The following is a 288,358-nucleotide window of genomic DNA, read 5'->3' as shown; positions in this document are numbered from 1 at the left end:
GCAATGGAATGGAATGGAATGGAATGGAGTGTGGAATGGAATGGAATGGAATGGGGAATGGAATGTGCAATGGAATGTGGAATGGAAAGGAATGTGCAATGCAGTGCGGAATGGAAAGTGGAATGGAATGGAATGTATTGTGGTATGCAATGTGGAATGGATGGGAATGGCATGTGGAATCGAATGGAATGGAATGTGGAATAGAAAGGAATGGAATAAATGGAATGTGGAATGGAATGGAATGCAATGTGGAATGGAATGGAATACAATGTGGAAGAGAAAGGAATGGAAAGTGAAAATGTAATAGAATGTGTTTTGGAATAGTATGGATTGGAATGTGTAATGGAAAGGTATTGAATGTGAAATGGAACATGGAATGGAATGGAAAGGAATGTGAAATAGAATGTGGAATGGAATCGAATGTGTAAAAGAATGAAATGCAATGGGATGTGGAATGCAATGGAATGGAATGGAATGGAATGTTGAATGGAATGGAATGGAAAGTGGAATGGAATGGAAAGGAATGTTGAATGGAATGGAATGGAAAGTGGAATGGAATGGAATGGAATGTGAAATGGAATGGAATGGAATCTGGAATGTAATGCGGAATGGAACATAGAATGTGGAATATGGAATGCAAAGGAATGGAATGGAGTGGAATGAAATGTGGAATGGAATGGAATGGAATGTGAAATGGAATGGAATGGAATGGAATGTGAAATGGAATGGAATGGTATTTGGAATGGAATGGAATGAAATGGAATGTTGTATGGAATGGAATGGAGTGTAGAATTGAATGGAATGGAACGTGGAATCAAATGCAATGGAATGTGGAATGCAATGGAATGTGGAATGGAATGGAATGGGATGGAATGACGATTGGAACGGAATGAAATGGAATGTGGAATGAAATGGAAAGGAATGGAGTGGAATGGAATGTGGAAGGGAATGGAATTGAATGTGGAATGGAATGGAATGGAATGTGGAATGTAACGTGGAATGGAATGGAATGGAATGTGGAATGGAGTGTGGAATGGAATGGAATGTGAAATGGAAATAGAATGGAATGAGGAATGGAAATAGAATAGAATGTGGAATTGAATGTAATGGAATCTGGAATGGAATGGAATGAAATGTGAAATGGAACGATGAATGGAATGGAATGAAATGGGGAATGGAATGTGGAATGCAATGGAATGTAACGGAATGGAATGTGGAATTTAATGGAATGGAATGTGAATTGGAATGAAACTGAATGTGAAATGGAATGGAATGCAATGTTGAAAGGAACGTGAAATGGAATGGAATGGAATGTGGAATGGAATGTGGAATGGAACGAGGAATGGAATGGAATGGAAAGGAATGTGGAATGGATTGTGGAATGGAAAGTGGAATGGAAAGGAATGGAATTTTGAAAGTAACGTGGAATGGAATGGAATGGAATGTTTAATGGAATGTGGATTGGAATGTGTAATGAAATGAAATGGAATGGAATGTGGAGTGGAATGTGGAATGGAATGTGGAAAAGAATGGGATGGAATGGATTGGAAGGGAATGTGGAATGGAATGAAATGGAATGTGGAATGAAATGGAATGTGGAGTGGAATGGAATTAAATGGAATGGAATGGAAGCGATTGCGGAATGCAACGTGGAACGGAATGGAATGGAATGGAATGTGGAATGGAATTTGGAAGGGAATCTCGAAAGGAATTTGGAATGAAAAGGAATGGAATGTGGAATGCAATGTGAAATGGAATGGAATGGAATATGGAATGGAATGCAATCGAATGGAAAGAAATGTGGAATGGAATGGAATGGTAAGTCAAATGTAATGTAATGGAATGGAATGCGGAATGGAACAGAAAGGAATGTCAAATGGAATGGGCTGGAATGTGGAATGGAATGCAATGGAATGTGGGATGGAATATGGAAGGGAATGGAATGGAATGTGGAAAGGAATCTAATGGAATGTGGAATGGAATGGAATGGAATTTCGAATGGAAGGGAATGGAATGGAAAGGAAGGTGGAATGCAACGGAATGGAATGGAATGTGGAATGTAATTGAATGTAATATGGAATGGAATGCAACTTGGAATCAAATGGATTGGAATGCGGAATCGAATGGAATATAATGTGGAATGGAATTTCGCAAGGAATGGAATGGAATGTTTAATGGAATGTGGAAAAGAATGTGGAATGGAATTGAATGTGGAATGGAATGGAATGGAAAGTGGAATGCAAAGGGAAATGCAGTGGAATGTGGAATGGAATGGAATGGAACGTGGAATTGAATGGAATGGAAAGTGGAATCTAATGTAAGTGAATGCTATGTGGAAAGGAATTTGGAAAGGAATGGAATGGAATGGAACATGGAAAGGAACGTGGAAAGGAACGTGTAATGGAATGTGGAACGGAACCTGAAATGGAGTGTGGAATGGAAAGTGGAATGGAACGTGGAATGGAATGTGGAATGGAACGTGGAATGGCATGGAACGGAAAGTAGAATGGAATGGATTGGAATGTGAAACCGAATGGAATGGAAAGTGGAATGAAAAGGAATGGAATCTGGAAAGGAAAGGAATGGAATGTGGAATGAAATGGCATGGAATGGAATGTGGAATGGAATGGAATGTGGAATGGAATGGAATGGAATGGAATGCAATGTGGAATGGAATGGTATGGAAATTAGAATGGAATAGAATGGAATGTGGAATGGACTGGAATGGAATGTTAGGTGGAATGGAATGAGGAATGGAATGGAATGGAATGGAACATAGAACGGAAAGTTGAATGGAATGTGGAATGCAATGTAGAAAGGAAAGTGGAATGGATCGTGGAATGGAATATGGAATGGGAAGTTGAATGGTATAGAATGGAAAGTGGAATTGAATGGAATGGAATGGAAAGGAATGTGGATAGGAATGGAATGGAAAGAATGTGGAATGGAATGTGGAATGGAATTGAATGGAATGTGGAATGGAATATGGAATGGAATGTGGAATGGTATCTGGAATGGAATGTGGAATGGAATGGAATGGAACATGGAATGAAACGACAAATGTAACGTGGAATGGAATGCAATGGAACATGGAAAAGAACGTGGAATGGAATGGAACGTGGAATGGAATGCAACGTGGAATGGAATGCAACGTGGAAAGGAATGGAACGCAAATGGAATGGAATGTGGAGTGGAGTGGAATGGAACGTGGAATGGAATTTGTAAAGGAATGGAAAGGAATGTGGAATGGAATGAGGAACGGAACGAGGAATGAAATGGAATGGAACATGGAATAGAACGTGAAATGTAACGCGGAATGCAACATGGAATGGATCGTACAATGGAATTGAATGGAACGTGGAATGGAATGGAAGGTGGATTGGAATGCAATGGAAAGTTGAATGGCATGGAATGGAACATGGAATGGAATGGTATGGAAAGTGGAATGGAGTGGAATGGAACGTGCAATGGAATGTGGAATGGAATAGAACGGAATGGAATGCAAAGTGGAAAGGATTGGAACATGGAATGGAATGGAATGGAATGTGGACTGTAATGTTCTATGTAAAGTATCAGAACGTGAAATGCAATGTGGAATGGAATGGAAAGTGGAATTCAAGGTGGAATGGAATGGAATGCAATGTGGAATGGAATGGAATGGAACGTGGAATGAAAAGTGGAATGGAAATGAATGGAATGGAATGGAATTGAAAGCGGAATGGAATGTGGAGTGGAACGTGGAATGGAATGGAATGGAATGAAATGGAATGTGGAATGGAATATAGAATGGAATGTGGAATGGAAGGCAATGGAATGCGGAATGGAATGTGAAATGGATTGGAATTCAATGTGGAATGGAATGGAATTGAATGTGCAATGGAATGGAAAGGAATGGAATGTGGAATGGAATGAAATTGAATGGAATCTGGAAAGGAATGTGGCATGGAAAGGAATGGAACTTTGAATGGAATGGTATGGAAAGTGGAATGGAGTGGATTGGAACGTGGAATGGAATGTGGAATGGAATGGATAGGAATGAAATGCAAAGTGGAATGGAATGGAAGGTGGAATGGAATGGAATGTGGAATGGAATGCGGAATGGAATGGAACGGAAAGTGGAATGTAAAGTGGAATGGAACGTGGAATGGAATGGAATGGAATGTGGAGTGGAATTTGGAATTGACTGGAATGGAATGTGGAATGGAATGGAATGGAATGTGGAATGGAATGGAACAAGATGGAATGTGGAATGGAATGCGGAGGAATGGAATGGAATTGAATGTGGAATGGAAAGTGGAACGGAATAGAATGGAATGGAATGTTGAATGGAATGGAAGGTGGAATGGAATGGAATGGAATGGAATGTGGAATGGAATGGAATGGTATGGAATATGGAATGGAATGAAATGGAAAGGAATGGAATGGAGTGGAATGTGGAATCTAATGGAATGTTGCAATGGAACGAAATGCAACTTGGAATGGAATGCAATGGACTGTGGAATGGAATGTGGAATGGAATGGAATGGACTGTGGAATGGAATTGAATGTGCAATGGTATGGAACGGAATGAGAAGTGGAAGTAGTTTGGAATGTGAAATGTAAATAGAATGGAATGTGGAATGGAATGGAATGGAATGTGGAATTGAATGGAATGGAATCTGGAAAGGAAAGTGGAAGGGAATGGAATGGAACAGAATGTGGAATGTAATGGACCGTGGAATGGAATTGAACGTGGAATGGAATGGAATGGAAACTGGAATGGAGTGGAAAGGAAAGTGGAATGGAATGGAATTTAACGGAGAGGAATTTGGAATGGAATATGGAATGGAACGTGGAATGAAATGCAATGGAGCAGAATGGAATGTGGAATGGAATGTGGAATGGAAAATGGAATGGAATGGAAAGCAATGGGATGAAATGTGGAATGGAATTAGGAATCGAATGTGGAATGGAATGGAAAGGAATGTAGAATGGAATGTGATATGGATTAGAAAGGTATGTGGAATCGAGTGGAATGGAATGTGGAATGGAACGTGGAATGGGCTGGAATGGAAAGTGGAATGGAATGTGGAATGGAATGGAATGGAATGTGCAATGGAATGGAAGGAAATGTGGAATGGAATGGAATGGAATGGAATGTGGAACGCAATGGAATGTAAAGAATGTTATAGAATGGAACGTGGAATGGAAAATGGAATGGAATGGAATGGAAAGGAATGGAATGTTGAGTGGAAAGTGGAATGGAAAGTGGAATGGAATGGAATGGAATGTGGAATGGAATGGAACGCAAGGTGGAATGGAATGTCATGGAATGGAATGTAGTTAGTGTTAGAGTGGAATGTGGAATGGAAGGGAATGCAATGTGGAATGGAATGGAAAGTAAGTTGTAATGTATTGTGAAATGGAATCGAATAGGATTGTGGAAAGGAATGCGGAATGGGATGGAAAATGGAATGGAATGGGAAGGAATGTTTTATGCAGTGGAATGGAATGAGGACTGGAATGGACTCGAATGTGGAAAGGAATGCGGAATGGAATGTGGAATGCAAGGTGGAATGGAATGGAATGGAATGCGGAATGGAATGGAATGTGTAATGGAATGTGAAATGGAACGTGTAATGGAATTTGGAGTGGAATGTGGAGTACAATGGAATGGAAAGTGGAATGCACTCTGGAATGTAATATAATGGAATGTGGAATGAAATGCGGAACTGAATCAAATGGAATGTGGAATGGAATGGATGTGTAACGGAATGCAGTGGAATGTGTAATGGAATGGAAAGGAATGTGAAATGGAAATAGAATTGAAGGTGGAATGGAATGGAATGGAATGTGGAATGGAATGGAATGGAATGTGGAATGGAATGGAATGTGGAATGGAACCTGGAATAGAATGGAATAGAATATCGAATGGATTGGAGTGGACTGGAAAGTAGAATGGAATGGAAAGGAATGTGGAATTGAATGTAGTATGGAATAGAATGGAATGTGCAATGGAATGGAATGGAATGTGGAATGGAAAGTAATGTGCATTGGTATGGAATGGAATGTGGAATGGAACGTAGAACGGAATGGAATGAAATGTGGAATTGAATGTGGAATGGAATGGAATGGAAACTGGAATGGTATGGAATGGATTGGAATGTGGAATGCAATGGAAAGGAATGGAATGGAATGGAATGTGGAATGGAAATTGGAATTCATTTGAGGGGAACGTAGAATGGAATGTGGAATGGAATGGAAAGGAATGTGGAATGAAATGTGAAAAGCGTTGGAAAGGAATGTGAAATGGAATTGAATGGAACGTGGAATGGAACGTGGAATGGAATGGAATAGAATGTGGAATGGAATATGGAATAGAATGTGGAATGGAATATGGAATTGAATGGAATGGAATGTGGAATGGAATGGAATGTGGAAGGAAATGGAATGGAACGTGGAATGCAATGGAATGGAAAGAAGAATGGAATGGAATGTTCAATGGAGTGGAATGGAACTTGGAATGGAATGTGGAATGCAATGGAATGGAATGGAATGTGGAATAGAATGGAATGGAAAGGAATGTGGAATGGAATGGAATGGAATGTGAAATGGTATGTGGAACAGAATGGATTGCAAGGTGGAATGGAATGTAATGATGGAATGGAATGGAATAGAAAGTGAAATGTAATGGAATGGAATGGAATGGGAAATGCAATGGAAAGTGCAATGGAATGCAATGGAATGTGGAATGGAATTTGGAATGGAATGGAATAGAATGGAATGGAATGTGGAATGGAATGGAATGTGGAATATGGTATAGAATGGAATGTGGAATGGAATGGAATGGAATGGAATGGAATGTGGAATGGAATGGAATGTGGAATATGGTATAGAATGGAATGTGGAATGGAATGGAATGGAATGGAATGGAATGTGATTTGCAATGGAATTGAATGGAATATGGAATGGAATGGAATGGAAAGTGGAATGGAATGGAATGGAAATTGGAATGGATTGGAATGGAATGTGGTACGGAATGAGGAATGGAATGGAAAGCAATGGAATGGAATTTGAAATGGAATGGAATGGAATGTGGAATGGAATGGAATGGAATGCAATGTGAAATGGAATGGAATTGAAAGTGGAACGGAATGTAATGAAATGTGGAATAGAATGGAAAGGAATGGAATGTGAAATCTAAGGGAATGGAATGTGAAATGGAGTGGAATGGAATGTGGAATGGATTGAAATCGAATTTGGAATGGATTGGAAAGGAATGTGGAATGTAGTGGAATTTAATGCAATGTGAAATGAAATGGAATGAAACGAGGAATGCAATGGAATGGAATGTGCAATGGAATGAAATGGAATGTGGAAGGAAGTGCGGATTGGAATGCGGTATGGAATGGAATTGAATGGGTAATGGAATGGAATGGAATGTGTAATTGGATTAAGAATGGAATGGAATGCAATGTGAAATTGAATGGAATGGATCTGGAATGGAATGGAATGTGGAATGGAAGGAAATGCAATGTGGAATGGAATGGAATGGAATTGAATGTTAAATGGAATGGAATGCAACAGAATGTTATGTGGAATGGAATTAGAAATGGAATGTAATGAAATGTGGAATTAAAGAAGAATGGAATGGAATGGAATGTGGAATGGAATGGAATGGAATGTGGAAAGGAAAGGTATGGAGTGAGCCGTGGAATGGAATGGAATGGAATGTGGAATAGAATGGTATGGAATGGAGAGTGGAATGGAAGGGAATGGAATGGAATGTGGAATGGAAGGGAATGGAATAAGGAATGGATTGGGATGGAATGTAGAATGGAATGGAATGCAATGGAATGTGGACTGGGAGGGAATGGTATGTCAAATCGAATGCAATGGAATGTAGAATGGATCGCAATGCAAAGTGGAATAGAACGGAATGGAACGTAATGGAATGTAGAAGGGAATGTAATGGAATGTGTAATGGAAGAGAATGGAATGGAATATGGAATATAATGGAATGGAATTGAATGGAATACGGAATGGAAGGGAATGGAATGTGGAATGGAATGGAATGGAATGCAGAATGGAATGTGGAATAGAATGGAATGGAAAGTGGAATGGAATAGAACGTGGAATGCAGTGGAATGGAAGGTGAAAAGGAAATTGGAATGGAATGGAAAGGAATGTGCAATGGAATGGAGTGGAATGTAGAATGGAAAGTGGATGATATGTGGAATGGTATATGGATTGGAATGGAATGGAATGTGGAATTGAATTTGGAATGGAATAGAACGGAATGGGGAATGGAATGGAATGGACTGGAATGTGGAATGGAATGGTATGGAAAGTTGAAAGGAATGGAATACAATGAAACGTGTAATGAAATGGAATAGAATGTGGAATGCAATGGAATGGAATTGAAAGGAATGTTCAATGGAATGGAATGGAATGTGTAATGGAATGGAATAGAAAGGAATATGGACTGGAATGGAATGGAATTTGGAATAAAATGTGTTGGAATGTGGAATGGAATGTGGAATGGAATGGAATGAAATGTGGAATGGAATGTGGAATGGAATGGAATGTGGAATGGAATGGAATGTGGACTGGAATGTGTAATGTAGTGAAATCGAATGTGTAATGGAAGGGAAAGGAATGGAATGTGAACTGGAAAGGAATGGAATGGAATAGAGTGAAATTGACCATGGAATGGAATGGAATGTTAAATAGAATGTGGAATGCAATGGAATGGAATGTGGAATTGAATAGAATGGAATGTGGAATGAAAAGGAATGGAATGGAATGGAATGTGGAATGGAATGGAATGGAATTTGGAATGGAGTGGAATGGAAAGGAATGTAATATCGAACGGAATGGAAGGTAACGTGGAATGGAAAGTGGAATGGAATCTAATGTAATGTGGACTGAGTCGGAATTGTTTCGAATGGAATGGAAAAGAATGTGGAATTGAATGGAAGGGAATGTGGAATGGAATGTGGAATGGAATGGAAAGGAATGTGGAATGGAATGGAATGGAATGTGGAATACAATTCAATGGAATATGGATTGGAATAGAACGGAATGTTGAATGGAATATGGAATGGAATGGAATGGAATGGGAATGGAATGGAATGTGAATAGAATGGAATGGAATGGAAAGTGGAATGGATTGCGGAATGAAATTAAATGGATTATGAAGTTGAATGGAATGAAATGTGTAATGGAATGGAATGGAATGTGGAACGGAATGTGAAGTAGAATGGAATGGAATGTGGAATTGAATGGAATGGAATGTGGAATGGAATGTGAAATGGAAAAGAATGGAATGCAATGGATTCTGGATTTCAATGGAAAAGAAAGGAATGTGGAATGGAATGGAATGGAAGGAAATGTGGAATGTGAAATAAAATGGAATGTAGAATGGAATGTGGAATGGAATGGAAAGGAATGTGGAATGGAATGGAATGGAATGGAATGGAATGGAATGTGGAATGGAATGAAATGTGGAATGGGAAATATAACGGAATGCGGAAAAAAATGGAATGGAATGCAACGAGAAATGGAATAGAAGGTAAAGTGGAATGGAATGGAATGGAATGCACAATGGAATGTATTGGAATGTGGATGGACTGGAAAGGAATTGAAAGTGGAATGGAAGGGAATGGGAACGGGAAGGGAATGGAGTGGAATATGGAATGGAATGCAATGTAAAGAAATGTGAGATGGACGCGAATGGAATGTGGAATGCAATAGAATGGAATATGCTATGGAATGCACTGGAAGGTGGAATGGAATGCAATGGAAAGTGGAATGGAATGGAATTGAATGGAATGGAATGGAATATGGAATGGAATGGAATGGAATGTGGAATGGAATGGATTGGAATGTGGAATCGAATGGAATGGAATGCGGAGTGGATTGTGGAATGTGGAATGGGATGTGGAATGGAATGGAATGGAACAGAATGTGGAATGTAATGGAATGGAATGGAATCAGAAATAGAATGGAATGTAATGTGCAATATAATGTGGAATGGAATGGAATGGAATGTGGAACAGAATGGAATGTAATCGAATGTGAAATGAAATTGAATGAGTAATGGAATGGAAAGGAATGTGGAATGGAACTGAGTGGAATGTGGAATTGAATACGGAATGGAATGGAATGTGGAATGGAATGGAATTCAATGTGGAATGGAACGGAATGGAACGTGGAATGGAATGGAATGGAATACGGAATGGAATGGTATGGAATGTGGAATGGAATGGGATGGAATGAGCAACGGAATGTGGAATGGAAGGGAACGGAATGTGGAATGGAATGGAATGGAATGTGGAGTGGAATGGAATGGAATGGAATGAAATGTGGAATGCAAGTGAATGGTATGTGGAATGGAATGGAATGGAATGTGTAATGGAATGTGGAAAGGAATGTGGAATGAAATGTGGAATGGAAAACAATGGAATGTGGAATGGAGTGAGGAATAGAATGTGGAATGGAATGGAATGGAATGTGGAATGGATCGTGGAATGGAACGTAGAATGGAACTTGGAATGTATAGTGGAATGGAATTTAATGGAACGTGGAATGAATCGTGGACAAGAACGTGGAATTGAAACTGGAATGTAAAGGAATGGAACATGGAGTGGAACGTGGAACGGAACGTGGAATGTAATGGAATGGAATTTGGAATGGAATGGACAGTGGATTTGAATGTAATGGAAGGTGGAATGGAACGGAATCGAAAGTGGAATGGAATGGAACTTAGAATGGAGTGGAATGGAACATGGAATGGAAAGTGGAATGGAATGGAAGGAATGTGGAATGGAAAGGAATTTGGAAGGCGATGGAATGGAATGGAATGGAATAGAATGGAATGGAATGGAATGGAATAGAATGGAATGGAATGGAAATTGGAATAGAATGTAGAATGGGACCTAGAATGGAATGTGGAAAGGAATGGAAAGGAATGGAATGGAATGTAGAATGGAACGTGGAATGGGATGGAAAGTGGAGGGGAATGGAATTCAGAATGCAATTTGGAATGGAATGGAATGGAATGTGGAATGGGATGGAATGGAAGGGAGTGGAATGTGGAATGGAATGGAATGGAATGAAAAAGAATCTGGAACGGAATGGAATGTGCAATGGAATGGAAAGAATGTGAAATGGAATGGAATGGAATGTGGAATGGAATGCGGAATCGAATGGAACCGAGTGTGTAATAGAATGGAATGGCATATAGACTTCAATGGAATGGAAAGCAATGGAATGTGAAATGGAATGGAATTGAAAGTGGAAAGGAAAATGGAAATGAATGGAATGGAATGTGAAGTAGAATGAGGAATGGAATGGAATAAAATGGGGAATGGAATTTAATGGAATGTGGAATGGAATGGAATGAGGAAGAGAATGGAATGTGGAAGGGAATGGAATGGAATGGAATGTGGAATGGAATGGAGTGGAAGGTTAAATAGAATGGAATGGAATGGAATTTGGAATGGAATGGAATGGAATGGAAAGTGGAATGGAATGGAATGGAGTGTGGAATAGAATTGAATGTAATGTGGAATGCAATGTCGAATGGAACGGAATGGAAAGTGGAATGGAAGGTGGAATGGAATGGAATGGAATTTAGAATGGAATGTAGAATGCAATGGAATGGGATGTGGAATGGAATGGAATGGTATGAGGATTGCAATGTGCAATGGAATGTGGAATCTAACAGAATGGAATGTGGAATGGAATGGAATGGAATGTGGAATGGGATGGAATGGAAGGGAGTGGAATGTGGAATGGAATGGAATGGAATGAAAAGGAATCTGGAACGGAATGGAATGTGCAATGGAATGGAAAGAATGTGAAATGGAATGGAATGGAATGTGAAATGGAATGTGGATTCGAATGGAATCGAGTGTGTAATAGAATGGAATGGCATATGGACTTCAATGGAATGGAAAGCAATGGAATGTGAAATGGAATGGAATTGAAAGTGGAAAGGAAAGTGGAATTGAATGGAATGGAATGTGAAGTAGAATGAGGAAAGGAATGGAATAAAATGTAGAATGGAATTTAATGGAATGTGGAATGGAATGGAATGAGGAAGGGAATGGAATGTGGAAGGGAATGGAATGGAATGGAATGTGGAATGGAATGGAATAAAATGTGGAATGGAATTTAATGGAATGTGGAATGGAATGGAATGAGGAAGGGAATGGAATGTGGAAGGGAATGGAATGGAATGGAATGTGGAATGGAATGGAGTGGAAGTTTAAATGGAATGGAATTGAATGGAATTTGGAATGGAATGGAATGGAATGGAAAGTGGAATGGAATGGAATGGAGTGTGGAATAGAATTGAATGTAATGTGGAATGCAATGTCGAATGGAATGGAATGGAAAGTGGAATGGAAGGTGGAATGGAATGGAATGGAATTTAGAATGGAATGTGGAATGCAATGGAATGGGATGTGGAATGGAATGGAATGGTATGAGGATTGCAATGTGCAACGCAATGTGGAATCTAACAGAATGGAATGTGGAATGGAATGGAATGGAATGCGAAATGGAATGGAATGGAATGTGGAATGGGATCGAATGGAATGGGATCTGGAATGGAAGGTGGTAAGGAACGTGGAATGGAATCGAACCGAATGTGGAATGGAATGGAATGGAATGCAAAATGGAATGGAATGGAATGTGGAATGGAATCGAATGGAATGGATTCTGGAATGGAATGTGGAAAGGAATGAGGAATGGAATGGAATGGAATGTGGAATGGAAAGGAATGGAATGTGGAATGGAATGGAATGGAATGTGGAATGGAATGGAATGGAACGTGATGTGGAATGGAATGGAAGGGAATCTGGAATGGAATGTGTAATCAAATGGAATGGAATGGAATGTGGAATGGAATGTAATGGAACGTGATGTGGAATGGAATGGAAGGGAATCTGGAATGGAATGTGTAATCAAATGGAATGGAATGGAATGTGGAATGGAATGGAACGGAATGTTAAATGGAATGGAATGGAATGAGGAATGGAATGGAATGGAACATGGAATGGAAGTGAATGGAATGGAATGTGGAATGGAATGGAATGGAATGGAGTGTGGACAGGAAAGGAATGGAATGTGGAATGCAAAGTCGAATGGAATTGAATGGAAAGTGGAATGGAATGTCGATTGGAATGGAATGGAATTCCGAATGGAATGTGGAATGGAAAGGAATGGGATGTGGAATGGAATGGAATGTGGAATGGAACGTGCTATGAAATGTGGAATGGAAGAGAATTGAGTGTGGAATGGAATGGAATGGAATGGAATGCTGAATGGAGTGGAATGGAATGTGGAATGGAATTGAATGGAATGGAATATATAATGGAATCTGGAAAAGAATGTGGAATGAAATGGAATGGAATGTGGAATGGAATGGAATGGAATGTGGAATGGAATGGCATGGAATGCGGAATGGAATGGGTTGGAACGTGGAATGGAATAGAATGGAATGGAACGTGGAATGGAATGGAACGTGAAATGGAATGAAATGGAAAGTGGAATGGATCTTGGAAAGGAATTTGGAACGGAAAGTGGAAAGGAATGTTGAAGGTCGAATAGAATGGAATGGAATATGGAAGGGAAAGGAATGGAATATGGAATGGAATGGAATGGAATGTGTAATGGAATGGAATGGAATATGAAATGGAATGCAATGGAATGTGCGATGGAATGTGGAACGGAATGGAATACAAGGTGAAATGGAATGGAATGGAAAGTGGAATGGAAAATAGAATGGTATGGAATGGAATGGGGAATGGATCATTGAAAGGAATTGAATGGAACGTGGCATGGAATGTGGAATGGAAGGTGAAATGGAACGTGGAATGGAAAGTGGAATGGAAAGTGGAATGTGGAATGGAAAGGAATGAATATTGGAATGGAATGTGCAATGGAATGGAATGGAATGTGGAATGGAATGTGCAGTGGAATGGAATGTGAAACGGAATGTGCAGTGGAATGGAATGTGGAATGGAATGCAATACAATGTGGAATGGAATGGAATGGAATGGATTGTGGAATGGAATGGAATGGAATGTGGAATGGAACGTTAAATGGAATGGAATGGAATGAGGAATGGAATGGAATGGAACGTGGAATGGAATGGAATGGAATGGAATGTGGAATGGAATGGAATGGAATGGAGTGTGGACTGGAATGGAATGGAATGAGGAATGCAATGTCGAATGGAATTGAAAGGAAAGTGGAATAGAATGTGGCTTGGAATGGAATGGAATTCAGAATGGAATGTGGAATGGAATGGAATTGGATGTTCAATGGAATGGAATGTGGAAAGGAACGTGCAATGAAATGTGGATTGGAACAGAATTGAGTGTGGAATGGAATGGAAAGGAATGCAAAATGGAATGGAAAGGAATGTGGAATGGAATCAAATGGAATGGAATGTGTAATGGAATCTGTAAGGGAATGAGGAATGAAATGGAATGGAATGTGGAATGAAATGGAATGGAATGTGGAACGGAATGGAATGGAACGTGGAATGGAAATTGGAATGGATTGGAAAGGAATGTGGAATGGAATGGAATGGAATGATGAATGGAATGTTGAATCAAATGCAATGGAATTTGGAATGGAATGTGGAATGGAATGTGGAACGGAGTTGAATGGAATGTGGAGTGGATTGGAATTGAATGTGGAATGAGATGGAAGAGAATGTAGAATGGAATGGAATGGAATGTGGAATGGGATGGAAAGGAATGTGGAATGGAATGGAATGGAATGAAATGTGGAATGCAAAGGAATGAAATGGAAAGGAATGTGGAAAGTAACGGATTTGAATGTGGAAAGGAAAGTGGATTTGAATGGAATGGAATGGAATGTGGCAAGGAATGTAATGGAATTTGGAATGGAATGTGGAATGTAGTGGAATCTAATGTGGAATGGAGAGTGGAATGGAATGGAAAGGAATGTGGAATTGAATGGAAATGAATCTGGAATGGAATTCAGTTGAATGGAATTTGGACTGGAATGGAATGGAATGGAATGTGGAATGGAATGGAATGGAATGTGGAATGGAATGGAATGGAATGTTTACTCAAAAGTGTAATGGAATATGGAAATGAATAGATTGGAATGTGGAATGGAATGGAATGGAATGGAATGTGGAATGGAAAGGAATGGAATGGAATGTTGATTGGAATGGAATTGAATGTGGAATGGAATGGAGTGGAATCTGGAATGGAATGGAATGGAATAGAATGGAATGTGGAATGGAATGTGGAAAGGAATGGAATGGAATGGAATGTGGAATGGAATGGAAAGGAATGCGGAATGCAATGGAATATGGAATGGAATGGAATGAATGGAATTGTATGGAATCAAATGGAATGGAAGAGAATGGAATGGAATTGAATATAAATGAATGGAATGTGGCATGGAATGCGGAATGGAATCCTCAATGGACTGTGGAATGGAATGCAATGTGGAATGGAATGTGGAATGTAATGGAATGGAATGTGCAATGGAATGTGGAATGTAGTGGAATGGAATGTGTAATGGAATGGAATGGAATGTGAAATGGAGCGAGAAATGGAATGGAATGGAATGGAATGTGGAAGGGGATGTCGAATGGAAGGTGGAATGGAATTGAATGGAATTTATTGGAATGTGGAATGGAATGTGGAATGGAATGCGGAATGTAATGGAATAGAACGTGGAGTGGAATGTGGAATGGATTGAAAAGGACTGAGGAATGGAATGGAATGGAACGTGGAATGGAGTGTGGAATGCATTGGAAAGGAATGTGGAATGCATTGGAATGGAATAAAATGGATTTTATAATGGAATGGAATGCAAAGGAATGTGGAATGGTAAGGAATGGACTGGAATGGACTGTGTAATGGAAAGGAATGGAATGGAGTAGAATGTGGAATGGTATGGAATTGATTGGAATGCAATGTGTAATGGAAAGGAATGGAATGGAATGGAATGTGGAATGGAATGGAAAGGAATGTGGAATGGAATGTGGAATGGAATGGAATGGATTGTGGAATGGAATGGAATTGAATGGATTGGAATTGAATATGGAAAGGAATGGAATGTGGATTGGAATGGATTGTATAATAGAATGGAATGGAATATTGAATGGTATGTGGAATGGAATGGAATTCAATGTGGAATTCAATGTGGAATGGATTGGAATGGAATGGAATGGAATCGATTGTGGAATGGATTGGAATGAAATGTGGTATGGAATGGAATGGAATGTGAAATGGAATGTGGAAAGAATGGAATGGAAGATGGAATGGAATGTGGAATGGAATGTGGAATGGAATGGAATAGAATGGAATGGAATGGAATGTGGAATGGAATTGAATTTAATGTTGAATGGAATGGAAGGGAATGGAATGGAATTTGGAATGGAATGCAATGGAATGTGGAAAGGAATGGAATGGAATGTGGAATGGAATGGAATGGAATGAAACGTGGAATAGTATGTAATGGAAAGTAGAATGCAAAGTAATAGATTGTGGAATGCAATAGAATGGAATGAAATGTTGAATGCAAAGGAATGGAATGGAATGGAATGGGTAATGGAATGGAATTGAATGTGGAATGGAATTTCGAATGGAATGGAATGGAATGGAATGTGGACAGAATGCAATGGAATGCGGAATGGAATGTGGAATATAGTGGAATGGAATGTGGCATGGAGTGTGGAATGGAATGGAAAGGAATGTGGAATGGAATGGAATGGAATATGGAAGGGAACTGAATGCAATTGAATGTGGACTGAAATATCACGGAATGGAATGGAATGGAATGGAATGTGCCTTGGAATGTGAAATGGATTGTGCAATGGAATCTGGAAAGGAATGAGGAATAGAATGGAATGGAATGGAATGGAAGGGAATGTGGAATTGAGTGTGGAATGCAATGCAATGCGGACTGTAATTGAATGGAATGGAATGGAATACGGAATGGAATGCAATGGAATTTGCACCGGAATGGAATGGAATGGAATGGAATGTGGAAAGAAATGGAATGGAATGTGGAATGGAATGTGAAATGGAATAGAATGGAATGTGGAATGGAAGGGAATGTAATGTAATGGAATGTGGAATTGAATGGAATGGAATGTGGAATGGAAATTGGAGTGCAATGGAAAGGAATGTGGAATAGAATGGAATGTAATGTGGAATGCATTGGAATATAATGGAATGTGGACTGCAATGCAATGAAATCGAATGCAATGTGGAATTGAATGGAATGTGGAATGGAATGGAATGGAATGGAATGTGGAATCGAAGGGAATAGAATTTAATACAATGTGGAATGGAATGGAAAAGAATATGGAATGGAACATGGAATGAAATGGAAAGGAAAGTGGGATGAAATGTGCAATGGAACGTGGAAACGAATGGAATGGAATATGGAATGGAATGGAATGGAAAGGAATGTGAAATGAAATGGAATGGAGTGTGGAATGTAATGGAAAGAAATGAAGAAATGTGGAATGGAATGGAATGGAATGTCAAATGAAATGTGGAACGGAATTCAATGGAATAGGGAATGGAACATGGAATGGAAAGGAATGTGGATTGCGATGGATTGGAATTGAATGGAATGTGTAATGAAATAGAATGGAATGTGGAATGGAATGGAATGAAATAGAATGGAATGTTGAATGGAATGGAATGGAATGGAATGTAGAATGGAATGAAATGGAATTTGGAAAGGTATAAGAAAAGGATCGTGGAATGGAATGGAATGGAGGATGGAATGGAACGGAATGGATGATGGAATGGAATGGAATGGAAAGTGGCATGGAATGGAACGTGGAATGGAATGGAATGGAAAGTGGCATGGAATGGAACGTGGAATGGAATGGAATGGAAAGTGGAATGAAATGGAATTGAATGAAATGTGGAAGGGAATGGAATGGAATGTGGAATTGAATGGAATGGAATGTGAATGGAATGGAATGTGGAATGGAATGGAGTGAAATGTGGAATGCAATGGAATGAATATGGAATGCAATGGAATGGAATGGAATGGAATGTGGACTGGAATATGGAATATAATGGAATGTGGAACAGAATCTAATGGAAAGGATTGGAATTTAGTATTGAATGGAATGTGGAATGGAATGGAATTCAATGTGGAATATAAAGTTGAATATAATGGAATGTGGAATGGAGTGGAATGCAAAGTGAAATGGAATGGAATTGAATGTGGAATGGAATGAGGAATGGAATGGAATGGAATGTGGAATGGAATGGAATGGAATTGAATGTGAAATGGAATGGAATGGCATGTGAAATGGAAACAGAGTGAAATGTGAAATTCAAATAGAATGGGATATGGAATGGAATGGAATGGAATGTGGAATGGAATGGAATGGAATGTTGAATGGAATATGATATGAAATGGAGTGGAATGTGGAATGGAATGTGAAATGGAATGGAATGGAATGTGGAATGGAATGGAATGGAATGTCGAAAGGAATGGAGTGGAATGGAATGTGGAATGCAATGGAATGGAATTGAATGGAATGGAATGTGGGACGGAATGGAATGCAATGTGGAATTGAATGTGGAATGGAATGGAATGGAATGTGGAATTGAAAGTGGATTGGAATGGAATGGAATGTGGAATGGAATGTGGAATGAAAACGGGTATGGAATTGAATGGAACAGAATGGAATGAGGAATGGAATGTGGAATGTAAGATGGAATGGAACGGAATGGAATGGAATGGAATGTGGATTGGAATGGAAAGGAATAGAATGTGAAATGGAATTTGGAATGGAACGTGGAACGGAATTGAATGGAATGGAATGTGGAATGGAATGGAAATCAATCAGGAAAGGAATGGAATGGAATTGAATGGAATGTGAAATGGAATGGAGTGGAACGGAACGGAAAACAGAATGGAATGCAGTGGAATGTGTAACAGAATGGAATGGAATGGAATGGAATGTGAAATGGAATGGAATGGAATGTGGAATGGAACGGAATGCAATGTGGAATGGAATGTGAGAAGGAACGGAAAGGAATGCGTAATGCAATGGAATAGAATGTGGAATGGAATGGAACGGAATGTGGAATGGAATCTAAAGGAATGTGGAATGGAATGGAATTGAATTTCGAATGGAATGCAATGGAAAGGAAAGGAAGGTGGAATGCAATGGAATGGAATTTGGAATGTAATTGAATGGAATATGGAACGGAATGTAACGTGGAATAGAATGGAATGGAATGTGGCAACGAATAGAATGTAATGTGAAATGGAATTTCAAAAGGAATGGAATGGATCGTGGAATGGAATATTGAATGGAATTGAATGTGGAATTGAATGGAATGTGGAATACAATGTAGAATGCAATGGAATGGGGAATGGAATGGAATGGAACATGGAATGGAATGGAATGGAACGTGGAATGGAAAGTGGAAAGGAACGTGTAATGGAATGTGGAATGGAATGTGGAAAGGAAACTGGAATGGAATGAGGAATGGAATGTGGAATGGAACGTGGAATGGAATGTATAACGGAATGCTGAATGGAATGGAATGGAATGTGGAATGGAATGCAACATGAAATGGAAAGGAACGTGGAATGGAAAGGAAAGGCAAGTGGAATCGAATGCAATGGAATGTGGAATGCAATAGTATGGAAAGTGGAATGGAGTGGAATGCAACGTGGAATGGAATGTGGAATGGAATGGAGCGAACTAGAATGCAAACTGGAATGGAATGAAACGTGAAATGGAAAGGAAATGAATGTGGAATGGAATGTGAAATGGAATGGAATGTGAAATGGAAATAGAATGGAATGGGAAATGGAAATAAAATTGACTGTGGAAGAGAATGGAATGGAATGTGGAACGGAATGGAATGGAATGGAATGGGACATGGAATGGAATTGAATGGAATGTGGAAAGGAATGTGTAATGGAATGGAATGGAATGTTGAATGGAATGGAATGGAATGTTGAATGCAATGGACTGGAATGGAATGTGGAATGGAATCAAATGGAATCGAATGAAATGGAATGTGGAATGGAATGAAATTGTGTTAGGAATAGAATGGAATGCAATGTGGAATGGAAAGTGGAGTGAAACGGAATGGAATGTGGAATGGAATGTGGAATGGATAGTGGAATGCAATAGAATGTAACGGAATGGAATGTCGAATGGCATGTGGAATGGAACGTGTAATGGAATAGAATGTAACAGACTGGAATCTGGAATGGAATGCGGTATGGAAAGTGGGTTGGAATGGATTGGAATGGAAAGGAATGTGGAATGGATTCTGCAATGAAACTTAGAATGGAATGGAAAGGAATGTAGAATGTAATGTGGAATAGAATGGAATGGAATGCAAAGAATGTAATGTGGAATGGAATGGTAATAATTGTGGTATGGAATGGAATGTGGAATGGAAGGGAAATGAATGGAATCGAATGGAATGGAATGCAGAATGGAATGCAGAATGGAATGGAATGGAATGGAATGGAATGTGGAATGAAATGTGGAATGAAATCTGGAATGGAATGTGGAATGGTATGAAATGGAATTGAATGTGGAATGGAATGTGGATTGGAATGTGGAATGGAATGGAACGTGGAATGGAACGTGGAATGGAATGTATAATGGAACGTGGAAACGAATGGAATGCAAAGGAATGGAAAGTGGAATGGAAAGAAATGCAATGGAATTTAATGTAGAATGGAATGGAATGGAATGGAATGTAGATTGTAATTTGGAATGGATTGGAATGGAATATGGAATGGAATGAGGAATGGAACGGAAGGTGAATTGCAAAGGAATGTAAACGAATGGAAAGTAATGGAATGTGGAATGGAATGGAATATGGAATGGAATGGAATATGAAATGGAATGGAATTGAATGTGGATTGGAATGGAATGTGGAATGGAATGGAATGGAATGTGGAATGGAGTGGAATGGAATGGAATGGAAAGGAATATGGAATGCAATGGAATGGAATAGAATGGAAAGTGGAATGGAAAGGAATGGAATGTGGAGTGGAAAGGAATGGAATGGAATATGGAATGCAATGGAATGGAATGGAATGGAAAGTTGAATGGAGAGGAAGGGAATGTGGAAAGTAATGGAATGTTGAATGGAATGGAATGTGGAATGGAATGGAATGGAATGTGGAATGGAACGGAATGGTATGTGGAATGGAACGGAATGGAATGGAATGGAATGTGGAATGGAATCGAATGGGATATGGAATGCAAGGGAATGGAAAGCAATGGAATGAGCAATGTGATGGAATGGAATGTGGAATGGAAGGGAATGCAATTGAATGGAACGTAGATTGCAGTGGAACGGAATATGGAATGGAAGATAGGATGGAATGGAATGGAATGTGGAATGGAACATGGAATGCAATGAAATGGAACGTGGAATGGAATGGAAAGTAATGTGAAAAGAAATGATGAATGGAATTGAATAGAATGGAATGGAATGTTGATTGTAATGGAATGGAAAGTGGAATGGAATGTGGAAAGGAATGGAATGGAACGTAGAATGGAATGCGGAACGGAATGGAATGGAATGTGGAATGGAATGGAATGCAACGTGGAATGGAATGTGAAACGGAATGGAATGGATAGTGGAACGGAATGAGGAATGGAACATGGAATGGAATGGAATGAAACATGGAATGGAACGTGGAATGAAACGTAGAGTGGAACGTGTAATGGAAAGTGAAATGGATCATAGAATGGAATGCGGAATGGAACGTGGAGTGGAATGGAATGTAATGGAATGTGGAATGGAATGGAATGCATTGTGGAATGGAGTGGATATGGAATGTAGAATAAAATGAATTTTAATGTGGAAAGGAATAGATTGGAAGGGAACGAATTGGAATGTGGAATGGAAGGGAGTGGAACGTGGAATGGAATGTGGAATGGAATGTGGAGTAGAATGGATTGGACTGTGGCATGGAATGGAAAGGAATGGAAAGTGAAATGGAAAGGAATGGACTGTGGAATGGAATTGTGTCGAATGTGGATTGGAATGTGGAACGGAATGGTATGGAATGTGGAAGGGAAAGGAATGGAACGTCTAATGGCATGTGGAATGCAATGGGGAAAGAAATGTAATGGAATGTGGAATGGAATGAGGAAAGGAACATGGAATGGAATGGAAAGGAACGTGGAATGGAATGTGGAATGGAGTGTGGAATATAATGGAATGCAATGGAACGGAATGTGGACTTGAATAGAGAGGAATGTAACGGAAATTGGAATGGAATGCTAAGAACTGTGGAATGGAATGTGGAATGGAATGGAATGGAATGAAATGGAATGTGGAATGGAATGTGGAATGGACTGGAAAAGAATGTGAAATGGAAAGGAATGGAAGGTGGAATGGAATGGAATGTGGAATGCGTTGAAATGGAAAGGAATGTGGATTGCAATTGAATGGAAAGGAATGTGGATTGCAATGGAATGGAAAGGAATGGAATGTGGATTGGAATGGAATGGAATGTAATATAAAAGGGAATGGAATGGAATGTGGAATAGAAGGGAATGGAATGGAAAGGAATGTGGAATGGAAAGGAATGAAATATGGAATGGAATGAGGAATGGAAAGGAAAGGAATGTGGAATGGAACGTGGAAAGGAATGGAATGGAACGTGGAATGGAATTGAATGGAATGTGTAATGAAAAGAGGAATGGAATGGTAAAGAATGGAATGGAATATGGAACGTAATGGAATGGCATGTGGAATGCTATGGAGTGGAATGTGGAATGGAATGTGGAATGTAGTGGAATCGAATGTGGAATGGAGTTTGGAATGGAATAGAAAGGAACGTGGAATGGAATGGAATGGAATCTGCAATGGAATGGAATGGAATGGAATGAGGAATGGAATGTGGATTGGAATGTTGAATGGATTTCAATGGAATGTGGAATGGAAGGGAATGCAATGTGGAATGGAACGGAATGAAATGTGGAATGGAAGGGAATGGAAGGCGAAATGCAATGGAATGGAATGTGGAATTGAATGGAATCGAATGGAATGTGGAATGGAAGGGAATGGAATGTGGAATGGAATGGAATTTGGAATGGAATGGAATGGAATGGAAAGTGAAATGCTATTGAATCGAATGTGGAATGGAATGGAATAGAACGTGGAATGGAATGGAATGGAACAGAATGTGGAATGGAATGGAATAGAATGTGGAATGGATTAGAATGTAATGTGGAATGGAATGGAATGGAATGGAATATGGAATGGAATGGAATGGAATGTGCAAAGGAATGTGGAATGGAATGCAATTTGGAATGGAGTGGAATGGAATGGAATGTGGAATGGAATGGAATGGAATAGAATGTGAAACGCAATGGAATTGAATGTGAAATGCAATGGAATGGAATGTGAAATGGTAAGGAATGGATTGTGGAATGGAATGGAATAGAAGGTAGAAAGGAATTTGAAATTGAAGGCAATGGAATGTGGAATTGAATGAAGAATGGAATTGAATGTGGAATGGATAGGAATGGAAACTGCAATGGAATGGAATGGAATTCGGAATCGAATGGAATTGAATGGAATGTGGAATGGAATGGAAGGTAATGGAATAGAATGGAATGGTATGTGGAATGGAAAGGAATGGAATATGGTATGTAAAGTGTAAAGGAATTGAACGGTATGTGGAATGGAACGTGGAAAGAATGGAATGAAACCTGGAATGGAATGGAATGGAATGTGTAATGGAATGAGGAATGAAATGGAACAGAATGGAATGGAATGTGGAATGGAATGGAATGGAATGTAGAATTGAATGTTGAGTGGAATTGAATGGAATGTTAAAAGGAATGTGGAATGGAATGGAATGGAATCAGGAGTGGAATGGAATGGAACGATTAATGGAATGTAGAATGAATTGTGGAATGGAATTGAATGGAATGTGGAATGGAATGTGGAATGGTATGTGGAATGGAATGCAATAGAACGTGGAATGGAATGAGGCGTGGAAAGTGGAATGGAATGGAATGGAAAGTGGAATGGAACGTGGAATGGGACTTGGAATGGAAAGTGTAATGGAATGGAACGTGCAATGAAATGGAATTGAAAGTGGAATGTAATGGAACAGAGGGTGAAGTGGAGTGGAATGGAACGTGGAATGGAATGTGGAATGCAATGGAATGGAATGTTGAGAGGAATGGAATGGAATGTTGAAAGAAATGTTAAATAGATTGTGAAATGGAATGGAATGGAATGGAATGTGGAATGGAATGTGTAATGGAACCTGGAATAGAGTGGAATGGAATATGGAATGGAATGTGGAATGCCATGGAATGGAAAGAAGAATGGAATGGAATATGGAATGGAATGAAATGGAATGTGGAATGGAATGGAATGGAAAGTGGAATGGAATTTGGATTGGAATAGAATGGAAATGAATGTTGAATGGAATGTGAAATGGAATGGAATGGAATGGATTGGAATGGAAAGTTGAATGGAAAGGAGTGGAATGTGGAATAGAATGGAATCGAAAGTGAAATGGGATTGAATGGAATGGAATGGAATGTGGAATGGAATGGAATGGAATATGGAATGGAATGGAATGGAACGTGGAATGGAATGGAATAGAATGAAAATTCGAATGGAAAGGAATGGAATGTGGAATGGAAGTTAATGGAATGGAAAGTCGAATGGAATGGAATTGAAAGTTCAATGGAAGGGAATGGAATGGAATGGAATGTGAAATGGAATGGAATGGAATATGGAAAGGAATGTGGAAAGGAATGGAATGGTATGTGGAATGAAACGTGGAAGGGAATGGAACGGAACGTGGAATGGAATGGAATGGAATGTGTTATGGAATGAGGAATGGAATGGAATAGAATGGAAAGGAATTTGGAATATAATGGAATAGAATGTGGAATGGAAAGTGGAATGGAATGGAAAGGAATGTGGAAAGGAATGTGGAACAGAATGGCATAGAATGTGGAATGGAATGGAATTTAACGTGGAACCGAATGTGGAATGAAAAGTGGAATGTAATGGAATGAAATGTGAAATGGAATGGGGAATGGAACGTGGAATGGAGTGGAATGGAAGGTGAAATGGTATGAGGAATGGAGTGGAATGCAATGTGGAATCGAATGCGGAATGGAATGGAATGAAATGTGGAATGGAATGTGGAATAAAATGCAATGGAACGTGGAATGGAATGAGGAATGGAATGTGGAATGGAATGAGGAATGGAACATGGAATAGAAGATGGAATGGATCGTGGAATGGAACGTGGAATGGAATGAGGAATGGAACATGGAATAGAAGATGGAATGGATCGTGGAATGGAACGTGGAATGGAATGTGGAATGGAATGGAATGAAAAGTGGAATGGAACGTGGAATGGAATATGGAATGGAATGGAGTGGAACGTGGAATGGAATGAGGAAAGGAAAGTGGAATAGAATGCAATGGAAAGTGGAATGCATCATGGAAAGGAATGAGGAATGGAACGCGGAATGGAAGGTGGAATTGAAAGTGGAATGGAATGGAATGTATAATAGAGTGGAATGGAACCTGGAATGGAATGTGGAATGCAATGGAAAGGAATGGAATGTTTAAAAGAATGGAATGGAATGGAAAGTGGAATGGAACGGAATAGAATGGAATGGAATGGTGAATGGTATTTGGAAGAGAAAGCAATGTAATGTGGAACAGAAGGCAATGATGGAATGGAATGGAATGGAATGTGAAATGTAATGGAATGGAATGGAATGTTTAATGGAATGAAATGTGGAACGGAATGGAATGGAATGTGGAATGGAATGGAATGGAATGGAATGTGGAATGGAATGGAATATGTAATGTGGAATAGAATGGAATGAGGACTGGCATGGAATAGAATGGAATGTGGAATGCAAAGGAATGGAATGGAATATGGAATGGAATGGAATGGAATGTGGGATGGAATGTGGAATGGAAAGGAATGGAATGTGAAATGGAATGTGGAATTGAATGGAAAGGAATGGAATGGAATTTGGTATGGAATGGAATGAAAAGTGGAATGGAATGGAATGCAATACAATGTGAAATGGAATGGAATTGAATGTGGAATTGAATGGAATTAAATATGGAATGGAATGGAAAGGAATGGAATGTGAAACGGAATGTAATGGAATGTGAAATGGAATGGAAAGGAATGTGGAATGGAATGGAATGGAATGTGGAATAGAATGTGGAATGGAATGTGGAATGGAATGGAATGGAAAGTCGAATGGAATGGAATGTGGAATATGGAATAGAATGGAATACAGAATGGAATGGAATGGAATGTGGAATGCAATGGAAAGCAACGGAATATGGAATGTGGAACGGAATGGAATGGAATGTGGAATGGAATGTGGAATGAAATGTGGAATGGAATGTGGAATAGAATGGAATGGAATGTGGAATGGAATGTGGAATGGAATGGAATGGAATGGAATGCAAGTGAAATGGAATGGAAAGGAATGTGGAATAGAATGAAATGTAATTTGGAATGGAACGGAATGGAATGTGGAATGGAGTGGAATTTAACGCAATGTGATATGGAATGGAACGAAATGTGGAATGGAATGGAATGGAATTTCCAATGGAATGAAATGGAATGGGGAATGGAATGCTGAATGGAATGGAATGGCATGTGGAATGAAATGGAATGGAATGTGGAATGGAAAGAAGAATGGAACGGAATGGAATGTATAATGGAATGGAATGGAATGTGGAATGGAATGGAATGGAATCTGGAATGGAATGGAATGGAATGGAATGTGGAATGGAAGGGAATGCAATATGGAATGGAAAGGAATGGAATTGAATGTGGAATGGAATCTTAAGCAATGTAATGGTATGTGGAATGCAATGAGGAATGGAATGTAATGACATGTAGAATTGGATTAAGAGTGCAATGGAATGGAATGTGGAATGGAATGGACTGGAATTTAGAAAGGAACACTATGGAATGGAATGTGGAATGGAAAGGAATGGAATGTAATATGGAATCTAATGGTATTGAATGGAAATTGTGATGGAAGGGAAAGGAATGTGGAATGGAATGGAATGGAATTTGGCATGGTAAGGAATGGAATGGAATAGAAAGTGGAATATAATGGAATGTGGAATGGAAGGGAATGGAATATGGAATCAAATTGAATGGAATTTGGAAGGGAATGAGGAAAGGATTGGAATGGAATGTGGAATGGAATGTGGAGTGGAATGGAATGGAATGGAATGGAATGTGGAATGGAATGGAATGGAATGTGGAATGGAATGTGGAATGGAATGGAATGTGGAATGAAACGTGGAATGGAAAGGAATGCAACGTGGAATGGAAAGAGGAAGGGAACATGGAAGGGAATGGAATGGAACGTGGAAACGAACGTGTAATGGAAGGTGGAATGGAATGGAATGGAACGTGGAATGGAATATGGAATAGAATGGAATCTAATGGAATGAAATGCAGAATGGAAGGTGGAAAGAAATTTGTAATGGAACGTGGAATAGAATGGAATGGAAAGTGGAATGGAATGTGGAATGGAATGAAAGGTAACGTGGATAGAATAGAATGGAATGTGGTGTGGAATGGAATGGAATTTGGAATGGAATGGAATTTCGAATGTTGAATGGAATGGAACGTAGAATGGAATGGAATGGAAGGTGCAAAGGAATGGAATGGAATGGAATGGAATTTGGAGTGGAATATAATGGAAAATGGAAATGAATGTTATGGAAATCAATGTCAAATTGAATAGAATGGAATGTGGAATGGAATGGATTGGAATGTGGAATGGAAAGGAATGGAATGGGGAAAAGTAAACAATGGAGTGTGGAATGCAATGTGGAATGGATTGGAAACGAATCCAAAGTGGAATGGAAAGGAATGGAATGTGGAATGGAGTGGAATGGAATATGGAATGCGATGAGGAAAGTAATGTAATGAAATGTGGAATTGAATGTGTGATGGAATGGAATGGAATGCAATAGAACGTGGAATGGAATTGTATGGCATATGGAATTGAATGGAATGGAAAGCTATGTCAAATGGAATGGAATGGAATGTGGAATGCAATGGAATGGAATGGAATGCGAAATGAAATGGAATTGCGTGTGAAATTGAATGGAATGTAATGAGGAATGGAATTTAATGCAATGTGGAATGAAACGTGGAATGGAATGGAATGGAATGAGGAATGGAATGTGGAATGGATTGGAATGGAATGTGGAATGGAATGGAATGTGGAATGTGGAACAGAATTGAATGTGGAATTGAATGAAATGTAATATAGAATGCAATGGAAATGAATGGAATGTAGAATGGAATGGAATGGAATGAAATGAAATGTGAAATGGAATGGAATGTGGAACGTGGAATGGAAAGGAATGGAATGTGGAATAAAATGTGGAATGGAAAGGAATGGAATGGAAGGTGGAATGGAATGTGGAATGGAAAGTGGAATGAAATGGAAAGGAATGTGGAATTGAATGTCATATGCAATGGAATGGAATGTGCAATGGAATGGAATGAAATGTGGAATGGAAAGTGGAATGGAATGGAATGGAATGTGGAATGAAATAGAAAGGAATGGAATGGAATGGAATGTGGAATGGATATTGCAATTCAATGGAATGGAATGTGGAATGGAATGTGGAATGGAATGGAAAAGCATGTGGAATGGAATGTGAAATGGGTTAGAAAGGAATGTGGAATGAAATGTAATGTGAAATTGAACGTGGAATGGAAAGGAATGGAAGGTGGAATGGAATTTGGAATGGAATGGAATGGAATGTGCAATGGAATGGAATGGAATGTGGAATGGAATTGAATGGAATGGAACGGAATGGAATGCAAAGTGGAATGGAATGGAAAGTGGAATGGAATGTGGAGTGGAATGCAATGGAATGTGGAATGGAATGTGGATTGTAAAGGAACGGAAAGTGGAATGGAATGTGGAATGGAATGGAATGTGGAATGGAATGGAATGGAACGTGGAATGTGACAGAATGGATTTGGAATGGAACGTGGAATGGAATGGAATAGAATTCAGTGGAATGGAATGTGGAATGGAAGGTGGAATGGAATGTGGAATGGAACGTGGAATGGAAAGGAATGGATCATGGAATGGAAAGGAATGGATGGTGGAATGGAATGGAACATGGAATGGAATGGAATGGAATGGAATGTGGAATGGAAACAAATGGAATGGAATGTGGAAAGGAATGGAAGGTAATGGAATGGATTGTGAAATTTAATGGAATGGAATGGAATGTGAAATGGAATGGCATGGAATGCTATGGAATTTGGATTGGAATGGAATGTGGAATGGAATGGAATGCAATGTGGAAGGGAATGGAATGGAATTTGGAATGGAATTTGGAATGGAATGGAGTGTGGAATGGAATATGGAAAGTAATGGCATGTGGAAAGGCATGGAATGCATTATGGAATGGAATGGAAAGGAACTTGGAGTGGAATGGAATGGAAAGGGATGTGGAATGGAATGTGGAGTGGAAAGGAGTGGAAACTGGAATGGAATTGAATGAAATGTGAAATGGAAAGTGGAATGCAATGGAACGAAAAGTAGAATGGAAAGTGGAATGGAATGGAATGGAATGTGGAACGGAATGGAATGGAATGTCGAATGGAATGGAGTGGAATGGAATGTGAAATGCAATGGAATGGAATGGAGTGGAATGGATTTGAATGAAATGTGCAATGGAATGGAATGGATTGTGGAATGGAATAGAATGGAATGTGGATTGGAAGGTGGAATGAAATGGAATGGTATGTGGAATGGAACATGGAATGGAACAGAATGGAATGGGGAATCAAATGTGGAATGGAACGTGGAATGGAATGGAATGCAATGTGGGATGGAGTGTGGAATGGAACGTGTAATGGAACGGAAAGGAATGTGGAATGGAATGTGGTATGGATTGGAATGGAATGTGGAATGGAATGTAATGGAATGTGGATTGGAAAGTGCAATGGAATGGATTGGATTATGGAATGGAATGCGGAATGCAATATAATGGAATGTGCAATGGAAAGGAATTGAATGTGCAATGTAATGGAATGTGGAATGCAATGGAATGGAACTGAATGGAATGGAATTTGGAATGGAAAGTGGAATGTAATGGAATGGAATGGGGAATGGAATGTGAAATTGAATGTGGAATGGAACGTGGAATGCATCGGAATGGAACGGAATGGAATGTGGAAAGGAATGTGGAATGGAACGTGGAATGGAAGGGAATGGAGTGGAATGGAATGGAATTTTGAATGGAAAGTGGAATTGAACGTGGAATGGAATGGAAAGGAATGTGGAATGGAATGTGGTATGGATTGGAATGGAATGTGGAAAGGAATGGAGTGGAATGTGGAATGGAACGTGGAATGGATTGGAATGGAATTTGGAATGGAAGGTGGAATGGAATGGTATGGTATAGGCAATGGAATGGAATGAAATGTGGAATGGAAGGGAAAGGAATGGAATGTGGACTACAAAGCAATGGAATGGAAAGGAATGGAATGGAATGTGGATTGGAAAGTGGAATGGAATGGAAAGGAATGTGGAATTTAATGTGGTACGGAATGCAAAGGAATGTGGAATGAAATGGAATGGAATGTGGAACGGAATGGGATGGAATGGGATGTGGAATGCAATGAAAAGGAATGGAATGGAATGGAATGTGGAATGGAATGGAATGGGGAATAGAATGTGGAATAGAACGTTGAATGGAATGGAATGGAATATTATGGAAAGTTCAACGGAATGTGGAGCAGAAAGTGTAATGGAATGTAAAGGAAGGTGGAATGCAAAGTGGAATGGATGGGAATGGCATGTGGAATGGAATGGAATGGAATGTGCAATGGAATGGAATGGAAAGTGGAATGGAATGGACTGCAAAGTGGAAGGGAATGGAATGGAATGTGGAACGGAATGCAGAGGAATGGGTAGTGGAATGTGGAATAGACTGGAATTAAATGGAATGGAATGTGGAATGGAATGGAATGGAATGGAGAATGGAATGGAATGGAATTTGAAATGGAAATACAATGGAATGTGGAATGGTATGGAATGAAGTGTGGAATGGAATGGAATGGAATGTGGAATATAATGAGGAATGGATTGCGGAATGGAATGGAATGGAACTTGGAATGAAACGTCGAATGGAACGTGGAGTGGAACGTGGAATGGAAAGTGGAATGGAATGTGAAATTGAATGTGGAATGGAACGTGGAGTGGAAAGTGGAGTGGAAAGTGGAATGGAATGGAGTAGAACACAGAATGGAAAGGAAGGTTGAATGGAATGGAATGGAAAGTGGAAAGGAATGGAATGGAACGTTGAATGCAATGGAAAGGAAAGAGAAATGGAATGGAACGTGTAATGGAATATGGAATGGAATGGAATGGCAGGTAGAATGGAATGTGGAATTGGAAGGAATGCAATGTGGAATGGGATGGAATGCAATGTGGAATGGAATGTGGAACGCAATGGAATGGAACATAGAATAGAATGAGGAATGGAACTTTGAATGGAAAGGAATGGAATGTGGAATGGAATGGAATGGAATGTCGAATCGAATGGACTGGAATTGAATATGGAATGCAATGGAATTGAAAGAAATGGAATGTGGAATGGAATGGAATGGAATGTGGAATGGAACGTGGAATGGAATGGAATGGAACATGGAATAGACTGTAGAACGGAATGGAATGGAACATGGAATGGAAAGTGGAATGGAATGTTGAATGGAAATTGGAATGGAATGTGGAATAGAAAGGCATGGAATGTGGAATGTAATGTGGAATGGAATGGAATGGAACATGGAATAGACTGTAGAACGGAATGGAATGGATCGTGGAATGGAAAGTGGAATGGAATGTGGAATGGAAATTGGAATGGAATGAGAAATGGAATGGGATGTGGAATGGAATGGAATGGAATGTGGAAAGTCATGAGGAATGGATTGCGGAATGGCATGAGGAATGGAACGCGGAGTGGAATGTATTGGAACGTGGAATGGAACGTCAAATGGAACGTGGACTGGAACGTGGAATGGAAGTGGAATGGAAACTGAAATGGAACGTGGAATGGAACATGGAGTGGAACGTGGAATGGAAAGTGGAATGGAATGGAATGGAACACGGAATGGAATGGAAGGTGGAATGGAATGGAATGGAATGTGGAAAGGAATGGAATGGAATGTGGAATGGAATGGAAAGGAAAGAGAAATGGAATTGAACGTGGAATGGAATGTGGAACGGAATGGAATGGAATGTGGAAATGAATGAGGAATAGAAAGGAATGGAACGTGAAACAGAATGGAACGTGTAATGGAGTGGAATGGAATGTGAAATGGAACTTGGAATGGAATGGAATGGAATGTGGAATGGAATGGAGTTGAAAGTGGAATGGAAAGTGGATGGTATGTGTAATTGTACGTGGATTGGAATGGAATGAAATTTGTAAATGAATGTGGAATGTAATGGAATGGAATGTGGAATGGAATGGAATGCAATGTGCAATGGAAAGGAATGGAATGTTGAATGGAATGGAAAGGAATGGAATGGAATGGAATAGAATGTGGAATGGAAAGGAATAGAATGTGGAATGAAACGGAATGGAATGTGGAATGGAATTGAACGGAATTTTCAATGGAATGGAATGGAATGAAACGCGTAATGGAATGGAATGGACTGTGTAATGGAATGGAATAGATTGGAATGTGGAATGGAATGGAATGTGGAATGAAATGTGGAATGGAATGGAATGGAATGTGGAGTGGAATGTGGAATGGAACGCGGAATGGAATGGAATGGAATGTGGAATGGAATGTGGAATGTAATTAAATCAAATATGTTATGGAAGGAAATGGAACGGAATGTTAACAGGAATGGAATGGAATGGAATGTGCAATGGAATGAAATTGAATGTGGAATGTAATATGGAATGGAATGGAATGTGAAATAGAATGTGGAATGGAATAGAATGGAATGTGGAATGGAATGGAATGTGGAATGGAATGGAATTGAACGGAATGTGGAAAGGAATGGAATGGAATAGAATGTGGAATGGAAATTAATTAAATGGGACGGAATTTGGAATGGAAAGGAATGGAATGGAATGTGGAATGGAATGGAATGGAAAGGTATGGAATAACGAACGGAATGGAAGGGAAGGTGGAATGGAAAGTGGAATGGAATCTAATGGAATGTGGAATGGAATGGAATGTTTTGGAATGGAATGAAAAGGAATGTGGAATTTAAAGAAATTGAATGTGGAATGGCATGCGGAATGGAATGGAAAGGAATGTGGAATTGAATGGAATGGAATGTGGAATGGAATGGAATGGAATGGAATGTGGTATGGAATCGAATGGAATGTAGAATGGAATGGAATGTGGAATGGAATGTGGAATAGAATGGAATGGAATGTGGAATGGAATGGAATGGAATTTGAAATGGAAATAGAATGGAAAGGAATGTGGAATGGAATGAAATGTAATTTGGAATGGAATGGAATGGAATGTGGAATGGAAGGGAATGCAATGTGGAATGGAAAGGAATGGAATTGAATGTGGAATGGAATTGAATGCAATGTAATGGTATGTGGAATGGAATGAGGAATGGAATGTAATGGAATGTAGAATTGTATTAAGAGTGCAATGGAATGGAAAGTGGAATGGAATGGACTGGAATTTGGAAAGGAACGCTATGGAATGGAATGTGGAATGGAATGGAATGGAATGTAAAATGGAATGGAATGTTATTGAACGGAAATTGGGATGGAAGGGAAAGGAATGTGGAATGGAATGGAATGGAATGTGGAATGCAAGGGAAAGGAATGGAATGTGAAATGGAACGGAATGGAATGTGGAATGGAATTGAATGGAATTTGGCATGGTATGGAATTTAATGGAATGAAAAGTGGAATATAATGGAATGTGGAATGGAATGGAATGGAATATGGAATCAAATTGAATGGAATTTGGAAGGGAATGAGGAAAGGATTGGAATGGAATGTGGAATGGAATGTGGAATGGAATCTGGAATGGAATGGAATGGAATGGAATGGAATGGAATGGAATGTTTAATGGAATGAAATGGAATGTGGAATAGAATGTGGAATGGAATGGAATGTGGAATGGAATGTTGAATGGAATGGAATGCAACGTGGAATGGAATGTGGAATGAAATGTGGAATGGAACGGAATGCAACGTGAAATGGAAAGAGGAAGGGAACGTGGAAGGGAATGGAATGGAACGTGGAAACGAACGTGCAGTTGAAGGTGGAATGGAATTGAATGGAACGTGGAATGCAATGTGGAATAGAATGGAATCGAATGGAATGAAATGCGGAATGGAATGTGGAATGGAATTGAACGTGGAATGGAATGTGGAATAGAATGGAATCGAATGGAATGAAATGCGGAATGGAATGTGGAATGGAATTTGTGGTGGAACGTGGAATAGAATGGAATGGAATGTGGAATGGAATGGAATGGAAAGTTGAATGGTATGTGGAATGGACTGGAATTGAATGTGGAATTGAATGAGGAATGGATAGGAATGGAATGGAATGGAATGGAATGTGGAATGCAACATGGAAAGAAATGGAAAGGCTAATGGAATACATCGGATTGTGATGTGTAATGGAAGGAGGAATGGAATGGAATAGAGTGGAAAGGAATGTGGAATGTGGAATGGAATGAAATGTGGAATGGAATGAGGAATGGAACTGAAAGCAATGTGGAATGGAAGGGAGTGGAATGTGGAACGGAATGTGGAATGTAGTGGAATGCAATGTGGAATGGAGTGTGGAATGTAATGTACAGGAATGTGGAATTGAATGGAATGGAATCTGGAACGGAATGGAAAAAAATGGAATGGAATGTGAACTAGAATAGAACGAAATGGAATGGAATGTGGAATGGAAAGGAAAGGAATGTGAAATGGAATGTGGAATGGAATGTGGAATGGAATAGAATGGAATGTGGATTGGAAGGGAATGGAATGGAATGGAATGTGGAATTGAATGGAATGGAATGTGCAATGGAACGTGGAAAGTAATGGAATGGACAGTGGAATGGAATGAAATGTAAAGTGTAATGGAATGAGGAGTGGAATGGAATAGAATGGAATGGAATGTGGAATGTGGAATGAAATGGAATGTGCAATGGAATGTGGAATGTGGAATAGAATGGAATGTGCAATGGAATGTGAAATGGAATTGAATGGAATGTGGAATGGTAGAGAGTCGAATGCGGAACGGAATGTGGAATGTAGTGGAATGGAATGTGGAATGGAGTGTGGAATGTAATGGACAGGAATGTGGAATTGAATGGAATGGAATCTGGAATGGAATGGAATGGAACGGAATGTCGGCTGGAGTGGAATAGAATGGAATGGAATGTGGAATGGAATGGAGTGGAAAGTGGAATGGAATCTGGTAAGGAACGTGTAATGGAATGGAATGGAATGGATTGGAACAGAAAGGAATGGGGAATGTATTGGAAAGGAATTTGGAAGGGAATGGAATTTAATGGAATAGAATGGAATGTGGAACGGAATGTAGAATGGAATGAAATGGGATGTGGAACGGAATGTGGAATGGAATGGAATGTGAAATGGAATTTGGTATGGAATCTGGAATTTAATGTGCAATGGAATGGAAAGGAATGGATTGGAATCAGGAATGTAATGGAAAGTAATGTGGAATGTAGGGGAATGGAATGTGGAATGGAGAGTGGAAAGGAATGGAAAGGAATGTCGAATGCAATGGAATGGTATCTGGAATGGAATTGAATCGAATGGAAAGGGGACTGGAATGGAATGTAATTGAATGTGGAATGGAATGGAATGGAATGTGGAATGGAATGAAATGGAATCTGGAATGGAAAGTGGAATGGAATGTGGAAAGGAATAGAATGGAATGGGAAAGAAATGTGCAATGGAATGGAATGTGATGTGAAATGGAATGTGGAATGGAATGGAATGGTATGGAACGTGGAATGGAAAGGAATGTGGAATGGAATGGAATGGAATGGAATGGAATGGAATGGAATGGAATGGAATGGAAGAGGATGGAATGGAATGGAATTTGAAGGAATTGAATGTGGAATTGAATGTGAAATGGAATCCGGAATTGACTGTGGAATGGAATGTGGAAAGGAATGGAATGTGGAATGGAATGTGGAATTTAATGGAATGGAATGGAATGGAATGTGGAATGGAATGGAATGGAATGGAATGGATTGTGAAATGGAATGGAATGGAATGGAATGGCATGTGGAATGGAATAAAACGGAATGGAATGTAATTGAATGTGGAATGGAATGGAATGTGAATTTGAATGGAATGGAATGTGGAATGGAATGGAATGGAATATGGAACGGAATGTGGAGTGGAAAGGAATGGAATGTGGAATGGAATGGAATGGAATGGAATGTGGAACGGAATGTAATAGAATGTGGAATGCAATGGAGTGGAATGAAATGTGGAATGCAAAGCAATGAGGAATGGAACGTTTAATGGGATGGAATGGAAGATGGAATACAACATGGAATGGAACATAGATCGGAACGTGGAATGTATCGTGGAATGGAGTGGAATGGAAAGTGGAATGGACTGGAACGTGGACTGGAATGGAAAGGAATGTGGAATGGAATGGTTTGGAACGTGAAATGGAATAGTATGGAAATTGGAATGGATTGGAATGGAACGTGGATGGAATGTGGAATGGAATGGAACAGAATGGAATGCAAAGTGGAATGGAATAGATTGTAAAATGGAATGGAAGTGAACGTTGAATGGAATATGGAACGTAATGGATTGGAATGTGGAATGGAATGGTATGTGAAATGGAAGTAGAATGGAATATGAAATTGAAATAAAATGGAATGGAATGGAATGCAGAGTATAATGCAATGGAAAGTGGAAAGGAACTTGGAATGGAACGGAATGGAATTTTGAATGGAAGGAATGGAATGTCAAATGGAATGTCGAATGGAATGGACTGAAATGGAATGAGGAATGCAATGGAATGGAAAGGAGTGGAATGAAATATGGAATGGAATGGAATAGAATGTGGAATGGAATGAGGAATGGAATGGAATGGAATGCAAAGTGGAATGGAATGGAGTGGAATGGAATGGAATGGAATGTGGAATAGAACGGAATGGAATGTGGAATGAAATGAGGAATGGAATGCAATGGAATGTGGAAAGGAATGGAATGGAATGGAATGGAATGTGGAATGGAATGGAATGGAATGTGGAATGGAATCTGGATTGGAATGGAATGGAATGTAGAAAGGAATCTAGAATGGAATGGATTGGAATGTGGAATGAAATGGAATGGAATGAGGAATTGAATGTGCAATGGAATGGAATGTGAAATGGAAATAGAATGGAATGTGAAATAGAAATAGAATGGAATGTGGAATGGAATGGAATTGAATGGGGAAAGGGATGCAATGGAATGTGGAATGCAACATGGGAAGAAATGGAATAGAAAGTGGAAAGGAATGTGTAATGGATTTGAATGGAATGTGGAATGGAATGGAATGGAATGTCGAATGGAATTGACTGGAATGGAATGTGGAATGCAATGGAATGGATTGGAATGGAATTTAAAGTGGAATGGAATGGAATGGAATGTGGAATGGAACGTGGAATGGAATGGAATGTAATGGAATGTGGAATGTTATTTTGAATGGAACGTGGAATGGAATCTAATGGAACGGAAAGGAATGTTGAAGAGAATGTTGAATGGAACATGGAGAAGAATGGAATGGAATGGAATGGAAAGAGGAGTGGATTGTGGAATGGAAGGTGGAATGGAATGGAATGGAATGGAATGTGTAATGGAATGGAATTGAACGGAAGAAGGAATGGAATATAATGGAATGGATAGTGGAAGTCAAAGGAATGGAAAGTGGAATGGAATGGAATGGAACGTGGAATATAATGGAAATGAATGTGGAAAGGAATGGAAAGAAATGGAATGTGGACTGGAATAGCACGTGGAATGTAATGGAATTGAAGGTGCATTGGAATATGGAATAGAATGGAACGCCAGGTGGAATGGAATGTGGATTGGAATGTGGAATTGAATGGAACAGAATGTGGAATGGATCGTGGAAAAGAACATGGAATGGAATCTAATGGAATAGAATGGAATGTGGAATGAAATGGAATGGAAAGAGAACTGGAATGGAATGGAATGGACACATGGAATAGAATGGAATGGAATGTGGAATGGAATGTGGAATGGAATGGAATGGAATATGGAGTGGTATGGAGTGCAATCTGGAATGGAATGTGGAATGTAGTGGAATGGAATGAGGAATGGAATGTTGAATGGACTGGAAAGGAATGTGGAATGTAATGAAATGGAATCTGGAATGGAATGGAATGGAATGGAATGTCGAAAGGAATGGAATGGAAGGTGGAATGGAATGTGGAATGGAATGTGGAATAGAATGGAATGGAAAGTGGAATGGAATGTGGAATGGAATGGAATGGAATGGGATGGAATGTGGGACGGAATGTGGAATGGAAACTGGAATGGATTGTGGAATAGAATGGAATTTAATGGAATGTGGACTGGAATGGAATGGAATGAGAAATGAAAGAGAATGTGGAAAGGAATTGAATTGAAAGTAATGGTATCTGGAACGGAATGTGGAATTGAATGGTACGGAAGGGAATTGAGTGGAAGGGAATGTGCAATGGAATGTGGAATGTAACATGGAATGGAATGTGGAATGGAATGGAATGCAATGTGGAATGGAATGGAATGGAATGTGGAATGGAATGGAATGAAATGGAATGTGGAATGGAATGGAATGGAATGTGGAATGGAATGGAAAGGAATGTGGAAAGGAATGGAATGTGGAATGGAATGGAATGGAATGTGGAATGGAATGGAATGGAATGGATTGTGCAATGGAATGGAATGGAATGGATTGTCGAATGGAATGGAATGCAATGGAATGGAATGTGCAATGGAATCTGCAATGGAATGTGGAATGGAATGGAATGTGGAATGGCATGGAATGTGATGGGATGGAATTTGGAATGGAATGTGGAATGGAATGTGGTATGGAATGGAATGGAATGGAATTGAGTGGAATGGAATGTGGAATGGAATGGAATGGAATGTAACGGCATGTGGAATGGGATGCGGAGTGGAACGGAAAGGAATATGGAATGGAAAGTGGAATGGGATGGAATGTGGATTGCAATGGAATGGAATCGAGTGGAATGTGGAAAGGAATGGAATGGAATGTGGAATGAAATGGAATGGAATGGAATGTAGAATGGAATGTGATGGAATGTAGAATGGAATGCGGATTGGAATGGAATGTGGAATGGAATGGAATGGAACGTGGGATGGAATGGAGTGGAATGTGGAATGGAATGTGGAATGGAATGGAATGGAATGTTGGGATGGAATAAAAAATTGAAAGTGGAATGGAATGCAATGGAACGTGGAATGGAAAGTGGAATGCAAGACGGAATGGAACTTGGAATGGATGGTGGAACGGAATGGAATGGAACGTGGGATGGAATGGAACGTGGAATGGAATGGAATGGAACGTGGAATGGAACGGAACCTGGAATGGAATGGAATGGGACGTAGAATGGAATAGAATGTGAAATGGAGTGGTATGTAACGTTGAATGGATTTTGTAATGGAATGGAATGGAAGGTGGAATGGAATGAGGAACGGAATATGGAATACAATTTAATGGAACGTGGAATATAACGTGGAATGGAACACGGAATGGAACGTGGAATGTATCGTCGAATAGGATGGAATGGAACGTGGAATCGATTGGAACGTGGAATGGAATGCAATGGAATGTGGCATGGAATGTGGAATGGATTGGAATGGAATGTGGAATGGAATGGAATGGAATGTGCAATGGAAAGGAATGGAATGCAATGTGGAATGGAATGGAATGGAATGGATTGTGGAATGGAATGTTGCATGGAAAGGAATGGAACATTGAATGGAATATTATGGAAAGTGGAATGTAGTGGAATGGAACTTGGAATGGAATGTGGAATGGAATGCAACGGAATGGAAAGCAAAGTGGAATGCAATCGAAAGTGTAATGGAATGGAATTTAATGTGGAATGGAATGTGGAATGTAATGGAATGGAAAGTGGAATGGCATGTGGAATGGAACCTGGAATGGTATGTAATGTTATGTGGAATGGAATTTGGAATGGATTGGAATGGAAAGTGGAATGGAATGGAATGGAATGGAATGGAGTGGAATGTGGAATGGAATGCAATGGAATGGAATGGAATGGAATGTGGAATGGAATGTGGAATGAAATGGAATGGAATGGAATGTGGAATGGAATGGAATGGAATGCTATGGAATGTGGAATGGAGAGGAATTGAATGGAATGGAATGGAATGTGTAATGAAATGAAATGTGGAATGGAAAGGAATTCAATGTATAATGGAATTCCATTCCATTCCATTCCAGTCCGAATTCCATTCCATTCCATTCCATTCCACATTCCGTTCCACATTCCATTCCATTCCGTTTCACATTCCATTCCATTCCATTCCACATTCGGTTCCACATTCCATTCCATTCCGTTTCACATTCCATTCCATTCCATTCCACATTCCATTCCATTCCATTCCACATTCCATTCCACTCTCCATTCCATTCCACATTCCATTCCACTTTCCATTCCTTTCCATTCCATATTCCATTCCACTTTCCATTCCAATCCATTCCACATTCCATTCCACATTCCATTCAATTTCATTTCACTTTCAATTCCGTTCCATTCCACATTCCATTCCACATTTAATTCCATTCCATTCCGTATTCCATTCCATTCCATTCTGCAGTCCATTCCTTTCCATTCCACTTTGCATTGCATTCCATTCAATTCCACATTCCATTCAAATCCATTCCACATTCCATTCCACCTTCCATGCCATTACATTCCGATTTCCTTTCCACATTCCATTCCTTTCCATTCCACAATTGATTCCTCATTTCATTCCATTCCATTCCTCATTCCATTCCACTTCCCATTCCATTCCATTCCACATTGCATTCTTTTCCATTCCAGATTCCATTCAATTGCATTCCACGTTCCATTCCACATCCCATTCAATTCCATTCCACTTAGCGTTCCACATTTCATTCCACATTTCCTTCCACATTCTATTCCACATTCCATTCCAGTCCATTCCACCTTCCATTCCACATTGCATTCTATTCAATTCCACATTCCGTTCCACATTCCATTCCACATTCCATTCCATTCCATTCTATTCCACATTCCTTTCCATTCCATTACACATTCCATTCCATTCCACATTCCACTCCATTTCATTCCACTTTCCATTCCATTTCACTCCACATTCCATTCCAGTCCATTCCACATTCCATTCCTCATTCCATTCCACTTTCCATTCCACATACCATTCCAAGGCATTCCACATTCCATTCCATTCCATTCCACTTTCTATTCCACGTTCCATTCCACGTTCCATTCCACGTTCCATTCCACCTTCCATTCCATTGCATTGCTCGCTTAATTCCACATTCCATTCTATTACATTCCACTTTCCTTTCCACATTCCATTCCACATTCCATTCCACATTCCGTGCCACATTCCATTCCATTCCAATCCACAGTCCATTTCTTTACATTCCACATTGCATACCACATTCCATTCCACTTTCCATTCCATTCCATTCCATGTACCCTTCGACGTTACATTGGACGTGCCATTCCACGTTCCATTCCATTGCATTCCACGTTCCGCTCCATGTTCCATTCCATTCCATTCCATTCAACATTGCATTCCATTACATTCCACATTCCATTCCCTTCCTTTCCACGTTCCATTCCATTATGTTCCACGTTCCTCTCCACTTTGCATTCCACGTTCCATTCCACGTTCCATTCCATTCCATTCCACGTTCCATTCCATTCCATTCCACGTTCGGTTTCATTCCATTTCACGTTGCGTTTCACCTTCAATTTCACATTCCATTCCACCTTCCATTCCATTCAATTCCCTTCCATTCCACATTAGATTCCATTCCATTCCACTTTCCATTCCACGTTGCATTCCACGTTTTATTCTGCGTTCCATTCCACGTTCCATTCCTTTCCACTCCACCTTCCATTCCATTGCCTTTCACATTCCATTCCTTTCCATTCCATTCCATTCCGCATTCCATTGCACAATCCATTCCCTTCGATTACAGATTCCATTCCATTTCATTCCACATTCCTTTCCACGTTCCATTCCACGTTCCATTCCACGTTCCATTCCACATTCCATTCCACATTGCTTTCCATTCCAGTCCATATTCCATTCCACATTCCATACAATTCCATTTAAACCTTCCATTCCAATCCATTACACATTCCATTCCACTTTCCATTCCATTCCATTCCACATTCCATTCCTCATTACAGTTCTTTCCATTCCATATTCCAATCCAAATTGCGTTCCACATTCCATTCCGCATTCCATTCCATATTTCAATCCATTACATTCCGCAATCCATTCAACATTCCATTCCATTGCATTCCACATTCCATTCCAGATTCCATTCCACGTTCTGTTCCACATTGCATTCCATTCCATTCCACGATCCATTCCACGTTCCATTCCACAATCATTTCCATGTTCCCTTCCACTTTCCATTCCATTCCATTCCACATTCCATTGCGCATTCCATTCCACGTTCCATTCCGCATTCAATTCCATTCCATTCCACATTCCATTCCATTGTATTGCACATTCCATGCCACATTCCAATCCATTCCATTCCATTCCACGTTCCATTCCACATTCCGTTCCATTCCATTGCACATTACATTCCACATTCCATTCCATTCCAATCCTCATTCAATTCCACATTCCTTTCCAAGTTCCAGTCCACATTCTATTACACGTTCCATTCCGTTCCATTCCACGTTCCATTCCACATTCCATTCTTCATTCCATTCCACATTCCATTACCTTCCATTCCAGATTCCTTTGAACTTTCCATTCCATGCTACATTACATTCCACATTCCATTCCACATTTGTTTTTGCATTCTTTTACATTGCATTCCACATTTCGTTCCATTCCATTCCACTTTCCATTCCATATTCCGTTCCATTCCTTTCCACATTCCTTTCCACATTCCATTCCAAGTTCCATTCCATTGCAATCCACAATCCATTCCACGTTCCCTTCCATGAACCATCCCATTTCATTACACGATCCATTACAAATTCCATTCCATTCCATTACACTTTGCATTCCGCATTCCTTTCCACATACCATTCTGTTCCATTGCACATTCCTTTCCACACTCCATTCCACATTCCATTCCTCTTTCCATTCCATTCCATTCCACATTCCATTCCGTTCCATTTCACTTTAATTTTCACTTTCCATTCCACATTACATTCCATTCCTTTCCACATTCCATTCCACACTGCATTACACTTTCCATTTCACATTCCATTCCACATTCCATTCCAATCCGTTCTACATTCCATTCCATTCCGTTCCACATTCAATTCCATTCTTTCCACATTTCATTCCACTTTCCATTCCATTCCATATCAAATTCCATTCCACTTTCCTCCATTCCATTCCATTCCACATTCCAATCCACATTCTATTCCATTCTATTCCATTCCATTCTGCATTTCTTTGCACATTCCATTCCATTCCATTCCACATCCCATTCCACATTACAATCCACATTCTGTTCCATTACATTCGATTCCATTCCGCATTCCATTGCACATTCCTTTCCATTCTATTTCACGTTACTTTTCACATTCCATTCCACATTCCATTCTATTCCATTCCACATTTCATTCCACATTCCATTCCACTTTCAATTCTACTTTCCATTCCATTCCATTCCATTCCATTCCATTCCACATTCCATTTCACATTCCATTCCATTCCGCATTGCATTGCACATTCTTTTCCATTCTATTCCACATTCCATTCCATTCAATTCACTTTCACATTCCATTCCATGCCATTCCACATTCCATTCCATTCCATTCCACATTCCATTCCATTCCACATTCCATTCCATTCCATTCCACATTTCATTCCACATTCCATTCCAGTTTCCATTCCACTTTCCACTCCATTCCATATTCCATTCCACATTCCATTCCATTCCATTCCACATTCCATTCCATTGAATTCCACATTGCATTCCATTCCATTCCTTTCCATTCCATTCCACATTCCGTTCCACATTCCATTCCTTTGCGTTCCACATTGCATACCATTCCGTTCCACATTCAATTCCATTCCACTCCACATTTCATTCCACTTTCCATTCCATTCCATTCCACATTCCATTCCACTTTTGATTTCATTCCATTATATTCCACATTCCAATCCACATTCTCTTCCATTCTATTACATTCCATTCCGCATTCCATTGCACATTCCATTCCGTTCCATTCCACATTCCGTTTCATTCCATTCCATTCCACATTCCATTCCACATTCCATTCCATTCCACATTCCATTCCATTCCATTCCACATTTCATTCCATTCCATTCCACCATCCATTCAACATTCCATTCCATTGCATTGCACATTCCATTCTAGATTCCCTTCCTCGTTACATTCCACATTCCATTCCATTCCATTCCACGATCCATTCCACTTTCCATTCTACAATCAATTCCACGTTCCATTCCACTTTCCATTCCATTCCATTCCACATTCCATTCCACATTCCAATCCATATTCTATTCCATTCCATTCCATTCCATTCTGTATTTCATTGCACATTGCATTCCATTCTTTTCCACATTAAATTCCATTCAATTCTATTCCACATTCCATTCCTTTCCATTCCGCATTCTACTGCACATTCCTTTCCATTCCATTTCACGTTACTTTTCACATTCCATTCCACATTCCATTCCATTCCATTCCACATTTCATTCCACATTCCATTCCACTTTCCATTCTAGTTTCCATTCCATTCCATTCTATTCCACATTCCATTTCACATTCCATTCCATTCCATTCCGAATTGCATTACACATTCCTTTCCATTCCATTCCACATTCCATTCCATTCCATTCCACATTCCGTTCCATTCCATTCCACATTTCATTCCACATTCCATTCCAGTTTCCATTCCCCTTTCCATTCCATTCCATATTCCATTCCACATTCCATTCCACATTCCATTCCATTCCATTCCACATTCCATTCCACATTCCATTCCAGTCCATTCCACATTCCATTCCATTCAATTCCACATTGCATTCCATTCCATTCCTTTCCGCTCCATTCCACATTCCGTTCCACATTCCATTCCATTGCATTCCACATTCCATTCCATTCCATTCCACATTCAATTCTATTCCACTCCACATTTCATTCCACTTTCCATTCCATTCCATTCCACATTCCATTCCACTTTCGATTCCATTCCATTCCACATTCCATTCCACTTTCTGTTCCATTCAATTCCATTCCACATTCCAATCCACATTCTATTCCATTCTATTACATTCCATTCCGCATTCCATTGCACATTCCATTCCGTCCATTCCACATTCCATTCCATTCCATTCCACATTTCATTCCACATTCCATTCCACTTTCCAATCCACTTTCCATTCCATTCCATATTCCATTCCACATTCCATTCCACATTCCATTCCATTCCATTCCACATTCCATTCCATTCAATTCCATATTGCATTCCATTCCATTCCTTTTCATTCCATTCCATATTCCGTTCCACATTCCATTCCATTGTGTTCCACATTGCATACCATTGCGTTCCACTTTCAATTCCCTTCCACTCCACATTTCATTCCACTTTCCTTTCCATTCCATTCCACATTCCATTCCACTTTTGATTCCATTCCATGCTATTCCACATTCCAATCCGCATTCTCTTCCATTCTATTACATTCCATTCCGCATTCCACTGCACATTCCATTCCGTTCCATTCCACATTCCATTTCATTCCATTCCATTCCACATTCCATTCCACATTCCATTCCATTCCACATTCCATTCCATTCCATTCAACATTTCATTCCCTTCCATTCCACAATCCATTCAACATTGCATTCCATTGCATTCCACATTCCATTCTAGATTCCATGCCTCGTTCCATTCCACATTCCATTCCATTTCATTCCACGATCCATTCCACGTTCCATTCTACAATCAATTCCACGTTCCATTCCACTTTCCATTCCATTCCATTCCACATTCCATTCCACATTCCAATCCATATTCTATTCCATTCCATTCCATTCCATTCCGTATTTCATTGCACTTTCCATTCCATTGTTTTCCACATTAAATTCCATTCAATTCTATTCCACATTCCATTCCATTCCATTCCGCATTCTACTGCACATTCCTTTCCATTCCATTTCACGTAACTTTTCACATTCCATTCCACATTCCATTCCATTCCATTCCACATTTCATTCCACATTCCATTCCACTTTCAATTCTACTTTCCATTCCATTCCATCCTATTCCACATTCCATTTCACATTCCATTCCATTCCATTCCGCATTGCATTGCACATTCCTTTCCATTCCATTCCACATTACATTCCATTCCATTCCACATTCCATTCCATTCCATTCCACATTTCATTCCACATTCCATTCCACTTTCCATTCCCCTTTCCATTCCATTCCATATTCCATTCCACATTCCATTCCACATTCCATTCCACATTCCATTCCATTCCATTCCACATTCCATTCCATTTAATTCCACATTTCATTCCATTCCATTCCTTTCTGTTCCATTCCACATTCCGGTCCACATTCCATTCCATTGCATTCCACATTCCATTCCATTCCATTCCACATTCAATTCTATTCCACTCCACATTTCATTCCACTTTCCATTCCATTCCATTCCACATTCCATTCCACTTTTGATTCCATTACATTCCACATTCCATTCCACTTTCTGTTATATTCAATTCCATTCCACATTCCAATCCACATTCTATTCCATTCTATTTTATTCCATTCCGCATTCCATTGCACATTCCATTCCGTTCCATTCCACATTCCATTCCGTTCCATTCCATTCCACATTCCATTCCATTCCATTGCACATTCCATTCCACTTTCCATTCCATTCCATTCCTCATTCAATTCCACATTCCTTTCCAAGTTCCAGTCCATATTCTATTACATGTTCCATTCCATTCCATGTTGCATTCCACATTCCATTCCACATTCCATTCCACATTCCACTCCATTCCATTCTAGATTCCATTGCACTTTCCATTCCTTGCTATATTACATTCCACATTCCATTCCACATTTCATTTCACATTCTATTCCATTGCATTCCGCATTCCATTCCATTCCATTCCACATTCCATTCCATATTCCGTTCCATTCCTTTCCACTTTCCTTTCCACATTCCATTCCACGTGCCATTCCATTCCAAACCACGATCCATTCCACGTTCCCTTCCATGATCCATCCATTTCATTCCACGATCCATTCCACATTCCATTCCATTCCATTTCACTTTGCATTCCACATTCTATTCCACATACCTTTCTGTTCCATTGTGCATTCCATTCCAAACTCCATTCCACATTGCATTCTTCTTTCCATTCCATTCCATTCCACATTCCATTCCACATTCTATTCCACATTCCATTCCGTTCTATTTCACGTTAGTTTTCACATTCCATTCCACATTCCATTCTATTCCATTCCACATTTCTTTCCATATTCCATTCCACTTTCCATTCCACTTTCCATTCCATTCCATTCCATTCAACATTCCATTCCATTCCATTCCACGTTGAATTCCATTCCATTCCTTCCAATTCCATTCCACATTCCATTCCATTCCATTCTATTCCACATTCCTTTCCATTCCATTCCACATTCCATTCCATTCCACATTCCTTTCAACATTCCATTCCACATTCCATTCCATTCCGTTCTATTCCAATTTGCCTTGCATTCCACGTTTTATACCATTTCATTCCACATCCCATTTCGTTCCATTCCACATTCCATGCCATTCAATTGCTTATTTCATTCCATTCCTTTGCATTCCACATTCCATTCCATTACATTTCCTTGCCATTCCATTCCATTGTATTCCACTTTCCATTTCACATTCCATTCCACATTCCATTTCATATTCCAGTGTGCATTCTATTCCACGTTCCATTCCATTTCATTCCACTATCCATTCCATTCCATTCCACATGCCATTTCATTCCATTCCTCATTCCATTCCACATTCCATTCCACATTACATTCCATTCCATCCCACATTCCTTTCCATTCTATTCCACATTCCATTCCTTTCCATTCCGCATTGCATTCCACATCCCATTCCATTCCATTCCACATTCCATTCCACATTTGATTCCTTTCAATTCCACTTTCCATTCCACATTCCATTCCACTTTCCATTCCACATTCCTTTCCATTGCATTCCACATTCCATTCCATTCCATTTCACATTCCATTCGACATTCCATTCCTTCCCATTCCATTCCACATTGCATTCCATTCTATTCCACATTCCATGCCATTCCATTCCACATTCCATTCCATACCATTCCACTTTCCAATCCACATTCCTTTCCACATTCCATTCCATTCCATTACTTTCCATTCCACGTTCCATTCGATGTTCCATTCCACATTCTCTTCCATTCCGTTACACATTCAATTCCACATTCCTTTCGATTCCATTACACTTTCCATTCCACATTCCATTCCACATGACATTGGGTTCCATTCCACATTCCATACCACATTCCATTACACATTCCTTTCCATTTCATTCCACATTCCAATCCACATTCCATTCCATTGCCTTCCACATTCCAATCCATATTCCATTCCATTCCATTCCATTCCACATTACCTTTAATTCCATTTCACTTTCCATTCCATTCCATTGCATTCCTTATTACATTCCATTCCATTCCGCATTCCCTTCCATTCCATTCCACTCCATTCCATATTCCATTCCATTCCATTCCTTTCCACATTACATTTTGTTCCATTCCACATTCCATTCCGTTACTTTCCAATTTCCATTCCATTCCACTCCACATTCCATTTCATTCCATTTCATTCCATTCCACGTTCCATAGGATTCCTTTCCTTTCCACATTCCATTACTTTCCGTTCCGCATTCCTTTCCACTTCATTCCACATTTCATTCCACATCACTTTCCATTCCAGTCCACATTCAATTCCACGCTCCATTCCACGTTAACTTCCAGGTTCCACTCTATATTCCATTCCACATTCCATTCCTTTCCACATTCCATACTGTTCCATTGAATTCCATTCCACATTCCATTCCATTACATTCCACATTCCATTCCATATTCCATTCCACTCAAGTCCACATTCCATTCCACATTCCATTGCATTTCATTCCACATTCCATTCCACATTCCATTCCATTCCATTCCACATTCCTTTCCACATTCCATTCTATTCTTATACACATTCCATTGTATTCCATCCGACCTTCCATTCCATTCCACATTCCATTCCACATTCCATTCCACATTCGATTACATTCATTTCCACATTCCATTCCATTTCATTTCACATTCCATTCCATTTCATTCCACATTCCATTGCACATTCCATTCCATGTTCCATTCCATTCCATTCAACGTTGCATTCTACGTTCAAATCCACGTTCCATTCAACGTTACATTCCACGTTCCATTCCATTCCATTCCACCTTCCATTCCACATTCCTTTCCATTCCACTCCACATCCCATTTCACATTCCAGTCCAGCACATTCCACATTGCATTCCTCATTCCATTGCATTCCTTTCCACTTTCCATTCCATTCCCCTCCACATTCCATTCCACATTTCATTCCATTGCATTCCATTACATTCCACGTTCTATTGCACGTTCCATTATATTCCATTCCACTTTCCATTCCACTTTCCATTCCATTCAATTCCACATTCCTTTCCACATTCCATTCCACATTCCATTCCACTCCACATTCCACTCAATTCCATTCCACTCAACATTACACTACATTCTACAACTTTTCTCATTGCATACCTTTCCATTCCACATTTCATTCCACGTTCCGTTCCACTTTCCATTCCACATTCCATTCTACACTCCATTCCATTCGTTTCCACATTCCACTCCACATTTCATTCCACAATCCATTGCAGGTTGCATTCCACATTTCGACCGCATTCCATTCCACTATATTTCTCCTTCTATTCCACATTCCTTTCCATTCCATGCCACATTGCATTCCACATTCTATTCCATTCCATTCCACATTTAATTCCACGTTCAATTCTACATTCCACTCCACGTTCCATTCCACGTTTCATTCCACATTCCTTACCACGTTCCAGCCCATTGCTTTCCACATTCCACTGCACATTCCAATACATTCCATTCCACATTCCATTCCACATTCCATTCCACATTCCATCTCACATTCCATTCATTCCATGCCACATTCCATTCCAAATTTAATTTCACATTAAATTCTATGTTCCACTCCAAGTTCCATTCCACGATTCATTCCACGTTCCATTCCATGTTCCATCCCATTGCATTCCACATTCCACTGCACATTCCAATACATTCCATTCCACATTCGATTCCACATTCGATCTCACATTCCATTCCACATTCCAATAAATTGCATTCCTCATTCCATTCTACGTTCCATTCCACGATCCTCTCCACGTACCATTCCATTCCATTCCACTTTTCATTTCATTCCATTCCACATTCCATTCCACATCCCATTTCACATTCCATTCCACATTCCATTTCTCTTTCCATTGCAATTCATTATATTCAATTACATATTGCATTCCATTACAGTCCACATTCCTTTCCGTTCCATATTCCATTCCTTTTCATTCCACTTTCCATTCCACATTTCATTCCATTCCATTCTTTTCCACATTCCATTCGATTCCACTCCACATTCGATTCCATTCCATTCCACGTTCCATTCCACATTCCATTCCACGTTCCATTCCACATTCCATTCCATTCCATTCCACATTCCATTCCATTCCATTCCACATTCCATTCCATTCCATTCCACATTCCATTCCATTCCATTCCACATTCCATTGCATTCAATTTCACATTCCATTCCATTACATTGCATTCCACATTCCATTCCATTCCATTATACATTCCATTCCTTTCCTTTCCATTCTATTCCACATTCCGTTCCATTACATTCTTTTCAACCTTCCATTCCATTCCATTCCACTTTCCTTTCAATTACATTCCACATTCCATTCCGCATTCCATTCTACATTCTCTTCCACATTCCATCCGACACTGGATTCCACATTCCATTCCTTTCCATCCCACATTCCATTACATTTTCCATTCCATTCCTTTCCACATTCCATTCCACAATCCATTCCATTACTTTCCACCTTCCATTCCGTGTTCCATTGCACTGTCCATTCCACGTTACTTTCCACGTTCCATTCCAATTTCCATTACATTCCATTCCATATTCCATACCATTCCATTCCATTCCTCATTCCATTCCACATTCCTTTCAACATTCCCTTCCACATTCGATTCTATACCATTCCACATTCCAATCCACATTCCATTGCATTCCATTACACATTCCATTCCATTCCCCTCCACATTCCATTCCACATACCATTCCATTCCTCTCCACATTCCATTCAAGATTCCATTCCATTCCATTCCACATTCCATTACACATTCCATTCCATTCCATTCCACCTTCCATTCCACGTTTCATTCCATATTCCATTCCACATTCCATTCCACATTCCATTGTGTTCCATTCCACATTCCATTCCTCATAACTTTCCACAATCCATTCCACATTCCATTCTATTGCATTCCACATTCCTTTCCATTCCACTCCACATTGCATTTCACATTCCAGTCCAGCACATTCCACATTGCATTCCACATTCCATTGCATTCCTTCCCACTTTCCATTCCATTCCACTCCACATTCCATACCACATTCCATTCCATTCCATTCCATTCCATTCCACGTTCTATTGCACGTTCCATTAGATTCCGTTCCATATTCCTTTCCACATTCCTTTCCATTCAATTCCACATTCCATTCCACATTCCATTCCACATTCCATGCCATTCCACTCCTCATTCCACTCAACTCCTTTCCATTTCACATTACATTGCATTCTACACCATTTCACATTCCATTCCATTCCATTCCTTTCCATTCCACATTCCATTCCACATTACACTCCACTTTCCATTCCACATTCCATTCTACACTCGATTCCATTCGTTTCCACATTCCATTCCACATTTCATTCCACAATCCACTGCACGTTCCATTCCACATTCCAACCACATTCCATTCCACTATATTCCTCCTTCCATTCTACATTCCTTTCCACTCCATGCCTCTTTCCATTCCACATTCCATTCCATTCCATTCCACATTTAATTCCATGTTCAATTCCATGTTCCACTCCATGTTCCATTCCACGATCCATTCCACTTTCCATTCCACGTTCCATCGCATTGCATTCCACATTCCACCGCACATTCCAATACATTCCATTCCACATTCCATTCCACCTTCCATCTCACTTTCCATTCCACATTCCAATCAGTTCCATTCCGCATTCCATTCTAAGTTGCATTCCATGATTCATTCCACGTTCCTTTCCACGTTCCATTCCGTTCCATTCCACTTTCCATTACACATTCCATTCCACATTCCATTTCACATTCCATTCCATATTCCGTTTCACTTTCCATTCCATTCCATTCCATTCCAATACACATTGCATTCCATTACAATCCACATTCCTTTCTGTTCCATTCCACATTCCATTCCGTTCCACTTTCCATTCCTTTCCTTTCCATATTGCAATCCATTTCATTCCACATTCCATTACACATTTCATTCCATTCCATTCTATTCCACATTCCATTCGATTCCATTTCACATTCCATTCCATTCCATTCCACGTTCCATTCCACATTCCATTCCATATTCCATTCCACAATCCATTCCATTCCTATCCACATTCGATTCCATTCCATTCCACTTTCCATTCCATTCCATTCCACATTCCATTCCATTGAATTTCACATTCCATTACATTACATTGCATACCACATTCCATTCCATTCCATTCTGCACTCCATTCCTTTCCAATCCATTCTATTCCACATTCCATACCATGCCATTCTATTCCACATTCCATTCCATTCCCTTCCACTTTCCATTCAATTACATATCACATTCTATTCCACATTCCTTCTACATTCTATTCCACGTTCCATCCCACATTGAATTCCACATTCCATTCTTTTCCATCCCACATTCCATTACATGCTCCATTCCATTCCATTCCACTTTCCATTACATTACATTCCACCTTCCATTCCATGTTCCATTGCACTTTCCATTCCACGTTACTTTCCACGTTCCATTCCACATTCCATTCCATATTCCATACCATTCCATTCCTTTCGTTTCCACAATCCATTCCTTTCCATTCCTCTTTCCATTCCACCTTCCATTCCATTCCACATACCATTCCACTCTCCATTCCGCATTCCATTCCACATTCCACTCCGTTACATTCCACATTCTATTCCACACTGCATTCCACATTCCATTCCACATTCCATTCCTTTTCATTCCACATTCCATTCCACATTCCATTCCGTTCCATTCCAAATTCATTTCTACATTCCAATCCATTCTCTTATATATTCCATTCCATTCCATTCCATATTTCATTCGACATTCTATTCCACATTCCATTCCACATTCCATTCCATTCCGTTCCACATTCTATTCCACATTCCATTCCACATTCCATTCCGTTCAATGCCGTGTTCCCTTCCACATTCCATTCCACATTCCATTCCACATTCCTTTCCACATTCCATTCCACATTCCATTCTACGTTCCATTCCATTCCATTCCAAATTCCATTCCATTCCATTCCACTTTCCATTCCATTCCATTCCACATTCTATTCCATTCCATTCCATTGTCTTCCATATTCAATTCCATTTCATTCCACATTCCATTCTGTTACATTCCGCATTGCATTCCACATTCCATTCCACATTCTATTCCACGTACCATTCCACTCCATTCCACATTCTATTCAATTCCATTCCACATTCCATTCCATTCCATTCCACATTCCATTCCATTCCATTCCACATTCCATTCCACGTGTCATTTCATTCCAATCCACATTCCATTTCACATTTCATTCCACATTGCATTCCACATTGCATTTCACATTCCATTCCACATTGCATTCCATTCAATTACACATTCCATTCCACATTCCATTTCATTCCATTCCACATTCCATTCCATTCCAATCGACATTTCATTGAACGTTCCATTCCGCGATGCATTCGATGTTCCAATCCGCTTTCCATTCCATTCCATTCCACAATTCATTACATATTCCATTCCATTCCATTCTACATTCCGTTGCAAATTCCATTCCATTCCATTCCAGATTCCATTCCATTAATTTCCACATTCCAATCATTTCCAAATTCCATTCCAAGTTTCATTGCACAATCCATTCCACTTTCAATTCCGTTCCATTCCACAATCCATTCCACATAGCACTCCACATTGCATTCCACATTCCCTTCCACATTCCCTTCCGCATTCCATTCCATTCCATTCCACATTCCATTCCATTCCATTCCACATTCCATTTAACATTCCATTCCGTTCCATTCCACATTGCTTTCGAGATTCCATTCCACATTGCATTCCACATTCCGTTCCACATTCCTTTCCATTCCATTCCTTATTCCATTCCATTCCATTCCACATTCCATTCCTTTCAATTCCACATTCCATTTCATATTACATTCTATTCCATTCCACATTTCATTCCAGATTCCATTCCTCTTTCCATTCCACATTCCGTTCCACATTCCACTCCATTGCATTCCGCATTCCATTCCATTCCATTTCATATTCAATTTCACTTTCCATTCCGCTTTTCATTTCACATTCCATTCCATTCCATTTCCCATTAAATTGCATTCCATTCCACATTCCATTCCACTTTTCATTCCATTCCATTCCACATTCCATTCCTCTCTACATTCCATTCCACATTCCATTCCATGTTCCATTCTGCATTTCATTACACATTCCATTTTACTTTCTATTGCACTCCATTCCACATTTGATTCCACACTCCACTCGACATTGCATTCCACATTCCATTCCACATTCCGTTCCACATTCCATTCCATTCCATTGCACATTCCATTCTACTTTCCATTCCATTTCATTTCACATTCCATTCCCTTCTATCCCACATTCCATTAAATATTCCATTCCATGTCCCTTTCCACGTTCCATTCCACGTTCCATTCCATTCAATTCCTCATTCCATTCAACATTGATTTCCATTCCATTCCACTTTCCTTTCCAAATTCCATTCCACATTCCATTCCACATTACATTCCGTTCCATTCAACATTCCATTCCACATACCATTATATAGCATTCCACATTCCATTCCACGTTCCATTCAACATTCCATTCCACTTTCCAGTCCATTTCATTACACATTCAATTCCACATTCCATTCTGTTTGATTCCACATTGCATTAAAGATGGAATTCCACATTCCATTCCATTCCATTCCTCGTTTCATTACAGGATCCACTCCATTCTATTCCACTTTCCATTGCACTATCCATTCCACATTCTATTCCACATTCCATTCCACATTCCATTTCACAATCCATTCCACATTCCGTTTCACATTCCATTCTATTCCATTTAACATTCCATTCCACATTCCATTCCATTCCACATTCCATTCTACATTGCATGCTACATTCCATTCCATTCCATTCCACATTCCATTCCAATTTCCATTCCACATTCCATTCCATTCCATCTCACATTCCATTCCACATTCCATTCCATTCCATTCCAGGTTGCATTCCACATTGCGTACCACATTCCATTACACGTTCCTTTCCACATTGCATTCAATTCCGTTCCACATTCCATACCATTCCATTCCATTTCATTTCACAATCCATTCCATTCCATTCCACATTCCATTCCATATTCCATTCCACATTCCTTTCTGTTGCATTACACACTGCATTCCGCACTCCATTCCACATTCCATTCCACATACCATTCTTTTCCACTCCACATTCAATTCCACATTGCATTTCACTTTCCGTTGCATTCCATTCCACATTACTTTGCATTCCATTCCACATTCCTTTCCATTACATTCCACATTCCGTTCCACATTTTATTCCATCTTTCTTTCCACATACCATTCCGTTCCATTCCACATTCCATTCCACTTTCCATTCCACTTTCCATTCCATTCTATTACACATTTCATTCCATTCCATTCCACATTCAATTACACGCTCCAGTCCACGTTACATTCCATTTTCCTTTCCACTTTCCATGGCATTCCATTTCACGTTCCATTCCACTTTGCATTACATTACATTCCACTTTCATTTCCACATTCAATTCTACATTTCATTCCACTATATAGTCCGTTCTATTCCACATTCCATTCCACATTCCATTCCACATTTCATGTCATTGCATTCAACATTGCATTCCACATTCCATTCAACAGTCCATTCCATATTTCATTCCATTCCATTCCACATTCCTTTCCACATATGATTCCATTCCATTCCACATTCCGTTCCACATTCCATTCCACATTCCATTCCATTCCTATTCCATTCCTATTCCATTCCATTCCATTCCATTCTATTGCACATTCCATTCCATTGCATTCCACTTTCCATTCCATTCCATTCCACATTCCACTCCACATTACAGTCCTTTTCATTCCACAATTCATTCCACATTCCATTCCATTCCAGTACGCATTACATTCCACATTCCATTCAACATTCCATTCCACATTCCATTCCATTCCATTCCACATTCCGTTCCACATTTCATCGCATTCCATTCCACATTCCTTTCCATTCAACTCCACCTTCCATTCCACAATCCTTTCCACTCCATTCCACATTCCATTGCACATTCCATTCCACATTATATTGCATTCCACATTCCATTCCACATTCCATTCCATTCCATTTCACATTCCATTTCATTCCATTCCACATTCCATTCCAAATTCAATTTCTCTTTCCATTCCATTCCATTCAAATCCACATTCCATTCCATTCAATTCCACATTCCATAACATTCCATTCAATTCCATTCCACATTCCATTCCATTCCATTCCACATTCCATTACACATTCCATTGAAATTTCCATTCCATTCCATTCTATTCCACATTGCATTCCATTCCATTCCACATTCCATTCCATTCCATTAAACATTCCATTCCACATTTCATTCCACGTTCCATTCCACATTCCATTCCTTTCAAATTCACGTTCCATTCCTTTCCATTGCATTCCACATTGCATTCCACATTCCATTCCATTCCATTCCACATTCCATTCCACATTCCATTGCATTCCATTTCACATTCCTTTCCATTCAACTCCATCTTCCATTCCACTTTCCGTTCCATTCCATTCCAGATGCCATTGCACATTACATTCCACATTCCATTCAATTCCATTCCACATTTCATTCCACGTTCCATTCCATTCCTTCCCAAGTTCCATTGCACTTTTATTTCCACTTTCTATTCCACATTCCATTCCGTTCCATTCCACATTCCCTTCTGTTCCATTCCACATTCCATTCTACATTCCGTTCCATATTCCATTCCACATTCCACTCCACATTCCATTCCACATTCCATTCCATGATCCACTCCATTCCCCTTTCCATTCCACATTCCATTCCACATTCCATTCCATTCCATTCCACATTTCATCCCATTCCATTCCAATCCACATTGCTTTCCATTCCTTTCCAAGTTCAATTCTGTTCCACATTCCATTCCATTCCATTCCACATTCCATTCCACATTCCATCGCACATTCCATTATATTCCATTCTATTCCTACTTCCATTCCATTCCATTCCACATTCCATTCCATTCCCTTCCACATTCCATTCCACATTCCATTCCTTTCCATTCCACATTCCATTTCACATTCCATTCCACATACCATTCTCCGTCCATTCCATTTCATTCCACATTCCATACCATTCCATTCCAATCCAAATTCCATTCCTTTCCATTCTACATTCCATTCCATTATTTTCCACATTCCATTCTTTCAAATGTGCATTCCATTCCATTATATTGCATTCCAATTTCCATTCCATTCTATTCCGCATTCCATTCCATTGCATTCCATTCCATACCACATTACATTCCACATTCCCTTCCAAATTCCATTCCACGTTCCGTTCCATTCTATTCCACATTCCATTCCATTCCATTCCCATTCCATTCCACATTCCATTACATTGCATTCCACGTTCCATTGCATTCCATTCCATTCCACGTCCTATTCCATTCCATTTCACACTCCATTCCATTCCATTCCTCATTCGATTCCATTCTATTCCACTTCACATTCCATTCAATTCCTCATTGCATTCCATTCCATTCCATTTCATTCCATTCTACATTCCTTTGCATTCCATTCTACATTCCATTGCATTCCATTCCACTTTCCGTAAAATTCCATTCCACATTCCATAACATTCCATTCCACTGCGAATTCCATTCCTTTTCATCCACATTCCTTTCCCTTCCATTGCATATTCCATTCCACGTTCCATTTCACAATCCTTAACTTTCCATTCCAATTTCATCAATTTATATTCCATTCCACTCCAGATTCCATTCCTTTCCCTTCCAAATTCTATTCCACATTACATTCCTTTCCATTCCACATTACATTCCACATTCCATTGCACTTTCCATTCCTCTTTCAATTCCACATTCCATTCCACTTTCCATTCCATTCCATTACACTTTCCTTTGCACGTTCCATTCTACATTACCTTCCACATTCCATTGCACGTTTAATTCCATTCCATTCCATGTTCCATTCCACGTTCCATTCCAAGTTCAATTTCACGTTCCATTCCATTCCATTCCTCGTTCCTTTTGACATTCCATACCTTTCCGTTCCACTTTCCATTCCAAATTCCGTTGTACATTCCATTCTAGTTTCCATTTTGCTCCATTCCACATTCCATTCCACATTCCATTCCAAATTCCATTACATTCCTTTCCACATTCCATTCCATTCCATTCCACTTTCCATTCCATATTGCATTACATTCCAGTCCACATTTCATTCACATTCCATTCCATACCATTCCACATTTCATTCCATTCAATTCCACTTTACATTACATTCCATTAAACATTCCATTTCCACATTCCATTACTTTCCATTCCACATTCCATTCCACATTCCATTCCAGATTACATTCCACGTTCCATTCCATTCCATTCCATGTCCCTTTCCACTTTCCATTCCTTTCTATTCCACGTTCCATTGTACTTTAAATTGCCCATTGCATTCCACGTTCCATTTTATGTTCCATTAAACTTTCCTTTCCATTCCACTCCACATTCCATTCCGTGTTCCATTCCATTCAATTCCACTTTCCTTTGCACATTGCATTCCACGTTCTATTCCACATTGCATTCTGTTCCATTCCACATTCCATTCCAAATTCCCATCCACATTCCATTACACATTCCTTTGCATTCCTTTCCACATTCCATTACACATTCCATTCCACACTCCATACCACATTCCATTCCATTCCCTTCCGCATTCCATTCCACATTCCATTTCATCCATTCCACATTGCATTCCACATTCCTTGCCACATACCAGTCCGTTCCATTGCACATTCCATTCCACATTCCATTCCATTCATTCCACGTTGCATTCCACGTTCCATTCCTCATTCCATTCCGTATTCCTTTCCACGTTCCATTCCATTACATTCCATGTTCCATTCAACGTTCCATATAATTCTATTTCACGTTGCATTCCATATTCCATTCCTCTTTCCTTTCCACATAACATTCCATGGTCGATCCCACTTTCCATTCCACGATGCATTCCACGTTCCATTCCACGTTCCATTCCATTCCATTCCACATTCCTTTCCACATTCCATGGCACCTTCCATTCCCTTCTATTCTATTCCACGTTCCCTTCCTTTCCATTCCACATTCCATTGCATTCCATTCCACGTTCCATTCCACTTTCCATTCCACATTCCATTCCACGTTCTACTACACGTCCCATTCCTTACCATTCCATGTTCCATTCCACGTTCCATTCCATTCCATTCCACTTTCCATTTCACATTCCATTGCAATTTCCATTCCATTCCATTCCACATTCCCTTCCACATTCCCTTCCACATTCCATTCCATTCCATTCCACATTCCATTCCATTCCATTCCACCTTCCATTCCATTACATTCCACGTTACATTCCGCTTTAAATTCCACGTTTCGTTCCATTCCAATCCACGTTCCATTCCATTCCATTTCACGTTCCATTTCATTGAATACCACGTTCCATTTCATTCCATTTCACATTCCATTCCACATTCCATTTCACATTCCTTTCCATTCCATTCCATTGTATTCCACATTCCATTCTATTGCCATCCATATTCCATTCCATTCCAATCCACGGTCCATTCCATTACACTTTCCATTCCATTGCTTTCCACGTTCCCTTCCATTCCATTACACTCTCCATTCCCCATTTCATTCCACCTTCCATTACATTGCATTCTATTCCACATTCCATTCCATTCCATTACATTCCACATTCCATTCCACATTTCTTCACACGTTCCATTCCATTCCATTCCACGTTCCATTCCAAGTTCCAGTAGGCAGTCTATTCCACGTTCCATTCCATTCCTTTCGATATTCCATTACATATTCCATTCCATTCTATTCCACATTCCATACCACTCCATTCCATGATCAGTTTCATTACATTCCACGTTCCATTCCACATTCCATTTCACATTCCATTTCACATTCCTTTCAACCTTCCATTTCATTCCATTCCATTCCATTCCACATTTCATTTCATTCCATTCCACTTCACATTCCATTCAATTCCACATTCCCTTCCATTCCGTTACATTCCATTCCACATTCCGTTCCATTCCAATACATTACATTACACATTCCATTACTTTCCGTTACATTCCATTCCACACTCCATTTCATACGATTCCGCGTTCCTTTCCATTCCATTCCATTCCACATTCCATTTCATTCCATTCCATCTTCCATTCCATTGAAATCCACTCCATTCCACATTCCATAATATTCCTTTCCATTCCGCATTCCATTTTCTCTAAATCCACATTCCATTCCGTTTCCTTCCACATTCCATTCCAGTCCTTTCCGTTCCATTCCATTCCACATTCCATTCCACAGTCCATTGTCTTCCATTGCACATTCCATTACATTCCATTCCACATTCCATTCCACGTTCCATTCCAAGTTCCATTCAAACTTCCATTCCACGTTCCATTCCATTTCATTTCATGTTCCACTCGACATTCCATTCAATTGCATTCCACTTTCCATTCTACATTCCAACGCACATACCATTCAATTCCATTCCACATTCTATTACACATTCCATTCCATTCCATTCCACTTTCCATTCCATTCCATTCCATTCCAGATTCGATTCCATTGCATTCCACATTCCATTCCACATTCCATTACTCCTTACATTCCACGTTCCATTCTGTTGCATTCCACCTTCCATTCCAGATTCCATTCCTCATTAGTTTCCATTCTATTCCATTCCACATTACAATCCATTCCACTCAACATTCCATTCCATTTCTTTCCACCTTCCTTTCCATTCCATTCCGCATTCCATTACGTTCCATTTCACATTCCATTCCACTTTCCATTCCATTCCATTCCACATTCCATTCCACTCCATTCCACATTGCATTCCATTCCATTCCATTACATTCCACATTCCATGCCATTCCATTCCACATTCGATGACATCCCATTCCATATTCCATTCCATTCGATTCCATTCCTCATTCAATTCCATTGCACATTCCATTCCCTTCCAATCCACGTTCCATTCCATTCCATTGCATTCCATTCCTCATTCGATTCCATTCCATTCCACATTCCATTGCATTCCACATTCCATTCCATTCCATTCCACATTCCATTGAATTAGGTTCCACATTCAATCCACATTTCGTTCCACATTTCTTTCCGTTCCATTCCACATTCCATTCCTTTCACTTCCATTTCATTTCACATTCCATTCCCCTTGCCCTTCCACATTCCATTCCATTCCATTCCACATTCCACTACATTCCATTCCATCTTCCTTTCCGTTTAACTTTCCATTCCACATTCTCTTCAATTTCATTCCACATTCCATTCCATTCCACATTCCGTTTCATTCCATTCCAGTACACATTCCATTCCATTCCATTACACATTACACTTCATTCTACATTCCAATCCATTACGTTCCACATTTAGTCCACATTTCATTCCACATTGCATTCTATTCCATTCCTCATTCCTTTCCCCTTTCCATTCCATTGCATTCCGTTCCTTTCCACATTCCATTCCATTCCATTGCATTCCATTCCACATTCCCTTCTACATTCCATTCCACTTTCCATTCCATTCCATTCAATATTCCATTGTATTCCATTTCACATTCCTTTCCATTCCACATTGCATTCGTTTCCATTCAGCATTCCCTTCCGCTTTCCATTTCGAATTCCATTGCACATTGCATTTCACATTCCATTTCACATTCCATTCCTTCCTGTTCCACTCCACATTCCATTCCATTCATTCCTTTCCACATTCCATTCCGTTTCATTCCACATTCCATTTCACATTCCATTACGTTTCAATCCACATTCCTTTCCACATTGCATTCCACTTTCTCTTCCACATACATTCCTTTCCATTGCACATTCCATTCCATTTCATTCCACATTCCATTCCACATTCCATTCCACATTCCCTTCCACGTTCCATTACATTTCATTCCACATTGCATTCCACATTCCATTCCATTCCTTTCCACATTCCATTCCACATTCCATTCCACATTCCATTCCATTCCTTTCCACATTCCATACCACTTTCCATTCCATCCTATTCCACATTCCATTCCATGACATTCCACTTTCCATTCTATTCCACATTCCATTCCATGACATTCCACATTCCATTCCAAATTCCAGTCCATTGCATTCCAAGTTCCTTTCCACGTTCCATTAGACGTTCCGTTCAACATTCCATTCCACGTTCCATTCCATTGCATTCCACATTCCATCCCATTTCATTCTAATTTCCTATCCATTCCATTCCGCATACCATTCCATTCCATTTCACATTCCATTCCACATTCCATTCCACATTCCATTCCACATTACATTCTTCTCCATTCCACATTCCATTCCATTCCATTCCATTCTGCATTCCATTGCATTCCATTCCACATTCCATTCAATTCCATTCCATATTCCACTCCATTCCATTCCATTCCACATTCTGTTCCATTGCACATTCCATTCCTTTCCAAGCCACATTCAATTCCATTCAATTCCATTACATTCAACATTCCATTCCATTCCATTCCACATTCGATTCCGTTTCATTCCATTCCAGTTTCTATTCCATTCCACATTGCATTCCATTCAATTCCACATTCCATTCCGATCCATTCCATTCCAGTTCACATTGCTTTCCATTCCGTTCTCTTCCTCATTTTATTCCATTCCGCATTCCATTCCATTTCATTCCACATTCAAATCCATTTCATTCCCTTCCATTGCACATTCCAGTCCTTTCCACATTCCTGTCCATTCCATTCCATTCCAAAATCTATTCCATTCCACATTCCATTCCACATTCCATTCCACATTCCATTAGACGTTCCATTCCACGTTCCATTCTCCATTCCTTTCCATGTTGCATTCCACGTTGCATTCCACATTCCATTCCTCTTTCCATTCTATGTTCCATTCTAGTTTCCATTCCCTTCCATTCCACATTCCATTCCATTCCAGTCCATATTCCATTCCACATTCCATTCCATTCCATTACACATTCCTTTCCAATTTCCTTTACATTCCATTCCACATTCCAACCCATTCCATTCCACTTTCCATTTCACTTTCCAGTCCATTCCATTCCACATTCCATTCAACATTCCATTGCATAATCTATTCCATTGCATTCCATTCCACAGTGCATTCGGCATTCCATTCCACTTTCCATTTCACATTCTGGTCCATTCCATTCCACATTCCTTTCCACATTCCATTGCATATTCTATTCCATTCCATTCCATTCCACATTGCATTCGGCATTCCATCCCATTCCACATTCCTTTCCACATTCCATTCGATTCCACATTACATACACCATTCCACTGCATTCTATTCCACATTCCATTCCATTGCATTCCACTTTCCATTCTAATCCATTCCAACTTCCATTCCACGTTCCATTTCACATTCTATTCCACATTCTATTAACCATACCATTCCATTCCATTCCACGTTGCATTACACATTCCATTGCAATCCATTCCACATTGCAGTCTACCTTCCATTCCCAATTCCAGTCCACATTCGAATACAATCCTTTCCACGTACCTTTTCACATTGCACTCCATTCCACTCCACTTTCCATTCCACACTCAATTCGACATTCCATTACACATTCCATTCCATTCCATTCCACTTTCCATTCCATGTTCCATTCCACATGCCATTCCATTCCTTTCCACATTCCATACCATATTTCATTCCATTCTATTCTACATTCCATTCCATGACATTACACTTTCCTTTCTATTCCACATTCCATTCCATGATATTCCACATTCCATTCCATATTCCATTCCAGATTCCATTCCATTCCATTCCAAGTTCCTTTCCACATTCCATTATACGTTCCATTCAACGTTCCATTCCACGTTCCATTCCATTCCATTCCACATTCCATCCCATTTCATTCCAATTTCCTATCCATTCCATTCCACATTCCATTCCACTCCATTCCACATTCCTTTTCAAATTCTATTCCATTGCATTCCACATTACATTCCTCTCCATTCCACATTCAATTCCATTCCACTCCATTCTGCATTCCATTGCTTTCCATTCCACATTCCATTCCATTCCATTCCATATTCCATTGCATTGCATTCCATTCCACATTCTGTTCCATTCCACATTCTATTCCTTTCCAATCCACATTCAATTCCCTTCAATTCCATTACATTCCTCATTCCATTCCATTCCATTCCACATTCAATTCCATTTCATTCCATTGCAAATTCTGTTCCATTCCACATTGCATTCCATTCAAATCCACATTCCCTTCCAATCCATTCCATTCCAGTTCACATTGCTTTGCATTCCATTCTATTCCACATTTTATTCCATTCTGCATTCCATTCCATTTCATTCCAGATTCCAATCCATTTCATTTCTTTCCATTGCTCATTCCACTCCATTACATTCCACATTCCATTCCATTCCATTCCATTCCACAATCTATTCCATTCCACATTCCATTCCACATTCCATTCCACATTCCTTTACACGTGCCTTTCCACGTTCCATTCTGCATTCCTTTCCACGTTGCATTCCACGTTGCATTCCACATTCCTTTCCTCTTTCCATTCCATGTTCCATTCCAGTTTCCATACCATTACATTCCACCTTCCATTCCATTCCACTCCATATTCCATTCCACATTCCATTCCATTCCATTCCACATTCGATTCCAATTTCCATTACATTCCATTCCACATTCCATTCCATTCCAATCGACTTTCCATTTCACATTCCAGTCCATTCCATTCCACATTCCAATGAACATTCTGTTCCATTCCACTCCATTCCGCATTGCATTTGGCATTCTATTCCCTTCCACATTCCTTTCCACATTCCATTCCATTCCGCGTTACATGCAACATACCATTCCGTTCCATTCCACATTCCATTCCATTGCATTCCACTTTCCATTCTAATCCATTCCACCTTCCATTCCACGTTCCATTCCACGTTCCTTTCCACGTTCTATTAACCATACCATACCATTCCTTTCCACTTTCCATTACACATTCCACTGCAATCCATTCCACATTGCATTCCACTTTCCATTCCAAATTCCAGTCCACATTCCGTTCCATTCCATTCCACATTCCATTTCACATTGCATTCCATTCCATTCCACGTTCCATTCCACACTCTATTCGACATTCCATTCCACATTCCATTCCATTCCATTCCACTTTCCATTCCACCTTCCATTCCACATTACATTCCCTTCCATTCCACATTTCATTCCGCATTCCATTCCATTGCGTTCCACATTCCATTTCATTCCACTCCACATTCAATTCCACATTTCCTTCCATTCCTTTGCACATTCTATTGAAAGTTAAATTCCATTCAATTCCTCGATCCATTCCACTTTTCATTACACATTCCATTCCACATTACATTGCATTCAATTCCACATACCATTCCATTCCATTCCACATACCATTCCATTCCATTCCACATTTCATTCCACATTCCTTTCCACATTCCATTTCGCATTCCATTCCGTATTCCATACCATTCCATTCCACATTCCAATCCAACCTGCATTCCATTCCATTCCACATTCCATTCCACATTCCATTCTGCATTCCATTCCATTCCATTCCACATTGCATTCTGCATTCCATTCCATTCCATTCCATTCCTGTCCATTCCGCATTCCATTCCACATTCCATTCCTTTCCATTAAACATTCCTTTCCATGTTCCATTCCACGTTCCTTTCCTTTCCATTCCACATTGCATTCTGTTCCATTCCACATTCCATACAATTCCATTCCATTCCATTCCGCATTCCACTCCATTCCATTTCATGTTCTCTTCCAGACTGCATTCCATGCCATTCCATATTCAAATACACAGTCCATTCCATTCCATTCCACATTTCATTCAATTCCATTCCATTCGGCATTCCATTCCATAGCATTCCACATTCTATTTCTCATTCCATTCCATTCCATTCCACATTTAATTCCAGATTCCATTCCATTCCATTCCACATTCCCTTCCATTCCATTCATTTCCATTCCACATTCAATTCCACATTCCATTCCACGTTCCATTCAACTTTCCATTCCACGTTCCATTCCACTTTCCATTTCACATTCCATTCCACGTTCCATGCCATTCCATTCCATATTCCTTACCAATGCATTCTGTTGCATTCCGCATTCCATTCCATTCAATTCCACATTGTCCTCCACTATCAATATCATTCCCTTCCACATTCCACTTCATTCCATTCCACATTCCAGTCCATTCCATTCCACTTTCCATACTTTTCAATTATAGATTCCATTTCACATTCCATTCAACTTTCTATTCCACATTCCATTCCACATTTCAATCCAAGTTCCATTAAATTCCATTCCACTTTCCATTCCACGATAGATTCCACAGTCCACTCCACAACTCATTCCATTCCATTCCATGTTCCATTCCACGTTCCATTGCACTTTCCATTCCATTCCATTCCACGTTCCATTCCACATTCCATTCCACATTCCACTCCACGTTCCATTCCACTTTCCATTCCACATTCCATTCTACGTTTTAATCCAAGCTCCATTCCACGTTTCCTTCCATTCCATTCCACGTTCCATTCCACAATCCATTCCATTCCATTACACTTTCCATTCCACATTCCAATCCACATCCCATTCCACATTCCAATACGTTCCATTCGACATTCCATTTCACATTCCATATCACATTCTATTACATTCTGTTCCACATTACTTTTCACATTACATTCCACATTCCATGCCGTTATATTCCACATTCCATTCCACATTGCTGGCCACATTCCATTCCACGTTCAATTCCACATTCCTTTCCACATTCCATTCCATTCTATTCCACGTTCCATTCCACCTTCCCTTACACATTCCATTCCACATTCCATTCCACTTTCCATCCACTTTTCATTCCATTCCATGCCACCTTCCATTCCGCATTCCATTGTACATTCCACTTCAAGTTCCTCTCCACATTGCATTCCAAGTTCCTTTCCATGTTCTATTGAACATTCCATTCCATGGAATGGAATGGAATGTGGAATGGAACTGGAATGGAATGGAAAGTGGAATGCAATGGAATGGAATGTGGAATGGAATGGAATGGAAATGAATGTGGAATGGAATGTGGAATGCAATGGAATGTGGAATGCAATGTGGAATGGAACGGAATGGAAATGAATGTGGAATGGAATGTGGAATGCAATGGAATTGAATGTGGAAAGGAATGTAATGGAAAGTGGAATGGAATGGAATGGAATGTGCAATGCAATGTGGACTGGAATAGGATGGAATGTGGACTGGAATAGAATGGAAGGTGGAAGGGAATGGAATGGAACGTGAAAAGGAACATGGAATAGAACGTCGAATGGAATGTGGAATGGAACATGGAATGCAATGTGGATAGGAATGGGGAATGGAACGTGGAATGGAACGTCTGATGGAATGTGAAATGGAATGTGGAATGGAATGTGGAATGAAATAGATTGTGGAATGGAATGGAATGGAATGTGGAATGGAATGTAATGGAATGGAATGGAATGGATTGGATTGTGGAATGTAATTGAATGGATTGGAATGTTGAATTGAATGGAAAGGAATGTTGACTGGAATAGAATGTGGAATAGATTGGAATGGAAGGCAAGTGAAATGGTATGGAATGGAATGGAACGGAATATGGAATTGAATTGTATGGAATGTGTAACGGAATAGATTGTGGAATGGTATGAAATGGAATCTAATGTGGAATAGGATGGAATGGAATGAGGAATGCATTGTAATGGAATGGAATGGAACGTGGTTTCGAATTGAGTGGAATGTGGAATGGAACAGAATATGGAATGGAAAGGAATGGAATGTGGAATGGAATCAAATGGAATGTGGAATGGAATGCAATTGAATGCGGAATGGAATGGAATGTAATGGAATGGTGAATGGAGTGGAATGGAATGTGGAATGGAATATGGAATGGAATGGAATGGAATGTGGAATGGAATGGATAGGAAATTGGAATGAAATGGGAAGGAATGTGGAATGGAATGGATTCTAATATGGAATGAAAAGGAATGGCAAGTGGAATGGAATGTGGAATGTAATGGAATGGATTGGAATGTGGAATGGAACATGGAATGGAATGGAATGAAACGTGGAATGGAATGAACAATGAAATGTGGAATGTCATGAAATGGAATGTGGAATAGAATGGAAAGGAATGTGATATGGATTGTGGAATGGAATGGAATGGAATGTGGAATGGAATGTGGAATGAAATGGAATGGAATGTGGAATTGAATGTGTAATGGAATGGAATGGAATGTGAAAGGGAATGTGGAATGGAATGTGGAAAGGAATGTGGAATGAAATGTAATGGAATGTGGAATTAAATTGTGGAATGTAATGGAAGGGAATGTGGAAAGGAAAGGAATGGGGTGTGGAATGGATCGGGATGGAATGGAACTTGAAATGGAATGTGAAATGCAATGTGGAATGGAATTTGAAATGGAATGTGGAATGGAGTGTGCAATGGAATGTAATGCAATGTGGAATGGAATGGAATGTGAAATGGAATGCAAAGAATTATGGAATGGAATGGAATTAAAGGTGGAATGAAATGCAGAAGGGAATGTGGAATGGAATGGAATGCAATGTGGAACTGTATGGAATGCAATGGAATGGAATGTGGAATGGAATGGATTGGAAAGTGTAATGGAATGGAATGTGGAATGAAATGTAATGGAATGTGAAATGGAATGGAATGCAATGGAATGTCGAATGGAATGCGGAATGGAATGTGGAATTGATGGAAAGGGATGTGAAATGGAATGGAATGGAATGTGAAATGCAATGTGGAATGGAACAGAATGGAAAGTAATGTGGAATGGAAAGTCGAATGGAATGGAATGTGGAATGGAAGGTGGAATGAAACGGAATGGAATGTGGAATGGAAGGAGGAATGGAATGTGGAATGGAATGTGGAGTTGAATTTAATGGAATGTGGAATGCAATGTGGAATGGAATGGAATCAAATGTGGAATGGAATGTGGAATGGAATGGAATCGAATGGAATATGTAATGGAATGGAATGGAAGGGAAAGTTGAATGGAATGGAATAGAATGTGGAATGGAAAATGGAATGTAATGGAATGGAATGTGGAATGGAATGTGGAATGGATTGGAATGGAAAGTGGAATGGAATGGAATGTAATGCGGAATTGAACGTGGAATGGAATGAATTGGAAGGTGGAATGGAATGTGGAATGGAACGTGGAAAGAAATGTTGAATGGAACGTGGAATGAAACGTTGAATGGAACGTGGAACGGAATGGAATGTAAAGGAAAGTGGAAAGAAATGGAATGGAAAGGAATGTGGAATGGAATGGAATAGAATGTGGAGTGGATTGGAATGGAATGTCGAATGGAACATGGAATGCAACGTGTAATGGAAATTGGAGCGGAATGTGGAATGCAATGTGTAATGGAACAGAATGCAATGGAATGTGGAATGGAAAGGAATGTCGAATGGAATGGAATGGAATGTGGAATGGAATGGAATTAAATGGAATGTGGAATGGAATGGAATGGAATGTGGAATGGAAAGGAATGTGGAATGGAATAGAATGGAAAGGGAAAGAAATGGAATGGAATAGAATGTGGAATGGAGTGGAATATGGAATGGAGTGGAATGGAATGGAATGGAAAGGGTATGGAATGGAATGGAATGGAATGGAAAGTGGAATGGAATGGAAGGTGGAATGGAATGGAATGGAATGTGGAATGGAATGTGAAATTGAAAGAAATGGAATGGTATGGAATGTGGACTGTAATTGAATGGAATGTGGAATGGAATGGAATATCATGTGGAATGGAATGGAATGGAATGTGAAGTAGAATGGAATGGAATGCAATATGGAATGGAATAGAAAGGAATGTGAAATAGAACATGGAATGGAATGGAATGGAACGTGGAATGGATCGTGGTAAGGAACGTCTATAAGAAGGTGGAATGGGCCTTGGAATGGAATGGAATGGAAAGTGGAATGGCATGTAGAAAGGAATGTGGAATGAAATGGAATGGAATGTGGGATAGAATGGAAGGGAACGTGGTATGGAATGTGGAATGTAATGGAATGGAATGTGTAGTGGAATGCGGAATGTAATTTTTTGGAATGTGGAAAGTTTTATGGAATGGTATGTGTAATTAAATGGAATGGAATGTGGAATGGAATGGAAAGGAATGTCAAATGGAAAGAAATGGATTGTGGAATGGAATATAGAAGGGAGTGGAATGGAACGGAATGTGGAATGGAATGGAATGGAATGCAGTATGGAATGTGGAATAGAATGGAAATGAATGTCAAATGGAAAGAAATGGACGGTGGAATGGAATATGGAAGGGAATGGAATGGAATGGAATATTGATCGGAATGTGGAATGAAATGGAATGGAATGTGGAATAGAATGGAATGGAATGGAATGAGGAATAGAATGTGCAATGGAATGTGTAATGTAATGCAGTGGAATGTGGAATGGAATGGAATGGAATGTGGAATGGAATGGAATGGAATGGAGGGTGAAATGGAATGTGCAATGGAATGTGAAATGGAATGTGGCATGGAATGTATAACGGAATGAAATGGAACGTGGAATGGAATGGAATGGAAGATGGAATGGAATGGAATGGAACGTGCAGTGGAACCTGGAATGGGACATGGAATGGAAGTTGGAATGGAATGTGGAATGGAATGTAGAAAGCAATGGAATGGAATGTGGAAAGAAATGTGGAATGAAATGGAATTGAATGCGGAATGGAATGTGGAACAGAATGCAATGTATTGCGGAATGGAATGTGGAAAGAAATGGAATGGAAGGTGGAATGAAATAGCAAGTGGAATATAACGGAATGGAAAGTGGAATGGAACATGAAATGGAACGTCTAATGGAACGTGGAATGGAAAGTGGAATGGAATGTGGAATGGAATGTGGAGTGGAGTGGAATCCAATGTGTAATTGAATGTGAAATGGAGTGGAATGCAATGTGTAATAGAATGGAATGGAATGTGGAATGAAATTTGGAATGCAATGGAATGGAATGGGGAATAGAATGTGGAGTGGAATAGAATGGAATGTGGAATGGAATGTTGAGTGGCATGTGGAATGGAAAGTGGAATGGAATGGAAGGGAATGTGGAATGGATTTTGGAATGGAATGTGAAATTGAGCAGATTGTAATGTGGAATGGAAATTGGAATGGAATGTGGAAAAGAAAGTGGAATGGAATGGATTTGAATGGAATGTGGAATGGAATGTGGAATGGAATGTGAAATGGAATGTGAAATGGAATGTGGAACTGAATGTGGAATGGAATGTGGAATGCAATATGGAATGGAATTTAATGGAATGTGGAATGGAATGGTATGGAATGTGGAATGGAATAGAATGTGGAATGGAATGAAATGGAATGGAATGTAGAATGGAATGGAATGGAATGGAATGTTGAGTGGAATGGAATGGAATGGAATGGAATGTGGAATGGAATGGAATGGAATGGGATGGAATGTGGCATGCACTCATCCCAAAGAAGTTTTTATGTGAAGATATTTTCTAGACAGAAGCATTCTCAGAAACTTCTTTGTCATTTGGGTTTTGAACTCACAGTTTTGAAACTTCCTTTTCATAGAGTAGTTCTGCAACACTCTTGTTGTGGAAACTGCAAGTGGATATTTAGTTCGATTACTGCACCTAGTGGAAAAGCAAATACATTCAGATGAAAACTAGATAGAACCGTTCTCTAGAAACTTCTTTGTGATGTGTGCATTCTACTCACAGAGTTGAACCTTCCTTTTGATAGAACAGTTTTGAAACACTCTTTTTGTGGAGTCTACAAGTGGATATTTGGAGCGCATTGAAGCCTATGGTGGAAAAGGAAATATCTTCATATAAAAACTAGATAGAAGCATTCTCAGAAACTTCTTTGTGATGTGCGCATTCAACTCACAGATTTGAAGCTTCCTTTTGATATAGCTGTTTTGAAACTCTCTTTCAGTAGAATCTGCAAGTGGATATTTGGAGTGCTAAGAGGCCAACACTGGAAAAGGAAATATCTTCACTTAAAAACTAGACGGAAGCATTCTCAGAAACTTCCCTGTGCATTATGCATTCAAGTGACAGAGAGGAATCTTCCTTTTGAAAGCACAGTTTTAAAACACTCTTTTTGTAGAATTTGCTAATGTATGTTTGGAGCGATTTGAGGCCTATGCTGGAAAACGAAATATCTTCTCATAAAAACTAGACAGAAGCATTCTCAGAAACTTCTTTGTGATGAGTGCATTCAACTCACACACTTGAACCTTCATTTTGAAAGAGCAGTTTTGAAAAACTCTTTTTGTAGAATCTGCAAGTGGATATTTTGAGCGTTTTCAGGCCTTTGCTGGGAAATGAAATATCTTCACCTGAAAACTACGCAGAGGCATTCTCAGAAACTTCTTTGTGATGTGAGCATTCAACTCACCGAGTTGAACCTGCCTTTTGATAGAGCAGTTTGGAAACAATCTTTTTGTAAAATCTGAAAGTAGATATTTGGAGCCATTTGAGGCCTATGCTGGAAAAGGAAATATCTTCACAGAAACCCTAGACAGAAGAAGTCTCAGGAACATCTGTGTGATGGGTGCATTCAACTCAAGGAAGTGAACCTTCCTTTTGATAGAACAGTTTTGAAACACTCCTTTTGTAGAATCTGCAAGTGTTTATTTGGAGTGCTTTGAGGTCTATGATGGAAAAGTAAATATCTTCACATAAAAACGAGACAGAAGCATTCTCAGAAGGTTCTGTGTGATGAGTGCATTCAGCTCACACACTTGAACTTTCCCTTTGATAGAGCAGTTTTGAAACACTCTTTTAGTAGCATCTATAAGTGGATATTTGGAGGGCTTTTATGCCAATGTTGGAAAACGAAATATCATCACATAAAAACTAGGCAGAAGCATTCTCAGAAACTTCTTCGTGATGAGTGCATTCAACTCACAGAGTTGAACGTTACTTTTGATAGAACATTTTGAAACACTCCTTCTGTAGGATCTGCAACTGTTTATTTGGAACGCTTTGAGGCCTATGTTGGAAAAGGAAATATCTTCACATAAAAGCTAGACAGAAGTATTCTCAGAGACTTCCCTGTGCTATGTGCATTCAACCCACATAGTTGAACCTTCCTTTTGATAGAACAGTTTTGAAAATCTCTTTTTGTAGAATCTGCAAGTCAAAATTGGGAACGCGTTGAGGCCTATGCTGGAAAAGGAAATATCTTCACATAAAAACTACATAGAAGCATTCTCAGAAATTTATTTGAGACATGCACATTCAACTCACGGAGTTGAAGCTCCCTTTTGATATAGCTGTTTTGAAACACTCTTTTACTAGAATCTTCAAGTGCATATTTGGAGTGTTAAGAGGCCAACACCGGAAAAGGAAATATCTTCACATAAAAACTAGACAGAAGCATTCTCAGAGACTACCCTGTGCTTTCTGCATTACACCCACATATGTGAACCTTCCTTTTGATAGAACAGTTTTGAAAATCTCTTTTTGTAGAATCTGCAAGTCTACAGTTGGAACGCTTTGAGGCCTATGCTGGAAAAGGAAATAGCTTCACATAAAAACTAGATGGAAGCATTCTCAGAAACTCCTTTGTGAGGTGCACATTCAACTCACAGTGTTGAAGCTTCCTTTTGATATAGCTGTTTTCAAACACTCTTTTAGTAGAATCTTCATGTGGATATTTTGAGTGTCAAGAGGCCAACACTGGAAAAGGAAATATCTTCACATGAAAACAAGACGGAAGCATTCTCAGAAACTTCCCTGTGCTTTATGCATTCAAGTCACAGAGAGGAACCTTCCTTTTGAAAGCGCAGTTTTGAAACACTCTTTTTGTACAATTTGATAGGGGACGTTTGGAGCGATTTGAGGCCTATGCTGGAAAATGAAATATCTTCCCATGAAAACTAGACAGAAGGATTCTCTGAAACTTCTTTGTGCTGTGTGCATTCAACTCACAGAGTTGAACCTGCCTTTTGAGAGAGTAGTTTGGAAACAGCCTTTTTGTAAAATCTGCAAGTGGATATTTGGAGCGATTTGAGACCTATGCTGCAAAAAGAAATGCCTTCACATGAAACCTAGACAGAAGGATTCTCAGAAACTTCTTGGTCATTTGGGGATTGAACTCACAGAGTTGAACCTTCCTTTTCATAGAGCAGTTCTGCAACACTCTTTTTGCGGAAACTGCATGTGGATATTTGGTGCAATTTTGGCATCTAGTGGAAAAGGAAATACATTCATATGAAAACTAGATAGAACCGTTCTCAGAAACTTCTTTGTGATGTGTGCATTCTACTCACAGGGTTGAATCTTCCTTTTGATAGAACAGTTTTGAAACACAATTTTTGTGGAGTCTGCAAGTGGATATTTGGGGCGTTTTGAAGCCAATGCTGGAAACGGAAACATCTTCACCTAAAAACTAGATAGAAGCATTTTCAGAAACTTCTTTGTGATGTGCACATTCAACTCACAGAGTTGAAGTTTCCTTTTGATATAGCTGTTTTGAAACTCTCTTTCAGTAGAATCTGCAAGTGGATATTTGGAGTGCTAGGAGGCCAACACTGGAAAAGGAAATATCTTCACATAAAAACTAGATGGAAGCATTCTCAGAAACTTCCCTGTGCTTTATTCATTCAAGTCACAGAGAGGAACCTTCCTTTTGAAAGCACAGTTTTGAAAAACTATTTTTGTAGAATTTGCTAGTGGATGTTTGGAGCGATTTGAGGCCTATGCTGGAAAACGAAATATCTTCCAATAGAAACTAGACAGAAGCATTCTCAGAAACTTCTTTATGATGAATGCATTCAACTCACAGAGTTGAACCTTCATTTTGAAAGAGCAGTTTTGAAACACTCTTTTTGTAGAATCTGCAATTGGATATTTTGAGCGTTTTGAGGCCTTTGCTGGGAAATGAAATATCTTCACCTGAAAACTACACAGAAGCATACTCAGAAACTTCTTTGTGATGTCTGCTTTCAACTCACAGAGTTGAACCTGCCATTAGATAGAGCAGTTTGGAAACAGCCTTTTTGTAAAACCTGCAAGTGGATATTTGGAGCGATTTGAGGCCTACGCAGCAAAAGGAAATATCTTCACAGAAACCCTAGACAGAAGCATTCTCAGGAACTTCTGTGTGATGAGTGCACTCAACTCACGGACTTGAACCTTCCTTTTGATAGAACAGTTTTGAAACACTCCTTTTGTAGAATCTGCAAGTGTTTATTTGGAGCACTTTGTGGCCTATGATGGAAAAGGAAATATCTTCACATTAAAAACGAGACAGAAGCATTCTCAGAAACTTCTGTCTGATGAGTGCATTCAACTCACACATTTGAACTTTCCTTTTGATAGAGCAGTTTTGAAACACTCTTTTAGTAGCATCTGTAAGTGGATATTTGAAGGGCTTTTATGCAAATGCTGGAAAACGAAATATCATCACATAAAAACTAGGCAGAAGCATTCTCAGAAGCTTCTTCGTGATGAGTGCATTCAACTCACAGAGTTGAATGTTCCTTTTGATAGAACAGTTTTGAAACACTCCTTTTGTAGGATCTGCAACTGTTTATTTGGAGCGCTTTGAAGCTTATTTTGGAAAAGGAAATATCTTCACATAAAAACTAGACAGAAGCATTCTCAGAAACTTCCCTGTGCTTTCTGCATTCAACTCACATAGTTGAACCTTCCTTTTGATAGAACAGTTTTGAAACACTCTTTTCATATAATCTGCACGTCGACATTTGGAACGCTTTGAGGCCTATGCTGGAAAAGGAAATATCTTCACATAAAAACTAGATAGAAGCATTCTCAGAAACTTCTTTGTGATGTGCACATTGAACTCACAGAGTTGAAGCTTCCTTTTGATATAGCTGTTTTGAAACACTCTTTCAGTTGAATCTTCAAGTGGATATTTGGAGTTTTAAGAGGCCAAAACTGGAAAAGGAAATATCTTCACATAAAAACTAGATGGAAGCATTCTCAGAAACTTCCCTGTGATTTATGCATTCAAGTCACAGAGAGGAACCTTCCTAATGAAAGCACAATTTTGAAACACTCTTTTTGTAGAATTTGCTAGTGGATGTTTGGAGCGATTTGAGGCCTATGCTGGAAAACGAAATAGCTTCCCATAAAAACTAGACAGAAGCATTATCTGAAACTTCTTTGTGCTGTGTGCATTCGACACACAGAGTTGAACCTGCCTTTTGAGAGAGTAGTTTGGAAACAGCCTTTTGGCAAAATCTGCAAGTGGATATTTGGAGTGATATGAGACCTATGCTGAAAAGAGAAATATCTCCACATAAACCCTAGACAGAAGCATTCTCAGAAACCTGTTGGTCATTTGCAGGATTGAACTCAGAGAGTGGATCCTTCTTTTTCATAGAACAGTTCTGCAACACTCTTGTTGTGGAAACTGTAAGTGGATATTTGGTGCGATTGCGGCATCTTGTGAAAAAGGAAATACATTCAGATGAAAACCAGATAGAACCATTCTCAGAAACTTCTTTGTGATATGTGCATTCTACTCACAGAGTTGAACCTTTCTTTTCATAGAACAGTTTTGAAGCAGTCTTTTTGTGGAGTCTGCAAGTAGATATTGGAGCGCTTTGAAGTCTATGGTGGAAAAGGAAACATCTTCACATAAAAACTAGATAGAAGCATTCTCAGAAACTTCTTTGAGATGTGCACATTCAACTCACAGAGTTGAAGCTTCCTTTTGATATATCTGTTTTGAAACACTCTTTCAGTACAATCTGCAAGTGGATATTTGGAGTGTTAAGAGGCCAACACTGGAAAAGGAAATATCTTCACATAAAAACTAGACGGAAGCATTCTCAGAAACTTCCCTGTGCTTTATGCATTCAAGTGACAGAGAGGAACCTTCCTTTTGAAAGCGCAGTTTTGAAACAATCTTTTTGTACAATTTGATAGGGGACATTTGGAGTGATTTGAGGCCTATGCTGGAAAATGAAATAGCTTCCCATAAAAACTAGACAGAAGCATTCTCTGAAACTTCTTTGTGCTGTGTGCATTCAACTCACAGAGGTGAACCTGCCTTTTGATAGAGTCGTTTGGAAACAGCCTTTTTGCAAAATCTGCAAGTGGATATTTGGAGTGATATGAGACCTATGCTGAAAAAAGAAATATCTCCACATAAACCCTAGACAGAAGCATTCTCAGAAACCTGTTGGTCATTTGAGGGATTGAACTCACAGAGTTGATCCTTCCTTTTCATAGAAGAGTTCTGCAACACTCTTGCTGTGGAAACTGTAGGTGGATATTTGGTGCGATTGCGGCATCTTGTGGAAAAGGAAATACATTCTGATGAAAACTAGATAGAACCATTCTCAGAAACTTCTTTGTGATATGTGCATTCTACTTACAGAGTTGAACCTTCCTTTTCATAGAACAGTTTTGAAACAGTCTTTTTGTGGAGTCTGCAAGTAGATATTGGAGCGCTTTGAAGTCTATAGTGGAAAAGGAAACATCTTCACATAAAAACTAGATAGAAGCATTCTCAGAAACTTCTTTGAGATGTGCGCATTCAACTCACAGAGTTGAAGCTTCCTTTTGATATATCTGTTTTGAAACACTCTTTCAGTAGAATCTGCAAGTGGATATTTGGAATGTTAAGAGGCCAACACTGGAAAAGGAAATATCTTCACATAAAAACTAGACGGAAGCATTCTCAGAAACTTCCCTGTGCTTTATGCATTCAAGTGACAGAGAGGAACCTTCCTTTTGAAAGCGCAGTTTTGAAACACTCTTTTTGTACGATTTGATAGGGGACGTTTGGAGCGATTTGAGGCCTATGCTGGAAAATGAAATATCTTCCCATAAAAACTAGACAGAAGCATTCTCAGAAACTTCTTTGTGCTGTGTGCATTCAACTCACAGAGTTGAACCTGCCTTTTGATAGAGTAGTTTGGAAACAGCCCTTTTGTATAATCTGCAAGTGGATATTTGGAGCGATTTGAAACCTATGGTGCAAAAAGAAATGTCTTCACATAAACCATAGACAGAAGCATTCTTAGAAACTTCTTGATCATTTGGGGATTGAACTCAAAGAGTTGAACCTTCCTTTTCATAGAGCAGTTCTGCAACACTCTTGTTGCGGAAACTTCATGTGGATATTTGGTGCAATTTTGGCATCTAGTGGAAAAGGAAATACATTCAGATGAAAACTAGATAGAACCGTTCTCAGAAACTTCTTTGTGATGTGTGCATTCTACTCACAGGGTTGAAACTTCCTTTTGATAGAACAGTTTTGAAACACTCTTTTTGTGGAGTCTGCAAGTGGATATTTGGGGCTCTTTGAAGCCGATGCTGGAAACGGAAACATCTTCACCTAAAAACTAGATAGAAGCATTTTCAGAAACTTCTTTGTGATGTGCACATTCAACTCACAGAGTTGAAGCTTCCTTTTTATATATCTGTTTTGAAACACTCTTTCAGTAGAATCTGCAAGTGGATATTTGGAGTGCTAAGAGGACAAAACTGGAAAAGGAAATATCTTCACATAAAAACTAGACGGAAGCATTCTCAGAAACTTCCCTGTGCTTTATGCATTCAAGTCCCAGAGAGGAACCTTCCTTTTGAAAGCGCAGTTTTGAAAAACTATTTTTGTAGAATTTGCTAGTGGATGTTTGGAGCGATTTGAGGCCTATGCTGGAAAACGAAATATCTTCCCATAAAAACTAGACAGAAGTATTCTCAGGAACTTCTTTGTGCTGTGTGCATTCAACTCACAGACTTGAACCTTCATTTTGAAAGAGCAGTTTTGAAACACTCGTTTTGTAGAATCTGGAAGTGGATATTCTGAGCGTTTTGAGGCCTTTGCTGGGAAATGAAATATCTTTACCTGAAAACTACACAGAAGCATTCTCAGAAACTTCTTTGTGATGTGTGCATTCAACTCACAGAGTTGAACCTGCCTTTTGATAGAGCAGTTTGGAAACAGCCTTTTTGTAAAATCTGCAAGTGGATATTTCGAGCAATTTGAGGCCTATGCCGCAAAAGGAAATATCTTCAGAGAAACCCTAGACAGAAGCATTCTCAGGAACTTCTGTGTGACGAGTACATTCAACACACGGACTTGAACCTTCCTTTTGATAGAACAGTTTTGAATCACTCCTTTTGTTGAATCTGCAGGTGTTTATTTGGAGCGCTTTGAGGCCTATGATGGAAAAGGAAATATCTTCACATAAAAACGAGACAGAAGCATTCTCAGAAACTTCTGTGTGATGAGTGCATTCAATTCACACATTTGAACTTTCCCTTTGATAGAGCAGGTTTGAAACACTCTTTTAGTCCCATCTGTAATTGGATATTTGGAGGGCTTTTATGCCAATGCTGGAAAAAGAAATATCATCACAGAAAAAGTAGGCAGAAGCATTCTCAGAAACTTCTTCATGATGAGTGCATTCAACTCACAGAGTTGAACGTTCCTTTTGATAGATCAGTTTTGAAACACTCCTTTAGTAGGGTCTCCAACTGCTTATTTGGAGTGCTTTGAGGCCTACGTTGGGAAAGGAAATATCTTCACATAAAAACTAGACAGAAGCATTCTCAGAAACTTCCCTGTGCTTTCTGCATTCAACCCATATAGTTGAACCTTCCTTTTGATAGAACAGTTTTGAAAATCTCTTTTCGTAGAATCTGCAAGTCGACATTTGGAACGCTTTGAGGCCTATGCTGGAAAAGGAAATATCTTCACATAAAAACTAGATAGCAGCATTCTCAGAAACTTCTTTGTGATGTGCACATTCAACTCACAGAGCTGAAGCTTCCTTTTGATATAGCTGTTTTGAAACACTCTTTTAGTTGAATCTTCAAGTGGATATTTTGAGTGTTAAGAGGCTAAAACTGTAAAAGGAAATATCTTCACATAAAAACTAGACGGAATCATTCTCAGGAACTTCCCTGTGCTTTGGGCATTCAAGTCACCGAGAGGAACCTTCCTTTTGAAAGCACAGTTTTGAAACACTCTTTTTGTAGAATTTGCTAGTGGTTGTTTGGAGCGATTTGAGGCCTATGCTGGAAAACGAAATATCTTCCCATAAAAACTAGACAGAAGCATTCTCAGAAACTTCTTTGTGCTGTGTGCATTCAACTCACAAAATTGAACCTGCCTTTTGATAGAGTAGGTTAGAGACAGCCTTTTTGTAAAATCTACAAGTGGATATTTGGAGCGATTTGAGACCAATGCTGCAAAAAGAAATATTTCCACATAAACCCTAGACAGAAGCATTCTCAGAAACTTCTTTGTCATTTGGGGATTGAACTCACCGAGGTGAACCTTCCTTTTCATAGAGCAGTTCTGCAACACTCTTGTTGTGGAAACTGCAAGTGGATATTTGGTGCGATTGTGGAATCTAGTGGAAAAGGAAATACATTCAGATGAAAACTAGATAGAACCATTCTCAGAAACTTCTTTGTGATGTGTGCATTCTACTCACAGAGTTGAACCTTCCTTTTGATAGAACAGTTTTGAAACACTCTTTTCGTGGATTCTGCAAGTGGACATTTGGAGCGCTTTGGGGCCTTTGCTGCGAAATGAAACATCTTCACCTGAAAACTAGACAGAAGCATTCTCAGAAACTTCTTTGTGATGTGTGCATTGAACTCACAGAATTGAAGCTTCCTTTTGATATAGTTGTTTTGAAACACTCTTTCAGTAGAATTTGCAAGTGGATATTGGGATTGTTAAGAGGCCAACACTGGAAAAGTAAATATCTTCACATAAAAACTAGACGGGAGCATTCTCAGAAACTTCCCTGTGCTTTATGCATTCAAGTCACAGAGGGGAACCTTCCTTTTGATAGCACAGTTTTGAAACACTCTTTTTGTAGAATTTGCTAGTGGATGTATGGAGCGATTTGAGGCCTATGCTGGAAAACGAAATATCTTCCCATAAAAACTAGACAGAAGTATTCTCAGAAACTCCTTTGTGGCGAGTGCATTCAACTAACAGACTTGAAACTTCCTTTTGAAAGAGCAGTTTTGAAACACTCGTTTTGTATAATCTGCAAGTGGATATTTTGAGCGTTTTGAGGCTGGGAAATGAAATATCTTCACCTGAAAACTACATGGAAGCATTCTCAGAAACTTCTTTGTGATGTGTGCATTCAACTCACAGATTTGAACCTGCCTTTTGATAGAGCTATTTGGAAACAGCCTTTTTGTAAAGTCTGCAAGTGGATGTTGAAGCAATTTGAGGTCTATGCTGTGAAAGGAAATATCTTCACAGAAACCCTAGACAGAAGCATTCTCAGGAACCTCTGTGTGATGAGTGCATTCAACTCATGGACTTGAGCCTTCCTTTTGATAGAACAGTTTTGAAACACTCCTTTTATAGAATCTGCAATTGTTTATTTGGAGTGCTTTGAGGTCTATAATGGAAAAGGAAATATCTTCACATTGAATACGAGACAGAAGCATTCTCAGAAACTTCTTTGTGCTGTGTGCATTCAACTCACGGAGTTGAACCTGCGTTTTGATACAGTGGTTTGGAAACAGCCTTTTTGTAAAACCTGCAAGTGGATATTTTGAGCGATTTGAGACCTATGCTGCAAAAAGAAATATCTCCACATAAACCCTAGACAGAAGCATTCTCAGAAACTTCTTTGTTATTTGGGGATTGAACTCACAGAGTTGAACCTTCCTTTTCATAGAGCAGTTCTGCAACACTCTTGTTGTGGAAACTGCCAGTGGATATTTGGTGCGATTGCGGAATCTAGTGGAAAAGGCAATTCATTCATATGAAAACTAGATAGAACCATTCTCAGAAACTTCTTTGTGATGTGTGAATTCTACTCACAGAGATGAACCTTCCTTTTGATAGAACAGTTTTGAAACACTCTTTTCGTGGTGTCTGCAAGTGGACATTTGGAGCGTTTTGAGGCCCTTGCTGGGAAATGAAATATCTTCACTTGAAAACTAGACAGAAGCATTCTCAGAAACTTCTATGTGATGTGCACATTCAACTCATAGAGTTGAAGTTTCCTTTTGATATAGCTGTTTTGAAACACTCTTTCAGTAGAATCTGCAAGTGGATATTTGGTGTGTTAAGAGGCCAACAATGGAAAAGGAAATATATTCACATAAAAACTAGATGGAAGCCTTCTCAGAAACTTCCCTGTGCTTTATGCATTCAAGTCCCAGAGAGGAACCTTCCTTTTGAAAGCGCAGTTTTGAAACACTCTGTTGTAGAATTTGCTAGTGGATGTTTGGAGCGATTTGAGGCCTCTGCTGGAAAACGAAATATCTTCCCATAAAAACTAGACAGAAGCATTCTCAGAAACTTCTTTGTGATGAGTGCATTCAACTAACAGACTTGAAACTTCGTTTTGAAAGAGCAGTTTTGAAACACTGTTTTTGTAGAATCTGCAAGTGGATATTTGGAGCGTTTTGAGGCCTTTGCTGGGAAATGAAATATCTTCACCTGAAAACTACACAGAAGCATTCTGAGAAACTACTTTGGGATGTGTGCATTCAATTCAGAGAGTTGAACCTGCCTTTTGATAGAGCAGTTTGGAAACAGCCTTTTTGTGAAATCTGCAAGTGGATATTTTGAGGGTTTTGAGGCCTATGCTGCAAAAGGAAATATCTTCACAGAAACCCTAGATAGAAGCATTCTCAGAAACTTCTGGGTGAATAGTGCATTCAACTCACGGACTTGAACCTTCCTTTTGATAGAACAGTTTTGAAACACTCCTTTTGTAGAATCTGCAAGTGTTTATTTGGAGCGCTTTGAGGCCTATGATGGAAAGGGAAATATCTTCAAATAAAAACGAGACAGAAGCATTCTCAGAAACTTCTGTGTGATAAGTTCATTCAACTCACACACTTGAACTTTCCTTTTGATAGAGCAGTTTTGGGACACTCTTTTAGTAGCATTTGTAAGTGCATATTTGAAGGGACTTTATGCCAATGCTGGAAAACGAAATATCATAATTAAACTAGGCAGAAGCATCCTCAGAAACTACTTCATGATGAGTGCATTCAACTTACAGAGTTGAAAGTTCCTTTTGATAGAACAGTTTTGAAACACTCCTTTTGTAGGATCTGCAACTGTTTAATTGGAGGGCTTTGAGGCCTATGGTGGAAAAGGAAATATCTTCACATAAAAACTATACAGAAGCATTCTCAGAGACTTCCCTGTGCTTTCTGCATTCAGCTCACATAGTTGAATCTTCCTTTTGATAGAACAGTTTTGAAAAACTCTTTTCGTAGAATCTGCAAGTCGACATTTGGAAAGCTTTGAGGCCTAGGCTGGAAAAAGAAATATCTTCACATAAAAACTAGATGGAAGCATTCCCAGAAACTTGCTTGTGATGTGCACATTCACCTCACAGAGTTTAAGCTTCCTTTTGATATAGCTGTTTTGAAACACTCTTTTAGTAGAATCTTCAAGTGGATATTTGGAGTGTTAAGAGGTCAACACTGGAAAAGAAAATATCTTCACATAAAAACTAGATGGAAGCATTCTCAGAAACTTCCCTGTGCTTTATGCATTCAAGTCACAGAGAGGAACCTTCCTTTTGAAAGTGCAGTTTTGAAACACTCTTTTTGTAGAATTTGCTAGTGGATGTTTGGAGCGCTTTGAGGCCTATGCTGGAAATTGAAATATCTTCCCATAAAAACTACAAAGAAATATTCTCAGAAACTACTTTGTGATGAGTGCATTCAACTCACAGACTTGAACCTTCATTTTGAAAGAGCAGTTTTGAAACATTCTTTTTGTAGAATCTGCAAGTGGATATTTGGAGCGTTTTGAGGCCTTTGCTGGGAAATGAAATATCTTCACCTACAAATTATACAGAAGCATTCTCAGAAACTAATTTGCAATGTGTGCATTCAACTCACAGAGTTGAACCTGCTTTTTGATAGAGCAGTTTAGAAACAGCCTTTTTGTAAAGTCTGCAAGTGGATATTTGGAGCGATTTGAGGCCTATGCTGCAAAAGGAAATATCTTCACAGAAACCCTAGACAGAAGCATTCTCAGGAATTTCTGTGTGATGACTGCATTCAACTCACGGACTTGAACCCTGCTTTTGATAGAACAGTTTTGAAACCCTCCTTTTGTAGAATATGCAGGTGTTTATTTGGAGCGTTTTGAGGCCTGTGATGGAAAACGAAATATCTTCACATAAAAATGAGACAGAAGCATTCTCAGAACCTTCTGTGTGATGACTGCATTCACCTCACACACTTGAACTTTCCTTTTGATAGAGCAGGTTTGAAACACCCTTTTAGTAGCATCTGTAAGTGGATATTTGAAGGGTTTTTATGGCAATGCTGGAAAAGAAATTATCATCACATAAAAACTAGGCAGAAGCATTCTCAGAAACTTCTTCATGATGAGTGCATTCAACTCACAGAGTTGAACGTGCCTTTTGATAGAACAGTTTTGAAACACTCTTTCAGTAGAATATGCAAGTGGATATTTGGAGTGCTAAGAGGCCAACACTGGAAAAGGAAATATCTTCACATAAAAACTAGACAGAAGCATTCTCAGAAACATCCCTGTGCTTTCTGCATTCAATCTACATAGTTGAACCTTCCTTTTGATAGAAAAGTTTTGAAAATCTCTTTTCGTAGAATCTGCAATTCGACATTTGGAACGCTTTGAGTCCTATGCTGGAAAAGGAAATATCTTCACATAAAAAATAGATAGAAGCATTCTCAGAAACTTCCCTGTGCTTTATGCATTCAAGTCACAGAGAGGAACCTTAATTTTGAAAGCACAGTTTTGAAACACCCTTTTTGTAGTATTTGCTAGTAGATGTTTGGAGCGATTTGAGGCCTATGCTGGAAAACGAAATATCTTCCCATAAAAACTAGACAGAAGCGTTCTCAGAAACTTCTTTGTGATGAGTGCATTCAACTCACAGACTTGAACTTTCGTTTTGAAAGAGGAGTTTTGAAAACACTCTTTTTGTAGAATCTGCAAGTGGATATTTTGAGCGTTTTGACACCTTTGCTGGGAAATGAAATATCTTCACCTGAAAACTACAGAGAAGCATTCTCAGAAACTTCTTTGTGATGTGCACATTCAACTGACAGAGTTGAAGCTTCCTTTTGATATAGCTGTTTTGAAACACTGTTTCAGTAGGATCTGCAAGTGGATATATGGAGTGTTAAGAGGCCAACACTGGAAAAGGAAATATCTTCACATAAAAACTAGATGGAAGCATTCTCAGAAACTTCCCTGTGCTTTATGCATTCAAGTCATAGAGAGGAACCTTCCTTTTGAAAGTGCAGTTTTGAAACACTCCTTTTCCAACATAGGCCTCAAAGAGCTCTAAACACTTGCAGATTCTAAGAAAACAGTGTAGAGTGGATTGGAGATTCCAATCCATTCCATTCCATTGCATTCTACTCACAGAGTTGAACCTTCCTTTTGATAGAACAGTTTTGAAACACTCTTTTTGAACAATCTGCAAGTGTTTATTTGAAGCGCTTTGAGGCCTAAGTTGGAAAAGGAAATATCTTCCCATAAAAACTAGACCGAAGCATTCTCCGAAACTTCTTTGTGATGAGTGCATTATTCTCACAGAGTTGAACCTTCCTTTGATAGAATAGTTTTGATACACTCTTTTTGTAGATTCTGCACGTGGATATTTGTGCGCTTTGAAGCCTATGTTGGAAAAGGAAATTTCTTCACATAAAAACTATATCGAAGCATTCTCAGAAACTTCTTTGTGATGAGTGCATTCTACTCACAGAGTTGAACCTTCCTTTTGAGAGAACAGTTTTGAAACACTCTTTTTGGAGATTCTGCAAGTGTTTATTTGGAGCTCTTTGAGGCCTATGCTGGTAAAGAAATTATCTTCACATAAAAACTAGACAGAAGCATTCTCAGAAACTTTTTCTGATGTGCGCATTCAACACACCAAGTTGAACCTACCTTTTGGTATAGCAGTTTTGAAACACTCTTTTTCTAGAATGTGCAAGTGGATATTTGGATTGTTAGGGGGCCAACACTGGAAAAGGAAATATCTTCCCATAAAAACTAGACAGAAGCATTCTCAGAAACTTCTTTGTGATGAGTGCATTCAACTCACAGACTTTAACTTTTATTTTGAAAGAGCAGTTTTGAAACACTCTTTTTGTAGAATCTGCAGGTGGATATTTTGTGTGCTTTGAGGCCTAAGGAGCAAAAGGAAATATCTTCACATAAAAACTAGACAGAAACATTCTCCAAAACCTCTTTGTGATGTGTGCATTCAAATAACAGAGTAGAACCATCCTTTTGATAGTGCAGTTTTGAAACACCCTTTTTGTAGAATCTGCAAGTGGATATTTGGAGAGATTTGAGGCCTATACTGAAAAAGGGATATCTTCACATAAAAACTAGAGAGAAGCATTCTCAGAAACTTCTCTGTGCTTTATGCATTCAACTTACAGACTTTAAACTTCCTTCTGAAAGAGCAGATTTGAAACACTGTTTTTGTAGAAACTGCAGGTGGATATTTGGAGCGCTTTGAAGGCTATGTTGGAAAGGAAATTTCTTCCCATAAAAACTATATCGAAGCATTCTCAGAAACTTCTTTGTGATGAGTGCATTCTACTCACAGAGTTGAACCTTCCTTTTGAGATAACAGTTTTGAAACACTCTTTTTGGAGATTCTGCAAGTGTTTATTTGGAGCTCTTTGAGGCCTATGCTGGTAAAGAATTTATCTTCACATAAAAACTAGACAGAAGCATTCTCAGAAACTTTTTCTGATGTGCGCATTCAACACACCAAGTTGAACCTACCTTTTGGTATAGCAGTTTTGAAACACTCTTTTTCTAGAATGTGCAAGTGGATATTTGGATTGTTAGGGGGCCAACACTGGAAAAGGAAATATCTTCCCCTAAAAACTAGACAGAAGCATTCTCAGAAACTTCTTTGTGATGAGTGCATTCAACTCACAGACTTTAACTTTTCTTTTGAAAGAGCAGTTTTGAAACACTCTTTTTGTAGAATCTGCAGGTGGATATTTTGTGTGATTTGAGGACTAAGGAGCAAAAGGAAATATCTTCACATAAAAACTAGACAGAAACATTCTCCAAAACCTCTTTGTGATGTGTGCATTCAAATAACAGAGTAGAACCATCCTTTTGATAGTGCAGTTTTGAAACACCCTTTTTGTAGAATCTGCAAGTGGATATTTGGAGAGATTTGAGGCCTATACTGAAAAAGGGATATCTTCACATAAAAACTAGAGAGAAGCATTCTCAGAAACTTCTCTGTGCTTTATGCATTCAACTTACAGACTTTAAACTTCCTTCTGAAAGAGCAGATTTGAAACACTGTTTTTGTAGAAACTGCAGGTGGATATTTGGAGCTCTTTGTGGCCTATGCTGGAAAAGGAAATATCCTCACATAAAAACTAGACAAAAGCATTCTCTGAAACTTGTTATGATGAATGAATTCAGCTCACAGAGTTGAACCTTCCTTTTGATGGAACAGTTTTGAAACCCTCTTTTTGTGGAATCTGCAAGTGGGTATTTGGAGCGCTTTGTGGCCTATGTTGGAAAAGGAAATATCTTCACATAAAAACTAGACGGAAGCATTGTCAGACACTTCTCTGTGATGAGTGCATTCAACTCACAGAGTTCAACCTTCCTTTTTGGAGAACAGTTATGGAACACTCTCTTTGTAGAATCTACAAGGGATCATTTGGAGTACATTGAGGCCTATGCCGGAAAAGGAAGTATCTTCCCATAAAAAAATAAGCAGAATCATTCTGAGATACTTTTTTGTGATGAGTGCATTCGACTCACAGACTTGAACCTTCCTTTTGATAGAGCAGTTTTGAAACACTCTCTTTGTAGAATCTGCAGGTGGATATTTGGAGCACTTTGAGGCCTGTGCTGGAAAAGAAAGTATCTTCCCATAAAAACTAAGCAGAATCATTCTCAGAAACATTTTTGTGATGAGTGCATTCAACTCACAGACTTGAACATTCCTTTTGATAGAGCAGTTTTTAAACACTCTTTTTGTAGATTCTGCAAGTGGGTATTTCAAGCGCTTTGAGGTCAAAGATGGAAAAGGAAATATCTTCATATAAAAACTAGACAGAAGCATTCTCAGAAATTACTTTGGGATGAATGCATTCAACTCAAAGAGTTGAACCTTCCTTTTGATAGAACAGTTTTGAAACACTTTTTTTTGTAGAATCTGGAAGTGGATATTTGGGGCAACTTGAGGCCTATGCTGGAAAAGGAAATATCTTCACATAAAAACTAGATGGAAGCATTCTCAGAAATTTCTTGGTGATGAGTGCATTTAACTCACAGGTTTGAACTTGCCTTTTGATAGAAGAGTTTTGAAACACTCTGTAGAATTTGCAAGTGGATATTTGGAGAGATTTGTGGCCTGTGCTGCATAAAGGGAATATCTTAATTTAAGAACTAGACAGAAGCATTCTCAGAGACTTCCCTGTACTTTATGCATTCAAATCACAGGCTTGAACCTTCGTTTTGATAGAGCAGTATTGAACCACTCTTTTTGTATAATGTGCAAGTGGATATTTTGAGCGATTTGAGGCCTATGATGAAAAAGGAAATGTCTTCACCTAAAAGCTAGACAGATACATTCTCAGAAACTTCTGTGGGATGAGTACATTCAACCAACAGAGTTGAACCTTCCTTTTGATAGACTAGTTTTGAAACACGCTTTTTGTAGAATCTGCAAGTGGATGTTTGGAGGGCTTTGAGGCCTATGCTGGAAAAGAAAATATCTTCACCTAAAAACTAGACAGAAGCATTCTCAGAAATTTCTTTGTGATTAGTGCATTCAACTCACAGGGTTGAAAGTTCCTTTTGATAGAGCAATTCTGACACAATCTTCTTGTAGAATCTGCAAGTGGATATTTGGATCGCTTGAGGCCTATGCTGGAGTAAGAAATAATTTCACATAAAAACTATATTGAAGCATTCTCAAAAACATCTTTGTGATGTGTGCCTTCAACTCAAGAATTGAAACTTCCTTTTGATAAAGCAGTTTTGAAACACCATATTGTAGAATCTGCAAGTGGATAGTTTTAGCACTTTGAGGCCTAGCCTGGAAAAGGGTATATCGTCACATAAAAACCAGACAGAAGCATTCTCAGAAACTTCCCTGTGATTTATGAATTCAACCCACACACTTGAACCTTCCTTTTGATAGAACAGTTTGGAAACACACTTTTTGTAGAATCTGGAAGTGGATATTTGGAGCGCTTTGAGGCCTATGCAGGAAAAGGAAATACCATCACATAAAAACTAGACAGAAGTATTCTCAGAAACTTCTTTGTGATGTGTGCATTCAACTCACAGAGTTGAACCCTGCTTTTGAAAGAGCAGTTATGAAACACCCTTTTTGTAGGATCTGCAGGTGGATATTTTTGGTGCTTTGAGGCCAATGCTGGAAATGGAAATATGTATTCATAAAAACGAGACAGAAGCATTCTCAGAAACTTCTCTATGTTTTATGATTTCAACTCAGAGTGTTGAACCTTCCTTTTGATAGCGCAGTTTTGAAACACTCTTTTTGTAGAATCTGCAAGTGGATTTTTGGAGTGCTTTGAAGACTCTGCTGCAAAAGGAAACATCTTCATATAAAAATTGGACAGAGGCCTTCTCAGAAACTACTTTGTGATGAACGCATTCAGCTCACAGGGTTGAACCTTCCTTTTGATAGAACACTTGTGAAGCACTCTTTTAGTAGAATCTTCAAGTGGATATTTCGAGCTCTTTGAGGCTTATGATGGAAAAGGAAATATCTTCACATAAAACCTAGACGGAAGTATTCTCAGAAACATCATTATGATGAGTGAGTTCAACTCACAGAGTTGAACCAACCTTTTGATTGAACAGTTTTGAAACACTCGTTTTGTAGAATCTGCAAGTGGATATTTGGAATGCTTTGAGGCCTATGCTCAAAAAGGAAATTTCTTCATATAAATACTAGACAGAAGCATGCTCAGAAACTTCTTTGTGATGAGTGATTTGTACTTACAGACTTTAAATTTCCTTTTGATAGAGCAGTTTTGAAACAGTCTTTTTGTAGAATATGCGAGTTTATATTTGGTGCGATTTGAGGGCTAAGCTGGAAAAGGAAATATCTTCACATAAAAACTGGACAGAAGTATTCTCCTATCTTCTTTGTGATGTGTGCATTAAACTAACAGAGTAGAACCTTCCTTTTGATAGAGCAGTTTTGAAACACCCTTTTTGTAGAATCTGCAAGTGGATATTTGGAGCGATTTGAGGCCTATGGTGAAAAAGGGGATATCCTCGCATAAAAACTAGATAGAAGCATTCTCAGAAACTTCCCTGTGCCTTATGCATTCAACTCACAGATTTAAAACTACCTTTTGAAAGAGCAGATTTGAAACACTTTTTTTGTAGAAACTGCAGGTGGATATTTGGAGCGCTTTGAGGCCTACGCAGGAAAAGGAAATATCCCCACATAAAAAGTAGACAAAAGCATTCTCCGAAACTTCTTTGTGATGAATGCATTCACCTCACAGAGTTGAACCTTCCCTTTGATGGAACAGTTTTGAAACACTCTTTTTGTAGAATCTGCAAGTGGATATTTGGAGGGCTTTGAGGCCTATGCTGGAAAAGGAAATATCTTCACATAATAACTAGACGGAAGCATTCACAGAAACTTCTCTGTGATGAGTGCATTCAACTCACAGAGTTCAACCTTCCTTTTGGTAGAACAGTTATGAAACACTCTCTTTGTAGAATCTACAAGAGATTATTTGGTACTCATTGAGGCCTATGCTGGAAAAGAAAGTATCTTCCCATAAAAACTAAACAGAATCATTGTCAGAAATATTTGTGTGATGAGGGCATTCAACTCACAGACTTGAACCTTCCTTTTGATAGAGTAGTTTTGGAACACTCGTTTTGTAGAATCTGCAAGTGGATATTTGGAGCACTTTGAGGTCTATGCTGGAAAAGGAAATATCTTCACATCAAAACTAGACAGAAGCATTCTCAGAAATTTCTGTGTGATGAGTGCATTCAACTCACAGACTTGAACACTCCTTTTGATAGAACAGTTTTGAAACATTCTTTTTGTAGAATCTGCAAGTGGGTATTTTGAGTGATTTGAGGCCTATGCTGCAAAAAGTGAAATCTTCACATAAAAACTAGACAGAAGCATTCCCAGAAACTTCCCCATGCTTCATGCGTTCAACTCACATACTTGAACCTTCCTTTTGATAGAGCAGTTTTGAAACACTCTTTTTGTAGAATCTGCAATTGGATATTTGGAGCGATTTGAGGCCTATGATGAAAAAGGGAATATCTTCACCTAAAAACTAGACAGAAGCATTCTCAGAAACTTGTTTGTGATGAGTTCATTCAACCCACAGAGTTGAAACTTCCTTTTTTTAGAACAGTTTTGTAACACTCTCTTTGTAGAATCTGAATGTGGATACTTGGTGCACTTTGAGGCCTATGCTGGAAATGGAAATATGTTCTCATAAAAACTAAGCAGAAGCATACTCACAAAGTTCTTCATGATGAGTGCATTCAACTCAGAGACTTAAACCTTTCTTTCGATATAGCAGTTTTGAGACACTGTTTTTGCAGAATCTGCATGTGGATATTTGGAGAGCTATGAGGCCTACGCTGTAAAAGGAAATATCTTCACATAAAAACTATACAGAAGCATTCTCAGAAACATCTCTATGATGAGTGCATTGTACTCACAGACTTGAACTTTCTTTTTGATAGAGCAGTTTTGAAACACTCCTTTTGTAGAATTTGCAAGTGGATATTTGGTGTGCTCTGAGGCCTAATCTGGAAAAGGAAATATCTTCACATAAAAACTAGACAGAAGCATTCTCTGAAACTTCTTTGTGATGCGTGCATTCATCTAACAGACTAGAAACTTCCTTTTGATAGAGCAGATTTGAAACACCCTTTTTGTAGAATCTGCAAGTGGATATTTGGAACGATTTGAGGCTTGTGGTGTAAAAGGGAATATCTTCACATAAAAACTAGATGGAAGCATTCTCAGAAACTTCAGTGTGCTTTATGCATTCAACTCACAGACTTGAACCTTCCTTTTGAAAGAGCAGATTTGAAAACCTCTTTTTGTAGAAATTGCAAGTGGATATTTGGAGCGCTTTGAGGCCTATGCTGGGAAAGGATATATCCTCACATAAAAACTAGACAAAAGCATTCTCCGAAACTTCTTTGCGATGAATGCATTCAGCTTACAGAGTTGAACCTTCCTTTTGATAGAACAGTTTTGAAACGCTCTTTTTGTAGAATCTGCAAGTGGATATTTGGAGTGCTTTGAGACCTATGCTGGAAAAGGAAATATCTTCACATAAAAATTAGACAGAAGCATTCTCAGACACTTCTCTGTGATGAGTGCATTCAACTCACAGAAATCAACCTTCCTTTTGGTAGAACAGTTTTGAATCACTCTCTTTGTAGAATCTACAATAGATTATTTGGAGCGCTTTAAGACCTATGATGGAAAAGGGAATATCTTCCCATAAAAACTAAGCAGAATCATTCTCAGTAACATTTTTGTGATGGGTGCATTCAACTCGGAGACTTGAACATTCCTTTTGATAGAGCAGTTTTGAAACACTCTTTTTATAGAATCTACAAGTGGATATTTGGAGCAATTTGAGGCCTATGCTGGAAAAGGGAATATCTTCACATAAAAACTAGACAGAAGCATTCTCAGAAATTTCTTTGTGACGAGTGCATTCAACTCACAGGGTTGAACTTTCCTTTGGATAGAACAGTTTTGAAACACTCTGTTTGTAGAATTTGCAAGTGGATATTTGGAGCAATTTGAGCCCTATGCATCAAAAAGGGAATATCTGAACATAAGAACTAGACAGAAGCATTCTCAGAGACTTCCTTGTGCCTTATGCATTCAACTCACAGGCTTGAACCTTCCTTTTGATAGGGCAGTTTTGAAACACCCTTTTTGTAGACTCTGCAAGTGGATATTTAGAGCGATTTGAGACCTATGGTGAAAAAGGGGATATCTTCACATAAAAACTAGATAGAAGCATTCTCAGAAACTTCCCTGTGCTTTATGCAGTCAACTCACAGACTCGAAACTTCCTTTTGAAAGAGCAGATTTTAAATACTCTTTTTGTAGAATCTGCAAGTGGATATTTGGAGCGCTTTGAGGCCTGTGCTGGAAAAGGAAATATCTTCACATAAAAACTAGTCGGAAGCATTCTCATACACTTCTCTGTGATGATTGCATTTAACTCACAGAGTTCAACATTCCTTTAGATAGAACAGTTTTGAAACACTCTAGTGGTAGAATCTGCAAGAGATTATCTGGAGCGCTTTGAGACGTGTGCTGGAAAAGGAATTATCTTCCCATAAAACATGAGCAGAAGCATTCTCAGAAACATTTTTGTGATGAGTGCATTCAACTCGCAGACTTGAACCTTCTCTCTGATAGAGCAGTTTTGAAACACTCTTTTGGTAGAATCTGAAAGTGGATATTTGGAGCACTATGAGGCCTTTGTTGGAAAAGGAAACATGTTCACATAAAAACTGGACAGAATCATTCTCAGAAACTTCTTTGTGATGTGTGCATTCAACTCACAGTGTTGAACCTTTCTTTTGAAACAGCAGTCTGAAACACACATTTAGTAGAATCTGCAAGTGGATATTGGGAGTGCTTTGAGGCCTTTTATGGAAAAGGAAATATCTTCACATAAAAACTAAACAGATGCATTCTCAGGAACTTCTTTGTGACGTGTGCACTCAACTCACAGAGTTGAACATGACTTTTGATAGAGCAATTTTGGAACATCCTTTTTGTAGAATCTGCAAGTGGATATTTGTAGCGCTTTGAGGCCTCTGCTGGAAAAGGAAATATCTTCACATTAAAACTACAGAGAAGTATTCTGAGAAACTTCTTTGTGATGAGTACATTCAGCTAATGCAGTTGAACCTTCCTTTTCATAGAACTGTTTTGAAACACTCTTTTTGTAGAATCTGCAATTGGATATTTGGAGAGCTTTGAGGCCTATGATGGAAAAGAAAATATCTTCACATAAAAACTAGACAGAACCATGCTCAGAAACTTCTCTGTGATGAGTGCATTGAAGTCAAAGAGTTGAACCTTCCTTTTGATAGAGCAGTTTTGAAGCCCCTTTTTGTAGAATCTGAAATTGAATATTTGGAGCTCATTGAGGCCTATGCTAGAAAAGGGAATACGTTCACATAAAAACTAAAGAAAAGGATTCTCAGAAAATTCTTTGTGATGTGTGCATTCAATTCACAGAGTTGAACAGTATTTTTGATGGAGCAGTTTTGAAACACCCTTTTTTCAGAATCAGCAAGTGGATATTTTGAGCGCTTTGAGGCCTATGCTGGAAAATAAAATATCTTCACATAAAAACTAGACTGAAGCATTCTCAGAAACTTCTTAGTGATGAGTGCATTCAACTCACGGATTTGAACCTTCCTTTTGATAAATCGGTTGTGAAGCACACTTTTTGTAAAATCTGCAGGTGGATATTTCGAGTGCTTTGAGGCCTACACTGGAAAAAGGAATATCTTCACATAAGAACTTGACAGAAGCATTCTGAGAAACTTCCCCGTGCTTTATGCATTCAAATCAAAGAGTTGAACCTTCCCTTTAATAGCGCAGGTTTGAAACACTCTTTTTGTAGAATCTACAGTTGGATATTTTGAGTGCTTTGAGGTCTATCCTGGAAAAGGAAATAACTTCACATAAAAACTAGATTGAAGCATTCTCAGAAACTTCTTTGTAATGTGAGCATTCAACTCACAGAATCGACCAGTCCTTTTGACAGAGCAGTTTTGAAACACCCTTTTTGTAGAAACTGCAAGTGGATATTTGTAGCCCTTTGAGGCTTATGCTGGAAAAGGAAATATCTTCACATAAAAACTAGACAGAAGCATTCTCAGAACCTTCTTTGTGATGATTGCATTGAACTCACTGAGTTGAAACTTTCTTTTCATAGGACAGTTTTGAAACACTCTTTTTGTAGAATCTGCAAGTGGATTTTTGGAGCGCTTTGAGGCCTACCCTAGAAAAGGAAATATCTTCACATAAAAACTAGACAGAAGAATTCTCAAAAACATCTAGGTGATGAGTGCATTCAATTCACGGAATTGAACTTTCTTTTCAATAGAGCAGTTTGAAATACTCTTTTAGTGGAATCTGAAAGTGGATATTTGGAGTGCTATGAGGCATTTGCTGTCAAAGGAAATATCTTCACATAAAAACTAGACAGAAGCTTTCTCAGAAACTTGTTTATGATGCCCGCATTCAAGTCACAGAGTTGAAACTTCCTTTTGAAACAGCAGTTTTGAAACACACTTTTAGTAGAATCTGCAAGTGGATATTTGGAATGCTTTGAGGCCTATGCTGGAAAAGGAAATGTCTTCACAGAAAAACTAAACAGAAGCATTCTCAGAAACTTCTTTATGATGTGGGCCTGAAACTATCCGATTTGGACCTTCCTATTGATAGAACAGTTTTGCATCACTGTTTTTACAGAATCTGCAAGTGTATATTTGGAGCGCTTCGAGGCTTATGAGGTAAAAGGAAATAACTTCACATAAAAATGAAACAGAAGCATCCTCACCAACTTCTTCATGATATGTGCATTCAACTCACAGAGTTGAACCGTACTTTTGATACAGCATTTTTGAAACACCCTTTTTGTAGGCTCTGCAAGTGGATATTTTCAGTGCTTTGAGTCCTATACTGGAAAAGCAAATATCTTCACATGAAAACTAGATGGAAGCATTCTCAGAAACTTCTTTGTGATGAGTGAGTTGAACTGACAGAGTTTAACTTTGCTTTTTAAGAGCAGTCTTGAAACACCTCTTTTATAAAATCTGCAAGTGGATATTTGGAGTGCTTTGATGCCAATGATGGAAAAGGAAATATCTTCACATAAAAATTAGACAGAAGCATTCTGATAAACTTCTATGTGATGAGTGCATTCAAATCTCAGAGTTGTACCTTCGTTTTGAAAGAACAGTTTTGAAACACTCTTTTTGTAGAATCTGCAGTTGGATATTTGGAGCAATTTGAGGCCTATCCTGGAAAGGGTTATATCTTTATATAAAAACTAGACAGTAGCATTCTCAGAAACTTCTTTGTGATGAGCACATTCATCTCACAGACGTGAGACTTCCTTTAAATAGAGAAGTTGTGAAACACTCTTTTTGTAGAATCTACAAGTGTATATTTGGAGTGCTTTGAGGCCTATGCTGGTTAAGGAAATATCTTCACACAAAAATTAGACAGAATCATTCTCAGAAACTTCTTTGTGATGAGCTCATTCACCTCGCAGAGTTAAGCCTTCCTTTTGATAGAGAAGTTTGAAACACTCTTTTTGTCGGATCTGCAAGTGGATATTTGGGGTGCTATGAGGCTTACGCTGGAAAAGGAAATATCTTCACATAAAAACAAGACAGAAGCATTCACGAAAATTTCTTTTTTATGAGTGCATTCAACTCACAGAGTTGAACCTTCCTTTTCATAGAACAGTTTTGAAACACTCTTTTTGTAGAATCTGCAAGTGGATATTAGGAGCATTATGAGGCCTATGATGGAAAAGGAAATATCTTCACATAATAACTAGACAGAAGTATTCTCAGAAACTTCTCTGTGATGAGTGCACTGAACACCCTGAGATGAAACTTTCTTTTTATAGAACAGTTTTGAAACTCTCTTTTTGTAGAATCTACAAGTGGATATTTGGAGCCCTTTGAGGCCTATGCTGGAAAAGGAAATATCTTCACATAAAAACTAGACAGAAGAATTCTCAGAAATATCTTTGTGTTGAGTGCATTCAACTCACAGACTTGAACTTTCCTTTTGATAGAGCAGTTTTGAAAAATTCTTTTGGTAGAATCTGAAAGTGGATATTTGGAGTGCTATGAGGCTTATGCTAGAAAATTGAATATCTTCACATAAAAACTAGACAGAGGCATTCTCAGAAAATTCTTTGGGATGTGTGCATTCAACTCACAGAGTTGAACCTTACTTTTGAAACAGCAGTTTTGAAACACACTTTTAGTAGAATCTGCAAGTGGATATTTGGAATGCTTTGAGGCCTATGCTCGAAAAGTAAATATCTTCTCATAAAAAATAGGCAGATGCATTCTCAGAAAGTTCTCTGTGATGAGTGCTTTCAACCCACAGAGTTGAGCTTTCCTTTTGATAGAACAGTTTTCAAACACACTTTTTGTAGAATCTGCAGGAGGATATTTGGAGTGGTTTGAGACCTATGATGGAAAAGGAAATATTTTCTCATGAAAACAAAACAGAAGCATTTCAGAAACTTCTTTGTTATATGTGCATTCAACTCACAGAGGTGAACCATACTTTTGATAGAGCAGTTTTGAAACACCCTTTTTGTAGTATCTGCTAGTGGATATTTGGAGTGCTTGGAGGCCTATACTGGAAAATTAAATATCTTCAAATAAAAACTAGACAGAAGCATTATGAGTAACTTCTTTGTGATGAGTGCATTCAACTCACAGAGTTTAAAATTCCTTTTCATAGAGCAGCTTTGAAACACCCTTTCTGTAAAATCTGCAAGTGGATATTTGGAGCTCTTTGAGGCCTATGCTGGAAATGGAAGCATCTTCACATAAAAACTAAACAGAAGGATTCTGGGAAACTTCTATGTGATGAGTCCATTCAACTCTCAGATTTGAACCTCCTTTTGATAGGACAGTGCTGAAACACTATGTTTCGATAATCTGCAAGTGGATATTTGGAGCACTTTGGGGCCTATGCTGGAAAAGGAAATATCTTCACATTAAAACTAGACAGTAGCATTCTCAGAAACTTCTTTGTGATGAGCACATTCAACTCACCAATTTGAGCCTTCCTTTTGATAGAGCAGTTTTGAAACCCTCTTTTTGTAGAATCTGCAAGTGGATATTTGGAGGATTTTGAGGCCTCTGCTGGAAAAGGAAATATCTTCACATAAAAACTAGACAGAAGAATCCTCAGAAACTTCTTTGTGATGAGCACATTCAATTCACAGAGGTGAGCGTTCCTTTTGATAGAGCAGTTTTGAAACACTCTTTTTGTAGAATCTGCAAGTGGATATTTGGAGCGCTTTGAGGCCTATTCTGGAATAGGAAATATCTTCACATAAAAACTAGACAGCAGTATTCTCAGAAACTTCTCTGTGATGAGTGCACTGAACTCCCTTAGTTGAACCTTTCTTTTGATAGAACAGTTTTGAAGCTCTCTTTTTGTAGGATCTGCAAGTGGATATTTTGTGCGATTTGAGATCTAAGCTGGAAAAGGAAATATGTTCACAAGAAACTAGACGGAAGAATTCACAGAAACATCTTTATGATGAATGCACTTAACTCACAGACTTGAAATTTCTTTTAATAGAGCAGTTTTGAAACACTCTTTTGGCAGAATCTGAAAGTGGATATTTGGAGCGCTATGAGGCCTGTGCAAGAAAAGGAAATATCTTCACATAAAAAGTAGATGGAAGCATTCTCAGAAACTTCTTTGTGATGTGTGCATTCAACTCACAGAGTTGAAACTTCGTGTTGAAACAGCAGTTTTGAAACACACTTTTTGTAGAATCTGCAAGTGGATATTTGGAATGTTTTGAGGCCTATGCTGGAAAAGGAAATATCTTCACATAAAAACTAAACAGAAGCATTCTAAGAAACTTCTTTGTGATGTGTGCATTCAACTCACAGGTTTGAACCTTACTTTTGATAGAGCAGTTTCGAAACACCCTTTTTGTAGTATCTGCAAGTGGATATTTGGAGCGCTTTGAGGCCTATGCTGGAAAAGGAAATATCATGACATAAAAACTAGACGGAAGCATTCTCAGAAACTTCAATGTGATGAGTGCATTCAATTAATGGAGTTGAACTTTCCATTTGATATAGCAGTTTTGAAACACCATTTTTGTGGAATCTGCAACTGGATATTTGGAGTGCTTTGAGGCCTATGCTGGAAAAGGAAATATCTTCACATAAAAACTAGAGAGAAGCATTCTCAGAAACTTCCCTCTGCTTTATGCATTCATCTCACAGACTTGAACTTTCCTTTTGATGCAGCAGTTTTGAAACACTCTGTTTGTAGAATCTACACGTGGATATTTGGAGCGCTTTGAGGCCTATGATACAAAAGAAAATATCTTCACATAAAAACTCAATGGAAGCATTCTAAGAAACTTCTTTGTGATTACTGAATTCAACAGACAGAATTGAACCATCCTTTTGATAGAGGAAATTTGAAACACTCTTTTTTTAGAATCTTCAAGTGGATATTTGGAGCAATTTGAGGCTTATGATTGAAAAGGAAATATCTTCACATAAAAACTAGACAGAAGCATTTTCAGAATCTTCTCTGTGATGAGTGCATTCAACTTACACAGTTGTACTTTTCTTTTCATGTAACAGTTTTGAAACACTCTTTTTATAGAATATGCACGTGGATATTTGCAGCTTTTTGAGGCCTATGCTGCAAAAGGAAATATCTTCACACGAAGACTAGGCAGAAGCATTCTGAGAAATTTCTTTGTGATGTGCACATTCAACTCACAGAGTTGAACCTTCCTTTTGATAGAACACTTTTGAAACATTCTTTTTGTAGAATCTCCAAGTTATTATTTGGAGTGCTTTGAGGCCTTTGCTGGAAAAGGAAACAACTTCACATAAAAACTAGATTGAAGCATTCTCAGACACTTCTTTGAGATGTGTGCATTCATCTTACAGGCTTGAACCTGCCTTTTGATAGAGCATATTTGAAACACTCTTTTTGTAGAATCTGCAAGTCGATATTTGGAGCACTTTCAAGCCTATGCTGGAATAGGAAATATCTTCACATAAAAACAAGACAGAAGCTCTATCGGAAACTTCTTTTAGATGAGTGCATTCAACTCACAGAGTTGAACCTTCCTTTTGATAGAACGGTTTTGAACCACTCTTTTTGTAGAATCTGCAAGTGGATATTTGGAGGGCTTTGAGACCTATAATGGAAAAGGAAATATCTTCACATAAAAACTAGACAGAAGAATTCTCATAAACTTCTCTGTGATGAGTGCATTGAAATCCCTCAGTTGAAATATTCTTTTGATAGAAAAGTTTTGAAATACTCTTTTTGTAGAATCTGCAAGTGGATATTTGGAGTGCTATGAGGCCTATGCTGGAAAACGAAATGTCTTCACATAAAAGTTATACAGAAGAATTCTCAGAAACAACTTTGTGATGAGTGCATTCAACTCACAGATTTGAACTTTCCTTTTGATAGAGCAGTTTTGAAAAACTCTTTTGGTAGGATCTGAAGGTGGATATTTGGAGCGCTATGAGGCCTATGCTATAAAAGAAAATATTTTCACATAAAAACTAGACAGAAGCATTTTCAGAAACCTCTTTGTGATGTGCACATTCAACCCACAGAGTTGAACCTTGCTTTTGAATCAGCAGTTTTGAAACACACTTTTAGTAGATTCTGCAAGTGGATAGATTGAATGCTTTGAGGAATAAGCTGGAAAAGGAAATATCTTCACATAAAAACTAAACAGAAGCATTCTCAGAAACTTCATTGTGATGTGTGCATTCATCCACAGAGTTGAAGCTTACTTTTGATAGAGCAGTTTTTAACCACCCTTTTTGTAGAATCTGCAAGTGGATATTTGGAGCACTTTGAGGTCAATGCTGGAAAAGGAAATATCTTCACATAAAAAATAGACAGAAGCGTTATCAGAAACTTCTTTGTGATGTGTGCATTCAACTCACAGAATTGAAACTTCCTTTTGATAGAGCAGTTTTGAAACACCCTTTTCGTACAATCTGCAAGTGTATATTTGGAGCACTTTGAGGTCTATGCGGGAAAAGGAAATATCTTCACATAAAAACTAGACAGAAGCATTCTCAGAAAGAGTGCATTAAACTGACAGAGTTGAAACTTCCTTTTGATAGAATACTTTGGAAACACTCTCTTTGTAGAATCTACAAGTGGATACTTAGAGTGCTTTGGGGCCTATGCTGGAAAAGGAAATCTTCCCACAAAAACTAGACAGAAACATTCTCAGAAACTGCTTTGTGATGAGTGCATTCAACTCGCAGAGTTGAACCTTCTTTTTGATAGGACAGTTTTGAAACAGTCTTTTTGTTCAATCTGCAAGTTTATATTTGGAACGCTTTGAGACCTATAATGGAAAAAGAAATATCGTCACATAAAAACTAGACAGATGCATTCTCAGAAAGTTCTCTGTGATGAATGCGTTCAACTCACAGAGTTGAACTTTCCTATTGATAGAAGAGGTTTGAAACACACTTTTTGTAGGATCAGCAATTTATATTTGGAGGGCTTTGCGGCCTATGCTAGAAAAGAAAATATCTTCACACAAAAACTAGACAGAAGTATTCTCAGAGACTTCTTAGTGATGAGTGCATTCAACTCACACAGTTGAACCTTCCTTTTCATAGAAGTGTTTAGAAACACTCTTTTTGTATAATCTGCATGTGGATATTTGGAGCGCTTTAAGGCCTATGATGGAAAAGGAAATATCTTCACATAAAAACTAGAAAGAAGCTTTCCAAGGAACTTCTCTGTAATGATTGTATTCAACTCACAGATTGAACCTTCCTTTTGATTGAGCAGCTTTGGAACACCATTTTTGTAGAGTCTGCAAGTGGATATTTGCAGCAATTTGAGGCCTGTGCTGGAAAAGGAAATATATTCACATAAAAACTAAACAGAAGCATTCTCAGAAACTTCTTTGTGATGTGTGCATTCAACTCACAGAGTTGAACCATACTTTTGATAGTGCAGTTTGGAAACACCCTTTTGTAGAATCTGCAAGTGGATATTTGGAGCGCTTTGAGGCCTATACTGGAAAAGTAAATATCTTCACATAAAAACTAGACAGAAGCATTCTCAGAAACATCTTTGTGATGAGTGCATTCAACTAACGTAGTTGAACCTTCCGTTTGATATAGCAGTTTCGAAACACCATTTTTGTGGAATCTGCAACTGAATATTTGGAGCACTTTGAGGCCTATGCTGGAAAAGGAAATATCTTCACATAAAAACTACAGAGAATCATTCTCAGAAACTTCACTGTGCTTTACGCATTCAACTTACAGACTTCAACTTTCCTTTTAATAGAGCAGTTTTGAAACACTCTTTTTGTAGGATCTGCAAGTGGACATTTGGAGCACTTTGAGGCCTATTCTGGAAACGGAAATATCTTCACACAAAAAATTAATGGAAGCATTCTAAGAAACTTCTTTGTGATGAGTGAATTCAATCACAGGCTTAAACCATCCTTTTGATAGAGCAATTTTCAAACACTCTTTTAGTAGAATCTGCAAGTGGATATTTGGAGGGCTTTGAGGCCTATGCTGGAAAAGGAAATATCTTCACATAAAAAATAGACAAAAGGATTTTCAGAAACTTCTTTGTGATGAGTGCATTCAACTCAGATAGTTGCACCTTCCTTTTGATAGAACAGTTTTGAAACACTCTTTTTGTAGAATCTGTAAGAAAATATTTGCAGTGCTGTGAGGCCTATCTTGCAAAAGGAAATATCTTCACATAAACACTAGACAGAAGAATTCTCAGAAACTTTTTGTGATGTGTGCATTCAACTCACAGAATTCAACCTTCCTTTGATAGAACAGTTTTGAAACACTCTTTTTGTACAATCTGCAAGTTGATATTGGAGAACTTTGAGGCCTGTGCTGGAAAAGGAAATAACTTCACATAAAAACTAGATGGAAGCATTCTCAGAAACTACTTTGGGATGTGTTCATTCAACTCACAGGTTTGAACCTTTCTGTTATTAGAGGAATTTTGAAACACTCTTTTTGTAGAATCTGCAAGTGGATATTTGGAAAACTATGGGGCTTATGATGGAAAAAGAAATACCTTCTCATAAAAACTAGACAGAAGAATTCTCAGAAACTTCTCTGTGATGACTGCATTCAACTCATAGAGTTGAACCTTCCTTTTGACAGAACGGTTTTGAAACACTCTTTTGAACAATCTGCAAGTGGATATTTGGAGTGCTTTGAGGCCTATGCTGGAAAGGGAAATATCTTCACATAAAAACTAAGCAGAAGCATTCTCAGAAACTTCTTTATGATGAGTGCATTCAACTAACAGATTTGAACCTTCCTTTTCATAGAGTAGTTTTGAAACACTCTTTTTGTAGCATCTGCAAGTGAATATTTGGAGCGCTTTGAGGCCTAGGCTGGAAAAGTAAGTATCTTCACATAAAAACTAGATAGAAGCATTCTCAGAAACTTCTTTGTGATGTGTACATTCAACTCACGGAGTTGAACCTTGCCTTTGATAGAACAGTTTTGAAACACTATTTTTGCAGAATCTGCAAATGAATATTTGGAGTGCATTGAGACCTACGATGGAAATGGTAATATCTTCACATTAAAACCAGACAGAAGCATTCTCAGAAACTTCTCTGTGATGAGTGCATTCAACTCACAGAGTTGAACCTTCCTTTTGATAGAACAGATTTGAAACACTCTCTTTGTAGAATCTGCAAGTGGATACTTGGAGCTCTTCCAGGTGTACACTTTAAAAGGATATATCTTCACATAAAAAATAGACAGAAGCATTCTCCGAAACTCCTTTGTGATGAGTGCATTCAACTCACAGATTTGAACCTTCCTTTTGATAGAGCAGTTTTGAAACACTCTTTTTGTAGAATCTGCAAGTGGATATTTGGAGCGCTTTGAGGCCTATGCTGGAAATGGAAACATCTTCACATTAACAATAGTCAGAAGAATTCTCAGAAACTACCTTGTGATAAGTGCATTTCACTCACAAATTTGAACCTTCCTTTTGATAGAACAGTTTTGAAGCACTCTTTTTCTAGAATCTCCAAGTGGATATTTTGAGCACTTTGAGGCCTATGCTGGAAAAGGAAATATCTTCACATAAAGACTAGTCTGAAGCATTCTCACAAAATTCTTTGTGATGAGTGCATTCAACTCACAGAGTTGAAACTTCCTTTTGATAGAAAAGTTTTGAAACACTCTTTTTGTAGAATCTGGAAGTGGATATTTGGAGCACTTTGGGGCCTATGATGGAAAAGGAAATATCTTCACATAAAAACTAGACAGAAGCATTCTCAGAAACTTCTCTGTGATAAGTGCATTCATCTCACAGAGCTGAACCTTCCTTTTGAAAGAACAGTTTTGAAACACTGTTTTTGTACAATCTGCAAGTGGATACTTGGAGCACTCTGAGGCCTATGCTGGAAATGGAAATATCTTCACATGAAAAATAAACAGAAGCATTCTCAGAAACTTCTTTGTGATGAGTGCATTCAACTCCCAGACTTGAACCTTCCTTTTGTTAGAGCAGTTTTGAATCACTCTTTTTGTAGAGTCTGCAAGTGGACATTTGGAGCGCTTTGAGGCCTATGCTGGAAAACTAAATATCTTCACACAAAAACTAGACAGAAGTACTCTCATCAAATTCTTGGTTATGAGTGCTTTCAACTCACAGAATTGAACCCTCTTTTTAGTAGAACAGTTTTGGAACCCTCTTTTTAAAGAATCTGCAGGTGGATATATAGAGTGCTTTGAGGTCTATGATGGAAAAGGAAGTATCTGTGATGGGTCCATTCAACTCACAGACTTGAAGTTAACTTTTCATAGAGCAGTTTTGAAACACTCCTTTTGTAGAATCTGCAAGTGCATGTTTGGAGCGCTTTGAGGCCTATGCTGGAAAAGGAAACATCTTCTTACAAAAATTAAGTAGAAGCTTTCTCCAAAACTTCTTTGTGATGTGTGCATTCAACTCACAGAGTTGAACCTTCGTTTCGGTAGAACAGTTTTGGAAAACTCTCTTTGTAGAATCTGCAAGTGGATATTTGGAGCGCTTTGAGGCCGATGCTGGAAAAGGAAATATCTTCACATAAAAACTAGACAGAAGCATTCTTAGAAACATCTTTTGATGAGTGCATTAAACTCACAGACTTGGACCTTCCTTTCCATAGAGCAGTTTTGAAATACTCTTTTTGTAGAATCTGCAAGTGGATATGTGGAGCACTTAGAGGCTGATGTTGGAAAAGGAAATATTATCACATAAAAACAAGACAGAATCATTCTCAGAAAATTTTCTGCAATGAGTGCATTCAACTCACAGAGTTGAACCTTCCTTTTGAGAGAACAGTTTTGAAACATTCTCTTTGTAGAATCTGCAAGTGTATATTTGGAGAGCTTTGGGGACTATGCAGGAAAAGGAAATATTTTCACATAAAAACTAGACAGAAGCATTCTCAGAAACTTCTTTGTGATGTGCACATTCAACTAACAGTGTTGAACCTTCCTTTTGATAGAGCAGTTTTGAAACACCCTTTTTATGGGATCTGCAAGTGGATATTTGGAGAGTTTTGAGGCCTATGTTGGAAAAGGAAATATCTTCACATAAGAACTAGACAGAAACATTCTCAGAAACTACACTGTGCTTTACGAATTCAACTCACAGACTTGAACCTTCCTTTTGATAGAGCAGTTTTGAAACACTCTTTTTGTAGAATCTGCAAGTGGATATTTGGAGCGCTTTGAGGCCTATGCTGTAAAAGGGAATATCTTCACATAAAATCAAGACAGAAGCATTATCAGAAACTTCCTGTGCGTTGTGCATTTTTCTCACAGACTTGAACCTTCCCTTTGATAGAGCAGTTTTGAAACACTCTTACTGAAGAAACTGCAAGGGGATATTTGGACCGCTTTGAGGTCTATGCTGGAAAAGGTAATATCTTCACATAAAAATTAAGCTGAAGCATTCTCAGAAACTTCTTCATGATGAGTGCATTCAACTGACAGACTTGAACTTTCCTTTTGATAGAGTCGTTTTGAAACACTCTTTTTGTGGAATCTGCAATTGGATATTTGGAGCGCTTTGAGGCCTATGCTGGAAAAGGAAGTGTCTTCACATAAAAACTAGACAGAAGCATTCTCAGAAACTTCTTTGTGATGTGTGCACTCAACTCACAGAATTGAACCTTCCTTTAGGTAGAGAAGTTTTGAAACACCCTTTTTGTAGAATCTGAAAGGGGATATTTGGATCGCTTTCAGGCCTATGATGGAAAAGGGAATATCTTCACATAAAAACTTGACAGAAGCATTCTAAGAAATTTCCCTATGCTTTATGAATTCAACTCACAGACTTGAACTTTCCTTTTGATTGAGTAGTTTTGAAACACACTTTTTATAGAATCTGCAAGTGGATATTTGGAGCATTTTCTGGCCTTTGCTGGAAAAGGGAATATCTTCACATAAAACCTAGACAGAAGCATTCTAAGAAACTTTCCTGTGCTTTATGAATTCAACTCACAGACTTGAAGTTTCCTTTGATAGAGCAATTTTGAAACACACTTTTTGTAGAATCTGCAAGTGGATATTTGGAGCACTTTCTGGCCTATGCTGGAAAAGGGAATATCTTCACATAAAATGTAGACAGAAGCATTCTCAAAAATTTCACTTTGCTTTAGGCATTTAACTCACAGATTTGAACCTTCGTTTTGATACAGCAGTTTCAAAAAACTCTTATTGTAGAATCTGCATGTGGATATTTGGAGAGATTTGAGGCCTATGCTGGAAAAGGAAATATCTTCACATAAAAACTAGACAGAAACATTCTCAGAAACTTCTTTATGATGAGTGCATTCACCTCACAGAGTTCAACATTACTTTTGTTAGAACAGTTTTGAAACACTCTTTTTGTAGAATCTGCAAGTGCATATTTGGAGCATTTTGAGGCCTATGATGGAAAAGGAAATATCTTCATATAAAAACTAGACAGAAGCATTCTCAGAAATTTCTCTGTGATGACAGCATTGAACTCACAGAGTTGAACTTTCCCTTTTAAAGAACAGTTTTGAAACACTCTTTTTGTACAATCTGCAAGTGGATATTTGGAGCGTTTAGAGGCCTATGCAGGAAAAGGAAACATCTTCACATAACAGCTAAGCAGAAGCATTCTCAGAAAGTTCTTTGAGATGAGTGCATTCAACTCACAGACTTGAGCCTTCCTTTTGATAGAGCAGTTTTGAAACCCTCGTTTTGTAGTATCTGCAAGTGGATATTTGGAGCGCTTTGTGGCCTATGCTGGAAAAGGTAATATCGTCACATAAAAATCAAGCTGAAGCGTTCTCATAAACTTCTTCATGATGAGTGCATTCAACTGACAGACTTGAACCTTCCTTTTGATAGAGCCGTTTTGAAACACTCCTTTGTGGAATCTGCAATTGGATATTTGGAGTGCTTTGAGGCCTATGCTGGAAAGGGAAATATCTTCACATAAAAAATAGACAAAAGCATTCTCAGACAGTACTTTGTGATGACTGTATTGAACTCGCAGAGTTGAACCTTTCTTTTCATAGAGCAGTTTTGAAACACTCCCTGTGTAGAATCTGCAAGTGGATATTTGGGTGCATTGAGGCCTATGATGGAAAAGGAAATATCTTCATATAAAAACTAGACAGAGGCATTCTGAGAAACTTCTTTGTTATGAGTGCATTCAACTCACAGACTTGAACCTTCCTTTTCATAGAGCAGTTTTGTAAGACACTTTTTGTAGAATCTGCAAGTGGATATTTGGAGCGCTTTGAGGCCTATGCTGGAAAGGGAAATATCTTCAAATAAAAACTAGACAGCAGTATTCTCAGAAACTTCTCTGTTATCAGTGCATTGAACTCACAGAGATGAATCTTCCTTTTGATAGAAGAGTTTTGAAAAACTCTCTTTGTAGAATCTTCAAGGGGATATTTGGGGTCCTTTGAGACCCATGCTGTAAAAGGAAATATCCTCACATAAAAACTAGACAGAAGCATTCTCAGAAACTTCTTTGTAATGTGTGCATTCAACTCACAGAGTTGAACATTCGTTTTGATAGAGCAGTTTTGAAACACACTTTTTGTAGAAACTGCCAGTGGATATTTGGAGATATTTGAGGACTATGCTGGAAAAGGGAAAATCTTCTCATAAAAGTATTAAAGAAGCATTCACAGAAACTTACCTGTGATTTATGCATTCAACTCACAGACTTGAACCTTCCTTTTGATAGAGCAGTTTTGAAATACTGTTATTGTAGAATCTGCAAGTGGATATTTGGACAGCTTTGTGTTCTATGCTGAAAAAGAAAATATTGTCACGTAGAAACTAGACAGAAGCATTCTCAGAAACTTCTTGGTGATGAGTGCATTCAAATCACAGAGTTGAAACTTCCATTTGACAGAACACTTTTGAAACACTCTTTTTATGGAATCAGCAAGTGGATATTTGGAGGGCTTTGAGGCCTACGATGGAAAAGGGAATATCCGTGATGAGTGCCTTCAACTCACAGACTTGAACATTCCTTTTGATAGAGCAGTTTTGGAACACTCCTTTTGTAGAATCTGCAAGTGGATATTTGTAGCACTATGAGGCCTACACTGGAAAAGGAAATATCTTCACATAAAAACTAGACAGAAGTACTCTCAGAAACTTCTTTGTGATGAATGCATTCAGCTCACAGAATTGAACCTTCCTTTTGATAGAATAGTTCTGAAACATTCTTTTTATAAAATCTGCAAGTGGATGTTTTGAGGGCTTTGAGGCCTATGCTGGAAAAGGAAATATCTTCATATAAAAAATAGACAGAAACATTCTCAGAAAATTCTTTGTGATGAGTGCATTCAACTCAAAGACTTGAACCTTCTTTTGATAGAGCAATTTTGAAACACCTTTTTGTGGATTCTGCAAGTGGATGTTTGGAGCAATTTGAGGCCTATGCTGGAAAAGGAAATATATCCACTTAAAAAGTAGACAGAAGCGTTCTCAGAAACTTCGTTGTGATGTACGCATTCAACTATCAGAGTTGAACCTTTCTTTTGATAGAGAAGTTTTGAAACACCCTTTCTGTAGAATCTGCAAGTGGATATTTGGAGCGCTTGAGGCCTATGCTGGAAAAGGAAATATCTTCGCATAAAAATTAGACCAAAGCATTATCAGAAACTTCCCTGTGCTTTATGAATTCAACTCACAGACTTGAACATTCCTTTTGATAGCTCAGGTTTGAAACACTCTTTTTGTAGTGTCTGCCAGCTGATATTTGGAGAGCCTTGAGTGCTATGCTGGAAAAGGAAATATCTTCACAGAAAAACTAGACAGAAGCAATTTCAGAAACTTCTTTGTGATGAGTGCATTCAACTCAAAGACTTGAACCATCTTTTGATTGAGCAATTTTGGAACACTCTTTTGTAGAATCTGCAAGTGGATATATGGAGTAATTTGAGGCCTATGCTGGAAAAGGAAATATCTTCACATAAAAAGTAGACAGAAGCGTTCTCAGAAACATCTTTGTGATGTATGCATTCAACTCACCGTGTGGAACCTTCCTTTTGATATAGCAGTTTTGAAACACCCATTCTGTAGTATCGGCAAGTGGATATTTGGAGTGCTTGAGGCCTATGCTGGAAAAGGAGATATTTTCCCATCATAATTAGACAGAAGCATTGTCAGAAACTTCCCTGTGCTTTATGAATTCAACTCACAGTCTTGAACATTCCTTTTGATAGTTCAGTTTGAAACACTCTTTTTGTAATATCTTCAATTTGATATTTGTGGTTTTTGAGTGCTGTGCTGGAAAAGGAAATATCTTCACATAAAAACTAGACAGAAGAATTCTCAGAGACTTCTTAATGGTGAGTGCATTCAACGCACACAGTTGAACCTTCCTGTTGATGGAACAGTTTTGAAACACTATTTTTGTAGGATCTGCAAGTGGATATTTGGAGCGATTTCAGGCCTATGATGGAAAAGGAAATATCTTCACTTATAAATTAGACAGAAGCATTCTCAGCAACTTCTCTGTGATGAGTGCATTCAACTGATAGTGTTGAACCTTCGTTTTGATAGAATAGTTTTGAAACTCTCTCTTTGTAGATTGTGGAAATGGTACTTGGAGCGCTTTGATGCCTACGCTGGAAAAGGAAATATCTTCACATAAAAAATAAACAGAAGCATTCTCAGAAACTTCTTTGTGATGAGAGCATTCAACTCATGGATGTGAACCTTCCTTTTGATAGAACAGTTTTGAAGCATTCTTTTTGTAGAATCTGCAAGTGGATATTTGGAGCGCTTTGAAGCCTATGCCGGAAAAGGAAATATCTTCACATAAAAACCAGACAGAAGCATTCTCAGAAACTTCTTTTTGATGAGTGCATTCAACTCACAATGTTGAACCTTCCTTTTGATAGAAGAATATTGAAACACTCTTTTTGTGGAATCTGCAAGTGGATATTTGAAGCCCTTTGGGGCTTATACTGGAAAAGGAAATAAATTCACATAAAAACTAGATTGAAGCATTCTCAGAAACGTCTTTCTTATGTGTGCATTCAACTCACAGACGTGAACCTTCCTTTTCATAGAGCTGTTTTGAAACACCCTTTCTGTACAATCTACAATTGGATATTTGGAGCGATTTGAGGCTTATGATGGCAATAGAAATATCTTCACATACAAACAAGTCTGAAGCATTCTCAGAAATTTGTTTTTGATGTGTGCATTCAAATCGCAGTGTTAAACCTTCCTTTTGATAGAGCAGTTTTGAAACACACTTTTTGTAGAATCTGCAAGTGGATACTTGGAGCGATGTGACGCCAGTGCTGGAAAAGGGAATATCTTCACATAAAAACTAGACAGAAGCATTCTCAGAAACTTCTCTGTGCCTCATAAATTCAATTCACAGACTTGAAACTTCCTTTTGATAGAATAGTTTTGAAACACTCTTTTTGTAGAATCTGCAAGTGATTTGAGTGATTTGAGGCCTATGCTTGAAAGCGAAATATCTTCACATGATAAGCAGACAGAAGCATTCTCAGAAACTTCTTTGTGATGTCTACATTCAACTTACAGAGTTGAACATTCCTTTTGATAGAGCTGTTTTGAAACACCCTTTCTGTACAATTTGCAATTGGATATTTGGAGCGATTTGAGGCCTATGATGGAAATAGAAATATGTTCACATACAAACAAGACAGAAACGTTCTCAGAAACTTCTTTGTGATGAGTGCATTCAACTCATGGTGTTGAACCTTCTTTTCGGTAGAACAGATTTGAAACACTCTCTTAGTAGAATCTGCAAGTGGATATTTGGAGAGTTTTGAGGCCTATGCTGGAATAGGAAATACCTTCACAAAAAAACTAGACAGAAGCATTCTCAGAAACTTTCTGTGAAGAGTGCGTCCAACTCACAGATTTGAACTTTGCCTTTTGATCGAACAGTTTTAAAAAAACCCTTTTGGGGAATCTACAGGTGGATATTTGGAGCGCTTTCAGACCTATGCTGGAAAAGGAAATCTCATCACATAAAAACTAGACAGAAGCATTATCAGAAACTACTTTGTGATGGGTGCATTCAACTCACAGTGTTGAACCTTCCTTTTGATAGGACAGCTTTGAAACACTCTTTTTGTAGAGTCTGCAAGTGGGTATAAGGAGCGCATTGAGGCCAATGGTGAAAAAGGCAATACCTTCACATTAAAAGTAGATAGAAGCATTCTCAGAAACTTCTTTGTGATGAGTGCATTCAGCTCACAGAGTTGAACTTTATTTTTGATAAGGCAGTTTTGAAACACTCTTTTTGTAGAATCTGCAGGTAGATATTAGGAACACTTTGAGGCCTTTGCTGAAAAAGGAAATATCTTCACATAAAAACTGGACAGAAGCATTCTCGGAAACTTCTTTGTGGTGAATGCATTCAACTCACAGAGTTGAACCTTCCTTTTGATAGAGCTGTTTTGAAACACCCTTTCTGTACAATCTGCAATTGGATATTTGGAGCGATTTGAGGCCTATGCTGGAAAAGGGAATATCTTCACATAAAAACTAGTCAGAAGCATTCTCAGAAACATCTTTGTGATGCGTTCATTCAACTCACATAATTGAACATAACTTTTCATACAGCAGTTTTGAAACAGTCTTTTTGTAGAATCTGCAAGGGGAGAAGTGGACCAATTTGAGGCTTTCATTGGAAAAGGGAATATCTTCACATAAAAACTTGACAGAAGCATTCTCAGAAACTTCTTTGTGATGTGTGCATTTAGCTCAAAGAGTTGAACCATCCTTTTGGTAGAGCAGTATTGAAACACTCTTTTTGTACAATCTGCAATTGGATATTTGACCTATTTGAGGCCTTCATTGTAAACGGGAATGTCTTCACATAAAAACTAGACAGAAGCATTCTCAGAAACTTCATTGTGATGTGGGCATTTAACTCACAGTGTTGAACCTTTCTTCTGATTGAAGAGTTTTGAAACACTCTTTTTGTAGAATCTGCAACTGGATATATGGACTGCTATGAGGCCTTCATTAGTAATGGGAATAATTTCGAATAAAAACTAGACGGAAGTATTCTCAGAAACTAATTTGTGATGTGTGCGTTCTACTCACATAGTTGAACCTTCCTTTCAATAGAGTAGTTTTGAACACTCTTTTTGTAGAACCTGCAAGGGGATATTTGGAGCGTTTTGAGGCCTTCGTTGGAAATGGGAATATCTTCACATAAAAATTGGACAGAAGCATTCTCAGAAAATTCTTTGTGATGTGTGAATTGAACTCACAGATTTGAACCTTCCTTTGGATAGACCAGTTTTGAAACACCTTTTTTGTAGAATCTACAAGAGAACATTTGGAGTGCTTTGAGGCCTACACTGGAAAAGGGAATATCTTCACATAAAAACTAGACAGAAATTTCTATGTGATGTGTGCATTCAACTCACAGAGTTCAAATTTCCTCTTGATATAGCAGTTTTGGAACACTCTTTTGTGGAATCTGCAATTGGATATTTGAAGCATTTTGAAGCTTTAGTTGGAGAAGGGAATATCTTCAAATAAAAGCTAGACAGAACAATTCTCAGAAACTACTGTGTGATGTGTGTATTCAACTCACAGAGATGAACCTTTCTTTTGAGAGAGTAGTTTTGAAACATTCTTTTTGTGGAATCTGCAAGTGGACATTTGTAGTGCTTTGAGGGCTATGGTGGAAAGGAAATATCTTCAAAATAAATCTAGACAGAAGCATTCTCAGAAACTTCTTTGTGATGTTTGCATTCAACTCACAGAGTTGAACATACCTTTTCACAGAGCAGTTCTGAAACACTCTTTTTGAAGAACGTGCAAGTGGATATTTAGACCGAATTGACACCATCTTTGGAAACGGGAATATCTTCACATAAAAACTACACAGAAGCATTCTCAGAAATTATTTTGTGATGTGTGCATTCAACTCACGGAGTTGAACCTTCCTTTTGATAGAGCAGTTTTGAAACCCTCTTTTTGTATAATCTGCAAGGGGATATTTTGACCGTGTAGAGGTGTTCGTTGGAAACGGGAATATCTTCACATAAAAACTGCACAGAAGCATTCTCAGAAACTACTTTGTGATGTGTGCATTCTACTCACAGAGTCGAAACTTCCTTTAGATAGAGCAGTTTCGAACCACTCTTTTTGTAGAATCTGCAAGGGGATATTTGTAGCGTTTTGAGGTCTTTGTTGGAAACGGGAATATCTTCACATAAAAGCTGGACAGAAGAATTCTCAGAAATTCTTTTTGATGTGTGCATTCAACTCACAGACTTGAACATTCCTTTTGATACAGCAGTTTTGAAAGAACTCTTTTTTGGAACCTGCAAGAGGACATTTTAGGCGCTTTGAGGCCTTCGGTGGAAAAGGAAATATCTTCTCATAAAAACTAGACAGAAGCATTCTCAGAAATTTCTTTCTGATGTGCACATTCAACTCACAAAATTGAACCTTCTTTTTGATAGAGCAGTTTTGAAACACTCCTTTTGTAGAATCTGCAAGGGGATATTTAGACCGATTTGAGGCCTTTGTTGGAAATGGGAATATCTTCACATAAAAACTGTACAGAAGCTTTCTCAGAAACTTCTTTGAGATGTGTGCATTCAACTCTCAGAGTTGAAGCTTCCCTTTTATAGAGCAGATTTGAAACTCTCTTTTTGTACAATTTGCAATGGGATATTTGGACAGTTTTGGGACTTCTTTGGAAACGTGTATATCTTCAAATAGAAACTAGACAGAAGCATTCTCAGAAGCTTCTTCATGATGAGTGTATTCAACTCACAGAGTTGAGCCATCCTTTTGATAGTGCAGTTTTGAAACACTCTTTTTGTAGAAACTGGAGGTGGTTATTTGGAGTGCTTTGAGACCAATGGTACAAAAGGAAATATCTTCACATAAAAACTAGACAGAAGCATTCTCATAACTTCTTTTTGATGTGTCCATTCAACTCACTGAGTTGAACCTTCCTTTTGATAGACCAGTTTTGAAACACTCTTTTTGTAGAATCAGCAAGTGTATATTTTGAGTGCTTCAAAGCCTTCACTGGAAATAAAAATATCTTCAAATTAAAACAAGACAGAAGCATTCCCAGAAACTACTTTGTGATGTATGCATGCAACTCAAAGAGTAGAACATTTCTTTTGATAGAAGAAATTTGAAACACTCTGCTTTTAGATTCTGCAAGTGGACATTTGTAGAGCTTTGAGGGCTGTGGTGGAAAATGAAATAACTTCAAATAAAAACTAAACAGAAGTATTCTGAGAAACTTCTTTGTGATATTTGCATTCAGCTCACAGACTTGAACCTTCCTTTTGATAGAGCAGTTTTGAAAAACATTTTTTGTAGAATCTGCAAGTGGACATTTCGGGGGCTATGAGGCCTTCGGTGGAAAAGGAAATATCTTCACATAAAAACTAGACAGAAGCATTCTCAGAAACTTATTGGAGATATGTGCATTCAACACACAGATTTGAACCTTCCTTTTGATAGAGCAGTTTTGAAACACTCTTTGTAGAATCTACAAGTGGATATTTCGAGCACTATGAAGCATTTGCTGGAAAAAATATCTTCAAATAAAAGGTAGACAGAAGCATCCTCAGAAAGTACCTTCTGATGTGTGCATTCGACTCACTGAGATGAACCTTCCTTTTGATAGAGCAGTTTAGAAACACTCTTTTTGTAGAATCAGCAAGTGTATGTTTTGAGCACTTCAAAGCCTTCATTGGAAATGAAAATATCTTCAAATAAAAACAAGACAGAAGCATTCTCAGAAACTACTTTGTGATGTGTGCATGCAACTCAAAGAGTAGACCATTTCTTTTGATAGAATAAATTTGAAACAGTCTGCTTTTAGAATCTGCAAGTGGACATTTGTAGAGCTTTGGGGGCTGTGGTGGAAAATGAAATAACTTCAAATAAAAACTAGAAAGAAGAATTCTGAGAAACTTCTTTGTGATATTTGCATTCAACTCACAGACTTGAACTTTTCTTTTGATAGAGCAGTTTTGAAACACTTTTTGTAGAATCTGCCAGTGGACATTATGGGCGCTTTGAGGCCTTCGGTAGAAAAGGAAATATCTTTACATAAAAACTAGACAGAAGCATTCTCAGAAACTTCTTGGCAATGTGTGCATTCAGCACACAGAGTTGAACCTTCCTTTTGATAGAGCAGTTTTGAAACACTCTTTTTCTAGAATCTGCAAGTGGATATTTGGAGCACTATGATGCATTCGCTGGAAACGGGAATATCTTCAAATAAAAAGTAGATAGAAGCATCCTCAGAAAGTACCTTGTGATGTGTGCATTCAACTCACTGAGATGAACCTTCCCTTTGATAGAGCAGCTTTGAAACACTCTTTTTATAGAATCTGCAAGTGCATATTTGGAGTGAATAAGCCTATTCTGGAAAAGGAAATATCTGCCTATAAAAAGTAGAGAGAAGCATTCTCAGAAAAATCTTTGTGATATGTGCAATCAACTTTCACTTTTGAAACCTCCTTTTGATAGAGCAGTTTTGAAACACTGTTTTTGCAGAATCTGCAAGAGGATATTTGGAGCGGTTTGAGGCCTATGCTGGAAAAGGATATATCTTCCCATAAAAAGTAGAGAGATGTAATCTCAGAAACTTCATTTTGCTGCGTGCATTCAACTCACAAAGTTGTACCTTCCTTTTGATAGAACAGTTTTGAAACACTCTTTTTGCATAATCTGCAACTGGATATTTGAAGCCCTTGAAGGCCTATGCTGGAAAAGGAAATATCTTCACATAAAAACTATACAGAAATATTATCAGAAACTTCTTTGTGATGTGTGTATTAAATTCACAGAGTTGAACCTTCTTTCTGATAGAGCAATTTTGAAATACTCTTTTTGAAGAATCTACAAGTGGATATTTGGAGCAACTGTGGCCTTTGGGGGAAAAAGAAATATCTTCATATAAAAACTAGACAGAAGCGTTCTCAGAAACTAATTAGTGATGTGTGCTTTCAAATCACAGACTTGTACCTTCCTTTTGATAGAGCTGTTTTGAAAGACTCTTTTTGTAGAATTTGCAGTTGGTTATTTGCAGCACTTTGAGGCCTATGCAGGAAAAAGAAATATCTTCACATAAAAACCAGACAGAAGCGCTTTCAGAAACTTCTTTGTGATGTGTGCCTTCAGCTCACAGAGTTGAACATTCCTTTTGATAGGGCAGTTTTGAGACACTCTTTTTTAGATTCTGCAAGTAGATATTTGGATCTCTTTGATGCCTATGATGGAAAAGGAAATATCTTCACATAAAAACTAAAGAGAAGTGGTTTCAGAATCTTCTTTGTGATGTATGCGTTCAACTCTCAAAGTTGAATCATCCTTTGTATAGCGAAGATTTGAAACACTCTTTTTGTATTATCTGCAAGTGGATAGTTGGAGTGCTTTGAATCCTAAGCTGGAAAAGGCAATATCTTCACATAAAAACAAGAGAGAAGCATTCTCAGAAACTTCTTTGTGATGTGTGCATTCAACTCACAGAGTTGAACCTTCCTTTTGATAGTGCAGTTTGGAAGCACTCTTTTTGTAGAATCTGCTACTCGATACTAGGGGCATCTTGAGGCCTATGCTGTAAAAGGAAATATTTTTCCATAAGAACTAGACAGAAGTATACTCAGAAACTTCTTTGTGGTGTGTGCATTCAAATCACAGAGATGAAATTTCCTTTAGATAGACCAGTTTTGAAATACTATTTTTGAAGTATCTGCAAGTGGATATTTGGAACGCTATGAGGCCTGTGCTTGGAAAAGGAAATATCTTCACATAGAAACTAGAAAGGAGCATTCTCAGAAACTTATTTGTGATGTGTGTGTGCTGTCAACACACAGAGTTGAACCTTCCTTTTGATAGAGCAGTTTTGAAACACTCTTTTTGTAGAATCTGCAAGAGGATATTTTCAGCGCCTTGAGGACTGTGCTGGAAAAGGAAATATCTTCACGTAAAAACTACACAGAAGCATTCTCAGAAACTTCTTTGTGATGTCTAAATTCAAGTCATAGAGTTGAACATTCCTTTTGATGGCGCAGTTTTGAAACACTCTTTTTATAGAATCTGCAAGTGGACATTTGGAGTCCTTTAAGGACAATGCTTGAAAAGGAAATATCTTCACCTAAAAACTGGACAGAAGCGTTCTCAGAAACTTCTTTGTGATGTGTGCCTTCAGCTCACAGAGTTGAACCTTCCTTTTGATAGAGCAGTTTTGAAACACTCTTTTTTTTTCGAATATGCAAGTGAATATTTGGAGTGATTACAGATTCTGGGGGAAAAGGAAATATGTTCATTTAAAAACTAAACAGAAGTTTTCTCAGAAACTAATTTTTGATGCGTGCTTTCAACTTCCAGATTTGTACCTTCCTTTTGACAGAGCAGTTTAGAAAGACTCTTTTTGTAGAAATTGCAAGTGGTTATTTGCAGCGCTTTAAGGCATATCGTGGAAAAGGAAATATCTTCACATAAAAATTATACAGAAGCATTCTCAGAAACTTCTTTGTGATATGAGGCTTCAACTCACCGAGTTGAACAATACTTTTGATAGAGCAGTTTTGGAACACTCTTTTTGTAGATTATCCAAGTGGATACTTTGATCCCTTAGATGCCAATGATGGAAAAGGAAATATCTTCACATAAAAATTATAGAGAAGCATTTTCAGAAACATCCTTGAGATGTGTGCATTCAACTCACAGAGTTGAACTTTCCTTTTGATAAAGCAGTTTTGAAACACTATTTTTGGAGAATTTGCAAGTGCATATACGGAGCGCTTTGAGGTCAATCCTGAAAAAGGATATATCTTCACAAAAACTAGACAGAAGCATTCTCACGAACTTCTTTGTTATGTGTGCTTTCAATACACTGAGTTGAACGTTCCTTTTGAGAGAGTAGTTTGAAACACTCTTTTTGTAGAATCTCCATGTGAATATTGCGAGCAGTTTAAGGTCTAAGCTGGAAAAGGAAATATCTTCACATAAAAAGTAGATAGTAGCATTCTCAGAAACTTCTTCATGATATATGCATTCAACTCACGGAGTTGAACCCTTTTATTGATAGAGCAGTTTTGAAACACTCATTTTGTGGAATCTGCAAGGGGATATTTGGAGAGCTTTGAGTTCTAAGCTGGAAAAGGGAATATCTTCACATAAAAACTAGACAGAAGCATTCTCAGAAACTTCTTTTTGATGTGTGCATTCAACTCACAGAGTTGAACATTCTTTTTGATAGAGCAGTTTTGAAACAGTCTTTTTTAAAATCTGCAAGTGGATATCTGGAGCGCTTTGAGGCCTATGCTGGAAAAATAAATATTTCTCATAAAAAGTAGAAAGAAACATTCTCAGAAACTTCTTTGTGACGTTTGCATTCAACTCACAGAGTTGAACCTTCCTTTTGATAGAGCAGTTTTGAAACGCTCTTTTTGTAGTATCTGCAAGTGGATATTTGAAGCCCTTTAAGGTCTATGTTGGAAATGGAAATATCTTCACATAGAAACTAGACAGAAGCATTCTCATAAACTTCTTTGTGATGTGTGCATTCAATTCACAGAGCTGAAACATCCTTTTGAAAGAGCAGGTTTGAAGCACTCTTTTTGCAGAATCTGCAAGTGGTTATTTTGAGCGCTTTGAGGCCAATGCTGTAAAAGGAAATATCTTCAACTAAAAACCAGACAGAAGCATTATCAGAAACATCCATGAGATGTGTGCATTCAATTCACAGAGTTGAAAATTCCTTTCGATAGAATAGTTTTGAAACACTCTTTTTGTAGAACCTGTAAGTGGATATTTGGATCGCTTTGCGGCCAATGCAGGAAAAGGAATTACATTCACATAAAAACTAGACAGCAGCATTCTCACAAACTTCTTTGCTCTGTGCACATTCAACACACAGAGTTGAACCTTCTTTTTGGTAGAGCAGTTTTGAAACAATCTTTTTTCAGAATCTCCAAGTCAATATTTGGAGCGCTTAGAGGCCTATTCTGGAAAAGGGAACAGCTTCATTTAAAAACTAGAAAGAAACATTCTCAGAAATTTCTTTGTGATGTCTACATTCAAGTTATAGAGTTGAAACTTCATTTGATAGAACAGTTTTGAAACACTCCTTTTTTAGAATCTGCAAGTGGATATTTGGAGCAATTTCAGGCCAAACCTGGAAAAGGAAATATCTTCACATAAAAACTAGACAGAAGCATTCTCAGAAACTTCTTTGTGATGCATGCATTCAACTCACAGAGTTGAACCTTCCTTTTGATAGAGCAGTTTTGAAACACTCTTTTTGCAGAATTTGCAAGTATATATGTGTTGCGCTTTGAGGCCTATGCTGGAAAAGGAAATAACTTCCCATAAAAAGTAGAGAGAAGCATTGTCAATAACTTCTTTTTGATGTGTGCATTCAACTCACAGAGTTGAACCTTCCTTTTGATAGAGCAGTTTAGAAACCCTCTTTTTTTAGAATCGGCAAATGAATATTTGAAGCCCTTTAAGGCCTATGCTGTAAAAGGAAACATCTTCACATAAAAAACTAGACAGAAGCATTCTCAGGAACTTCTTTGTGATATGTGCAGTCAATTCATAGAGTTGAACCTTCCTTTTGATAGAGCAGTTTTCAAACACTCTTTTTGTAGAATCTGCAAGTGGATATTTGGAGCGATTGCGGCCTCTGGTGAAAAAGGAAATATCTTCATATAGAAACTAGACGGAAGCCGTCTCAGAAACTAATTTGTGGTGTGTGTTTTCAACTCACAGACTTGTACCTTCTGTTTTGTAGAGCAGTTTTGAAACACCTTTTTTGTAGAATTTTCAATTGGTTATTTACAGTGCTTTGAGGCCTATGCTGGAAAAGGAAATATCTTCACATAAAAACAAGAGAGAAATGTTTTCACAAACTTCTTTCTGTTGTGTGCATTCAACTCCCAGAGTTGAACTTTTCTTTTGATAGGGCAGTTTTGAAACACTGATTTTAGAGGATCTGTAGGTGTATATATGGAGCACTTTGAGGACTATGCTGGAAAAGGAAATATCTTCACATAAAAACAAGACAGAAGCATTCTCAAAAATTTCTTTGTGACATGTACATTCAACTTATAGAGTTAAACCGTCCTTTTGATACAGCAGCTTTGAAACACTCTTTTTGAAGAAGTTGCATGTGAATACTTAGAGCACTTTGATGCCTAAGCTGGAAAAGGAAATATCTTCACATAAAAACTAGAGAGCTGCATTTTCAGAAACTTCTTTGCGATGTACGCGTTCAAATCACAGAGCTGAACCACCCTATTCATACAGCAGTTTTGAAACACTCTTTTTGCAGAATCTGCAAGTGGATATTTGGAGCGCTTTGATGCCTAAGCTGGAAAAGGGAATATTCTCACATACAAACAAGAGAGAAGCATTCTCAGAAACTTGTTTGTGATATGTGCATTCAATTCACAGTGCTGAACATTCCTTTTGATAGAGCAGTTTTGAAACACTCTTTTTCTAGAATCTGCAGGTGGATATTTGGAGCACTTCGAGGCCTATGCTGGAAAAGGAAATATCTTCACTTAAAAACTATACAGAAGCAGTCTGAGAAATTGCTTTGTGATGACTTCATTCAATTCACAGAGTTGAATCTTCCTTTTGATAGAGCAATTTAGAAACACTATTTTTGTAGAATCTGCAAATGAATATTTGGAGCGCTTTGAGGCCTATGCTGGAAAAGCGAATATCTTCACCTTAAAACTAGACCGAAGCATTCTAAGAAACTTCTTTTTGACGTGTGCATTCAACTAACAAAGTTAAAACTTTGTTTTTATAGAGCAGTTTTGAAACACTCATTTTGTAGAATCTGCAAGTGGATATTTGGAGTGTTTTGAGGCCAATGCTGGAAAAGGAATTATATTAACATAAAAACTAGACAGCAGCATTCTCACAAACTTCTTTGTTCTGTGTGCATTCAACATGCAGAGTTGAATCTTCCTTTTGATAGAGCAGTTTTGAAACAATCTTTTTGCAGAAACCCCAAGTCAATATTGGGAGCGCTTGGAGGCCCATTCTGGAAAAGGAAACATCTTCATATAAAAACTAGACAGAAGCATTCTCAGAAACTCCTTTGTGATGTCTACATTCAGGTCATCGAGTTGAACCTTCCTTTTGATAGAGCAGTTTTGAAACACTCTTTTTGTAGAATCTCTAAGTGGCTATTTGGAGCGATTGTACCTCTTGTGGAAAAGGAAATATCTTCATATAGAAACTAGACGGAAGCCTTCTCAGAAACTAATTTTTGATGAGTGTTTTCAACTCACAGACTTGTACCTTCTGTTTTATAGAGCAGTTTTGAAACACCTTTTTGGTAGAATTTTCAATTGGTTATTTGCAGCGCTTTGAGGCCTATGCTGGAAAAGGAAATATCTTCACTTAAAAACTACAGAGAAGCGTTTTCTCAAACTTCTTTGTGATGGGTGCATTCAACTCCCAGAGTTGAACTTTCCTTTTGATAGAGCAGTTTTGAAACACTGTTTTTAGAGGATCTGCACGTGTACATATGGAGTGCTTTAAAGACTATGCTGGAAAAGGAAATATCTTCACATAAAAACAAGATAGAAACATTCTCAAAAATTTATTTGTGACGTGTGCATTCAACATATAGAGTTATATCGTCCTTTTGATACAGCAGCTTTGAAACACTCTTTTTGTAGTATTTGCGTGTGAATACTTACAGCACTTTGAGGCCTAAGCTGGAAAAGGGAATATCCTCACATAAAAACAATAGAGAAGCATTCTCAGAAACTTCTTTGTGATGAGTGCATTCAATTCACAGTGCTGAACATTCCTTTTGCTAGAGAAGTTGTGAAACACTCTTTTTCTAGAATCTGCAAGTGGATATTTGGAGCACTTTGAGGCCTATGCTGGAAAAGGAAATATCTTCACTTAAAAACCAGACAGAAGCATTCTCAGAAACTTCTTTGTGATGTCTGCATTGAATTCACAGAGTTGGACCTTCCTTTTGATAGAGCAGTTTTGAAACACTATTTTTGTAGAGTCTGCAAGTGAATATTTGGAGCGCTTTGAGGCTAATGCTCTAAAAGTAAATATCTTCACCTAAAAGCTAGACAGACGCATTCTAAGAAAATTCTTTTTGATGAGTGCATTCAACTAACAAATTTGAACTTTTTTTGATAGAGCAGTTTTGAAACACTCTTTTAATAGAATCTGCAGGTGAATATTTGGAGTACTTTGAGGCCAGTGCTCCAAAAGTAAATATCATCAAATAAAAACTAGACAGAAGCATTGTCAGAAACATCTTTATGATGTGTGCATTCAACTCACAGAGTTGAAGCTCCTTTTTGATAGATTAGTTTTGAAACACTCTTTTTGTAGAATCTGCAAGGGGATATTTGGACTGATTTGAGGCATTCGTTGGAAACAGGAATATCTTCACTTAAAACTAGACAGAAGCCTTCTCAGAAACTTCTTTGTGATGTGTGCAATCAACTCACCTAGTTGAACCTTCCTTTTTTGATAGAGCAGTTTTGAAATACTCTTTTTGTAGAATATGCAAGTGGACATTGGGAGCACTTTGAGGCCTTCTGAGGAAAAGGAAATGTCTTCACATAAAAACTAGACAGTAGCGTTTTCAGAAACTGGTTTGTGATGTGTGCATTCAATTCACTGAGTTGAACTTTCCTGTCGATCAGCTGTTTTGAAACACTCTTTTTGTAAAATCTGCAAGTGGATATTTGGAGTGCTTTGAATCCTTCATTGGAAAAGGGAATATCTTAAAATAAAACAAGACTGAAGCATTCTCAGAAACTTCTTTGTGATGTGCACATTCAACTCACAGAGTTGAACCTTCCTTTTGATACAGCAGATATAAAACACTGTTTTTCTAGGATCTGCAATGGACATTTGTAGTACTTTGAGGGCTATGTTGGAAAATGAAATATCTTCAAATAAAACCTAGACAGAAGCATTCTCAGAAATATCCTTGTGATTTTGCATTCAACTGACAGAGTTGAACATACCTTTTAATAGAGGAGTTGTGAAACACTCTTTTTGAGAAAACTGCAATGGAAATTTGAAATGATTTCAGGCCTTTGTTGGAAACGGAATATCTTCACATAAAAACTAGACAGAAGCATTCTCATAAACGTCTTTGTGATGTGTTCATTCAATTCACAGAGTTGAACTTTTCTTTTGATAGAACAGTTTTGAAACAATGTTTTTGTAGGATCTGCAGTAGGATATTTGGACACATTTGAGGCCTTCTTTCGAAACTGGAATATCTTCACATAAAAGCTGGACAGAAGCATTCTTAGAAATTTCTTTGTGATATGTGCACTCAACTCACAGAGTTGAACCTTACTTTTGCTATATCAGTTTTGAAACCCACTTTCTGTAGATTCTGCAAGAGGACATTTGGAGGGCTTTAAGGCCTTTGGTGGAAAAGGAAATATCTTCACATACAAACTAGACAGAAACATTATCAGAAACATCTCTGAGATGTGTGCATTCAACTCAATGATTTGAGTCTTCCTTTTGATAGAGCAGTTTTGAAACACTCTTTTTGTAGAATCTCAAAGTGGATATTTGGAGCTGTTTGAATCCTTCATTGGAAACGGGAATATCTTCAAATAAAAACAAGACAGAAGCATTCTCAGAAACTACTTTGTGATATGTATATTCAACTCACAGAGTTCAACCCTTCTTATGATAGAGTAGTTTTGAAACGCTCTTTTTGTAGAATCTGCAAGTGGACATTTGCAGCTCTTTGAGGGCTCTGGTGTAAAAAGAAATATCTTCACATAAAAACTAGACAGAATCATTCTCAGAAACTTCTTTGTGATGTTTTCATGCAACGCACAGAGTTGAACATATCTTTTCATAGAGCAGTAGTGAAACACTCTTTTTCAAGGACTTGCAAGTGGTTATTTGGACAGATTTGAGGCCTTCATTGGAAACAGGAATATCTTCACAGAGAAACTAGACAGAAGCATTCTCAAAAACTTCTTTCAGATGTGTGCATTCCCCTCACAGAGGTCAACATAACTTTTCATAGAGCAGTTTTGAAACACTCTGTGGAATCTGCAAGTGGATATTTAGACCTCTTTGACGCCTTCTTTGGAAACGGGAATATCTTCACATAAAAACTAGACAGAAGCATTCTCAGAAACTTCTTTTTCATGTGTGACTTCAACTGACAGATTTGAAACCTCCTTTTGATAGAGCAGTTTTGAAACATTTTGTGTAGAATCTGCAATTGGACAGTTTGAGAGCTTTGAGGCCTTTGGTGGAAAGGGAAATATCTTCACATAAAACTAGACAGAAGCAATCTCAGAAACTTCTCTGTGATCTGTGCATTCAACTCACAGAGATGAACCATCCTTTTCATAGAGCAGTTTTGAAACACTCTTTTTGTAGAATCTGAAAGAGGACAATTTGTAGGACTTTGAGGGCTTAGTGGAAAAGGAAATATCTTCCAATAAATACCAGACAGAAGCATTCTCAGAAACTTCTTTGAGAAGTTTGCATTCAACTCACAGAGTTGAACATTCCTTTTGATAGAGCAGTAGTGAAACACTCTTTTTGAAGAACCTGCAAGTGGATATTTGGACAGATTTGGGGCCTTAATTAAAAACAGGAATATCTTCACATAAAAACTGGACAGAAGCGTTATCAGTAATTTCTTTGTGATGTATGCTTTCAATTCATGGAGCAGAACATAAGTTTCCATGGAGCAGTTTTGAAACCCTCTTTTTGTATAATCCACAAGTGGGTATTTGGACCATTTCAGGGCTTCATTAGAAACGGAATTATCTTCCCATAAAAACTACACAGAAGCATTCTCAGAAACTTCTTTGTGATGGGTGCACTCAACTCACAGATTTGAACATAACTTTTCATAGAGCAGTTTTGAAACAGTCTTTTTGTAGAATCTGTAAGGGGATATTTGGACCGATTTGAGGCCTTCGTTGGAAACTTGAATATCATCACATAAAAACTAGACAAAAGCATTGTCAGAAACTTCTTTGTGATGTGTGCATTCAACTCAAAGATTTAAACCTTCATTTTGATAGAGCAGTTTTGAAATCTTTTTTTGTGGAATGTGAATGTGGACAATTGGAGCGCTTTGAGGCCTTCAGTGGAAAAGGAAATATCTTCACATAAAAACTAGACTGAGCATTCTCAGAAAGTTCTTTCTTTTGTGTGCATTCAACTTACAGAGTTGAACCTTCCTTTTGATAGAGCCGTTTAGATACAGTTTTTTGTGGTATCTGAAAGTGGACATTTGGAGCACTTTGAGTTCTCTGGTGGAAAAGGAAATACCTTCACATGAAAAATAGACAGAAGCATTCTCAGAAACTTCTTTGTGAAGTGTGAATTCAACTCACTGAGTTGAATCTTCCTTTTGATAGAGTAGTTTTGAAACAGTTTTTTGTAGAATCTGCAAGCGGATATTTAGAGGGCTTTGAAGCCTTTGTATGAAACGGGAATATCTTCAAATAAAAACTAGACCGAAGCACTCTCAGAAACAACTTTGTGATATGGCCATTCAACTCACAGAGTTGAACCTTTATTTTGATAGAGCAGTTTAGAAACTCTCTTTTTTGTAGAATCTGAAAGAGGACCTTTGTAGCACCTTGAGGGCTATCGTGGAAAAGGCAATATCTTCAACCAAAGACTACACAGAAAAATTCTCAGAAACAACTTTGGAATGTTTGCATTCAACTCACGGAGTTGAACATACATTTTCTTAGTGCAGTTGTTGAACACTCTTTTTGAAGGACCTGCAAGTGGATATTTGGATTGATTTGAGGCCTTCATTGAAAATGAGAACGTCTTCACATATAAACTAGACAGAAGGATTCTCAGAAACTACTTTGTGATGTGTGCATTCAACTGATGGAGTTGAACATAACTATTCATAGAGCAGTTTTGAAACACTCTTTTTGTAGAATCTGCGAGAGCATATTTGGACAGTGTGAAGCCTTCATTGGAAACGGGAATATCTTCACAAAAAATCTAGACAGAAACATTCTCAGAAACTACCTTGTGATGTGTGCATTCGACTCACAGAGTTGAACATAACTTTTCATAGAGCAGTTTTGAAACACTCTTTTTGTAGAATCTGAAAGGGGATATTTGGACCGATTTGAGGCTTTCATTGCAAACGGGAATATCTTCAGATAAAAACAAGACCTGAGCACTGTCAGAAACTTCTTTGTGATGTGTGAATTCAGCTCACAGAGCTGAAACTTCCTTTTGATAGAGCAGTTTGAAACCTTTTTTTATGGAATTTGCAAGTGGACATTTGGAGTGCTTTGAGGTCTTTAGTGGAAAAGGCAACATCTTCACATAAAACTAGACAGAAGCAACCTCAGAAACTTCTCTGTGATCTGTGCATTCAACTCACAGAGTTGAACCATCCTTTTCATCGAGCAGTTTTGAAACACATTTTTTGTAGAATCTGGAAGTAGACAATTGGAGTGCTTAGAGGACTTCATTGGAAAAGGAAATCTCTTCACATAAAAACTAGACAGAAGCATTATCAGAAACTTCTTTGTGTTGTGTGCATTCAACTCCCAGAGTTGAATCTTCCTTTTGATAGAGCAGTTTTGAAACATTCTTTTTGTAGTATCTGCAATTGGATACTTGGAGAGTTTTGAAGCCTTCATTGGAAACGGGAACGTGTTCAAATAAAATCAGAAGAATTCTCAGAAACTACTTTGTGATGTGTGCATTCAACTCACAGAGATGAACATTTCCTTTGATAGAGCAGCTTTGAAACACTCTTTTTGTAGAATCTGCAAATGGACATTTGTATCGCTTTGAGGGCTATGGTGGAAATTGAAATATCTTCAAATAAAAACTAACGGAAGCATTCACAGAAACTTCTTTGTGATATTTGCATTCACCTCACAGTTGAACATGCCTTTTCATAGAGCAGTTGTGAAACAGTCTTTTTGAAATCCTGCAAGTGGATAATTTTACCAATTTAAGGCCTTCGTTGAAATTGGGAAAATCTTCACATAAAAACCAGACAGAAACATTCTCAGAAACTTCTTTGTGATGTGTGCATTCAACTCACAGAGTAGAACATAAGTTTTCATAGGACAGTTTTGAAACACTCTTTCTGTAGAATCTGCAAGTGGATATTTGGACTGTTTGATTCATTCATTGGAAACGGGAATTTCTTCCCATAAAAATTAGACAGAAGCATTCCCAGAAACTTCTTTGTGATGTGTGCATTCAACTCACAGAATTGAACATACCTTTTCATAGAGCAGTTTTGAAACACTCTTTTTGTAGAATCTGCAAGGGGATATTTGGACCAATTTGAGGCCTTCGTTGGAAACAGGAATATCTCCTCATAAAAACTAGACAGAAGCATTGTCAGCAACTACTTTTTGATGTGTGCATTCAACTTAAACAGTTGAACCTTCCTTTTGCTAGAGTAGCTTTGAAACCTTTTTTTTTTTGGAACCTTCAAGTGGACATTTGGAGCGATTTCAAGCCTTCGGTGGAAAAGGAAATATCTTTACATAAAAAGTGGACAGAAGCATTCTCAGAAACTTCTTTGTGATGTGTGCATTCAGCTCAAGGAGTTGAACTATCTTTTTGAAGAGCATTTTTGAAACACTCTTTTTTAGAGTCTGCAAAAGGACACTTTTAGCGATTTTGGGCTATGGTGGAAAAGAAAATATCATCAAATAAAAACTACACAGAAGCATACTCAGAAACTTCTTTGTGATGTGTGCGTTCAACTCATAGAATTGTACATATCTTTTCATAAAGCAGTTTTGAAACTGTCTTTTTGTGGAATCTGCAAATGAATACTTGGAACGCTTTGTGGCCTTCCTTGGCAACGGGAGTACCTGCACATAAAAACAAGAAAGAATAATTCCCAGAATTTTTTTGTGATGTGTGCATTCAACTGACAGAGTTGATCCTTCTTTTTGATAGAGGAGTTTTGAGACACTGTTTTTGTAGATTCTGCAAGGGGATAGACCGATTTGGGGCCTTCATTGGAATCCAGAATAGCTTCACATAAAAACTAGACAGAAGGATTCTGAGAAACGATTTTGTGATGTGTGCATTCAACTCACAGAGGTGAACCTTCCTTTTCATAGAGCAGTTTTGAAACACTCCTTTTGTAGAATCTGCAAGTGGAAATTTGGTCCGCTTTGAGGCCTTTGTTGGAAACGGGAATATCTTCACCTAAAAATTAGACAGAAGCATTCTCAGAGAATTCTTTGTGATGTGTGCTTTTACCTCACAGAGTTGAACCTTCCTCTTGATAGAACACTTTTGAAACACTCTTTTCGTAGAATCTGCAATGGGATATTTGGATCGTTTTGAAGCCTCCATCAGAAACAGGGATATCTTCACATAAAAGTACACAGAAGCCTTCTCAGAAACTGTTTTGTTATGTGAGCATTCAACTCACCGAGTTGAATCTTCCTTTTCATAGAACAGTTTTGAAAAACTTTTTTTGCAGAATCTGCAAGAGGATATTTGGAGTGCTTTGAGGCCTTCAGTTTAAAAGGAAATATCTTCATATAAAAACTAGACAGAAGTATCCTAAGAAACTTCTTTGTGATGCGTGCATTCAACTCACAGAGTTGAACATAACGGTTCATCAAGCAGTTTTGAAACACTCTTTTTGTACAATCTGCAAGTGGATATGTGGAGCGCTTTGAAGCTTTCATTGGAAACGGGTATATCTTGAAATAAAATCTAGATAGAAGAATTTTCAGAAACTAATTTTTGGTGTGTGCATTCAACTCACGGAGTTGAGCCTTCCTTTTGATAGAGCAGTTTTGAAACACTCTTTTTGTAGAATCTGCAAGTGGATATTTGCAGTGCTTTGAGGCGTATGGTAGAAAAGGAAATATCTTCATATAAAAACTAGACAAATCATTCTCAGAAACTTCTTTGTGATGTTTGCATTGAAGTCACAGAGGTGAACAAATCTTTTCATAGAGCAGTTGTGAAACATGCTTTCTAAGAACCTGCAAGTGGATATTTGGACCGAATTGAGGCCCTCTTTGGAAACGGGTATATCTTCACATAAAAACTAGACAGAAGCATTCTCAGAAACATCTTTGAGATGTTTCTCACAGAATTGAACATAATGTTTCATAGAGCAGTTTTGGAACACTCCTTTTCTAGAATCTGCAAGTGGATATTTGGAGTGCTTTGAGGTCTATGGAAGAAAAGGAAATATCTTCTCATAAAAACTAAACGGAAGCATTCTCAGAAACTTCTTTTTGATGTGTGCATTCAACTCACAGAATTGAACCTTCCTTTTGATAGAACAGTTTTGAAACACTCTTTTTGTATAATCTGCAAGTGGATATTTGGAGCGCTTTGAGGCCTGTGGTAGAAAAGGAAATAACTTCACTTAAAAACTACACAACAGCATTCTCAGGAACTTCTTCTTGATGTGTGCATTCTACTCACAGAGTTGAACCTTCCTTCTGATAGAGCACTTTTAAAGCACTCTTTTTGTAGAATCTGCAAGTGGATATTTGGAGTGCTTTGAAGCATTCTTTGGAATCGTGAGTATTTTCAAATAAAAACTAGGCAGATTCATTTTCAGAAACTACTTTGTGATGTGTGCATTCAACTCACAGTGTACAGCCTTCTTTTTGATAGAACAGTTTTTAGCAATCTTTTTGTGGAATTTACAAGTGGATATTCAGAGCGTTTCAAGGATTATGGTGGAAAAGGAAATGTCTTCAAATAAAAACAAGACAGAAGCGTTCTCAGAAACTTCTTTGTGATGTGTGCATTCAACTCACAGTGTTGAACCTTCCTTTAGACACAGCAGTTTTGAAAAACCCTTTTCGTAGATTCTGCAAGGGGATATTTAGACCTATTTGAGGCCTTCCTTGGAAACGAGCAGATCTTCACATAATAACTAGACAGAAGCATTCTCACAAACTGCTTTGTGATGTGTGCATTCAACTCATAGATTTGAACATAACTTTTCATAGAGCAGTTTTGAAACACTCTTTTTGTAGAATCTGCAAGTGGACAATTGGAGCACTTTTAGGAATTCGGTGGAATAGGAAATATCCACATAAAAAGTAGACAGAAGCATTATCAGAAACTTCTTTGTGATGTATGCATTTAACTCACAGAGTTCAACATAATTTTTAATAGAACAGCTTTGAAACACTCTTTTTGTAGAATCTGCAAGTGGACATTTGGAGCACTTTTAGGCATTCAGTGGAACAGAAAATATCTTCACATAAACACTAGACAGAAGCATTCTCAGAAACTTCTTTGTGATGTGTGCATTCAATTTACTGAGCTGAAACTTCCTTTTGATAGAGCAGGCTTGAAAGTCTCTTTTTGTAGAATCTGCAAGTGGATATTTGGAGCACATTGAATCCTTCCTTGGAAACGGGAATATCTTCAAATATAAACTAGACAGAAGCATTCTCAAAAACTGCATTGTGATGTGTGCATTCTTCTCACAGAGTTAAACTTTCCTTTTGATAGAGCAGTTATGAAACACTCTTTTTGTATAAACTGCAGGATGATGTTTGCACCATTTTGAGGCCTTCATTCGAAACGCATATACATTTACATAAAAACTAGACAGAAGCATTCTCAGAAACTTTTTGTGATGTGTGCATTCAACTCACAGATTTTAACATTCCTTTTGATAGAGCAGTTTCAAAACACTTCGTTTGTAGAATCTGCAAGTGGACATTTGGAGCGCTTTGAGGCCTTCTGTGGAAAAGGAAATATCTTCACATAAAAACTAGACAGAAGCATTCTCAGAAACTTATTTGTGATGTGTGCATTCTGCTCACAGAGTTGAACATACCTTTTCATAGAGCAGTTTTGTAACACTCTTTTTGTAGAGTCCGCAAGGGGATATGTGGATCGATTTGAGGCTTTTTTTGGTAACGAGAATTTCTTCACATAAAAAATTGAGGGAAGCATTCTCAGAAACTGCTTTCTGAAATGTGCATTCTACTCACAGAGTTTTACCTTCCTTTTGATACAGCAGTTTTGAAACCCCCTTTTTGTAGAATCTGCAAGTGGATATTTTGAACGCTATGGTTCCTTCATTGGAATCCGGAATATCTTGAAATAAAAAATAGACAGAAGCATTCTCATAAACTACTTTGTGATATGTGCATTCAACTCACAGAGTTCAACCTTTCTTTTGATAGAGCAGTTTCAAAAAACTCTTTTTACAGAATCTGCATGTGGACAATTGTAGTGCTTTGAGGGCTATGGTGTGATAGGAAATATCTTCAAATTAAAACTAGACAGAAATATTCTAAGAAACTTCTTTGTGATTTTTGCATTGAACTCACTGAGTTGAACATTCCTCTTCATAGAGCAGTTGTGAAACACTGTTTTTGAAGAACCTGCAACTGTATACTTGGACCAATTTGAGGCCCTCATTGGAAACGGGAATATCTTCACATAAAAACAAGACAGAAGCATTCTCAGAAATGTCTTTGTGATGTGTGCATTCAACTCACAGAGTTGAACCTTCCTTTTGATAGAGCAGTTTTGAGACACTGTTTTTGTAGAATCTGCAAAGCGATATTTGGACTGATTGCGTTCCTTCATTGGAAAGGGGAATATCTTTACAAAAATCTAAGCAGAAACATTCTCACAAACTCCTTTGTGATGTGTGCATTCAACTCACAGAGTTGAAAATACCTTTTCTTGGAGCAGTCGTGAAACACGCTTTTTGAAGAATCTGAAATTGGATATTTGGGCCAATTTGAGGCCCTCATTGGAAACGGGAGTACCTTCACACAAATACTACACAGAAGCATTCTCAGAAATGTCTTTGTGATGTGTGCATTCAACTCACAGAGTTGAACCTTCCTTTTGATAAAGCAGTTTTAAGACACTGTTTTTGTAGTATATGCAAAGTGATATTTGGACCGGTTGCATTCCTTCGTTGGAAAGGGGAATATCTTCATAAAAATCTAAGCAGAAACATTCTCACAAACTCCTTTGTGATGTGTGAATTCAACTCACAGAATTGAGAATACCTTTTCATAGAGCAGTTGTGAAACACGCTTTTTGAAGAACCTGCAAGTGGATATTTGGGCCAATTTGAGGACTTCGTTGGAAACGGGTATATCTTCACATAAAAACTAGACAGAAGCATTCTGAGAAACTTCTTTGCGATATGTGCATTCAACTCACAGAGTTGAAACTTCCGCTTGATAGAGCAGTTTTTAAACACTCTTTTTGAAGAATCTGCAAGGGGATATTTGAACTGATTTGAGCCCTTCGTTGAAAACGGGAATATCTGCACATAAAAACTGGACAGAAATATTCTCAGAAACTTCTTTCTGATGACGTCATTCAACTCACAGATTTGAACCTTCCTTTTGATAGAGCAGTTTTGAAACAATTTTTTGTAGAACCTGCCAGTGGACATTCAGAGTGCTTTGACGACCTCAGTGGAAAAAGAAATATCTTCATATAAAAATTAGACAGAAGCATTCTTTGAAACTACCTTTTGATGTGTGCATTCAACTCACAGAGTTGAACATTCCTTTTGATACAGCAGTTTTAAAACACTCTTTTTGTACAATCTGCAAGTGGACATTTGGAGCGGTTTGAAGCCTTCTTTGGTATCGTGAATATCTTCAAATAAAAACTAGACAGAAGCATTCTCAGAAAGCCCTTTGTGGTTTGTACATTCAACTTACAGAGTTGAGCTTTCCTTTTGATAGAGCAGTTTTGAAACAATGTTTTTGTAGAATCTACAAGTGGGTATTTGGAGCGCTTTGAGGCCTATGTTAGTAAAGGAAATAACTTCACATAAAAACTAGACAGAAACATTGTCAGAAACTTCATTGAGATGTGTGCATTCAACTCACAGGGTTGAATGTAACTTTTCATAGAACATTTGTGAAACATTGTTTTTGAGGGACCTGCAAGTGGATATTTGGACTGATTTGAGGCTTTCATTGGAAACGGAAATATCTTCACCTAAAAATTCCCCAAAAGCATTCTCAGAAACTTCTTTGTGATGTGTGCATTCAACTGACAGAGTTGAACATAGATTTTCATAAAGCAGTTTTGAAACACTCTTTTTGTAGAATCTGCAAGTGGATATTTGCACTCCTTTGAGGCCTTCATTGGAGACGGGAATATCTGCACATAAAAACTAGAGAGACACATTCTCAGAAACTTCTTTGTGGTGTGTGCATTCAATTCACAGAGTTCAACCTTACTTTTGATAGAGCAGATTGAAACACTCTTTTTGTAGAATCTGCAAGGGGATATTTGGACCGTTTTGAGGCCTTTGTTGGAAAGGGGAATATCTTCACATAAGAACTACACAGAAGCATTCTCAGAAACCTCTTTGTGATGTGCGCATTCAACTCACAGAATTGAACCTTCCTTTTTATAGAGCAGTTCTGAAACACTTTTTGTGTAAAATCTGCTAGTGGATGTTTGCAGAGCTTAGAGACATTCAGTGGAAAAGGAAATATCTCCACATAAAAACTAGACAATAGCATTCTCAGAAACTTCTTTGTGATGTGTGCATTGAACTCACAGAGTTGAATCTTCCTTTTGATAGAGCAGCTTTGAAACTTTCTTTTTGTGGAATCTGCAATTGGACATTTGCAGCACTTTGAAACCTTCATTGGAAACGGGAATATCTTCCACTAAAAACAAGACAGAACCATTCTCAAAAACTGCTTTTTGATGTGTTCATTCAACTTACATAACTGAATGTTACCTTTCATAGATCAGTTTGGATACACTCTTTTTGTCAAATCTGCAAATGGACATTTGTAGTGCTTCATGGGCTATGGTGGAAAATGAAATATCTTCAAAGAAAATTAAACAGAAGTATTCTCAGAAACTTCTTTGTGATATGTGCATTCAGCTCACAGAGTTGAACATAACTTTTCATAGAGCAGCTTTGAAACCATTTTTTGTAGAATCTGCAAGTGTACATTTGATCACTTTGAGGCCTTCAGTGAAAAAGGAAATATCTTCACATAAAAACTAGACTGAAGCAGTCACAGAAACTTCTTTGTGTTGTGGGCATTCAACTGACAGAGTTGAACCTTCCTTTAGATAGAGCTGTTTTGAAACACTGTTATTGTAGGATCTGCAAGTGGATATTTGGAGGGCTTTGAGTCCTATGCTGGAAAAGGAAATATCCTCACATAAAAACTAGACAGAAGCATTCTCAGAAACTGGTTTGTGATGTGTGCATTCAACTCACAGAGTTGAACCTTCCTTTTGATAGAGCAGTTTTGAAACACTCTTTTCGTAGAATCTGAAAGTGGATATTTAGAGAGCTTTGTGACCTATGCTAGAAAAGGAAATATCTTCACATAAAAACTAGACAGAAGTGTTCTCAGAAACTTATTTGTGATGTGTGCATTCAACTTACAGAGTTGAACTTTCCTTTAGATAGGGTAGTTTTGAAACACTGTTTTTGTAAAATCTGCAAGTGGATATTTGGCAGGCTTTGAGGCCTTTCCTGGAAAAAGAAATATCTTCACATAAAAACTGGACAGAAGGGTTCTCAGAAACTTCTTTCTGATGTGTGCATTCAACTCACAGGGTTGAATCTTACTTTTGATAGAGCAGTATTGAAACACACTTTTGGTAGAATCTGCAAGTGGATTCTTAGAGCACTTTGAGTCCTATGATAGAAAAGGAAATATCCTCACATAAAAACTAGACAGAAGCATTCTCAGAAACTTCTTTGTGATGTGTGCATTAAACTCACTGAGTTGAACTTAACGTTTCATAGAGCAGTTTTGAATCACTCTTTTTGTAGAATCTTCAAGTGGACATTTTGAGTGCATTGACACCTTAGGTGGAAAAGGAAATATTTTTACATAAAAACTACAGAGTAGCATTCTCAGAAATTTATTTATGATGCGTGCATTCAACTCTTGGGATTGAACATTCACTTTCATGTAGCAGTTTTGAAACTCTCTTTTTGTAGAATTTGCAAGTGGATATTTGGAGTGCTTTGAGGCCTAAGGTAGAAAAGGAAACATCTTCATATAAAAACTACACAGAAGCTTTCTCAGAAACTTCTTTGTGATGTGTGCATCCAACTGACACGGTATAACCTTCCTTTTTATAGAGCAGTTTTGAAACACTCTTTTTGTAGAATCTGCAAGTGGTTATTTGGAGTGGTTTGAAGCCTTCGTTGGAAACGGTAATATCTTCAAATAAAAACTAGACAGAAGCATTCTCAGAAACTACCTTGTAATGTGTGCTTTCAACTCACCAAATTGAGCATTTCTTTTGATAGAGCAGTTTTGAATCTCACTTTTTGTGGAATCTGCCAGTGGATATTTGGAGTGCTTTGAGGCGTACATTAGAAAAGGAAATATCTTCACATAAAATCTAGAGAGATGCATTCTCAGGAACTTCTTTGAGATGTGTGCATTCAACTCACAGGGTTGAACCTTCCTTTTTATACAGCAGTTTTGAAACACACTTTTTGTAGAATCTGCAATTGGCTATTTGGAGAGATTTGAAGCCTTCGTTGGAAACGGGAATTTCTTCAAATAAAGAAGAGACAGAAGCATTCCCAGAAACTGTTTTGTGATGTGTACATTCAACTCACAGAGTTGAACCTTTCTTTTGATAGATCAGTTTTGAAACACTCTTTTTGCAGCATCTTCAATTGGTTGCTTGTGGAGCTTTGTGAGCTGTGGTGGAAAAGGAAATATCTTCAAATAAAAACGACACAGAAGTATTCTCAGAATCTTCTTTGTTATGTGCACATTCAACTCACAGAGTTGAACACACCTTTTCATAGAGCAGTTGTGAAACCCTCTTTCTGAAGTACCTGCAAGTGGATATTAGGACTCATTTGAGGTCTTCATTGGAAATGGGAATGTCTTCACATAAAAACTAGACAGAACCATTCTCAGAAACTACTTTGTGATGTGTGAATTCAATTCACATTGTTGTGCATAACTTTTCATAGAGCAGTTTTGATACACTCTTTTTGTAGAATCTGCAAGTGGATATTTAGACGACTTTGAGGCCTTCGTTGGAAAAGGGAATATCTGCAGATAAAAACTTGACAGAAGCATTTTCAGAAACTGCTTTGTGATGTGTGCATTCAACTCACAGGGTTGAAGCTTCCTTTTGATAAAGCAGTTTTGAAACACTCTTTTTGTCGAATCTGCACGGGGATATTTTGACCGTTTTGAGGCTTTCGATTTAAACGGGAATACCTTCACATAAAAACTAGAGAGAAGCATTCTTAGAAACATCTTTGTGATGTGTGTATTCAACTCACAGAGTTGAACCTTTGTTTTGATAGAGCAATTTTGTAACACATTTTTGGTAGAATCTGCAAGAGGACATTTCGAGCCCTTTGAGACCTTTGGTACAAAAGGAAATATCTTCACATAAATACTAGACAGAAGCATTGTCAGAAACTTTTTTGTGATGTGTGCATTCAAACTCACAGTGATGAGCCTTCCTTTTGATAGAGCGGCTTTGAAAGACTCTTATTGTAGAATCTCCAAGTGGATATTTGGAGCACTTTGAATCCTTCGTTGGAAACGGGAATATCTTCAAATAAAAACTAGACAGAAGCATTCTCCGAAACTACTTTGAGATGCACGCATTCAATTCATGGAGTTGAGCCTTTCTTTTGATAGGGCAGTTTTGAAAACTCTTTTTGTAGAATCTGCAAATGGATATTTGGACTGCTTTGGGGCCTATGGTAGAAAAGGGAATACCTTCACATACAAACTAGACAGAAGCAGTCTCAGAAACATTTTTGTGATGGCTGCCTTCAACTTATAGAGTTGAACATTTGTTTTGATACAGCACCTTTGAAACATTTTTTTGCAGAATCTGCAATTGGACATTTGGAGTGCTTTGTGACCATTGGTGGAAAAGGAAACATCTTCACATAAAAAGTAGATAGAAGCATTCTCAGAAACTTCTTTGTTACGTGCATGTTCAACTCACAGAGTTGAACCTTCCTTTTGATAGAGCAGTTTTTAAACACTTTTTTTTTAGTATCTGCCAGTGGACATTTGGAGTGCTTTGAGGCCCTCGGTGGTAAGGGAAACCTCTTCACATAAAAACTATTCAGAAGCATTCTCAGAAACTTCTTTGTGATGTGTGCATCCAACTCACAGAGTTGAACCTTCCTTTTGGTAGAGCAGTTTTGAAACACTCTTTTTGTACAATCTGCAAATGGCTATTTTGAGTGCTTTGAAGCCTTCATTGGAAACGGGAATTTCTTCAAATAAAAACTCGACAGAAGCATTCTCAGAAACTGTTTTGTGTTGTGTGCATTCAACTCACAGTGTTGAATATTTCTTTTGACAGGGAAGTTTTGAAACACTGTTTTTGTAGAATCTGCATATAGACATTTGTAATGCTTTGAGAGCTATGGTGGAAAAGTAAATATCTTCAAATAAAAACTAGAGAGAAGCATTATCTGAAACTTCTTTGTGATGTGTGTATTCAACTCACGGAGTTTAAACTTTCTTTTGATGGAGCAGGTTTGAAACACTCATTCTGTGGTATCTGCAAGAGTATATTTGGAGTGCTTTGAAGACTTCATTGGAAATGGGAATATCTTCAAATAAAAACTAGACAGAAGCATTCTCAGCAACAAGTTTGTGATGTGTGTATTCAACTCACAGAGTTGAACATAACTTTTTATAGAGGAGATTTGAAAATCTCTATTTGCACTATCTGAAAGGGGATATTTGGACCATATTGAGGCCCTCATTGGAAACAGGAATATCTTCCCATAAAACTAGACAGAAGCATTCTCAGAAACTACTTCGTGATGTGTACATTCAACTCACACAGTTGAAGCTTCCTTTTGATACAGCAGTTTTGAAACCTTCTTTTTGAAGAATTGGCAAGTGGATATTTGGAGCACTTTGAATCCTTCATTGGAAACGGGAATATCTTCAAATAAAAACTAGACAGAAGCATTCTCAGAAAATTCTTATGATGGGTGCATTCAACTCACAGAATTGAACTTTCCTTTTGATAGAGCAGTTTAGAAACACTCTTTTTGTAGAATCCAAAGGTAGATATTTGAACCGATTTGAGGCCTTGGTTGGAAACGGGATTAAATTCACATAAAAACTAGACAGAAGCATTCTCAGAAACTTCTTTAGGATGAGTGGATTCAACTCACAGAGATGACACTTCCTTTTGGTAGAGCAGTATTGAAACACTCTTTTGTAGAATCTGCAAGTGGACATTTGGAGCACTTTGAGGCCTTCGGCAAAAAAGGAAATATCTTCACATAAAAACAAGACAGAAACATTCTCAGAAACTTCTTTGAGATGTGTGCATTCAACTCACAGAGTTAAACATTCCTTTTGATAGAGCAGATTTGAAACACTCTTTTTGTAGGATCTGCAAGTGGATAATTGGAGCGCTTTGAAGGCTTTGTTGGAAACGGTAATACCTTCCACTAAAAATTAGACAGTAGCATTCCCAGAATCTACTTTGTGATGCGTGCATCCAACTCATAGAGTTGAATATACTTTTTCATAGAGAAGTTGTGAATCATTCTTTTTGAAAAACATGCAAGTGGATATTCATGGAATCAAATGTGGAATGCATTGGAATGTAGAATGCAATGTGTAATGCAATGGAATGGACCGAGGAATGGAACGCGGAATGGAAAGTGTAATGGAACGTGGAACGGAATGGATTGGAGTGTGGATTGGAAAGGAATGGAACATGGAATGGAATGGAAAGGAATATTGAATGGAATGGAATGTAAAATGGAATGGAATGGAACTTGGAATGGAATGGAATGGAATTTAATGTGGACTGGAAAGGAATCGAATGGAATGGAAAGTGGAATGGAATGGAATAGAATGTGGAAGGAAATGTGGAAAGGCATGGAATGCAATAGGGAATGGAGTGGAATGGAATGTGGAATGCAAAGCAAAGGAACGTGGAATGAATCAGAAGGGAATGTGGGAATGGAAGGTGGAATGGAATGGAACATAACGGAATGAGGAATGGAATGCAATGGAATGTGCAACGGAATGGAATGGAATGGAACATGGAATATAATGGAATGGAACGCAGAATGGAATGAAATGGAACGTGGAATGTAATGGAATGGAATGTGGAATGGAATGTAACGGAATGTGGAATGGAATGGAATGGAATGGGGAATGGAATGCAATGGAATGTGGAATGGAATGGGGAATGGAATAGAATGGAATGTGAAATGGAATGGAATGGAATGGAAGGAGGAATACAATGGAATGGAATGGTAGGAGGAATACAATGGAATGGAATGTGGAATGGAAAGGAATGGAAAGTGGAATGTAATGGAAAGGTATTTGGACAGGAATGCAATGGAATGTGGAATGGACTGGAATGGAAAGTGGAATGGAATGGAATGGAATGTGGAGTGGAATGGAATGGAATGTGGAATGGAATGTGGAATGGAATGGAATAGAATTTGGAATGGAAAGGAACGGGTAATGGAATGGAATAGTATGTGTAATGAAATGGAATGGAAGGAAATGTGGAATGGAACAGAATGGAATGGTGTGTGGACTGGAATTGAATGGAATGGAATGTGGAATGGAATTTAGAATGGAACGGAGAGGAAAGGGTAATGGAATGTGAAATGAAATGGAATGGAATGGAATGGAAAGCGGAATGGAATGGAATGGATGGTGGAAAGGAATGGAAAGGAACGTGGAATGGAATGGAATGGAACGTGGAATGGAATGTGGCATGCAACGTGGATTGGCACGTGGAAGGGAATGCAATGTAAAGTGGAAGAGAATGGAATGGAAAGTGGAATGGAATGGAATGGCACGTGAAATGGAATGGAGTGTCATGTGGAATGGAATGGAAAAGAATGGAATGGAATGTGGATTTGAATGGAATAGAATGTGGAATGGAATGTGAAATAGCATGGAATGGAATGTGGAATGGAATGTGGAAAGCAATGTGCAAAGGAAGGGAAAGGAACGTGAAATGGAATGTCATGTGGAATGGAATGAGGAATGGAATGTGGAATGGAATGGAATGGAATGTGGAATGAAATGAATGCAGTGTGGAATAGAATGTGGAAAGGAATAGGATGTAACATTGAATGGATTGTGTAATGGAATGGAAAGTAATGTGGAATGGAATGTGGAATGGAATGTGGAATGGAATGCAATGTAATGTGGAGTGGAATGGAGTGGAAATGGAATGGAATTGAATGGATTATGCAATGGAATTGAATGGATTTTGGAATGGAATTGAATCAAATTGGAATGGAATGAGGAATGCAATAAAATGGAATGTAGAATAGAATGTGGAAAGGAAAGGAATAGAATGGAATGCAATGGAATGTGAATGGAGTGGAATGGAATGGAATAGGGAATGGAATGGAATGGAATGTGGAGTGGAATGCAATGGAATGGAATGTGGAATGGAATGGAATGGAATGTGGAATGGAATGGAATGAAAGGTGGAATGGAATGGGATGGAATGAAAGTTGGAAAGGAATGGAATGGAATGTGGAATGCAATGGAATAAAAGGTGGAATGTAATGGGATTGAATGAAAGTTGGAATGGAATGGAGTGGAATGTGGAATGGAATGTGGAATGGAGTGGAATGGAATCTGGAAAGGAAAGGAAGAGAATGCAATGGAATGCAATGTGGAATGGAATGGAATGGAATGGAATGTGGAATGGAATGTATTGGAATTTGGAACGGAAATTTGATTGGAATGGAATGGAATCTGGAATGGAATGCAAAGGAATGGAATGGATTGTGTAATAGAACGTGGAATGGCACGTGGAATTGAACATGGTATGGAAAGTGGAATGGAAAGTGAAATGGAATGTGGAATGGAATGTGGAATGGAATGGAATGGAATTTGGAATGGAATGGAATGTGTAATGGAATTGAATAGTACGTGTAATGAAATGGATTGGAAGGAAATGTGGAATGGAATGGAATGGAATGGTGTGTGGACTGGAATGGAATTGAAAGGAATGTGGAATGGAATTTAGAATGGAAAGGAAAGGATAGGGGAATGGAATGTGGAATGAAATGGAAAGGAATATGGAATGGAATGTGGAATGGAATGCAGTGGAAAGTGGAATGGAAAGGAATGGAATGTGGAATGAAATGTCGAATGGATTGGAATGGAGAGTGGAATGGAACGTGGAATGGAATGGAATGGAAAGTGGAATGGAATGGAATGGAACGTGGAATGGAATGGAATGGAAGGTGGAATGGAATGGAATGCAATGTCGAATGAATTGGAAGGGAATGTGGGAATGGAACGTGGAGTGGAATGGATTGGAATGGAATGGAATATGGAATGGAATGGAATCTGGAATGCAATAGAATGTGGAATGGAAAGGAATGGAACGTGGAATGCAATGTGGAATGGAATCGAATGGAATGTGGAATGGAATGTGGAATGGAATGGAATGTGGAGTGGAATGGAAAGGAAATTTGAAAGGAATGTACAAGGGAATGTGGAATGGAATGTGGAATGGAATGCAATGGAATTGAATGGAATGTGGAATGGAATGGAATGGAATGTGGAAAACAATAGAATTGAAAGGAGTATGAAATCGAATGGAAAGGAATGTGGAATGGAATGGAATGGAATTTGTAATGGAATAGAATGTGGAATGGAATGGAATGGAATGGAATATGGAATGCAATGTGGAATAGTGTGGAATGGAAAGTCGAATGGAAGGAAATGCAATGTGCAATGCGAAGTGGAAAGGAATGGAACGGAATGTGGAACGGAATGTGGAAGAGAATATAATAGCATGTGGAATGCAATGGAATGGAATGGAACGTGGAATGGAATGGAATGGAATGTAACAGCATGCGGCACGGAATGGAATGAAATGGAATGTGGAATGGAATGGAATGGAATTGAAAGTGCAATTCAAAGGAAAGGATGGTGGAAAGCAATGGATTGGAATGTGGAACTCAGTGTGGAATGGAATGGAATGGAATATGGAATGGAATGTGGAACGGAATTGAATGTGGAATTGCATGGAACAGAATGTGGAATAGAATGGAATCGAATGGAACGTGAAATGGAAATAGAACGGAATGTTTAAAGGAATGGAATGGAATGTGGAATGGAATGTAACGGAATGTGGAATGGAATGGAATGGAATGTGGAATAGAATGTGGAATGTAAAGGAATGGAATGTGGAATGGATTGGAATGGAATGAGGAATGTAAAGTGAAATGGATTCTGCAATGCAATGGAATGTGGAATGGAATGTGGAATGGAATGGAATTGAAGGGAATGGAATGTAGAATAGAATGGAATGGAATGTGGATTGGAATGGAATGTAATGTTGAATGTAATGGAACATGGAATCGAATGGAAAGGTATTTGGATTGAGACGGATTTCAATGCGGAATGGAATGGAATGGAATGTGGAATGGAATTGTATGGAATGTGGAATAGAATGTGGAATGGAATGGAATATGGAAAAGAAGTTGGATTGGAATGTGGAATGGAATTTTGAATGGAACGTGATATGGAATGGAATGTGGAATGGAATGTGGAATGGAATTGAATGGAATGTGGATTGGTATGTGGAATGAATTGGAATGGAATGTGGAATGGAATGTGGAATGGAATGTGGAATGGAATGGAATAGAATGTGGACTGTAATGTGGTATGGAATGGAATGGAATGTGGAATGGAATGTGGAATGCAATGGAATGGAATGTGGAACAGAATGGAATGGAATGGAATAGAATGTGGAATGGAAAGGAATGTGGAATGGAATGTGGAATGGATTGGAGTGGAATGTGGAATGGAAGGTGTAGTGGAATGGAACGCATTGTGAAAAGGAATGGAATGTAATGGTAAGCAATGTGGAATGGAAAGGAATGGAATGTGAAATGGAATGGAATGATGTGTGGAAAGTACATTGGAATGGAATTGAATGGAATGTGGAACGGAATGTGGAATGGAAAGGAATGGAATGTGAAATGGAATGTGGAATTGACTGGAATATAATGTGGAATGGAATGGAAGGGAAAGTGGAATGGAATGGAAAGGAATGTGCAGTGGAAAGTGGAAATTAATGAAATGGAATGTGCAATGGAATGTGGAATTGAATGGAATGTAATGTTTAATGGAAAGTGGAATGGAAGGTGGAATGAAATTTAATGCAAAGTGGAATGGAACGCGCAATGGAACGTAGAAGGTAATGGAATGTAACATGGAACAGAAAGTGGAATGTAACGTATAATTTAATGGAATGGAAATTGGAATGGCATGGAATGTAGAATAAACTGAGGAATGGAATGGAATGGAATGGAATGGAATGGAATGTGGAATGGAATGGAATGGAATGTGCAATGGCATAGAATGGAACGTGGAATGGAATGTGGAATGGAATGTGGAATGGAATGGAATGGAATGGAATGGAATGAAATGGAATGTGGAATGCAATGGAAAGGAATATGGAATGGAATGTGGAATGGACTAGAATAGAATGTGGAATGCAATGGAATGGATTGTGGAATGGAATGACTAATGCAATGTGGAATGGAACGTGGAGTGGAATGGAATGGAATGTGGAATGGAATGGAATGAAATGTAGAATGGAATGTGGAATGGAATGTGGAATGGAATGTCGAATGGAGTTTGCAATGGACAGTGGAATGGAATGTGGAATTTAATGGAAAGGAATATGGAATGGAATGTGGAAAGCCATGGAATGTAATGTGGAACGGAATTTGGAATGGAATGCAATGGAATGTGGAAAGCAATGCAATGCAATGATGTGGAATGGAATGGAATGTCATATGGAATTGAATGGAATGGAACGTGGAATTGACTGGAATTTAACAAGCAATGGAACGTGGGATGAAACGTGGATTGGAATGTGGAATGGAAAATGGAACGGAACTTGGAATGGAAAGTGGGATGGAACGTGGAATGGAACGTCGAATAGAACGTTGAAGGAAATGGAATGGAATGTGGAATAGAATGGAACGGAATGTGGAATGGAATGGAATTGAATGGAATGGAATGTGGAATGGAATGGATTGGAATAGAGGGTGGAATGTGGAATGGAAAGGAATAGAATGTGGAATGGAATGTGGAATTGAAAGTGGAATGTAATGGAGTGGTATGGAATGGAATGTGTAATGGAATGAAATGGAATGTGGAAAGGAATGGAATGGAATGGAAAGTGGAATGGAATGGAATTGAATTCGGAATGGATTGGAAAGGAATGTGGAATAGAATTGAATGGATTGAGGAATGGAATGCAATGGAAAGGAACGTGAAATGCAATGGAATATAATGTGGAACGGAATGTGGAATGTAATGAAGTGGAATTAAATGGAATGTGAAATGGAATTGAATGGAATGTGGAATGGTATGGAATGGAATGGGGAATGGAATGGAAACTGGAATGGAATGGATTGTGGAATGGAATGAAATGGAATAGAATTTGAAATGGAATGGAATATAATGTAGATCGGAATGGAACGGAATGTGGAATGGTAAGTGAAATGGAATATAATGGAATGTGGAATGGAATATGAAATGGAATGGAATGAATGCAATCTGGAATGGAATGTGGAATAGAATTTGGAATGGAATGTGGAATGGAATGGAATGGAATGTGGAATGGATTGGAATTGAATGTGGAATTGAATGTGGAATGGAATGGAATGGAATGTGGAATGGAATGGAATGGAATGGAATGTGGAAAGCAAAGCAATGCAATGTGGAATGGAGTGGAATGTGGAATGGACTGGAATTGAACATGGAATGGATCAAGGGATGGAAATTGGAATGGAATGGTGAAAGGAAAATGGAATGGAACGTGGAATGGAAGGTGGGATGGAACGTGGAATGGAAGGTGGGATGTAACGTGGAATGGAATGTAGAATGGAACGTGGAAGGGAATGGAATGGAAGGTGGAATGGAATGGAATGGAATGTGGAATGAAATGGAAATGAATGTAATGGAAATTGGAATGGAATGCACTGGAATGTAGGGTGGAATGTGGAATGGAAAGGAATGGAATGTTGAATGGAATGTGGAAAGGAATCTGGAATGGAATGGAATGCTATGGAATGGAATGTGGAATACAATGAAATGGAATGAATGTAATCTGGAATGGAATGTGGAATGGAATTTGGAATGGAATGTGGAATGGAATGTGGAATGGAATGGAATGGAATTTGGATTGGAATGCAGAATGGAATGTAGTGGAATGTGGAATGGAATGTGGAATGGACTGGAATGAAATGGAATGTGGAAAGCAATGAAATGCTATGTGGAATGGAGTGGAATGGAATATGGAATGGAACGGAATGTAATGTGGAATGGACTGCATTTGAACATGGAATGGAAAATGGGATGGAACGTGGAATGGAATGGGGAAAGAGAAATCGAATGCAACGTGGAATGGAAAGTGGGATGGGAAGTGGAATGGAACGTGGAATGGAACGTGGAAGGGAATGGAATGGATGGTGGAATGGAATGGAAAGGAATGTGGAATGGAATGGAAATGAATGGAATGGAAATTGGAATGGAACGGACAGTAATGTAGGGTGGAATGTGGAATGGAATGGAAAGGAATGTGGAATGGAATGTGGAATGGAATCTGGAATGGAATGGAATGGTATGGAATGGAATGTGGAATGGAATGAAATGGAATGTGGAAAGGAATGGCATAGAATGGAATGTGGAATCGAATGTAATGGAATTCGTAACAGAGTGGAATGGAATGTGGAATAGAATGGAATGGATTGTGGAATGGAATGGAATGGAATGTGGAATGGAATGTGGAATAGAATGTGATACGGAATGTAATGGAATTTGTAACGGAATGTGGAATGTAATAGAATGGAATGTGTTATGCAATGGAATGGAATGTGGAATGGAATGAGTAATGGAATGTGGAATGGAATGTGGAATGGAATGGAATGGAATTGAATGTGGAATGGAATGGAATGGAATGTAGAATGGAATGTGGAATGGAAATTGTAATGGAATGTGGAATGCAATTTGCAATGGAATGTGGAATAGAATGGAATGGAATTTGGAATGGAATCTGCAATGGAATGGAATGGAATGTGAAATGGAATGGGGAATGGAATGGAATGGAATGTGGAAAGCAATGCAATGCAATGCGAAATGGAATGGAATGGGATATGGAATGGAATGGAGTGGAATGTGGAATGGACTGGAATTGAACTTGGAATGGAACGTGGGATGTAACGTGGAAAGGAATGTGGAGTGGAAAATGGAATGGAACGTGGAATGGAAAGTGGGATGGAACATGGCATGGTACGTGGAATGGAACTTCGAAAGGGATGGAATGGAATGTGGAATGGAATGGAAATGAATGGAATGGAATGTGGAATGGAATGGATTGGAATATAGGGTATAATGTGGAATGCAACAGAATGCAATGTGGAATAGAATGTGGAATGGAATGTGGAATTTAATGGAGTGGTATGGAATGGAATGTGGAATGGAATGAAATGGAATGTGTAAAGTAATGGAATGGAATAGAACGTGGAATGCAAAGGAAATGAATTCGGAATGGAATGGAATGGAATGTGGAATAGAATGGAATGGATTGTGGAATGGAATGGAATGGAAAGGAACGTGAAATTGAAAGGAGTGGAATGTGGAACGGAATGTGGAATGTAATGGAATGGAATGAAATGGAATGTGGAATGGAATGGAATGGAATGTGGAATGGTATGGAATGGAATGTGAAATGGAATGGAAAGTGAAATGGAATGGAATGAAATATGGAATGGAATGAAATGGAACGGAATTTGAAATGGAATAGAATAGAACGTGGAAAGGAATGGAATGGAATGTGGAATGGAAAGTGGAATGGAATATAATGGAATGTGGAATGGAATATGAAATGGAATGGAATGAACGTATTCTGAAATGGAATGTGGAATGGAATTTGGAATGGAATGTTGAATGGAATGTGGAATGGAATGGAATGGAATTTGGAATGGAATGTGGAATGGAATGGAATGAAATGTGGAATGGAATGTGGAATGGAATGCAATGGAATGGAAGGTAGAAGGCAATGCAATGCAATGTGGAATGGAGTGGAATGGAATATGGAATGGAATGGAATGGAACGTGGAATAGACTGGAATTGAACATTGAATGGGAAGTGTGATGGAACGTGGAATGGAAAGGGGAATGGAAAATTGAATGGAACGTGGAATGGAAAGTGTGATGGAAGACGGAATGGAACATGGAATGGAATGGAAAGGAAAGTGAAATTGAAAGGAATGGAATGTGGAACGGAATGTGGAATGTAATGAAATGGAATGGAATGGAATGTGGAATGGTATGGAATGGAATGTGGAATGGAATGGAAAGGGAAATTGAATGAAATGTGGAATGGAATGAAATGGAACAGAATTTGAAATGGAATAGAATAGAATGTGGAAAGGAATGGAATGGAATGTGGAATGGAAATTGGAATGGAATATAATGGAATGTGGAATGGAATATGAAATGGAATGGAATGAATGTATTCTGAAATGGAATGTGGAATGGAATTTGGAATGGAATGTTGAATGGAATGTGGTATGCAATGGAATGGAATTTGGAATGGAATGTGGAATGGAATGGAATGAAATGTGGAAAGGAATGTGGAATGGAATGCAATGGAATGGAAGGTAGAAGGCAATGCAATGCAATGTGGAATGGAGTGGAATGGAATATGGAATGGAATGGAATGGAATGTGGAATAGACTGGAATTGAATATGGAATGGGACGTGTGATGGAACGTGGAATGGAATGGGGAATGGAAAATTGAATGGAACGTGGAATGGAAAGTGGGATGGAACATGGCATGCAACGTGGAATGGAACGTGGAAGGGAATGTAATGAAAGGTGCAATGGAATGGAATGGAATGTGGAATGGAAGGGAAATGAATGAAATGGAATGTGGAATGGAATGGACTGGAATGTAGGGGGGAATGTTGAATGGAATGTAATGGAATGTGGAATGGAATGTGGAATGGAATGTGGAATGCAATGGAATGGTATGGAATAGAATAAGGAATGGAATGAAATGGAATGTGAAAGGAATGTCATAGAAATGAATGTGGAATGGAATGGAATGGAATTTGGAATAGAATGGAATGGAATGTGGAATAGAATGGAATGGATTGTGGAATGGAAAGGAATGGAATGGAACTTTGAATGGAATGGAATGGAACGTGAAAGTGAATGGAATGGAAATTGGAATGGAATAGAGTGGAACGTGGAATGGAATGGAATAGAATGGAACGTGGAATGGATTTGAAAGGAATGGAATATGGGATGTGATGGAATTGAAAGAGGAATTCAAGGGAATGGAATGTGGTATGGAATGGAATGGCATGGAATCTGAAATGGAATGTGCAATGAATTGGCATGCAATGAGGAATGGAAAGGAATGGAATGTGGAATGGAATGGAAAGGATTGTGGAATCAAATGTGGAATGGAATGGAATAGAATGTTGAATGGAAGGTGGAATGCAATGCAATGGAATGTAGAATGGAATAGATTGGAATTTGGAATGGAAAGTGCATTGGAATGGAATGGAATGTGGAATAGAATGGAATGGAATGTTGAATGGAATGGAACGGAACGTGAAATGGAATGTGGAATTTAACGTGGAATGGAAAGTGTAATGGAACGTGCAATGGAAAGCGGAATGGAATGGAAAGGAATGTGGAATTAAATGTGGAATAGAATGGATTGGAATGTGGAATGCAATGTGGAATGGAATGGAATGGAACGTGGAATGGAACAGAAAGGAATGTGGAATGGAAAGGAATGGAATGTGGAATGGAATTTGGAATGGAAAGGAATGGAATGTGGAATTGAATGTGCAATAGAAAGGAATGGAATGTGGAATGCAGTGAAATGGAATGTGTAATGAGATGGAATGGAATGTGGAATGGAATGTGGAAAGGAATGGAATGGTATGTGGAATGGAATGTGTAATGGAATGTGGAATGGAATGGAATGGAATGGAATGGAATTTGAAACGGAATCAAATGGAATGTTAAATACAATGAAATGGAATGTGGAATGGAATTGTATGGAATGTGGAATGGAATACAAGGGAATACGGGATGGAACGTGGAAAGGAATGGAATGTGGAATGGATAAGAATGGAATGGAATACGGAATGGAATTGAATGTGGAATGGAAAGGAATGGAATGTGGAATGGAATGTGGAATAGAATGGAATGGAATGTGAACTGCAATGGAATGGAATATCGAAAGGAATCGAATGCAATGTGGAATGGAATGTGGAATGGAATGTAAAGGATTGTGGAATGGAATGGAATGGAATGTGGAATGGAATTGAATGGAATGTGGAATGGAATGGGAAGGAATCTGGAATGGAATGGAATGGAATGTGGAATGGAACGTGGAATGAAATCGAACGGAATGTGGAATGAAATTTGGAATGGAAAAGAATGGAATGTGGAATTGAATGTGGAAAGGAAAGGAATGGTATGTTGAATGGAATGTGGAATGCAATGAAATGGAATGTGGAATGAGATGGAGTGGAATGTGGAATGGAATGTGGAACGGAATGCAATGGCATGTGGAATGGAATGTGGAATGCTTGAAATTTAATGTGGAATGGAAAGGAATGGAATTAGAATGGAATGTGGAATGCAACGTAATGGAAAGTGTAATGGAATATGGAATGGGATGGAATGGAATGTGTAATGTAATGTGGAATGGAATGCAATGGAATGCAGAATGGAATGTGGAATTGAATGGAATGGAATGTGGAATGGAACGTGCAATGGAATGGAATGGAATGTGAAATGGTATGTGGAATGGAATGTGAAATGCAACGGAATGGAACGTAGGATGGAATGGAATGGAATGTGTAATGGTATAGAATGGAATATGGAATGGAACGTGTACTGGAATGGATTGTGTAATGGAATGGAATGCTATACGGAATGGAATTGAATGTGGAATGGAATGGAATGGAATGTGGAATGGAATGGAATGCAATATGTACTGCAATGCAATGGAATGTCAAAAGGAATGGAATGGAATGTGGAATGGAATGTGAAATGTGATGGAAGGGAATGTGTAATGGAATGCTGAATGGAATGGAATGGACTACAGAATGGAATGTGGAATTGAATGTAATGGAATGTGAAATGGAATGTGGAATGGAATGGAATGGAATGTGGAATGGTATGTGGAAGGGAACGGGGAATGAAATGGAATGGAACGTGGAATGGAATGGATTGGAAAGCTGAATGGAATGTAGAATGTAATGGAATGGAATGCAATGTGGAATGGAATGGAATGGAAAGGAATGGAATGTGAATTGGAACGTGGAACTGAATGGAATGGAACATGGAATAGAATGGAATGGAAGGTGAAATGGAATGGAATGGAACTTCGAATGGAATGGAACGGAGTGTGGAATTGAATGGAATGGAGTGTGGAATGTAATGGAAATGAAAGTGGAATTCAAAGGAATAGAATGTGGAATGCAATTGAATGGAATATCGAATGGAATGTATTGGAATACAGAATTGAATGTGGAATGAAATGGAAAGGAATGTTGATGCAATGGAAAGAATGTGGAATGGAATGTGGAATGCAGTGAAATGGAATGTGGAATGAAATGGAATGAATGTGGAATGGAATGTGGAAAGGAAAGGAATAGAATATGGAATGGAATGTATAAAGCTTGGAATGGAATGTGGAATGGAATGGAATGGAATGTGGAATGGAATGTGGAATGGAATGGAATATAGTGTAGAATGGAATCTCGAATGCAATTTAAGGGAATGTGGAATGGAATATGGAATGGAATGCAGTGGAATGGAATGGAATGTGGAATGGAATGGAGTGGAATGGAATGGAAGCAAATGTGGAATGGAACGTGGAATGGAATGGAGTCGAATGGAATGGAAGCAAATGTGGAATGGAACGTGGAATGGAATGGAGTGGAATGGAAAGCAATGTCGAATGGAATGGAATGAACTGTGGAATGGAATATAATGTAAAATGCGATGTGGAATGCAATGGAATGGAATGTGGAATGGAGTGTTGAATGGAATGTGGAATGGAATGTGGAATGGAATGGAATGAAATGTGGAATGGAATGTGGAATGAAATGTGGAATGGAATGGAATGAAATGTGGAATGGAATGGAATGAAATGTGGAATGGAATGTGGAATGAAATGTGGAATGGAATGGAATGAAATGTGGAATGGAATGTGGAATAGAATGTGGAATGGAATGGAATGGAATGTGGATTGGAATATAGAATGGAAAGGAATGTGCAATGGAATGGAATGGAATGCAATGTGGAATGGAATGGAATGGAATGTGGAAAGGAATAGAATTTAATGTGGAATGGAATGGAAAGGAACATAGAATGGAATGGAATGGAAAGCGGAATGGAATTGAATGGAATCGAATGTGGAACAGAATGGAGTGGAAGGTGGAATGGAAGGGAATGGAATTGAATGGAATGTGAAATGGAATTAAATTGAATGTGGAATGGAAGAGAATGGAATGGAATGATATGTGGAAAGGAACGGAATGGAATATGGAATGTAATGTGGAAATGAATGGAATGGTATTAGGAATGGAATGTGGAATGGAATGGAAAGACACGTGGAATGAAATGGAACAGAAAGTGTAATGAAATGAGGAATGGAACGTAGAATAGAATGGAATGGAACGTGGAATGGAATGGAATGGAATGTGGAATGGAATGGAATGGAATGGAATGTGGAATGGAAGGGAATGTAATGTCGAATGGTATGGAATGGAATGTGGAATGGAATGGAATGAGGAATGGAATTTAATGGAATGGAATGTGAAATGGAATGGAATGGAATGTGAAATGGAATGGAATGGAATACAATGTGGAATGGCATAGAATGGAATGTAATGGAATGTGGAAAGGAATGGAATGTAAAGTGGAATGGAATGTGGAATGGAAAGTGGAATGGAATAGAATGGAATGTGGAATTGAAGGTGGAATGGAATGGAGTGGAATCTGGAGTGGAATTTAATGGCTTCTGGAATGGAATGGAATGGAAAGGAATGTGGAAAGGAAAGCAGAATTAAATGGAATGGAATCTGGATTCGAATGGAATGGAATGTGGAATTGAACGTGGAATGGAATGGAAAGGAAACGAACGGAATGTGGAATGGAATGTGGAATGCATTGTAATGGAAATGAATGGAATCTGGAAAGGAAAGTGGAATGGAATGGAATGGAATGCGCAATGGAATGTGGAATGGAATGCGGAATGGAATGGAATGGAATGTGGAATGGAATGGAATGGAACGTGGAATGGAACTTGGAATGGAATGTAGAATGGAATGTGCAACGGAATGGAATGTGGAATGGAATGGAATGGAATCTGGAATGTAACGTGGAATGGAATGGAATGGAATGGAAAGGAATGGAATGGAATTGAATGTGGAATGGAATGTGGAATGGAATGTGGATTGGAATGGAATGGAAAGTGTATTGGAATGTGGAATGATACGGAATGAAATGGAATGTAGAATGGAATTTGGGAAGGAATGGAATGGAATGGAATGGAAATTGAAATGAATTGTGGAATGGAATGGAAAGAAATGTGAAAAGGAATGGAATGGAAAGGAATGTGGAATGGAATGAAATGGAATGTGAAAGGAATGGCATAGAAATTAATGTAGAATGGAATGGAATGGAATTTGGAATAGAATGGAATGGAATGTGGAATAGAATGGAATGGATTGTGGAATGGAATGGAATGGAATGGAACTTGGAATGGAAGGGAATGGAACGTGAAAGCGAATGGAATGGAAATTTGAATGGAATAGAATGGAACGTGGAATGGAATGGAATATAATGGAACGTGGAATGGAATGGAAGGGAATGGAATGTGGAATGTGATGGAATTGAAAGAGGAATGCAAAGGAATGGAATGTGGTATGGAATGGAATGGCATGGAACCTGAAATGGAATGTGCAATGGATTGGCACGCAATGCCGAATGAAATGGAAAGCATTGTGGAATCAAATGAGGAATGGAATGGAAAGGAATGTTGAATGGAAAGTGGAATGGAATGCAATGGAATGTAGAATGGAATAGATTGGAATTTGGAATGGAAAGTGCATTGGAATGGAATGGAATGTGGAATGGAATGGAATGGAATGTTGAATGGAATAGAACGGACGTGAAATGGAATGGGGAATTTAACGTGGAATGGAAAGTGAAATATAATGTGCAATGGAAAGAGGAATGGAATGGAATGGAATGTGGAATGAAATGTGGAATAGAATGGATTGGAATGTGGAATGCAATGTGGAATGGAATGGAATGGAACGTGGAATGGAACGGAAAGGAATGTGGAATGGAATGGAATGGAAAGTGGAATGGAATTTGGAATGGAAAGGAATGGAACGTGGAATTGAATGTGGAATGGAAAGGAATGGAATGTGGAAAGCAATGAAATGGAATGTGGAATGAGATGGAATGGAATGTGGAACGGAATTAAATCGTATGTGGAATTGAATGTGGAATGGAATGGAATGGAACGGATTGGAATTTGTAACGGAATCGAATGGAATGTTAAATGCAATGGAATGGAATGTGGAATGGAATAGAATGGAAAACCGGATGGAACGTGGAAAGGAATGGAATGTGGAATGGAAAGGAATGGAATGGAATACGGAATGGAATTGAATGGGGAATGGAAGGGAATGGAATGTGGAATGGAATGTGGAATAGAATGGAATGGAAAGTGAACTGCAATGGAATGGAATGTCGAAAGGAATCGAATGCAATGTGGAATGGAATGTGGAATGGAATGTAAAGGATTGTGGAATGGAATGGAATGGAATGTGGAATGGAATGTGGAATGGAATTGAAAGGAATGTGGAATGGAATGGAAAGGAATCTGCAATGGAATGGAATGGAATGTGTAAAGGAACGTGGAATGAAATTGAAGGGAATGTGGAATGGAATTTAGAATGGAAAAGAATGGAATGTGGAATTCAATTTGGAATGGAAAGGAATGGTATGTGGAATGGAATGAGAAATGCAATGAAATGGAATGTGGAAAGAGATGGGGTGGAATGTGGAATGGAATGTGGAACGGAATGCAATGGCATATGGAATGGAATGTGGAATGCTTGGAATTTAATGTGGAGTGGAATGGAATGGAATTAGAATGGAATGTGGAATGCAACGTAATAAAAAGTGTAATGGAATATGGAGTGGGATGGAATGGAATGTGTAATGGAATGTGGAATGGAATGTGTAATCGAATGGAATGGAATGTGGAATGCTAAGGGGAACGGAATGTGAAATGCAACGGAATGGAATGTGGAATGGAATGGAATGGAATGTGTAATGGTTTAGAATGGAATGTGGAATAGAACGTGTACTGCAATGGAATGTGGAATGGAATGGAATGGAATTGAATGGTATACGGAATGGAATTGAATGTGGAATGGAATGGAATGGAATGTGGAATGGAATGTGGAATGGAATGGAATGCAATGTGTACTGCAAAGGAATGGAATGTCAAAAGGAATGGAATGGAATGAGGAATGGAATGTGAAATGGGATGGAATGGAATGTGTAATGGAATGTTGAATGGAATGGAATGGACTGCAGAATGGAATGTGGAATTGAATGTAATGGAATGTGGAATGGAATGTGGAATGGAATGGAATGGAATGTGGAATTGTATGTGGAAGGGAACGTGGAATGAAATGGAATGGAATGTGGAATGGAATGGAATGGAAAGCTTAATGGAATGTGGAATGGAAAGTAATGGAATGCAAGGTGGAATAGAATGGAACGGAGTGGAATGGAATGTGAAATGGAACGTGGAATGGAATGCAATGGAACATGGAATAGAATGGAATGCAAGGTGAAATTGAATGGAATGGAACTTCGAATGGAATGGAACGGAATGTGGAATTGAATGGAATGGAATGTGGAATGTAATGGAAATGAAAGTGGAATTCAAAGGAATGAAATGTAGAATGGAATTGAATGGAATGGCGAATGGAACGTATTGGAATGCGGAATGGAATATGGAATGAAATGGAATGGAATGCTAATGCAATGGGAAGAATGTGGAATGGAATGTGGAATGCAATGAAATGGAATGTGGAATGGAATGGAATGGAATGTGTAATGGAATGTGGAAAGGAAAGGAATGGAATATGGAATGGAATGTGTAAAGCTTGGAATGGAATGTGGAATGGAATGGAATGGAATGTGGAATGGAATGTGGAATGGAATGGAATCTAGTGTAGAATGGAATCACGAATGCAATGGAATGGAATGTGGAATGGAATATGGAATGGAAAGGAGTGGAATGGAATGGAATGTGGAATGGAATGGAGTGGAATGGAACGCAATGTGGAATGGAATGGAATGGACTGTGGAATGGAATATAATGTGAAATGCGATGTGGAATGCAATGAAATGGAATGTGGAATGGAATGTTGAATGGAATGTGGAATGGAATGTGCAATGGAATGGAATGGAATGTGGAATGGAATATGGAATTGAATGGAGTAGAATGGAATGGAATGTGGAATGGAATGGAGTGGAATGGAATGGAAGCAAACGTGGAATGGAACGTTGAATGGAATGGAGTGGAAAGGAATGGAATCAAATATGGAATGGAACGTGGAATGGAATGGAGTGGAATGGAACGCAATGTGGAGTGGAATGGAACGCAATGTGGAATGGAATGGAATGGACTGTGGAATGGAATATAATGTGAAATGCGATGTGGAATGCAATGGAATGGAATGTGGAATGGAATGTTGAATGGAATGTGGAATGGAATGCAGAATGGAATGGAATGGAATGTGGAAGGAATGTGGAATAGAATGTGGAATGGAATGGAATGGAATGTGGATTGGAATATGGAATGGAATGGAATGGAATGTGGAATGGAATGGAATGGAATGCAATGTGTAATGGAATGCAATGGAATGTGTAAATGAATGGAATTGAATGTGGAATGGAATGGAACGGAACGTAGAATGTAATGGAATAGAACGCGGAATGGAATTGAATGGAGTAGAATATGGAATAGATTGGAGTGGAAGTGGAATGGAAGGGAATGGAATTGAATGGAATGTGAAATGGAATTAAATTGAATGTGGAATGGAAGAGAATGGAATGGAATGATATGCGGAAAAGAACGGAATTGAATATGGAATGGAATGTGGAAACGAATGGAATGGTATTTGGAAAGGAACGTGGAATGGAATGGAAAGACATGTGGAATAAAATGGAACAGAATGTGAAGTGAAATGAGGAATGGAACGTGGAATAGAATGGAATGGAACGTGGAATGTAATGGAATGGAATGTGGAATGGAATGGAATGGAATGGAATGTGGAATGGAAGGGAATGAAATGTGGAATGGAATAGAATGCATTGTGGAATGGAATGGAATGAGGAATGGAAATGAATGGAATGGAATGTGAAATGGAATGGAATGGAATGTGAAATGGAATGGAATGGAATACAATGTGGAATGGAATAGAATGGAATGTAATGGAATGTGGAAAGAAACGGAATGTAAAGTGGAATGGAATGTGGAATGGAAAGTGGAATGGAATAGAATGGAATGTGGAATGGAAAATGGAATGGAATGGAGTGGAATCTGGAGTGGAATTGAATGGCTTGTGGAATGGAATGGAATGGAAAGGAATGTCGAATGGAAAGCGGAATTAAATGGAATGGAATGGGGATTCGAATGGAATGGAATCTGGAATTGAACGTGGAATGGAATGGAAAGGAAATGAATGGAATGTGGAATGGAATGTGGAATGCAATGGAATGGAATTGAATGGAATCTGGAAAGGAAGGTGGAATGGAATGGAATGGAATGTGGAATGGAATGCGGAATGGAATGGAATAGAATGTGGAATGGAATGGAATGGAACGTGGAGTGGAACTTGGAATGGAACGTAGAATGGAATGTGCAATTGAATGGAATCTGGAATGTAACGTGGAATGGAATGGAATGGAATGGAAAGGAATGGAATGGAATGTGGAATAGAATGGAAAGGAAAGTGTATTGGAATGTGGAATGATATGGAATGAAATGGAATGTGGAATGGAATGGAAAGGTACCTGGGATTGAAAGTGGAATAGAATGGAATGGAACGCAGAATGGTATACGAAATGGAGTGGAATAAAATGTGGAATAGAACGTGGAATGGAACGTGGAATGGAAAGTGGAATGGAACGTGGAGTGGCACGTAGAATGGAATGTGGAATGGAATGGAATGGAATGTTTAATGGAATGTGGAATGGAATTGAATGGAAGGTGGAATGGAATTGAATGGAATGTGGAATCGAATGGAATGGAACGTTGAAACGAATGTGGATAGGAATGTAGTGGACTGTGGAATTGATTGGAGTTGAATGTGGAATGGAATGCGGAATTGTTTGGAATGTGGGATGGTATGTAGAATGGAATGCAATGGAATGCGGAATGGAATGGAATGGAATGGAATGTGGAATGGAAAGTTGAATGGAATGGAATGGAATGGAATGTGGAATGGTATGTGGAATGGAATGGAATGGAATGTGGAATTGTACATGGAATGGAATGGAAACGAATGTCCAATGGAATCTGGAATGGAATGGAATGGAATGGAATGTGGAATGGAATGGAATAGAATGGAATGTGGAATGGAATGGAATGGAACTTGGAATGGAGTGTGGAATGTAATGGAATGGAATGTGGAAAGAAAAGCAAAGGAATGTTTAATGGAATGGAAAGGAATGTGGAATGCACTCTGGAATGGAATGGAATGGAATGTGGAATGAAACGTGGAATGGAACGGAATGGAATGTGGATTTGAATGTGGAATGGAAAGGAATGGAATGAGGAAAGGAATGGAATGGAATCGTATAGAATTTGAAATCGAATGGAATGGAATGTGGAATGAAACGTGGAATGGAACAGAATGGAATGTGGATTTGAATGTGGAACGGAAAGGAATGGAATGAGGAAAGGAACGGAATGGAATCGTATACAATTTCAAATCGAATGGAATGGAATGTGGAATGGAATCAATGTAATGTGGAATATAATGTGGAATGGAATGGAGTGGAATGTGGAATGGTATATGAAATGGAATGGAATGGAATATGGAATGGAAAGGAATTTGGAATGGAATGGAATGGAATGGAATGTGGAATGCAAAGTGGAATGCAATGTAGTGGAACGTGGAATGAAATGTGTAATGGAATGGAGGGGAATGTGGAAAGGAACGTGGAATGGAACCTGGAATGGAACAGGGAACGGAATGTGGAACGGAATGGAAGGGAATGTGAAATGGAACGTTAAATGGAACGTGGAATGGAACCTGGAATGGAATGGAATGTGGAATGGAACGTGGAATGGAACGTGGAATGGAACATGTAATGGAACTTGGAACGGAATGTGGAATGGAACGTGGAATGGAATGTGGAATGGATGGTGGAATGAAACGTTGGATGGAACTTGGAATGGAAGGTGGAAAGGAATGTGGAATGGAATGTGGAATGGAATGGAATGGAATGTGGAATGCAACGGAATGGAACATGGAATGGGATGTGGAAAGGAGTGCAATGGAATGTGGTATTGATTGGAAAGGAATGCAATGTGGAATGGAATGGAATATATTGTGTAACGGAATGTGGAATGGAATGGAATGGAACGTGGAATGGAGTGTGGAATGGAATGGGAACTGGAACGTGGAAAGGATCGTGGAATGGAAAGTGGAATGGAACATGGAATGGAATGTTGAATGGTATGTGGAATGGAATGCAATGGATAGTGGAATGGAATGGAATGGAATGTGCAGTGGAATGTGCAAAGGAATGGAATGGAATGTGCAATGCTATGTGGAATGGAGTGGAATGGAACCTGGAAAGGAACGTGGAACGGCACGTGGAAAGGAATGCAATGGCACGGAATGCAATGTGGAATGGAATAATATGGAATGGAACGAGGAATGGAATGGAATGGAATGGAATGTGGAATGGAATGGAATGGAACCTGGTATTGAAAGTGGAATGGAACAGAATGGAACGTGGAAAGGTATGGGAAATGGAATGGAATAAAATCTGGAATAGAACGTGGAATGGAACGTGGAATGGAAAGCGGAATGGAACCTGGAGTGGCACGTGGAATGCAATGTTTAATGGAATGGAATGGATCGTGGAATGGAATGTGGAATGCGAAGTGTAATGGAATAGAATGGAATGTGGAATGGAATGTGGAATGGAATGGAATGGAATTTGGAGTGGAATTGAATGGCTTGTGGAAAGGAATGGAATGGAAAGGAATGTGGAATGGAAAGCGGAATGAAATGGAATGGAATGTGGAATCGGAAAGAATGGATGGTGGAATAGAACGTGGAATGAAACGGAACGGAATATGGAATGGAACTTGGAATGGAATGGCGAATGTGTCGTGGAATGGAATGGAATGTGGAATGGAATGTGGGCAGGAATGTGGAATAGAATGGAATGGAATGTGGAATAGAAAGTGGAATGAAATGGAATGCAATGTGGAAAGGAAAGGAAAGGAATGTGGAATCGATTGGAAAGAAATTTGGAATGGAAAGGAATACAACGTGGAACGGAACGTGGAATGGCACGTGGAATGGAAAGTGGAGTGGAACGAAGAGTGGAACATGGAAAGAACTGTGGAATGGAATTGAATGGAATGTGGAAAGGAATGTTAAATGGAAAGTGGATTGGAATAGAATGGAATGTGGAATGGAATTTGAAATGGAATGGAAGAGAATGTGGAGTGGAATGGAATGGATTGTGGAATGGAATGGAATGGAACGGAAATTGGAATGGAAAGCGGAATGAAATGGTATGGAATGTATAATCGAATGGAATGGATTGTGGAATGGAAGGTGGAAAGGAATGGAATGGAATGTGGAATGGAATGAGGAATGGAATGTGTAATGGGACGAGAAATGGAATGGCATTTGGAAAGGAATGTGGAATGGAATGGAATGGAATGTAGAATGGAACGTGTAATGAAATGGAATGGAATGTGAAATGGAATGTGTAATGGAATGAGGAATGGAAAGTGAAATGAAATTGAATGTGGACTGGAATGTAAAGTGGAATGGAATGGAGTGGAATGTGGCAAGGAATTGAATGGAATGTGGAATGGAATGGAATGGAACGGAAGGTGGAATGGAATGGAATGTGGAATGGAATGGAATGTGGAATGGAAGGGAATGGAATGTGGAAAGCAATGTATTGGAATTTGGAACCTAATGTGGAATGGAATGGAATGGAATGTTGAACGGAATGTGGAATGGAATGGAATGTGGAATGGAGTGGAATAGAATGGAATGAAATGTGGAATGGAGTGGAATGGAATGGAATATGAAATGGAAATTGAATGGAATGTTTAATGGGATGGAATGGAATGTGGAATGAAATGGAATGGGATGTGGAATGGAATGGAATGTGGAATGGAAAGTGGAATGGATTGTGGAAAAGAATGGAATGGAATTTGGAATGAATTGTAATGGAATGTATAATGGAATGTGTCATGTAATGGAATGGAATGTGAAATGGAATAGAATGGAAAGTGGGATGGAATGCAGAAAGGAATGGAACGGAATGGAGTGGAATGTGGAATGCAATGGAATGTAATGGAATGTGAAATGGAAATAGAATGAAATGTTTAATGAAATGCAATGGAACGTGGAATGGAATGTGGAAAGGAATGGAATGGAATGTGGAATGGAATGGACTGGAATGGAATGCGGAATTCAAAGGAATGGAACGGAATGCTGAATGCAATGGAATGGAACCGAATGGAATGTGGAATGCAATGGAATGTGGAATGTAATGTAATGAAACGTGGAATGGAGTGGAATGGAATGTGGAATGGAACGTGGAATGGAATGGAATGGAAGGGAATGTGGAATGGAATGAGGAATGGAAGGTGAAATGGAATGTAGTGGAGTGGAATGTGGAATGCAATGCAATGGAATGGAAGGTTTAATAGAATGGAATGGAATGGAATGGAATACGGTATGGAATGGAATGTAATGGAATGTGGAATGAAATGGAATGGAATGTATAATGGAACGTGGAATGGAATGGAAAGGACTGTGGAATGGAATGGAATGGAATGTGAAATGGAACGTGGAATGGAATGGAATGGAATGCAAAATGGAATGGAATGGAACTTGGAATGGATTGGAATGGAAAATGGAATGGATTGGAAAGAAACATGGAATGGAGTGGAATGGAATGGAATGCGGAATGGAATGTAACTGACTCTGGAATTCCATGGAATGGAATGTGGAATGGAATGTAATGGCACAGAATGTGGAATGGAATGTGGAATGGAATGGCATGGAATGTGCAATGCATTGTGGAAAGGAATGGAATGGAACGTGGAATAGAATGTGTAAGGGAAGGGAATGGAATATGGAATTCAATGGAATGGAATGGAATGTGGAATGGAAGCAAATGGAATGGAATGGAATGTGGAATGGAGTGCAATGGAATGGAATGAGGAATGGAATGGAATGGAATGTGAAATGAAATGCACTGGAAAGTGCGATGGAATGTGGAATGGAATGGAAGGGAATGGAGTGGAATGGGGAATGGAATGGAATATAATGGAGTTTGAAATGGTAATAGAATGGAATGTTTATTAGAATGGAAAGGAATGGAATGTTGAATCGAATGGACTGGAATGTGGAATGGAATGGAATGGAACATTGTAATGAATGTGGAATGGAATGGAATGGAAAGTGGAATGGAATGTGGAATGGAATGGAATGCAACGTGCAATGGAATGGAATGGAATGGAATGTGGAATGGAATGAAAATTAATGGATTGTGGAATAGAATGGAATGGAATTTGGAATGGATTGTAATGGAATGTATAATGGAATGTGTCATGTAATGGAATGGAATGTGAAATGGAATAGAATGGAAAGTGGGATGGAATGCAGAAAGGAATGGAACGGAATGGAGTGGAATGTGGAATGCAATGGAATGTAATGGAATGTGAAATGGAAATAGAATGAAATGTTTAATGAAATGGAATGGAACGTGGAATGGAATGTGGAAAGGAATGGAATGGAATGTGGAATGGAATGGAATGGAATGGAATGCGGAATGGAAAGGAATGGAACGGAATGCTGAATGCAATGGAATGGAACCGAATGGAATGTGGAATGCAATGGAATGTGGAATGTAATGTAATGAAACGTGGAATGGAGTGGAATGGAATGTGGAATGGAACGTGGAATGGAATGGAATGGAAGGGAATGTGGAATGGAATGAGGAATGGAAGGTGAAATGGAATGTAGTGGAGTGGAATGTGGAATGCAATGCAATGGAATGGAAGGCTTAATAGAATAGAATGGAATGGAATGGAATACGGTATGGAATGGAATGTAATGGAATGTGGAATGAAATGGAATGGAATGTATAATGGAACGCGGAATGGAATGGAAACACTGTGGAATGTAATGGAATGGAAAGTGAAATAGAACATGGAATGGAATGTAATGGAACGCGTAATGGAATGGAATGGAACCTGGAATGGATTGGAATGGAAAGTGGAATGGATTGGAAAGGAACGTGGAATGGAATGGAATGGAATGCGGAATGGAATGGAACTGACTCTGGAATTCCATGGAATGGAATGTGGAATGGAATGTAATGACACAGAATGTGGAATGGAATGTGGAATGGAATGGCATGGAATGTGCAATGCGTTGTGGAAAGGAATGGAATGGAACGTGGAATAGAATGTGTAAGGGAAGGGAATGGAATATGGAATGCAATGGAATGGAATGGAATGTGGAATGGAAGCAAATCGAATGGAATGGAACGTGGAATGGAATGCAATTGAATGGAATGAGGAATGGAATGGAATGGAATGTGAAATGGAATGGACTGGAAAGTGTGATGGAATGAGGAATGGAATGAAAGGGAATGGAATGGAATATAATGGAATGTGAAATGGTAATAAAATGGAATGTTTACTAGAATGGAAAGGAATATTTACTAGAATGGAATGCAATGGAATGTTTATTATAATGGAAAGGAATGGAATGTGGAATCGAATGGAATGGAATGTGGAATGGAATGGAATGGAACATTGTAATGAAGGTGGAATGGAATGGAATGGAAAGTGGAATGGAATGTGGAATGGAATGGAATGCAACGTGGAATGGAATGGAATGGAATGGAATGTGGAATGGAACGAAGAGTAATGGATTGTGGAATAGAATGGAATGTAATTGCAAATGGAATGTTATTGAATGTAATGGAACGAGGAATGGAATGGAATGGAAGGTGAAATCTAACGTGGAATGGAATGGAATGGAACGTAGCATGGAATGGAATGGGACATGAAATGGAATGGAATGGAACTTGGAATGAAATGGAACAGAACGTGGAGTGGAATGTAATGGAATGTGGAAAGTAAGGGAATTGAAACTGGAATGCAATGTAATGGAATGTAGAATGGAATGGAATGGCATGGAATATGGAATGGAATGGCATTCAATGTGGAATGGAATGGAATGCCGAATGGAAAGTGGAATGGAATGGAATGAAACTTAGAATGGAATGGAATGTGGAATGGAGGGGAATGGAATCTGGAATGGAATGTGGAATGTTATGGAATGGTGTGTGGAATGGAAGAGAATGGTATATGGAATAGAATGTTGAATGGAATGGAAGGCAAATTGGAATGGAATGTAATAGAACGTAGATTGGAACGTGTAATGGAACGTGCAATGGAACGTGAAATGGAACATACAATGGAATGTGGAATGGAATGGAATGGAATGTGGAGGGGAATGTGGAATGGAATGGAATTGAATGGAATGGAATTCGGAATGGAATGTGGAATGCAATGGAAGTGACTGGAATTTGAATTGTAATAGAATGGAATATAGAATGGATTGGAATTAAATGGAATGGAATGTGGAATGAATACGAATGGAATGTGGAATAGAATATGAAATGGAATGCAATGGATCGTGGAATGGAATGTGGAATGGAACGTGGATTGGAAAGTGAAATGGAACATTTAAGGGAATGCAATGCAACGTGGAATGAAATGGAATTGAAAGTGGAGTGCAATGGAATGGAAAGTGCAATGGAATTGAACGGAATATGGAATGTAATGTGGAATGGAATGGAATGGAATTTGGAATGGGATGTGGAATGGAATGGAATGGAAAGTGCAATGCAATATGGATAGTGGAATGGAATGTGGACTGGAAAGTGGAAGGGAATGGAATGGAATCGGGAATGCAATGGAATGGAATGGAATGGAATGTGGAATGGAATGGAATGGAAAGGAACAGAATGTGTAATGGAATGGAATGGAATGGAATGTGGAATTGAATGAAATGGAATGTGGAATGGAATGGAATTGGATGTGGAAAGCAATGGATTGGAATGTGGGAAGCAATGTGGAATAGAATGGAATGGAATACAGAAAGGAAAGGAATGGAATGGAACGGAATGCGGAATGGTATGGAATGGATTGGAATGTGAAGTGGAAATAGAATGGAATGTTTAATGGAATGGAATTGAATGTGGACTGGAATGGAATGTGGAATGCAATGGGATGGAATGTGGAAAGGAATGTGATTGAATGTGGATTGGGATGTGGAATGCATTGTATAACGAAATGGAATGGAATGTGGAATGGAAAGAGGAATGGAACGTGGAATGGAATGGTATGGAACGTGGAATGGAACGTGGAATGTAAAGTGGAAAGGAATGTGTAATGCAATGGAATGCAAAGGAATGTGGAATGGAAAGTGGAATGGAATGGAATGGAATGCAATATGGAGTGCAATGTGGAATGGAATGTAATGGAATAGAATATGGAGTGCAATGTGGAATGGAATGTGGAATGGAATGAGATGGAATGTGGAATGGAATGTGGAATGGAATGGAATGTGGAATGGAATATGGAATAGAATGTGGAATGGAATCTGGAATGGAATGGAATGGAACGGAAGATGGAAAGGATCGTGGAATGGAATGGAAAGGAAAGTGGAATGGAATGTGGAATGGAATGGAATGGAATATGGAATGGAATGGAATGGAAAGTGGAATTGGATGTAACGTAATGTGGAATGGAATGTGGAATGGAATGGGATGGAATGTGGAATGGAATGTGATGGAATGTGGAATGGAATGGAATTGAATGTGAATTGGGATGTGGAATGCATTGTGTAACGGAAAGGAATGGAATGTGGAATGGAAAGAGGAATGGAAAGTGGAATGGAATGGAATGGAGTTTGGAAAAGATCGTGGAATGTAATGTGGAAAGGAATGTGTAATGGAATGAAATGTGGAATGAAATGCAAAGGAATGTGGAATAGAAAGTGGAACGGAAGGAATGGAATGGAATATGGAGTGCAATGTGGAATGGAATGAAATGGAATGTGGAATGGAAAGTGGAATAGAATGTTTGGAATGTGGAATGGAATATGTAATAAAACGTGGAATGGAATCTAGAATGGAATGGAAAGGAATAGAAGATGGAATGAATAGTGGAATGGAATTTTAAGGAATGTGGAATGGAATGTGGAATGGAATGGAATGGAATTGGGAATGGAATGTTTGTAATGAGAATGGGATGGAACCTAATGTGGAAAGCAATGCGGAATGGAATGGAGTGGAATGTGGAATGGAATGTAATGGAATGTGCAATGGAATGTAAGGTAATTTGGAATGGGATGTGTAATGGAATGGAATGGAACGAGGAATGGAACATGGAATGTAACATGTAATGGAATGTGCAATGGAAAGTGGAATGGAACGCGGAATGGAATGACTAATGAAATGGAATAGAATGGAACGTGTAATGGAATGGAGTTTTATGGAATGTGGAATGGAATGTGGAATGGAATGGACTGGAAAGTGGAATGGAATGGAATGGAATATGGAATGGAATGGAATGAATGGAATGTGCAATGGAAAGGAATGGAAGGTGGAATTGAATGGAATGGAATGTGGAATGGAATGGAATGGAATGGAGTGTTTAATAGAATGGAATGGAACGTGGAATGGAATGTGGAATGGAATTTGGAGTGGAATATGGAATGGATTGGAATGGAATGCGGAATGGAATGGAATGGAATGTGGAATCGATTGGAATGGAATTGAATGAGGAAAGGAATGTGGAATGAAATGTGGAATGTAATGTAATGGAATGTGGAATGGTACGGAATGGAATGTGGAATGGAACCTGGAAAGGAATGTGGAATGGAATGTGGAATGGAAAGTGGAATTGAAAGGAATGGAATGTGGAATGGAATGGAATGGAATGTGGAACAGAATGTATTGCAATGGAATGTGGAATGGAATGTGTAATGCAATGGAATAGAATGTGGAATAGAAGGCAATGGAATGGAATCTGGAATGGAATGTCGAATGGAATGGAATAGAATGTGGAATAGAATGGAAAGGATTGGAATGAGGAATGGAATATCAAATGGAGTGGAATAGAATGTGAAATGGAATGTGCATTGGAATTTGGAAGTGTAAGTGTAATGCAACGTGGAATGGAAAGTGGAATGGAATGGAATGGAACGTGTAATGGAATGTGGAATGGAATGGAAAGGATTTTGGAATGGAATGGAATGTAATACGGAATGGAATGGAATTTAATGAGCAATGCAATGTGGAAAGGAAACTGGAATTGAATGCAATGGAATGTGGAATGCAGCGTGGAATGTAATGGAATGGACCTTGGAATGGGTCGTAGAATGGAACGTAGAATGGAAAGCAGTCGAATGGGGAATGGAATGGACTGGAATGTGGAATGGAATGGAACGGAATGTGGAATGGAATGGAATGAGGAATGGAATGGAATGGAATGTGAAATGGAATGTGTAAGAGAATGTGAAATGGATTGGAATGGAATGAATTGTGGAATGGAACGTGGAATGAAATGTGGAATGGAATGGAATGTGGAATGAAATGTGGAATGGAATGCAATGGAATGTGGAATGGAATGGAATGGAATGTGGAATGGAATGGAATTGAATGTGGATTGGGATGTGCAATGCATAGTGTAATGGAATGGCATGGAATGTGGAATGGAAAGAGGAATGCAACTTGGAATTGAATGGAATGGAACGTGGAAGGGAACGTGGAATGTAATGTGGAAAGGAATGTGTAATGGATTGGAATGTGGAATGGAATGCAAATTAATGTGGAATGGAAAGTGGAATGGAATGGAATATGGAGTGCAATGTGGAATGGAATGTGGAATGGAATGCAATGGATTGTGGAATGGAATGTGGAATTGAATGGAATGTGGAATGTAATATGTAATAGAATGTGGAATGAAATCTGGAATGGAATGGAATGGAACAGAAGATGGAATGAATCGTGGAGTGGAATGGAAAGGAATGTGGAATAGAATATAGGTTGGAATGGAATGGAAAGTGGAATGGAACGTAATGGAATGTGGAATTGGATGGAACATAATGTGGAATGGAATGTAGAATGGAATGGAATGGAATGTGGAATGGAATGGAATGGAATGTGGAATGGAATGTAACGTAATGTGGAATGGGATGTGTAATGGAATGGAATGGAACGTGGAATGGAACGTGGAATGGAACATGGAATGGAATGACTAATGGAATGGAATGTGGAATGGAATGGAATTTTGTGGAAAGTGGAATGAAATGTGGAATGGAATGTTGAATGGAATGTGGAATGGAATGGAATGGACGGGAAAGTGGAATAGAATGGAATGGAACGTGGAATGGAATGGAATGGAATGGAATGTGCAATGGAAAGGAATGGAATGGGGAATTGAATGGAATTGAATGTGGAATGGAATGAAATAGAATGGAATGTTTAATGCAATGGAATGGAATGTGGAGTGGAATGGAATATGGAATGGAAGTTGGAGTGGAATGTGGAATGGAATGGAATGGAATGCGGAATTGAATGGAATGGAATGCGGAATTGAGTGGAATGGAATGCGGAATGGAATGCAATGGAATGTAGAATCGATTGGAATGGAATTGAATGAGGAAACGAATGTGGAATGAAATGTGGAACGTAATGCAATGGAATGTGTAATGGAACGGAATGGAATGTGGAATGGAACGTGGAATGGAATGTGGAATGGGATGTCAAATGGAAAGGAATGGAATGTTGAATGGAATGCAATGGATTGTGGAATAGAATGAATTGGAATGGAATGTGGAATGGAATGTAGAATGGAATGGAGTAGAATGTGGAACAGAAAGGAATGGAATGGAATGTGGAAGGGAATGTCGAATGGAATGGAATACAATGTGGAATACAATAGAATGGAGTGGAATGTGGAATTGAATGTGAATTAGGTGGAATAGAATGTGAAATGGAATGTGGATTGGAATTTGGAAGGGTAAGTGGAATGGAACGTGGAATGGGAAGTGGAATGGAATGGAATGGAAGGTGTAATTGAATGTGGAATGGAATGGAAAGGAATGTGGAATGGAATGGAATGCAATTCGGAATGGTATGGAATTTAATGTGGAATGGAAGGTGGAAAGGGAACTGGAATGGAATGTGGAATGGAACGTGGAATGTAATTGAATGGACCTTGGAATGGATCATAGAATGGAACGTGGAATGGAACGGAAAGTAATGGGGAATGGAGTAGAATGGAATGTGGAATGGAATGGATCGGAATGTGGAATGGAATGGAATGACGACTGGAATGCAATGGAATGTGAAATGTAATGTGGAACGGAATGTGAAACTGAATGGAATGGAATGTGGAATGGAATGTTGAACGGAATGAGGAATGGAATATGGAAAGGAATGTGGAAAGGAAAGTGGAATGGAACGGAATGGAATGTGAAATGGAATGTGGAATGCAATGGAATGGAATGTGAGATGGATTGGAATGGAATGTGGAACGGAATGTAGAACCGAATGTGAAAAGGGATGTTGAATAGAATGTGGAAAGGAATCTGGAATTTAACGGAATGGAATGTGAAATGGAATGGAATGGAATGTTTAATGGAAAGTGGAATGAAATGGAATGGAATGTGGAATGGAATGTGGATAGGAATGTGAAACGCAACCGAAAGGAATGTGGAATCGGATGTGGAATGGAGTGTGGAAAGGAATGTGTAACGGAATGTCGAATGGAATGCAGAATGGAATGTGGAAAGGAATGTGGAATGGAATGGAATAGAATGGAATGTGGAAAGGTATGTAGAATGGAGTGTGGAATGGAATGTGGAATGCAATGGAATGGAACGTTGAATGGAATGTGGAATGGAATTTGGAATGTATTGTGGAATATAATTTGGAATGGAATGGAAAGGAAGGTGGAATGGAAAGTTGAATGGAATGTGGAATGGAGAGTGGAATGGAATGTGTAATGGAACGGAATGGAATGTGAAATGGAATTTGGAATGGTATGTGGAATGGAATCTCAAATGTAAAGGAATGGAATGTGGAATTGAACGTGGTATGGAATGGAATGGAATGTGGAATGCAATTTGGCATCGAATGGTATGGAATACGGAACGGATTGTGGAATGGAATGTGGAGTGAAATGTGGAATGGAATGTAGATTGGAATGTGGAATGGAACATAGAATGGAACGTGGAATGGAAAGGATTGGACCATGTAATGGAAGGTGGAATGCAATGGAATGTGGAATGAAATGTGGAATGGAACATGGAATGCAATGTGGAATGGAATGGAATGTGGCATGGAATGGAATGGAATGTGGAATGGAATGGAATGAAATGTAGAACGGAAAGTGGAATGGAATGTGGAATGGAACGGAATGTAATGTGGAATGGAATGCTGAAAGGAAATTGGAATGGAAAGGAATGGAATGCAGAATGTAATGTGAAATGATTTTGAATGGAATTTGGAATAGAACGTTGAATGGAAAGTGGAATGGAATGTGGAATGGAATGGAATGCAATGTGGAATGGAATTTAAAGGAATGTGGAATGGAATGTCGAATGGAATGCAGAATGGAATGTGCAAAGGAATATGGAATGGAATGGAATGGAATGTGGAATGCAATGCGGAACAGAATGTGGAATGGAATGTGCAATGGAATGTGGAAAAGAATGTGGAATGGAATTTGCAATGGAATGTGGAAACGAATGTGGAATGGAACGGAATGGAATGTGAAATGCAATGTGGAATTGAATGGAATGTAATGTGGAATGGAATACGGAACGGAAGGTGGAATGCAATGTGGAATGGAATGTGGAAAGGAATCTGGAATGGAAGGGAATGGAATGTGAAATTGAATGGAAAGGAATGTGGAATGGAATGTGTAATGGAATGGAATGGAATGTGGAATAGAATGGAATTCAATATGGAATGGAATGTAGAATGAAATAGAATGGAATGTGGAATGGAATGGAACGGAATGGTATGGAATGTGGAATGGAATGGAAAAGAATGTGGAATGGACTGGAATGGAATGTGGAATGCAATGTGGAATGGAAGGGAATGGAATGTGGAATGGAATGGAATGGAATGGTATGGAAAGTGGAGTGGAATGTAATGGAATGTGGAATGGGATGTGGAATGGAATGGAATGTGGAATAGAACGTGGAAAGGATCATGTAATGTAATGTGCAATGGAAACTGGTATGGGACGTGGAATGGAATGACTAATGGAATAGAATGGAATGTGGAATGGAATGGAATTTTATGCAATGTTGAATGGAATGTGGAATGTAATGTGGAATGGAATGGACTGGAACGTGGGATAGAATGGAATGGAACGTGGAATGGAATGGAATGGAATGGAATGTGAAATGGAAAGGAATGGAATGTAGAATTGAATGGAATTTAATGTGGCATGGAATGGAATGGAACATGGTATGGAATGGAAAGATATTTGGAAGGAATGGAATGGAATGTGGAAGTGAATGGAATTGAAAGTGGAATGGAATGGAACAGAAAGTATAATTGAATGGAATTGAATGCGGAATGGAATGGAATGTAATGTAGAATTGAATGGAACGGAATGTTATGAAATGTGGAATGGAATGCAATGGAAGATGGAATGGAATGTTGAATGGAATGTAATGGAAAATGGAATGCAAAGTGGAATGGAAAGTGTAATGGAATGTGCAAAGGAACGTAGACTGGAACATGGAATGGAATGAGTAATGGAATGGAATGTAACATGGAATGGAATGTAATGGAATGTGGAATGGAAGGGAAAGGCATGTGGAAAGGAATGTGGAATGGAATGTGGAATGTAAAGCAGAATGGAATGCAATGGAAGGTCTAAAGGAATGGAATGGAACGTGGAATGGAATGCAATGTAAAGTGGAATGGAAGGGACTGGAATGAGGAATGGAATGTAGAATGGATGATGGAATGGAATGTGGAACAGAATGGAATGGATCGTGGAATGCAATATGGAACGCAATGTGCAATGGAATGTGAAATCCAATGTGGAATGGAATGTGGAATAGAATAGAATGGAATGGAATGAGGAAAGGAATGTGGAATGAAATGTGGAATGTACTGTAATGGAATGTGTAATGGAATGGAGTAGAACGTGGAATGTAACGTGGAATGCAATGTGGAATGGAAAGTGGAATGGCATGGAAAGGAATGTGGAATGGAGTGGAATGGAATGTGAAATGGAATGTGGAATGGAATGGAATAGAATGTGGAATAGAATGGAATGGAATGGAATGTGGAATGGAATGTCGAATGGAATGTGGAATGGAGGGGAATGGAAAGTGGAATGCAATGGAATGGAATGTGGAATGGATTGGCTTGGAATGTGGAATCGAATGGAATGTTGAATGGAAAGCAATCGAATGTGGAATGGAATGGAACATCTAATGGAATGGAATAGAATGTGGATTGGAAGGGAATGGAATGTGTAGTGGAATGGAATGGAATGGAATTGAAACCAGAATGGAATGTGAAATGAAATGTGGAATGCAATCTGGAACGGCATGGAATGGAAAGTTGAATGGAATGGAATGGCACGTGGAATGGAATGAAATGGAATGGAATGGAAGGTGGAAGGGAACGTGAAATGGAACGTGTAATGGATTGTGGAAAGTAATGGGGAATGGAACGGAATGGAATGTGGAATGGAACGTGGAATTGATTGTGGAATGGAAAGTGTAATGGAACGGCATGGACTGTGTAACTGAATGTGGAATAGAATGTGGAATGGAATGTTGAATGGTGCATGGAATGGAATGTGGAATGGAAAGCAATGGAGTCTGGGATGGAATCTGGAATGGAATGGAATGGAATTTGGAATGGAATGTAGAATTTAACGTGAAACGGATATGAATTGAATGTAGAATTGAACCTGCTGTGGAATGTAATGGGATGTGGAATGGAAAGTGGAATGGAACGTGGAATGGAATGGAATGGAACGTGAAATGGAATACGGAATGGAATGTGGAAAGGAATGGAATGGAATCTGGAATGGAATGTGGAATGGAATGGGCAATGGAATGGAAAAGAAAGTGAAATGGAATGTGGAATGGAATGCGAAAGGGAAAATGGAATTGAATGTGGAATGGAATGGATTGGAACGTGGAATGAAATGGAATGGAACGTGCAGTGGAACGTGGAATGGAAAGTGGACAGCAAAGTGGAATGGAATATGGAATGGAATGAAATGGAATGTGGAATCTAGCGGAATACAATGTGGAATAATATGTGGAATGGAATGGAACGGAATACGGAATGGAATGTGGAACAGAAAGTGGAATGGAATGGAATGGAATGTGGAATCGAATGGAATGGTATGTGGAATGGTATATGGAATGGAATGTAGAATGGAATGCAACGGAATGTGTAATGGAATGGAATATAATGTGGAATGGAATGGGGAATGGAATGGAATGGAATGTGGAATGGAATATGGAAAGGAATGTGAAATGGAACGGAATGGAATGTGGAATGGAAGGTGGAATGGAGTGTGGAATGGAATGTTGAAAGGAATGGAATGGATTGTGGAACAGAAGGTGAAATGGAATGCAGAATGGAATGGAATGGAATGGAATGCGGAATGGAATGGAATGGAATGCGGGATGGAATTGAATGGAATGGTGAATAGAATGGAATGGAAAGGAGTGTGGAATAGAATGGAATGGAATGTGGAATGGAACAGAAAGGAGTGTGGAATGGAATGGAATGGGATGGAATGAAACGTGGAATGGAACGTAGAATGGAATGGAGTGTAATGTGGAATATAACATGGAATGGAATGGAATGGAACGTGGAATGAACGTGGAATGGAACTTGGAATGGAATGGAATGGAACGTGGAATGGAACGTGGAATGGTATGGAATGGAACGTGGATTGGAACGTGGAATGGAACGGTTATTGGAAAGTGGAATGGAACGGAATGGAATGTGGAATCCAATGTAGAATGAAATGGAATGGAATGTTGAATGGATGGTGGAATGGAATGGAATGGAATGTGGCATGAAATTTGGAATGGACTGTTGAATAGAATGTGGAATGAAATGAATGTAACGTGGAATGCAATGTGAAATGAAACGTGGAACGGAATGGAATGGAATGTGGAATGGAATGGAATGGAAGGGAATGTGGAATGGAATATGGAATGGATTGGGATGAAAAGTGGAATGGAATGTTGAATGGAATGGAATGTCGAATGTAACGTAACGTAACGGGGAATGGATTCTTGAATGGAATGGAATGGAATGGAATGTGGAATGGAATGGTATGGAAAGTGGAATGGACTGCAATGGAATTGAATGGAATGTGAAATGCAATATGGAATGGAATGGAATGGAATGCAGAATGGAATGGAATGGAAAGTGGAATTGAAAGGAATGGAATGGAATGCAATTTGGCATTGAATGTAATGGAATGTAGAAAGGAATGGAATGGAAAATGGAACGGAATGTATAATGGAATGGAATGGAATGTGGAATGGAATGTGGAGTGGAATGGAATGTGGAATGGAATGGAATGGAACGCAGAATGGAATGTGTAATGGAATGGAATGGAATGTTTAATGGCGTGGAATGGAATGTGGTATGGATGTGAATGAAACGTGTAATGGAATGGAGTGGAATTTGGAATGTAAAGTAATGGAAGGGAATGGAATGTGGAATGGAATATGGAATAGAAAGCGGACTGGAATGGAATGGAATGTGGAATGCAATGGGATGGAATGTGGAATGGAATGTGGAATGGAATGGAATTGAATGGAATATGGAATGGAAACTGGAATGGAATGGAATGGAATGTGGTATGGAATGCAATGGAATGTGAAATGAGACGGAATGGAATGGAATGGAAAGTGAAATTGAATGGAATGCAATGCGGAATGGAATGGAATGGAATATGGAATGGAATGGAATATGGAATGGAATGGAAAGGAACTGTGGAGTAGAATGGAATGGAATGTGGAATCCAATGGGATGGAATGTGGAGTGGACTGTGGAATGGAATGGAATTGAATGGAACATGGAATGGAATGGAATGGAATGGAATATGGAACGAAATTGAATTGAATGTGCAACAGATTGGAAAGGAATGTGGAATTCAATATAGAAGGTAATGGAATGGAATGTGGAATGGAATGTGGAATGGAATGGAATGGAATGCAGAATGGAATGGAATGGAATGTGTAATGGAATGTGGAATGGAATTTAACGGATCGTGGAATGGAATGGAAAGGAAAGTGGAACGGAATGAAATGGAATTTGGAATGGAATGGAATGGAATGTGGAACAGAATGGAATGGACCGTGGAATGGAATGGAATGGAAAGTGGAATTTAATGGAATGGAATATGGACTGACATGGAATGAAATGGAATGTAGAATGGAATGGAATGGAATGTGGAATTGAATGGAATGTAATGTCGAGTATAATTTGGAATGGAATGGAAAGGAATTCAGAACGGAATGGAAAGGAATGGAATGGAATGTTGTGGAAAAGAACGTGGAATGGAACCTGCAGAGGAAGGTGGAATGGAATGTGGAATAGAATCGTATGCAATGTGGAATGGAATGTAGAATGGAATGGAATGGAATTTGGAATGGAATGTGGAATGGAATTGAATGGAACGTGGAATGGAATGGAATGCAATGGAATGTGGGATGGAATGGAGTGGAATGGAATGGAATGGAATGGAATGTGGAATGCAATGGAATGGAATGCGGAATGGAATGGAATATGGACTGACATGGAATGAAATGGAATGTGGAATGGAATGGAATGGAATGTGGAATTGAATGGAATGGAACGTGGAATGGAATGGAATGCAATGGAATGTGGGATGGAATGGAGTGGAATGGAATGGAATGGAATGTGCAATGGAATGGAATGGAATAGAATGGAAGGTGGAATGGAATGGAATGGAATGTAGAATGGAATATGGAATGGAATGGGATGTAGAATGGAAGGTGGAATGGAATGGGATGGAAAGTGGAATGGAATCTGAATGTAATGGAATGGAATGGAATGTGGGATGGAATGGAATGGAATTGAATTTGGGTCGGAATGGAATGGAATTTGGAATGGAATGGAATGGAATGTGGAATGTAATATAATGGAATGTGGAATGGAATGGAATGGAATGTGGAATGGTAAGGAATGGAATATGGAATGGAATGGAATGCAATGTGGAATGCAATTGAATGGGTTGAAATGGAAAGAGGAATGGAATTGAAAGGAATGTGGAATTGAATGTGGCGTGGAAAGTGGAACAATATTGAATGGAATGTGGAATGGAATGTGGTAAAAAATGGAGTGGAATGTGGAATGGCATGGAATGGAATGTGAAATTGAATGGAATTGAAGGGAATGAAATGTGGAATGGAGTGGGATGGAATGTGGAATGGAATGGAATGCAATATGGAATGGAATGAAAAGGAATGGAATGTGGAATAAATTGGAATGGAATGGAATGGACTGGAATATGGAATGGAATAGAAATTAATGCGGAATGGAATTGAATGGAATGTTGATGAAATTTGGAATGGAAAGTGATGGAATGTGGAATGGAATGTGGAATGGAAACGAATGGTATGGAATGTGGAATGGAATGGAATATAATGGAATATGGAACCGAAAGGAATTGAATGTGGAATGGAATGGAATGGAATGTGGAATGGAATGGAATGTGGAATGCAATGGAATGGAATGCGGAATGGAGTTGAATGGAATGTGGAGTGGAATGGAATTCATTGTTAAATGGAAAGGAATGCGGAATGAAATGGAATGGAATGGAATGGAATATGGAATGGAATGGAAGGGAATGTGGAATGGAATATGGAACAGAATGTGGAATGGAATGTGGAATGGAATATGGAAAGGAATGTGGAATGTAATGGAATGGAATGTGAAATGGAATGCAATGAAATGTGGAATGGAATGTGGAATGGAATGGAATCGAATGTGGAATAGAATGGAATCGAATGTTGAACAGAATGGAATATGGCATGTTATGGAATGGAATGTGGAATGAAATATGGAAAGGAATGTGGAATGGAATGAGGAAAGGAATGTGGAATGTAACTTAATGGAATCTGAAATGGAATGGAATGAAATGTGGAATGGAATGTGCAATGAAACGTGGAGTTTAACGGAATGGAATGTGGAAGGGAATGTGGAGTAAAATCTGGAATGGATTGTGGAAAGGAACGGAATGGAAAGTGCAATGGAAAGTGGAAAGTATTGTGGAATGGAACGTAAAATGGAAAGTATTGTGGAATGGAACATAAAATGGAACATTCCATTCCTTTCCATTCCATTCCATTACACATTCCATTCCACATTCCATTCTCTTCCATTCCTCATTGCATTATATTCTATTCCACATTAAATTCTATTCCATTCCATTGCACTTGCCATTCCAAACCATTCCAAGTTCCATTCCATTCCATTCCATATTCCTTTCCATTCCATTCCACATTCCAGTCCTCTCCATTCCACATTATATTCCATTCCATTCCTCTTTCAATTCCACTTTATATTCCACGTTCAATTGCACGTTCCATACACGTTGCATTCCACATTCCATGCCACGTTCCATTCCAGGTTCCATTCCATTCCATTCCACACTCCATTCCATAATCCATTCCACATTACATTCCACATTCCATTCCGTTCCATTCCACATTCCATTCCACACTCCGTTCCACATTCCATTCCACATTCCATTCCACACTCCATTCCACATTCCATTCCACATTCCATTCCCTTCCATTCCACATTGCTTTCCACATTCCTTTCTGCGTTCCTTTGCACATTCCATTCCACATTCCATTGCACATTTCTTTCCACATTCCATTTCACATTCCATTCCATTCCATTCCACATTCCTATCCACATTCCATTCCATTCCATTTCACATTCAATTCCATTCCATTCCACATTCCTTTCCACATTCCATTCCACATTAAATTCCATTCCATTACACATTCCATTTCACATTTCATTCCGTTCCATTCCACTTTCATTCCACATTCCATTCCACATTCCATTCCAGATTCCGTTTCACATTCCATTCCACATTCCATTCCGTTCCTTTCCACATTCCATTCCACATTCCTTTGAACGTTCCATTCCATTACATTCCACTTTCCACTCCACGTTCCATTTCATGTCCCTTTCCATTTCATTCCACTTTCAGTTCCACAGTCAATTCCACTCTTTTTCACGTTCCATCCTACATTTAATTCCACATTCCATTCTAAGTTCCAGTCCATTTCACGTTCCATTCCATTCCATTCCATTCCACATTCCTTTATATTGCATTCCACATTCCATACCATTCTTTTCCATTCCTTTTTCCATTGCACATTCCATTCCATTCCATTCCATTTAAAATTCCATTCCATTCTATTCGATTACACATTCCATTCTGTTCCATTCCACATTCCATTCCATTCCATTCCATTCCACATTCCATTTTATTCCATTCTGTTCCATTCCACATTCCATTCCATTCCACATTCAATTACACATTCCATTCCTTTCCATTCCACTTTCCATTCCAAAATCCGTTACATTCCATTCCACATTTCATTCCATTCCACTCCATTCCACATTCCATTCCATTCCATTCCTCTTTCCATTCCACAATCCGTTATATTCCATTACACATTCCGTTCCATTCCATGCCACATTGCATTCCATTCTTTTTCACATTCCATTGCATTCCATTCTTTTTCACATTCCATTGCATTCCATTTCACATTCCATTGCATTCCATTTTACATTCCATTCTTTTCCACATTCCATTCCATTCCATTTGACATTGCATTCCATTCCATTACATTCCACATTCCATTCCACATTCCATTACATTCCATTCCACATTCCATTCCACATTCCATGACATTCCATTGCACTTTCCATTCCATTCCATTCCAAATTCCCTTCCATTCCATTCCACATTCCATTCCATATCGCATTCCACATTCCATTAACTTCCATACCATTCTACATGCCATTCCATTCCACATTCCACGTTCCATTCCATTCCACATTCCACATTGCATTCCATTCGATTGCACATTTCATTCCATTTCACATTCCACATTCCATTCCATTCCACATTCCACGTTGCATTCCATTCCACATTCCATTCCATTCCACTCCAAATTCCATTCCGCATTCCATTCCATTCCATTCCATATTCCATTATATTCCATTCTATTCCACATTCCATCCCGATCCATTCCATTCCACATTCCATTTCATTCCATTCCATTTCATTCCAGTTTCCATTCCTGAATCCATTCCACATTCCATTACATTCCATTCCATTCCACGTTCTATTACATATTCCATTCCATTACATTCAAAATTCCATTACATTCCATTCTTCTTTTCATTCCGTTCCATTCCTCATTCCATTCCATTCAATTCTATTGTATTCCACATTCAATTCCATTCCATTAAATTCCATTACACATTCCATTCCATTCCATTCCACATTCCATTCCAGTCCATTGCGCATTCCATTCCATTCCATTCCACATTCTGTTCCACATTCTATTCAATCCCTTTCCACATTTCATTCCATTCCATTAAACATTCCATTCTATTTTCACTTCAAATTCCATTCCATTCCATTCAATTCCACATTCCGTTCCATTCCATTCCATTCCATTCCACATTCCATTCCATTTCACATTTCATTCCTTTCCATTCCATTGTATTCCACATTCTCTTCCATTCCATTCCATTCCATTCCATTCCATTCCATTCCATTCCATTCCACGTTTCATTCCATTCCATTCCACATTCCAATACACATTCCGTTCCATTACATTCCACTCTGCGTTCCACATTCCATTCCATTGCATTCCACATTCCATTCCATTCTATTCCACATTCAATTTCACATTCCATTCCATTCCATTCCACATTGCATTGCACATTCCATTCCATTCCATTCCACTTTCCATTCCACTGGATTCCACAATACATTCCACGTTCTCTTTGACTCCATTCCACGTCCCATTCCATTCAACGTTCCATTCCATTCCATTCCACTTTCCATTCTACTCCATTCCACATTCCAATATATTCCATTTCACAGTATATTACATTCCATAACCCATTTCATTCCACATTCCGCTGCATTCCATTCTATTCCAAATTCCTTTCCATTCCGTTCAATTCCACGTTTCATTGCATTCAATTCCACCTTACTTTCCCTTTCTTCCACATTCCATTCCATTCCATTCCAAATTCCATTAAATTCCATTCCACATTCTATTCCATTCCATTCCACATTACATTCCACATTCCATTACATTCCATACTACGTTGTATTCCACATTCCATTCCATTCCACTCCACAATCAATTCCATTCCATTCCACAATCCATTGCACGTAACATTGCATTCCATTCCACATTGCATTCCACATTGCATTCCATTCCTTTCCACATTCCATTCCGTTCCTTTCCAAATTCCATTCCTTTCAATTTCACATTCCATTCCATTCCATTGCATTCCACATTCAATTCCATTCCATTCAACATTCCGTTCAATTACATTTCATTGCATTCCACATTCCATTCCACATTCCATTTCACATTCCATTCCATTTCACGTTCCATTCCGTTCCATTCCATTCCACATTTGTTTATATTCCATTCTACATTCCATACCATTCCTTTCCATTCCATTTTCCATTGCACATTCCATTCCATTCCATTCCACATTCCATTGAACATCCAGTTCCACATTCAATTCCATTCCATTCCATTTCAAATTCCATTCAATTCTATTCCATTCCACACTCCATTCTATTCCATGCCACATTCCATTCCATTCCACATTCCATTCCACATTCCATTCAATTTCATTCCAATTTCCATTCCACAATCCATTACTTTCCATTCCACATTCCATTCCATTCCATTCCATTCCACATTCCATTCCACATTCTATTCCATTCCATTCCACATTCCATTCCACATTCTATTCCATTCCATCCCATTCCATTGCATTCCATTCCATTCCACGTTCCATTCACTTCCATTCCACATTCCATTCCATTCCACATTCCATTCCATTGCATTCCACATTCCATTCCATTCCATCCCATATTCCATTCCATTGCTCTCCAAATTCCATTCCATTGCAATCCACATTCGTTTCCACATTTCACTCCATTCCATTCCACATTCCATTCCATTCCAATTCACATTCCATTCCATTCAATTTCACATTCCATTCCATTCCACAATCCATTTCACTCTATTTAACAATCCATCCCATTCCGTTTCAAATTCCTTTCTATTCCATTCCATTCCACATTCGATTCCATTCCATTTGACTTTGCACTCCATTCCATTCCATTCCACATTCCATTCCATTCCATTCCACATTTCATTCCATTCCATTCCAAGTTCCATTCCACATTCCATTCCATTCCATTCCACATTCCATTCCATTCCACATTCCGCATGCCATTCCATTCCATTCCACATTCCATTCCATGCTGCATTCCACATTCCATTCCATTCCGCATTCCATTCCATTCAATTCCATTCAATTCCATTCCACATTCCATTCCATTCCTATTCATTTCATATTCCATTACATTCAATTCTATTTCACATTCCATTTCATTGCGTTCCATTCCTAATTCTATTCCATTCATTCCATTCCATTCGACATTTCGTTCCACACTCCATTCTACATTCCATTCCATTCAATTCAATTCCATTCCACGTTCCATTCCACTTTCCATTCCATTCCACATTCCACTCCATTCCCTTCCACATTCTTTCCTTTCCATTCCATTGCTTTCCACATTCCATTCCGTTTCATTCCATACCATTCCACATTCCATTCCGTTCCATTCCACGTTCCATTGCATTCCATTTCACATTCCTTTCCACATTCCATTCTATTCCATTCCACATTCCATTCTATTCCATTAAACATTCCATTCTATTTCCATTTCACATTCCATTCCATTCCATTCCATTCCACATTAAACTCCTTTCCGTTACATTAAATTCCACATTCCATCCCACTTTCCATTCCATTCCATTTCACATTCAAATCCAATCCATTCCACTTTCCATTCCACATTCCTTTCCTTTCCATTCCACTTTACATTACATTCCATTAAACATTCCATTCAATTTCCATTTCACATTCCATTCCATTCCATTCTATTCCATTCCACATTCCGTTAAATTCCATTCCATTCCATTCCTCATTCCATTCCATTCCAGAATACGTTCCAAATTCCATTCCATTTAACTGCATTCCACATTGCATTCCATATTCCAATCCATTAATTTCCACATTCCATTCCCCTCCATTCCACATTCCATTCCATTCCATTCCACATTCAATTCCATTCCATTCCATTCCACATTCCATTCAATTTCATTCCATTCAATTCCACATTGCACTCCACATTCCATTCCACTTTTTATTCCACATTCCATTCCATTCCATTCCACATTCCATTCCAATCCATTCCACCTTCCATTCCACGTTCCGTTCCATTCCCTTCCACATTGCATTCCACATTGCATTGCATTCCTTTCCACATTCCATTCCTATCCATTCCACCTTGCATTCCATTCAATTTCACATTCCTTTCCATTCCATTGCATTCCACATTCAATTCCATTCCATTCAACATTCCATTCAATTCCATTTCATTGTATTCCACATTCCAATACACATTCCATTCCATTTCACATTCCATTCCATTCCACGTTCCTTTGTATTCCATTTAACATTCCATTCCATTCCTTTACGTTCCATCTGCTATTGCACATTCCAAACATTCCACATTCCATTGATCATCCCATTCCACATTCCATTCCATTCCATTCCATTCCACATTCCATTCTATTCCATTCCGCATTCCATTCCCTTCCATTCCATTGCAGATTCCATTCTATTCCATTCCTCATTCCATTCCGTTCAATTCCATTCCACATTCCATTCCATTCCATTCCATTTTCGATTCCACAATCCATTCCATTCCATTCCAGTTTCCATTCCATTCCATTCCACTCCACATTCCATTCCACATTCCATTCCATTCCATTACATTGTATTCCATTCCATTCCATTCCATTCCACGTTACTTTCCCTTCCATACCATGGTCGTTTCCATTCCATTCCATTCCATTCCATTCCTCCTTTCATTCCATTGCTTTCCACATTCCATTCCTTTCCATCCCATATTCCTTTCCATTGCACTCCAAATTCCATTCCATTCCATTCCACATTTGTTTCCCCTTTCCATACCGTTCCATTCCACATTCCATTCCATTCCATTCCACATTCCATTCCCTTCCATTTCACATTCCATTCCATTCAATTTCACATTCCATTCCATTCCGTTCCATTCCACAATCCATTCCATTCCATTTCACAATCCATACCATTCCTTTTCACATGCCATTCCATTCCATTCCACATTCCATTCCATTCCATTCCAATTTCCATTCCATTCCATTCCACTTTCCTTTCCATTCCGCATTCCACATTCCATTCCATTCCACATTCCATTCCATTCAATTTCTTTCCACATTCCATTCCATTCCAATTCATTTCATATTCCATTACATTCCGTTCTATTCCACACTCCATTTCATTGTATTCCATTCCACATTCCATTCCACATTCCATTCCCTTCCATTCCATTCCACGTTTCATTCCCCTTTCCATTACAACTTCCATTAAACATTCCATTCAATTCAATTCCACACTCCTTTCCACATTCCCATCCACATTCCATTCCACATTCCCTTCCACATTCCATTCCATTCCTTTCCACATTCCATTCCACATTCCAGGCCATTCCATTCCTCAATCCATACCACATTCCATTCCATTCCATTCCAAGCTACATTCCACCTACCATTGCACGTTCCATTCCACGTTCCATTCCACTATCCATTGCATTCCATTCCACGTTCTATTCCACGTTCCACTCCAAATTTCATTCCACATTCCATTAAACATTCCATTCCACATTCCATTCCATTCCAATCCACATTGCATTTCTTTGCAGTCCTCATTCCATTACACTTTCAATTCCATTCCATTTAAATATTCCATTCCACATACCATTCCACCTTCCATTCCATTCCACATTCCATTCCATATTCCATTCCACTTACCCTTCCACATTCCATTCCATTCCATTCCACATTCCTTTCCACATTCCCTTTCACATTCCATTCCACATTCCCTTCCACATTCCATTCCATTCCATTCCACATTCCATTCTACTTTCCATTCCACACTCCATTCCATAGCAGTCAACATTCCATTCCACATTCCTTTCTTTCGATTCCACTTTCCATTCCATGTTCCATTTCACATTCAATAAGACATTCCATTCCACATTCCCTTCCACATACCATTCCATTCCATTCCACGTTCCATTCCACGTCCCATTCCTTTCCATTCCACGTTTCATTCCATTCAAGTTCCATTCCACATTCCACTCCATTCCATTCCACATTACATTCCACATTCCATTCCAGTACATTCCACTTACAATTCCACATTCCATTCCTATTTCCATTACATTCTAATCCACTTTCCATTACACGTTCCTTTAGAACTTCCATTCCACCTACCATTCCACGTTCCATTCCATTGCATTCTGCTTTCCGTTCCTTATTCCATTAAATTCCATTCCACTTTCCATTCCGTACCATTCAATGTTCCATTCCACGTTCCATTCCACGTTCCATTCCACATTCCTTTCCATGTTCCATTCCACATTCCATTCCATTCCATTCCACGTTACATTCCTCATTCCTTTCCAAGATCCATTGCAAGTTCCATTCCACGTTCCACTCCACGTTCCATTACTTTCCATTCCACGATAAATTCCACGTTCCATTCTACTTTCCATTCATTTCCGTTCCACCTTCCTTTCCACATTCCATTCCATTCCATCACACTTTCCATTCCATTCCATTCCAGGTTCCATTCCACATTCCAATACACATTCCATTCCACATTCCATTCCAAATTCCATACCATTAGATTCTGCATTCCATTCCATTCCATTCCACTTTCCATTCCACATTCCAATCAATTCCATTCCATTCCATATTCCATTCCACATTCCATTCCATTCCATTACACAGTCCATTCCACGTTCCATTCCGTTCCATTCCTCGCTCCATTCCACCTTACATTCTAAGTTCCTTTCCACCTTCCATTCCACGATCCATTCCATTCCATTCCACGTTCCATTCCACGTTCCACTCCACATTTCATTCTACATTCGACTAAACATTCAATTCCACATTCCATTCCACAATGCGTTCCATTGCAGTCCCCCTTCCTTTTAACATTCCATTCCATTCCATTTAAACGTTCCATTCCATGCCATTCTACATTCCATTCCAACTTCCATTCCATTCAACTTTCCCTTTAAACATTCTATTCCATGCCATTCCACATTCCATTCCAACTTCCGTTCCATTCCACATTCCATTCCACATTCAATTTCACCCTCGATTCCATTCCATTCCACATTCCATTCCATATTCAGTTACATTCCATTGTACGTTCCATTCCACTTTCCATTCCACTTTCAATTCCACATTCTATTCCACATTCCATACCATTCCTTTCCATTCCAAATTCCATTCCACATTCGATTCCATTGCATTCCACATTCCATTCCACATTCAATTCCACATTCCATTCCACATTCCGTTCCATTCCATTACACGTTCCATTCCACGATACATTCCACATTCCATTCCACATTCCATTCCACGTTCCATACCATTTCCTTCCATGATCCATTCCACTTTCCATACCATTCCATTCCACTTTCAATTCCACATTCCATTGCACATTCCATTCTACGTTCCATTCCACATTCCCTTACACGTTTCATTAAACGTGCTATTCCATTTTCCATTCCATTCAATTCCAAGTTCCATTCCACATTCCTTTCCAATGCATTCCATGTTCCATTCCATGTTCCATTCTTCATTCCGTTCCACATTGCATTCCGTTGCATTCCACATTACACTCCACATTTCATCCCATTCCATTCCACATTCCGTTCCACATTCCATTCCACATTCCATTCCACATCCCATTGCATTGCATTCCAAATTCTATTCCACATTCCATTCCATTCCAGTCCACATTCTATTCCACATTCCATTCCCCATTCCATTCCTTTCACTTCCACATTTCATTCCACATTGCATTCCATTGCATTCCACATTAAGTTCCACATTCCAATCCATTTTATTCCACATTCCATTCCACATTTAATTCCACATTTTATTCCAAATTCCCTTTCACATTCCATTCCGTTCCATTCCACATTCCATTCCACATTCCATTCCATTCCATTACACATCCAATACCACATTACGTTACACATTCCATTCCATTCCATTCCACATTGAATACCACATTCGATTCCATTCCATTCCATGTTCCATTCCATTTCATTCCGCATTCCATTCCACTTTACATTCCACGTTCCATTCCATTCCATTCCACGTTCCATTGCACTTTCCATTCCACATTCCATTCCATTCCATTCCACGTTCCATTCCACATTCCATTCCTTTTTCCAGTCCAAGTTCCATTCCACGTTCCATCCCACGTTCCATTCCTTTCCATTCCACGTTAAATTCTACTTTCCACTCCACATTCCATTCCATTTCATTCCACCTTCCATTCCACATTTCATTCCAATCCATTACACGTTAAATTCCATTCCATTCCAGGTTCCATTACACATTCCTTTCTACATTCCATTCTACATTCCACTCCACATTCCATTCCATTACATTCCACTTTCCATTCTACATTCCATTAAATTCCGTTCCATTCCACATTCCATTCCATTCCATTGCACATTCAATTCCATTCCAATCCACGTGGCATTGGATTCCTTTCAATTCAATTCCACATTGTATTCCACATTCCATTTCAATCCTTTCCATATTCCATTCCATATTACATTCCGTTACATTCGACATTCCATTCCATTACATTCCCCATTCCTTCTACATTACATTCCAAGTTCCATTCCAAGTTCCATTCCACATTCCATTCTACGTTCCACTCCATTGTATTCAATGTTCCATTCCATTCCATTCTATGTTCCATTCATTCCTTTTCTCATTCCATTCCACATTCCATTTCAATTTCCATTCCACATTCCATTGCACATTCCATTCCATTCCACTCCATCCATTCCACATTCCATTCCATTCCAATCCAAATTCCATTCCATTCCATTCCTCATTCCATTCCATTCCATTCCACATTCCATTCCATTCCATTATACTTTCCATTCCATTCCCGTCCACATTCCATTCCATGCCATTCCATTCCATTCTACATTCCATAACTTTCCATTCGATTCTACGTTCCATACGATTCCATTCCATTCCACATTCCATTTTTTCAACTCCACATTCCATTCCATTACACGATCCATTGCATTCCATTGCATTCCACATTCTATTCCACATTCCTTTCCCTTCCATTACATATTCTATTCCATTCCATTCGATTCCATTCCATGTTCCATTCCACGTTCCATTCCATTCCATTCCACATTCGATTCCACATTCCATTCCATTCCATTACACTTTCCATTCCACATTCCATTCCGCATTACACTCTGCTCCATTCCACATTGCATTCCACATTCCATTCCACATTCCACTCCATTCCATTCCACATTCCATTCCATAATCCATTCCACATTCCATTCCATTGCATTCCACATTCCATTCCACAGTCCATTCCATTGGATTCCCCATTCCATTCCACATTCCATTTCATTTTATTCCACATTCCATTCCATTCCATTCCACGTTCCATTCCATTCAATTGCATTCCACATATCATTCCTTTCCATTCCGCATTCCATCCCATTGCATTCCATTCCATTCCACATTCCGTTCCAATCCATCCCACGTTCCATTTCATTCCACAACACATTCCATACCATTCCATTCCAAGTTCCATTCCATCCCATTCCACATTCCACTCCATTCCATTCCAATCCATTGCACAATCCTTTCCACATTCCATTCCTTTCCACTCCACATTCCATTCCACATTCCGTTCCACATCCCATTCCATTCCATTCCAAATTCCATTCCATTCCATTCCACATTCTATTCCACTTTCCATTGAATTCCATTCCCTATTTCATTCCACATTCCATTCCACGTTCTATTGCACCTTCCATTCCACGTTCCATTCCATACCATTCCACTTTCCATTCCATTCCTTTCCACGTTCCATTTCATTCTATTCCACTTTCCATTCCACCTTCCATTCCACATTCCGTTTTGCATTCCATTTCTCTTTCCATTGCATTCCATTCCATTCCATTCCACATTTCATTCCTTTCCAATCCTCATTCCATTCTATTCCATTCTACATTCCATTCCATTCCACATTCCTTTCCATTCCACATTCCATTCAACATTCCATTCCATTCCATTTCACAATACATTCCACATTCTAATCCATTGCTTTCCACATTCCATTCCAAAATTCTTTCCACAATCCATTGCATTACATTCCAAATTCCATTCAACATTCCATTCCTCTCGATTCCACATTCCATCCCATTCTATTCCACATTCCATTCCACATTCCTTTCCCCATTCCATTTCATTCCATTACACATTCCATTACACATTCCATTCCACATTCCAATCAACATTCCATTCCATTCCATTCCACATAAGATTCCACATTCCTTTCAGCATTCCAATCCACACTCCATTCCATACAACTCCGCATTCCATTCCTTTCCATTCCATTGCATTCCATATTCCATTCCATTCCCTTCCATATTCCATTCCATTCAACTCCATCTTCCATTCCATTCCCTTCCATATTCCATTCCATTCCAATCCACATTCCATTCCATTCCACATTCCATTGCATTCCATTCCATTCCACATTCCGTTTTATTTCATTCCTCATTCCATTTCACATTCCATTCCATTCCCTTCCACATTCCATTAAAATCCATTCCATTTCAAATTCCATTTTATTCCATTCCACATTGCGGTCTGCATTCCATTCCATTGCATTTCACATTCCATTCCACATTCCATTCCGTTGCATTCCACATTCCATTCCACATTCCATTCCATTCCAATCCACATTGCATTCCATTCCATTCTACTTTCCTTTCCAGATTGCACTCTACGTTCCATTGCACGTTCCGTTCCACGTTCCATTAGATGTTCCCTTCCACGTTCCATTCCATTCCATTGCACATTCCATTCCACATTCCATTCCACTCCATTCCACATTCAATTCCACATTCCATTCCATCTTCCACACCATTTCATTCCACAATCCATTCCATTCAATTCCACATTCCATTCCACATTCCATTCGACATTCCATTCCGTTCCATTCCACATTCCTTTCCACGCTACATTCTACTTTCCATTCCACATTCCATTCCGTTCCATCCACTTTCCATTCCACATTCCATTCCGTTCCATTCCACATTCCATTCGACACTCCATTCTACATTCCATTCCACAATCCATTCCATTCCATTCAACATTCCATTCCACACTCCATTCCATATTCCATTCCATAATCCATTCCAGATCCCATTCCTCATTCCATTCTGTTCCATTCCACATTCCATTCCACAACCCATTCCGCTTTCTATTCCACGTTCCATTCCATTCCACATTCCATTACATTCCATTACGCATTCCTTTCCATTCCACATTCCTTTCTATTCCATTCCATTCCATTCCATTCCAAATTCAATTTCATTCCCTTCCATTCCATTCAACATTCCATTCCACTTTCCATTTCATTCCAGTCCACATTCCATTCCACTTTCCATTCCATTCAATTCCACATTTCATTCCACATTCCATTCCATACCATTCCACATTCCATTTCATTCCATTGCACATTCAATTCCACATTCCATTCCATTCCTTTCCATTTCACATACCCATCAATTCCAGTCCGCATTCTATTCCATTCCTTTGCACATTCCATTCCATTCCATTCCACCTTCCATTGCATTCCATTGCACATTCCATTCCATTCCAATCCACATGGCATTGCATTCCATTCCATTCCACATTATATTTGACATTCCATTGCAATCCATTCCATATTCCATTCCATATTACAATCCATTACATTCCACATTCCATTCCCCATTCCTTCCACATTATTTTCCAAGTTCCATTCCAAGTTCCATTCCACACTCCATTCCACGTTCCATTCCATTGCATTCCCTATTCCATTACAAATTCCATTCCCCATTCCATTACAATCCACATTCCACTCCACAATCCAATCCAGAATCCATTGTATTCCATTCCAAGTTCATTTCCACATTCCATTGCACATTCCATTCCACGTTTCATTCTACATTCCATTCCACGTTCATTTCCAAGTTACATTCCACGTTCATTTCCATTCCATTCCACGTTCCATTCCTAATTCCATTCCATTCCATTCCATATTCCATTCCACATTCCACTGCATTCCTTTCTACATTCCATTCCATTCCATTCTACATTCCGTTACACATTCCATTCCATTACTTTCCACTTTCCATTACACTTTCCTTTCCACGTTCCATTACATTCCATTCCACGATCCATTTCACATTCCATTCCTTTCCACTCCACATTCCATTGCACTTTCCATTCCTCATTCTGTTCCATTCCATTCCATTCCATTCCATTCCACGTTACATTCCACATTCCATTCAATTTCATTGCACTTTCCGTTCCACGATCCATTCCATTCTATTCCACATTCAATTCCAAATTCCATTACGAGTTCCATTCCAAATTCTGTTCCCCGTTTCATTCCATTCCATTTCACATTCCTTTCACATTATATTCCACATTGCATTCCATTCTATATTCCATTCCACATTCCATTCCACATTCCTTTTCACATTGCATTCGATTTCATCACACATGCCATTCCTTTCCATTCCACATTCTATTCCATATTCCATTCCTTTCCTTTCCACATTCTTTTCGACATTACATTTCACGTTCAATTCCATTCCAATACACGATCCATTACACATTCCCTTCCATGTTCCATCCCATTTCATTCCAAGTTCCATTCCACATTCCATTACATGCCATTTCACTTTGCATTCCACATACCCTTCCACATTCCATTCTGTTCCTTTAGAAATTCCATTCCACATTCCATTCCATTCTATTCCACATTCCATTCCACATTCCATTCCACATTCCATTCCACATTCCATTCTCTTCCATTTCACTTTACATTTGACATTCCATTCCACATTCCATTCCATTCCCTTCCACATTCCTTTCCACAATGCATTACACATGCCATTCCACATTCCGTTCCATTCCATTCCACATTCTATTCCACTTTCCATTGCACATTGCATTCCACTTTCCATTGCATTCCATTCCTTTCCAATTTCCATTACACATTCCATTCCATTCCGTTCAACTTTCCTTCCCACATTCCATTCCACATTCCATTCCACATTCCATTCCATTCCATTCCACATTACTTTCCATTCCATTCCTCATTCCTTTCCATTCCATTCCACATTCCATTAGACGTTCCATTCCTTTCCATTCCACGTTCCATTCCAAGTACCATTCCACGATCCATTCCATATTCCATTCGATTCCATTCCACATTCCATACCATTCCATTCCATTCCGTTTCACAATCCATTCCATTCCATTCCACACTCCATTCCACATTCCATTCCACATTCCATTCCGTTACATTCCACATTCCATTTCACATTCCATTCCACTTTCCATTCCATTCCATTCCACATTCCTTTGCATTCCATTTCCCATTCCTTTTGACATTCAAATCCATTCCATTCCACATTCCATTCCATTTCATTCCACATTCCATTTCATTCCATTCCATTCCATTCTACATTGCATTCCACATTTCATTCCATTCCATTCCATATTCCATTCCATTCCATTCCACATTGCATTCCACATTCCATTCCATATTGCATTTCATTGCATTCCACATTCCATTCCACCTTCCATTCCATTCCCTTCCAATTTCAATTCTATTTTCCATTCCACATTCCATTCCACGTAGCATTCCGTTCCTTTCCACATTCCATTCCACATTTCATTCCATGCTATTGCTCTTTCTATTCCACATTCCATTCCACATTCCATTCCATTACACATTCCATTCCAAATTCCATTGCATTCCCGTCTACATTCTATTCCACATTCCATTCCACAATCCATTACACGTTTCATTCCATTCCATTCCATGATCCATTCCACGTTCCATTCCATTCCATTCCACGATACATTCGACTTTCTGTTCCATTCCATTCCACGTTCCATTCCGCATTGCATTGCACATTCCATCCTACGTTCCATTCCACCTTCCATTCCAAGCCCCATTCCATTCCTTTCCATGTCCTATTCCATCCCATTAGACCTTTCATTTCATTCCATTCCACTTTCCATTCTATATTCCATTTCACTTTCCATTGCGCATACCATTCCACATTCCATTCCATTCCATTCTATTCCACATTCCATTCCAATCCATATTCCTTTCCAACTTCCATTCCACGTTCTATTCCATTGCATTTCACATTCCATTCCATTCCTTTCCACACTCCATTAAATTCTGTCCCATTCCATTCCACATTCCCCTATATTCCATTCCATCCCATATTCCTTTCCAAATTCCATTCCTCATTCCATTCCACATTCCATTCTATTCCATTCCACATTCCTTTCTACTCCATTCCATTCCACATTCCATTCCATTCCATTCCACATTCCGTTCTATTCCATTCCACATTCCATTCCATTGCGTCCCATTCCACTCCACATTCCACTACATTCAATTCCATTCTACATTCCATTCCACATTGCATTCCACATTACATTTCATTCCATTCCACATTCCATTGTATTCCATTGCCTACCACATTCCATTCCATTCCCATCCACATTCTATTCCATTCCGTCCCTTTCCACTGTGCATTCCACTACGTTCAATTCCATTCAACATTCCATTCCTTTCCATACCACATTCCATTCCATTCCATTCCACTTTGCCCTCCATTCCATTCAACTTTCCTTTCCATTCCATTCCATTCCACTTCCCATACCATTCCATTCCACACTCCATTCCTTTCCATTCTACATTCCATTACATTCCATTCCACATTCATTTACATTCCAATCCATTCCATTACACATTCCGTTCCGCATTCCATTTCCTTCCAATCCACATTCCATTCCATTCCATTCCACGTTCCCTTACACGTTCTGTTCCACGTTCCCTTCCTCTTTCCATTTCAAGTTCCATTCCATTCCAATCCATCTTCCATTCAACTTTCAATTCCATTCCATTCCACATTCCATACAATTCAATTCAATTACATTCCACATTCCATTACATTCCATTCCACATTCCAATCCATGGCATTCCACATTGCATTCCACATTCCATTCCACATTGCATTGCATTCCACTTCCGATTCCACATTCCATTCCATTCCATCCCACATTGCTTTCCACATTCCATTCCATTCCTTTTCACATTCTATTCCATTCCATTCCACATTCCATACCATTCCATTCCTTTCCATTCCACAATCCATTCCATTCCATTCCTGATTCCATTCCACTTTCCATTCTGTTCCATTCCACATTCCATTCCACATTTCATTCCGTTCCATTCCACATTCCATCGCATTACATTCCACATTATTTCCACTTTCCATTCACTTCCATTCCACATTCCATTCCTTTCCATTCCATGTTCCTTTCCACATTCCATTTCACATTCCATTCCACATTTCATTCCACATTCCATTCCACGTTCCATTCCATTCCATTCCACATTCCATTTCACATTCAATTCCACATTCCATTCCATTCCATTCCATATTCCATTCCATTCCAATCCACATTCCATTCCATTCCATTCCACATTCTATTCCACCTTCCATTAAATTTTACATTCTACTTTCCATTCCACATTCCATTCCATTCAATTCCACGTTCTATTCCACATTCCTTTCCATTCCATTCCACTTTCCTTTGCGCTTTCCATTCCACGTTCAATTCCACATTCCAATACACAATCCATTGCACATTCCATTCCACATTCCATTCCACTTTCTAACCATTCCATTCCACATTCCATTCCACATTGCATTGCATTCCATTCCATATTCCATTTCATTCCACTCCATATTCCATTCCACATTCCATTCTATAACAAATTCCACTGCACATTACATTCCACATTCAATTCCATTCCTTTCCACATACATTTCCACGTTCAATTCCACGTTCCATTCCACATTCCACTGCACATTCCATTCCACTTTCCATTCCATTCCATTCCACTTTCAATTGTACTTTCCATTCAACGTTCCATTAAACGTTCCATTCTATTCCTTTCCACGTTTCATTACACTCCATTCTACATTCCAATCCACATTCCTTTCCACATTCCATTTCACATTCCAGTTCAAATTCCACTTCACTTTCCATTCCATTCCACTTTAAATTCCATTCCAATCCACATTCCATTCCATTCCATTCCACCTTCCATTCCATTCCATTTCACAATCCATTCCACATTTCATTCCACATTCCATTCCATTCCACATTCCATTCCACATTCCATTCCATTCCATTCTATTCCACATTCCATTCCGTTCAATTCCAGATTCCATTCCATTCCATTCCACATTCCATTCCACATCCCATTCCACATTCCATTCCACATCCCATTCCACATTCCATTCCACATTCCATTCCACATTCCATTCCACGTTCCATTCCATTCCACATTCCATTCCATTCCATTCCACATTCTATTCCACGTTCCATCAATTTTCATTCCATATTCTATTCCATTCCATTTGATATTCCATTCTACGTTCCATTCCATTTCATTCCCCATTCCTTTCCATTCAATTCCTCATTTCCTTACATTCCACTGCATTCCACATTCCATTCCATTCCATTCCCATTCCGTTCAATTCCATTCCATTCTATTCTACATTCCATTCCATTCCATTTTACATTCCATTCCATTCCATTCCATATTCCATTCCACATTCCATTCCATATTCTAATCCATGTTCCATTCCATTTCATTCCACATTCCCTTCCATTCCACTCCACATGCCATTCGTTTCCATTCCACATTCCATTCCAAATTCCATTCCATTCCATTCCACATTCCATTCCTTTCCATTCTACATTGCATTCCACATTCCTTTCCATGACATTCCACAGTCCATTCCACATTCCTTTTCACATTCCATTCCACATTCCATTCCGTTACATTCCACATTCCATTACACATTCCATTGCATTCCCCTCCACATTCCATTCCTCAATCCATTCCACTTTCCAATTCACATTCCATTCCTTTCCATTCCACATTCCATGGACATTCGTTTGCATTCCATTCCGTATTCCATTCCTCGTTCCATTCCGTTCCTTTCCACATTCCATTCCATTGAAAACCTCATTACATTCCACATTCCATTATACATTCCATTCCACATTCCATTCCATTACATTCTATATTCCATTCCATTTTCCATTCCAAATTGCATTCCATTCCATTCCACGTCCCATTCCACATTCCATTTCAAATTGCATTCCACGTTCCATTCCATTCTATGCCATGTTCCTTTCCATTACATTCCACGTTCCATTCCCCTTTCCGTTCCACATTCCATTCCATATTTCATTAAATTTTGCATTCCATTCCATTCCACGTTACATTCCACAATCCATTCCATTCCTTTCCACTTTCCATTCCACATTCCATTCCACATTCTATTCCACCTTCCATTCGACGTGCCATTCCATACAATTCGACTGTGATTTCCACTTCCAGTCCATTCCACATTCCATTCCACATTCTATTCCATTCCATTCCACATTCCATTACATTCCATTCCACATTCCATTCCATTCCATTCCTCATTTCATTCCATTCGATTGCATTCCACATTTCATTCATTTCCTTTACATATTCCATTCTATTCAATTCCTCATTTGATTCCATGCCATTGCATTCCACATTCCATTCCATTCCATTCAATTCCATTCCATTCCATTCCATTCCATTCCATTCCCATTCCATTCCATTCCATTCCATTTTGTTCCACATTCCATTTCATTCCATTCCACATTCCAGTCCATTCCATTCCTCATTTCATTCCATTCCATTGCATTCCACATTCCATTCCATTCCATTCCCGTTCCATTCCATTCCATTCCATTTTATTCCACATTCCATTTCATTCCATTTTATTCCACATTCCATTTCATTCCATTCCACATTCCATTCCATTCCATTCCACATTCCATGCCATTCCATTCCACATTCCTTTCCAGTTTCCATTCCACATTCTATTGCAGTTTGCATTCCATTTCATTCCACATTCCATTCCATTCAATTCCACATGCCATTCCATTCCATTCCACACTGCATTCCTCGTTCCATTCCATTCCATTCCACATTGCATTCCTTTCCATTCCACTTTGCTGTACACATTCCTTTCCATTGCATTCCACATTCCATTCCACGTTCCATTACATTCCATTCCACATTCAATTCCACATTCCATTCAACATTACATTCCACATAACATTCCTTTCCATTCCAAATTTAATTTCACATTCCATTCCATTCCATACCACATTCAATTCATTTCAACTTCAACATACTTTCCCCATTCCATTCCATTCCATTGCACACTCCATTGCACATTCCATTCCTCATTCCATTCCATTCCATGCAACATTTCATTCCATGTTCCAATCCATTCCTTTTCCCGTTCCATTCTTTTCCATTCCACTTCCATTCTACGTTTCATTCCACATTCCATTCCATATTCCATTCCACATTCCATTCCGTCAAATTCAACATTCCATTCCGTTCCTTACCACATTCCATTCCACATTTCATTCAGTATTCCATTTCACATTACATTCCACATTCCATTCCACATTCCATTCGTTTCCATTCCACATTGCATTCCACAATTCATTCCACATTCCATTCCACATTCCAATCCACATTCCCTTCCATTCCATTCCACATTCCATTTCATTGCATTCCACATTCCATTCCAAATTCCATTTCACTTTCCATTCCATTAAATTCCATTCCATTCCATATTTCATTCCTTTCCAATCAACATTCAATTCCATTGCATTCCAAGTTCCATTCCATTTCACATTCCATTCCATTCCATTCCACTTTCCATTCCATTCCATTCCACATTCCATTTTACATTCCATTCCACATTCTATTCCACGTTCCATTCCATTCCATTCCACATTCCTTTCCATTCTATTCCACATTCCATTCCATTCTATTCCACATAACTTTCCATTGTATCCCGCATTCCATTCCATCCCATTCCGTTCTTTTCCACATTCCATACCATTCCATTCCATATTCCCTTCCAAATTCCATTCCACATTCTATTAAATGTTCCATTCCATTCCATTCCACATTCCATTGCATTCCATTCCACATTCCTTTCCATTCCATTCCACATTCCATTGCATATTTCATTCCATTCCATTCAACATTCAATTCCATTGCATTCCACATTACATTCTACATAAAATTCCACATTCCATTCCACATTTCATTCCACGTTCCATTCCATTGCATACCACATTGTATTCCATTCCATTCCGCATTCGATTCCATTCGATTCCACATTTCTTTCCATTTCAACAATCCACATTCCTTTCCATTGCATTCCCCATTCCATTCCATTCCATTCTATTCCAAATTCCATTCCTTTCCATTCCACTTACCATTCCATTCCATTCCACATTCCATTCCACATTCAATTCCACATTCTACTCTACCTTCTATTCTACATTCCATTCCATTCCATTTCACAATACATTGCATTCAATTCTTCATTTCGTTTAATTCCACTGCATTTCACATTTCATTCTATTCCATTCCCATTCCATTCCGTTCCATTCCATTCTATTCCACATTCCATTCCGTGCCTTTAGACATTCCATTGCATTCTATTCCACATTCCATTCCACATTCCATTCCACATTCTATTACACTTTACATTAAATTTCATTCCGCGTTCCATTCCCTTCCATTCCACATGGCATTCCGTTCCATTCCATATCCCATTCCATTCCTTTCCGATTGCCATTCCATTCCATTCTACATTCCATTCCTCATTCCATTCCATTCCATTACACTTTCTGTTCCATTCCTTTCCACTTTGAATTCCACATTCCATTCCACATTCCATTCCATTATATTCCACATGCCATTCCACATTCCATTTCACATTCCATTCCATTCCAGTTCACATTCCATTCCACAATCCATTCCATTCCATTCCAAATTCCATTCCATTCCATTCCACATTCCATTCCACATCCCATTCCTTTCCATTACACGTTTCATTCCACATTTTATTCCATTCCATTTCACATTCCATTCCACATTGGGTTCCACTCCATTCCGCGTTCCATTCAATGTTAATTTCCAAATTCCATTCCACCTTCCATTCCACTTTACATTCCATTCCACGTTCCATTCCACATTCCATTCCACTTTACATTCCATTCCATTCCATTCTACGTTTTATTTCATTCGATTCCACATTCCATTCCACGTTCCATTCCACATTCCATTCCAGATTTCTTACCATTCCATTACAAAGAAAATTCCATTCCTTTCTACAATCCAATGTTCACTCCATTCCACTCCATTCCATTCCACATTCCATTCCACATTCCATTCCATTGCATTCCACATTCCATTCCAAATTAAATTCCACATTCTATTGTACGATCCATTCCAAATGCCATTCCACATTCCATTCCAATTTCCATTCCAGGTTCCATTCCATTCCATTCCACGTTCCATTCTTCGTTCGATACCATTCCATTCCACTTTCCATTCCATTGCATTCCACGTTCCATTTCATTACATTTCATATTCCATTCCAGATTCCATTTCACATTCCATTCCACCTTCCATTCCTTTAAATTACCCATTCTGTTCCCCATTCGATTCCATTCCATTCCACTTCCCATTCCATTCAATTCCACATTCTTTCCATTCGATTACATTACATTCCACATTCCATTCCATTCCATTCCACATTCCATTCCATTCCACATTCAATTAAGTTCCATTCCACATTCCATTCCTTTCCAATCCAGTCCATTCCATTCCATATTCCATTCCACATTCCATTCCCTTCCATTCTACATTCCATTTCATGGCATTCCACATTTCATTGCATGTTCCATTCCACGTTCCATTCCATGTTCCATTCCATTCCATTCCATTCCACATTCCACACCATTCCATTCCATTTCATTCCCGTTTCCATTCCATTCAATTCCACATTCTATTCCACACACCATTCCGTTCCACTCCACATTGCATTCCATTAATTTCCACATTCCATTCCTATCCAATCCACATTACATTCCATAGAAAATTCCGTGTTCCATTCCACAATCCATTCCATGATCCATTCCATTCCATTCCACGTTCCAGTCCCCGTTTCATTACTCTTCCATTCCACATTCCATTACACGTTCCATTCCATTCAATTCCAAGTTCCATTCCACTTTCCAATACATTGCTTTCCACGTTCCATTCCACATTGCATTCCATTCCATTTCACATTCCATTCCACATTCCATTCCCTTTCATTCTACATTGTATTCCATTTCACTCCATTCCACATTTTATTCCATTCCACAATCCATTCCATTCCACATTTCTTTCCACATTCCATTCCACCTTCCATTCCATTCCACATTCCATTTCATTCCATTAAATATTCCACTCCACATTCCATTCCATTGCATTTCTTTCTATTCCACATTCCATTCCATTGCATTCCACATTCCATTTCACATTCAATTCAATGTTCCTTTCCACATTCCATTCCTCATTCCACCACACGTTGCATTTCACATTCCATTCCATTTTCCTTTCCATTCAATTCCACGTTCCATTCCACTTCCCATTCCATTCCATTCCACTTTCTTTTCCATATTCCATTCCACATTCCATTTCACATTACATTCTGTTAATTTCCACAATCCATTACACAATCCAGTCCATTCCATCCCAGTTTCCATTCCACATGCCATTCAACATTCCATTCCACATTTAATTAAATTCCATTCCACATTCCTTTCCTCATTCCATTCCATTCCATTCCGTTCCACATTGCATTCCACGTTCCATTTCACTCCATTCATTTCCATATTGCATTCCACATTTCATTCCATTCAATTTCACATTCCATTCCACTTCACATTCCATTCCACATTTGTTTCCACTCCATTCCACTTTACAGTCCACGTTCCATTCCACTTTACAGTCCACGTTCCATTCCACATTGTGTTCCACGTTCCTTTCCACTTTCCATTCCTTTCCATTGCACATTCCATTCCACGTTCCATTTGACGTTCCATTCCACATTCCATTCCATGTTCCGTTCCATTACATTCCACTTTCCATTTCATTCCACATTCCATTCTTTTCCATTCCACATTCCATTCCACAAACCATTTCATTCCATTCCACATTTCTTTCCACATTCAATTGCATTCCATTCCACTTTCCATTGCACGTTCCTTTCCATGTTCCGTTCCATGTTCCATTACCAGGTTCCATTGCACGATCCATTCCATGCCATTCCGCCTTTCATTCCATTCCATTCCACTTTCCGTTTCATTCCGTTCCACATTCCATTCCACATTCCATTCCACTTTCCATTTAACCTTCTATTCCATTCCATTCCATTCCACTTTCCTTTCCATTACATTCCACATTCCATTCCATTACACTACACATTCCATTCCACATTGTAGTCCACATTCCACTCCATTCCATTATATTCCACGTTCCATTCCATTCCATTCCATTCAACATTGCATGCTTTTCCATTCCACATTCCAATCCATTCCACCTTCTTTTCCATTGCATTCCACATTCAATTCCACATTCCATTCCACATTCCATTCCATGTTTCATTCCATTCCATTCGACGTTTCATTCCATTCCATTCCACGTTCCATTCGATTCCATTAAACGTTCCATTCCACTTTCCATTCCATTCCATTCCACTTTCCATTCCACATTGCATTGCACATTCAATTCCACGTTCCATTGCACAATCCATTCCAGGTTCCATTCCACATTCCTTTCAATTGCATTCCACTTTCCATTCTGCATTCCATTTCAGTATACATTCGACATTCCCTTGCACATTCCAAACCCCATTGCATTCCATTCCATTCCACATTCCTAAGCACATTCCATTCTACATTCCATTCCATTCCATTCCACATTCCATTCCATTGCATTCCACATTATATTCCATTTCATTCCACATTCCATTGCTCATTCAATTCCGCATTCCCTTCCACATTCCATTCCATTCCATTCCACCATTGATTCCATTCCATTCCACGTTACATTTCATTCTGTTCCACAATCCATTCGACATTCCATTTCACATTCCATTCCACATTCCGTTTCACCTACCATTCCATTCCATTCCATTCCATTCCATATTCCATACCATTCTATTCCGCATTCCATTACTTTCCATTTCACATTCCATTAAATTCCATTCCACATTCCATTCAACATTCCTTTCCAAATTCCATTTCATGTTCCATCCCATTTCATTCCATTCCACATTCCATACCATTCCATTCCACATTCCATACCATTCCATTCCACCTTCCATTGTATATTCCGTTGCATTCCATTCCCTTCCACCTTCCATTCCACATTCCTTTCCGTTGCATTCCACATTCAATTCCATATTCCTTTCCACATTCTATTCCACATTCCATTCCACGTTATATTCCACATTACATTCCAAATTCCATTCCACGTTCCATTCCACGTTCCATACCATTCCATTCCACGTTCCATTCCCTTCCATTCCACGTTCCATTTCATTCTATTCCATTTCCATTCCACATTCCTTTACAAATTCAATTTCACCTTCCATTATCCATTCTATTCCACTTTCCATTCCATTCCTTTCCACTTCCAATTCCATTCAATTCCACATTCCTTTCCATTCCATAACATTCCATTCCACATTCCATTACATTCCATTCCTCATTCCATTCTATTCCATTCCATTCCACTTTCCATTAAATTCCATACCATATTACAATCCATTGCATTACATATTCCATTCCATTCCACATTCCATAACATTCCATTCCATTCCACATTCTATTCCATTCCATTCCACTTTCCATTCCATTCCAATTCATTCCATTCCATTTCACATTCCATTCAACAATATATTCCATTCCATTCCATGTTCCATTCTATTTTCCTTTCCATTTGGCATTCTACATTCCATTCCACGTTCCACTCCATTCCTTTCCACGTTCCACTCCATTCCATTCCACGTTCTATTCCACATTGCATTCCATTCCATTCCACATTCCATACCATTCCATTCTATTCCATTCCCCATTCCATTCCATTCCATACTACATTGTATTCCACATTCCAATCCATTCCATTCCCATTCTTTTCCATTCCATTCCACATTCCATTAAACGTTCCATTCCACTTTCAATTCTACGTTCCATTCTACTTTCCATTTCGCTTTGCATTCCATTACATTCCATTTCATTCCGGATTCCGTTTCAGTCCATTACAGGTTCTATTCCATATTTCATTCCATTCCATTCCACATTCCATTCCACATTCCATTCCATTCCATTCCACTTTCTATTCCACATTGCATTACATTACATTACACATTACATTCCACATTCCATTCCATTCCATTCCACGTTCCATTCCATTTTCCTTTCCACATTGCATTCCACAATCCATTCCACTTTCCATTATATTCCATTCCACGTTCTATTACACATTGCATTCCATTCCATTCCACATTCCATACCATTCCATTCCATTCCATTCCACCTTCCATTCCACATTCCTTTCCATTGCCTTCCACATTCAATACCATTTTCCATTCCACATTGTATTCCACATTCCATTCCATGTTATATTCCACATTCCATTCCACATTCCATTCCACGTTCCATTCCACGTTCCATACCATTCCATTCCACGTTCCATTCCCTTCCATTCCACGTTCCATTTCATTCTATTCCATTTTCATTCCACATTCCATTTCACATTCCATTCCACCTTCCATTCCTTTCCATTCCCCATTCTATTCCACATTCCATTCCATTCCGTTCCACTTCCAATTCCATTCAATTCCACATTCCTTTCCATTCCATTACATTCCATTCCAAATGCCACTACATTTCATTCCACATTCCATTCTTTTCCATTACATTCCACATTCCATCAATTTCCATTCCAGATTACAATCCATTGCATTACACATTCCATTCCATTCCATTCCATTCCACATTCCATAACATTCCGTTCCATTCCACATTCTATTCCCTTCCATTCCACATTCCATTCCATTCCAATTCATTCCATTCCATTCCACAGTCCATTCCATTCCACTTCACGTTCCATTCCATTTTCCTTTCCACATTGCATTCCACATTCCATTCCACGTTCCATTCCATTCCATTCCACGTTCTTTTCCACATTGCTTTCCATTCCATTCCACATTCCGTACCATTCCATTCTATTCCATTCCACATTCCATTCCATTCCATACCACATTCTATTAAACATTCCAATGCATTCCATTCTCATTATTTTCCATTCCAGTCTACATTCCATTCCACGACCCATTCCACGTTCCATTCCACGTTCCATTCCACTTTCCATTTCGCATTGCATTCCATTACATTCCATTACATTCCGGATTCCATTCCAGTCCATTACAGTTTCTATTCCATATTTCATTCCATTCCATTCCACATTCCATTCCACATTACATTCTTTTCCATTACACATTCCACTCCATTCCATTCCACATTCCATTCCTTTCCATTCCACGTTTCATTATACATTCCATTCCCCCTTCCATTCAACATTCCATTCCTCTCCATTCCAAATTCCATTCCATTCCATTCCACATTCCATTCTACACTCCATTCCACATTCCATTCCATTCCATTACACATTCTCTTCCTTTCCATTCCACTTTCTATTGCACGTTCCATTCCACATTCCATTCCACTTTCCATTCCACGTTCCATTCCACTTTCAAATCCATCCCATGACACATTCATTTCCATTGCATTCCACTTTCCATTCCACATTACATTCCACAAACATTCAGTTCCATTCCATTTCATTCCATGTTAGATTCCGCATGCCATTCCACATTTCATTCCCTTCCATTACACATTCCATTCCTTTCCATTCCACATTCCATTCCACAATCCTTTCCACGTTACATTCCACATTCCATTGAACTCCATTCCACATTCCAATCCATTCCATTCCACATTCCATTGCACTTCATTCCACATTACATTCCACATTCCATTGCACTCCATTCCACATTCCAGTCCACATTCCTTTCCATTCCATTCCATATTCCATTCCATGTTCCATTCCATTCTATTCCATGATCCATTCCACATTCCACTCCATTCCATTCCGCTTTCCATTCCACATTCCATTTTACGTACCATTCCATTGCAATCCACGTTCCATTCCACATTGCATTCCATTCCACATTCCATTTTACATTCCATTCCACATTCCATTCTGCATTGTATTCCGTTCCATTCCACTTTCCATTCCATTCCATTCCACATTCCATTGCAATCCATTCCACATTCCGTTCCACATTCTATTCCAATCCACATTCCATTACACATTCCACTCCATTTCATTCCACATTCCATTCCACATTGCATTCCATTCCATTCCACTTTCCATTCCACAGTCCTTAAAACATTCCATTCCATTCCATTCCACATTCCATTCCACATTCCATTCCACGATCCTTTCCATTCCATTTCACTTTCAATTCCACTTTCCATTCCATTCCATTCCCCTGTGCACTACACATTAAATTGCACATATCATTCCACATTCCATTCCACATTCCATTTTAAATTCCATTTCATTTCATTCCACATTCCATTACACATGCCTTTGCTCATTCCCTTCCACATTCCATTCCATTCCATTCCACGATCCATTCCAATGCATTCCACATTATACTCCATTTCATTCCACTTTCCATTCCTCATTCAGTTGCACTTTCCCTTCCACATTCCATTACGTTACATTTCACATTCCATTCCACATTCCATTCCATTCCATTACACATTCCATGCCACATTCGATTCCCTTCTAATCCGCATTACATTCCATTGCATTCCACAATCCATTCCACATTACATTCCACGTTCCATTCCATTCCATTCCAAGTTCCATTCCACCTGCCATTAGACGTTCCATTCCACGTTCAATTCCACTTTCTTTCCATTCCATTCCACTTACCATTACACATTCCAATCCATTAATTATTCCATTCCATTCCATTCCATTCATTTTTAATTCCATTCAATTCCACATTCCATTCCATTCCATTCCACATTGCATTCCATTCCATTCCAATTTCCATTCAATTCCATTCCATTCAATTGCACATTCCATTCCACATTCCATTCCCTTCCATTCCGCATCCCATTCCATTCCATTGCATTCAATTCCACATTCCATTCCATTCCATTCTATTCCACATTCCATTCCCTTCCATTCCACATTCCATTCCATTTCATTTCACATCCTATGAAATTCCATTCCACATTCCATTCCACAATCCATTGCATTCCATTCCAAATCCTATTCCATTCCATTCCACATTCTATTCCATTCCATTCCACATTCCATTCCACATTCCATTTCATTCCATTCCACATTTCATTCCAGGTTCCATTCCTTTCCATTCCACATTCCTTTCCAGATTCCGTTCCACATTTCCTTCCATGTTCCATTAAAGTTTCCATTCCACTTTCCATTCCATTCCATTTCACCTTTCATTCCTTTGCATTCCATATTATATTTCATTCCATTCCACATTCCATTCCAGATTCCATTCCACGTTCCCTTTCAGCTTCCATTCCATTCCATTCCATTCCATTCCATTCCATTCCACATTCCATTCCGTTCTATTCCACATTCCATTACATTCCATTCCACGTTCCATTATACTCCATTCCACCTCCCATTCCACATTCCATTCCACATTCCTTTCCACATTCCATTCGACTTTCCATTCCTTTCCATTCCATTCCACATTCCATACCATTCCATTCCACTTTCCATTCCATATTCCTTTTCATATTCCTTTCCATTACATTTCATTCCACCTTCCATCCCACATTCCTTTCCATTACATTCTACATTCCATTCCATATTCCATTCCACATTTCATTCCACATTTCATTCCCCGTAATATTCCACATTACATTCCACATTCCATTCCACGTTCAATTCCACCTTCCGTACCATTTCTTTCCACGTTCCATTCCTTTCCATTCCACGTTGCATTTCATTCTATTCCATGTTCCATTCCAGATTCCATTTCCCCATTCTATTCCCCTTTCCATTCCATTCTATTCCACTTCCAATTTCATTCAATTCCACATTCCTTTCTATTCCATTACATTCCATTCTACATTCCATTACATTCCATTGCACATTCCTATCTATTCCATTCCATTCCACATTCCATTAAGTTCCATGCCCCATTACACTCCATTGTATTACCCATTCCATTCCTTTCCATTCCTTTCCACATTCCATAACATTGCATTCTATTCCACATTCTATTCCATTCCATTCCACATTCCATTCCATTCCTTTTCACATTCCATTTCACTCCTTTTCACATTCCATTCCACATTGCATTCCATTCGATTCCACATTCCATTCCTTTGCAAATTCCATTCCATTCCATTCCATTCGATTACTCGTTCCATTCAATTCCATCCCTCATTCCATTCCATTCCACGTTCCATTCCATTCCATTCCACATTGCATTCCATTCCATTTCACCTTCCATTCCATTTCAAATTCCATTCCATTCTTTTCCATTTCATTCCACATTCCATTCCATTTCATTCCACAATCCATTCCACTTTCCATTGTGTTCCATTCACATTCCTTTCCACATTTCTTTGCGTTACATTGCCCATTCCATTCCACATTCCATTTCACATTCCATTCCACATTCCATTACATTCCATTCCACATTTCTTTCCACTTTCGATTAATCTTTCCATTTCACATTCCATTCCATTCCATTCCACATTCCATTCCACATTCCATTCCTTTCCATTCCATTCCGCATTCCATTCCACATTCAATTCCATTCAATTCCACATTCTATTCCTTTACATTCCTCATTCCATCCCACATTCCATTCCACTCCGCATTCCACATTCCATTCCGCTTTCCATTCCTCGTTCAATTCCAAGTTCTATTCCACATTCCATTCCATTCCTTTCCACGTTCCATTGCACATTGCATTCCTTTCTATTCCCCTTTTTTGCACATTCTATTCCACATTCCATTCCACATTCCATTTCAACACATTCCACGTTCCATTTCACGTTCCATTCCACAGTCCATTCCACATTCCATTCCACATTCCATTCCATTACATTCCACATTCCACTCCACTTTCCATTCCTTTCCATTTCACGTTCCATTCCTCATTCCGGTGCACATTCCATTCCACGTTCCATTCCATATTCCATTCCATGTTCCATTCCACGTTCCATTTCATCACATTCCACATTCCATTCCACATTCCATTCCATTGCATTCCACCTTCCCTTCCATTCCATTTCATTCCATTCCGTATTCCATACCATTCCAATCCGTATTCCATTCCATTCCATTCCACATTCCATTCCACATTCCAATCCATTCCATTCCACTTTCCATTCTATTCAATTACACATTCCATTCCACGTTCCATTCCACGTTCCATTCCACGTTCCATTCCACGATCCTTTCCATTGCATTCCACGTTCTATTCCACGTTCCACTCTTGATTTCATGCCACTTTTCATTAAACATTCCGTTCCACATTCCATTCCATATTGCATTCCATTGCAGTCCACATTCCATTCCACATTCCATTCCATTTCATTCAAACATTCAAATCTATTCCATTCCAAATTCCATTCCACCTTCCTTTCCATTCAACTTTACATTCCACATTCCATTCCACAATCCATTCCAGACTCCATTCCATACCATATTCCATTCCATATTTCATTCGATATTCCACATTCCATTCCATATTCCATTCCTCATTCTGTTCCATTCAATTTCACATTCTATTGCACATTCAATTTCACTTTCCTTTCCACTTTCCATTCCATTCCACATTCCATTCCACATTCCATTCCATTGCATTCCACATTCTATTCCACTTTCAAATCCACATTCCATTGCACATTCCATTTCATTCCATTCCACGTGCCGTTCCATTCCATTCAATTCCACGTGCCATTCCACTTTCCACTCCCCATTCCATTCCACTTTCCGTTCAACTTCCCATTCCATTCCATTCCACTTTCCATTCCACATTCCATTGTACATTCCATTCCAAGTTCCATTCCACATTCCATTCCATCTTCCATTCCACTTTCCATTATATTCAAGTTCCTTTTCACATTCCATTTCATTCCATTCCATTCCACGTTCCATTCCAAATTCCATTCCACATTCCATTCCACGTTACATTCCACATTCCATGGCCCATTCCATAACGTGTTCCTTTTCACATTCCATTCCATGTTTCATTACACATTCCACTCCATGTTCCATTCCATTCCATTCCACCTTCCATTCCCCCTTGCATTCCATTCCATTCCAATTTCCATTCCATATTCCATTCCATTGCATTACACATTCCATTCCACATTCAATTCCTTTTCATTCCACACTCATTTCCATTCCATTCCACATTCCTTTCCATATTCCGTTCTATTCAATTCCACATTCCTGTCCACATTCCATTCCATTCCATTCCATTCCACATTCCATTCGACATTTCATTCCATTCCATTCCACATTCCAATCAATTCCTTTGCATATTTCATTCAGTAATCCTTTCCACAATCTATTCCATTCCATTCCATATTCCATTCCATTCCATTCCACATTCCGTTTAACATTGCATTCCATTCAATTCCACATTGCCTTCCACTCCATTCAAAATTCCATGTTCAATTCCACGTTCCATTCCATTCCATTCTATGCTGCATTCCACATTCCGTTCCATTCCATTTCACGTTGAATTCTACATTCCTTTCCACATTCCATTCCAGATTCCATTCATCATTGCATTCCACATTCCATTACATATTCTATTTCGTTCCATTCCACATTCCACTCCACATTCCCTTCCATTCCACGATCCATTCCATTCCATATTCCATTCCATTCCACATTCCATTCCATTCCATTCCACATTCCATTGCACATTCCTTTCCATTGCGCATTCCATTCCATTCCACATTCCATTCCATTCCATTCCACATTCCATCCTGTTCCATTTCATATTCCATTCAATTACACTCCAATTTCCATTCCATTCCAGATTCCTCTGCATTCCATTCCACATTACATTCCATTCCATTCCACATTCCATTCCAAATTCCACTCCATTAAGTTGCACATTCCGTTCCACATTCCATTCCATTCCATTGCACTTTGAATTCCACATTCCATTCCTTTCCATTCCACATTAGATTCCATTTCAATCCATTCCATACCACATTCCATTCTATGCCAACAAATTCCACATTTCATTCCATTCCATTTCACATTCCAATCCATTCCATTCGATTCCATTCCATTGCACATTCCATTGCATTCCACGTTCCATTCCTTTCCATTCCATTACACATTCCATTACACATTCCATTCCATTCCATTCCACATTCCACTCCGTATTCCAGTCAAAATTCCATTTCATTCCACTCCACATTCCTTCCACATTCCATTCCTTTCAATTACACATTCCATTCCACATTCCCTTCCACATTCCATTCCATTCCATTCCATGATCCTTCCACAATCCATTCCATTCCCTTCCACATTCTGTACCACATTTCATTCCATTACATTCCACATTCCATTCCACATTCCACATTACATTCCGTTCCATTCCACATTCCATTCCACTTTCCATTCCACGTTTCATTCCACGATCCATTCCATTCCTTTCAACATTCCATACCATTGGATTCCATTCCATTCCGTATTCCATTCCATTCCATTCGACATACTATTCACTTTCCATTCCATTCCAGTCCACATTCCATTCCTTTCCATTCTATATTCCATTTCATTCCATTCCACATTTCATTCCAAATTCCATTCCACGTTCCATTCCATCCCATTCCATGCTCAATTCCACTTTCCATTGGATGTTCCATTCCACTTTCCATTCCATGTTTCATTCCATTCCATTCCACGTTGCATTCCACATTCCTTTCCAATCCATTCAACGTTCCCTTCTTTTCCATTCCACATTGCATTCCACGTTCCATTCCACGATCCATTCTACGTTCCATTCCATGCCATTCTACATACCATTCCATTCCATTCCACATTCCATTCCATGCCATTCCATTTTCCACTTCATTCTATTCCACGTTCCATTTGACATTCCATTTCACTTTCCATTCCACCTTCAGTCCCATTCCATTCCTTCCATTCCACTACCCATTCCATTCCATTCCACTTCCCATTCCATTCAAATCCACCTTCCATTCCATTCAATATTCCATTCCATTCCATTCCGTTACATATTCAATTCCATTCCTTTCTAAATTTCATTCCATTCCATTCCACATTCCATTCTATTCCATTCCATTCCATTCCACATTCCATACCATTCAATTCCATTCCACATTCCATTCCACATTCCACTCCCTTCCATTGCACATTCCATTCCATTCGATTCCACATTCCATTCCACGTTCCATTCCATTTTCCATTCCAGGTTCCATTCCATTTCATTCCACGTTTCATTCCTCATTCCATTCCTCATTCCTTTCCATTCCATTCCACATACCATTCCACATTCCATTCCATTCCATTCCATTCCATTCCATTTCACATTCCAATCCACATTCTCTTCCACATTTCATTCCACACTCTGTTCCACAATCCATTCCACATTCCATGCCATTCTATTCCACATTCCATTCCATTACATTCCACATTCCATTACATTCCATTCCACGTTGCATTCCACCATCCATTCCACATTGCCTTCCTTTCCATTCCACATTCCTTTCCTCATTCCATTCCATTCAAATCCACATTTCATTCCACATTTCATTCCATTATTTGCCACATTATATTCCACATTCCATTACACATTCCATTCCACATTCCCTTCCACATTCCCTTCCATTCCATTCCACATTCCATTCCACATTCCATTTGATTCAATTCTACATTCCATTCCATTCCTTTCCATTCCACTCCATTCCACTCCTTCCATTCCACGTTCCATTCCACATTCTATCCCATTTCACTCCACGTTCCTTTCCACACTCAATTCCTCATTCCATTCCACATTCCATTACATTCCGTTACACAGACCATTCCACATTCATTTCCATTCCATTCCATATTAGATTCCCCATTCCATTTCTTATTCCCTTCCACGTTCCATTCCATTCCATTCCACATTCCATTCCACATTCCATTCCATTCTATTCCAAATTACATTCCATTCCACTTCAGATTCCATTCCATTCCATTCCATATTCCATTCCATTCCATTCCACATTCCGTTCCATTCCATTCACATTCCATTCCATTCTACTCCAGGTTTCATTCCATTCCACATACCATTCCATTTCACTCCAGATTCCATTCCACTTCACATTCCATTACATTCCATTCGACCTTCCATTACAGTCCATTGCATTCAGTTGCGCATTCCATTCCACATTCCATTTCATTCAAATGCACATTCCATTCCATATTCCATTCCCTTCCATTCCACGTTCTATTCCATTCCAATCCATTCCATACCACATTCTATTCTATTCCATTACATACCACATTCCATTCCATTCCATATTCGATCCCACATTCCATTCAATTCCACATTCCATTCCAATCCCTTCCAGATTCCTTTACTTTTCATTCAACATTCTGTTCCATGTTCCATTCAATCCCATTCCATTCCACATCCCTTTCCAAATTCCTTTCCATTCCTTTCCATTCCACTTTCCATTCCATTCCTTTCCACATTCCATTGCACATTCCATTTCATTCCATTCCACATTGTATTCCATTCCATGCCACATTCCATTCCTTTCCATTCCATATTCCATTCCACATTCCATTCCATTCCATTCCACATTACATTGCACACTCCATTCAATTCCATTCCATTCCATTCCACATTACATTCCATTCCATTCCACATTCCATTTCTTTCCTTTCCACTTTCCATTCCACGTTCCATTCCAAATTCAATTCCACGTTCCATTTCACGTTGCATTCCACGTTCCATTCCAAGTTCCATTCTACGTTCCACTCCATTCCATTCCACGTTCCATTCCATTCCATGCCACGTTCCATTCCACTTTCCATTAGACGTACCATTGCGTTCTATTCCACGTTCCATTCTACCTTCCATTAGAGGTTCCATTCCACGTTCCATTTCATTCCATTCCTAGTTACATTCCATATTCCATACCATTGCATTGAACATTCCATTCCATTCCATTCAACATTCCATTCCACATTCCATTCCAATCCATTGCATTTAACATTCCATTCCATTCCATTCAACATTCCATTCAATTCAATTCCACGTTCCTTTCCACTTTCCATTCCGCGTTGAATTACACGTACCATTCCACGTTGCATTCCTTTCCATTGCATGTTCCATTCCACGTTCCATTCCATTCCATTCCACATCCCATTCCATAGCATTCCACATTCCATTTCATTCCATTCCACTTTCCTGTCCACATTCCATTTCACATTCCATTCCACCTTCCATTTCATTCCATTCCTTTCCATTCCACATTCCATATCTTTCCAATCCTCCTTCCATTCCATTCAATTCCACATCCCATTCCATTCCATTACATTCCATTCCACATTCCACTGCATAACTTTCTGCATTCCCTTCCATTCCATTTAATTCTACATTCGATTCCATTCCATTCAAATTTGCATTCCATTCCATTCCACATTCCATTCCATTCCATTACGTTCCAAATTCCATACCATTCCATTAAATTCCACATTCCATTGCACATTCCATTACACATTCCATTCCATTGCATTCCGTTCCTTTCCATTCCATTCCATTACACATTCCATTCCAAATTCCATTCCCTGTCCATTCCACATTCCATACCATTACACATTCCATTCAACATTACATTGCACATTCCATTCCATTCCATTGATACATTCCGTTCCATTCCGTTCCATGTTCCATTCCATTTCACATTTCATTCAGCATTCTATTCCACATTCCATTCCACGTTCCATTCCACATTCTGTTCCATTCCATTCCACGTTCCTTTCCACATTTAATTCCACATTCCATTCCATTCCACTCCACGTTCCTTTGCACTTTCCATACCAAATTCCATTCCACGTTACTTTCCACTTTCCAATCCATTCCACTTTCCATTCCACTTTCCATTCCATTCCATTCCACGTTCCTTTCCACATTCCGTTGTACACTCCATTCCAAGTTCAATTCCACATTCCAATCTACATTCCATTGCATGTTTCATTCCACATTCCATGCCATTCAAGTTCCATTCCACATTTCATTTCACATTCCATTGCACGTTCCATTCCACATTCCATTGCACATTGCATTTCACGTTCTATTCCACATTTCATTCCACGTTCCATTTCACTTTCCAATTCACGTTCCATTTCATTCCATTTCATGATCCATTCCTCATTCCATTCCATTCCATTCCACTTTGCATTCCACATTCCATTCAACATCCCATTCCACGTTCCATTCCACGTTCCATTCCATTACATTCAACGCTCCATTCCACGTTCCATTCCACAGTCCTTTCCACCTTCCTTTTCACTTTCCATTGCAGGTTCTTTTCATTCCATTTCACGATCCTATCCTTATTCCGTTCCATTCCATTCCACTTTCCATTCCACGTTTCATTCCAAGTTCCTTTCCACGTTCCATTCCTAGTTCCTTTCCACGTTCCATTCCATTCCATTCCGTGTTCCATTCCACACTGCATTCCATTACACGTTCCATTGTACTTTCCATTCCACATTCCATTCCATTGCATTCCACATTCCATTCCACATTCCATTCCACATTTCTTTCCAATTTCCATTCAACGTTCCATTCCACATTCCATTCCATTCCCTTCAACTCCATTCCATTCCACATGCCATTTCTCATTCCATTCCATTCCATTCCACATTTCATTCCATTCCATTCCATTCCACGTTTTATTCCACACTGCATTCCACATTGCATTCGACATTCCCTTTCACATTCCATTAAACATCCCATTCCACATTCAATTCCACATTCCATTCCACGTTCCATTGCATTCCATTCCACGTTCCATTCTACATTCCATTAGACGTTTCAATCCATTCCATTCCACTTTCCATTCTACGTTTGGTTAGAGGTTCCATTCTGAATTCCATTCCACGTCCCATTCCATTAAATTCCACGTTACATTCCATATTCTATTCCATTCCATTCCACATTCCAATCCACTCCGTTCAACATTCCATTCCATTGCATTCCACGTTCCATTCTACTTTCCATTCCATGTTCCATTCCAGGTTCCATTCTTTTCCATTCCACGTTCCATTCTATTCCATTCCACGTTCAATTTCATTGCATTCCAGGTTCCATTCCACATTATATTTCACATTCCATTCCACCTTACATTCCAATAGATTCCGTTCCACATTCTATTCCTCTCCATTCCACATTCCATTCCATTCCATTACACATTCCATTCCACATTCTATTCCCTTCCAATCCATATTCCATTCCATTCCATTCCACATTCCATTCCACATTCCACTCCACTTTCCATTCCACGTTCCATTCCATTCAATTCCATTCTATTCCGTTCTGGATTCTTTTCATTCCATTCCAAATTATATTCGAAATTCCATTCCATTCCATTCCATTCCACATTCTATTCCCTTCCATTCCACATTCCATTCCTTTCCATTCCACATTACATTCCACTTTACATTCTATGCTCCATTCCACATTCCATTCCTCGTTCCATTCTACGTTCCATTCCATTCCATTCCACGATCCGTTACTTTCCATTCCATTTCCATTACCTTCCATTCCACAATTTTTCCGTTCCATTCCACATTCCATTCCACATTCCCTGACCATCCATTCCACATTCTTTTCCATTCCATTACACATTGCATTCCATTCCATTCCACTTTCCAATCCACATTCCATTACCTTCCCTTCTCATTCTTTTGCATTCCATTTCACTTTCCATTCCACGTTCCATTCCACGTTCCATTTCGCGTTGCATTCCATTCCATTCCATTCCATTCCACATTGTATTCTACATTCCATTCCATTCCATTCCACATTCCATTCAATTCCATTCCATATACCACTGCATTCCATTCCACATTCCATTCCATTCCATTCCACATTCCATTCCACATTCCATTGCACGTTCCATTCCATTCCATTCCATTACATTCCATTACATTCCACATTCCATTCCCTCCAATCCACATTCCATTCCATTCCATTCCACATTCCTTTCCACTGAATTCAGCAATCCATTACACATTGCATTAAAGTCTTGTCCACTTTCCGTTCCACATTCCATTCCACATTCCATTCAATTCCATTACACATTGCTTTCCATTCCATTTGATTGCATTCCACATTACATTCTACTTTCCGTTCCATTCCATTCCACGTTCCATTCTACGTTCCACTCCATTCCATTGCACATTCCATTCCATTCCATTCCACATTCCTTTGCACATTCCATTCCATAATCCATTCCACACTGCCCTCAAAGTTCCATTCCATTCCATTCCGTGTTCAATAATATGTTCCAATCAATTCCATTACACGTTCCATTCCACATTCCATTCCTTTGAATTCCACGTTCCATTCCACATTCAATTCCTCATTCCATTCCACAGTGCATTCCATTCCATTGCATATTCTATTCTTCAATCCATTCCACTCCATTCCACATTACATTCCACATTCCATTCCACATTCCATTCCGCTTCCCATTTCATTCCATTCCGCATTCCATTCCACATTCCATTCCATTCCATTCCACATTCCATTCCATATTCCATTCCATTCCACATTCCATTACATTCCATTCCAGAGTCCATTACACAATGCATCCCATTCCATTCCAAATTCCATTCCACAATCCTTTCCATTACATTCCGCATTCTATTCCATTCCATTCCATTCAACATTCCATTCCATTACACTGAATTCCACATTCCATTCCATTCCACATTCCATTCCATTCCATTCCATTCCACAATCCATTGCACATTCCAATTCATTGCATTCCACATTCCCTTCCACATTCCATTCCTTTCAATTTCTCATTCCATACCACATTCCATTGAATTTCTTTCGACATTCCATTCCACATTCCATTTCACATTCCATTCCAGACTCCATTCCACATTCCATTCCATTTCATTTCACAATCCTTTCCATTCCGTTCTATATTCCATTCCACATTCCATTCCGTTCCATTCCACATTCCACTCCATTCCATTCAGCATTCCTTTCAATTCCATTCCATTCCAAATTCCATACCATTCCATTCCACATTCCATTCCCTTCCATTCCACATTCCTTTGCCTTCCATTCCACATTCCATTGCATTCCATTCCACATTCCAAAACATTCCCTTCCATTCCACATTCCATTATATTGCATTCCACTTTCCATTCCATTGCATTCCATTCCACATTGCATTCCATTGTATTGCACATTCCATTCCACATTCCATTCGACATTCCATTCCATTTCATTCCAATCTTCATTCCATTCCATTCCATTCCACATTCCATTCCATTCCATTCCACATTCCATTCCATTTCATTCCACTTTCCATTCCATTCCATTACACATTGCATTCCATTCCATTACACATTCCATTCTACGGTCTATTGCATTCGTTTCCACATTCCATTCCTGGTTCCTTTCCATTAGTTTCCACATTCCGTTCCACTTTGCATTGCAGATTCCATTCCACATTCCATTCCACATTCCATTCCAGACTCCATTCCACATTCCATTCCATTCTATTCCACATTCCATTCCACATTTCACTCCACATTCCATTCCATTACATTCCATTCCAATTTCCATTCCACTTTCCATTCCACATTCCATTCCACATACCATTCCATTCCACTCCACGTTACATTTCACGTTCCATTCCATTCCATTCCACTTTTGATTCCACATTCCTTTCCACATACCTTTACATTCCACATTCCATTCCAAATTCCATTGCATTCCTGTCCACATTCCATTCCACTTTCCATTCCATTCCTTTCCAGATTCCCCTCCATTCCAATCCGCATTCTTTTCCACATTCCATTCAATGGCATTGCTCATTCCATTCCACATTCCATTCTGTTCCATTCCACGTTTCATAACACACTCCATTCCATTGCATTCCACATTCCATTCCACGACCAATTCCACATTCCATTACACGTTCCTTTCCATTCTATTCCACGATCAATTCCACGTTCCTTTCCATTACATTCCACGTTCCATTGCTCATTCCGTTGCACATTCCTTTCCACCTTCCATTCCACCTTCCATTCTATGTCCCATTTCATGTCAATCCACGTTCCATTCCATTCCATTCACGTTCCATTTCATTCAATTCCACATTCCGTTCATCATTCCATTTCACATTCCATTCCACATTCCATTTCACCTTCCATTCCATTCCATTCCATTCCATTACACATTCCATTGCATTTAATTCGACTTTCCCTTCCATTCCATTCCACATTCCATTCCACGTTACATTCCATGTTCCATGCCACTTTCCATTCCACGTTCCATTTCACTTTCCATTCCATTCCATTCCACATTGCATTCCACATTCAATCAAATTCCATTCCTCATTCCATACAAACCAATTCCATTCCATTCCACATTCCATTGCATTCCATTCCACATTCCATTCCACATTCCAATCCATTCCATTCCACATTGCATTTCTCTTTACATTCCACAATCCATTGCATTCAAATTTCCATTCCAAATTCCATGCCATTCCATCCCTCATTGCGTTCCACATTCCATTCCATTCCTTTCCACATTCCTTTCCATTCCATTCCACTTTCCCTTCCACATTTCATTGCATTCCATTCCACTTTCCATTTCACATTCCATTCCATTCCGTTCCACAATCCATTCTATTCCTTTCCACGATCCATTCTACGTTCCTTTCCACATTCCATTCTACCGTACATGCCACATTCCATTCCATTCAGTTCCATGATCCATTAAATATCATTCCACGATCCACTTCATTCCATTCCACATTCCAATCCACTTTCCATTTCACATTCCATTACACATTCCTATTCTCATGCCATTTCATTCCATTCTATTCCATTGCACATTACATTAAATTCCATTGCACATTCCATTCCAAATACCATTCAATTCCATTCCACAATCCATTCCATTTCATTCCACATTTCATTCCATTCCATTCCACATTTCATTCCATTCCATTCCAAATTCCATTCCATTCCATTCCACATTCCCTTTCATTCCATTCTATTCCACATTCCATTCCATTCCGTTCCACATTCCACTCCATTCCATTCCACTTTCCATTCCATTTTCAATTCCATTCCACATTGCACTCCACGTTCCATTCCACATTCCATTCCACGTTGCATTCCATTCCATTCCACGTTCAATTCCATGTTCTATTCCATTCCATTCCACATTCGATTCCACATTCTATTCCATTCCATTCAACATTCCATTCGTCATTCCTTTCCATTCCACTCCACATTCCATTCCATATAGCATTCAATTCCATTCCACATTCCATTCCATTTCATTCCACATTTCATTCCATTTCATTCCACATTCCATTCCACGTTCCAATCCACATTCCATTGCATTCCTTTCCACGTTCCACTGCCCTCCATTCCACGTTCCAATTCATTGCATTGCATATTCGTTTCCACATTCCATTACACTTTCCATTTCACATTCCATTCCATTCCATTCTAATCCACATTGCATTCAATTCCAATCCACATTCCAGTCACTTCCATTCCACATTCCATTCCATTCCACATTCCATTCCATTCCACATTCCATTCCATTCCACATTCCATTCCATTCCATATTCCATTCCATTCCACATTCCATTCCATTCCATATTCCATTCCGTTACATTCCACATTCCATTCATTTCCATTCAACATTCAATTCCAAATTCCAATCCACATTCCATTCCATTCCATTGTATTCCATATTCCATTCCATTCCATTTCACTTTCCATTCCATCCTATTCCACATTCCATTCCATATTCCATTTCACATTCCATTCCACGTTCCATTCCTTTCCATTCTACATTGCATTCCATTCAATTCCACATTGATTTCCCTTCCATTCCATTCCTCGTTCCATTCCATTCCATTCCATTGCATTCCATTCTATTCCATTCCACGTTCCATTCCACATTCCTTTCCACGTTATATTCCACGTTCCATTCCACGTTCCATTTCAAGTTCCATTCCACATTACATTCCGTTCCATTCCACATTACATACCATTCCATTCCATAGTCCATTCCACGTTTCATTCCATTACATTCCACGATCCGTTCCATCTTCCTTTCCACATTCAATTTCACATTCCATTCAATTCCATTCCACTTTCCATTCCTTTCCATTATTCATTCCATTTCACTTTCCATTCCATTCCATTCAATATTCCATTCCTCGTTCCATTCCATTAAATTCCACATTCCATTCCACCTTCCATTCCACATTCCATTTCACATTCCATTCCACTCCACTACAGATTCCATTCCATTCCGTTCCACTTTCCATTCCACATTTCATTCCACATTCCATTCAACATTCCATTCCATTCCATTCCACATTCCATTGCACATTCCATCAAATTCCATTCAGCATTCCATTCCACGTTCCATTCCACGTTAAATTCCATTCCGTTCCATTACATTCCACTTTCCATTTCCTTCCATTCCACATTCCATTCCACATTCCATTTCACATTCCATTCCATTCCATTACACATTCCATTTATCATTGCATTCCACATTCCATTTCACGTTCCTTTCCACCTTCCATTTCACATTCGATTCCATTCATTTCTATTCCACATTCCATTCCACTTTCGATTCCTTTCCATACCACATTCCAGAAGACATTCATTTCCATTTCATTCCACATTGCATTCCACCTTCCCTTCTATGTTCCATTACCTGCTGTAGTCCATTCCATTCCACGTTCCATTCCTTTCCATTCCACATTGCATTTCATTCCATTCCACATTGCATTCCACATTACGTTTCACATTGCATTACAAATTCCAATTCACATTCCATTTCACATTCCATTACATTATATTCCATTACAATCCACATTCCTTTACATTCCAATGCACTTTCCATTCCTTTCCATTCCACGTTACATTTCATTTCACATTCCATTCCATTTCATTCTACATTCCATTCCCTTACATTCCACATTCCTTTCCACATTCCATTCCATGTTATATTCTATGCCATTCCACATTCCACTCCATTCCATACCACATCCTATTCTATTCAATTCCACATTCCCTTCCATTCCATTCCAATCCGAATTCCATTCTAGATTCTATTCCACGTTCCATTCCATTTCATTCCACATTCTAATGCAGTCCATTTAACAATCCAGTCAATTCAATTCCACATTCCATTCCATTCCATTCCATTCCATTCTATTCCATTCCGCAATGCATTCCACTCCATTGCGCATTGCATTCCATTCCATTCCATTCCATTCCATTCCACATTCCATTCCATTCCTTTCTATTCTATTCCATTCCACATTCCATTCCATTCCATTCCACATTGCATTCCATTCCGTTCCACATTGCATTCCATTCCATTCCACATTCCATTCCATTCCATTCCACATTCCATTTCCTTCCGTTCCATTCCATTCTGCATTCCATTCTATTCCATTCTGCATTGCACTTCAATCCATTCCATTCCATTCTAAATTCCGTTCCTTTCCATTCCATTCCACAGTCCATTCTATTCCATTAAACATTCCACATCATTCCATTCCACAATTCATTCCATTTCTTTCCAAGTTCCATTCAACATTCCATTCCATTTCATTTCATTCTATTCTACATTCCATACCATTCCATTCCATTCCATATTCTATTCCTTTCCATTCCACATTCCATTCCGTTCCATTCCACATACCTTTCAAATCCACTGCACATTCCATTCCACTTTCCTTCCCGCATTCCATTGCACTTTCCATTCCACGTTCCATTCCGCGTTGTATTCCATTTCATTCCACATTCCATAACATTCCATTCCATTCCATTCCAAATTCCATTCCAAATTCCATTCCATTCCATTCCATTCCTTTCCACATTCTATTCCTTTCCATTCCACATTCCATTCCACATTCCACTTAACGTTCCATTCCAAATTCCATTCCACATTCCATTCCACGTTCCATTCCATTCCTTTCCTTGTTCCACTCAACGTTCCATTCCGCTTTGAATTCCAGTTTGGATTCCACGTTCCATTCCATTCCATTCCACGTTCCATTCCATCTTCCATTCCATTACTTTTCATTCCAGATTCCATTCCGTATTCCATTCCACGTTCAATTCCTCATTCCATTCCACGATCTTTTCCACTTTCCATTCCACATTACATTTCACTTTCCATTCCATTTCATTCCACATTCCATTCCACAGACTATTCCACATACCATTCCACATTCCATTCCATTCCCTTCAATATTCCATTCCACATTCCATTCCATTCCACATTCCATTCCATTCTATTCAATATTCCATTCCACATTCCATTCCATTCCACATTCCATTCCATTCCATTCCAATTTCCCTTCCACTTTCCATTACACTTTCCTTTCCACATAACATTCCGTTCCATTTCACATTACATTCCACGTCCCATTCTATTCCATTCCACTTTCGATTCCACATTCCACTCCACATTGCTTTCCATTCCACATACCATTCCAAATTCCATTGCATTCCTGTCCACATTCCATTCCTAGTTGCATTCCATTCCATTCCACATTCCCCTGCATTCCAATCCACATTCCATTCCACATTCCATTCGATTCTGTTGCTCATTCTATTCCACATTCCATTCCATTCCATTATGCATTCAATTCCACATTCCATTCCATTCCTTTCCACATTGAATTCCACATTCCATTCCATTCAATTTCACTTTCCATTCCACGATCACTTCCATATTCCATGCCTTTCCATTCGACATTCCATTCCGCATTCCTTTGCACATTCCATTCCACGTTCCATTCCAATATCCATTCCACATCTCATTTCATTCCATTCCACATCTCATTTCATTCCATTCCACATTTCATTCCATTCCATTCTACATTCTGTGTCATTCAATTCAACATTCCAATCTACATTGCATTTCACATTCCATTCCACATTCCATTTCACATTCCATTTCACATTCCATTCAATTCCATTCCAATTTCCTTTCCACATTCCATTCTATTCCATCCCACATTGCATTCCACATTCCGTTCCATTCCTTTCCGCATTCCATTCCATTCTATTCCACTTTCCTTTCCACATTCCTTTGCATTTCCTTTCACTTTCCATTCCACATTCCATTCCGTTCCTTTCCACGTACCATTCTGCGTTCTATTCCATGTTCCATTCCACAATCCATTCCATTCAATTCCACATTCCTTTCCATACCATTCCACGACCCACTTCATTCCATGCCACATTCCAATCCACGTTACATTACATATTCCATTCCACATTTCATTTTGCATACCAGTTCATTCCATTCTATTTCATTGCACATTCCATTCAATTCCATTCCACATTCCATTCCAAATAACATTCAATTCCATTCCACATTCCATTGCATTACATTGCACATTCCATTCCATTTCATTCCACATTTCTTTCAATTCCATTCCACTTTCCATTCCACATTCAATTCCATTCCATACCACATTCCCTTCCACATTGCACTCCACGTTCCATTACACATTCCATTCCAAGTTTCATTCTATTCCATTCCACGTTCCATTCCATTCCATACCACGTTCAATTCCATGTTCTATTCCATTCCATGTTCTATTCCATTCCATTCCACTTTTGATTCCACTTTCCATTCCCTTCCATAACACATTCCATTCGACATTCCATTCCATTCCACTCCACATTCTATTTCACATTCCATTCCATTCCACAGTCCATTCCACATTCCATTCCACGTTCCAATCCACATTCCATTACATTCCATTCCACGTTCCACTACACTCCATTCCCCGTTCCACTACACTCCATTCCACGTTCCAATTCATTCCATTGCACATTCGTTTTCACATTCAATTACATATTCCGTTACACTCCATTCTAATCCACATTGAATTCATTTAAAATCCACTTTCCATTCCATTCCTTTCCACGTTTCACTCCATTCCACATTCCATTCCACATTCCATTCTCTTCCATTCCACATTCCATTCCATTCCATTCCATTCCATTCCCCCTTCCATTCCACATTCCATTCCACATTCCATTCCATTCCATTCTATTCCACATTCCATTCCATTCCATTTCACTTTCTATTCCATTCTATTCCACATTCCATTCCACATATCATTTCACATACCATTCCATGTTCCATTCCATTCCATTCTACATTCCATTCCATTCAATTATACTTTCTTTTCCATTCCATTCCATTCCTCATTCCATTCCATTCCATTCCGCATTCCTTTCCATTCCATTCCATTCCACGTTCCATTCCACATTCCATTCCATGTTCCATTCCACGTTCCATGCCACGTTCCTTTCCATGTTCAATTCCACATTCCATTCCATTCCCTTCCAGGTTTCATAAAATTCCATTCCATAGTCCATTCCACGTTTCATTCCATTCCATTCCACGTTCCATTCCACCTTGCTTTCCACATTCCTTTTACATTCCATTCGATTCCATTACACATTCCATTCCTTTCCATTATACATTCCATTCCACATTCCATTGCATTAAACATTCCATTCCTTTCTATTATACATTCCATTCCACATTCCATTCCATTGCATTCCATATTCCATTCTTCGTTCCATTCCATTCCATTCCACATTCCATTCCACCTTCTTTTCCACATTCCATTTCACACTCCAATCAATTCCATTCCACATGCCATTGCATTCCATTCCACATTCCATTCCACGTTCCATTCCATGTTCTATTCCATTCCATTCCACATTCCTTTCCACATTCCATTCCATTCCATTTTACATTCCACTCGACATTCCATTCCATTCCACTCCACATTCCATTTCACACTACATTCCATTCCATTCCACATTCCATTCCACGTTCCAATCCATGTTCCATTGCATTCCATTCCACGTTCCACTGCACTCCGTTCCACGTTACAATTCATTCCATTCCACATTCGTTTACACATTCCTTTACGCATTCAATTTCACATTCCATTCCATTCCATTCTATTCCACATTGCATTCAATTCCAATCCACATTCCATTCCATTCAATTTCACGATCTATTCCATTCCACATTCCATTCCATTCCCTTCCACCTACCATTCCGTTCCATTCCACATTCCATTACATTCTATTCCACATTCCATTCCATTCCATTCTATACCACATTCCATTCCTTTCCATTCCACTTTCCATTCCCTTCTTTTCCAACTACCATTCCACATTGCTTTTCACATTGCATTCCACGTTCCATTCCATTCAATTCCACATTCCATTCTATTCCATTCAATTCCTCATTCCATCCCATTGCATTCCGCATTGCATTCCATTGCATTTCAATCCATTCGACATTCCATTCCATTCCATTCCACGTTCCATTCCAAATTCCATTCCGCTTTCCATTCCGCTTTCCATTCCACGTTCCATTCCATGATCTATTCCACATTCCATTCCATTCCATTCCACATTACATACCACATTCTATTCCACATTCCATTTCACATTCCCTTTAATTCCATTCCTCATTCCGTTCCATTCCATTCCGCATTCCATTCCACATTCCATTCCATTCCCTTCCACATTCCATTCAGCATTCCATTCCACATTCTATTTCATATTCCTTTCCTCACTCCATTTCACATTCGATTCCATTCCATTCCATTCCCCATTCAATTCCACATTCCATTCCACTTTCCATTCCACATTCCATTCCACGTTCCATTCTATGTTCCATTACATGTTGCATTCCATTCCATTCCACGTTCCATTAAATTGCATTCCATGTTGCATTTCTTTCGTTTCCACGTTTCATTCCACATTCAGTTTCACATTCCATTCCATATTCCATTTCACATTCCCTTACACATTCCATTCCATTACATTGCATTACAATCCACATTCATTTACATTCCAATCCACATTCCATTGCTTTCCATTACACGTTACATTCCATTCCACATTCCATTCAATTCCATTCCACATTCCATTCCATTCCATTCCACATTCTTTTCCACAATCCATTCTTCATTCCATTCTACGATCCATTCTATTCCATTCCACATAGCATTCCTTTCCTTTACACATTCCATTCTGTTAAATTCCACATTCCTTTCCATTACATTCCATTCCGAATTCCATTCCACATTCCATTCTACATTCCATTCCATTTCATTCCATATTCCATTCCATTCCATTCCACATTCCGTTCCATTCTATTCCATTCCACATTCCATTCCAATCCATTCCACTTTCCTTTCCACATTCCATTCCACATTCCATTCCAAGATCCATTCTATTCCATTCCACATTCCATTCCATTCCATTCCACATTCCATTCCATTTCATTACACACTCCTTTCTATTAAATTCCACATTCCTTTCCATTCCATTGCATTCCGAATTCCATTCCACATTCCGTTCTACGTTCCATTCCATTTCATTCCACATTCCATTCAGTTCCTTTCCACATTCCATTCAATTCAATTCCACATTCCATTCCATTCCATTCCACTCCGCATTCCGTTACATTCCATTACGCTTTGCATTCCATTCCATTCCATTCCTTTCCATTCCAAATTCCATTCCATTCAATTCCATTCCATTCCATTCCATTCCACAGTCCATTCCATTCCATTCCGCATTCCATTCCATTCCATTCCATTCCAAATTCCATTCCAAATTCCATTCCTCTTTCCATTCCATTCCATTCCACATTCCTTTCCATTCAATTCCAAATTCCATTCCTTTCCATTCCAGTCCATTCCATTCCACATTCCATTCCATTCAATTCCAAATTCCATTCCTTTCCAATGCATTCCATTCCGCATTCTTTTCCTTTCCATTCTGCATTCCATTCCATTCAATTCCACAATCCATTCCATTTCATTTCACATTCCATTCCATTCCATTTAATTCTATTCTATATTCCATACCATTCCATTCCATTCCTCATTCCTTTCCTTTCCATTCCACATTACATACCATTCCATTTCACATTCCATTTCAATGCACTCCACATTCCATTCCACGTTCATTTCCACAATCCATTGCACGTTCCATTCCACGTTCCATTCCACGTTCTATTCCATTCCATTGCACATTCCCTTCCACATTCCATTACGTTTCATTCCATATTCCATTCCACATTCCATTCCATTCCTTTCATCATGCCATTGCACATTCCATGACATTCCATTCCATTCCACATTCCATTTCACTTTCCTTTCCACATACCATTTCACATTTCATTCCATTCCATTCCACATTCCATTCCACATTCCATTCTACATTCCAATCCATGTTCCACTCCATACAATTCCACGTTCCATTCCGTTCCATTCCACATTTTATTTCATTCTATTCCATGTTCCATTCCACATTCCATTCCACATTCCATTTCGCATTCCATTTTGCTTTCTATTGCTTTCCATTCCATTCCATTCCACATTCCATTCAATTCCAACCCACATTCCTTTCCATTCCATTCCACGTTCCCTTCCATTCCACACTGCATTCCATTCCATTCCACATTCCATTTCACATTCCCTTCCTTTCAATTCCACAGTCCATTCCATTCCATTCCATACCATTCCATATTACATTCCACGTTCAATTCCATTCCATTCAACATTGCTTTCCACGTTCCTTTCCACATTCCATTACACGTTCCATTCCACTTTCCATTTGACATTCCATTCCATTCCATTCCACGTTCCACTCCTTTTCATTCCACATTCCAATCCTTTTCATTCCACGTTCCATTTCATTCCACTCCACATTCAATTTCATTCCATTCCACTTTCCATACCTCATTCCATTTCACATTGCTTTACTCATTCAATTCCATTCCATTCCAAATTCCATTCCATTCCATTCCATTGCATTCCATTCTACATTCCATTCCATTCCATTCAACATTTCATTCCATTCCATTACATTCCATTCCACATTCCTTTCCAATCCATCCCACATTTCATTCCATTCCACATTCCATTCCTTTACACATTCTATTCCACATTCTGTTCCATTTCACATTCCATTCCATTGCTTTCCATTCCACATTACATTCAATTCCATTCCATTCCATCCCATTCCACATTCCAATCCATTCCATTACACTTTCCTTACCATTCCATTCTACATTCCATTCCACATTCCATTCCACTCCATATTCCATTCCACATACCATTCCACATTCCTTTCCATTCATTTCTATTCCATTCCGCATTGAATTCCACATTCCTTTCCATCCCATTCCACATTCCAATCCATTCCATTACACTTTCCTTACCATTCCATTCTACATTCCATTCCACATTCCATTCCACTCCATATTCCATTCCACATACCATTCCACATTCCTTTCCTTTCGTTTCTATTCCATTCCGCATTGCATTCCACATTCCTTTCCACTCCATTTGACATTCTATTCCACATTCCATTCCATTCCATTCCACATTGCATTCTTCATTTCATTAAACTTTCCAGTCCACGTTCCTTTCCACTTTCCATTGCACGTTCCTTCCCATTACATTCCACGTTCCATTGCATTCGAAATTCCATTCCATTCCATTCCACTTTCAATGCCATTCCATTCCACATTTCTTTCCATTCAATTCCATTGTACATTCCGTTCCACATTGCATTCCATTCCATTCCACTTTCTATTCCATTCCATTCCACATTCCATTCCATTCCATTCCATTCCACATTCCATTCCATTCCATTCCATTCCACATTCCATTCCATTCCATTCCATTCCACATTCCATTACATACCATTCCATTCCACATTCCATTCCATTCCAATAAACATTCCACTCCACGTTCCATTCCATGTTCCTTTCCATTCCGTTTCGCATTATATTACACATTCAATTCCATTTTATTTCACGTTCCATTGCAGATTCCATTATACATTCCATTCAACATCCCATTTCATTCCATTTCACATTCCATTCCACATTCCATTCCATTCCACATTCCGTTCCACATTCCATACTATTCCACATTCCACTCCATCTCCCATTCAATATTCCATTCCACTCCTTTTCATATTCCATTCCACATTCCATTTCATTCCATTATAGATTGCATTCCTCATTCCATTCCACGTTGCTTTCCACATTCTATTGCATGTTCCATCTCTTTGCATTCCACGTTCCATTCCATTTCATTCTCCGTTCCATTCCATTCCATTCCACCTTCAATTCCATTCAATTCCACGTTGCACTCCACGTTCCATTCTACGTTTCTTTCCATTCCATTCCACGTTCCTTTCCATTCCATTCCACGTTCCATTACACATTGCCTTCCATTACATTGCCTTTCCTTTCCAGATTCCATTCCACATTCCATTCCACATCCCTTTCCAATCCATTCCACATCCCTTTCCATTCCATTCCACATTCCATTCCCTTCCATTCCACATTCCACTCAAATCCATTCCACATTCCATTCCACATTCTCTTCAATTCCATTCCACTCCATTCTACATTCCATTACACATTCCATTCCTCATTCCAATCCATTCGATTCCACATTACATTACATTTCATTCCACAATCCATTACATTCCATTCTTTATTCCATTGCATTGCATTTTACATTCCATTCCATTCCACGTTCCATTTAATTCCATTGCATTCCATTCATTTCCTTTCCTCATTCCATTCCTTTCCATTCCACATTCCAATCCATTGCACTCCATTCCAATCCATTCCACATTCCATTCCATTCCATTCGTCATTCCATTCCACTCCATTCAACGTTCCATTCCACATTCCGTTCCAAATTCTAATCCACGTTCCTTTCTACATTCCATTCCACTTCCTACTACATTATATTTCACATTCCATTACAATCCGTTCCACTTTCCATTCTGCATTCCATTCCATTCAATTCCACATCCCATTGCATTCCATTCCACATTCCATTCCATTCCATTCTGCATTCCATTCCACATTCCATCAGATTCCATCACACATTCCATTCCACATTCCATCCAATTCCATTCCATTCCACATATCATTCGTCTCCATTCCACATTCCATTCCATTCCATTCCATTCCATTCACCGTTCCATTCCATTCCATTCCATTCCAAATTCCATTCCATTCCATTCCACATTCCATTCCGTTGCATTCCTTTCCATATTGCATTCCGTTCCACATTCCATACCATTGCATTTCACTTTGCATTCCATTCAATTCCATTCCTCATTCCATTCCACTTTGCATTCCATTCCATTCCACTTTCCATTTCATTCCATTCCACTTTCCATTCCATTCCATTCCATTCCACATTCCATTCCATTCCACATTCCATTCCACATTCCATTCCACATTCCCCTCCATTCCTTTCCACGTTCCATTAAACATTCTATTGCACATTCCATTCCATTCCATTCCACAATCTTTCAACATTCCATTCCACATTGCTTTCCATTCCATTCCACACACCATTCCACATTCCTTTCAACAATCCCTTCAACATTCGATTCCATTCCATTCCACATTCCATTCCACATTCCATTGCATTCCACTCCACATACCATTCCATTCCTTTCGACATTCCATTCCACATTTCATTCTATTCCATTCCACATTCCATTCCACATTCCATTCCACATTCCTTTCCACATTCCTATCCATTCCATTCCACACTCCATTCCACATTGAAATCCATTCCATTCCACATTCCATTTCACGTTCAACTGCACGTTCCATTGCACGTACCATTCCATTCCATTCCACGTTCCATTGCATTACATTCCATCTTCTCTGCCATTCTGTTCGACGTTCCATTCCACTTTCCATTCAACGTTCCGTTTAATATTGCATTCCACATTGCTTTCCACGTTCCATTCCATTCCATTCCATTTTCCATTGCACTTTCCACTGCGTTCCATTCCACATTAAATTTCTCGTTCCATTCACTTTCCATTCCATTCCATTCCATATTCCATTCCACATTCCATTACACATTCCATTCCATTCCATTCCACATTCCATTCCACGTTCCATTCCATTCCATTCCGCATTCAGTTGCATTCCATTCCACATTCCATTCCATTCCATTCCACATTCCATTGCATTCCTTTTAACAATCCATTCCACTTTCCATTCCATTCCACTTTCCATTCCACAATCAATTCCACTTTCCAATCCACGTTCCATTCCAATCAATATTCCATTCCATTCCATTCCACATTGTATTTCGTTCCACATTCCATTGCATTCCATGTCCCCTTCCATTCCATTCCACATTCCATTCCATTCCTTTCCACAATCCATTCCACTTTCCATTCCATTCCATTCTATTCTACAATCCATTCCACTTTCCATTCCATTCCATTCTATTCCACATTCTATTCCACATTGCATTCCACGTTCCATTCCATGTTCGATTCCACGTTCTACTCCATATTCCATTCCACGTTCCAAACCATTCCAATCCATTCCTGATTCCTTTCCTTTCCATTCCACATTCCACATTCCATTCCATTCCATTCCATTCCGCATTCTATTCCACATTCCATTCCAATCCTTTCCACATTCCATTCCACATTCCATTCCATTCCATTCCACATTCCACACCATTGCATTCCACCTTCCATTCCATTCCATTCCACGTTCCATTCCACGTTGCACTCCACGTTCCATTCCACGTACCATTACATGTTCCATTCCACTTTCCTTTCCATCTTTCATTCCATTCCATTAAATTACATTACACATTCCATTCCATTGCATTCCACATTCCATTCCACATTCCATTCCACATTCCATTCCGTTACATTCCACATTCCTTTCAACACTCCATTCCACATTTCATTCTACATTCCATTCCGTTCCATTCCACATTCTATTCCACATTCCATTCCATTACATTCCACATTCCGTTCCACATTCCATTCCATTCTATTAAACATTCCATTGCATTCCATTCCACTTTTCATTCCACATTCCATTCCACTTTACCTTTCACACTCCTTCCACATTACATGTCATATTCTATTCAATTCCATTCCCCATTCCATTCCATTCCATTCCACATTCCATTCCACATTGCATTCCTTTCCTTTCCACATTCCATTCCACATTCCATTTCACTTTCCATTTCATCACATTCCACTCGCCATTCCATGTTCCAATCCACGCCCCATTACATTCCATTCCACGTTCAATTCCATATTCAATTCCATTTAATTTCACGTTCCATTCTACGTTCCATTCTACATTCCATTCCGTTGCATTCCACATTCCATCCCACACTCCAATCCGTTCCATTCCACATTGCGTTCCAAACTCCATTCCACATTCCATTCCACATTCATTTACAAATTCCATTCTGTTCCATTCCACATTCCATTCCCCACTCCTTTCCTCATTCCATTCCACATTCTACCCCGTTGCATTCCTCATTCCTTTGCACATTCTGTTCCATGTTACATTCCATATTCCTTTCCATTCCATTGCATTCCACAGTCCTTTCCACATTGCATTCCACGTTTCATTCCACTTTCCATTCCACGTTCCATTTCATTCCATTCCACATTCCATTTCACAATCCTTTCCTCATTCCATTCCACATTCCATTCCATTGCATTCCTCATTCCTTTGCACATTCTATTCCATATTACATTCCATATTCCTTTCCATTCCATTCCACTTCTTTCCACATATCATTCCATTCCATTCCACATTCCTTTCCACATTGCATTCCACGTTTCATTCCACCTTCCATTCCACGTTCGATTTCATTCCATTCCACATTCCATTCCATTCCATTCCACATTCCATTCCATTCCATTCCACATTCCATTCCATTCCATTCCACATTCCATTCCACATTCCATTCCTCATACAATTACATTCCATTCCATTCCACGTTCAATTCAATTCATTTCCATATTCCATTTCATTCCATTCCGCATTTCACTCCACATTCCATTCCATTCCATTCCACATTCCATTCCATTCCATTCCATTCCAGTACACATTCCATTCAATTCCATTACATTGCCCATTCCATTTCATTCCATTCCATTCATCATTCCATTCCATTACATTCCACATTCCATTCCACTGCATTCCATTCCACATTCCATTCCATTCCATTCCACATTCCATTCCATTCCATTCCACATTCCATACCATTCCATTTCATAATAGCTTCCATTCCATTCCACATTCCATTCCATTCCATTTCTCATTCCATTCCTTTCCATTCCACGTTCTGTTCCACGTTCCACTCCACGTTCCATTCCAGGTTCCATTCTTTGTTCCATTCCACCTTCCTTTCCACATTCCATTTGATTCCATTCCATTCCATTCCACTTTCCATTCCATTCCATTCCACATTTCATTCCACATGCCATTCCACATTCCATTCCATTCCACGTTCCATTCCACATTCCATTGCATTCCATATTCCATTCAATTCCATTTCATTCCACATTCCATTCCATTCCATTCCGCATTCGATTCCATTCCATTCCACATTCCATACCATTCCATTACATTTCATTCTGTATTGCATTCTATTTGATTCCACATTCTATTCCACATACCTTTCCACTCCACTCCACATTCCATTCCATTCATTTCCACATTCCATTCCTTTCCAAACCACATTATATTTCACATTCCATTCTGTGTTCCATTTCACGATCTACTCCACGTTCCATTCCATTTCATTCCACGTTCCATTCCATCTTCCATTCCACTTTCCATTCCACATTCCATGACACGTTCCATTCCATTCCATTCCGTGTTTCATTCCACTTTCCATTCCATTCTATTTCACGTTCCATTCCACATTGCATTCCATTCCATTCCACATTCCATTCCAAATTCCATTCCTTTACATTCCACTTTCCATTCCACATTCCATTCCACATTCCATTCCATATTCCATTACATTCCATTCCAAATTGCATTTCACATTCCATTCCACATTCAATTCCATTCCATTCCACTTTCCTTTCCATATTGCATTCCATTCCAGACCACATTCCATTCCACATTCCATTCCATTCCATTCCTCTTTCCAATCCCTTCCATTCCACATTCCATTCCACATTCCATTCCATTGGATTCCAGATTCCATTCTTCATTCCAATCCATTCCATTCCAAGTTCCACTCCATGTTCTATTCCACAATCCATTCCACATTCCATTCCACGTTCCAATCCATTCCTTTCCACTTTCCATTCCACTTTCCATTCCATTTAAATTCCACTTTCCATTCCACATTCCATTGCCCATTGAATTCCACATTCCATTGCACATTCCATTCCACGTTCCATTCAACGTTCCATTCAACGTTCCGTTCCACGTTCCATTCCACTTTCCATTCCATTCCATTCCACGTTCCATTCCACATTCCATTGCCCATTCCATTCTACGATCCATTCGACATTCCATTCCACTTTCCATTCCATTCCGTTCCCCAATCCATTCCACATTATATTCCAATTCATTCCACGTTCCATTCCACATTCCATTGCACATTCCATTCCATTCCATTGCACATTCCATACCATTCCATTCCATTCCATTCCACAATCAATTTCATAACTTTCCACATTCCATTCCAGATTGCATTCCATTCCATTCCACATTCCGTTCCATTCCATTCCATATTGCATTCCATTCTATTCCACATTCCATTCCACTTCCCTTTCCACATTCCTTTCCTCATTACATTCCACGGTTCATTTCCTTTCCATTCCACGTTCAATTCCATTCAACTCCAAGTTCCATTCCTCATGCTATTCCATTACATTCCACTTTCCTTTTCACATTCCATTCCACATTCCATTCCACATTCCATTCAACCTTCCATTCCACATTCCATTCCATTCCATTCCACTTTCGATTCCAAATTCCATTCCATTCCGCATTGCATTAAACATTCCATTCCATTCCATTCGAAATTGCTTTGCACATTGCATTCGATTCCATTCTACACTCCATTCCACATTAGATTCCATTCCAATCCTCGTTCCATTCCACGTTACATTCCACATTACATTCCACGTTCCATTCCACATTACATTCCACATTCCATTCCACGTTCCACTACATTCTATTCCACGTTGTATTCAACATTCTATTCCAATCAATTTCATGATCCATTCCATACTACATTCTACATTCCATTCCACATACAATTCCACGTTCCATTCAACGATCCATTCCACATTGCATTCCATTCCATTTCGTGTTCCATTCCACATTCCATTCGATGCTTCTTTCCACACTCCATTCCACATTCCATTCCGTTTCATTCCACATTCCATTCCACTTTCCATTCCATTCCATTTCTCATTCCATTCGACATTCCATTTCACCTTCCACTGCACATTCCATTCCACACTCTATTCCATTCCATTACACATTTCATTCTACATCCCATTCCATTCAATTCGACATTCCATTCCATTCCATTCTATTCCACATTCCATTCCTCATTTCATTACATTCCATTCCACATTCCATTCCATATTGCATTCGATTATATTCCATTCCCCATTCCGTACCATTCCATTCCACTTTCCATTCCATTCCGTTCCATGTTCCATTGAACATTCCATTCCATTCCGTTCCATGTTCCATTGTACATTCCATTCCATTCCATTCCATTCCACATTCCATTTCACAGTCCATTCCATTGCATGCCACATTCAATTCCACATTCCATTCCACAATCCATTCCACGTTCCATTCCACATTACATTCCACATTCCATTCCACGTTCCATTCCATGTTTCATTCCATTCTATTCCACGTTGCATTCCACGTTCCATACCATTCCCTTCCACGTACCATTCCATTGCATTCCACGTTCCATTTCATTCCATTCCATCTTTCATTTCGCCTTCGATTTCACAGTCCTTTCAACCTTCCATTCCTTTCCAGTCCCCATTCTATTCCCCATTCCATTCCTTTCCTTTCCACTTCCCATTCCATCCAGTTCCACATTCCTTTCTATTACATTACATTCCAGACCACATTGCATTCCATTCAATTCCGCATTCCATTCCATTCCATTCCAAATTCCATTAAGTTCCATTCCACTTTCCATTCCATTCCATTACATTACATATTCCATTCCATTACATTCCCTTCCATTTTCCATAACATTCCATTCAATTCCAGATTTTATTCCATTCCATTCCACTTTCCATTCCATTCCAATCCATTCCATTCCATTCCACTTTCCATTCCATTCCATTCCGCGTTCCATTCCATTCGACATTTAATTCCAGCCCATTCTATTCCATGTTCCATTTCATTCCATTCCACTTTCCATTCCATTCCATTGCAAGTTCCACTCCATTCCATTCCAAGTTCCATTCCATTCCATTCCACTTTCCATTCCATTCCATTCCAAACCATTCCACATTCCATTTCATTCCACATTGCATTACACTCCAATTCATTATACGTCCCATTCCATTCCATTCCATTCCATTTCTGATTCCATTTCATTCCACATTCCATTCCACTCCACTTTCCATTCCATTCCACGTTCCATTCCATTCCAACTTCCATACCATTCAATTCAACTTTCCATTCCACATGCGATTCCATTGCAACTTCCATTCCATTCCATGTTCAATTCCATTCCACATTCCATTCCATTCCATTCAATTCCACATTCCATTCCATTCCACATTCCAATCCATTCCATTCCACATTCCATTCCACATTCCATTCCACATTCCATTCCATTGCATTCCAGATTCCATTCCACATTCCAATCCATTCCATTCCACATTCCACTCCATGTTCTATTCCACAATCCATACCACATTCCAATCCACGTTCCATTCCATTCCATTCCACTTTCCATTCCTTTCCATTCCACGTTAAATTCCACAATCCATTGCCCATTGCATTCCAAGTTCCATTGTACATTCCATTCCACATTCCATTCAACGTTCCATACCACGTTCCATTCCGCGTTCCATTCCACTTTCCATTCCATTCCATTCCACCTTCCATTCCACATTCCATTGCCCATTCCATTCCACGATCCATTCCACATTCCATAACACTTTCCATTCCATTCCGTTCCCCATTGCATTCCACATTATATTCCATTTCATTCCACGTTCCATTCCACATTCCATTCCACATTACATTCCATTCCATTGCACATTCCACAACATTCCATTCCATTCCATTCCACAATCCATTCCATAAATTTCCACATTCCATTGCATATTGCATTCCATTCCATTCCACATTCTGTTCCATTCCTTTCCACATTCCATTCCATTCCACTTTGCAATCCATTCCATTCCACATTCCATTCCACATTCCATTCCATTGCATTCCAGATTCCATTCCACATTCCAATCCATTCCATTCCACATTCCACTCCGTGTTCTATTCCACAATCCATCCCACATTCCCATCCACGTTCCATTCCATTTCATTCCACTTTCCATTCCACTTTCCATTCCTTTCCATTCCACATTCCATTCCACAATCCATTGCCCATTGCATTCCATGTTCCATTGCACATTCCATTCCACATTCCATTCAACGTTCCATTCCACATTCCATTCCGCGTTCCATTCCACTTTCCATTCCATTCCATTCCACTTTCTATTCCACATTACATTGCCCATTCCATTCCACGATCCATTCCACATTCCATAACACTTTCCATTCCATTCCGTTCCGCATTCCATTCCACATTATATTCCAATACATTCCACGTTCCATTCCACATTCTATTCCATTCCATTGCACATTATATAACATTCCATTCCATTCCATTCCACAATCCATTCCATAAATTTCCACATTCCATTCCAGATTGCCTCCCATTCCATTCCACATTCTGTTCAATTCCATTCCACATTCCATTCCATTCTATTCCTCATTCCATTCCACATTCCATTCAAGGTCCCTTTCCACATTTCTTTCCTCGTTACATTCCACCATCCATTCCACATTCCATTCCACGTTCAATTCCTTTCAATTCCAAGTTGCAATACTCATTCTATTTCATTCCATTCCACATACCTTTTCACATTCCATTGCACATTACATTGCACGTTATATTCTGTTCCAGTCAACATTCCATTCCACGTTCCATTCCACATTCCATTCAACCTTCCCTTCCACATTCCATTCCATTGCATTCCACTTTCGATTCCAAATTCCATTCCATTCCATTACGCATTGCATTAAGCATTCCATTCCATTCCATTCCAAATTGATTTGCACATTCCATTCCATTCCATTCTACACTCAATCCCACATTAGATTCCATTCCAATCCTCGTTCCATTCCATGTTCCATTCCACATTAGATTCCACATTCCATTCCACGTTCCACTCCATTCCATTCCACGTTGCTTTCAACATTCCATTCCATTCAATTTCCCGATCCATTCCATACTACATTCCACAATCCATTCCACGTTCCATTCGACGATCCATTCCACGTTGCACTCCATTGCATTTCGCTTTCCTTTCCACATTCCATTCCATGCTTCATTCCGCATTCCATTCCACATTCCATTCCATTTCATTCTACATTCCATTCCACATTCCATTCCATTCCATTTCTCATTCCATTCGACATTCAATTTCACATTCCATTCCACATTCCATTCCACATTCTATTCCATTCCATTCCACATTTCATTCTACATTCCATTCCATACTATTCCGCATTCCATCCATTCAATTCTGCATTCCATTCCACATTCTTTTCCACATTCCATTCCATTCCATTCTATTCCACATTCCATTACATTCCATTCCTCTTTGCATTACATTCCATTCCACATTCCATTCCACGTTCCATTCGATTACATTCCGTTCCCCATTCCGTACCATTCCATTCCACATACAATTCCATTCCATTCCACATTCCATTGTACATTCCTTTCCATTCCATTCCATTCCACATTCCATTTCACAATCCTTTCCTTTGCATTCCACATTCAATTCCACATTCCATTCCACATTCCATTCCAAGTTCCATTCCACATTCCATTCCACATTCCATTCCACGTTCCGTTCCAAGTTCCATTCCATTTCATTCCACATTACATTCCACGTTCCATACCATTCCCTTCCACGTTCTGTTCCATTGCATTCCACCTTCCATTTCACATTCCTTTCCACCTTCCATTCCTTTCCAGTCCCCTTTCTATTCCCCATTCCATTCCATTCCTTTCCACTTCCCATTCCATCCAATTCCGCATTCCTTTCCATTGCATTTCATTAAATACTACATTGTATTCCATTCAATTCCGCATTCCATTCCATTCCATTCCATTCCAAATTCCATTAAGTTCCATTCCACTTTCCATTCCATTTCATTACAGATTCCATTCCATTCCATTCCAAATTCCATACCATTCCATTCCATTCCACATTCCATACCATTCCATTCAATTCCACATTCTCTTCCATTCCATTCCGCGTTCCATTCCATTCCAATCCATTCCATTCCATTCCACTTTCCATTCAATTCCATTCCACGTTCCATTCCATTCGACATTTAATTCCAACCCATTCCATTCCACGTTCCATTCCATTCCATTCCACTTTCCCTTCCATTCCATTGCACGTTCCATTCCATTCCATTCCAAGTTCCATTCCATGCCATTCCACTTTCCATTCCATTCCATTCCAAACCATTCCACATTCCATTTCTTTCCACATTCCATTCCATTCCATTTCATTCATCGTTCCATTCCATTCCATTCCTGATTCCATTTTATTCCACATTCCATTCCATTACACTTTCCATCCCATTGCACGTTCCATTCCATTCCATGTCCCATTCCATTCAACTCAACTTTCCATTCCACGTACCTTTACATTGCAGCTTCCATTCCTTTCCACCTTCTATTCCATTCCACATTCCATTCCATTCCATTCCATTCCACATTCCATTCCATTCCACATTCCCTTCCTCTTTCCATTCAATTACTTACCACAATTCATTCCATTGCATTACACGTTCCATTCCATTCCATTCCACGTTTCATTCCACATTCCATTCCATATTCCATTCCACGTTGTAATTGACGATCCATTCCACTTTCCATTACACATTCAATTCCACAACATTTCAGATTCCATTGAACATGCCACTCCATTCCATTCCTCTTTCCATTCCACTCTATTCCACACTAAAGACCACATTCCATTCCATTCCATGCCACATTTCATTCAACTTTCCAGTGCATTGCATTCCATTCGATTCCATTCCATTGAATTCCATTCCACATTATATTCAATTCCACAATCCATTCCTCATTCTGTTCCATTCCATTCTACATTCTATTCCATTCCATTCAACATTCCATTCCATTCCACATTCCATTTCATTCCATTCCAAATTGCATTCAACTTTCTTTCCCACATTCCATTCCATTCAGTTCCACATTACATTCCCGATTCCATTCCATTCAATTCCAGATTCCATTCCCCATTCCATTCCACATTCCATTCCCCATTCCATTCCATTCCATTCCACATTCCATTCCATAATCCATTCCACATTCCATTCCATTCAATTCCACATTCCATTCCCCATTACATTCGACATTTCTTTCCCCATTGCATTCCATTCCATTCCACATTCCATTCCACAATCCATTCCACAATCCATTCCATTCCACTCCACGTTCCATTCCACAATTCATTCCACTTTCCATTCCTTTCTATTCGACATTCCATTCCACATTCCATTCCATTCCATTCCACATTCCATTCCATTCCATTCAACATTCGATTCCACTTTCCATTCCACTCCACTCCATATTCCATTGCATTGCATTCCAGATTCCATTCAACGTTCCATTCCGCGTTACATTCGACTTTCCATTGCACATTTCATTCCTTTCCATTCCACTTTCCATTCGACATTCCATTCCATTCCACTCAACTTTCAATTTAACATTCCATTCCACCATTCATTCCATTCCATTCCACATTTCTTTCCACATTCCATTCAACATTCCATTCCACATTCCATCCCATTCCATTCCACATTCCATTCAGCAGTCCATTCCATTCCTTTCCGCATTCCATTCCACATTCCTTTCCATTCCTTTCCACATTCCTTCCACGTTACATACCTCGTTCCATTCGACGTTCCATTCCCCATTCCATTCTATGTTCTATTCCATTGCATTCCACGTTCCTTTTCATTCCGTTTCACATTCCATTCCACATTCCATTTCAGATTCCATTCCACATTCCATTTCACATTCCATTGCATTCCATTCCATTCCATTCCGCATTCTATTGCATTCCAATCCACATTCCATTCCATTGCTTTCCAAATTCAATTACATTCCTTTCCACATTCAATTCCATTCCATATCACATTCCATTCCATTCCAATCCATTAGATTCCACATTCCATAGCATTCCATTCCATTCCACATTCCATAATATTCGATTACATTCCACATTCCATTCTTTCCATTCCACTTTCCATTCCATTCCATTCCACATTCCATTGTGTTCCATTCTATTCCACATTCCATTAAACATACCTTTCCCTTGCCTTCCAGATTCCTTTTAATGCCGTTAGATTGCACTCTGCGTTGCATTCCATGTTCCATTACACTTTTCATTACACGTTGCATTCCACATTGTATTCCACGTTCCATTCCATTCCATTACAAATTCCATTCCACATTCCATTCCACTTGGCATTCCACATTCCATTCCATTCCATTCCACATTGCATTCCATTCCATTTCACATACCCATCAATTCCATTCCACATTCCACTCCATTCCATTCTACATTCTATTCCATTCCATTCCAGATTCCATTCCATTCCATTCCACGTTGCATTGAATTCCATTCCACATTCCATTCCATTCCATATTCCTTTCCATTCCATTCCATTCCATTCCAAATTCCATTCTATTTCATTCCATTCCATTCCACTTTCCATTCCATTCCATTCCACTATCCATTCCATTCCATTCCATTTCACGTTTCATTTCATTCCATTACACAATCCATTCCATTCAATTCCGCAATCCATTCCATTATATTAGGCTCCAATCCATTCCAGATTTCATTCCATTCCATTGCATTCCGTTCCAATCCATTCCACATTGCATTCCATTCCATTCCATTCCACTTTCAATTCCATTTCATTCCATTCAATTTCACATTCCATTCCACATTACATTCCAATCCATTGCACAATCAATTACACATTACTTTTCTTTGCATTCCAATCCATTCCACATCCATTCCACATTCCATTCTATTCCATTCCACATTCAATTCCAGATTCCATTCCAGTCCATTCAGCATTCCATTCGAAGTTCCATTCAACTGCATTCCACATTCCATTTCATTCCTTTCCGAATTCATTTCCATTATTTTACAAGTTCTATACCATTCCGTTCCACATTCCATTCCATTCCAATCCACTTTCCATTCCGTTTCAAATTCCATTCCTTTCCATTCAATATTCCATTCCATTCCATTCCACATTCCATTCTATTCCATTCCACATTCCATTCCATTCCATTTCACATACCCATCAATTCCATTCCACATTCCACTCCATTCCATTCTACATTCTACTCCATTCCATTCCAGATTCCATTCCATTCCATTCCACGTTGCATTGAATTCCATTCCACATTCCATTCCATTCCATATTCCTTTCCATTCCATTCCAATCCATTCCAAATTCCATTCCATTTCATTCCATTCCTTTCCACATTCCATTCCTCTTTCCATTCCATTCCATTCCACTATCCATTCCATTCCATTCCGTTCCATTCCATTCCATTCCATTCCACATTTCATTTCATTCCATTCCACAATCCATTCCATTCCATTCCACATTCCACTCCATTATATTAGGCTGCAATCCATTCCAGATTTCGTTCCATTCCATTCCATTCCATTCCGTTCCAATCTATTCCACATTGCATTCAATTCCATTCCATTCCACTTTCAATTCCATTCCATTCCATTCAATTTCATATTCCATTCCACATTCCATTCCAATCCATTGCACAATCAATTCCATATTACTTTTCTTTCCATTCCAATCCATTCCACATCCATTCCACATTCCATTCTATTCCATTCCACATTCAATTCCAGATTCCATTCCAATCCATTCGGCATTCCATTCGAAGTTCCATTCAATTGCATTCCACATTCTATTTCATTCCTTTCCGAATTCTATTCCATTATTTTACGAATTCTATGCCATTCCATTCCAAATTCCATTCCATTCCAATCCACTTTCCATTCCATTTCACATTCCATTCCTTTCCATTCCACATTCCATTCCATTCCATTCCACATTCCATTCCATTCCATTCCACATTGCATTCCTTTCCATTACACATTACATTCCATTACAAATTCCATTCCATTCCTTTCCATTAAATTCCAAATTCCAATCAACATTCCATTCCATTTCACTCCACATTCCATTCCATTGCGTTCCATATTCCATTCCATTCCATTCCATTCCATTTAATTCCATTGCATTCCAAGCTAAGTTACATTCCAATTCCATTTCATATTCCATTCCATTCCATTCCACGTTCCGTTCCATTCCGTTACACCTTCTATTCCATTCCATTCCACATTCCTTTCCATTCCATTCCACCTTCCATTCCATTCCATTCCACTCCAATCCATATTCCATTCCCCATTCCATTCCATTCCACATTCCATTCCGCATTCCAGTCCATTCCATTCCACATTCCATTCCACTTTCCACTCCATTCCATTCCACATTTTCTTCCACATTTTTTTCCATTCTATTCCACATTGCATTCCATTCCATTCCATTCGGCATTTCATTCCATTCCATTCCACATTGCATTCCATTCCATTCCATTCCATTCCATTCCAATCCTCGTTCCATTCCATTCCATTCCAAGTTATATTTCATTCCATTGCACGACGCATTTTATTCCATTTCCCGTTCCATTCCATTCCATTCCATTCCCTTCCACATTCCATTCCATTCCATTCCACATTCCATTCCATTCCCTTCCACATTCCATTCCACTCCATTCCATTCCATTACACATTCCTTTCCTTTCCTTTCCATTCCGCTTTCCATACCATTCCATTCCATTCCACATTCCATTTTTTCAATTCCACATTCCATTCCATTCCGTTCCACATTCTATTGCATTCCATTAAATTCCACATTCCATTCCACATTCCTTTCTCTTCCATTCCACATTCCATTCCATTCCATTCCATTCCACGTTCCATTCCACGTTCCATTCCACTTTCCATTCCAAGTTCTATTCCATTCCATTCCATTACACGTTCCATTCCACATTCCATTCCATTCCATTACACTTTCCATTCCACATTTCATTCCACATTACATTCCGTTCCATTCCACGTTGCATTCAACATTGTATTCCACATTGCATTCCATTCCATTCCTCATTCCATTCCATATTCCATTCCTCATTCCATTCTATTGCATTCCACATTCCATTCCATTTTCCGTTCCATTCTATTCCACATTCCATTTCATTCCTTTCCACTTTCCATTCCATTCAATTTCGTTGCATATAGCATTCCACTCCATTCTACATTCCATTCCATTGCATTCTATTCCATTCCACATTCCATTCAAATCCATTCCACATTCCTTTTCTTCCCATTCCACGTTCCATTCCATTCCATTCCAAGGTCCATTCAATTCCATTCCAGATTCCATTCCATTCCATTCCTTTCCACATTCCATAGTATTGCATTCCATTCCGTGTTCCATTATTTCCATTCTGCGTTCCGTTCCGTTCCATTCCATTCTGCATTCCATTCCATTGTATTCCACATTCCATTCCACATCCCTTTCCATTCCAGTCCGCATTCCATTTCGCGTTCCACTCTATGTTCCATTCCACATTCAATTCCACGTTCCATTGTGCTTTCCATTCCACTTTCCATTACATATTCCATTCCATTCCTTTCCACATTACATACCATGCCATTGCATTCTATTCCAGTTTCCATTCATTCCATTCCACATTGCATTCTATTCCACATTCCCTACAATTCCTTTGCATTCAAAACCAAATTCCGTTGCACCTTCCATTCCATTCCATTCCACATTCCATTCCTTTCCATTCCACATTCCATTCCATTCCGTTCCACACTCAATTCTATTACATTCCACTTTCCATTCCATTTCATTACATTTCACATTTATTTCATTTATTCCACATTGCATTCCATTCCACTCTATTCTACGTTCAATTCCATTCCATTCCACATTCAATTCCATTCCATTCCGCATTGCATTCTATTGCATTCCACTCCATTCCATATTACATTCCATTCCTTTCCACATTCCCTTCCACTCCATTCCTTTCCAATCCAGATTCCATTCCACATTCCATTCCTTTCCATTCCTTTCCTTTCCACGTTCCATACCACGTTCCATTCCAGATTCCATTCCATTCCATTCCATTCCACCTTCCATTCCATTCAATTCCATATTCCATTCCATTCCATTCCACTTTCCATTCCATTCGACATTCCATTCCAACCCATTCCATTCCACTTTCCATTCCATTCCATTCCACTCCACTTTCCATTCCATTCCATTCCACGTACCATTCCACTCCATTCCAGGTACCATTCCATTCCATTCCAAATGGCATTCCTTTCCATTCCATGTTCCATTCCATTCCATTTAAATCCTTTCCACGTTTCATTCCATTCCACATTCCATTCCATTCCATTCCATTCAATGTTCCATTCCATTCCATTTCATTCCACATTCCATGTCATTCCTCATTCCATTCCATTCAACGTTCCACTCCATTCCGTTCCATCCCAGATTCCATTCCTTTCCCCATTCCATTCCATTCCACGTTCCATTCCATTAAATTCCACATTGAATTCCACATTCCATTCCATTCCACCTTCCATTCCGTTCCACATTCCATTCCACACCATTCCATTCCGTTCCACATTCCATTCCACTCCATTCCATTCCACATTCCATTCCATTCCACATTCCCTTCCTTTTTCCATTCCATTCCTTACCACATTCCATTCCATCGATTCCATTCCACATTCCATTCCATTCAATTCCACGTTGCATTCCACATTCAATTCCATTCCAACTTCCATTCCATTCCACATTCCATTCCATTCCACGTTCCCTTCTTCTTTCCAATCCATTCCTTACCACATTCCATTTTTTTCCATTCCACGTTCCATTCCATTCCATTCCACTTTCCTTTCCACATTCCATTTCACATTCCATTCCATGTTGAAGTCCAGGTTCCATTCCACTTTCCATTATACATTCCATTCCATTTCTTTTCACATTCCATTACACATTCCACTCTATTCCATTCGACTTTCCGTTCCATTATTGTCCGCATTAGATTCCACATTCCATTCCATTCCATTCCACATTCCGTTCTGCATTCCATTCCATTTCATTCCATTTCATTGCATTCCAGTATATTCCATTCTATTTTCCATTCCATTCCACCAACCATTTCTCATTCCATTCCATTCCATTCTACATTCCATCCCATTCCATTCCATATTCCATTCCATTCCACTTTCCCTTCCTCATTCCATTCCGTTCTATTCAACATTCCATTCAATTCCACTTTCCATTCCATTCCACATTCCGTTCTACATTCCTTTCCATTCCATTCCAGATTGAATTGTACATTCCTTTCCACATTCCTTTCCATTCAATTCCTCATTACATTCCCCATTCCATTCCATTCAGTTCCACACTCCATTCCCCATTCCATTCCACATTCCATTCCCCATTCCATTCCATTCCATTCCACATTCCATTCCTTTCCATACCATTGCATTCCAAATTCCATTGCACATTCCATTCCATTGCACCCAACATTTCAATATATTCCACTCCATATTTCATTTCATTCCACTCCAGATTCCATTTCATTCCAATCCACATTGCAGTCCATTCCCCATTACATTCCACCTTCCATTCCATTCCATTCCTCATTTCATTCCACTCCATTCCATTCCACATTGAATTCCCTTCCATTCCATTCATTCCATTGCATTACACATTCCATTCCATTCCAATCCACATTCAGTTCCATTCCATTCCACGCTACATTCCGTTCCACATTCCATTCAATTCCGTTCACAGTGCATTCCATTCCATTCCACATTCCTTTCCGTTACATTCCACATTCCATTCCATTTTCCATTCCATTCCATTCCATTCCACATTCCATTCGATTCCACATTCCATTCAATTCCAATCCATATTCCACTCCATTCCACATTTCATTCCACCTTCCATTCCATTCCATTCCATTCCACATCATTTCATTCCACTCCACATTCCATTACATTCCATTCCACATTGCATTCCATTCCATTCCACATTCCATTCCATTCCACATTCCATTCCATTCCACATTCCATTCCATTCCATTCCATTCCATATTCCATTGCACATTCCATTCCATTCCACTCCACATTACATTCCACTCCATTCCACATTCCATTCCATTCCATTCCACATTCCATTCCATTCCATTCCATTCCATAACATTCCATTCCGCGTTCCATTACATGTTCCATTCCACGTTCCTTTCCATTCCATTCCACGTTCCATTGAACTTTCCATTCCACGATCCTCTCTTTTGAATATCACATACCATTCCCTTCCATTCCACATTAAATTCCATTCAGTTCCACATTCCAATCCATTCCATTCCATATTCCTTTACATTCCATTCCCCATTCCATTCCATTCCGTTCCATATTCCGTTCCCTTCCATTCCATATTCCGTTATATTCCGTTCCACATTAAATTCCATTGCATTCCATTCCATTCCACGTTCCATTCCACATTCTATTCCTCATTCCATTATATTCCATTCCACATTCCCTTACATTCCATTTCACATTCCACTCCATATTCCATTCCACATTCCTTCCATTGCATTCCACATTCCATTCCATTCTATTCAACATTCCATTCCATAACTTTCCACGTTTCATTTCATTCCATTTCATACCACATTCCATTCCTTTCCATTCCACATTCCATTGAATTTCATTCCACGTACCATTACATTCCACATTCCATTCCACATACATTTCCTTCCATTACAGATTACATTCCAATCCCTCCCAGATTCCATTCAACGTTGCATTATACATTCCATTCCACGTGCCATTCCTTTCCATTCCATTCCAGTCCACATTCCATTCCAGATTCCATTCCATTCCATTCCACATTCCACACTATTCCATTCCATTGCGTATTCCTTTCCATTCCATTCCAGATTGTATTCCACAGTCCATTCCATTCCATTCAACGTTGCTTACCACATTACATTCTATTCCATCCCACATTGCATTTCAAATTCCATTCCACATTCCATTCCACATTCCATTCAATTCCATTCCAAATTCCGTTCCACATTCCATCCCACATTCCATTCCATTCCATTCCACATTCCATTCCACATTCCTTTGCACATTCCATTCCATTCCATTCCTCATTTCATTCCACATTCGATTACGTTCCACATATCATTCCATTCCATTCCACTTACCATTCCATTCCATTCCACATTCAATTCCATATTCCATTCCATTCCACTCAACATTCCATTCCACATTCCATTCCACGTTCCATTAAATTCCATTGTGTTACTTTCCACGTTCCATTTCATTCCATTCCACATTCCTTTCCAAGTTCCATTTCACATTCCATTTCACATTCCACTCCATTTCATTCCACATTCCATTCTTTATTCCATTCCACATTCCATTGCATTCCATTCCACATTCCACTCCATGTTCCTTTCAATTCCATTCCTCGTTCCATTCCACGTTCCATTCCACATTCCATTCCACATTTCATTCCGTTACATTCCACGTTCCATTGCACAATCCATTCCTCATTCAATTCCATTCAATTCCACATTCAATTCCATTCCTTTCCACACTCCATTCCTCATTCCATTGAATTCCCTTCCACATTCTATTCCACATTCCATTCCATACTATTCCACGTTGCATTCCATTCCATTTCACATTCCATTCCATTCCATTCCATATTCCACTCCACGTTCCATTCCACATTACATTTCACATTCCATTCCACATTCGATTCCATTCCAAATTCCTTCCTTTCCATTCCACATTCCATTAAACATTGCTCTCCACGTTCCATTCCACATTCCACTCCACGTTTCGTTCCCTTCCATTCCACCTTCCGTTGCATTCCATTTCACGTTCTGTTTCATCTTCCCTTCCATTCCATTCCACATTACATTCCACATTCTATTCTGCATTACATTCTATTCCATTCCACATTCCATTCCACGTTCCATTCCACATTCCATTCCACGTTACATTCCACATTCCATTCCTTTCCTTTCAACATTCCATTCCACATTCCATTCCATTCAATTCCACATTCCATTCCACATTCCATTCCCCGTTTCATTCCATACCATTCCACGTTCCATTCCATTCCATTCCATGTTGCATTTCATTCTATTCAACGTTTCAATCCACATTGCATTTCACATACCTTTTCGCATTCCATTTCGCATTCCATTGCTTTCCATTCCATTCCATTCCACATTCCTTTCACTTCCAATCCACATTCCATTCCATTCCATTCCACGTTCCTTTCCATTCCACGTTTCATTCCATTCCATTCTACTTTCCATTTCACATTGCCTTCCTTTCAATTTTACAGTCCATTCCATTCCATTCCATACGATTCCATATTACATTCCACGTTCAATTCCATTCCAATCCACTTTCCTTTCCACGTTCCATTCCACATTCCATTCCACGATCCATTCCACTTCCTATTTGACATTCCTTTCCATTCCATTCCAAGTTCCACTCCTTTTCATTCCACGTTCCATTTCCTTCCATTCCACATTTCATACCACATTCCATTTCACATTCCATCCCACATTCCATTTCACATTCTCTTCCACTTCATTACATTCCACTTTGCTTTCCATTCCAATCCATATTCCATTCCATTCCACATTGTATATCATTCCACCTTCCATTGAATTCCACATCCCATTACATTCCATTCCACATTCCATTCCATTCCATTCCACATTACATTCCACATTCATTTCCATTTCATTCTATTCCACATTACATTCCACATTCCATTCCATGTTCAATTCCACGTTCCACTCCATAATCCATTGCACGTTCCAATCCGTTCCATTCCATTCCACATTCCATTCCATTACATTCCGCATTCCACATTCCATTCCATTCCATTCCACATTCTATTCCACACACCATTCAATTCTATTCCACTTTCCATTCCACATTCCATTCCATTCCATTCCACATTCCACACCGTTGCATTCCACATTCCATTCCATTCCATTCCATGTTCCATTCCATATTCCATTTCACTTTCCCTTCCAACTTCCATTCCCATCCATTCCATTCCATTACAAATTCCATTCCATTCCATTCCACGTTCCATTCCATGTTCCATTCCACTTTCCCTTCCACCTTCCATTCCAATCCATTCCATTCCATTACACATTCCATTCCATTCCATTCCACAATCCATTCCATTCCATTCCACATTCAGTTCCTTTCCATTCCATTGCATTCCATTCCACATTCCATTCCACATTCCATTGCATTCTATTTCACATTTCTCTTCATTCTATTCCATTCCACTCCACATTCCATTCCATTCAATTCCATTCCACATTCCATTCCATTCCATTCCAACTTCCATTCCACTTTCCATTCCACATTCCATTTCACATTCCATTCCATTCGATTCCACATTCCATTCCATTCCCTTCTATTCCATTCCACATTCCATTCCACATTCCATTTGAAATTCCATTCCATTCGATTCCACATTCCATTCCATTCCCTTCCAACACATTCCACATTCCATTCCACATTTCATTCCACATTCCATTTCACATTCCATTCCATTCCATTCCAATTTTCCATTCCACTTTCGATTCCAATCCATTCCATTCCACATTCCATTCCATTATATTCCACATTCCATTCCACTTTTCAACCCATTCCATTCCTCGTTCTGTTCGATTCCATTCCACATTCCATTCCATTCCACTCGTTTCCACATTCCTTTCCACTCCATTCCGTTCGTTTCCACATTTCTTTCGGCATTCCATTCAATTCCACGTTCCATTCGGCATTCCATTCTATTCCACGTTCCATTCCACATTCCCTTCCATTCCACATTCCATTCCACATTCCATTCCATCCCATTCCACATTCCATTCCATTGCATTCCACGTTCCATTCTAATCCATTCCACGTTCCATTCCACGTTGCATTCCTCGTTCCCTTCTAGGTTCTATTTCGCATGCCATTCCATTCCGCTCCAAGTTCCATTACACTTTCAATTCTAATCCACTCTACATTTCAGTCCACATTCCATTCCACAATGCAGTCCACATTCGGTTACATTCCGTTCCATTCCACATGCCATTTGATTCCGTTCCACGTGCCATTCCATTCCATTCCACACTACTTTCAATTCCATTTCACCTTCCATTCGATTTCATTCCATTCCACATTCTATTCCATTCCACATTCCCTTCCATTCCATTCCATTCCACATTCCATTTCATTCCATTCCAATCCATTCCATTCCACATTCCGTTCCATTCCATTTCGTTCCAATTTCTATTCCATTGCACATTCCGTTCCATTCCACTCCACATTCCATTCCATTCCATTACATTACACATTCCATTCCACATTCCTTTCAACATTCCATTCCAAATTTCATTCTTTCCATTACACATTCCTTTCCACATTCCATTGCATTCCGTTCCACATTCTATTACTTAATCCATTTCATTCCATAACACATTCCATTCCACTCGACATTCGGTTCCACATTCCATTCCAAATTCCATTCCACATTCCATTCCACGTTCCATTCCATTAGTTTCCACGTTCCATTCAACGTTTCATTCCACATTCCATTCCACATTCCATTCCGATCTATTCCACCTTCCATTCCACAGTCAATTCCACATTCCATTTCACATTCCATTCCATTCTATTCCACATTCCATTCCACAGTGCATTCCGTTTCATTAAACATTCAATTACACATTCCATTCCATTTAATTCCGCATTCCTAGCACATTACATTCCACGTTCCATTCCAACTTCCCTTCCACGTTCCATTCCGTGTTCCATTCCATTGCGTTCCATGATCCATTCCATTAAATTCCATATTCTATTCCATTCCGTTTTACATTCCATTCCACATTACATTTCACATTCCATTCCACATTCCATTGCGCATTCCATTCCATTCAATTCCAGATTACATTCCATTCCAATCCACATTCCATTCCATTCCATTCCACATTCCATTCCATTCCATTCCACATTCCATTCCATTCCATTCCACATTCCATTCCATTCCCTTGCACATTCCATTCCATTCCATTCCGTTACATTCCATTCCACATTCCATACATTTTCCTTCCATTCCACATTCCATACCATTCCATTCCATTCCACCTTCCATACCTTTTCATTCCATTCCACATTCCATACTATTCCATTCCATTCCAGATTCCATTTTTTCAATTCAACATTCCATTCCACATTCCATTGCATTCATTCCATTCCATTGCATTCATTCCATTCCACATTTCTTTCCCTTATATTCCACATTCCGTTGCATTCCTTTCCGTTCCTTTACATATTCTATAGCATTTTATTCGATTCCACATTCCATTGCCTTCCGTTATGCATTCCATTCCATTCCATTCCGCATTCCATTCCATTGCATTCCACATTCCATTCCACATCCCTTTCGATTTCATTCCACATTCCATTCCATGTTCCACTCCACATTCCATTCCACGTTCCTTTTTACGTTCCCTTCCACATTTCAATACATATTCCATTGCATTCCTTTCCACACTACATACCATTGCATTGCCTTCTGTCCCACATTCCATTCCATTTCAATCCACATTCCATTCCAAATTCCATTCAATTCTATTCTACATTCAATTACATTCCATTCCACATTCCATTCCATTCAATTCCAAATTCCATTCCATTCCATTCCAAATTCCATTCCATTCCATTTCGAATTCCATTCTATTCCACATTCCCTTCCATTCCTTTTCATTCAATTCCAAATTCCATTCCATTCCATTCCAAATTCCATTCCATTCCATTTCGCATTCCATTCTATTCCACATTCCCTTCCATTCCTTTTCATTCAAATCCAAATTCCATTCCACATTCCACTCCATTCCATTCCACATTACATTCCATTCCTTTCCACTTTCAATTCTATTCTATTGCTCATTCCATTCCATTCCATTCCACATTCTATTTCATTTAATCCAGATTGCATTCCATTGCATTCCACATTGCATTCCATTCCATTCTATTCCACATTCTATTCCATTCTATTACAAATTCCATTCCATTGCATGAAATTCCAGTCCGTATTACTTTCCATTCCATTGCACATTCCATTCCATTCTATTCCATTCCATTCCACATTTCATTGCTTTCCATTCCATTCCTTTCCACGTTCCATTCCACATACCATTCCACATTCCCTTCCATTCCATTCCATTCAATTCAACGTTCCATTCCATTCCACATTCCCTTCTACATTCCATTCCGTTTCATTCCACTTTGCATTCAACATTCCATTCCACATTCCATTCCTTTCAATTGCACATTTCTTTTCCCATTCCATTCCATTCAATTCCACATTCCATTCCCCATTCCATTCCCCATTCCATTCCTCATTCCATTACATTCCATTCCACGTTTCATTCCGCAATCCATTCGAAGTTCCATTCCATTCCATTCCTCATTCCATTCTATTCAATTCCGCGTTGCATTCCACTTTCCACTCCACATTCCATTCCATGTTACATTCTACATTCCATTTAATGTTCCATTGCACGTTCCATTCCTCTCAATTCCATGTTCAATTCTACATTCCATTCCCTTCCATTCTTTTTTCCACTCCACATTCCATTTCAAATTCCGTTCCCTGTTCCATTCCACATTCCATTCCACGTCCCATTCCACATTCCATTGCCCATTCCATTCCAAGTTCCATTCCACTTTCCATTAAACGTTCCATTCCATGATCCATTGCATTCTATTCCACGTTCCATTCCACATTCTACTGCATTCCATTGTACATTCCATTCAAGATTCCATTCCACATTCCAATAAATTCCATTCCACATTCCATTCCATTCCATTATACATAAAATTCCACATTCCATTCCATTCCATACCACATTCTATTCCACATTCCATTCCATTCCATACCACATTCCATGCCATTACATTCCACATTCCAGTCCACATTTCATTCAACATTCCATTCCATTCCATTCCACATTCCATTCAACATTCCATTCCAAATTCCATTCCATTCCACTCCACATTCAATTGCAAACTCCATTCCACATTCCATTCCGTTCCATTCCGCTTGCCGTTCCACATTCCATTCCACATTCCATTCCATTCTATTCCATTCCATTCCAGATTCCATTCCACATTTCATTCCACATTCCTTTGCACATTCCATTCCATTCCATTCCACATTTCATTCCACATTCCATTCCGGTCAATTTTACATACCATTCCATTCCATTCCACATTCCATTCCATTCCATTCCACATTCCATTCCATTCCATTCCACATTCCATTCCATTCCATTCCACATTCCATTCTATGTTCCTTTCCACTTTCCGTTAAATTCCATTGCATTACATTCCACTTTCCATTTCATTCCATTCCACATTCCTTTCCGCATTCCTTTTCACATTCCATTGCACATTACATTTCACTTTCCACTCCATTCCATTCCACATTCCAATCCACATTCCATTCCACGTTCCCTTCCACGTTCCATTCCACGTTCCATTCCATAACATTCCACGATCCATTCCATTCCCTTCCACGTTCCATTTCATACTATTCAACTTTCCATTCCACATTCCATTCCACATTCAATTCCATTGAATTCCACATTCCATTCCACATGCCATTCCATTTCACATTCCATTCCACATTCCATTGCTTTCCATTCCACGTTACCTTCCACATTCCATTCTACGTTCCATTCCATAACATTCCACGTTCCATTCCATTCACTTCCTCTTTCCATTTCGTTTTATTCCATGTTCCATTCCACTCTATTCCATGTTCCATTCCACATTGCTTTCCACATTCCACTTCGCATTCCATTTCCCATTCCATTGCATTCCATTCCATTCCACTCCACATTCCATTCCATTTCAATCTGCGTTCCATTCCATTCCTTTCCACTTTCCACTCCATTCCACATTCCATTCCATTCCATTCCACGTTCCCTTACTTACCATTCCGCATTCCATTCTATTCCATTCCATTCCATAAAATTCCACATAACCTACCACATTCCATTCCATTCCATTCTACATTCCATTGCACGTTCCATTCCACATTCCATTCCACTTTCCATTCCACTTTCCATTTGACTATCCATTCTTTTAAATTCAACGTTCCACTCCTTTGCATTCCACGTTCCATTTCATTCCATTAAACATAACATTCCTCATTCCATTGCACATTCCATTCCACATTCCATTTCGCATTCCATTCCATTCCATTCCATTCCACTTTGTTTTCCATTCCATTCCAATTTCCATTCCATTTTATACATAAAATTCCATTTTATACATAAAATACATTTTCTACATAAAATACATTTTATACATAAAATTCCACATTCCATTCCATTCCATACCACATTCCATTCCACATTCCATTCCATTCTATAACACATTCCATGCAATTACATTCCACATTCCAGTCTACATTTCATTCCACATTCCATTCCATTGCATTCCACGTTCCATTCCACATTCCATTCCTCATTCCATTGCACATTCCATTCCATTCCATTCCATTCCATTCTACATTCCATTCCATTCCACTTTCCTTCCCATTCGACATTCCATTCCATTCAATTCCATGTTCCGTTCCACATTCCATTCCTTTCCACATTCTATTCCATTCCTCATTCCTTTTCTTTCCATTCCATTCCACTTTGCATTCCTTTCCGTATTCCCTTCCACGTTCCATTCCATTCCTTACCAGATTCCATTCCATTCCTTTCCACTTTTCATTCCATTCCATTCCACATTCCATCCCACATGGTATTCCATATTCCATTCCACGTTCTAGTCCACGTTGCTTTCCACTTTCCATTACAGATTCCACTGCATTCCATTCCATTGCATTCCGTTTGATTCCATTCCATTATATTACATTCCACATTCCATTCCTTTCCACATTCCTTTTCTCATTCCATTCCATTTCATTCCACATTCCATTCCATTCCATTCCACATTCATTTCTATTCCGAATTCCCTTTCTCATTCCATTCCATTCCATATTCAATTCCACGTTCTAGTCCACGTTCCATTCCTCTTTCCATTACACATTTCATTCCATTCCGTTTCACAATCCATTACACATTCCAATCCATTCCATTCCGCATTCCTTTCCACATTCCATTCCATTTTATTCCACATTCCATTCCACATTCCATTCCATTGCATTGCACTTTCCATACCACATTCCATCCCATTCCATTCCATTAAATTCCATTCCACATTCCATTTCATTCCACATTCCATTCCTCGTTGCATTCCATTCCATTCCACATTCCATTCCATTCCACTCCACATTCCATTCCAAATTCATTTCCATTCCTTTCCACATTGCATTCCATTTTCCTTTCCACATTCCATTCCTTTCATTTCCACATTGCATTCCATTTTCCTTTCCACATTCCATTCCTTTCATTTCCACATTACTTTCCCCGTTTCATTCCAGTAAATTCAACATTCCGTTACCAAATGCATTCGACATTCCTTTCCCCATTGCATTCCCTTCCATTCCACATTCCATTCCACAATCCATTCCAAATTCCATTCCATTCAATTTCACATTTCATTCCCCTTTACATTACACATTCCATTCCTCATTACATTCCATTGCCGTCCACATTCCACTCCCAATCCATTCCGCAATCCGTTACATTCCATTCCACGTTCTATTCCACTTTCCATTCCATGTTCCATTCCACAATCCATTCCACATTCCATTCCATCACATTACACATTCCATTCCTTTCCATTCCACATTTCATTGTACGTTTCATTCCCTTACATTCCACATTCCATTCCATTCCATTCCAAGTTCAATTCCATGTTCCATTACATTTCATTCCACATTCCATTACACATTCCATTCCATTTCTTTCCACATTCCATTCCACATTCCATTGCTTTCCATTCCACCTTACCTTCCACATTCCATTCCCCATTCCATTCCATAACATTCCACGTTCCATTCCATTCACTTCCACGTTCCATTTCATTCTATTCCATGTTCCATTCCACATTCCGTTCCACATTCCACTTCCCATTCCATTTCACATTTCATTGCATTCCATTCCATTCCACTCCACATTCCTTTCCATTTCAATCAACATTCCATTCCATTCCTTTCCACTTTCCTCTCCATTGCACATTCCATTCCTTTCCATTCCACATTCCCTTACTTACCATTCCACATTCCATTCTATTCCATTCCATTCCATAAAATTCCACATAACATTCCATGTTCCATTCCATTCCATTCTACATTCCATTGCACGTTCCATTCAACATTCCATTCCACGTTCCATTTCACTTTCCATTTGACTTTCCATTCTTTTGAATTCGACGTGCTGCTCCTTTGCATTCCACGTTCCATTTCATTCCATTAAACATAACATTCCTCATTCCGTTTCACATTCCATTCCACATTCCATTTCGCATTCTATTCCATTCCTTTCCATTCCATTCCATTCGACTTTCCATTCCATTCGACATTACATTGCAATGCATTCCATTCCATGTTATGTTCTATTCCATTCCAAGGTCCATTCAATTCCATTCCAATCCATTCCACTTTCCATTCTGTTCCATTTCATTCCACGTTCCATTCCATTCCATTCCATTCCATATTACATTCCATTCCACTTTCCATTCCATTCTACATTGCATTGCATTCCACTTTCCTTCCCATTTGACGTTCCAATCCATTCAATTACACATTCCATTGAATATTCCATTCCATTCCACATTCTATTCTGTTCCACATTCCTTTCCATTCCATTCCATTCCACATTGCATTCCATTCCACATTCCTTCCACATTCCATTCCATTCCTTACCAGATTCCATTCCATTCCATTCCACGATACATTCCATTCCATTCCACATTCCATTCCACATGGCATTCCGTATTCCATTCCACGTTCTAGTCCACGTTCCATTCCACTTTCCATTACAGATTCCAATCCATTCCATCTCACATTCCATTACACATTCGGCTCCATTGAATTCCACATTCCATTCCACCTTCCATTCCATTCCGTTCAAAGTTCAATTCCATGTTCCATTACATTCCATTCCACATTGCATTCCACATTCCATTCCATTTCTTTCCACATTCCATTCCGCATTCCATTGCATTCCATTCCACATTGCATTCCAAGTTCCATTCCACGTTCCATTCCATTCCATTCCACTTTCCATTCCAGGTTCCCTTCCACGTTCCAATAGACGATCCATTCCAGGTTCCTTTCCACTCCATTCCAGGTTTCATTGCTTTGCATTCCACATTCCATTAAACATTCCATTTCACATTCCATTCCAAATTCCATTGCACTTTAGATTGCAATCCATTCCACTTTATATTCCATTCCATTCCACATTCCCTTCTACATTCCAATCCATTCCTTTCCCCGTTTCGTTCCACATTCCATTCCACATCCCATTCCATTCCATTCCACATTCCATTCCACAATCCATTCCATTCGATTCCACATTCCATTCAATTCCACATTCCCTTCCATTCCATTCCACATTCCATTCCATTCCATTGCATTCCATTCCACATTCCATTTCAATCCCTTCCAATCCTCATTCCATTCTTTCCTTTCCACAGTCCATTGAATTTCATTCGATATTCCATTCCATTGTATTCCACATTCTATTCCACATCCATTGCTTTCCATTTCAGATTCATTCCATTCCCTCCACAGTCCATTCCACGTTGCATTCCATGTTCCATTGCAGGTTCCATTCTATTCCATTCCACATTCCATTGCAGATTCCATTCCATTCCATTCCACTTTCCATACCATTCCATTCAATTCCATTCCATTCCATATTCCTTTCCATTCCATTCCAGATTGTATTCCACATTCCATTACATTCCATTCCACATTCCATTCCATTCCATTCCGCATTCTATTCCATTCTATTCCACTTTTCTTTCCTTTTCATTCCACACCGCATTCCACATTCCATTAAACTTTCCTATCCACATTCCATTCCACTTTCCATTCCACGTTCCTTTCCATTCCATTCCACGTTCCATTCCATATTCTTTTGCACAGTCAATTCCACGTTCCCTTCCATTCAATTCCAAATTCCATTCCACATTCCATTCCGCATTCCAATCCGTTCCATTCCACATTCCATTCCACATTCCATTCCACATTCCATTCCATTCCATTGCACATTCCACTCCACATTCCATTCCACTCCATTCCACATTTCATTCCACATTCCATTCCATTCTATTCCACATTCCATTCCTTACCATTCCACATTCCATTCCATTCCACATTCCATTCTCTTCCACATTCCATTCCATTCCACATTCCATTCCATTCAATTCCACATTTTTTCCATTCCATTCCACTCCATTCAATTTTCCTTACCCTTCCCTTTCCTTCAACACTCCATTAATTTCCATTCCATATTCCATTGAATTTCATGCCACATTCAATTCCATTCCATTCCACGTTCCATTCCACATCCATTCCCTTCCATTGCAGATTCCATTCCATTCCCTTCCACATTCCATTCCATGTTCCTTTCCACGTTCAATTCCATGTTCCATTCTCTTCAATTCCACGTTACATTCCAGATTGCATTCCATTCCATTTCACATTCCATACCTTACCATTCCATTCAATTCCGTATTGAATTCCATTCCATTCCAGATTCTATTCCAGATTCCATTCCATTCCATTCCACGTTCCATTCCACATTCCATTCCACTTTCCATTCCACATTCCATTCCCTTCCATTGCACGTTCCATTCCACATTCCATTACACATTGCATTCCACATTGCATTCCACGTTCCATTCCATTCCATTCCACATTCCATTTCACGTTACATTCCACATTCTATTCCTTTCCATTCCGCATTCCATTCCACATTCCATTCCATATTCCATTCCATTCCTTTCCATATTACATTCTACGTTCCATTCCATGCCATTCCACTTTCTTTTGCATTCCATTCCACATTCCACTCCATTCCATTCCACATTCCATTCCATTCCATTCCACAATCCATTCCTTTCCATTCCTCGTTCCCTCTTATTCCATTCCACATTCCAATCCATTCCATTCCACATTTCATTCCATTCCATTCCACTCCAAAATGCATTCCATTTCGTTCCACATTGCATTCCATTCCATTCCACATTCCATTCCAATCAATTCCACATTCCATTCCATTCCATTCTATTTCATTCCACATTCAATTCCATTCCAATCCGCGTTCCATTCTGTTCCATTCAACATTCCATTCAATTCCATTCATCATTCCATTAATTTCTATTCCACATTCCATTCCATTACACTCCACATTCCATTCCATTACACTCCACATTCCATTCCATGCAATTGCATTCCAGTTTCCATCCCTTTCCATTCCATTCCAAATTCCATTATTTCCATTAAACATTCCAATACATTCCATTGCGCATTCCATTCCATTCCATTCCCTTCCATTCCCCATTCCATTTCATTCCATTCCACATTTCATTCCATGTTCCATTCTACGTTCCATTCCACGTTCAATTAAATAATCCATTCTACGATCCATTGAATTCAATTCCATTCCTTTCCATTCCAGTTTCCATTCTGTTCAATTCCACATTCCATTGCACATTCCATTGCACATTCTATTCCACCTTCCCTTCCACATTCCATTCCATTCCATTGCACTTTCCATTTCACATTCCATTCCCTTGCTTTCCACATTCCATTCCAGATTCCATTCCACATTCCATTCCACATTCCATTCCATTCAATTCCGCATTCCATTCCATTCCATTCCACATTCCATTCCATTGCATTCCACATTCCATTCCATTGCATTCCACATTCCATTCGTCATTTGGTTGCATTCCAATCCACATTACATTCCACAATCCTTTCCATTCCACATTCCATTCGTCATTTGGTTGCATTCCAATCCACATTACATTCCACATTCCTTTCCATTCCACTTTCCATTCAATTCCAAGTTCCATTCCACATTCCATACCATTCCATTCCAAATTCCATTCCACATTTCCTTCGATTTTCTGTTCCATTCCATTCCACATCCCATTCCAGTTTCCATTCCATTCCATTCCACATTCCATTCCATGTTCGATTACATTCCTTTCCACATTCAATTCCATTGCATTCCACATTCCATTCCACATTCCATTCCATCTTCTATTACATCCCATTCCACGTTTCATTCCAACTTCCATTCCACGTTCCATTCCACTTCCCATTCGACGTTCCATTCCATTCCATTCCATTCCACTTACCATTCTAACATCCATTCCACATTCCATTCCATTCCATGCCACACTTCATTCCACATTCCATTCCACATTCCATTCCACATTCCGTTCCGCATTTAATTCCACTCCATTCGATTCCATTCCACATTCCATTCCATTCCAGATTCCATTCCATTCCACATTTTATTCCATTCCTTTCCACATTCCATACCATTCCATTCCCTATTCCATTCCATTCCATTCCACATTCAAATCCAGATTCCATTACATTCCACTCCACATTCATTGCACATTCATTCATTGCACATTGCACATTCCATTGGACATTCCATTCAATATTCCATTCCACGTTGCATTCCATGTTCCATTCCTAATTCTATTCCATCCCATTCCACGTTCCATTCCATTCCATTAAACGTTCCATTCCACAGTCCATTCCACATTCCATTCCACAATCCATTTCTTTCCATTCCATTAAATTCCACATTCCATTCCACAGTTCACTCTGTTCCATTCCACATTCCATTCTATTCCATTCCCTTCCATTCCACATTCCATTACATTCCATTCCGCATTCAATTCCATTCCATTTCATTCCACATTTCATTCCATTCCGTTAAATTCCACATTCCATCAACTCCATTACACATTCCATTCCACTCCACATTCCATTCCATTCCATTCCATTCCACATTGCATACCTTTTCATTCTATTCCACATTCCATTCCTTTCCATTCCACATTCCATACCATTCCATTACATTCCACATTCCATTCCTTTCCATTATACATTCTATTCCATTCCATTCCACATTCCATTCCATTCCATTCCACATTCCATTCCATTTCACTCCACTTTCAATTTCACATACCTCTCCACGTTACATTCCATTCCATTCCACCTTACATTCCATTCCATACCACATTCCGTTCCATTCCTTTCCACATTCCATTCCATTCCACATTCCATTCCACTTTCTATTAATCGTTCTATTCCACATTCCATTCCACGTTTGATTCCAATCCATTCCATGTTCCATTCTATGTTCCAAACCACGTTCGTTTCCATTTCATTCCACTTTCCTTACCACTGTCCATTCCATTCCATTCCACTCTCCTTTCCATATTCCTTTCCATTCCATTCAACGTTCCTCTCCACATTCAATTCCATATTCCATTCCACATTGCATTCCATTTTATTCAACATTCCATTACACACTCCATTCCACATTCCGTTCCATGCCACTCCATTCCATTCCACTTTCCTTTCCACATTCCATTGCATGTCCCATTCCATGTTCCGTTCCATGTTCGATTCCACGTTCCATTCCACGTTCCATTGCACGTTCCATTCCACATTGCATACCATTCCATTCCACATTTCATTCCACGTTCCATTCCACATTATATTCCACATTCCATTCCATTCCATTCAACATTCCATTCCACATTCCATTCTCATTTCGTTGCATTTCATTCCACATTCTTTTACACATTCCTTTGCTTTCCAATTCAAATTCCATTCCAAAATCCATTGCATTCCATTCCATTCCACATTCAATTCCACATTCGATTTCGCAGTACATTCCACATTCCATTCCGCATTCCATTCCACATTGCATTCTCATTCCATTGCAATTCATTTCACATTCCATTCCACGTTCCATTGCATTCCAATTCACATGCCAATACACTTTCCATTCCATTCCATTCCAGATTCCATTCTACATTCCATTCCACATTCCATTCCGCAGTCCATACCATTCCATTCCACATTCCATTCCATTCCAGTACACATTCCATTCCATATTTCATTCCATTCTTTTCCACTTTCCATTCCAAATTCCATTCCACATTCCATTCCATTCCATACCACATTCCATTCCATTCCATACCACATTCCATTATTTCCATTCCATTACATTCCATTCCACGCTCCATTCCTCTTTCCATTAAATTCTATTGAACATTGCATTCCTTTCCATTCCACATTCCATTCCATTCTATACCACATTCCATTGCATTCAATTCCATTCCACGTTCCATTCCACTTTCCATTAAATTCTAATCCATATTCCATTCCATTCCTTTCCACTTTCCATTCCATTCCTTTCCATTCCGCATTCCATTCCACTGCATTCCACATTCTATTCCTCATTCCATTCCATTCCTTTCCACATTCAATTCCACATTCCATTCCACATTCAATTCCACATTCCATATCATTCCATTCCACATTCCATTCCATTCCATTCAACATTCCATTAATTTCCATTAGACATTCCAGTCCCAATTCCATTCCATTGCTTGACACATTTCATTCAACATTCCATTCAACATTCCACTCCGCATTCCATTCCACATTCCATTCCTCATTCCATTTTGTTCTATTCAACATTCCATAACACATTCCTTTCCACATTCCATTCCACATTCCATTCCATTCCACATTCCATTCCACATTCCATTCCATTCTATTCCACGTTTCATTCTACTTTCCATTCCGTGATCCATTCCACATTCCATTCCATTCCATTCCACATTACATTCCACCATCTATTCCATTCCATTACAAGTTCCACTCCAACATCTATTCCACATTCCATTCCATCACATGCCACACTTCTTTCCACATTCCATTCCACATTCCATTCCTCATTCCGTTCCACATTCCTTTCCACATTCCATTCTGCATTCCATTCCATTCCATTCCACATTCCATCCCATTCCATTATATTCCACATTGCATTCAATTCCATTCCATTCCACTTTCCATTCCACATTCAATTCCATTAAATTCCTGTCCATTCTACTTTAAATTCCACTTTCCGCATTCCATTCCACATTCCATTCCATGTTCCATTCCATTCCATTCCACATTGCATTCCATTCCTTTCCACATTCCATACCATTCCATTCCGTATTCCATTCTTGTCCGCATTCTATTCCAGATTCCAATCCATTACACTCCACTTTCAATTCCAAATTGCTTTCCACTCCTTTCCACTTTCCATTCCATTCCTTTCGATTTGGCATTCCATTCCATTGCATTCCGCATTCTACTCCTCATTCCATTCCATTCCATTCCACATTCAGTTACATTCCATTCTATTCCATTCCACATTCCATTCCAGATTCCATTCGTTTCCATTCAACATTCCATTCCACGTTCCATTGCCTTCCAATCCATATTATATTCCACATTCCTTTCCATTCCATTCCACATTCCATTCCACATTATATTCCACATTCCATTTAACATTCCCCTCCACATTCCATTCCATTCCATTCCACATCCCATTCCACATTCCATTCCATTGCATTCCACATTGCATTCCACATGCCGTACTACATTCCATTCCCTCCCATTGCACATTCCATTCCATTCCATTCCACGTTCCATTCCACATTCCATTCCATTTTCCATTCCATTCCATTCCACTTTCCATTCCACGTTCCATTGGACGTTCCCTTCCACGTTCCGTCCCGCGTTCCATTCCACATTCCATTCCTTTGCTTTCCACGTTGCATTCTGTGTTCCATTCCATTCCACTCTATATTCCATTCCATTCCCTTCCACATTCCATTCCATTCCTTTCCACATTCCATTCCATTCCATTCGATGTTCCTTTACACTTTGCATTCCACGTTCCATTCCACGTTCCATTCCGTTCCATACCACTTCCCATTCCATTCCATTCCACATTCCGTTTCATTCCATTCCACGTTCCATTCCACACTGCATTTCACATTCCGTTAAACGTACCATTCCATTCCATTCCATATTCCATGCCATTCCATTCCACTTCCCATTCCATTCAATTCCACATTCAATTCCATTCCATTATATTCCACTCCAAATTCCATTCCATACCAATCCGCATTCCATTCCATTCCATTCCATTCCACATTCCATTCCATTCCATTCCACATTCCATTCTGTTCCATTCCACATTGCATTCTATTCAATTCCACATTCCATTCCATTCCATTCCTTTTCATTCCACATTCCATACCATTCCATTCCATTCCAAATTACATTCCTTTCGATTCCATTCCATAGTCCTCACCACATTCTATTCCCTTCCATTCCACATTGCATTCCATTCCATTCCACATTCCATTCCATTCCATTCCATCCCATTCCACATTCTATTCCAAATTCTGTTCCCTTGAATTCCACATTCAATTCCATTCCATTCCACTTTCCATTCCTCCTTCCATTTTACGATCCATTCCATTCAATTCCATTCCACATTCCATACCATTCCATTCGATTCCATTACGAATTCCATTACATTCCATTCCGCATTCTATTCCACATTCCATTGCATTCCATTACACGTTCCATTCCATTCCATTCCGCATTCTATTCCACATTCCATTGCATTCCATTACACGTTCCATTCCACATTCCAATCCATTCCATTCCACATTCAATTCCATTCCTTTACAGATTCCATTCATTTCCATTCCACATTTCATTCCACATTCCATTCCACGTTCCAGTACACATTCCATTCCACGTTCCATTCCACATTCCATTCCATTCCATTCCACATTCCATTCTACTTTCCATTACATTCCATTTCCTGTTCCATTCCGCTTTCCATTGGACGTTCCATTCCACGTTCCATTCCACATTCCATTCCATTCCATTCCATGTTGCATTCCATGATCCGTTCCACTCCATTCCACATTCCATTCCATTACTTTCCACGTTCCATTACATTCCATTCCACGTTCTCTTCCACTTTGCATTACATGTTCCATTTCATTCCATTCCACGTTCCATTCGACATTCCGTTTCACATTCCACTAAATATGCCATACCATTCCACATTCCGTTCCATTCTAAACCACATTCCATTCAATTCCACTCCATATTCCATTCCATTCCACGTTCCATTCCATCCATTCCAAATTCCAATCCATTCCATTCCATTCAGTAGCACATTCCAATCCACATTCCTTTGCATTCAATTGCACTTTCCATTCCACTTTCCATTCCCTTCCAATCCACATTCCATTCCATTCCAATCCATTCCATACCACATTCCATTATCTTCCATTCCATTCCGCATTCTACTCCATTTCATATTCGATTCCACATTCCACTCAATTCCATTCCATTCCATTTTTCATTCCATTTCATTCCATACAATTCCATTCCACATTCCATTCCATTCCATTCCATTCCACATTCCATTCCTTTCCATTCCATTCCACATTCCATTCCTTTCCATTCCATTCCACATTCCATTCCACAATCCATTCCATTCCATTCCACATTCCACTACACATTCCATTCCACTTTCCACTCCATTCTATTCCACATTCCTTTGCACATTCCATTCCATTCCATTCCACATTCCATTCCACATTGCATACTACATTCCTTTCCTTTCCATTGCACATTCCATGCCATTCCATTCCACGTTCCATTCCACATTCCATTCCACTTTCCATTCCATTCCATTACACGTTCCATTCCACGTTCCATTGGATGTTCACTTCCACGTTCCATTCCGCGTTCCATTACACATTCCATTCCCTTGCTTTCCACGTTGCATTCCGTGTTCCATTCCATTCCATTCCACATTCCATTCCATTCCTTTCCACATTCCATTCCATTCCATTCCATGTTCCTTTCCACTTTGCATTCCACGTTCCATTCCACGTTACATTCCGTTCCAAACCACTTCCCATTCCATTCCAATCCACGTTCCGTTTCATTCCATTCCACGTTCCATTCCACACTGCATTTCACATTCCGTTCCGTGTTCCATTCCATTCCATTCCATTCCATTCCATATTCCATGCCATTCCATTCCACTTCCCATTCCATTCAATTCCACATTCCATTCCATTCCATTATATTCCACTCCAAATTCCATTCCATACCAATCCATATTCCATTCCATTCCATTGCATTCCACATTCCATTCTATTCCATTCCACATTCCATTCTGTTCCATTCCACATTGCATTCTATTCCATTCCACATTCCATTCCATTCCATTCCTTTTCATTCCACATTCCATTCCATTCCTTTTCATTCCACATTCCATAACATTCCATTCCATTCCAAATTCCATTCCTTTCCATTTGACATTGCATTTCTTTTTATTCCACATTCCATTCCATTGCATTGCACATTCCATTCCATTCTTTTCGGTTCCATTCCATATTCCTCACCACATTCTATTCCCTTCCATTCCACATTGCATTCCATTCCATTCCACATTCCATTCCATTCCATTCCATCCCATTCCACATTCCATTCCAAATTCTATTTCCTTGAATTCCACATTCAATTCCATTCCATTCCACATTCCATTCCACTTTCCATTCCTCCTTCCATTTTACGATCCATTCCATTGAATTCCATTCCACATTCCACACCACTCCATTCCATTCCATTACGGATTCCATTACATTCCATTCTGCATTCTATTCCACATTCCATTCCATTCCATTACACGTTCCATTCCACATTCCAATCCATTCCATTCCAAAATTCAATTCCATTCCATTACAGATTCCATTCGTTTCCATTCCACATTTCATTCCACATTCCATTCCACGTTCCATTCCACATTCCATTCCACGTTCAATTCCACATTCCATTCCACATTCCCTTCTACATTCCATTCCATTCCATTACACATTCCTTTCCACATTCCATACCACATTCCATTCCATTACACATTCCATTCCATTATATTCCACATCCCATTCCACATTCCATTCCAAGTTCCATTCCATTCCATTCCACGTTCCATTCCTCTTACCATTGGACATTCCATTCTACCTTCCATTCAATGTACCATTCCATTCCATTCCATTCCACATTCCGTACTACATTCCATTCTTTTCCATTGCACATTCCATTCCATTACATTCCACGTTCCATTCCACATTCCATTCCACTTTCCATTCCATTCCATTCCACGTTCCATTCCACATTCCATTGGATATTCACTTCCACGTTCCATTCCGCGTTCCATTCCACATTCCATTCCTTTGCTTTCCACGTTGCATTCCGTGTTCCATTCCATTCCATTCCACATTCCCTTCCATTCCTTTCCACCTTCCATTCCATTCCATTCCATGTTCCTTTCCACTTTGCATTCCACGTTCCATTTCACGTTCCATTCCGTTCCGTACCACTTCCCATTCCATTCCATTCCACGTTCCGTTTCATTCCATTCCACGTTACATTCCACACTGCATTTCACATTCCGTTCCATGTTCCATTCCATTCCATTCCATTCCATATTCCATGCCATTCCATTCCACTTCCCATTCCATTCAATTCCACATTCCATTCCATTCCATTATATTCCACTGCAAATTCCATTCCATACCAATCCGCATTCCATTCCATTCCATTCCATTCCACATTCCATTCCATTCCATTCCACATTCCATTCTGTTCCATTCCACATTGCATTCTATTCCATTCCACATTCCATTCCATTCCATTCATTTTCATTCCACATTCCATTCCATTCCATTCCTTTTCATTCCACATTCCATAACATTCCATTCCATTCCAAATTCCATTCCTTTCTATTTGACATTGCATTTCTTTTCATTCCACATTCCATTACATTGCATTGCACATTCCATTCCATTCCTTTCGATTCCATTCCATATTCCTCACCACATTCTATTCCCTTCCATTCAACATTGCATTCCATTGCATTCCACATTCCATTCCATTCCATTGCATCCCATTCCACATTCCATTCCAAATTCTATTACCTTGAATTCCACATTCAATTCCATTCCATTCCACATTACATTCCACTTTCCATTCCTCCTTCCATTTTACGATCCATTCCATTCAATTCTATTCCACATTCCATACCATTCCATTCCATTCCATTACGGATTCCATTACAATCCATTCCCCATTCTATTCCACATTCCATTCCATTCCATTACGCGTTCCATTCCACATTCCAATCCATTCCATTCCACATTCAATTCCATTCCATTACAGATTCCATTCGTTTCCATTCCACCTTTCATTTCACATTCCATTTCACGTTCCATTCCACATTCCATTCCACGTTCCATTCCATATTCCTTTCCACATTCCCTTCCACATTCGATTCCATTCCATTACACATTCCATTCCACATTCCATACCACATTCCATTCCATTACACATTCCATTACACATTCCATTCCATTATATTCCACATCCCATTCCACATTCCATTCCAAGTTCCATTCCATTCCATTCCACGTTCCATTCCTCTTACCATTGGACGTTCCATTCTACCTTCCATTCAACGTGCCATTCCATTCCATTCCATTCCCCATTCCGTACTACATTCCATTCCTTTCCATTGCACATTCCATTCCATTACATTCCACGTTCCATTCCACATTCCATTCCACTTTCCATTCCATTCCATTCCACGTTCCATTCCTCTTACCATTGGACGTTCCATTCTACCTTCCATTCAACGTACCATTCCATTCCAATCCATTCCACGTTCCATTCCACGTTCCATTTCATTCCATTCCTTTCCATTCCACATTCCATTCCATTCATTTCCACTTTCCATTCCATTCAATTCCAAATTCCATTCCATTCCATTCCATTCCACGTTCCATTCCATTCCATTCCACGTTGATTCCATTCCATTACTCGTTCCATTCCATTTTCTATTCTACTTTCCATTCCATTCCATTCCACGTTCCATTCCAATCCATTCCACTTTCCATTTCATTCCATTACACGTTCCATTCCACATTCCATTTCACTTTCCATTCCACCTCCCATTCCATTCCATTCCACGTTCCATTTCATTCCATTCCACATTCCATTTCACATTCCATTCCACCTTCCATTTCATTCCATGCCTTTCCAATCCTCATTCCATTCCATTCAGTTCCACTTCCCATTCCATTCAATTCCTGATTCCAATCCATTCCATTCCACGTTTCATTCCATTACATTACATTCCATTCCACTCCACATTCCATAGTATTCCTTTCTTTCCACTTTTCATTCCACATTGCATTCCACATTCCATTCCACATTCCTTTCCACATTCCATTCCATTCCATTCTGTTCCACATTCCATTCCATTCCACATTCCATTTCACATTCCCTTACATTCCACTTCACATTCCATTCCACAATCCAATCCATTCCATTCCACATTCCATTTCACATTGCATGCCATATTCCATTCCATTCCATTCCACATTCCATTCCACATTCCATTCCTTTCCATTCCACATTCCGTTACACATTCCAATCCATTCCATTCCGCATTGCATTCCACGTTCAATTCCACGTTGAATTACACGTTCCATTCCGCATTCCATTCCATTCCAATCCACATTCCATTCCGTTCCGTTTCACATCCCATTCCATTTCCCATTCCTCATACTATTCTGTTCCATTCCACATTCCTTTCCACATTCCATTCCACGTTCGATTCCGTTCCATTCCACATTCCATTGCATTCCATTCCATTCCATTCCACATTCCATTCCACATTTCATTCCTCTTTGCTTTCCTTTCCATCCCACATTACATTCCACATTCCATTCCACTTCCTTCCACGTTCCATTGAACGTTCCATTCCACATTACATTCCCTTCCTTTCCACATTCCGTACCATTCCATTCCATTCCATTCCACAACCCATTCCATTCCACATTCCATTGCATTGCATTGCACGCTCCTTTCCACTTTCCATTCCCTTCCATTTCACATTCCATTCCATTCCAGTTTCCCTTCCAAATTCCATTCCACATTCCATTCCATATTCCATTCCATTCCATTCCACATTCCATTCCACATTCCTTTTCACATTCCATTCCACATTCCATTCCATTCCATTCCACATTTCATTCCATTCCATTCCACATCCCTTTCCACTTTCCATTAAACCTTACATTCCATGTTCCAATCCACATTCCATGTTCCAATCGACATTCCATTCCATTTCAATCCACATTCCATTCCTTTCCATTCCACGTTACATTCCATTCCACATTCCATTCCTTTCCATTCCACATTGCGTTCGTTTACATTCCACATTTCTTTCCACATTTCATTCCACGTTCTTTTCCACTTTCCATTACATTCCATTCCACATTCCATTCCATTCCATTCAAAATTCCATTCTATTCAATTCCACTTTCTATTCCATTCATTGCCACCTTCCATTCCATTCCGCGTTCCATTCCATCTTCCATTCCACTTTCCTTTCCATTCCATTCCACGTTCCATTCCATGTTCCATTCCATGATCCTTTCCATTGAATTCAACATTCCATTCCATTCCTTTCCACATTCAATTCCATTTCTTTCCACATTCCATTCCATTCCATTGCATATTCCCCTCCATTCCATTCCTCATTACACTCCATTCAATTCCACTTTCCATTCCACATTCCATTCCGTTCCATTCCACATACCATTCCACATTCCATTCTATAACATTCCAAATTCCATTCCATTCAACAACACGATCTGTTCCGTTCCACATTTCATTGCATATTCCATTCAATTTCATTGCATTAAACTTTTAATTCCATTCAATCCACATTCCATTCCACGTTCCATTCCACATTCCATTCGACGTTCCATTCCACATTCCATTCGACGTTCCATTCCACGTTCCATACCACGTTCCATTCCAATTTCCATTCCACATTCCATTCCATTCCAATGCAGATTCCATTCCACGTTCCATTCCATGTTCCATTGCAAGTTCTATTCCACGTTCCATTTCACTTTCTATTCCACGTCCATTTCCACATCCCATTCCATTCCATTCCACATTCCATTCCACTTTCCATTCCACTTTCCATTCCACTTTCTATTGCCCATTCCATTTCACTTTTCTTTGCATGTTCCATTCCACGTCCCATTCCACGTATAATTCCAATCCATTCCATACTCCATTCTATTCAATTCCACATTTCTTTCCATTCAATACCATTCCATTCCACATTATATTGCATTCCATTCCATTCCATATTCGTTTCCATTCCATTCCAAATTGCATTGCATTCCGTTAAACATTCAATTCCATTACATTCCACATTCCATTCCACATCACATTCCCTTCCATTCCGCATTCCATTCCATTCCATTCCACATTCTGTTCCACTTTCCATTCCACGTTAAATTGCACGTTCCATTGCACGTTCCATTGCACTTTGCATTCCATTTAAATTCCACATTCCATACCATTACTTTCCATATTCCATTTCACATTCCATTCCATTACATTCAACATTCTATTGCAACTTCCATTCCACATTCTATTTCATATTGCATACAATTTCATCCCACATTCCATTCCGTTCCATTATTCATTTCATTCCACATTCTGTTCCATTCCATTCCATATTCCATTCTTCATTCCATTCCATTCCATTCCACATTCCATTCCACCTTCATTCCACATTCGAATTCACATTCCATTCTATTCCATTCCACATTCCATTCCACATTGCTATCCACATCCCATTCCATTCCTTTCCACATTCCATTCCACTCCATTCCACATTCCATTCCATTCCATTCCACATTCCATTCAATTCCATTCCACATTCCATTCCCTTCCATTGCACTTTCGATTACATTCCAATCCACATGGCATTGCATTCCATTCCATTCCACATTATAATGCACATTCCACAGCAATCCATTCCATATTCCATTCCGTATTACATTCCATTCCATTCCACATTCCATTCCATTCCATTCCCCATTCCTTCCACATTATATTCCAAGTTATATTTCAAGTTCCATTCCACATTCCATTCCACGTTCCATTCCATTGCATTCCATGTTCCATTCCATTCCATTCCATGTTCCATTCATTCCTTTTCACATTCCATTCCACATTCCATTTCACATTCCATTCCACATTCCATTGCACATTCTGTTCCATTCCATTACATTCCATTCCACTTTCTATTCCATTCCAATCCACATTCCATTCCATTCCATTATACATTCCATTCCATTCCCTTCCACATTCCATCCCATTCCATTCCATTCCTTTCCATTCCATTCCACATTCCATGACTTTCTATTCCATACTATTCCATTCCTTTCCACTTTCCATTTTTTGAATTCCACATTCCATTCCTTTCCAGTCCATATTTCAATGTATTCCATTTCATTCCACATTCTATTCCACATTCCTTTACCTTCCATTCCACATTCTATTCCATTCCAATCCATTCCATTCCACGTTCCATTCCACGTTACATTCCACGTACCATTCCACGTTCCATTCCACGTTCCATTCCATTCCATTCCACATTCCATTCCACATTCCATTCCATTACTTTACACTTTCCATTCCACATTCCATTCTGCATTACACTCCCTTCCATTCCACTTTGCATTCCACATTCCACTCCACATTCCATTCTATTCAACATTCCATTCCATATTCCATTCCAAATTCCATTCCATTGCATTCCACTTTCCATTCCGCATTCCATTCCATTGGATTCCTCATTCCATTCCACATTCAATTCCATTTTATTCCACATTCCATTCCATTTCATTCCACGTTCCATTCCATTAAATTGCATTCCACATATCATTCCTTTCCATTCCCCATTCAATTCCATTGCATTCCATTCCATTCCACATTCCATTCCATTCCATTCCAAGTTCCATTTGATTCCATTCCAAATTACATACCATTCCATTCTAAGTTCCATTCCATTCCATTCCACACTCCATTCCATTCCATTCCATTCCACATTCCATTCCATTCCACATTCCCTGCCATTCCATTCCTATCCATTCCACAATCCATTCCACATTCCATCACATTCCATTCCACATTCCATTCTATTCCACTCCACATTCCGTTCCATTATACATTTCCTTAAACATTCCATTCCATTACATTCCAAATTCCATTCGATTCCATTTTACATTCTATTCCACATTCCATTGAATTCCATTCCCTATTTCATTCCACATTCCTTTCCACGTTCTCTTCCACCTTCCATTCCACGTTCCATTCCATATCATTTCACTTTCCATTCCATTCCATTCCACGTTACATTTCGTTCTATTCCACCTTCCATTCCACATTCCATTCCACATTCCATTTCGCTTTCCATGTCGCATTCCATTGCATTCCATTCCATTCCATTCCACATTCCATTGCTTTCCATTCCACATTCCATTCTATTCCATTCTACATTCCATTCCTTTCCACATTCCTTTCCATTCCACATTCCATTAAACATTCCATTCCATTCCATTTCACAATACATTCCACATTCTAATCAATTCCATTCCACATTACATTCCAAAATACTTTCCACAATCCATTGCATTACATTCCAAATTCCATTCAACATTCCATTCCACTCGATTGCACATTCCATTGCATTCCATTCCACATTCCATTCCACATTCCATTCCACATTTCTTTGCCCATTAAATTTCATTCCATTACACATTCCATTCCACATTCCATTCCATATTCCATTCCACATTCCATTACATTCCATTCCACATAAGACTCCACATTCCATTCAGCATTCCGTTGCACACTCCATTCCATTCAACTCCACATTCCATTCCTTTCCATTCCTTTCCATTCCATATTCCACTCCATTCCCTTTCACATTCCATTCCATTCCTCTCCACATTCCATTCCATTTCACTTTCCATTCCATTCCGTTCCACTCCACATTCCATTTTATTCCATTCCTCATTCCATTCCACATTCAATTCCATTCCAATCCACATTCCAATAATTCCATTCCATTCCAAATTCTATTCTATTCCATTCCACATTGCATTCTACATTCCATTCCATTGCATTTCACATTCCATTCCACATTCCATTCAATTGCCTTCCACATTCCATTTCACATTCCATTCCAAATTAAATTTCACATCCTATTGTACGATGCATTCCACATTCCTTTCCACATTCCATTCCAGTTTCCATTCCAGGTTCCAATCCATTCCATTCCACGTTCCATTCTACATTCCATACCACTCCATTACACTTTCCATTCCATTGCATTCCGCGATCCATTTCATTCCATTCCATGTTCCATTCTAGATTCCATTTCACATTCCATTCCACCTTCCATTCCTTTCCATTACCCATTCTGTTCCCCATTCTTTTCCATACCATTCCACTTCCCATTCCATTCAATTCCACATTCTTTGAACTCAATTACATTCCATTCCGCATTCCATTCCATTCCAGTCCGCATTCCATTCCATTCCACATTCCATTAAATTCCATTCCACATTCCGTTCGATTCCATTCCACATTCCATTCCGTTCCAATCCATTCCATTCCATTCCACATTCCATTCCACATTCCATTCCCTTCCATTCTACATTCCATTTCATTGCATTCCACATTTCATTCCATGTTCCATTCCACGTTCCATTCCACGTTCCATTCCATTCCATTCCATTACACATTCCACACCAGTCCATTCCATTACACATTCCACACCATTCCATTCCATTTCATTCTGGATTCCATTACATTCCGTTTGACATTCTATTCCACACACCATTCCATTCCACTCCACATTCCATTCCATTCATTTCACATTCCATTCCTTTCCAATCCACATTATATTCCACATAAAATTCCCTGTTCCATTCCACAGTCCGTACCACGATCCATTCCATTCCATTCCACGTTCGATTCCTCCTTCCATTCCACATTCCATTACACGTCCCATTGCATTACATTCCAAATTCCATTCCACTTTCCAATCGATTGCATTCCACGTTCCATTCCACATTGCATTCCATTCCATTCAACATTCCATTCCAGATTCCATTCCGTTCCATTCCACATTCCATTCCACATTCCATTCTGCCTTCCATTCCATATTCCATTACATTCCATTCCAAATTGCTTTCCACATTCCTTTCCACATTCAATTCCATTCCATTCCACTTTCCATTCAACCTTGCATTCCATTCCAGACGACATTCCATTCCACATTCCATTCCATTCCATTCCTCATTCCATTAAACATTCCAATCCATTCCATTCCACGTTCCATTCCATGTTCCATTCCTCGTTCCATTCCAGGTTCTATTTCACATACCATTCCTTTCCGTTGAACGTTGCGTTCCACATTAAATACCAATCCACTCCAATTTGCAGTCCACGTTCCATTCCACGTTCCAGTCCACATTCGTTTACATTCCATTCCATTACACATGGCATTCCATTCCATTTCACATTCCATTCCATTCCGTTTCACATTCCATTCCATTTGATTACATTCCTCATTCTATGCCATTCCACATTTCATTCCATTCCAAATTCCACTTTATTTATTCCACATTGCATTCCATTACATTTCACATTGAATTCCATTCCATTCCATTCTATTCCACATTCAATTCCATTCCTTTCATTCCATTCCACGTTCCATTCTATATTCCATTCCAAGTTCTATTCCACATTCCATTCCAATCCATTCCACATTCCATTTCACATTCCATTCCAAATTCCATTCCATTCAAATCCACATTCCATTCCACATTCCGTTCCATTGCATTCCACTGTCAATTCCACCTTACATTTCATTCCATTCCATGTTCCATTACGCATTCCATTCCATTTCATTCTGCATTAAAGTCCACATTCCATTCCACATTGCATTCCACATTCCCTTTCACTTTACATTCTACAGTCAATTCCACATTACATTCCATTCTATTTCACATTCCATCCCGAATTCCATTCCATACCTTTCCACTTTCCATTCCATTCCATTACACTTTCCCTTCTATTCTATTCCATGTTCCATTCCACATTCCATTCCACAATACTTTCCGTTCCATTACATTGCATTCCATGTTACATTCCACCTTCCATTCCACATTCCATTCATTTCCATTAAACCTTCCATTCCTTTCCATTACACGTTCCATTTGATTCCATTCCACCTTCCATTCCATTCCATTCCACAGTGCATTACATTCTTTTCCACGTTCCATTCCACCTTCAATTCGAAGTTCCATTCCACTTTCCATTCCATTGCATTCCACCTTCAGTTAAACTTTCCATTCCACATTCCATTCCATGTTCCGTTCCACATTCCATGCCATGTTCCATTCCACGTTTCATTCCATTCTATTCCACATTCCATTCCATTCCATTCCACCTTCCATTCCAAATTCCACTCCATTACATTCCACATTCCATTCCACTTTCCATTCCTTTCAATTCCAAATTCCATTCCACATTCTCTTCCATTAAATTCTATTCCACATTGCATTCCTTTCCATTCCACAATCCATTCTACATTCCAGTCCATTCCATTCCACTTTCCGTTATATTCCATTCCAACTTCAATTCCACATTCCACTACATTACATTACATACCACATTCCATGCCACATGCCATTCCATTACATTACACATACCATTCCATTCCACTCCACATTCCATTCCATTCCATTCCATTCCAACTTCAATTCCACATTCCATTCCATTCCATTCCATTCCATTCCATTCCATTCCATTCCATTCCATTCCACATTCCATTCCATAATCCATTACATTACATTCCACATTCCATTCCATTCCACATTCCATTCTATTCCATTGCACATTCCATTCTATGTTCCATTCCACGTTCCATTCCAAATTACATTCCACATTCCATTCAAAATTCCATTCCAGATTCCATTCAATTCCGTTCCACATACCATTCCACATTCCTTTTCATTCCATTCCACATTTCATTCCATCCCACTCCACATTCCATTCCACATCCTTTTCAGTTCCATTCCACGTTCCATTCCACGTTCCATTCCATTCCAATTTACGTTCCATTCCACGTTCCATTCCACATTCCATTCCATACTCCATTACGTTCTATTCTACATTGCATTCCACATTCCATTCCATTACATTGCACATTCCATGCCACATTCTAATCCATTCCATTCCACATTCCATTCCATAATCCATTCCACATTCCAGTCCGTTCCATTCCACATTCCGTTCAACATTCCATTCCACTCGATTCCACGTTCCATTCCATTCCATTCCACATTCCATTCCACATTCCCTTCCGCAATTCTTTCCCGATTGCATTCCATTCCATTCCACATTCCATTACACATTCCACTACACATTCCATTACACATTCCATTCCATTCCTTTACACACACCATTCCACATTCCATTCAAAATTCCATTCCCCTTTCCATTCCATTCAGTTCCACGTTCCATTCCTTTGCATTCAATTCCATTCCACATACCATTGCCTTCCGTTCCACATTCCATTCCTTTCCATTCCACATTCCATTACATTCCGTTGCACATTCCATCCCATTCCTTTCCTCCTTCCATTCCACATTCCATTCCATTCCATGTTCCATTCTGTTTCTTTCCACATTCGATTCCACATTTCATTCCATTCCATTCCACATTCCATTCCACCTTCCGTTCCATTCGATTCCACATTCCAATCCACATTCAATTCCACTCCATTCCACATTCCATTCCACATTCTATTCCTTTCCATTCCACGTTCCTTTCCATTCCATTCCACTTTCCATTCCATTATTTTCCACAATCCATTTCATTCAATTTCACATTCCATTCAATTACATTGCTTTCCACATTCCATTCCATTGTATTCCACTTTCCAATCCATTCCTTTATATTCCACATCCCATTCCGTTCCATTCCACATTCCATTAAATTACATTCCACATTCCACTCTACATTCCATTCCACTTCCTATTCAGAGATCCCTTCAACCTTGCATTCCACATTCCATTCCTTTTCATCCCACATTTCATTTCACGTTCCGTTCCATTCCATTCCACATTCCATTCCACGTTACATTCCATTCCATGCCATTTTCCTTTCCACGTTCCATTGCAAGTTCCAAGCCACGTTCCTTTCCATATTCAATTCCACATTCCATTCCATTTCATCCCATATTGCATACCATTCCTTTCGATTCCATTCCACAATCCATTCCATTCCATTTGACATTGCATTCATATTCAATTCCACATTCCATTCCGTTCCATTCCACCTTCCATTCCACATTCCATTCCGTTCCATTCCGCATTGAATTCCACACTCCATTCCACATTCCATTCCACATTCCATTTTGCATTCCATTCCATTCCATTTCATTCCACATTCCTTTGCATTCCAATCAATATTACATTCCATTCCATTCAATGTTGCATTCCATTCCACATTCCAATGCATTGCACTTCCCATTCCATTCCATTCCACATTCCATTCCACATTACCTTCCAGATTCCATTCCTCATTCCATACCATTTCATTTCAGATTCCATTCCACTTTCCATTCCTTTCCATTACACTTTCCATTTAAATTTCTATTCCAGATTCCATTACACTTTCCATTCCACAGTCCATTGCACATTCCATTCCATTCCATTTCACATTGCATTCCATTTCATTCCATTCCACATTCTATTACATTCCACATGCCATTCCATTGCATTCCACGTTTAATTCCACATTGCATTCCACATTCCATTCCATTCCATTGCACATTCCATTCCGCATTCCAGTCCACATTCCAGTCCACATTCCATACCATTCCTTTCCACATTCCATTCCACATTCCATTCCTTTCCACTACAAATTCCTTATCACTTTCCATTACACATTCCATTCCTTTCCAATACAAATTCCTTATCACTTTCCATTCCACATTACATTCCACTTTCCATTGCACATTCCATTCCACATTCCATTCCATTCCATTTCACATTCCATTCCACATTCCATTCCACATTCCATTCCACATTCCATTCCATTCCACTCCACATTCCATTCCATTCCGCATTCCATTTCAAATTCCATTTCATTTCATTCCACATTCCATTCCACATTCCATTGCTCATTGCCTTCCACATTCCATTCCATTCCATTCCACATTCCATTCCATTCCAGATTATATTACTTTTCATTCCACTTTCCATTCCTCATTCATTTGCACATTCCCTTCCACATTCCATTACGGTACATTCCACATTCTATTCCACATTCCATTCCATTTCATTACACATTCCATACAACATTCGATTCCATTCTACTCCCCATTACATTTTATTACCTTCCACCTTCCATTCCACATTACATTCCACATTCCATTCCACTGCATTCCAATTTCCATTCCACCTTCCATTAGACTTTCCATTCCACCTTCCATTCCACTTTCCATTCCATTCCATTCCACTTTCCATTACACATTCCATTCCATTAATTATTCCATTCCATTCCATTCCACATTTCATTCCATACCATTCCGCATTGCATTCCATTCCATTCCACATTGCATTCCATTCCTTTCCAATTTCCCTTCAATTCCATTCCATTCAATTGCACATTCCATTCCACATTCCATTCCCTTCCATTCCGCATCCCATTCCATTCCATTCCATTCAATTGCACATTCCTTTCCCTTCCATTCTATTCCACATTCCATTCCCTTCCATTCCACATTCCATTCCATTCCATTTCACATTCTATTAAATTCCATTCCGCATTCCTTTCCACAATCCATTGGATTAAATTCCACATCCTATTCCATTCCATTCCACATTCTATTCCATTCCATTCCACATTCCCATCCACATTCCATTCCATTACATTGCGTATTTCATTCCATTCCAATGCACATTTCATTCCAAATTCCATTCCATTCCATTCCACATTCCATTCCACACTCCATTCCACATTCCATTCCATTCCACACTCCATTCCACATTCCATTCCATTCCATTCCATTCGATTACACATTCCATTCCATTCCATTTAACTTTCCATTCGACGTTCCATTCCACGTTCCATTCAACTTTCCATTCCACATTCCATTCCACTTTCCATTCCAGTTTCTGTTCCACGTTCCATTCCATCCCATTTCACGTTCTATTCCATTGCATTCCACTTTCTATTCTACATTCCATTCCACATTGCATTCCACAATCCACTCCATTCCATTCCATTCAATTCCACGTTCCATTCCACATTCCGTTCCACATGTCATTCTGTTCCATTCCACATTCCATTCCACATTCCTTTCCACATTCCATTCCACATTCCATTTCATTCCATTCCTTTCCATTCCACATTCCTTTCCACATTCCATTCCACATTCCATTTCATTCCATTCCTTTCCATTCCATATTCCATTCCGCATTACATTACACATTCCATTCCACATTCCATTCCACATTGCATTCCATTCAATTCCACATTCCATTGCATTTCATTCCTCTTTCCATTCCACGTTCCATTACACATTCTATTCCACATTCCATTCCACTTTTCATTACATTCCTTTCCACATTCCATTCCAATTTCCATTCCATTACATTCCACGTTCCATTCCACATTCCACTGTCCATGCCATTCTAAGTTCCTTGCCAAATGACATTTCACATTCCTTTGCACGTTAAATTGCAAGTTCCATTACTTTCCATTTCACTTTCCATTCTAATTTCCATTCCACATTCCATTCCACTTTCCATTCCACGTTCCATTCCACATTCCATTCCACGTTCCCTTCCATGTTCCATTCCAAATTCCGTTGTACTTTCCATTCCAATTTCCATTCCACATTCCATTCCTCGTTCCATTCCAGGTTCCATCCCACCTTCCATTCCATTCAGTTACATTCCAAATTCCATTCCATTCCATTCCACGTTCCATTCCACATTTCTTTAAACATTTCATTCCACGTTCCATTCCACATTCCATTGCACATTACATTCAATGTTCCATTACACATTCCATTTCACATTCCCTTCCACATTCCATTTCATATGCCTTTCCATTCCATTCTATTCCATTCCGTATTCCATTCAATTCCATTCCATATTCCATTCCATTCCTTTCCACATAACATTCCATTCAATTCCACATTTCATTCCACATTCCATCCCACATTCCATTCCACATTCCATTACCTTCCATTCCACTTTCCATTCCATTCCATTCCACGTTCCATTACACATACCATTCCTCATTGCATTCCATTCCATTCCACTTTCCTATCCACATTCCATTCCACATTTTGTTCCATTCCATTCCACATTCCATTCCATTCCATTCCACATTCCATTCCACATTCCATTACATTACACATTCCATTTCAGTCTCTAATTCTTGTTCCATTCCTCATTCCATTCCACGTTCCATTCCAATCCATTCCATGTTCCATTTGATGTTCCAATCCACGTTCCATTCCCTTTCATTCAACTTTCCATTCCACTGTCCATTCCATTCCATTGCATGTTGAATTCCACATTCCTTTCCATTCCATTCGACGTTCCACTCCACATTCAATTACCTATTCCATTCCACATTGAATTCCATTTCATTCAATATTGCATTCCACATTCATTCCACATTCAGTTCCATTCCACTTCATTGCATTCCACTTTCCCTTCCACATTCCATTGCACATCCCATTCCACGATCCATTCCATGTTTGTTTCCACTTTCCATTCCACATTCTATTCCGCGTTCCATTCCACATTCCATTCAATTCCATTCCACATTCCTTTCCACATTCCATTTCATTCCATTCCACATTCTATTCCACATTCCTTTCCACATTCTATTCCACTTTCTTTTCCATTCCATTCCACATCCCTTTCCACTTTGAATTCCAATCCTTTCCAATTTCCATTGCACATTCCACTCCACTCTCCATTACACGTTCCATTCCACGTTCCATTTCACATTCCATTCCACGTTCCATTCCATTCCTTTGCACGATCCATTCCACATTCTATTTCATTCCATTCCGCTTTCCATTCCACATTCCATTCTGCGTTCCATTCCATTCCAATCTACGTTCCATTCCACATTGCTTTCCATTCCATGTTCCATTTCACATTCTATTTCACATTCCATTCCACATTGCACTTCGTTCCATTCCACGTGCCACTCAAAATTCCACTCCACTTTCCATTCCACATTCCCTTGTATTCCATTCCATATTACTTTCCATTCCATCTCACATTCCGTTGCATTCCATTCCACATTCCATTTCACATTCCATTCCATTGCATTCCACATTCCATTCCACATTCCTTTCCGTTCCATTCCACATTCCATTCCACATTCCAATCCATTCCGTTCCACATTCCATTCCATTCAATTCCACATTCCGTTCTGCGTTCCATTCCATTCCATTCCACGCCCCATTCCACCTTCCATTCCACGTTCCATTCCGTGATGCATTCCATTCCATTGCCCGTTCTATTCCACGTTCCACTCGAGATTTCATGCCACTTTCCATTAAACATTCGGTTGCACATTCCATTCCACATTGCGTTCCATTGCAGTCCACATTCCGTTCCACATTCCATTCCATTTCATTCAAACATTCAAAACTATTCCTTTCCATATTCCATTCCACTTTCCATTCCATTCCACTTTCCATTCCACATTCCATTCCACATTCCATTCCACACTCCATTCCATACCATTCCATATTCCATTCCACATTCTGTTCCATCCCATTCTACGTTCCATTCCACATTCAATTCCACATTCCATTCCACATTCCATTCCATCCCACATTCCATTCCGCATTCCATTCCACTGCATTCCACATTCTATTCCACATTCAAATCCACCTGCCATTGTACATTCCATTTCATTCCATTCCACGTGCCGTTCCATTCCTTTCCATTCCTCGTGACATTCCTTGTTCCATTCCCCATTCCATTCCACTTTCAATTCAACTTCTGATTCCATTCCATTCCACTTTCCATTCCACATTCCATTGTACATTCGATTCCATGCTCCATTCAACATCCCATCCCACATTCGATTCCATTCCATTCCACACTCAATTCCATTCCATTCCACTTTCCTTTCCACATTCCTTTCCATTCCATTCCACATTCCTATCCACATTCCATTTCATTCCATTCCATTCCACATTCCATTCCACATTCCTTTCCACATTCCATTCCATTCCACATTCCATTCCATTCCATTCCATATTCCATTCCACAATCCTTTCCTCATTCCATTCCATTCCATATTCCATTCCATTCCATTCCACATTCTGTTCCACATTGCATTCCATTAAATTCCACGTTGCATTCCACGTTCCATTCCAAATTCCATGTTCCATTCCACGTACCATTCCATTGCTTTCCACGCTCCATTCCACATTCCGTTCCATTCCATTTCACATTGAATTCTACATTACATTCCAGATTCCATTCATCATTGCTTTCCACATTCATTCCATGTTCCATTTCGTTCCATTCCACATTCCATTCCACATTCCATTCCATTCAATTCCACATTCCGTTCTGCGTTCCATTCCATTCCATTCCACGCCCCATTCCACCTTCCATTCCACGTTCCATTCCGTGATCCATTCCATTCCATTGTACGTTCTATTCCTTGTTCCACTCCAGATTTCATGCCACGTTCCATTAAACATTCGGTTGCACATTCCATTCCACATTGCCTTCCATTGCAGTCCACATTCCATTCCACATTCCATTCCATTTCATTCAAACATTCAAAACTATTCCTTTCCATATTTCATTCCACTTTCCATTCCATTCCACTTTCCATTCCACATTCCATTCCACATTCCATTCCACACTCCATTCCATACCATTCCATATTCCATTCCACATTCTGTTCCATCCCATTCTACGTTCCATTCCACATTCAATTCCACCTTCCATTCCACATTCCATTCCATCCCACATTACATTCCGCATTCCATTCCACTGCATTCCACATTCTATTCCACATTCTATTCCACATTCAAATCCACATGCCATTGTACATTCCATTTCATTCCATTCCACGTGCCGTTCCATTCCATTCCATTCCTCGTGACATTCCTTGTTCCATTCCCCATTCCATTCCACTTTCAATTCAAATTCTGATTCCATTCCATTCCACTTTCCATTCCACATTCCATTGTACATTCGATTCCATGTTCCATTCAACATCCCATCCCACATTCGATTCCATTCCATTCCACACTCAATTCCATTCCATTCCGCTTTCCTTTCCGCATTCCTTTCCATTCCATTCCACATTCCTATCCACATTCCATTTCATTCCATTCAATTCCACATTCCATTCCACATTCCATTCCATTCCACATTCCATTCCATTCCATTCCATATTCCATTCCACAATCCTTTCCTCATTCCATTCCATTCCATTCCATATTCCATTCCATTCCATTCCACATTCTTTTCCACATTGCATTCCATTAAATTCCACGTTGCATTCCACATTCCATTCCAAATTCCATGTTCCATTCCACGTTCCATTCCATTGCATTCCACGCTCCATTCCACATTCCGTTCCATTCCATTTCACATTGAATTCTACATTCCATTCCAGATTCCATTCATCATTGCTTTCCACATTGCATTCCATGTTCCATTTCGTTCCATTCCACATTCCATTCCACATTCCATTCCATTCCACGATCCATTCCATTCCATATTCCATTCCATTCGACATTCCATTCCATTCCATTCCACATTCCATTGCACATTCCTTTCCATTTTGCATTCCATTCCATTCCACATTCCATTCCATTCCACATTCCATTCCATTCCATTCCACATTCCATTCCATTCCATTCCACTTTACGTTCCATTCCAGATTCCATTGCATTCCATTCTACATTACATTCCATTCCATACCAAGATCCATTCCATTCCATATTCCATTCCATTTGACATTCCATTCCATTCCATTCCACATTCCATTGCACATTCCTTTCCATTGTGCATTCCATTCCATTCCACATTCCGTTCCAGTCCATTCCACATTCCATCTTATTCCATTTCACATTCCATTCCATTCCAATCCACGTTCCGTTCCATTCCAGATTCCATTGTATTCCAATCCACATTACTTTCCATTCCTTTCCACATTCCATTCCATTCCTTTTCAAATTCCATTCCATTAAATTTCACATTCCATTCCACATTCCATTCCATTCAATTGCATATTGACTTCCACATTCCATTCCCTTACATTCCACATTAGATTCCTTTTCAATCCATTCCAGACCACGTTCCATTCTATACCAACAAATTCCACATTTCATTCCATTCCATTTCACATTACATTCCATTCCATTGGATTCCATTCCATTGCACATTCCATTACATTACATTGCACAATCCATTCCACATTCCATTCCATTCATTTCAACTTTCCTTTCCACGTTCCATTCCACTTTCCATTATACGTTCCATTCCATTACATTCCTATTTCCATTCAACGTTCCATTCAATTCCAATTCACTTTCCATTCCATATTCCACTTCACATTCCATTCCATATAACATTCCACGTTCCATTTCACGTTCCATTCCACGATGCATTCCACGATCCTTTCCACGTTCCATTCCATTCCATTCTACATTCCATTCTGCATTTCATTCCAATCCATCCCACGTTCCATTCCATTTCATTCCATTCTACGTTCCATTCCACATTCCATTGCAAATTCCATTA

Source organism: Pongo pygmaeus, chromosome 16, assembly GCF_028885625.2.
Source record: "Pongo pygmaeus isolate AG05252 chromosome 16, NHGRI_mPonPyg2-v2.0_pri, whole genome shotgun sequence".
NCBI lineage: Eukaryota > Metazoa > Chordata > Mammalia > Primates > Hominidae > Pongo > Pongo pygmaeus.
This window is presented reverse-complemented; position numbering follows the sequence as displayed.